At 48.1% G+C, this 288358-nt stretch overlaps 1 protein-coding gene across 5 annotated transcripts; it reads right to left on the reverse strand.

Annotated features, from left to right (window-relative positions):
- Positions 1 to 28275: 28275 nt before the first annotated feature.
- On the reverse strand, positions 28276 to 178736 carry CADM3 (cell adhesion molecule 3). Of its 5 annotated transcripts, XM_084824513.1 has the most exons (10): positions 178355 to 178736; positions 65478 to 65618; positions 60243 to 60395; positions 59178 to 59315; positions 57097 to 57267; positions 54401 to 54491; positions 50436 to 50605; positions 35026 to 35151; positions 31445 to 31567; positions 31132 to 31307 (listed from the first exon to the last, which is right to left on the reverse strand). In XM_084824513.1, the coding sequence occupies exons 1-9, from the start codon at positions 178434 to 178436 to the stop codon at positions 31449 to 31451; spliced, it is 1191 nt and encodes a 396-aa protein (XP_084680639.1). In that variant the 5' UTR covers positions 178437 to 178736; the 3' UTR covers positions 31132 to 31307; positions 31445 to 31448. The 5 variants fall into 5 exon arrangements, with proteins under 5 accessions (XP_084680638.1, XP_084680640.1, XP_084680639.1 ...); XM_084824512.1 differs by having other exon boundaries at positions 28276 to 31567; XM_084824514.1 differs by lacking the exon at positions 178355 to 178736 and adding an exon at positions 73050 to 73129 and having other exon boundaries at positions 28276 to 31567.
- Positions 178737 to 288358: the final 109622 nt, after the last annotated feature.

A 288358-nucleotide genomic window follows, 5' to 3' on the forward strand; every position in this document is an offset into this window, starting at 1 on the left:
CTTCCCCCCCTTTTCTTTTTTGTGCTCCCAAGGTGATCGCAATATTTGCTATTGTGGATCGGTGCCCCAAACTGGCAAAATCTTCATGAATATTATCATTGGGTCCATGGAGGAGAGAAAGGTGGGAGCTGAGATGTGCAAGCGGTTGGGCCTTAATCAGCTGCGCCTAGTGGCAGCTTGAGATTTTAGAGGGTCCCTGGGCAAGACACCCTCCATGGCCCCCCTCCCTCAGTGAGTCGCCTTCTCACCACCATTGTCCCCAGCTGCTTTTGCTCCTCCTCCTCTTCCTCATCATGGCCGCCGCTTGCTTGCCTGACAGGCAGAGAGCCAGGGCGCAAGCGGGCCGGGGCATCTCCTGCTCCTATTTCTCACCTCCACAAATCCCTGGGCCAGAGCGAGAGGCAGGTGAACAAGCAGGTTGTAATGGAGAGAGGTGGGGTGGCACGAAGAGGAGGAGAAACGCCAGGAGGTTCTTGTCAGTGGGCCCCTGAGGTGGTGTGAGCCCTCAGCATGTGCCCAACCCTGTCTACCCTTGACACCGGAAAGTGATGATTCAGCCCTCTGGAGGGGTGGAGTTGGGGGATAAAGCAAAAAAAAAAAAAGGACAAGGGGAGAGATGGAAGGGGGGTGGAGAACAGAGAGGGAGAGAGAAATGGGGTGGCACAGAAAAAGAGAGAGAGAGAGAGAGAGAGAGAGATGAGGTGGCAAGAGGGGGAGAGAGAGAGAGAGAAAGTGAAAATGTGAGAGAAAGATGGAGTGGCACAGAAAAATAGAGTGAGAGAGAGATAAGGGGTGGCAGAGAAAGAGAGATGGGGTGGCAAAGGAAGGGGAGAGGGAGATGGGGTGGCACAGAAAAAGAGAGTGAGAGAAAAGACAGTGATGGGGTGGCAAAGAATGAAAGAGTGAGAAAAAACAGAGTGGAAGAGGAGAGAGGGAGAGGGTGGCAAAGGGAGTGAGACAGACAGATGGGGTGGCACAGAAAAGGTAATGAGAGAGGAGAGAGAGAGATGGGGTCAGAGAGAGAAAGTGCTATGCAACCCTGAAGTACTGTGAACTCTGCCCAGTTTTCGCTCTGGCTCTGCCCACCATCAAATGCACCCCCAACTGACTGTTCCCATGGGTCAACGGCCCTTGGTAGGAACCCCCCCCCCCGCTATGCGCACCAGACTTCCCCCATCTGCTCAGCACCAGCACATCTTGGTCCCTCTCCCCCTCTGCCTTGGCCGAGGCCTTCCTGAGCCAGCGTTTTATTATGGGCACTATTGAAATTCATGTTGAGCAGCAGAGCGGAGCCCAAAGTGCAGCCGGAGCACGCCAGCCGCTAATGCTGCACGGTGGAGATTGATAGAGGTCTGGAGTTTAATAGAGCACCCCAGCTTCTCTTTTGTCAGCTGCGAATGGGTTCCTCAAGGTCCAGGCGGGAAATTACTTTTGCAAAGAAAAACACACAGGCGTGAGCTCGCACACGCACACGCACACAAAGCCAGGCTCTGCCAGAGCCAGAAAGGCAAACACAAAAGCAACGAGACAGAGAGCCGAGGCGGGAGCCGAGCCAGGCGGCGGTCTCCGCCAAGCGACGGCTCGGGGATCAAGGAACCGGGCGCTGGCAGGAGAGGCCGCTGCAAAGGGACCAGCCCTCGCCCTCCCCAGAAGAGCCTGCAAGCGGGAGGCCGGCCTCTCTGCAGCCAGCAGGGGGCGATCCCTGGGCACCCGAACTGGGGTCATCTGAGTCTGACCCGCCTGCGTCCCACAGCTGGCCACGCCCTCTCCCCCTGGCCCCACCCCCTCTCCCCCAACCACCACTCCTTCCATGGTTTCCCGGCTTTTCTGTGTGTGTTTTTGCGGGTGAGTGTTTTGTGTGTGTGTATGTTTGTGTCTGTGTTCTGTGTGTGTGTGTGGTTTTGTGTGTTTTGTGTCTTTGCGTGTGTGTCTTTGCGTGTGTCCGTGTGTGTGTGTTGTGTATATGTGTGTTTTGTGTGTTTTGTATCTGTGTGTGTCTTTATGTGTGTTCGTGTGTGTGTGTGGTTTATGTGTGTGTTTTCTATGTGGTTTTGTGTGTTTTGTGTATGTGTGTGTTTTGTGTGTGGTTTTGTGTGTTTTGTGTCTGTGTGTGTCTTTGTGTGTGTTCGCGAGTGTGTTTTGTGTATGTGTGTGTTTTGTGTGTTTTGTGTCTGTGTGTGTCTTTGTGTGTGTTCGTGTGTTTTGTGTATGCTTGTGTTTTGTGTGTGGTTTTGTGTGTTTTGTGTCTGTGTGTGTCTTTGTGTGTGTCCACGAGTGTGTTTTGTGTATGTGTGTGTTTTGTGTGTGGATTTGTGTGCTTTGGGTCTGTGTGTGTGTCTTTGTGTGTGTTCATGTATGTGTGTTGTGTCTGTGTGTTTTGGGTCTGTGTGTGTGTCTTTGTGTGTGTTCGTGTGTGTGTCTTTGTGTATGTGTGTGTTTTGTGTGTGGTTTTGCATGTTTTGTGTCTGTGTGTGTCTTTGTGTGTGTTCACGAGTGTGTTTTGTGTATGTGTGTGTTTTGTGTGTGGTTTTGTGTGTTTTGTGTCTGTGTGTGTCTCTGTGTGTGTTCACAAGTGTGTTTTGTGTATGTGTGTGTTTTGTGCGTGGTTTTGTGTGTTTTGTGTCTGTGTGTCTTTGTGCGTGTTCGCGAGTGTGTTTTGTGTATGTGTGTGGTTTTGTGTGTGGTTTTGTGTGTTTTGTGTCTGTGTGTGTGTTCGCGAGTGTGTTTTGTGTATGTGTGTGTTTTGTGTGTGGTTTTTGTGTTTTGTGTCTGTGTGTGTCTCTGTGTGTGTTCGCGAGTGTGTTTTGTGTATGTGTGTGTTTTGTGTGTGTTTTGTGTCTGTGTCTTTGTGTGTGTTCTTGTGTGTGTTTTGTGTGTGCGTGTGTTTTGTGCATGGTTTTGTGTGTTTTGTGTCTGTATGTGTGTCTTTGTGTGTGTGTTTTGTGTGTGGATTTGTGTGCTTTGGGTCTGTGTGTGTGTCTTTGTGTGTGTTCATGTTTGTGTGTTGTGTCTGTGTGTTTTGGGTCTGTGTGTGTGTCTGTGTGTGGTTTTGTGCGTTTTGTGTCTTTGTGTGTGTGTCTTTGTGTGTGTTCATGTGTGTATGTGTTGTGTGTGTGTGTGTGTGTGTGTGTGTGGTTGTTGTGTGTGGTTTGTGTGTGTGTTTTGAGGAGAGTAACAGGCACCCACTTGGAGGGGTTCCTGCTACTCCCAGCACAGGCAGAGTGAGTCCGTTCTCCGTGCTGGGAGAGGCTAGAGACACATTTCATTTCAGTTCAAGAATCATCAGAACTTGTCCCATTTGAAATCCCAAACTCGAATGGGAGAGCATTTGGGGGATGGGGGTCCTTTCTGGGAAAACCTTGTGCTTTCCCAGACTTGCAATCCTGTTTGAGAATCGCATATTTTGGAGGGAAACGTGGACTTGAAGAGGTGCACCCCCATACATGTTCATGTTTTACTCGATGGCTGGAGAATGCGCCCTTTTGAGAAATGCGCACAGGGATATGCACTTGTCCTCTTTGAATGAAAAGAAAAACAGGCAGCATGTGCAAATCAAAGCTTTGAAATGGAGCCTGCTGGGGGAGATACTTGTCCCATCCCGAGGAGAAGCGTGGAACCCTGTGCCACTCCCAGCACGGAGACAGGAAAAACAGCCTGGGGGGAGCGACGCCATCAGAGGGTGTGGCCGCGCCCACTGGCATCACCCGGTCTGCAGAGGCCCTGGGGGGAGGAATTCAGCCCCCCATCCATGGATGGTTCTGTACTCCTACACTCTATGAACCGAGATGGGCCATCCATTTGGTTCAGCAGGCTTCTCCTTTTCTCAAGTTAGCAACCTTATTCTCCTGAGACAATTTCTGTTCTTTTCCAAAATTCCTTTAGCTGCAGAACTTGGGTATTGAACCTGATGCCTTCTGTGTAAGGATGTATGGGAATTACTGAATTCTCTGAACGTGAACATCCGGAACGTGTCTGACGAAAAGTTTTGTAAATTGCCAGAGATGTGCTTGTCTCGTTCCCAACTCCCCATTCGATTTGTGCAAATTTCCTAATTTGTGCAAATCCCCTCCGTAGCTGGGGAGGCTGGGGGCTCCAATTTCAGTGGGGCAGAGATTCCATCCTGGGTTTTAGTTGCAACCAGCCAGCAGGCTGAAGGAGCTGTCCAAGGTGTTGAACCCCATCCCCAGAAATGGGTGCAGCACCTTGGAGAGCTCATTTAGACTTCGGGCTGGTTCTGACTAAAGCCCAGAATGGATCTACAGCCCCACTGGAATCGGAGCAACCACCCTCCACCGCAATGTACACTTTGTCTCAGGGAGCCCTCGATTTTCCTCTAAGGAACATCCTTCAGCCTCCAGTAGCAGCTGGTCACACTGCAGCGCAGGGGCGGACAACCTTTTTCTTCTGTCGAGGGCTGCATCTCTGAGAGTAATCTGTCGGGGGGCTGCATCTCTTTGAGGGTAATCTGTCGGGGGGCTGCATTTTGCTCTTGAGCCAGCAGTGGGCAGCGCCAGGGCCAAAAGTGAGCGGGTCATGCCTTGTCTCTTTGGGCCACCCCCTGTTCTCGTTCTCTCTCTCCTTCTCCCTTCCTGCCCAGCCCTTGTCAGAAGTCTGAACATGCAGGGGGCTTTTGAAATGAGCCGGAGGAATGCATGAAATTGGTATTTGGGTCAGACACAGCACTTGGGTTGCACATTGCCCACACCCCTGCCCTATGGGGAGCCACAACTCAAACCCCAGTTCTAGGACTGTACCCATTTCTTTGGATTTTCGTACCAGGGCAGCGATGTTACCCCAGTGGGCTGTTCCCACTATGACCAAACTCACTCTCAATTAGATCATCTCGCTCTCTCTTCTGGTCTTTTCTCTTCTTCTCCCCCTCTACCCCTTTTCTTTTCTTTTGCTAAAAATTTGTTTCTAAGCCTTAATCCCAACTTAGCCTGCGGCTTTCCCGGCTGTTTTGAATCGGTCCTCTCTTTTAGTGCTCTTTTCCCATCGTTGGCTCCCTTCATTGAGCTAAGCCAGATGTAGCTCTTTTAATCTTTCCCCCAGAACTCGGTCCCTTTGGATTTCTTATTATTTCAGTGGGTTTTCCCCTCTCTCCCCCCGCTCTCCCTTTCTCTCTTTCTGTTCTCTCTTTGAACTCCCTTCAGTCTGTCACTGCTTTGCCAGTAATGAGATGCCCAGAAGTAAATACACTGCACTCTCTCACACACACATATCCATCTCCCTCTCTCCCGCTCCCCACTTCTCTCTCTCTCTCCCTCCCTCCCTCCCTCCCTCCCTCCCTCCCTCCCTCCCTCCCTCCCTCCCTCTCTCTTTCTCCCAGGTGCAGTCCAACTGCAGGCAGCTGCGGCCTCTCGTTGCCACCCCCCCTGTGCTCTGGAACGTGATGTTTTGACATGTTCCGCCTTCTTTGGCATGTCAGGTCCCTCCTCTGTCAGATGTCCCTTCCGCAAAACGATGCATCTTCTCTCCCTCACCCCACCTCCAGACCTTTTCCTTTTGCCATCTCGGCACGTGAGCTCAAGATCAGCAAGGCCATGAGGGTTTGCGTTTTGGGAGGGTCCGTTTACCCACCCAAACGCAACCCATCCTCTGGGTTGCTGGGTTTTGTGTTGGTTTTATTTTTGAGAACTTGACCCATCGTCGTTCTGGAATCGGGACCGAATCTCCCCTGACGCATTCCCCATGCGGAATGTGTATGTTGACTCTTTACCCAGCTATTCAACGGGCATCTTCATCCTCATGGGCTGGATCCAGATATAGTCATCCTTAGAGTAGACCCCTTGAAATCAATGGGACTCAAGGTAGTCATGGCTCATGGAAGTCCCATTGGTTTCAAGGGTGACTAAATCTGGACCAACAGCGTCTGGACAACGACAACAATGGATTGGTTGATGGGTCTAGCAGGGTCTGTAAGCAAATGGATTTACAGAGCTGTGTACAAATGGTTTCATGAAATTCTTCACCTTATTTGTGGGTGCAGACATGTATCTGTGGATGTGTGTGACCATTTCACCAAATTTCTCCTGGGGTAGGAGAAATTATCCAGTGGTTTCTCAGGGGCAGGGGCCTCCATTAGCAGTAGCCCAGCTTTCTTCTTTGTTCCAAAGCTTCTTGATTGCTTGGTTTTGCTGCCACCGTGAGTGGCAACAGCAGCAGCTGTTGTGACTAACCAGCCACCATTTTGCACACTTCGCAATGCCCCGGTACATTCTGGGAGGAAAATGCCACTGCGGTCGCCCCACAATGGAGAATATTCAGACTCAGAGCAAATTCTGCAAAGCGTCCTGCAAGGGATTCTGCAAAATTCTTCTTCTTGTAGAGGTGGGGGTGGGGGTGAGAGAAGAAGAAAAGAAATCTCCAACATTTTCTCAGGGGGGAGGGAATCTCCTGAAAATTTTTGGCTCAGCAATAAAGAGGCAGTATACTGGGGACAAGCAATAGGAGAAGGTTATTCTGAGCTTTGTGCCATGCTTGTGAGCTTTCAAAAGGCATCTGACTGACTGGCTACCAGTGGAAAGCAAAATGCCAGGCTAAATCAGGCTTTCCGCAGTGGTGGCCAAGCCAGCTGTCCTAGCCCTGACATGACACCTGGCCTAGGCACAGAAACCTGCTAGCACTGGGGTGTTGAACCTCTTTTAGCTTGAGGACCAACTTCCATTTTGGGACACCAGGTGGGTCAGATCTGGCCCCTGGGTCTGAGATTGGGTGCTGCTGTGCTAGTGGATGGCTACCAGCTGTGGTTTAAAATGCCCTGCAATGCTCCAGAGTGACAGCACATTAGATACTCTGCGGCACTGTGGGAAACCAAGCCGGCCCTACCGTGAGGCAGAGTGAGTTAGCTGCCCCAGGCAGCTGATTTTGGGTGTCCTGAAAGGGCAGCAAACTGTTATTAAACTGTGTGTTGTTGCTGTATTTTTACTGTCAGGGAAAGGGGAGTGGTGTCTGTAGGATTTTCTGCCTCAGGTGCCAGCATAATTTGTCTGGCTTTGGGTACACTGGCAATGCAACATGAGTTGGAGAGGAGAAACTATTTGCTGCTCTACCTCAGGTAGCAAAATGTCTTGGGCTGGCCCTGGTGGGAAATTTACAATGGTGACTCAAGGATGGCACAGATACTAGTCAAGCCCACAGCTAGGGAGGTTTCGCGCAAGGTGGGATGAGGTGAGTTATTGTCAACTCACTTAGATTCTCTCTTGCAACATCCAGGCATCCAGGCATATGGGGGCATGGATCCCAGACACCCTCCCTTAAACACACTGGGTTCAATCCAAGATCTGCCTTCCCTGAGAGGAAGCTCACAGACGGTCGCTCTGCTCCATTTGGGGGGATTCATCCACCGTCCCCACACGACAGCTCACCCCATGCAACAGGGTGTCCTGACAATCTTTGCAGCATTTTCAGGGGGCTGGAGGGATTGCCGTGGGAAAGAGGGGTCAAGGAAGCCCACTTCCACCAGCACCATTCTGGATCCAACTGTATAATCAACATGCCTGAAATAGTAAGGGGATGGCATTGTCAGCCAGGGGGTCTGTGAAGGACAGCACTTCAATCAACACTGGGGATGTCTCTGGGTGGTCATTATCACCCACAATTTCAGTCTCTTATCACCAGTGGTGGGGAACTCCAATAATTCTGCCAAGTAGGATTTTCATGGCTGATAAGATAATGAATTTCCATTTGCACTAATCTGTCGCTCGGCCCACAGGTGGCTGTTTGTTGGGGTTGTGTGTGTGTGTGAGAAAGAGAGAGAGACAGAGAGAGAGAGAGAGAGAGAGAGAGAAAGGAAGAGATTAAATATATACTTCATATTTGTGAGTTTATATATGTGCTGCACAACTGATTGCCCCATCTTTTGCGTGGACCTTCCTCCCTTAGCAAATTCATGCTGCCAACCTTTTGGGCACCACATTTTAAAAACAACATTGACGAACTGGATACTTGTCCAGAGGCAAGCAACCGGGACAGTGACGGGTCTGGAGACCAAGTTGCAGGAGGAATGGTTGAAAGACCTGCCTATGTTTAGCCTGGAGAAGAGAAGATTTAAGGGATGACATGAGAGCAGTCTCCAAATATCTGAAAAGTGGCTGTGCTGAAGATGGAGCAGACGTGGTTTCTGCTGCTCCACAGGGCAGGACTAGAAGCCATGGGTGGGAATTGCAGGGAAGCAGATTTTGGCTAAACCTTAGGAGACACATCTTCCTAATGGTAAGGGCAGTTTGGCAGGATAACAGGTGCTGGTGGGATCTCCTTCACTGGAGGTGTTTAAGCAGAGGCAGGACAGCTATCTGCGAGGGATGCTGTACTGGACAGATTCCTGCCCGGAACAGGGGATTGGAGTAGATGACCTCCAAGAGGACCTTTCCATCTCTATGGTTATATTGTTATTGTTATTCAACAAATAGCAAGCAACACTAAGCCTGTTTACCTGCTCTTTTATCTTTTAATCTGTGAGCCCATTTCAACCTCTGATTGAATGCGAGCCTGAATCTGGTTTTCATAGAGTTATAGGGAAATTCAAGGTTGAGAGAGTTGGGGGGGCACCTTTAATTGATTATATGACTTGATTAGAAACCATTTGATGAGTTGAAAACTCATTTTCATTTCAGTCGGGCTTCAGGCCTGGGCATGGGACAGAAACGGCCTTGGTCGCCTTGGTGGATGATATGAGGAGGGCTCTGGATAGGGGTGAATGCTCCTTCCTTGTTCTCCTCGACCTCTCAGCGGCTTTTGATACCGTTGACCACAGTATCCTCCTGGACCGCCTGGAGGGGTTGGGCATTGGAAACACTGTATTGCGGTGGTTCCGGTCCTTCCTCTCTGGCAGGTACCAGAGGGTAGCACTGGGAGAGGAGGTTTCGGACCCGTGGCCACTTACTTGTGGGGTGCCACAGGGTTCCATCCTCTCCCCGATGCTATTTAACATCTATGTGAAGCCACTGGGGGCTATCATCAGGAGGTTTGGGGTGCAGTGTCATCAATATGCGGATGACACTCAGCTCTACCTCTCATTCAAATCTTCACCAAGGTTGGCCGTAGAATCCCTGTCCAAATGTCTGGAGACGGTGAGTGGCTGGATGGGGAGGAATAAGCTGAAGCTCAACCCTGACAAGACCAAGGTACTTTTGGTGGGAGACAAGAGGAGGCTGGGAGATGTTGACCTGGTGTTGAATGGGGTACAGCTACCCTTGAAAGACCAGGTCCGCAGCCTGGGGGTCATTTTGGACTCCCAGCTGTCCATGGAGGCTCAGGTGTCAGCTGTGAGCCGGACAGCGCTGTATCAACTCCATCTGATACGGCGGCTGCGCCCCTACCTTCCCGACCATCTGCTCCCATCGGTAGTACATGCCCTGGTCTCCTCTCATTTAGACTACTGTAATGCGCTCTACGTGGGGTTACCCTTGAAGATGGTTCGGAAACTGCAGCTGGTACAGAACGCGGCGGCTCGCCTGATTAAAGGCAGCCGCCGGCGAGATCACATCACTCCAGTGCTGAAGGAGTTGCACTGGTTACCAGTTGTTTTCCGGGCCAAATTCAAGGTGTTGGTTTTGACCTTTAAAACCCTATATGGTTCCGGCCCAGCCTATCTTAAGGAGCGCCTCCAGCAACACCAGACAGGCCGCTTAACAAGATCAGCCTCGGATGGCCTTCTCTCTGTCCCATCAGCCAGGACAGCTAGACTGGTGGGGACGAGGGAGAGGGCCTTCTCTGTGGTGGCCCCCACTCTGTGGAACTCCCTCCCTAGGGAACTCCGTCATGCCCCCTCTTTAATGAGCTTCCGTCGTGCATTAAAAACGTGGTTGTTCAGGCAGGCATTTGGGGTGGGTTAGGGTATTTTTTTTAAAAAAAATTTATGGTAAAATTTTATTGTTTTAAATTGTTTATGGTGGGTTGTACATCGCCCAGAGTGGCTGTGAACCAGTCAGATGGGCGATTAATAAATTTAATAAATAAATAAATAAAAAGGTGCCCCCCATTAATCAGGCTTTCCTCAGTTGTAGTAGGAGGAGGAGGAAGAGGAAGAGGAGGAGAGGGAGGAAAGAAAACACATAAGAACACAAGAAGAGCCCTGCTGGATCATACCAAGGGTCCATCTAGTCCAGCATTCTGTTCACACAGTGGCCAACCAGCTGCCCACAGGAGACCCACAAGCAGGACATAAGTACAACAGCACCCTCCTGCCCATGTTCCCCAGTAACTGGTGTACATAGGGAGACTGCCTTTGATACTGGAGGCAGCATATAGCCATGAGGACCAGTAGCCACTGATAGCCTTCTCCTCCATGAATTTGTCCAATCCCCTTTTAAAGCCATCCAAATTGGTGGCCGTCGCTACATCTTGTGGAAGTGAGTTCCATAGTTTAACTCTGTGCTGTGTGAAGGCCAATTATTATTGATACCCACAAAGCTGCCGGTGGTAATTTCCATCTTAGAAGAAAGTCCCCCCTGAAGATGCTCTTGGCAGATGCTGCCTGCCCCAAAATACATGTGCAGTCTGCCGGAAAGCAAAGACATGAAGAATGCTTTGTGCTTTGGAACCCTTGTTTCGATTCAGCTGCAAGCCTGATTGTTTATTGAATTGATTCATCAATGCCAGTGCAAGCTCAGAAGTAAGGCTCAAGGCAATGGGATTTACTCATGAATAAGTTGGTATAGCAAGGGCGGGGAACCCATTGCCCCAGCCTTGTTTCATGCAGCCTGCAGAGATGGGGTGGCAGAGAGAGAGAGAGAGAGAGAGAGCGAGAGAGAGAGCGCAATATGTAATCCTAGAATGTGGCGAACTACACCCAGTTCGGGCTGTACTTCCACCCACCCACCTTAGGCCTTTGGTTCTGCCCACTTAAGGATCTGGCTCCACCCACTGCCAACTCTGATCCCACCTATTACCAGCAGGAGGCCCCGGATGAAATTACCCCCTAGGAAATATGACCCTCAGCAGAAAAATAAAACCTTCCCCAACCCTGGAAGCCTAAGAAGACAATCCTAAACACTCTGGCTATAACCTTTCTTACACTGTAATGATAAGCCTTCTACAGACTCTAGCAAACCCAGAGGTCCTCAGTTCATTGTTCCTTCGGCAGGTTCAGAAATTCTCACTTGACTTCTTTACATCTGGATTTAAATACCCCTGTCTGTCTATGACAAGAGACATCTTTCTTCAGTTATGAAGGGAATATGATTTTCAAGTGGGGTCCCATTAAAACATCAACAATACAGTGATCAGGACCAGCAGATCTCCACTTCTGTAGACGTGAAACTGGGACATCCCAAAACTGGTGCATACAAGACCTTCATGCTCGACAGAAGATGAGTACCTTTAATACTTGGGTGCGGGCATGTAAGTACATAAAGTTCAGTATGGACCAGCCCGGATCATGCAAAGGGTAAGAGAGGTTATCTTGCTCTTGCTCTGGTTATCCTGCACCTAATGGGCCAGACTGGATTATGCAGAGAGTAAGAGAGGTTATCTGTGATGGGTAAACTTTCCCATTCCTAGAGAAGCAGGGTTGTTTGAAGTAACCAAGGAAGGCAACACGGGGCAGGGGTGGTTCAACCTATGCACATCAGAAGGGCCCTGCTGGATCAGACCAAGGGTCCATCCAGTCCAGCATGCTGTTCACACAGTGGCCAACCAGATGCCCACAACAAACCCGCAAGCAGAATATGAGTCTGACAGCACCCTCCCGCCCATATTCCCCCAGCAACTGGTGCACATGGGCATCCTGCCTCTGATACTGGAGGTAGCACGTAGCCATTAGGACTAGTAGCCATTGGTAGCCTTCTCCTCCAGGAATTTCTATAACCCCCTTTTAAAGCCATCCAAGATGTGGCCACCATGACATCTTGTGGTAGCAAATTCCATAGTTGAACTATGTGCTGTGTGGAAGCCTTAACTTCAGAAGCTTCCCTTCCCTGGAGCATAGAAGGCTGCCTTGTACAAGGTCAAACTATTTGTTCCTTTAGACCAATACTGACTATTATGACTGGCAGCAACTCTCCAGGGACTCTGGCAGAGAAAGGCCTTCTCATCACCTCCCACCTGATTTATTTTTTTTTAACTGGAGATGCCAGGGTTTGAACTTGCACCCTTCTGCATCCAAAGCAGCTGTTCTACCACTGAGCAATGGACCTTGCCCTGAAATACACTGAATGCCGTGTTTATGTATGAGAAGGTGTTGGAGGACCACTGCAGGAGGATCACGGCTTCTTGCTGTGAAAAGAAGCTCTTAGAAGATTCAACAGAGAAGTGTTGATCGACCTTTATTGCACAGTGAGCCAAGGCATTAAATAGAGATGTCTGGATTTTGTTCAATCCATTCCATCTGTGTCTGGTAGATTGTCAGGTATCTTTCATTCCATCATCCACGGGTTGACAGATTTTTCTTTTTAAGGCAAGGATGACCAATTCATGCCTGTTTGTGAATGTGCATGTGTGCTAATGTGCATTAGCACAAGTGAGCCCTTGTGCAAATTCCCCCAACATAAAAAACCCCACCTGTCTGCAACAACTATGCGACTTGAAAAAAGCCGGTCCCCTGAGGAATCTGCGGGTCGGATGTATAGAAACCTGAACTCATTAGAATCTGTTGCGGATTTCTCTGACATCATTAGCATTAAGGTGCCTAGGATAGAAAATTCAGCCCTAACCACTAAGGAGCATAAGGCACGATTTACCAAAATGTTCCAGCAGGCACCCCATTGAAATGAATGGTGGAATGCATAGCCTTGCTCGTGCACAGTTCCCATTCACTTCCATAGGGGGCTTGTGCAAGAGAACGTCTCCAGTGACGGAGAAGGGCTGTAGCTAGGGGTGTATGAAACCCAACTTACCTGTGTCTGCAGGGGGTCTCCTAGGGGGGAGGTGATCCATTCCTCCCCCCAGAATCCTCCCCGGCCGGCTCCGCTCCATGGCTAGTCCGCGGAGCTGCCAGCCAGGGCCGCCAGCAGCAGGACTTCCGTCCTCTGCCAGGCTGCAGCCGCAAATGGCGTCCCGTGTAGGGGACGCCATTTGCGTTCCTGCTTTGCTGTGATAGGCTACATAAATATTTGCATAGCCTATCACGGCAAAGAGCAGGGACACAAATGGCATAGCGGATGCCATTTGCGCCGCCGCTTTAGAGACTACTCTTTTCGCTACCATGAAAAGAGTAGCGACGCAAATGGCGTACGTAATATTATGTAAATATTATGTAAATATTCACGCTTTAGCCTATCATGGCTAAAGCAGCGACGCAAATGGCGTCTGCTACACAGGATGCCATTTGCGGCTGCAGACCGGACGGCAGACAGAAGCAACCAGTTCTGGACCCGCCGGAGGCAAGTAGGAGCCGGTCCGCCAAGTCTTCGCAGGGTGGAGGGTGGGATTGCTCAGTTCTGCCACAAACTCCGGGGGGGGGCGCGAATTCACTGGAATTCAGCCTCACTGGAGTCGGTGGCGGAATTCTCCACCATACCTAGCTGTAGCACAGTGTTGAGCCTGGCATGTGGTAGGACCAAGGTTCCATCCCTCGCATCTCTAGTTGGAAGGATATCAGACGGCAGGTGAAAGAACGCACCCCTCTGTCCTGGAGACCTGGAAAACAGTTGCCACAGCATAGAACAACCTTTCCCAAGTCCCAACGTGGCGCCTTCCAGATGTTGTCAGACCACAACTCCCATCACCACTGACCATTAGCCATGCTGGTGGGGATGATGGGCAGTGTTGTCCAAAACATTTGGAAGGCACCATATTGCAGAAGGTCAGTGTAAACAATACTGAGCAAGGTGGAGTGATGATCTGATTTGGAATAAAGGCAGCTTCCTTTGTGATCGGTGGGAAAATGGGAACCATTCATTATTTCCAAAAATGGTTTAGTTTCGCAAGGAGGTCTGCGACAGAGAGAACTCTCTGAGGGATTGAGTCCAGGGGCCCAATCCATTTCATCTCCATGAATGGTGCCCAGGCCAGATCTAGGTTTTGTCTCCATGAACGGTGCCCCAGATCTAGGGTGGCCACTTTACAGAATACAGTCCTCTCCTTGAAGGTGTCCTCTATTTGAAGAGGTGTTCTGTCCAGGTCTGGTTTAAAGGTAAAGAACCATAACAAGGGAGAGCAGACCAGGGCCTTGAAGTCGTCTATCCACATTAAGCAGCACGCGGACAGCAGAGACAGAGCAGCAGGCCCACAGCTCACCTGGTCAGCCGTCTTCAGAAGCATTGTATTTCCATTGAAATTATAGTTATTATTTCTAAATTTGCCCCTCTACATAACATTTGCATTATGCAAATGGGTGTCCTCTGTTTTGGTGGTTCCTCTTTTGGGGGAGGATGTGTGAGTGGCCACCATACCCAAATCCATGCCTCAGGCAATCACCCCCTTACTTCACAAAGAGACCACTTCGGCCTCCTTTGGCCTCCTTTGCGCTCCCATGGCATTCCAAAATGGAGTCAACCTGCCATGCGCCCGCTCTGCCCCTCAAGGCAGGAAAGCAGAAAGAAGCCAGCAGGGTAACATGTATAATCCAGATATATTTATAGGTTTATCTTCTGAGATTAGCACAGGATATTTAGAAAGGTTATAAAGTAACATTGACGTTTGTTGTAATTTTTCTTTTTTGTTCTCTCTCCCCACGCCCCTGAAAGTTTATGTACATACAAGAACACAGCACGACAATCCAAGGTCGCCATTATCTCTTGTCCCCACTGCCAACCCAGAAGAAGATTTTGTGTGTGTGTGTGTGTGTGGGGGGGGTGTTTCTTTTCTCAAATTTTTGCTCAGTACAAATATGGCTTTCATGTAAATACTGGGAGAGACCAACTCCAACCAGGAAGCATAGAGAGCCTGTTTCAGGAGGGTGCGCCAGCTGCCCGGGGAAGGGGACAAGATGGTGGTTGGTTAGACAGTACTGTTTGGCATTCTCCCGGCCACCCCTGTTTCTGAATTCCCTAGAGAAAGGGAGGATCATATATGTATGTATGTATGTATGTATGACTGCTGGTTGGATACATCTTCCTTCTTACCAGCTCTAAAAAAAAATCCCATCTATATTGTTTTGAGGACCAATATTTTCAAATGATGATGCCGCTGCATTCAGATAGATCAAACATCCTACTGTTTGGACACATCATCATGTGGCCAAACATGACCCCCAGTGGGCCCCCTCCCTCAGTGGGTCCACCTTCTCACCACGATCACCAGCTGTTCTTGCTCCTCCTCCTCTTCCTCATCATGGCCGCCACTTGCTTGCTTGGCAGGCAGAGAGCCAGGGAGCAAGCGGGCCGTGGCCTCTCCCGCTCCTCCTTCTCACCACCTCCGTTGTCTGGGCCAAAGTGAGAGGCAGGTGAGGAAGAAGGTTGCGAGGGGGAAGAGAAGGAGCATCTCCAGGAGTTCTTGTCAGTGGGCCCTGGCTGGGATGTGGGCCCTTGGCAGCTGCCCAACCATGCCTACCCTTGATTCCGGTTCTCCCTCCAGAAATTCTTGGAATATACAGAACTTCCTTCCTCATGCACCACAACAAGACGGGCATTTCAGGGCTGGGATTGCATGTCAGCCTCATGGGGCATCTGCCAGGGCCCAGAGCCACTGGCAAGTGCTCCTCTTTGCTGTCGCTGCCTGCTCACTCTCCAAGTGAGTGGGAGGCAGCAGGAGCAAGGACAAAGAGTCACGTTACGCTCGTCTTGCCCTTTCCCTCTGGGCAACGGTAGTGAGCAGGCCCAGGGGGAAAGAACAAGTGAATGGACAACAGCAACTGCAATGAAGAGGTGATGGGGGCTACACAGGGAGCTTGCCCTGGAGGGGGTTCAGAGGAGGGCAACAAAGATGATCAGGGGACTGGAAACAAAGCCCTATGAGGACAGATGGAAACAACTGGGCCTGTTTAGCCTCGAGAGGAGAAGACTGAGGGGAGACAGGAGAGCGCTCTTCAAGTACTTGAAAGGTTGTCACAGAGAGGAAGGCCAGGATCTCTTCTCCATCATCCCAGAGTGCAGGACACGGAATCATGGGCTTAAGTGACAGGAAGCCAGATTCCGGCTGAACATCAGGAGAAATGTCCCGACTGTTAGAGCAATACGGCAATGGAACCGATGACCTAGGGAGGCGGTGGGCTCTCCCACGCTGGAGGCCTTCAAGACGAGGCTGGACAGCCATCTGTCATGGATGCTCTGACTTGGATTCCTGCACTGAACAGGAGGTTGGACTCGATGGTCTTATAGGCCCCTTCCAACCCCACGATTCTATGATTCTATGATTCCATGTCCTACTCACAACTCCTTGCCTAGCTCCCCCTTTCTAAACCTAGGACTGACCCTGGGGCATGTTGCTAGTTAATAATAAGGAACGCTGACTCTTCATTTACCTTGGGATGACAACTCCTGAACATCGTGTGATTGCTGTCCTCATTCAACGGGTGAATCAGAAATGCAGTGCTTTGTGAGAGACTCCAGAACTGTCCCTGGCAAAAAACAGAGGCTTTCAACAAGCATGCCTTTCTTTCATCCTTGCTCAGATGCTGAGTGGGGTTTGTGGGGGGAGACAGAGCAGAGTACTCATCATAGAAAAGAACGCATCTCCCATCAGTCTGAAAGGAGCATGCACGCCCTTGGAGTACTGCTGTTGCATTCTGCTTTAGAGGAGGTGGGGGTAGTGGTTGGGTTCAAAGCAAAAGCCCTGATCTCTGTGATGCTGAAGTGGAGCACACGGAAAAGACACACACGTGCTCCTGTCACGCACTTGGCAGTGCGCATGCATATAATGTGGGAGGACATGCGCAACAGAGCGTGAGAAGTTACCGATCACAGACAGTTACAATCAGGGGTGGGCAGATGAGGGAGGCCTGGGGGCTGGATTTGCCCCCAGGCATCCCCCTCCACCAGTGGCCACATTAAGAAAATAATAATAATTCAAAAACAATATAAATAAATAACCGCCAGTTTGCTCCAGCCAGGCCATAGCAACCAGTAGCATGAAAAGAATTACATTGTTTGTCTGCCAAATTGGACCGTTTGAACCCTCTGTAGCCTTTACCAAGGACTATTTTGTTTGAAACATTTTTTTTCAATTCAGGCCATGGCATGGGCCAGCAGGGGTGCATGCAAGCCAGCAAGGCATGTTTTGCCCATGTCTGCTCTAAATTAAATCATTTAGGGTGTAATCCTATGCATGTTTAGACAGGAACAGGTCCTGCAGCTTCCAGCATGCCCCAGCCACCATGCTGGAGTTGTAGGACTTCTTTCTGTCTTAACATGCATAGGATTGCTCCTTTAGGAAGCATGTATGAATGCCATGATGGGATTCAAAAGGGCAGGAATCTTGGATTAAACTGATCTCACAACCTGAAACTAAGCTGATCTATGTAAGAAAACACTATGGTTATGTGCAGGGTGGGGTTTTTTTGGAGGGGGGAACTTCCTATCCAAAGAAGGATAGAAGGATTCCTATCCATCATGGATCCAAAGAAGAAACCGCAGAGTAGACGTTCAGCGCTGATCACGTCATGCCCTTCTGGTGAACATCCTAGAACATTAAAAAAAATGCTAGACCTGATGACACCCGTGGTCTGATCCTTACGTTCTTACAGGCTTCTGCCCCCATTCCAATCCTCCCCCTGCCATTGCTTCGGTAAAAAACAACAACCCCCCCCCCACCATGAACTGAGCAAAAAACTACTCCACACCCAGAATTGTGACTTTGCTTTCGCGGTCCCGGGATTAGCTTATTAGGGAGTAACATCTTGGATTCTTGCCATTTGCCTTCAGATCACCAAGCCTTTGAAGGGTATGGGTTTGTTGTTGCTGTTGTTAGTTTGTTTAGAAAAATCTTTTCTCTCTATCTGTGCAGGCCAGAAGCTTTGCAGAGAAAAACAAAGTTCTTACAATGGGCTTTAAAGTGAACAGTCAGGAGAGAAGCAACAATATATATATATATATATATATATATATATATATATATATATATATATATATTAAAGTGAGAATCCACAGGCTTCGTTTTTCCAACCTAAGCAGTTTCCTTTTTCCTGCTGTTGCACTGTTGGTTCCATCTTCCTTTACGACAGGGGCTGTTATCCGTGAAACAGGAGCCTCGCTCCATTGGAGTGTCACTGGCTCCATGTCCCCTTAGCCAGCCACCCCCTGGTTTCATAACCAAAGGCTTGAATCTCCACCCCTTCACTTGAGCATCGCCTCTGCTGAGAAACTGCAGCGCAATCAGATATTGATGCAGCAAACAGCAGGCATAAGAGAGAGAAAATGCATACATCAGTCTGGGGCAAAAGAGACTCGGCGGCACGAGCAAACATCACAGCCTCCAGAGTGTCATGGATAAAAATAGAGACAGACTTGTGTACCTGAAACAATTCTCACGCCAAAGGCCACCACCTGAGTCCCTTATGCGGGTTGGGCCAAAACATTTCGCTGCCTGAGGTGAAGCATTAAATACTGTCGTCCCCCCACCTCATGACCCCAAATCAAAGGGTAGCCAAAATAAATTGTCTCCCAAGGGAGACGATCCCACAAAAGCCTGTCACTTGCAAAAGGAAGACAATAATAATGATAATAATGAAAATGAAAATAGGACAACAACAACAACAACAGCATTTGTTCCCCTTTCATGACACCCCAAAATCAGCTTCCTGGATTGAGACCCAGCTGTAGGGTGGTTCCTGTCCCTTCCACACCCACACGCAAATTTCATGCAACAACATTTTGCGCTGCTTACGGAGCAAGAGTTCGTCAACTGACTGCAACAAGCCTTTTTTACAAGTTGCACACGTTTAATAGAAGCTTGAACCTTACAACGGATTTGATCGTACTTCATGTCAGAATAAGAGCTCAGAAACACATCTGGCGGCATCCACTATCTGAATAAGCAGTGGTAGCGAAATGGAGGGCAAGCAGCGTTTTGCATTCGTGTGCGTGCGATGGCATGCACTCCAGCTTCTAGATGTGTCCCAGAGATTTCAACTTGGACGTGAGATCCGCCACAGCACTAAACGTGCAAGTAAACATGCTGGGGTTGGGTGGGGGCACGGGGATGTTGGCTTTCGATCTGCATCAAGCAACAACCGCGTTATGGAGTCCTTCTGATTTCCCCAAAGGAGATGCTGTCAGGTAACCAGGGATCAACTGCATACCTGTTAAGATGGGATTGGTGAGCTGGACGGGCAACTCTTTCAGCTGGATGGGCAAATTCAATTTCAGAGAAGCTCTCAGGGATCATGAGGGATGGCGTGGGCACCTGATTCTGGCTGGGAATCCAGTGGAACCCCCCACTGCCCACACCCCCAAGTCCCACTCGCCCTCTGCCTGTACTCAGTCAGGGACCCGCGCTCATGCTGGCAGCCCTGTCGAGCTCTGTGGCTGTCATTTTCTGAAAAATAAAATGGCCCTCGCAAAAATGCGCATATTTGCGTATGTGCAAAAATGTGCATTTTGCAAATGCGCCCATTTGCGTATGCAGAACTACACATTTGCACATGCGCATATTTGCCCATGTACAAAAATGCACATTTTGGTGAGAATGCGCATTTTTGCGCATACACAAATATGCACACTTTTGCGATTGCCATTTCATTTTTCAAGAAATGGCGACTGCAGAGCTTGATGAGGCCGCTGGGGTGAGTACAGCTGCTTGCCAAGCCTGGGAGGGGCTCAAGCGCAGTCTGGGGACCAGCTAGTGGGGACAGGGGCTAGGTGGGCGCCCAGAGAACCCAGATGGGGGTGGGTTTGCACATCCCTAGGGATCACATTCCAGGAGTGGGTGGGGCCAATTGCAAAGGGGGCATGGCCAAATGCAAAATGCACAGGGCCAAAAATACAAAAATACCAGCCCATTGTATCTTAAAGCTCTTACAACCACTAATTAAGCCTTCGGACGGAGAGGCCATCTGGATTGAGACCCCAAGAGGGCTGGATTTGGCCTTGGAGCCTGAGTTTCCCCACCTGTGTGTTAATAGTTTGTACTAAAAAGGCCAGTCTGAAGATTCTGCCAAAGTGAAATATTCAAGGAATTCTGATGATAAGCTGTATGGCATGCAAATTCACCATAGCAATAGAAGGGCAGAATACCCCCCTCCCCACCAGGATCTCTGCAGCCCTAAGAGAACCTGCTGTCTATCTCCTAGCTCCAGGGCTTTAGCCTTGTCCTCCTAAAGTGACATGCAAAGCAAGGCAAATTTGGAGGCTCCAGCTGGAGCTGGAGCAAAAAAAAAAGGGGGGGCAGAAATCTTTGGGTGTGGTGCCAAATTGAGTTTTGATAACAACAGCGATGTGGTTTAGAGGGGACCCTTGAGTAAAATGCTGTTCCTGTCTTCCTGCCCATTGGATTGCTCTCTCCCCCTCTAGATGAAGGGGTCCCCAAATGTTTTGGGCTGGTAGGCACGTTTGGATTTTTGGGTGCTCTCACAAAATGGCTGCCATGGCGGGGCTTGCCCAGTCTTAAAATGGCTGCCACGGTGGGCATGGCTGGTTGCAAAATACTCATTTTCCCAGGAAGGGGCTGGAAGAAAAATAACTTGCCCAGAAACTTAAATACAAGGCAGAGGTGCAGGCTGAGCTCTAAAATACAACACTCCTTTCAAGCCAAATAGACATGGCTTGGAGGACAACACTATGCTTTCCAACCTCCCAGTTTAAAACATGGTTTAATTCTTTTTAAAAAATCCTTATGAAATAAAATAAAAATCAGGAGGGCCAGGGAGCGTGGTGGATGCCGAGAGAGGGACACTGAAGGGACATTGGAGCACACGGGCACCATGTGGGTGCCCCCAACTCTCGATCCATTCCTCAAAGTCTTTCACAGGGAAAGGGAGAGATGGGGGGGTCTGTTCTTCCCCTCCTCATTGCTCCTGTCACTCCTGCTTGCCCATTGAAAGGGGGCAGGTGAAATAGGTAAGAACTTCAGGGAGGAGGAAGAGGGTTTGAGGTCTTCAGGGGTTGGCAGAGGCCCCCCTGCCAGGGTGTGAGCCTCAACAGTTGCCCAATTATGCCGACCTCTGATGCCAGCCTAAAGGCCAGCAAAATATCTTCGGGGAGTTCTACGCACTCCAAGCTGGATTTCATGGGCATTACCAACCATTCCAGGGGAGCGGGGGGGAGGGTAGAGAAGAAGAGAACATGGCTTGCTGCCTAGAGCATCATTATTTCAGTGGAAAGGTGGGGTATAAATCAAATAAATAAAGAGTAACGATAGCGATATAAGGATAATAGCGAAGAAACATGCCAACAGGTTGACCGGCTCCCGAACAGTGCTTATGTGTAAAATGACAGCCGTTTTATATACATTTTGCATGGGAAAATGGGATTCCAGCGCTCATAGGGAAGGAGAGCAATGTCTTGTGTAGTTTTGGAGAGCCAACATATAGAAGTGACCATCTCCATGCCCAGTATTGATCTACGTGACAAACAATTGCAGAATCCCTTTTATTTGTCCGTGGCAATTTTAGATACGAGTGGCATTGATATATTCTTGGAGGGGGCGCCGTCTTCTCCTTCCAGTCTGGCCTCTGTTGTATATTGCACAGTGTTAAAAAGCAATGTTGAAAAGACAGAAAGGGAAGACGCTCTGCCCTCAGCTCTTTGCTAGTCACAAGATGTAGTTCTGAGAGCTGGTTTCGGTGTTCCTGAGGGCTTGTGTGCATCTAGTGAAGCTTGGACGCCTTTCCCGTGAACAGCATTTTCCCCATGCCGTACCGCTACTTTAATATTTCTGGTTGATCCCCTCCTTGATCCAGGCCAGGATTTCAGAATGTCCTGGGTTAATCACAGACCAGTCCACCCCAGGGTTCATGCTCGACTGGCAGGGAAGGAGGGTTTTGGATGTTGACTTGTGGCTATTTGCAAGGTAAGAAGGATAAAACAACCCTCCGCATCTATTTAGCTTAGCCAGAATCCAGATTCTTATTATTCCTAAGAGTCGCAAGGCCTCTGAACGCAACAGTGACTTGCGTTTGAAGGCCCTTCTGGGTTTCAGAATTCTTGTGCGGCTTGCAGGATGGCGGTTTGAGAGTTGGAAGCTCAGAGCTACCCAACAGGTAGATAGATTTGGATGGAGTAAGGACCAAACTACACTTTACATTAATCATGACACTTGTACCTAGGGATGTGTGACCTGTCTGGGTTCTCTGGGTACCCTACAGCCCCTGCCCCCACTCGCCGGTCCCTGGACCATGCCTGAGCCCCTCCCATGTTTGGCGAGCAGCCTGCACTCACCCTGGCAGCCTCATTGAGCTCCATGGTTGCTGTTTTTTGAAGAATAAAATGGCAATAGCAAAATGCGCATATTTGTGTATGCGCAAAATGTACATTTTTGAGAATGCACATTTTTGCATATGCATGAAAATGTGCATTTTCCCACATATGCAAATATGTGTATTTGCGAGAATGGGCATTTTCACATATGTGAATATGTGCATTCACAAAATGCACATTTTCATGCATATGCAAATATGCAAATTTTTGCAATCGCCATTTTATTCTTTTGAAAAATGGCAGCCACGGAGCACAACGGAGCTGCTGGGGTGAGTGTGGGCTGCTTGCCTAGCATGGGCAGGGAGCGAGTGGGGCTCAGGGGTGCAGGCAGGGGGGGGTCCACCAGATTCCCAAATGGAATCAGGCACCCAAGCCATCCCTATGTGTAGCTGAGCCCCCTGTTTTGATTTATTCTAGGGTAACTGTGCATGGAATAGCGCACTCCAGGAAGGGAGGATGAAACCTTCCCCACCCAGCTGTTTCCCCCCCCAAATCCCCCCTCCCCACCCCAGGTGGCTGTGGTGGGGTTTAAAACAAGGGAAGGAAATCTTCCAGGGACTCCAAGGGAGACCTTTTTCCTCTTCTTTTTGGAAAAAAACAACCCCTCTAGGCAGATGGAGGGCGGAATTCCTTTTAAAATGGGTAGAGGGAAGGGTTTCATACTCCCCTCCCAGAGTGCACTGGTCCTGAGCTGAATTGGGACCATGCGCAGTCACACTAGAGCAGTGGCGGCTGGTGACTCCAGTTCTGGAGGGCAGTGACTCCATCCTGTGTGTCAGTTACCACCAGCTGAAATCCTAAAGGTGCTATCCAAGGTGCTGAACCATATCCCCCAATGGGTTCAGCACCTTGGATAGCATCTTTAGAGCTTTGGCTGGGTGTAACTAAAACCCAGGATGGAATCACAGCCCCTCCGGAACTGGAGTCAGGAACTGAACTGGAGTCACCGCGCTATAGCAAAAGAAAAGACAAACCTCGGCTACAGGCTACTGTGCGATTAGTGCAATGTGTAGTTTGACTCTCAGTCCCCTGGTCACTCTGCCACTGTATCTTTATGGTTCACTTTCATGCTGTGCATCCATCATTCAGGGCAGACTCAGAAGGGACAAGATCTGTGGGGTTTCTTCAGTCTGTTTCCTGACTCTGTCAGAGCATAGCATGTTGAGATGGAACAAAAATCCACAGCTGTTCACCATCCAGCAGCCTTTCTGATTTTGACCCTTTCCAATGCTACGCTCCAAAAGTCAAGGCCAGAATATGAATTTTCAGTGTCACTCATTTGACCTCAAAAATTCAAGAGGGAGTTCGGTGGCATCACTTGGTTCTTTCGGTTTGATACACAATCCCATCATAAGCCAGCCATTGTCGAGGACAAAATGCTAATGCAAGTCTGCAGCCAAATATCAAATACCGCTCGCAGCATACAAAGATGGTGCCTTTCTTGAGAAACAGAGATGAGCACACACTGCCAGATCCTTTGCCCTTAGTGAGGGCTAAGCCTGCTGCTGTTCGTATGGCCCCACCCTCTAATCTGCATGGCCCCACCCACATTTACTTCTTGAACTGATTGTGTGATGTGGTGGAAGCTTGGTTGGCATTTAAGAATACGAGAGGGAGTTTGCTGGAGGAGATAGATAGATGATAGATAGATAGATAGGTAGGTAGGTAGTTAGGTAGATAGAGCTTTGATACTTGAAATATCATCAGATGCCAATGCAGATATGAAGTATTCAGTGAATATTCAGAGAATATCCAGTTAAAATTTGAATTGGGGGCAGGGTGGGTGGGTGACAACCACTGCATCTCCCACAGAATGTATCCCACAACTCCAAAACTGATGTCCACATATTATTTTTTTAATTTTAGGACGACAGGCCAGGAAGCACCATTGACTCACATCTTTCCATGCTCAATGGATAAAACGGTCAATAAATCTTTGTAGGTTTGCAATTTAATGGCTCATCTCCTAGGAACAATCTCCTCCTGGTGTTTGAATGATATGCCAAAACAGAGGCAATACTGGCATGTGTCTTCCTTTCTGGCAAAGAGGTTATATATTTCAGAGAGTACAACTTTTCTTGGAGGGCCATTTCCTCGCAGGGTTGTTGTGAGGATAAGAAGGCAGCAGGGCTGAGTATACAGCCCTGGGCTCTTCGGAGAAAGTGTGTGTGAGTGTGTGTGGTGGTGGGAAATAAAAATGTAAACATTACATTCAGTAAATAAAAATAAGATTAGCTCTGGGCAAACGTGGTTTAACTCAGGGGTGGGGAACCTTTTCTTTGTCAAGGGTTGCATTCCCTCACAGATCATCTTTTCAGGGCCTGCACACTGGGGTAAGTGGGGCCAAAGACATCAGAAAGCTACCTTCTTTACCAACCTGCCCGGTCACTGAGGTCATCGGAGGGCTTGCTCCTGGTGGTTCCACATGGACTTATGGCCCGGTTGGAGTCCACCAGCAAAAGAGCCTTCAGCATGGTGGCCCCCTTTACTGTGGAACTCCCTGCCTCTGGAGGTCAGGCAGGCACCAACTCTGTGTTGCTTTCGGTGCCTCCTGAAAACATTGCTATTTCAAGAGGCCTACCCTGAGCTGTGGTCTATTAAGTTCAGAATCTGTTCTTTAAAAATGTTTTAACTGTTTTAATTATGGGGTTTTATTCTTTTACATTGTTGCTCTCTGCTCCAAAATATTTGATGTGGAGTGGTATATAAATATTGTGAATGAATAAATAAATAAAAAATCAGTGGGTGGGGCCAGAAACCAAAGAAGGACACTTGCTTCTCTCTCTCTCTTTCTGCCACTCCTCCTCCTCCTCTCTCTCTCTCTCTCTCTCTCTCTCTCTCATACCTACTTTCTCTCTCTCTCATTCTCTCTCTCTCCCCCCTCTCTCTCATACCCACTTTCTCTCTCCCTCTCTCTTTCCCTCTCTCTTTTTTTCTTTTTCTTCCTGCTCAGTGGGCTGCTGGGGATGAACAGATCCCTCTTGACAAAGGTCTGAACTGATCACTTACAGACAGCTTTTGACATTTAGGTGGAGGGTCACCTGTTTCCAACCCCTAGTCTAAGTCTGCGCCTTGCCCTTTGTGATGTCAATTCAAATTCAACCAATCGTCCTTTCCCTCCTCCTTTCTGCTAACTAATAAATAACCAATATGCTAATTTTGTTTTTATGAAATATCGTGAGGTTCTAATTATACAATGGGAGGTGCCTGGGGGGCGGGCGGTTTGGTCCTAAGAGATGGCCTTTAAATAATAATAAAATAAGCACACTGGAAATGTTTCACTTAAATTTATTCCCATAGATGTCATGCCGACTGGAAACCTGGGATCTATCTGTTGGTGAGGGGAGGAACGCATGAGTTCCAGAAGACCTCTCTTCTCCCGGAAACGGTATGTTTTAGATGTTAGAAATAACCATGTTCCTAGTCTGCATGAGTGTGGTGAGATCAAAGTTTGCACAAGAGGAGCTGTCTGGCCAGTTTCTTTTCATATTTTCTGCTTTCAAAGAATCATGGGACAAAAGTAGATTTAGGCAGCACAGCTCGAGTTGGACTCTGTTAGAAAGAAGTTGTTTTCTTAGTTTCAGCAAAAGCCATTTGCCACTCATTACAAAGAGCTGTCCTACGCTGGCCTTCTAGCTGCCAAGGCATAGCCTCTAAAGTGACAGCACTAAATCCACACACATTCCTGTTTTAACAGTTATGTGGGTGGCTGTCGTATCCACAGGATTCAGCTGACGTTGAAATATACCACGTTTACCTGATGTGAGAACAGAAGCAGTGGATTCTTAGTCACCAGGGGGTGGGGGCAGGGGGAGAGAAGGAGGTGGGAAAGTGAAGTCATTACTTCTCTGTCAGTTCAGAAAAGGTGACGGCTCTCCACACACAGCGTTCAACACCAGGCTGGGATGGGGAAGCGAAAGGTTTCGTTAACATGCGAGATGGCAGGGAAAGCTTCCAAAGACAAGTAATTGTTTCGTGCTGGAAGAGACAACAAGGGTTTTAAAACTGTTGTTAACCCTGCTGAGTTGGAGACATCACCTCTAATTAGTGCTACAAGAAAGCTTCATCACTCACTCCACACACACTTACACACACAAACACGGCAAATTCTTTCTTGGTCTCTCTGTCACCAACGTGCGCACGCACGCATGCACGCACACCCCCACGAAAAGCCCTGTCAATGTCTCTCGTGTGGTCCCAAGGCCTAGCGACCTCTCTCTCAAGGCGCCCTGAGCCAATCCTCAGTACAAATAAATAGATAAATAGACGTAGCCCCACTCTGAGGGCTCAGGCTGCCCGCGAGTGGCCAAAAGGAGAGCTCTTGCAATGGCGATTTGTCACGGCCGGGTAGGGTGGCCGCTTATGAATCACCAAAGAAGAGGAAATGCATCCCCATGAAAAGCAGTGATTTCCATGAACTTTGCATGTGCTAATTTACAGAGATCCAAATTATTATTAGAAAGATTAGAATCAAAAGAAAGAAAGAAAGAAAGAAAGAAAGAAAGAAAGAAAGAAAGATTAGAATCTGAATAGAAATGCAGCCCAACTTACAGTAGTCTGGCAGACTGTGATTGGGTCAACTATGTGCCTTGCTCAACCAGCTCTCCAGGTGCTGCTAATGGGCAACTTCAAGGCCATTTTGCTTTTCCTTCTGATAGTTCTTTCTCTTTAAACCAGACTGGGACTGGACAGCCCTTCAAATGGAGGACTGTCCTCTGTAAAAAAGGGCAGATGGCCACCCTGTCAGCAGAGCTTCCATCTTCAGAGGCAGGATGGCTCTAAAAGTTGATGGGGAGGAGGAACGTTACTGGTGGAGGGTGATGCTTTCACGGCCTGCTCGCCAGTTTTCTAGGGTGGCTATGTGACCTACATTACAGAGAACCATCCTCTATTTGAAGGCGTGTCAAAGGACAGTCTTCTAGCTCGAGGCCATCCAAGAGAAGCGTAGTTGAAAGATCAAGAGCCACAGGAAGAGAGAGGGACAAACGTCAGGTTGCCCATCAAGAGTGAGCACCTGGTCGGTGGACTTGAACAGACACATAGGCCACCTGGTCACAAGGATAATCAAGGATTTCATTTCAGGTTGCAAACCATCCAAACAGGCCCCATTTGCAACCCGAATGGGACCAGGAATGCATTTTTTTTTCAGGAAGCGTTGGGCTGGCCTGTTCTTGAACTTGCAATCACATTTGAAACATTCTTCTTTTCTCTTTCTTTTCAAATGCATTTTTAACAAAGAATAAAATGCACAGTTTCACGCCTTAGTCAAGGGGGGAAAGTGCACGTTTGAAAAAAGTGCAGGAAAATGCGTGCGTTCCCCATTCGAATGAACCAAAAACAGATGGCAAGCGAAGATGGGAGCAAGGTGAAGTTAGCTTGAAGTGAGCTTTGGAGGATTTTGGTGAATTCGAACATCTCTGTTTCTCACATCCCTTCTTGGCCACATTTGTCCCCGCAGTGAGATTTCTATTTCAATTATTGTGATTGTTTTCGAACCCCCATCTAGCCATGTAAATTACCATATGGAAATTGTATGCAAATTGGTGTCCTCTTTTGCCCTCCTTTGGTGGTGGTGGGATGATGAATAGCCATCCTAGAGCTTTCTGGAGGCCTGTGGCTGGCCACCATGAAACAGAGATTGGTAGGCTAAATTGGGTCAAAAGGCAGAGTGCTAGGAATCCATCTCCTTTTAAAGCCATCTAAGCCAATACCTATCTACAGATCTTGTGGAAGCGAGTTCCATAAGATAATTATACATTCTATGAAGGATGAGAGCTTCGGTTATTGTGCAGTATAGAAATGAAATCAACAAAATAATGGAAGTACTTTCTTTTGTCTGTCCTGAATCTGCTCCCAGTCAGTTTCATTGAAGGACCCCAAGGAACACTCATATTATAGGAGGGAAACAACCTATCTCCACACCACAACATGGAAACAGATGGACACAGAGATGTGCGTGCATGCATGCGTGCGCATGCGCGCACACACACACACACACACACACACACACATGGAGGGAGACATACAGACACTCACAATCTAAGAGAGTTGTGGGGTTCATATTTACTGGAAGTGTTGCCTTTCCCAGATGTGTAGGGAGGACTCACTGTGAAGATTCGGCAGTGAGAGAGGGGAAGTCCTCTGCATATGCTCAGAGGCACTTTTGTCCAGGCAACTTACATTTTCAAAGGAAGAGCCACAGCTGCCTCTCCAATCATATGAGAAACCTGGATGAACAACCTCTTCAAGACATTACATCACAACTGAGAACACCACATTTTGCTCTGTATTGAGGTGGAATATGGAAATCCCGATATGCCATGAAACAGATGGTGCAGGCGCCTGATTGTGTCTGGGAATCCACCCACCCGCTGCCCTGAGCCGTGCCTGCCAAGTGCCCTGCCATGCTCAAGTTCCCCCCAGCACTCACTGAGCCACCCACGCTCACCTCGGGCCTGTATGGGGGAGCTCTGTGGTCGTCATTTCGTGAAAGAAAATGGCCATTGTGAAAATATGCGCATCTGATCTTATGCAAAATGGCGCCATTAATGGCCAATATATGTAAGAATACAGGTGTAAATGTCCCATTCACTCCTGCAATCTTGGGTATATTGGCCATGAACAGCACCGTTTTGCGTAAGATCAGATGTGCGTGTTTTTGCGATCGCCATTTTCTTCCGCAAAATGGCGACCACAGAGCTCACTGGATGGGCCCAGAGTATGTATGGGCAGCTCAGCAAGCAGGGGGGAAGCTCAGGCGTGGGTCTGGGGGCATGCAAGCTGCATAAGCAGCTGGGTGGGCACCTGAAGGTCCTGAGCTGGGGGGCATTCAGCCATCCCTATAAACAGCCAAACCAGGAGCAAAGGAGGCCCTCATAGGGACGTTATTACCTGTATGTGTTTCATTGTAGTAAAAGCTTTAAAAAAGGATAGTTGTAAACTCAAAGACCTAAGGCAGAAGATTTCACCTTTCCATCCTAGATTCCATGTTAAGTACTAAGCAGGATCCTTAAAACCTGAAAGTCCCACCATTTTCATGGCAAGAATAACCACTCCCATAAGCCTGCACTTGCTTCATCTTAAAATCTATCAACTTTCTGGCACTCACTGAGGTCCCTCAGAAAAGCTCAAAAACTGTGGCAGCAGCCGCATGACTTAAAAACCAAACCAAACAAGAAAGGCTTTTGTGACAAAAGGCAAAGAGGGAGAAGAACAAACCCTACACAATTGTTCTTTCCCGAATGGCAAAGCATTTCATGAAGGTCAGGATTCCCTGTGTAATGCCATCTGGCAACCCTACAAAAGTTTGGGGTCCAACTCACACAAGTATTTCTGATGGTGGCCAGGCACTAATTTACCTTTCTGGAATCCCATTGTGGTGCCGATGGATGGGTAGCACAAATGGTTCACAAGGAGCACGAGCTTTGAGAGTCTCCGTGAAAAACCACAGTTTCCTGTTGCTCCTCAGGATCCAGGCAAAATAAATGGTGGCCGTCAACTCAAGTGAATTGGGTGAGGACTGGAAGCCTTGGTTCTGCGGGGCGGGGGGTGTTACCCCCCATGCTCTGGTCAGCAGTGATTAGTAGGGATTTAGAGTTTGAGTACCCCCATCTAAGAATCCCACTTGCTCCACCCTACCCCGCTGCTGGCCAACAGCACGAAATGGACCCTGTCCTAGCTTGAACTGGCGCCTCTCCCCAGAAGGCCTCACTCCACCTCTAGCCCAAGGAAGACACAGGAGGGTAGATTATACCCCTTTGCACTGAGAATTTGTGGCTTCAAACTGAAAGAAGTCTCTGGTGTTTGGGTCTCTCTTTCATCAGACCCCTTAAGCACCTGGGTCTACCATCTTCATGGTTGGGAAGCTCAAAGAACACCAGGGTGGTACCAAACCACACTTCTCTGTTGTTGTTGTTTTTGGAGGGGGCATGGGTTTGGGTAGGGACTGGAACCGGGTAACTGGCGCCCCTTGGTACACGTACCACACAACAACATTCTCCTCTCAAACAAATAGACTCAACTGGAGAAACAAAACCATCTCAAAGGATAAAATCAACAAGCCTCTACACCCTCCACCCAGGCCCTATTACTTCTGTGCCCCATTAACTGGCATCAGATCTTCCAAATCAAGGATACCACGGAGGACCCAAGGAAGTTAGAAACAGTGTGAAGCAAGTCTGGGTTAGCATCCCCCTCCTCTTTCAGGCTAGGGGGCCTTTCTTAGGGTCTCGCCAAATCCTGAAGCCAACAGTGGTACCAACCCCATGTTGGCCTGCTGAGTCAGACACAGCATCACCTCACTGGAAGCCATCCTGCCTTCCTTGGTTCCAAAGCTGATTGCAAGGTCTCCTTGTGATTTTCGCATCCCCTGGTCTTTGCATTCCCGATTCCCCAATCTCACAGATATGGTTGGGACAGATTTAAGGGTTTCAGGGGCTCACTTTGCATCATTGGAGGCCCCCTCTCCTTGCTTCCTGCCTCCCCACCCTCACAAGTTGATTTTATCCTTCAGGTCAAACCCCCAAAGCAGAGTGACTCTAACAGAAAGCAGAGGCACACCAATGAAACCCCCTAAAACCCTACACCACCCATCCCCGTCAAGACATTCCAAACAGAAGGCAACAAGAACAGAAATCTAAAAAGAAAAGAAAAGCAAAAGTCAAAAACAGAGCACGCCATTAAAAAGAAGAAAGGGGATAAAGGGGTGGGGGGAAGTACTCGGAACAAGCCGGAAGGAAGGAGGGAACCGGAGGGACAGGAAGGAAAGGAGAGGAAAAGAGAGGAGAGGAAGAAAGGTGTCATCACTCACTCTCCAGCTCTGTGTGTTTAGTGCTAGAATGGCAGCCGCAGATATGTAGGTACAAGCAAGCAGGAACAGGGTTTTTTTGTTTTGTTTTTTGAGGGGTTCTCAATGTTCGGGTGTTTGTTTCCGTTTAGTAACAATGTTTTATACAAGTTCAAAGAAGCGTTGTGAGCCAAGCTGATCTTCTCTCTCTCTCTCCTCTCTCTCCTTCTGTGTCCATCGCTGACCTCGGTTCCCACCATCGTCCTTCTGTCTGTCCCGTCCACACCTTCCTGGGTGCGAGAGAAATTCCATAGACGTATTGGTTGGGTGGGTTCCGTTGTCGTTCAGTTGAGGTTGGGTTCCGAGTCGCCACTTTTTCCTCCTCCTCCTCCCCCCCTGCTGCCCTGCCGCCATGCCCCACCCTCACCCTCTCAGATGAAATACTCCTTCTTGTCGTCCCCACCGGTTTGACCTCCCTCGGCATTGATGATGGCCGTGTCTGCATCGGGGGCATCGTCTGAGCCTTTGGCCTCATGGGTCAGGTAGGTACCTGCATGGGGACAAAAGTGGAAGGGAGCTACAAGAGGAATCATTTGGCTTAGAGAAAGGCTGGAAAATAGGACTTGGGTTTCTGCGAGGCTGGATTAACCTTACTACTAAGGAGAAGGGTCTGTAGCTTCATGTCTTGCACGGAAGAGATCAGAGGTCCACGCCCCAGTTTCTCCAGCTAAGGGCTCACAAACAAGAGGGACAGGAACACTACAGAGCCACTGTCCATTAAAAGTGACAGTTCTGGTCTAGTTGCAGGGTAGCATCAAGGGTAGACATGGTCGGGCACCTGCCTAGGACCCACCCCCCTGCAGGGGCCCACTGACAAGAGCCCCCTGGACTTGCTCCTCCTCTTCAGCATTGCAACCTGCATGTTCGCCTGCCTCTCGCTCTGGCCCAGACAACGGTGGTGGCAAGAAGGAGGAGCAGGAGATGCCCTGGCCTCCTTGCTCCCTGGCTGTCTGCCTGTCAAGCAAGCGAGTGGCAGCCATGAGGAGGAAGAGGAGGGGGAGCAAGATTACAATGGTGGTGAGAAGTTAGATGCACTGAGGGAAGGGGCCACTAAGGATGTCTTGCCCAAGAGCCCTGCTAAATCTGGAGCCGGCCCTGTCTACATAGACCAATGGCCTCACTCAGTACAAGCTCCCCATGGGGAGCAGATGTACTTCTTGAGGAGGGCTTCGTTGCACTATAGTAGAGCACCTGGTTGGTATGGGAAAGTTGCCCAGTTCAACCCCCAGATTCCCTAGGGACAAAACGGCACAGGAGTGTGGGATGAGAGCCTGCGTCCAGGGCTGGGGAAGGCCTCCCTCTGCCGCAGGCCATCCAAAGTAGACAAACAAAAAGTCTGACCCAGTATAAGGTGGCACCAGGGGTTCTAATGGCCCTTTGAGAGCGGTGAAGGGGGACGGATGGGGAGCTCCAGTCAGTTTCCCAGCACTCATCCCAGACTCCCATCCACCATTTGAGTCCATTGGATCAGGTGGAGGAAGGGGCAAGGACCGGCCTGCTGTACTAAATCCTAACTCCATTCACCCCCCCCCCCCACACACACACACACTCGCACACATATATATCACTACTTTGCCCTGTATAACTCAGAGGGCATTATACTGTGAATCGACTCAAAGATAGGGATGTACAATTTGTGTAAACTCCATTCCGCCTCTGTTTTGCGGATTGTCAGGTGCCCTTTGTTCCACCATCCACCCATCCATGGAATCGGGGGGGGGGGGAGGTGTTCCCGGATGTGTGCAAGATTGCATTTGCACAATTTGCACATGCAAAAGTCCCCCCATGTGCATATGCATGCTTTAGTCTATGGGGGAAATGTGCATTTTTGGCCAGGCATTTTTGCGTATTTTTCTATTATGAAATTTGCACAGAATCCCCAAAGGTCTGCAAGCCCATGGGATCTTCTTGACAGGGGGGAAACCAGTGTGCTGCGGAATCCACAGGTTGGATTTGCGTATTTCTCCGACATCCCTGCTAGAAGAAAAACAAAGCGAGCAGGGGGTGTGGGGGGACATAGTGTAAAAAATGTAGCCCTATGCAATACACACCTCCATTCGGGTAATAGGTTGGGAGGGCCTGTGGAAGGAGCCAAAATATTTAGGCTCTGTTTTGTCTTTTTGTAACGTCATCAGGTGGCTGAACCTGAGTTGGCAACATGGTGTGGCAACATCAGCATGCTAGCGGGTCCCTGATTGGTCACACCATACTGCCAGCAAAAACAGTAACCCTGGTTGGTTGGCTTGTTTGGTTTTAAGTGGGGCTGAAGGCTGGATCAGTGAGGAAGGAGCAAATGGTTAGGACAGCAAACATGCATGTAACAGGTAAAATGTTAGTGATCTCTTGAGGAGGATTTCCCCACCATCACCCCCCCCCCAAAAAAAACTGCAAGCCATCTCCATCTTCTATTTTGTGCCCTGCATTCTATTTCTTGGTTACAGTGGAGCTGGAAGGAATGTCAGCAAATGGCATATATATTTAATTTCTAGAGTGCCTGTGCTAATTAAGTGCTATAAATAAAACAAAATGTTTCATCTGTCTTGAATGAGCAACAGAGAGGGGGGAGGTTTGGGAGAGTAAAGGCTAATAAGAACAAGTGAGAACTGCAACAAAATATTGCAGTGTGGAGTGCCCATGTTCTGGGTTCCAGCCAGTCCATCAGCCATGCCTTCTTCCAAAATACTCCATTCCATTAAACACACACACACCCCAATAACAGACACACACCCCAATAACACACACCCCAATAACAGACACACGCACACACACACACACACACACACACTGAGTATGATCAGTCCTCCCTAGGGATGGGGAAGGAATTTGTTCAGTTTGCCTTTTAATTTTAATGTGAACTTCTGTAACTGCACACCTTTGAACCACTAAGCAAAGAGAAATTCCATTACCCTGTTTTATATTTATTTATTTATTTATTTATTTCAAGGTCTTATTGTTTGAAATTGTTGCACACCACCTTGATAGCTTTTTAGCAGATAAGACGGTATATAAACATTATAAATAAATAAATAAATAAATAAATTTCCTTCAACATTTTCACTTCTCCAGGTTTTTCAGTGGAATGAAAACAATTCATCAAAATGTGTCTGTTAGGGAAAATAATGTTCAAAAATGCATTCAGTTAGGGAAATTGCTTGCAAAAAAACGCATTAGGAGAAATCTGAACAAAAATGTGCATGAATTCTCATGCAAACTTCTTTTTAAAAGGTTCTCAAAAATCAGGATGAGCGGAACTTAAGACTGGAGAAAACCTCAAAGTTTGAGACAAGCCGAACTTAAGATAGGGAAAATGAGAAATGGAGAGAAACTGAAAAATTTTGTTCATTCATTTGTTCATTCATTCAATTTATATCCCATGTTTTTTCCTCCAAAGGAATCCAAAGCAGCATACACAATCCCCCTCTTCCATTTTATCCTCACAACAACAACCCTGTGAGGTGTGTTGGGCTGAGAGTCTGTGGCTGGCCCAGAGTCACCCAGTGAGCTTCCATGGCTGAGCGGGGACTAGAACCTGGACCTCTGGACTCCCAGCCCAACACCCTAGCCACTACACCACACTGGCTTTTCATCCCCAGTCTCAAGATGTTTACATTGTGGATGCAATTTTGCCTAACGTTTACATTTTTTGCAAGCAGTTTCCTAACATGATGCCTTTGTTATCATTATTTTCGCTAATATACACATTTGTGTGTTTGCACTTCTCCCCTCATATACACCATTGCAAAATTTGGAGAGGCACAAATGCCAAAGGATAATGGAATGTCCGCTCACATATCGGTTCATGAGTTCCAAGTTCAGTAAGTCTGTACTGAAATGCAAACCAAACAAATGCCTTCCCCCATTCCCAGCATAAAGAAATGAAACTCTTTGGAAATTGGGGGGAGGTGCTTCTGAAGTTATGACAACTGTGCAAATTTGCATGGAATCTACCTTTGTGCCGGATCAGGTAGTGTCCCAGAACGATGAGCAGAATAAGCAGCAGGAAAACTATGATGGCGACAATTCCTCCGATCAGGGCATGGTAGGGTCCTCTGCTGTGTGTCACTGGACTAGCCTCTATCCAGGAGAAAAGAGAAGGGAAGGGTTAGCCAAGACACATCCAAAAAAACCCACAGAGCTTTTATGTACGGGGTTCTCTTCGATATCATAGCCTTTTCTAGGCTCCGAAGCCATGGTAGGAGAGCAGGAGCCAAGGAGAAAGGGGGGGAAGGCAAGTTATGTGGAGTGAAAGGTAGAAATCCTTTCCCACTGGTTGTTGCAGAGGTTCCTGTACGTTTAATAAGCAAACATTCCGGAGAGGCATCCTGCCCTCCATTTTTATTAAATCCATTCCTAAGGATGTGTGAACTCACCCCCGTCCGGGTCATTCAGGTGCCCACCCAGCCCCTGCCCACACTCTCCGGTCCCTGGACCGTGCTCGAGCCCCTCCTGCACTCGGCAAGCGGCCTGCACTCAGCCCGGCAGCCCCAGCAAGCTCTGTGGGTGCCATTTTTTGAAAAATAAAATGGTGATCACACAAATGCACATATTTACCTATGTGCGGAAATGTGGATTTTGTGCAAAAATGTGCACACGCAAATGCGTGCATTTGCAAAGGCACATTTTCACATGCACCAATATGCACATTTGCAAAAATGTGCATTTTCACTCATATACAAATATGCACATTTTTATGATGGCCATTTTATTTTTCAAAGAAATGACGATGGTGAGGCTCGACAAGGCCGCAGGGGTGAGTGCTGGCCTCTCGCTGAGCATGGGCAGGGGGTGAGTGGGGGCAGGGGGTTGGCAAGCGGGGCTCAGGGGTGCGGGCAGGGGCGGTTCTGCCAGATTCCTGGACAGAATCAGGTGCCCACACCGTCCCTATCCATTCTGTTTGCCGCTCATTGATGGAATCAGATTATTTTAAGGATGCATGAAAATTTCATTCCTGGTTGCAAAAGCGCATTTGCACACACACACACACACACTCTAAAAAAACCCAGTCCACCACTCTGCAGGATCTGTGCAATTTGGGAAAAGCTGCTCCACTGCAGAATCTACTGGTTGGATCCATAGCAACCTGAGCTCATTTGGATCTGTTGAGGATTTCTCCAACATCCCTAGCAGCAGCTTATCCAGGAAAAAAGAAAAGCCATTTGAAGGATGCAAAGTGCATCCTGACCATATTCAGCATAGGGATCTTGTCTGATCTCGGAAGCTAAGCAGGGTTAGCCCTGGTTAGTACTTGGATGGGAGACCGCCTGGGAATCAGGCTTCCCACACTGAGCAGGGGGTTGGACTCGATGGTCTTGCAGGCCCCTTCCAACCCTATGGTTCTATGTTCTATGATCTATAGATCAAGGAGCATCAGGATTGTGTGTTCTGGCCTCAGAGAAATGCAAGGGTATTTCGATGAACTGTTAGGTAAGAGACGTTGATCATTTTGAGGGAAGTGCAAAGAAGTCTGAGAAAAATTCTGTAATTCCGAGGTTATGCAACTGTGCTTTAAGCTACGTGATAGAGACATGATAGAGGTCTACTGAATGATCCATGGTGTGGGGAACGTGGATAGGGAGACATTTTTCTCCCTCTCTCGACATACTAGGTAAGCCAAGGGGGCCCTCCCATGAAGCTGATTGGTGGGAGATGCAGGACAGATCAAAGGAAGTGCTTCACACAGCGTGTAGTTAAACTGTGGAAGTCACTACCACAGGACATAGTGATGGCCACCAATTTGGATGGCTTTCAAAGGGGGTTGGACAAATTCCTGGAGGAAAAGGCTATCAATGGCTACTTGTCCTGATGGCTATGTGCTGCCTCCAGTATCAGAGGCAGTGAGCCTGTGTGCACGAGTTGCTGGGGAACATGGGTGGGAGGGTGCTGTTGCACTCATGCCCTGCATGTGGGTTCCTGGTCGACAGCTGGCTGGTCACTGTGTGAATAGGGTGCTCGACTAGATGGACCCTTGGTCTGATCCAGCAGGACTCTTCTGATGTTCTTACGTTCTTATGTACAATACAGTGGTATTCTGTGTGTTTTTGGCCCCACCCCTTTTGTCTTTGGTCACACCCCCTTTGCCTTTGACCCCACCTGCCACTGACATGTGGATCCCAAGAGTTTCTCCCAAACTCCATCCAGCCTTTGTGCTAAAAGCATGTCAGCGGCAGGCGTCTCTGCTCAGGCCCATCCCCAGTCTGTCTCCTCTTTGTGACTCCTGCCAACTAAATGCTCATGGCAAGCTGCGCCCACCAAAATTCCCTCTCCGTTACAACTATTAAAAGTGCAGGAGCCCCATCCTCTTTTTCACCTGGCCACCCACTCCATCCTTCACCCTAGTGAAGGATGCGGTGGTTGCTATGGTGATGTGACAGGGAGGGTCTGAAAAAGGACCCTGATGGAGGACCTGGCTTGGAATGAACACGAGAGTTGTGGACCGGTAGAAAAAGCTTGGCGATGATCAATGGGAGAGGACAGGTGAATCAAAGCTGGGGGCGTGAGATGGAAAATGTGAGGAATTCTAAATTCCTCCCCCACAGAAGCAAGGCCTAGAGCTCCTCTTTCCCACGCAACCCTAAATATATAGAAAATGTGAGAAGTGCATGATAAAAAAAAAACAGTGGACACACGTGGCTACCTTTTCTCCCTGCCGGGAAATGTGACTCCTGCTGTGGTGATGGGAAAGAGCGAATGCTTTCATGTCTTGCCAGTGGGAGTCCTGGAAACATCTGGTTGGCTACTGTGGTGAAAAGCTACACTAAGTAGGCCTCTGGTGTGATCCAGCAGTGTCCTTCTTGTGTCCTTATTAGCCACAACCATGAGGGATGGAACCTCCATGTTCAAAAGCAGCATTGCAGGACAATACATTAAATGTTACGCACTAAGGTAAATTATGTAAATTGTTCCGTCCTCTGACGGAATTATTTGTGCATTTTTCTGCATAACGAAAAAACACACATCCATCTGTGAACGGATAATGGAACAAAAGGCACCTGGGAAAACACCATAATGTAGCTTGAAGTTATTATTGCCAGTAACTAAGCCTTAGGAAAGGTTTCGCAACCTTTTAAAACAAGGGGGAAAACTGTGCCAAAGCCCAGAAACCATCCAATTGGGGGAAAGGGGGAAAGGAGGTGGGGCCAGGGCCAGACTGAAGCCCCTGAACCTAGATTGAAGCCCCTGAACCTAAAACCTAGAACCAGCATTGCTTTTTTTTTTGGGGGGGGGACCGACTGTGGAGTACAAGCCACCTCACTGAGTACTCAGCTGACCCCCCAAGGACCAATTGCTGACCACTCTAGAAAGTCTCAGAGCCTCTGAGTTTGCTCCTGAATGGGGATGTACGAACCCCCCACTGTCTGGCCTGGGAGGGGTCCATGGAGGGGCTATTCAGGCCACTCAGGGCCCCACGGAATCCTCTGGAGCCCAGCTGCATCCAACAGACTTGGAGGAGTGGCTCTCCAGCTCCCTTTAAAACGCAGTAGGCTAATGGCAGCTGCCAGTAGCCTATTGCAGGAAAAATACAGCCGTAAATGGCGCACTGTATGCCATTTGTGGCCATAAAGCACTGACTTTGACCTGGAGTGTGGCTGTCTTCAGCTGTATTTAGATGAGTTCCCTGGACTGCAAGGAGGCCAAATGAGTCCATCCTAAAGGAAATCAACCCTGAGTGCTCATTGGAAGGACAGACACTGAAGCTGAAGCTCAAATATTTTGGCCACCTAATGTGAAGAGACTCTGGAAAAGACTCTGATGCTGGGAAAGATGGAAGGCCAAAGGAGAAGGGGACGGCAGAGGGTGAGATGGCTAGATAGCATCACGGATGCAATGAACATGAACTTGAGCATGCTCTGGGAGAGAGCGGAGGACAGGAAGGCCTGGCGTGCCATGGTCCATGGGGCCACGAAGAGTCGGACACGACTGAACGACTGAACAACAAAAAGTGCTTTATGGCCTCAAATGGCATACAATGTGCCATTTATGGCTGTATTTTTCCTGCAATAGGCTAATGGCAGCCACCATTAGCATATCACATATTATACAGAGCCGGAGAGCTCCCTCCCGTAAACTCCTCTGGACCCAGAGGTAAGTGCAGCCACTCCACTGAGGACTCAGAAGGTCGGATTCTTCAGAATCCAGCCTCATTTGAGTCCAGGGCGGATTTCTCCAGCATCCCTGCTCTGGAGTCATGGAACAATTTGTCTTGCTGGAGAGAAGCCTGTCTGGCTAAGCTCTCACTCCCTTCACAATCTGAATTCCTCTTCATCTCAGACCACCTTGCCCACCCCTTAGTTTTGTTTTACATTTGCAAATTATGCAAACATGTTCTGTTCACAACACCAAATGCGAACCCAAGCAGGAGCACGTCTTCTCTGAAGACATTCACAAAGTCTCAAAGTTGTGTTGGGACAGATAGATGATAGCTAGTTAGATGATGGATGGATGGATGGATGGATGGATGGATGAGATAGATAGACAGACAGTCAGACAGACAGACAGACAGACAGACGATAGCTAGCTAGATAGAAGATAGATAGATAGATAGATAGATGATAGCTAGATGATAGCTAGATAGCTAGATAGATGATAGATGATAGATGATAGATGAGATAGATAGATAGATAGATAGATAGATAGATAGATAGATAGATGATAGCTAGATGATAGCTAGATAGATGATAGATGATAGATGATAGATAGATGAGATAGATAGATAGACAGACAGACAGACAGACAGATGATAGATAGATGATAGATAGATGATAGCTAGATAGCTAGACAGAAGATAGATAGATGATAGATAGATAGATAGATAGATAGACAGACAGACAGACAGACAGATGATAGATAGATGATAGATAGATGAGATAGACTGATAGATAGATAGATAGATAGATGATTGATAGATGATAGATAGATAGAGAGATAGATAGATAGATAGATAGATAGATAGATAGATAGATAGATAGGCAAAATGTGCACTTTTACATTTTACTCTATCGAGGGAAAGTGTGCATTTGGTTGCACTCTTCTTAAAAATGCACGATTCCCCCTTTCAAAATGCCAATTTCCCCAGTTTGAAGGAAATGAAGGAAGAGCGCAACTGAACATGGGGAGTGTGGTGAGCTGGGCTTCAAGGTGATGTTCAGAGAATTGCAGGAATTGCAAAAATGGCTTGTTTGCCTACCACTCCCACTTCTGATGCTGCTTATAAAGTTTGATCCCACTGGACTGACAGCCAGCTTTTGGGGGGGTATTTGTGCAATAAATATTTGCGTAGCCTATCACGTGAAAAAAAAGCAGGGATGCAAATGGCATCCAGGACGCCATTTGCGGCCGTAAAGGACTTAGTTTAAGCTAAATGCAGCCATTTACAGCTGCTTTCACCTGGACGCCATTTGCGTCTGCAGTCAATCCCCTTCAGCCAGCGATACGGCATGGCGGCCATATCACTGGCACTCCAGATCCAGAGGATCCGGCTGAAGAAGATTCCGCAGGGAGGCGGAGGTAAGTGTTCCATAGATGGGACCCTCATTGGGGTCCATGGCGGAATTCTCCACCATCCACCATTCTCCACCATTGTTCAGGCAGGCATTTGGGGTGGGTTAGGGTATTTAAAAAAAAATGTTTATGGTAAAATTTTATTGTTTTAAATTGTTTTATGGTGGGTTGTACATCGCCCAGAGTGGCTGGGTGACCAGTCAGATGGGCGATTAATAAATTTAATAAATAAATAAATAAATAAATCCCTACCAACAATGATAGTGATGCCCCTTTCCTGTGGGCATTCAGATAAGACACCATTCAGTTCTAACTTCCCTGCCCCACTGGGGCAACCTCATAGGAGCGACAGGCAGAGCACAGAACCCCAGTCCTCTACCCCCAAACCCTATCAAATCACAGCCCAGCTTTGACAATTTCCCTAGCAGCTGCCCACTTTCTTTAAATGTTATTGTTCAAATCATGCAGACTAGGAACATTTTTTTTTCCCAAAGTAAGAGAAAGCTGACTTTTCCCCAATGGCTGAATTCTGCACCCAGCTCCAGATTTGGTGACTTTTATGCACTTGTGCGAAATTCACATAGCCTCATTCATGCGTATGCCCAACAATATGACAAAACAACAACAAAAGTGAAAATAAACTTTTACTGAGAAGTTAGAAAGAAAATATAAGATGCTGAAATTGGATCCATATATAATAATAAAATATATATCATTTTAAGGAAAAATGGATTATATAAGAGCATGCAAATAACATACATGTGTATATAAAGCAAAACAGATAAATGAACTTAAGTAAATGTATAAGGATTTACATCCATTTTAATGTGTTTATTTTCCATGCAAGTGTGCATTGTAAGTGTAGGGCTGAGTTGAATCTCCTTATCTAGAAAAATCCTATGATATTATTCAGAAATTCATTTAGTGTAACTTTTTTTTTCAGAAACCTGTTCAGTGTAGCATTTTTCAGAAATTCATTTAATCTAACATTTTGCAGTGATTCATTTCGTTTAACAGTTTTCCAAGGTTCTGCATCTGGAACAGGGAAAGACATGAAAAATAAAGCAATTTTAAAAAATGAGTGACATTGCAATGTGTATGTAACAATTCTTATGGGCTAAACAATAGAGCGTATAAATGAGAAAAATTCAAAGTAGCACAGTGACAAAGGCAACTTTGTTCAAATACGAATGGGAGTGAATATTTCTGAAATACATTTGTACATTCCCAAACTTAAGATGGTGTTCATAAAATGCATATATATATATATACATATATATATATATATATATAAACTTTGAAATGCGCTTTCTAAAAAATACACATTTTCATGCTTGACTAAGTGGGAGAAAGTGTGCACTTTTGAAAAATGTGCACACAACTGTGCACTTTTCCCATTTGACATATGCACTTTTCCCGTTGGAATGAACTAAAAATATGTCACAAACGGGAATGAACCAAACTGAGCTCTGAAATGAAGTCTGGAGAATTTCAGCAAGTTCGAGCATCCCTGGTTCTCCCACCCTTAATTCCTAATCAGAACCTCTAACTCTGGGACACTATGATGACTTAAGAGAGTGGGCATATGTGAGAGAAAGTGGTCCTTAAAATATCAAGATCCCAGGCTTTTAAGGGCTGTAAGTATTACAGCACCTTGAACTAGGCCCAGGAGCAAAGAGGAAACCAATGTAAATCGGCACAAAATTGGCTTTACTGTTAAGTACGAGTGAGAAATCCAATAGTTTCATATTTCAATATGAGATTGCCCAGTTTGCACCTCACTGAACCAAGCATGAACCTGAATGCAATTTGCAGGCAGAAATCCATATCTATATTTCAGATCTTGTGATGTATTCCACAAAAACAAAACAAAAAATGTGTTTGACACCATGCGCGCCTTGGAAGAACGTGCAAACAAAAATGCATACGTTTCTAATGGAAGGTTTTTTTTTTCACGTAGCTTAATTGTCATGCAGGGGGAGATTTTCAAATGGGATTGAAACTCAGGAGGGAAGTGTTAACTCTCCCCTCCCCACATGCTGCAACATTCCCCCCCCCAAACCCATAAATCTCCCTGCATGGCCATAAACATTAGGGGGAAAAAATATTTTCCCCTTCACTTGGGATGATCTGGGCCAGGGTGTAATAAATTAATTGAAGAATTTATTTGATTTGAGATGATTTGGAGGAGCTTTGGCTGGCTTTGCTTCCTGTGAAATTTAAATAAGTCCCAGTAATTATTTCTACATGTCCATATGTTGCTGTTGTTGTTGTTCAGTCATTAAGTCGTGTCCGACTCTTCGTGACCCCATGGACCATAGCACGCCAGGCCTTCCTGTCCTGCACTCTCTCCCGGAGTGTGCTGAAGTCCATATTCATTGCATCGATGATGCTATCTAGCCATCTCACCCCCTGCCACCCCCTTCTCCTTTTGCCTTCAATCTTTCCCAGCATCAGGGTCTTTTCCAGGGAGTTTTCTCTTCGCATTAGGTGGCCAAAATATTTGAGCTTCAGCTTCAGTATCTGTCCTTCCAATGAGCACTCAGGGTTGATTTCCTTTAGGGTTAACTGACTGGACCTCCTTGCAGTCCAGGGGAGTCGTAAGAATCTTCTCCAGCACCACAGTTCAAAAGCATCAATTCTTCGGCGCTCAGCCTTCCTTATAGTCCAGCTCTCACAGCCATACATTACTACTGGGAAAACCATAGCTTTGATTAGACAGACCTTTGTCGGTAAGGTGATGTCTCTGCTTCTTACTATGCTGTCTAGGTTTGCCATAGCTTTCCTCCCAAGGAGCAAGCTGTCAGGGTGGAAACTGAGCCCATAGAGCCCCAGAGCAGTTCTGATTCTGAGGAGGAACAGCTATCCATGGGAGAGGAGTGCACTCATCCCTCACAGGCACAGCAGCTGGCAGAGATTCCTCCTGCCAGCATTCCTGAGATAGATAGTGACCCTGGCAGTGAGACAGTGCGGGAGGGGGGGCTTGCTAGACGCTCGACGCAGACACAAGGAGCAACGAGCAATGGACGGCGTGGAAAGGAGGCGTAGTGCCCGTTTGGCATGCAAGCAATGGTCGCGTCCCGAGGACCCAAGGGAAAGAGGGAGGAACTCTTCCTAGCCCATAAGTTCAGGGTCTGCAAGTGATTCTCCTTCAAACAGGGACCAACTGCCTAACCCGGAGCATAGGCTATTCTGCTGTTCATTGCTTAGTTGCTGGTGATAGAGTCATTAAGTTGTAAAAGGATTAAAGCCTTGAAAAGTATCCTTTTGTCTGTGTCTTGAGTTAGCTATTGGAGTAGACTGAAAAAGGCCGCTAGAGTGCTCCTGGCACAAGCGTCTTTTAATTTCATGGCTACAGTCACCGTCTGCGGTGATCTTGGAGCCCAAGAAAATAAAATCTGTCACTGCTTCCATTCTATTCCATTCTATATGCCAGGAAGTGATGGGGCCAGATGCCATGATCTTCGTTTTTTTAATGTTGAGTTTCAAACCAGCTTTTGCACTCTCCTCTTTCACCCTCAACAAGAGGCTCTTTAGATCCTCTTCACTTTCTGCCATTAGGGTGCTATCATCTGCGTATCTGAGGTTGTTGATAATTTTCCCAGCAATCTTAATTCCGACCTGTGATTCATCCAACCCGGCGTTTCTCATGATGTACTCTGCATATAAGTTAAATAAGCAGGGCGACAATATGCAGCCTTGTAGTACTCCTTTCCCAATTTTGAACCAATCGGTTGTTCCATGTCCAGTTCTTACTGTTGCTTCTTGACCCTCGTACAGGTTTCTCAGGAGACAGGTAAGGTGGTCTGGTACTCCCATCTCTTTCAGAATTTGCCATAGTTTGTTCTGATCCACACAATCAAAGGCTTTAGCGTAGTCAATGAAGCAGAAATAGACGTTTTTCTGGAATTCTCTTGCTTTCTCCATGATCCAGCAAATGTTGACGATTTGATCTCTAGTTCCTCTGCCTCTTCGAAACCCAGCTTGTACTTACAGTAGTTCTCGGTTCACATACTGCTGAAGCCTAGCTTGTAGGATTTTGAGCATAACCTTGCTGGCATGTGAAATAAGCGCAATTGTACAGTAGTTTGAATACTCTTTGGCGTTGCCCTTCTTTGGAAGTGGAATGTAAACTGACCTTTTCCAGTCTTGTGGCCACAGTTGAGTGTTCCAAATTTGTTGGCATATTGAGTGCAGCACTTTAACAGCATCATCTTTTAGGATCTTAAATAGCTCAGCTGGAATACTGTCATCTCCGCTAGCTTTGTTGTTACTAATGCTTCCTAAGGCCCACTTGACTTCACTCTCGAGGATGTCGGGCTCAAGTTCAGTGACCGCACTATCATGGCTATCAGGGACATTCAGATCTTTCCTGTATAGTTCTTCTGTGTATTCTTTCCACCTCTTCCTAATCTCATCTGCTTCTGTGAGGTCCCTGCCTTCTTTGTCCTTTATCATGCCGTCTTTGCACAAAACGTTCCCTTGAGATCTCCGATTTTCTTGAAGAGATCTCTAGTCTTTCCCATTCTGTTGTTTTCCTCGATTTCTTTGCATTGTTCGTTTAAGAAGGCCTTCTTGTCTCTCCTTGTTATTCTCTGGAACTCTGCATTCAGTTGGGTGTATCTTCCCCTTTCTCCCTTGCTTTTCGCTTCCCTTCTTTCCTCAGCTACTTGTAAAGCCTCATCAGACAGCCACTTGGCTTTCTTGCTTTTCTTTTTCTTTGGGATGGATTATGTTGCTGTCTCCTGAACAGTGTTACGGACCTCCGTCCAGAGTTCCTCAGGCACTCTGTCTATCAGGTCTAATCCTTGAAATCTAATCCTCACCTCCACTGTGTATTCATAAGGGATATGATTTAGGTCATACCTGTATGGCTTAGTGCTTTTCCCTATGTTCTTCCATTTAAGCCGAAATTTTAGATATAAATCAATGTATGCAAAGTTTGTGCAGATCTGTGTCCTAACAGCCTGGGCCCTGAAACCTTCAAGTGCCAAATGACACCCACGGGTGGGAATGGTGCTCCAGCAAAGGTCTGGAGCTGACTGAAGCTTTAACTAGTCCTGCAGAGAGATGTGTGGGTGAAGTGTCCTTTCCCTGGAGTGACCCTGCTTGAAAATTAAAGGGGCTGCATTCAATTACACAGCTGGAACCTCTGGAAGGATTGAAAGACTTCCCGTCACTGCTGGGATAGGTGGGGTGGTAGAGTAGGAGGGTCTTTTAGAGCTGTGTGCAAAGGACCGCTCAAAATCTGAAGGCAGGGAAACTGGGGAGAGCCATTTCACTGAATTTCTCCAGGCGGGAGGACAGAGTTTATTTTTACTCCTTTCTTTTCCCTTTTTGGGGTGCTGCCAGTTGAAGTGACAGCAGCAGCAACTGCGCTGGCAGCCACGTCACCGCTTTGCATCCTCCACAATCCATCGTTCCAGGGCACTGAGTGGGTGGAAGGAAGAGCACCCCGCCCCTGCAAAATAGCCATAAAACAAAAGCAGCAACAGTGGATAGCGTTTCAAGAAAATGCTGCCTACCGGCATTTCTTTCAAGGGCGGGGGTGTGGTGCCTCGAGCCCTGGGGATGAATCCACGCCATCTGGGGTCTCAACCTTGCCGTAGAGGGTTTCCTAGATGGCCACGCCCCTTCCCTGACCCCACCCACTTTTCCTCGACTGCGGACCATTGGACGGCTTCCCGGCCTTTTGTGCCGTTTTGCCCCCATTCTAAAATGTAGAAATGTGTCTCCTGAGGCTGAGTTGACTGGCAGTAAGAGTGTTTTGTAGTTGGGGCATGGGGTACTGTGGGTTAGTTATTGTTCTGAGCCTTGGCAGCTCCTGTAGAGTTGGGAATAGCAGCAGCAGGCGAAGCTCCTTCTAAGTTCTGCAGTTCTGTGCATGAAAGGAGAGTTGTGCCTGAGGCTTGCCGAGTCTTACGGTCATTTCCCTCTACCTATAGCAAAAATGCACTGCCATTTTCAGCCTTTCCTCTTTGACCTTCGGCCTCATCCCTTTTCCCTTCAGCCCCAGTGGCCACCAGAATGTGGCCTCTGAGAGCTTCTCCGACATGGAATTCTCCAGCCCTTGAGCTGGAAGAGGGTCTAGGGGGCGAGAAGAAGAAACATCTCAGAGAAAAATGCCTTCTGGGCAATGTGGGCTTCACTCTATCTGGAAGTGCAAGTAACTCGGCAGGGGGAGTCACCTGAGTCCAAACATGGGGGCCGGGCGCCGACTTCTGGAACCAGGGATGGAATAGTGGCCTCGAGGGTGGAGTCACTACTTTGGAGAATAATTCCTGGGGAGTTTCAGGACCATGATGTTCAATCAGTGGATCAATCAGCTCAAATGGACTCAGTTAATTGGGAAACACAGGAGAAGGACGGGTCACTCTTCTCCCGCTTGCTGTGCCCCTGCTAAATGCCATAGAACTATAGAACAGTAGGGTTGCAAGGGATCTGTAAGACCATCAAGTCCATCCCCTGTTGCTCTGTAACCACAACTCGCTTCCCACACCCAAGGAAGACCTGCTAGGCTCCAGCGGAATAGCAATGGTAGTAGCCAAAAACTGGCCTCTGGGGGAGTTCCCAATACCTATAAAAAAAGAAAAGCAGCAGCATATCCGAGCCATTGCAGCAACGATCAGCTTGCAAAGTGTTGTTCTTAAAATGGCTCTCTCGAGGAGTTCTTCCAGCGTGTGCTGCATAGCCCTTCTTTTGCTCATTTGGATGAATTAATGAGTGCTGAGCCTGATGTTTTCTCACCACTTTTGCTGGTGAAAATGGGAGGGCTGTTCAGCAAAGGGGGAGAGAATTCCACTTGCAAAATAAATGTGTGTGTGTGTGTGTGTATATGTGTGTGTGTGTGTGTTCCCACTTGCAAAGTTTAGGGGGAAATCTAGCGATGTTTTGGGGGGGTCCTTCAAAACCACACACACACACGCACACACACACACCCTTCTCATTAAAAATCATAGCAACTGTAGCACAGATTGTAGCAGCATCAGCAATCGCATGAAAACTGCACATGAAAAATGTGTGCTTTTGAAAAATGCACAGACACATATTTTAAGCAATTAGGGAAGACTGTGTACATTTCAAAGATATGCACAATAGTATGGATTGCAATTTTCATGCAAAAATAAAAGAAGAAAAGACGAGCTCGCAATCTGATATGGATGGGAGATGGAATGTGCTTCGAGGTGACATTTGGAGAGCTTTGACAAGTTTGGGTTTTGCTTGTACGCACATCCCTTATCATATGCTGTCCAAGTGCTGGAAGGAGGGGAAGGCCTTAACCTGGTGCCAGACAGATGACAATGTTGGCTAAAGGAAGCCTTCATTGGGGAAAGTGTTCCATAATTGGGAGCCACTACCAAAAAGGCCCTCTCCCTTGTTGCCATCTTCTGAACGTCCCTTGGAGGAGGCACATAGAAGAGGGCTTCAGATAACCATCATAGATACAGGTAGGTTCTTACTGGAAGAAGCACTCCATCAGGTAGTGTGGTCCTGGGTTGTGTTAAAGTCAGTGTTCAAGGGTTTTATGTTCTTGTGAGGGATTGTGCAGGGGGTAGAGACTACAGCAATTTTGTTCCTATTCACAAATCATGAGAACATGTCCCATTCACAATCCCAAATGCAACCAGCAATTCTTGGGAATTTTCCGCAATTTCCCAAACTTGGGTTTGTATTCAGAAATAGGGGTGTACGGATTACTCATCCTGTTCCTGTGGGGCCGTCTGCTGGGGGGGGGGAGGCAATCCATCCCTCCCCCCAGAAACCTCCCCGGCCGGCTCCGCTCCGCAGCGAGTCTGCAGAGCTGCTGGCCGGGGCTGCCCGCAGCTGGACTTCCATCCGCTGCTGGGCTGTGGCTGCAAATGGTGGCCGCTGTAGCGACCGCCATTTGCGTCACTGCGTTAGCCGTGATAGGCTATGTATATATTTATGTAGCCTATCACAGCAAAGAGCAGGGACGCAAATGGCGCCCGCTACGCCATTTATGTCCCTGCTCTTTTGTGATAGGCTATGTAAATATATACGTAGCCTATCACGGCTAACACAGGGACACAAATGGCGTAGCGGCCACCATTTGTGTCCCTGCATTAGCCATGATAGGCTATGTATATATTTACATAGCCTATCATGAAAGAGCAGGGACGCAAATGGCGTAGCGGGCGCCATTTGCGTCCCTGCTCTTTGCCGTGATAGGCTACGTAAGTATATACATAGCCTATCACAGCTAATGCAGGGACACAAATTTGCGACCACAGCCCAGCAGCGGATGGAAGTCCAGCTGCGGGCAGCCCTGGCCGGCAGCTCTGCGAACTCGATCCAGTGGATCTGAAGGCAGACATGTGGCCCAGAAGCCCCTCCTCTAACACTTTCCTGCCACCTCCCAGCATCTGCCAACTGAAGCACCTGCCTCACTCGGCCTAATGGTAGGGACGGCCGTGGTTAGTATCAACATAGACAAGCATAAATACAACTAGAAGCAAAACTGAACAGATTAAATCAGACTTCCTCAACTGCATCCCCTCCAGTTGGGTCCTCCGTCTTCCTCGAGTGGGTGCCCTCCAGATGAATCTTACTTCAGTACTGGGGATGGAACATCTTCCTCCAGCAGAACTGAAGGCAGCTGGCTAGCCTAGGGGGTGCAGGGCAAGCCTTGTGGCCCACAACTCTCTCCTCTGACACTTTCCTGCCACCTCCCAGCATCTGACGCCTGCCTCACTCTGCCTAATGGTAGGGCTGGCCCTGCCTTCTGAAGAACCTCAGAGGGCCACTTTGAGATAGCTGGCAGGCCTGATCTGCTCCGTTGGCCTGAGGTTCAACACCCCTGATTTAGAACCTGTGCAATCAGTTCCAAATGCATGGATGGAGCTGGTGAGGACAAAATGGCAGGGGTTGAATTGTTGGGAGGAACTGAGTCTTACCATGTTGTACTGACCACTGGGATTTTAGCTAGTTTTTATTATATACAATGTATGCGAAATTCATTTCAGTATGTTTTTGATCAGGATTGGCCCAGTCTGCATCTTCTGGACCAAACACGGACTCAGGCATGATCTGAACTCAAAGTCTTTATATTTCCAAGCTTGCAATGTGATTTGCAACACACACACACACACCCCCCCCACACACACTTCTGAAAAATGCGCACAAATACACTTCAATCAATGGGAGAAGAACGCGGGCATTTCAAAGATGGGCACAACTGATGCACACATTCGGAAAAATGCGCACAAAAAGACCCACGGAGTTTCATTCAAAAAGAAAAAAAGCAAAGTTCACAAGGCGATAGGGACTTGAGTCAGAATGAGCTTTGGGATAGAATTTGGAGACCTTTGCCAAGCTTGAGTTTTGCTGTTTCACACATCCCCTACTTCTTCATAGTTATTTGGATTTTGTAATGAACTCCATTGCTACTGAACATTCTTGGGCGCAGTACTGTTGCTGATATATTGAATGTCGGTTGTGTAAACCACTTTGAGTGCAGAATGGGCAGAAAAGGGGTATATAAATGAACTTGGCAAGACTTAACCATCTGACAGATGAACATCCCAACGTCGCCAACAAAATGTAATAATTTTGGCGACCGGCTCAAAACCCTTTTGCTTGCCCAGGCATTTTCATTTTAGTTGGCTGATACGATCTGTCTGATCTGTTTTATTTGCTGCCTTCTTCACTCGAAAATGCTGCTACTCTTTGAGTGTTTTGTTTTGTATTTTGTGTTTTTTAAAAATAATGCCCTCGTACACTGCCCTTGTATTAAAATATCTCACCCTTGATGGTGGGGAAAAACAAACCAGTTCCGAGAAGCACAAAGATTAAAAAAACAGTCCTCCACCCAGAAGAGGTCTGTGTGAAGCAGCGCTTACCATTAACAGCCAAGTTGTACCTCGCTATGGAATGGCCCATAATGTTTGAGGCATAGCAGATGTAGGTCCCGCTGTCACTTTTGTTCAAACTGGGGAAGAAGAGGATGCTGTCTTGGATCTCTGACAGGGCCGTCTCAGCACCTTCCTTCTCCCACTTGTATTCTTGAGGGCTGTGAGGGAGGGAAGACAGTTTTATTTTAGTATTATTACATTTATATCCTGCCTTTTTCTCCTCTTGCAAGGAACCCAAGGCATCTTACATAATCCTCCTCCTCTCCATTTTATCCTCACAGCCTGTCCTGTGAGCCTATCCTGTTCAGACTTAACTTGGGGAAGGGTGGTTACGCTAACCATGGTGCATGGTTACCACTAACAATGATGCATGCTCCTGCCACACATGCGCAGAACCACAGCCCGCAGCATGGTTAGCCTAACCATTCCCTAACCACCCCCCATCCTGCAAAGCCCTGCAGTCCTCCAGCTGGGAGGCCACGCATCCCAGCAGCCTCAGCATAGCAAGCAGCCATATTGTGGCCAGTGTGGGGAACCATCTTGGGGCCACTGTGGGCAGCGATCTTGGAACTGAAGCACCTGCCTCACTCGGCCTAATGGTGAGTGAGGCTCCCCACTGGGTCACAGCAGCATGGGATCGAAACCGTCTTTGTTCCCCATGTGCTTCTCCAGTTTCGTACTGGGGGAGGGGACAGAGAGCGAGGCGGCTGGCTCTCAGCTGCCGCGTCATGTGTTGCTAGGCAGATTTTGACCATGGAGATCTTGCACACTGGCAGGAGTGGTGAGGTCGTTTTCAGCCGCTCTTGCCGTGGAGCTCTATGGTTAGTGTGCTGTTAACAACAGGGGCCTGACAGACACACATTGAGCCATGGTAGGGGCTGCCAACCCTACCGCAGCATGTGGTTACACTGTGGTTATGTAGCCACCATGGTTTGGAAAAATGCCCCACAGACAACATGTCACGCCATCCTAGTTAGCTCAAAATGCTTAACCATCATAACTCAGCATTATGTCTGAACAGGGCCAGCCAGTGATCGGCCCAAAGTCGCCCAGTGAGCCTCATGTCTAATCTCTCGAGTCCCAGTCCAGCACTCTAACCACTACACCACACTGTTTGAGAGTCAACAGAGCTTGAGGCAGCAGGGAGTGGAGATGGCACACAAGGCTCAATTAATTTTTCTGAAGAACCTAACATATTGTGATACCCAAAGCAATTCCACAGCAGAGTAGTGCTAAGTTATGAAGTGCTGGCGTTCATCATGATGCTCCCTATAGCCATGGACCCAGGGAGAGTCCCCAAAATTTAGGCAGCTGGATTGACCCATACCAATAAACCACTTCTAGAAATGTTCACCTCCACCAGGAGAAGGCCCTTTGGAAAGCTGAACTACCCATTCAAGGCCAAGTCATCCCAAATCCTTTGCATTACAACAGGGAACAATATATTGTTCTCGGGAAAATTCATTTCCATGCAGCTACGGTAAGGGTTGCAGCTAAGCTCGGAGGGGACAGGGAAGTCTTGTGTGTGTGTGTGTGTGTGTGTGACAGATGACATCAGCAAGATCATACTGCCCTTATATACATCTATGGTGTGACCACACTTAGAATACTGTGTAAGGTTCTGGTCACCACACCTAAAAAGGTGCTGGGAAAGGTGTAGAAAAGGGCAACTGAATTGATCAAGGGGCTGGAGCATCTCCCCACCTCCTAAGAGAAGGTTACAACAGCTGGGGTTGTTTAATCTGGGGAAGAGGCGAGGGAGGGGAGACATGACAGAGGTGTACAAAATTCTGCAAGGTGTGGAAAAAGCAGAGAGGGAGATATTTTTCTCCCTCCCTTGTAATACTAGAACCCAGTGGGGTCATCCCATGAAGCGGATTAGTGGGAGATTCAGGACAGAGCAAAGGACGGACTTCTTCACACGGCGCAGAGTCAAACTATGGAATTCGCTGCCACAAGACATAGTGATGGCCACTAATTTGGATGGCTTTAAAGGGTGATTGGACAAATTCATGGAGGAGAAGGCTGTCAATGGCTACTAGTCTTGCTGGCTATATCCTACCTCCAGTCTCAGTCTGCCTATGTATACCAGTTGCTGGGGGACATGGGTGGGAGGGTGCTGTTGCATTCATCTCCTGCTTGTGGGTTTCCCACATGAGGCTGGTTGCCCTGTGTATGAACAGAATGCTGGACTAGATGAATCTTTGTTCTGATCCAGCAGGGCTTTTCTTACATTCTTGTATCCAACCCATACACTATGCTCTACATCTAAGGCCTTCCTTCGGAAGCCTCCTCCAAGGGAGGCTTGGAGGGTGGCAACAAGGGAGAGGAGGGCCTTTTCAGTGGTGGCTCCCCATTTATGGAATAATCTTCCTGACAAGGCCCACCTGGCACTAACAGTGTCATCTTTTTGGCGCCAGGTTAAAACTGCCCTCTTCTCTCAGGCATTTGGCAGCATATAATGAGTCTCTTGATTGTCTCTGGCTGATGGTTTTAAATTGTTTTAGATATATGTTGTTGTTGTGTGAGTTTTATGTAGGGTTGGCGGAGAATTTCTCCCTGAAACTTCGGGGGGCCGAGCGCCAATGTGTTCGGCCCCCCGAACAAGTTTCGGGGAGAAATTCTCCGCAACCCCCCGCACCCCGCACCCCCCACCGGGACGGGACTTACTTTTGGCGAATGTCCCTCCCGGCGGAGGGTCCGGCCGGCGGTTCGGCGGGTGTTCGTCCGGGGCGGGAGCGGCAGCCGGTCTTTCAACCGGCTGCCGCCGCCGCCATTCCAATAAAAGAAAAAAAAAACGCCCCCGTGATAGGCTACGTGACGATTAACGTAGCCTATCATGGCTAGTTTTGCAAAGTCAGCCGTGATAGGCTACGTAAATCATCACGTAGCCTATCATGGGTGACTTAAAAAAAAAAAAAAAGCGCGTATGGATAATGGCGGCCCCCATAAGGAGCCGCCATTCCCATTCCTTATTTGGTCGCTGTAGTCTACGTAAAGATTTACGTAGACTACAGCGACCAAATAAGGAACGCGAATGGTGGCTCCCTATGGGGGCCGCCATTTGCGTACGTGCTTTTTTTTTTTTTTAAGTCACCCATGATAGGCTACGTGACGATTAACGTAGCCTATCACGGCTGACTTTGCAAATCTAGCCGTGATAGGCTACGTTAATCGTCACGTAGCCTATCACGGGGACTTTTTTTTTTTTTAAAAAAACTTTTTAGTTTGCGGCTGGGCGAGGCGAGGCGCCTCCTCCCCAGCCTGAATTTCGGCCGGGCGAGGCGGGAAGCCTCCCCCCCCGGCCTGAACTTCGCGGGGGGAGCAGCGAAGCGCCTCCCCCCCACCGCGAAAAGCTTCGAGGACAGGTAAGTGACTTTCGTCCATCCCTAGTTTTATGTCATGATGTGAAGTTTTCATATATTTTATATAATGTTATTTTAATGGTTTTTAGTTTTTGTGAACCGCTCAGAGAGCTTCAGCTATGGGTCAGTATAGAAATACAATAAATGAAATGAAATATCCCTGCTGCCATCCTGCAAACCCTGGTTCCACTACACCATTTATGATGGAACATATGCGGAACTCCCTTGCTAGGGAACTCCGCCATGCCCCCTCTTTAATGGGCTTCCTCCGTGCATTAAAAACGTGGTTGTTCAGGCAGGCATTTGGGGTGGGTTAGGGTATTTTAGAAAATGTTTTTATTGTAGAATTTTATTGTTTTAAACTGTTTTATTATATGCTGTACTTCGCCCAGAGTGGCTGGGTGACCAGCCAGATGGGCAATTAATAAATTTAATAAATAAATAAACAAACAGATGCAAAACTGACGTGGACCAGAAATAGAGGATCCATGCATCTGTAGCCAGAAGGATACGATCACGAGGGCTTATCTGAGGTCTGTTGTGTCTTGAAGCAAGGGGAAGGTGCATCGAAGGAGAAAAGAGACTTACAGTGGGTTTCCATCTCCTTCACAGTGAAGCTCCAAGTTTTCCCCTTCTTGCGGGTGTTCAGGATTTGGTTCAATTTTAGCTGTCGGCTTATCTGCAGAGAGAGACGGAGAAATCAGAGGAAGGGGGGGAAAGGATTGTAACAACCATAGCCATGAATAGCCTGAAGATCCATCTTCGTTGACATTCTAGCTAGGGGAGGAGCCGTAGCTCAGCGTCCAAGCCCCTGCTTTGTGAGCAGAAGGTCCCAGGTTCAATCCCCGGCATCTCCAGGTAGGGATGGAAAAGACTCCTGTATGAAACCTGGTGTAGCCACTGCCGGTCATTGTTGACAGTACTAAGTTATATGGACCAAGGATTTCATTTGTTATAAAGCCACTTCCTATGTTCCTGTGGGATTCTGGGAGTTCTGGTCCAAATCTGCCCATTATTCCAGATCCATAAGCACTGGAATCTTACTTTATTTTTAGGGGGAGGCCCATAGCTCAGTGGAAGAGCACCAGCTTTGCATGCAAAAGGTTTGATTCCTGGCCCATCCAGACAGGGATGGGAAACCCTTAGGGATGGGCAAGCGAGTGATGTTCACGCACACCAAGATTTTCCAAACGTCAGCTTGTTGTTCACGTCTCCTTGATATGCACTTACGATCACAGTTTGTTTTGCATGAATGTGAAAGTTGTACAGACAATTCCCAAATTTGCGCAAATTCCCAAGATTGGAAACCCCCCCCCCCCCGACTAAAGCGTGGGTGAGTTAAAATGTGCACATTTGGGGAAAGCTGCACATTTTGGAAAAGTTGCACATCTGTGAAGTACATGTTTTGCGACAATGAAAGCAATTTTGGGAATGTGCGAATTTTGGAGTAAATGACCCAAACCAGTTTGGCCAATGGTGTGGGATTCTGGGAGTTCGAGTCCAAAACATCTGGAGGGCACTCTTGCCTCATGCAGACTAATAAAAGCTTGTGGCTCTTTTCAATGCTAGGTGAGAACCATCCCTCCACTCCAGCTTTTTCAATTCTAAAAAATACATTTGGGGTATTTTTTTTAGACCTTGGGCACTGCTGTTTTCTCTGTTGTTGGTTTTATTTTGTTTGTATTCTGATGCTGTTTTTGATGCTATGTTCATCTTGTATTTTTATATTTTAGGGTTTTATAGGTCGGGTTTTTCCCCTGTACACCACCCAGAGTACGTGGAACAAATGGTTAATTGGTGCTATATAAATGTTGCTGTTAACAACAACAGCCATGACACATAAGGGGAAGAGAATTAAGCGGGAAGTGGGGTAGCATGCCAAATGTCACTGAAGAAAAGACAAGAAATATGAAGGAAATGTTCTTAAAAAGATGAATTTTCAATAACGTCTTAAATAGAAGAGGAAAAGAAACTGATTGGATCGATGGCATAAGCACCCTTCAGCCATATGGATCAATGAGATAAAAAGAATGCAGCTGAGAATAGCACATGGAAAGAGACTTCAGAAGAAGGTTAGTATCTATAGAGCAAGGAAACCAGGAAGGGGCACAAAGAGAAAATGGAGATAAGAGAAAGCAAAAGGCTAAAACCATGAAGACCCCAATAAAAAATAAAAATGGGATCTATCTATGCAAGCAATAAAGGTTGATCAAGTAGCCACCAGCCACCTCTCTGAAGCAAGGAGCCCTGATGACTGTCTTGGTCAACGAGATGACAGGTGGAGAGAAGCTAGATGGAGACCCACTGGTAGATCTCTGCGGTTACTTGATTGCCAAGGGGTTCTTCTGACTCCCAATTGTCTCCTAAGAGCGACAACTAGAAAGCCACCCCCCCAGCCCACCCCCAAAAATTGGTTGCTGGAAAATAATACTTGGGGGAAAAAACTAGGAGTGGATTCTTGTGTGAGTGGACTTGTGAGCTTGGTTCTGATACTGGTCACAAATTCCTAGGCTGAGCATGTGCTCAGAGGTATCCTGTTCCTTCATTCTTAGCATGAGGCCCACACACACCACTATTTTGCACCTGGCTCTAGGGATATACAGATGTTGTTAAATAGCCAAAAGAAAAACAGTAGCACATCCAGTTTATAAACGTATAGATTTAAGAATGTCTATATAGATATCAACAGATTTTAAGATTTAAACGTTTCGGTATAAAATGCCAGCTTCACTCACAAATGTGAGTATGCTAGAATACCATTTATAAGCTGAGCCAGAACCAATCAGGAACAGACCAAACCATTTTTTGTTAAATCTGTTTCACCTATGCTTTACGGATTGTCAGGTAACTTTCATTCCATGATCCATTCATTGATGAGATTAGATGTATTTATTTATTTACAATAATGTTTTTCCGACTTGCGATCATTCGATCCGAGCATGTTCACTTCTGCATTTTAAATCTGCTTAAATCACGGCACCATCAGATGGGGTTTGCTTCTGCTGCCCTGGCGCTAAACACATTCACTTGGGAATAAACACCATTTTCTAGTAGGAAAGGATCTATATCTATATCTGTATATCTCAAATTAAAAATAATAAAAATGAGTATCTGTAACCATATATGTGCCCAGTCGTCTGCCCCCCAACTCTTTGTACCACTGATGCAAAGGATGTGCTCTCTCACACAGCTATGGGCCTTCTCCTGGTTTCTAGCATCATCAAGAAGTGTCCACATTAAGCCCCCTTGCCTCCCCACCACACACACTGCCTACAATCACGTACAAAAAACTGCAATCTTCTGGGAGGTGGATTTGTCGGAGTTCTGCAGGGATGCATGATCAACTGTACAGGTGACCTCCACGCCGTTGTCCTCCTTTTCGACAGTAAATTCGACACGGCTGCTGACAGTGAACGTCTTCCCATTGAAATCTTCAGCCACCTCCAAAGGCTCGCCTGTAGTGGGAGATGAAGCAAGAAATGTTTTGTGGCTATTGGGGAGTGTAGCAAGGTGAGACGGGGATACAGAACGGTTTGGATCGCCAAGCTGTGTCCTTTAGTGCTCTAGATCAAATGGCAGAATATTTCATTGGTTCATCCAGACTTGGTCGCCTGGAGGCAATTTCTGACTCACCACAGGCGATTAGTTGCCTGCCTTTTAACAGACTGATTGAGGAGTTAATCCAATAATTTTCTAAGTTCTCCTGGGGACACAGTGCTCAAATTATGGTGTGTGTGTGTGTGTGTGTGTGTGTGTGTCTGTCCCCCCTTATCTCTTGTGCTTTTTGTGACCTTAGTTATACTGGGTTTTTTGTTTTAAGAAGTCTATAAGGGTCCATAATATGACTAAAATTAGGGGACATCAGGGGCAGGACTTGTGGAATTCATGTTGCCCCCTAACCTTCCTCACCATCATTTGAGCACTCCAGGGAACTCCAGAGGCTGCATTCAAGTGGTGTGTGGGGCTGAAGACAAAACAGATGGAGCCAAAATACAGAATCAATCAATCAATCATTCAGTCCCTGCATATTGTAGCTTAAACTTTTATTGCCAGTAACTGAGCCTTAGAGGAGGCATCTCATCCTTTTAAAATGGGGAAAACTCTGCACGAATACCAGGAAACCACCAAATTATTGGGGGAAAGGGAAGGAGTTGTGGCCATTCTGGGGAAGCCCAGAGAGTGAATTACAGGTGCAGGCAAGATATATTGGGACTCCAGGTGGACTAAGAGGTTCAACATAGGGATGGCGGAGAATTTCTCCCCGAATCTCCGGGAGGCCGAACGCCAACGCATTCGGCCCCCCGAAATTGGCGGTGAAATTCTCCGCCCCCCCCGCCCCCCCCCGGATGGGACTTACCTTTGGCGAATGTCCCTCCCGGCGGTGGGTCCAGGCGGCGGTTCGGCGGCGGTTCATCGGGGGTGGGGGTGGCGGCTGGTCTTCCGACCGGCTGCCACCACCGCCATTACAAAGTAAAGTAAAAAAAAAAAAACGTGATAGGCTACGTTAATCGTTACGTAGCCTATCACGGCTAGATTTCCAAAGTCAACCGTGATAGGCTACGCGTTACGTAGCCTATAATGGGTGACTTTGGGGAAAAAAAAGCACGTACGCAAATGTACCCATGGGCGCCGCCATTTGCGTTCCTTATTTGGTACCGGTAGTCTACGTAAAGATTTACGTAGACTACGGCGAAAATAAGGGCAACGTAAATAGCGGACCAAATAAGGAATGCAAATGGCGGCGCCCATGGGGTGCCGCCATTTGCGTACGCGCTTTTTCTTTTTTTTCAAAGTCATCCGTGATAGGCTACGTAACAATTTACGTAGCCTATCATGGCTGACTTTGGAAATCTAGCCATGATAGGCTGTATAAATCATTACGTAGCCTATCACGGGGGTGGGGTTTGTTTTTTTTCCCACTTTTTCTTTTGCGGCTGGGGAGACTGGGCGCGTCTCCCCAGCCTGAATTTCGGCCAGGCGAGGCAGGGCGCCTCCCCCCCCGCCTGAATTTCGGCCAGGCGAGGCGGGGCGCCTCCCCCCCCGGCCTAAACTTCAGGGGGAGAACCGAAGCACCTCCCCCCACCGTGAAGCAAGCTGCGGGACCAGGTAAGTCCCTTTTGTACATCCCTAGTTAAACACCTCTGAGCTAAACGGTGCCTCCACAGGCACCATTTTGTATTGGATGTTTGGGGGTAAGAAGAAAGGTGTTACCTTCCTGTCCTGCTTGTTAGGTTCACTGAGGCATCTGGCTGACCACTGTTGGAAATTGGGTGCTGGGAAAGATGAAACCTTTGCTCCATCCAACAGGGCCCTGATGCTCTTAACTTGTCAGTCCAAGAAGGAAGATGGATCGTCAGCCACCTACCTGGCAGCGGTTTGTCATCCTTATGCCACCGGAGTTCAGCAGCTGGCTTGCTCCCTGAAGAGATGCACGTCAGCTGGGCCACATCACCTTCTTTAAGGGGATCTGTGTAGCCGATGATCTGGGGTTTTTGTGGGATTCCTGCAAGATGGAAAGAGAAACCCTGACACTGAGGACTAGTAACTTGGTCAAAAATCCGCAGCTGCAGCATAAACCCAGGACACTGAAGGTGGAGGACAGAGAGACTACAGGGACAGACTGAACTTTCAGTAAAATAAAATAAAATAAATCAGCGGTGGTCATTGGCTGTGGATTCTGTATGGGCCCTAGGGACATACAGACTGTGTAAAACCCATTCCGTCTGTGTTTCGCAGATTGTCAGGCACCTTTTGTTCTGTCATCCGCCCACAGACGGATGCGGATTTTTTTTTCATCATATGGAAAAATACGGAAATAATTACCTAAATAATGACAAAGGTATTTAGGTAATTATTTACATATAACATTTAGTGTATTGCCCCCCCCATTCCATTCACCACGGGCTCCGCACAGCCTGAGGGGGGCGCTCCGCAGTAGATGCCGCAGGTTGGATTCTTAGAAGTCCGAACTCATTTTAATCCGTATCGAATTTCTCCAGCTTCCCTAATGGGCCCTCTATCCCTCTGTGGTGAAACCCCTCCATACTTTGCATTGGGAGGTAGAGTGGACAACTCGTTCGACTGGAGACCAGAAGCGTCAAGGGCTGTGTTTCTTTATCTCTAGGGACAGTCGAATGGAAGCTTTGAACATCTGATGCTGAAGCGTTGATCATAGAGAGGCAGCCTGACCAATGTGCTACACTAGCCAGCTTGTTGTGGGTCTGCCAAGACATGTTCTATTAACCAACTTGCAGGCGAACTCCGCATCTTTTGACTGGAGAACTCCATTGCAAAATTTGGAATAGTGCAAATTGCAAAGGATAACCGAATTCCCCTTCACATGGTGGTCTGAAAGTGTAAGATTCGGTCAGTTGGCATCAGAACGCAAACGGGGCCAATTTCTACCCCATCCCTACCAGGGACGCCTCACCTAGTACAGTGACTAAGGCCTTGGCAGTCCGCACTGGCATGGTAAATATGGAGCAGGTGTATTCCCCCTCATCCGTCAGAGTCGCATTGTCGATACTGATCGTCAGCTCGTTGGGTGTTGACTTTTCCAGCTGGATTCGAAGGTCTCGTAGAGCTAGGGCAGAGACGTATGGGGAGAGTTACAAAAGTGAACAGGTGAGCTTGTTCTAGGAATCTTTCATAGCCACAACAATGCAGAACTTTCTAATGCAGACCTTGAGGAAGCTTCTGGGAAAGAATCTCACATTCCCATCTTGTCTTTTCATCCCAGCACATATCAAGTTTCTAGACCACACGGTAGGTAGGGATGTCAGAGAATTTCACCACGAATCTCGGGGAGGCCGAATGCCAGCGCATTCGGCCCCCTGAAATCGGTGGTGAAACGGTCTGCCCCCCCTGCCCCCTCCCGGGACGGGACTTACCTTCGGTGAAACTTCCTGGTGGCGGCGGCTCCGGCGGCAGTTCAGCGGCGGCGGCGGCCGGTCTTCAGACCGGCTGCCGCCACCACCATTTCCAAGTTTAAAAAAAGAACAAAACGTGATAGGCTACGTAAAAATTTATGCAGCCTATCACGGCTAAATTTTAAAAAACACCATGATAGGCTACGTAAATGTTTACGTAGCCTATCACGGCTGAGTAAAAAAAAAAAAAGTGCATATGCAAATAGCGGTGCCCATGGGCACTGCCATTTGCGTTCCTTATTTTGGCACGTCTTAGTCTACGTAAACATTTACGTAGACTATGGCGAAAATAAGGGGAACGCAAATAGCGTAGATGCTACGCTATGGAGAAATTTCTCCGTTATGGAGAAATCTGGCCCTTCTTTTCCACACTGGATTTCCCCAAGCCCGCTCTCCCCTGGCTCAGCTTGCACTTGTGAGCCAAGACAGGGGGTTTGTTCCCAAAATCCAGGACATTTTGTGGGGGGTTTGTATAAAAGAACACATTATTTACAGAAGTTGCAGCCACAATTTGTGTAAGTTATGGATTTCTGGTCATAATTTGCGTAAGTAGTGCATTGGGTTCCTTGCAAGAGGAAAAAAGGCAGGATATAAATGCAATAATAAATAATAAATAAAATAAAATTGTGGCTGGGAGCACGTCTCTGGGTGCTAAAAGCGATGTGGACATGACTCCCTGGACAGGACTCCCTGGATTTCTCTGACATCCCTAGGGACACCACCAAATTTCTCCAGGGGGAGGTTACATCTTCCAACAGTTTATCTGGAATAGGGATTTATGAGAATTTCATTAATATCTGAAAAATTGATGAAAATGCCCTGCTCACAACAGCAAACAGTTTTTTTGGAAAAAGCTAGCCCATTTTTGTATGTTAGAGATTTTACATTGTGTTTTTATTAGCTTGTATTGTGATGTGTATTGGGAAACATGACAGACAGGGCCTTCTTCGTGTTGGCCAAATACTGTTGAATTCTGTTCCAAGAGATGACATATAACGTTATACATTTTGCCTTTTTCTTTTTTGTTTTTTGGAGCAAGTTCAAACTTTTCTTTTTCAGAAAGCCTTTGGAACTGGGGTTTCCAGCACATACTTAGCTTCTTGGGCAAGTCACTTTTCTTATAGTTTCAGCAGTTTGCATTTTGGGAAATGAGTATTTTGGGACTGGCCATGCCCACCGTGGCAGCCATTTTTGAGAATGTCCTTGACACTCTTTCAAAATTCCAAATGTGCCCACTGACGCAAAAAGATTGGGGACCCATGCTTAAGAACCTTGATTTGTTGTTTTATACTCTGCTGTTCCTGTTTTTGCTGTTTTTATTTTATGTATTTCATTTATATCCCCCCTTTCTTCTGTCGTGGAACTCAAGGTGACTACATGTGGTTGCCAGGGGGTCTCCCCTCCAAGCACTGACCAGACCTAGACCTGCTTAGCTTCAGCGAGGTGGCTGCCTCCTGTGCCTTCAGACCAGGCCTGGGACCTGACTGTCCTGACCAATGTCTTACTTAGCTTTTAAATTGTGGTTCCACACTGATTCTCTTTAACTTTTGGTATACTGCAGGGAAATGTGCCTGAATGGCATTATAATTTTTTCTACACAAAAATTTTAAAACAGGTTGCAACCTACAATTTGATGGATTGGCTGGAATCTTAGCCATACTTTGATTAGACCCATTGAAATCAATGGGGCTTGAGTGAGTCTTACTTTAGTCCCAGTGATTTCAGTGGGTCTGCTTTAAGTATGACTATGATCCCACCCATTGTTTCAACTGCCTTGGGTTCCTTGCAAGAGGAAAAAAGGCGGGATATAAATGCAATAAATAAATAAACAAACAAACAAACTGTTGTGGTCATTACGACCATTAAAAGTAATCCATCCGCTCAAGACTAAACAAAAAACAAGTTATCAACTATGTTAAAAACAACAACAAAAAAGCCCAATTACTATACTATTTAAAATAATGTTATATAACATCCCTGGAATTTACAGTATTAAAATCAATAATATACACTGCTCTCAGATTTATAGGATTAGCCTATTAATCAATAAACTGTATATCAGATTCAGATAACATCTCTACAATACACTAAATAAACCTCAGCAAACATTTTCCTCAACTTCAGAGCATGCAGAGCAAATCCATCTACTTCATCTGTTATAAACTGATCTTGCTAGACAATAAAAATGTAAGTTTAGCTTGCTTGTCATCGGCTTTGTATATATAGCTTCTTGAGACTGAAACACTTCATTGTTCTTTAACCAAGTAAATAGGGAAGGGAATTATAATTTTAAAGGGTTTTTCAAAGTGTGGCATTGTTTGTGACAGCTTTGTAAATAACGATAGCCTGAAGTTATGATATTTACTATCCACCTGTTCATACATGGCTATGTTACATGTGGAATTCCATCTCCAGAAAAGCCCACCTGGCCACTCACATTGATATATTTTAAGTAAAAGCCCCCCCTGCCGCTTTTAGAAATGGTTAATTTGTTAGTTTTTGGACTTTTAAACAAGTTTTATTCTTCGGTTCCAAGCTGGACTGCTGTTGTTGTAGTCGAGTGAGATGCGGTGTGTGTGTGTGTCTGCTTAAATATTTTGTGTATTTTATATCTGAATATGTTGCCACAAAAAGGCTTTTGAAGGTAGAGGAGAGAAAGCACATAAATAATAAACAAACAAATAAATAACAGTTGTTACATTTGTGCTTCACAGCTGGGCATAAAATGAAATAAAAGAAAATGAATCGGCTCTCTTCCAGTGGAGAAAAACTTCTCTGCTGATCGCTTGGAGGCAATTCTAAATCACCACAGGTGAAGTGGGAGGTGGAAATAGACAAGCTTGCTTTATAGATCACCCTGTACGTCCACATCCCTATGCACCACCTCTGAGATAATCCTCCTCAGACCTTAAGGTCTTCAGGGAAGGCTGTGCCCTATGTTTCATCATTTACCTGGTAAAATCCGTTAAAAGGTAAAAAAGAAAAAAGGGGGGAAAAGGACATAACACCACAACTTTCTCTCTTTAGCAGGGAAGGTTAGTGTGGTCATGTGTCCTACTTTACACAGTCCTGTATCCAAAGGGTGATCAGGACACAGTCCTCTATTTCAAGTAGGGATGCATGCTTTTGTCAAATCTCTTCCGCCTGTATTTCACGGATCGTCAGGCCTCTTTCGTTCTGTCGTCTGCTCGTTGACAGAACTGGATTTTGTTTTAGGGGTGTATGGGAATTTCAATCCTTTTTTGCAAATGTGCAAAAAATGTGCATTAGCACCAAGGCATACTTGTGCAAGTGTGCACTTGTGCAAATTCCCCCGCCCTGAAAACTAAACAAGCCAGTCCGCAAGCCAACAGAATCCACTTCATTCAGAAAAAAAAAAAAATAGTCTGTTGAGGAGCTCACAGGTCACATTCAAAAATCCAAACCTATTTGGCTCTTGTGGATTTCTCCAACATCCCTAATTTGAAGGTAACCGCTGTCTGAAGGGCTCTTGGCGCATGTCCTGTTCCAAGAGAAGGAACCCAACAAAGGGAGAACAGAGCAGAGGCCTTGCAGTTGCCCATCTTCAGTTAGCAGCACCTTGACATCAGACTGAGAAGACACAGAGGTCACTGTCCACTGGGGATGTCAGAGGAATCCATTTGGAGAGGGGGGTGGAACCTGATGAACTTTTGTTAGCTCAGCCCCTTGGACTTCATTCCTTGTTCCTCTAACTGGCCCAGCTCAGTCTACAGCGAGTTGGTTCAACTGGCATATTTTCCACATTTTTCAATTTGCGCAATGACAGCTGCAAATTTGCACAAACTTCTGCTGCAATTTGCACATATTTCAGCCACCATCTGCGCAAATTTCTATTTGGGTAAATTGCGCTCCCCCCCCCACGACTAACGAATGCAAGCCGGGTCAGGCAGGTCATGGAAATCTGTCGAGCCCCCAAAGGGCCAGATTTCCAAATGACAGACATCCCTACAGCTGACCCCACTAATTGGGTAGGACTGCATTTCTCTTTCAATAAAGGATTATATTTATATTTCAATAATCATCATTATTTCCAAATGTGAATCTATACACATGTAAATTAGCATATTGAAATTGTATGCCGGCTGTCCTTTTTTCATTCTTTTCTTTCTTGGTGATGCATTTCCTCTTGTTTTGGCAATATGTGTCTAGGGACAGTCCCAATTTTCTGAGCTACATCCCTGCTAAATGGCCCTGGTAAATGACCACCCTTAATTTGCCCTGAGGAGATATCTTACTTAAAACCATAATGGCTGGTATGATTTTTTTTGCCTGGGCTTGCTGCAGACATTGCTGGTCTCATCCTTAATTGCAAATGGTGGTTCTGAGCATCCTTGGGTGAGTGGGGTGGGGCGAGGAAGGTTTGTAGCAGAGTTTGGACCTTGTTATGTTCCCGATGATGTCAGCAGGGTCCAAATTGAGACTTGGGCTCAGGGGGAGAACAACAACAGCAAGCAAATGTCTGATTAAAACAATATAATACCTTGGTTTCCAGAGCCTAATTTCAACTTGAGCCACGGGGGAATTGCCCTGTCACTAATTGTGCTTGTTATTGATTCCATCAGCTGTTCTGGTACTCCACGCCGCTTTTGAGGGGCGGAGGGCGGCTTTTAGTGGGAAAAGCCTTGAGAAACAGCATCAATAAATCATGATGAATACATTCGGCAGCCATCGCCAGCTCCCTCCCAACTCAAGGCCATGTTGGAATCGGTTTCTACCTCGCTTCTCCCCAAAGTAGAGGGTCTGCTGGGCAGGATTGGACCACTGGAGTGAAGAGTTATCGGGGTCTTCCACTTCACAGCGGAGGAATACCTTGGAGCCTGCTACCACGATTTCATCCGACGTCATCGGTTGGCTCCCTGTAAGAGGTTAAAAGAGAGGCTATCAGGGGCTACTGGTCTTGATGGCTATATGTTACCTAGACTCTTAGAGGTGGTATGCCTATGTGCACCAGTTGCTGGGGAATGAGAGCAGGAGGGGCCTATTGCATCCATGTCCTGCTTGTGGGTTCCCACAGGCAGCTACTTGGCCAGGGAACAGAATGCTGGACTAGATGGACCCTTGATTGAGCCAGCAGGGCTCTTCTCATGTTCTGAGAGGTTGGGACTATCACAGGTTAGGACTATCGCAGGTTGGGACTATCACAGGTTGGGACTATCACAGCATTCTGATGTTCTTAGAGGCTGGGACTATCACAGCATTCAAGATGACCTACGCTTAGCAACCTGATCCATCCAGAAACATACAGAGCTGTGACAAATGCGGGAGGGGGTGTGCAGTTCAGCCATCCAGTTTCCCAAACTAAAGAGCTCAGAGCCACCCTGAGCTGGACTGCGCACCCCCGTGCCATAGGACTATCTGTCATCAACTGCCCTTTGGGAGCAATTCCAGAAGAGAGCGGGAGAGAGAGGAGGATAACACCAGGCATGTGCTTCTGTTTGGGCTGGACTCTCCCCCACTCTCTGCAGGAAATATCCTGATGATTTTTTAAAAAGTTAATTATTGTTTCTTGAGCTTGCATTATTTCATATGTCACTTGTAAGCCACCTTGGTAGAATTTGTATCCTGAAAGGCAGAATTTATTAACAGTGTTGTTGTTGTTGTTGTTGTTAGTATTAAACATATGCAAGACCCTAGTCCTCAGTGAGGTGTATCTGGGCTGCACCACTTCAGACTGCAGCCGGGGGGCTCACACAATAGAACAGCTCCTCTGTGCAAATAAAATTCCCTGCATGCAGAAACACAGAACATCAGGGGGAAGTGTTTCAGTCTAGCCTTCTCCCTGGACATGCTACTTTTCTGTGAGGAGGGGGGCATATTTTATTTGTATAGTGGAGCTATCCCACTCCCTGAGCCTACCCCCTGCACTCGGAAGTGGTACAGCCCAGACACAGGCTATCACTTTGGTGACAACTCGGCTAAGATCATGCCATTGCAGCCTGTAAGAAATCAGTTGGAGTAGCTCCCTGCAAAACTGTGTATGGTGGGAATGTGGAGCTGCAGGCCCAGTGGCCAAATCCAGCCCTCCACGGGTACCTAGATGATCACCCCCTTTCCCCCAACCAATCATTTGGGGGTTTCCTGGCTTCTGTGCAGTCTCTCCCCCATCCATTTTAAAAGGTTGAAATGCTTCTCCTAAGGCTGAACTACTGACATTAAGAGCTTTAAGCTAAACTATGCTGGTATTTGGCACAGACCCTTTTTTCTTCAGCCCCCCCCCACCACTGGAGCCCCCTCCCCCAACTTCTTCGAAATAGAATTTTGCCCTCAGGCTGAAAGATGTTCTATACACCCCTGGTGTATAGTCTAAAGAAGTTATTGAAAGAGGCAAGTGATAGGAGGGGTCAGTTTTCAGGGGGGTGGTTCAGGGGGGAGGTGAAACCCACTAGCCATGCACCACTTCATTTGGCAACCAATGGCCCATAGCCACTTAAAAAAAAATAACCCAGAAGCACCATAGAATGACCCCCACATGACATAAATGTCTCCCTGCCATTGGAGAGCACTGTTTTCATGCCCTAGAAGGTGCATTCCAACATCAAGCATGTTTAACCCCTTCTCAACCCCGCCCCCCAAATCCCTGAAATGACATGCCCACTCGCCCATCTTTGCCACTTGAAAATGGGGCAGTGAAAATGGGTGGGCCGTTTGGAGGGCAGCATTCGTATTATCTGCGTTTATCTGAAACATGTTTGGAGGGCAGCATTCGTATTATCTGAAAACAAACATTCTATGCCAAGGAAATGCTACATGTCCCACACAGCGAGCAAATCATCCGCATACATTTGTTCATCCTGCATCCGTTCTTCTGCTTCCACTAGTCCCCAAAAGGAACAGGCATAAGCACAGAAGTCCCACCTCATGGCCAAATGTAGAGTTTCCAGACAGTCGAGGAAGAAGAAAGAACAATACCCTGGCCAGGTCTTAGTATGGATGTACAAACTCCCCACTGTCCGGTCTGGGGAGGGTTCCATGAGGGGCAATTTGGGCTGCCCTCGGAGTCCTCCAGAGCCAAGCCATGTCCTGGAGTTCGAGGAAGAAGAAAGAACAATACCCTGGCCAGGTCTTAGTATGGATGTACAAACTCCCCACTGTCCGGTCTGGGGAGGGTTCCATGAGGGGCAATTTGGGCCGCCCTCGGAGTCCTCCAGAGCCAAGCCATGTCCTGGAGTGGAGCAGCTCTCCAGCTCTTTATAAGATGCGATACGGTAATGGAGGCTGCCAGTAGCCTATTGCAGGAAAAATACAGCTGTAAATGGCGTACTGTACGCCATTTGCGGCCGTGAAGCACTGACTTTGACCTAAATTGCAGCCGTTTATGCCTGTATTGAGGTCAAAGTTAGTGCTTTACGGCCATTTATGGCTGTAACTTTCCTGCGATGAGCTAATGGCAGCCTCCATTAGCATATCGCATCTTATAGGAAGCAGACCGCCGCCCTGCCGGAACCGCTCCGGACCCCAAGACAAGTGCAGCCGCTCCACCAAAGACTCCAGAAGTCGGATTCTTTGGAATCCAGCCTCAATGGAGTCCACAGCGGAATTCTCGGGCATCCCTAGGATTCAGGCCACTAGTTACTAGGGATGTACGAAAGTCACTTACCTGTTCGCGGATTATGCTGATGCTGGGGAGGAGGCGCTCCATCCCTCCCCCCGAAATTCTGGCCGGGGGGGAGGCGCTCCGTCCCTCCCCCTCCCCGTATCCTGGCCGGCCGGCTCCGCTCTGCAGGGATTCTGCGGAGCCGCCGGCCGGCTCCGCCAGCAGCCGGACATCCGGCCGCTGGGTAGCAGGGACGCAAAAGGCGGCAGCCGTAGCCGCCGCCGTTTGCGTCCCTGCAGTCAGCCGTGATAGGCTACGTAAATGTTTATGTAGCCTATCACAGCTGATTTAAAACAAAAACACGCGCATACGCAAATGGCGGCGCCCATGGGCGCCATTTGCATACGCGTGTTTTGTTTTTGTTTTTTAATCAGCCGTGATAGGCTACGTAAACCTTTACATAGCCTATCATGGTGTTTTTTAAAATTTAGCCGTGATAGGCTATGTAAATCTTTACGTAGCCTATCACATTTTTTTATTATTTTTTTTTTAACTTGGAAATGGCGGCGGTGGCAGCCGGTCAGAAGACCGGCCGCTGCAGCCGCCGCCGCCGCCAAACCACCGCTGGAGCCGCCACTGGAGCCACCGCTGCCAGGAAGATCCACCCCAGGTAAGTCCCGTCCCGGGGGGGGCGGAGGGGTCATTCCGCCACCGATTTCAGGGCGAGATCCATGGCAAAACTTTCGTACATCCCTACTAGTTACCAAAATAATGTGTAACAAGGCCAGGATGCCATGGAGAGGGAGTAAGGGGCCGGATGTGCCCGATCTCGTCTGATCTCAGCAGCTAAGCAGGGTCAGCCCTGGTTAGTACTTGGATGGGGGACCGCCTGGGACGCAGGCTTCCTGCATTGAGCAGGGGGTTGGACTCGATGGTCTTGCAGGCCCCTTCCAACCCTAGGATTCTATGAACAGGACCCTGAACCCTGGTCCTCACTGGTTCCTGAACTCTCATCTTCAGAAGAGGAGGCTCCTGAGTTAATTGACCAGTAGACTCAGTTACAGAAAAGCATCATGAGTCTTCTGCCTCCTTAGGACCCAGTTGCCCAGGAAGACCCCAGAGACAAACTCCCTTGCATCCATGGGGGTGGGGGGGTCACACTGCAATCCTCAGGCTCTGAAGACTCCAGCCCTGAAGACACCAGAACACCACAGTCACCCCCACATCATCACAGTCTGAGGCTGCTAATACAGACAAGGCCCCTTTAAAAGAACCGGTCTTTGTCAGTGCGGTGGTGGGACTAATCAGCCTAAAGAAAGCCAGATCCCTACTTAAGGCTCAGTCACAATCTGCTGCTTGTTGGAGCAACATACAGACAGGCATGCTTGGCTTCCAGTCCTAGCATCACTCAGAGCTCTCCGTGGAGCTGTCCCTGCCTTCCTGGGAAACCTGACATTCTGTGTGAACAGAATGCTGGACTAGATGGACCCATGGTCCGATCCAGCACGGCTATTATTATGTTCTTATGTTATGTTCTTATGACTTACCGAAACCCCAGAAAAACCTGGTCCACAGTGGACTACTGTAATCTAGACCTCACCAGTGCCCAACAATGCTCAGTGCTCACCGCTCATCGTGACAGAAGCAGAACAGAATATAGGATATTTTATTTCAGGGAAACTCAGAAGCATCTTTTTCACTTTGTGCGCATGCTCAAACCATGTGCACACATGTGCAGCGAAGGCTCTGAGGCAGATTGATGAAGTAAGCCCCAGGCACCATTTCATATGTTGATACATCTGTGTGCTTCCTCCATAATCACCCAATCCTCCCCGCACCATGCCTGCAAAAGTTCTCTGGAGCTTAGATATGCGTGAATCAGCAGTACTCAAGCTCCCCAAATTTCTCAGAAGGCCATCTTGAAGCTTGTTCCTACCTGACTCCATCTCAGATTGCAAGCTTTGGGGTTTTTTCTCCTTTTTTCACGACAAATCCATGGGCATTTTTGTGCATGTTTTCCCAAATGTACACATCAACAGTGCACCCCTTTGAAATGTATGCATTCTTCTCCCATTGATTAACGTGTATGTGTGTGCATCTTTCAAAAGTACGCATTTTTTTCAAATGTACACATGCCGTCAAATGCATTGGGGGGGGGGGTGTCTGCAAACCATATTGCAAGCTCGGAGATGTACAGACTTCAACTGCAGATTGTGTCTGAGGCCGAGTTTGATCCAGAAGGTGCAAACTGGGTAAATCCTGATAAACAAACAAGCAAACACATTTCTCAGACCTGTCTTTGTGTGCGTTTCTCAAAAGTATGCATTGTTAATGCACATTTTTCATGCTGTTAAACGCAGTGTGGGGGGAGGTACATGGATGTCAGGGTGGACACTGAGCCCATAGAATCCCAGAGTAGTTCTGATTCTGAGGAAGAGCAGTCGCTCCTGGGAGAGGAGCGCGCTCATCCTTCCCAGGGCCAACAGCTGGCAGAGATTCCTCCCACCGGCATTCCTAGCTTAGATAGCAGTCCTGGGAGTGACAGAGCGCGGGAAGCAGACTTGATGGATGCACGACGCCGACGCAGAGAGCGGCGCCAAATGGAGGGCGCAGAAAGGAGGCGTAGTGCCCGGTTGGCGCGCAAACAACGGCTGCGCCCAGAGGCTGCAAGGGAAAAGGGGAGGGACTCTCCCTAGTCCTTAAGTTCAGGGGTCTGCCAGTGATTCCCTTTCAAATGGGGACCAACTGTTCCCAATTAGGACATAGGTACTCTGCTGCTCAGATCTAGTTGCTAACAGTAGAGTCATTAAGTTGTAAAAAGAGGAATAAAAGCTTTGAAAGAAGAATCCCCTTTGTCTGTGTCTGGACTTGGCTACTGGATTAGACTGAGAGAGCCCTCCAAGGAGCCCTTGACAGTGAATCATATTGCAAGCTCAAAAATGACCACAGATCACATCTGAGTCCACGTTCAGTCCAGGAGGTGTGATCTGGGTAAATCCTGATAAAAAATGGACAGACGTGAATTTCTCATATGTTTCGACTCGACTGAGGTTAAACAGGGTAGGTGGTGGAAAAGCAATGTGGGATTTCTCTCGCACTCTTTTCCCCATTATATGGGAACATAGGAAGCTGCCATGTACTGGACATACCATTGGTCCACCTAGTACAGTATTGTCTGACAGCAGCTCTCCACGGTTCCAGCCGTACCTGGAGAAACCAGGGATTGAACCTGGGAGCATTGCATGCAAAACAGGTGCACTACCACTGAGCTATGTCCCCTCCCTGTTCAACTCCTTCACCGCACATTAGGGATGGCGGAGGAATCCGCCATGGACTCCAATGGGGCCGGATTCTTTAGAATCCGGGCCCCCGGAGTCTGTGGCAGAACGGACTACACCTCCCCGCCACCCCTCGAAATCCCCATGGGATGAGCCCTACCTGGCAGTGGTGGCTGCTCCGGGTCGTTGTCTCCATCCGCTGCCGGGCTGCGGAACGAAATGGCAGCCGGCGTAGTGGCCGCCATTTGCGTCCCTGCCCGTGGCCATTCACAGCATTCACGGCCTATCACGACAAAGAGCAGGGATGCAAATGGCAGCCGCTATGCCGGCCGCTATTTGCAGCTGCAGCAGCCCGGCAGTGGATGGCAGTCCAGCTGTGGATGGGCCCGGCCGGCGGCTCCACGGACTCGCTGCGGAGCCGGCCAGGCAGGATTCCAGGGGGAGGGACAGATTGCCTCCCCCCCAGCGGACTCTGCCACCCGGAACGGTGAGTGGGGTTCGTACACCTCTACCACACATTGAAGCCATACAGCCTCAACCACCATATCTGCCACCACCAGCCACAAGAGCAAACCAGAAAGCTTTTACTATTTGCTTCCCTTTCGCCGGAGTCTTACAGGCTCCGCCCACTGCTCTCGGCCTGGCTCCACCCCCTTCTCCCACCCAGGCAACAGAACCTTTGAAAAGAAAAAGGGCAGCACTAGCCAACAGAAATTCAGCTTTTCCCTAGTCCTGCTCATGAGATTCCATTAGCCACCGGTAGGGATGTCAGCGAAATCTGCAACAGAATTAAATGAGTTTGGATGGCTATGAATCCGGCCCCTCAGATCCTGCAGCAGATCACCTTTTCCCAAGTCCCTTGGAGGCTGCAGACTTGAGGACTATTTTTGTTTGTTTGTTTTCGTTTTGTTTTTGACTTTCTGGAAGTTTACACAAATTTACTCGTAGGAAAGCATGGTAAAAACACACACACGCTGGCTGAAAATGCTAATTCCCCCCGTAGGTAAGGCATGAGAATGAGCATTTGGTGCGTGTGTGCATGTGTGTGCGCGCATGCACATTTTGGTGGGGAGACTTGAGCATTTTCCGAAGTGCACATTTGTGCAAATGCAAATTTTCACAAATTTGGGAAACTGGAAAATCATCAGATTCTGTCCATGAGTGGACATCAGAATGAAAGGCACCTGACAACCCACGCAATGCAGACAGAACCACTGGTCTCCAAACACTCACAGGCCTCACTTTAACTGCCTAAAGGACTAGAAACCTGAACCGATTTCTACCTCCAGGACCAGTTCCTGTCGCTGCACAGCACAACATACACACAGCCTTCCTCCATTCCTCATGCTTATCACCCCCAGCAAGCAAGAGCTAAACAGCACACACACACACACACACACACACACACACACACCAATTCAACTGAACCATGCTCAACACCAGCAAAACATGAAAAATGTACTTTCATCACTAACCCCCTACAGTTCTCTGAGCTGAAGTGTCTCTCCCCTTCTCAAACCATCAACTTCTGTTGTTTCTCTGCTCCGTGGGTGTCTCTGCTAAGCACATTCCGTCCCGCCTTGTTAGCCAGGGGAGGGGAGTTCATGGCTCCAAGTTCCTCTCCTCCCCTGCCCTGCCCAGGCAGCCGATGCAAGGAACTGCTGGAGCAAAGGAGCCCTTGGCTGGTATCCCTAGCACAGAGCCTTGGCTGATGACACCCCCCGACCAACACACACGTGATCAAACAAGTGCCCCTTGTCTTAGCCACGCTGCCCCCACACCGCGAGGCATGCACGGCAGTGGAGACTGAGCATGCAGCCCTGTACAATTAGCCACACACCAGAGGGTCAGAAACATTTTGCATGATGAGGCAAAACAGCTGAGGAATGCACCAGAGTGGGTGCTCTGATGTTTCCTTGCTAACCCCTCATTCCGAAGCAAAGAAAAACTAGATCAGAATGGCACATTGAGTCTGACACCCCGATTCCCACAGTGGCCAACCAGAGGCCTCCAGGAAGCTCACAAGCAGAACATGTGGGCGACAGCCCTTGCTTGCCTGTTCTCCCCAGAAACTGGTATTTAGAGGTAGGCTGTTCCCGAACATGGAGGTTCCATTCCTAATTGCTTGTGCCAACAAAAACAAAAGAGTCATCTTGCAGGATCAGACCAAAGACGCATCAAGTCCAGCATCCAGCTTTCCACAGTGGGCAGCCCAGTACCCATAGGCAACTCAGAAGCATGGCGTGAAAGCAAAAGCCCTCTGTCCTATGGCTGGGAGAACCAGGCATGTTCGAGCTTGCCAAAATTCTCCCAACATCACTGCAAGGTCAGTTGGGCTCACTCCCCTTTCCCTTTGCAACCTGTCCAAATGGGAAAAGGGTGCATTTCAAACAGGTGCAGCAAGCATTTCTGTGCACATTGTTCGAAAGTGTGCACTCCTCCAGCCCGACTGATTACAGCATGAACATGCGTCTGCGTGTGTGTTTGTGCAGAAAATATGCATTTCAAAATGCGCCTTTAAAAAACAACAACCCCACAATGAACAACACATTTTTCAAATGCGATGGCACGTTTTGGACTATGTAAACCTTTGGGGGAGAAATGCACTCCCTTTCATATTCAGGGTTGCAAATGGGGCACATTTGGATGATTTGTGAACCGAAATGAAATTCTCCTACATCTCTACCATCTCCCACTTCCTGCTCCCTAGATAAAGCGGAGACGTTAGCCAGTTCCTCCTGCACTGATGTGTTGGCACAAAGTCATAGCACCCACGCTTGGACTGGACCTGACGCAAGGAGGATGACCGCTTGCCCGTGTAAACCACTGCACCTTTGCGGCCTTTGTGAGGAATTCCTTCCTGAAATGTTATCAGCATTAGCTGCTAATACTGTCATTGTAAACTTTCCAGCTCCCTCCCCACAGCCTCTGAGAATTAGATCTTTGAGTCGGAAACGGATGCATTTTGTCTCCAGCGCACATCCCCGTAAATGCATGTGCATGAACAACACACAGTGGCAATTAGAGATGTCACGAGCATGCGGTTGGGGCTCGAAGCCCGGCTAGAAGTTGCCCGTTCGGCCCCCCGGACACCAGGTCGCAGACCTGAGCTCTTGCCCGACTCGTGACGTGCTGAGTCAGGCAAGAGCTCGGGCACCCGCTCCCTCAGCAAGGAGAGGGGAAGAAGCCAGCGCCTCTCCTCCTTCCCCCATCCTTGCCACAGTGGCAGTGGCATGGGAAAGGCTGGTTGTTTTCCATCAGTTTTCCTGGCCTTACGGAAAATGATCAGCTTTCCCCTTGCCACCGCCGCTGTAGCAGGTGGGTGAGGGGAGAAGGAGGCACCTATCCTCTTCTCCGCCCCCCAACCTGCTAGAGGCCAGGGTGAGTGGCTGGGGGCTGGCTGTACCAAGGCCCTTCTTCCCTGTGCCAGCCTTTGACACGTAAAGCAGAAGCAGAAGGTTCCCGGTTCAATCCCTGGTATCTCCAGGTAGAGCAATGAAAGAATTAGGGATGTCAGAGAATGCCAGTGCATTCGGCCCCCCCGAAATCTGTGGCGGAACGGCCTGCCACCCCCCAGCCCCTCTGCGGATCCCCCCTGGGACAAGACTTACCTGGGGCGGATCTTCCAGGCGGCAGCAGCTCCGGCAGCGGCGGCGGCTGCTCTTCCGACCAGCTACTGCCGCCGCCATTTGTCTTGTAAAAAAAAAACCCACAATGTGATAGGCTATGTAAAGATTTACATAGCCTATCATGGCTGGGTTTAAAAAAAAAAAACGCGTATGCAAATGGCGGCGGCTACGATCGCCGCCATTTGCGTTCCTTATTTTTGGCCATCTTAATCTACGTAAATATTTATGTAGACTATGATGACGAAAATAAAGGGGAACGCAAATAGCGTAGCAGGTGCTATTTGCGTCCCTTTTTGATTCGCCGTTTTAGCCTACATAAAGATTTACGTAAGCTAAAATGGTGAATCAAAAAGGGACGCAAATAGCCCCCACTACGCTATTTGTGTTCCCCTTTATTTTCGCCGTCATAGTCTACGTAAATATTAACGTAGATTAAGACGGCCAAAAATAAGGAACGCAAATGGCGGCGGCCGTAGCTGCCACCATTTGCGTACACTTTTTTTGTGTTTTTTTCCCCAGAGCCCTCTGCGGCTGGAAATCCAGCTGCAGACGGCTCTGGGCTGGGCTGGGCTGGGCCTGGCCGGCTGCTCCACGGAGCTGCCGCGGAGCACAGCCGGCCATCGAGGATTCCAGGGGGGAGGAACGGATTGCCTCCCCCCCGTCGAGGATTCTGGGGGGAGGGACAGAACGCCTCCCCCCCACCATCAACATAATCTGCGGAAAGGTAAGTGACTTTCGTACATCCCTAGAAAGAATCCTGCCTGAAATGCAGGGATGTGCGAAACAGCAGAACTTGAGCTTGCCAAAAGTTCTCCAAATTCCATCTTGGAGCCAACTCAAGTTCCTATCAGATTGTGAGCTATTTTTTCCTTGTTGCATGGAAATCCATGAGTATTTCCATACATTTTTCCAAATGTACCCATCAATCGTGCGTATCTTTGAAATGTGCACATTCTTCTCTCAATGATTAAAATGTATTTTCTCCAAAACTAGACACATTTCCTAATTTGTGCAACTTTCCTCATATAAACTAAAGCAGGCCTTTCAGTCTACGGGGGGGGGGAGGCAGGATTAGGGAATTTGCACAAAATTTAACAGGGGAAGTTGCAGAAATCAAACACGAGCACATGTCCAGCAATTTGCAAACACTTTTGGTGGATGTGTGCCATTATGTTCTGGGCTTCGAACAGGGCACACGCACACATTTGGTGAGCAAAAACAAAATTTGCATACAGCGCTACCCAAAAGCAGCCTCCATTAGCTCGCTCCCTGCCTAACAAATCCAGTTTGTTAATCCTCAAACACAGAACCCAGTGTTGGTCAACTTTCTGCTGTCAAGTCTCAACCATTTCTCTGTGCCCTTTAGTTGCCATGGAAAAGGATGGATCTTGATATCATCTTCCTGGCCAAAAACATCCCCCTTGGAACACTTGGCCTATATGCATTGCCCCTTGGCTGTCAATCTTCTTGACTTGCGCCTAAGATGGAACAAGGCAGAACCGGGGAGCATGTTCTTCTCTGAAGCTGGGTCCAGGGAGAGCAAATGAATTAAAACCAAGATGCATTGTGGGAGGAAACTCTTACTATTTGTTGTCAGAGAGAGAGCAAAGGAACAAGACTCGTCCTTGCCCTCCGATGTGGAACCTGCATTTTTTGTTTAATACACTGACTAGCAAAGGGCTACAGACAGAGGGAAATTCATTTGGTTTCCATTTTCATATGAACCAGCTTAATTCACACTAGTGAGAATTTCATTTCAACTCCATTTTGAGAAGAGTTTGCCAGAAATTGCGAAGTTCTCCATATTCAGGACAAAAAAGAACATCTTACCACTCATCTTGTGCCTGATTCCTGTTCACATTCTGAATTGCTGCTCTCTCTATGCAGACATGAAAATTGCACAAATCAAGCTGCGGTCGAACGTGAAATTTGCGCACATTTCCCCAGCATTGCATAAATGCCCTAATTTGCGCAACTTCCCTCCACAGATTGCAGTGGAGCTGATTCACTCTACAGGGGACATTTGGGCGAATTAAGAAAGTTGGCCAAATCAAGCTGGGAAGGTTGCGCAAATTGAACATCTCTTCAGCAATTTACGAATATTTTCAGCAGACACATGTTCACGCTCGCAATTGCATTCGAGGCGTCGAACAGGGATGGGCATATGTTTTGCAAGCAAAAATGACATTCTCATAGGTCCCTATTCTGGAAAAGGCATGGCTGGAAGTCTGAGCATCAGCAACATTTTGTATGAGTTGCATTTGTTGTGTGTAAGAGCCACTGATGTACCCCCCCTCCATGATTTTGTCTAATTCCCTGCTAAAGCCCCCTTAGTCCATGGACATCCCCACATCTGAGTATTCCCTATCCTCTATCCCAGAATCACCCATCAACCCACTGCTTGCCTTTTGTTAGGCAGCCCAGCACGCCTGCCAATTAAAACCACGTTCCTGGCATGCGGCACAAGGCAGGCTGTGCAGCAAAGACACCCCATAATGAGACTCTCCTTTCCTGAATGCACTTATGCCTTGCTGCACTCCCTCCTTGCCTCCGCTCTTGACGCGTTTCAATATTTCTCCTAATGAAGACAATAAAACCGACACTCTCTCTCTCCAACCCACTGAAGGGAAGGGGGAAAAAAATACTCAGCCTCCTTTTGAAAATGGGAAAAGAACCAGCTGCTCAGGTGAGAGAAGGTGGGAAGACAAACATGGGATTCGGATGGATGGTGATGGTTGTGGGTGGAAATATATATAGTTTGATGATTACTAGAGATAACTATATATATAGTTTATTTAACTGAATGTAAAAACCTAAAAGGTGTTGTATACATTCTGTAGGGAAAACTACCACAGACCTGAGGACAAGATTCTGTGAGCACAAATCTGTGATTCTTACCAAAAACCTGGAGCAGCCTGTGGCAAGACATCTCAACTCACCTGCACATACTGCCTCGGGTTTACAGTTCCAACAGAACAAGCAAAAGACACTGACATGCTTGACAAAAGGGAAAACTTCTGGATCTGCATCCTCAGAACTCTTAGTCCAAATGGCCTTAATTCGGAGGACAATTCATAAGCATTGCACCAGTCATACCTCTGTTTTTACTCCTAAGGAGTTTTCATCTCCAGGCATTCCAAACTGCCACTCCTGGTATCCATTTAACAGCACAGCTACTGATGATGGTTGTTTAGTTCTCGCTTTCTCTTGCTCTTGCTCTTGCTCTCCTGTCTGTCTGTCTGTCTGTCTATCTATCTATCTATCTATCTATCGAGAGAGATTTAAAATGCTCTGTTATTAGTCTTTCTATCTTTCAGTCAAGGAAGTCTTCCTGGAATAAAAATGTTTTAGGAGGCGCTGGAAACAGTAGTACATTGGAGTCTGCCTGACCTCCAGAGGCAGGGAGTTCCACAAGAAGGGGCCACCACATTGAAGGCTCTTCTCCGAGTGGACTCCAATAGGTCCATGCAGAACCTCCAGGAGCAAGCCCTCTGATGTGTACTCAGTGACAGGGCAGACTGGTAAAGAAGGAAGCAAAAGCACTCACTCAGGTAGCCTGGTCCCAAGTTGTTTAGGGCTTTGTACACTAGTATTAGAACCTTAAACCTGGCCCGGAAGTGAATAGGCAGCCAGTGCAGTTCCCTCAGCAAAGGAGTTGCATGTTGAAGTGGGGCAGATCCTGACAACAGCTGAGCTGCTGCGTTCTGAACTAGCTCCAGCTTTTGGAGCAGCCTTGTTCATTTGTAAGAAGACTGAGGGCAGAATCCATGCCCTGTGTACATACGCACATATCATATGGACATACGAGGGGTCATGATATTGAGTCTGACCTTTGGTTCACCTGCCCCAGTCTTGTCTGCTCTGACTGGCAGTGGCTTTCCATGCCCTCAGGCAGAGGTTCTTCCTTTGTCATTACAAGATGTCTACTATTCCTTGGTTAGTTATTTATTACTATTATTGTTAACATTTCTATACCACCTTCTTGGCTAGAAAACCATCAAGGCAGCAAAAGACCATGTAAAACAACCTCAGCACAACCAAAACAAGGACGTGAAAAACACTGAAAGGTTTTAAACAACATAACTTAAAAGGCTAAATTAAAAGGATGCATCTTCACACCCTTTCTAAAAGCCAAGGGGGTGGGAGAGGGGCAATCATAGTTCTTGGAGGAGCGCGTTCCGCAGTTTGGGAGTGACACAGGAGAAACCCCTTGTTCTTTTCATGTAAAAATCCATGCATATTTCTGTGCACATTTTTCCAAATGTACGCATCAATTGCACATATCTTTGAAATCTACAAATTCTTCTCCTTGGGATTAAAGCATATTTGTGCACATTTTTCAAAAGTACACATTTTTTTCTTGCAAATCTCCCCAAAGTACACATTTTTCATGCACATTTTCCAAAAGGGCACATTTTTTCATGTGCATTTTTCAAAAAAATGTGTTTTTTCTCATGTACATTTTTGAAATGGACACCTTCTGTCAAGCACATTTTTGAGGGCCGTGATTTACACTGCAAGACTGGAAGTACGCGGACTTCAATTGCAGATTGCATCCAAGTCCGTGTTGAGGCTGGAAAATCCTGATCAAAACTGAACCAAAACAAATTTCTCATACATCCCTATCATTGCTAGACACTTAAAAGATTTGGAGCTCAAGCCCATTGGATACAAATCTGCATATCCTGATTTATATGGATCTATGCAAATTTAGAAATAATTACTAGGACTTATTTACACTTTGCAGGAGGCACAGCCTGCCAATTAGCATCTCACGCAAATCATTGCTCATAAAATGGATTCTTCAATTAATTTCCACCCTGACCCAGATAATCCCAAACCAATGTTGAAAAAAATTCTAAGCGTAATTGCCATGCAGAGGAATATGGGGAGGGGGGGGCTGTTGCAGCATGTAGAAAGGGTAGAATTAACTCTTCCATTCCCAGCTGCAATCCCCCTTGAAAATTGCCCCCCTGCATGGCAATTAAGGTGGGGGGTGTGGATTTGGTGCCAATGGACACTCAGATCTATGTGGAATAGATCCAGGGCTCTGCGACATAGTTTTGGGGCTGAGGCCCCAAGAGCTCAGACCTAGCAATACCCTGCCCCACTCCAAGGTCATCCCTTGAAAAAGCTCAATCCTATCCATCGCTGGTCATTATGATCCAAAAACTACAGGCTCACATCCTTATATTGGCACATGTCTTTCTGCTCTGCTATAAACTGAAGGCTAATATGTTAATGAGAGGGATTCCCATTGAAAATGGAATGGACAATGGAAACAATTTACCTCAAGGAGAGGCCATGGGCTCTCCCTCACTGGAGGATTTCAAACAGAAGCTAGAGAGCCATCTGCTGGGGATGTTCTAGTACTGGCTTTCCTGCAGCAAGCAGCAGGGTGGACTAGATTGCCTCTCAGGAACCCGCCAGCTCCACCATTCTATGAAATAGGCCCTTAAAATGTCAGAGGGGGCAAGTGCTAGAGATGTATGAATTTTGTTAAATCAGTTCTCTCTATGCTTTGCAGATTGTCAGCCATCTTTCATTCCGTCATCCATTCATTGATGGAATTGGATTTTTTAAGGGATATACAAGAATTGCATTCCATTTGCGCTAATGCATATTAGCACAACTGCACATTCGTGTACCTCTCCCTCAAAGTTAAAAACAAGTCTGCAGAATCTGTGCGAGGCGGAAAAGGGCCATCTGCCTCAGAATCCACAGGTCAAATTCATAGAATCCAAACTGACATCCCTACCAGACGCCCCTTCCAGATAAGCGGCTCACCCCTACTGCCCTCCTCATTGCTGGACCTCTGTGGGTACTTGAAGAGAAATCACTCTTTACAACCAACGGATACCTGATTCATGAGCTAGAAATCAAAATAAGACTGCAGTCCTCAGCAAGCATACTTGAGAAAGTGAACTCCATCAAAACCAGTGGGGATTTCATCACAGAAGATATGTTCAGGATGGATGTGTTAATGAGAAAGATAACATTATGTCCTTTTCGAATATCTAATCTGCAGGACAAAGCGCCCTCCCCACGAAATGTACGTTGCTTCTTCATTGCCCCCACCCCAAGGATTTTGTCTGGTGCTGCCACACAAGTCTCAGTATTGTCATCTTTTGGTTTAGCTCATTTTAGATAAAGGGAGTATTATTTTCCCATAGGGGAGTAGTCAGACAAGCAATCCTTCCTCCCGTCCACTATACACACACCTACAGTCTGATGTGGTATAGTCCAGGAAAAACCTTATCATGCCACCATCTTGGTTGTATAAATTGGTCCCATAAATAAGATCACATGAATATGTACCACCAATCAAATATGACATAGCTGATGGGATGATGTTACATGATGATGCAGGATGTTGCTATGGCTCTGAGTTTTAGGAAACTGGGAGGGGGGCAGAGACAACACTCCCAAGAAGAGGCCATCAAGCACATGGAATAATGAGACAACATTGTACATGATGCACCATGGAAGGGGTGTTGAACCTCTTTCATCCTGAGGGCTGAATGCTATTTCCAAGAAGTTCTCAGGGCCACATTCCAGTGATGGGTGGGGCCAAAGAAAAGGGGGTGGGGCCAAAAATAAAAAAAGCCAGGATATTGTAGCTTAAAGGTCTTAGTAACTAAGCTTTAGGAGAGTCATTGCAACCTTTTGGGGTGGGGGGAAATTGTGCAAGAGCTGGGAAACCACCAGATGAAGGGCAACTGGGGGTGTGGCTTCCTAGGGAAAGTGGGGGAATTTGCTGGTGGGAGGAAGCAAATGAATGGATATATAGGAGCGGTTGCAACTAGTGCTGTGCCAAAAATTTCTCCCACTTTTTTTCAACCATTCTCATTCAATTTGATAGAGGAGAAATTGCTTTTGAAAAGAAATTCAATGGTGAAGAAATTTCAGAGAAATTCTGATGGGTTGGGTTTGGGTTTCTTGGGCTTGCCTTACTTAGGAGGTGACCGAGGAGTGAGTGCAAATGTTGCCTCTGGCTGCCTACAGCTTCCTCAGCTTCCTACACTTCAACTCCAGCCCAGTTGAAGGCACGATGAGGTAATTCCTCCCATAGGGCTTTTTCAGATCAGGATGTGCAGGCAGGCTGGGAGGCTACCTGTGATGAGGTAAGCTCAACAACACCACAAAAATAAATTACAAAACATCCTGAACAAGGCAGAACAATGGAAGCCTCTTTCATGGTGTGACAAAACGTTCAGGAAATTGGAGCACAGATTCTGGCAGAGGACGAACTCGACCTCATCCTTGGAGCCGGACACAACACTGCCCCCACCTGCTTGCAATGGATGAAGACTGGAGGTTGGCCGGCCAAGATAGTTGATGCTGTTGCAGTACCAACCCCTGCAAAACCCTGAGGAAAAAGAAAGAAGCTGTGCTACAAGCCCTGCCAATGGGGAGCCCTACCTGGGAGAAATGGTGGAGACTTTCTCCCCCACCCCCGGAGAAATTTGGTGAAATTCTCTCCCAAAGTTCTCTGCCCACAAGCAAGGTGGAGAATTTCAAGAGGCCATTTGTGCATAACTCTGGTTCCAACCATCCGTATCATTACAGCAGTCTGAGTCTTTGGAATTGGGAAGGGCAAGTTGATGGTATAAATAAATGGTGAGATTGTCTTTAGAAAACCTGAAGCAAAAAATATTTAATGACCTTATTTACAATATCAGTCCTGTAGAGGTTTTAGAATGGGTTTGCTTTCAAATCAGCTCTATGAATTGGAGGCCAAATGAAAAATGAGTCTTGCTGGTGGGATGGGAGAGATTTATAATGATGCTGTCAAACTAAGACAGACACAGAGGAGGAAAGAGGGAAGGAGGCAGCATGAGAGAAAAAGGGCGAGGATGGAGTGAAGAAGTCGCAATTGATGAAACGAGGGAGGAGTAAATCAATACAACTGGGGACAATTGTGGGGGAGGGAGAAAACCCCAGAGGGAGAAAGGGAAGGGCAGCCAAAAGGAGGAAAAATAGATCAACAGAAGGAGGAAACAATGGCAACTGATATACATGGCAACCCCAAACATCCCAGCGGTTGATGGGCTGAAACAATAGCAAAATGCAATTTGTAGTGCTGTTATTCTTTGCTATAGCAACGTAAAGCAACCAACCCTAGACAGATAAAACAAAAAAAAAACCAGTCCAGTCCAAGGCAGACACATACCATCATGTCCAGACAAAGACATGTGCGGCAGCTGAGGGAGTATCCATCTGGGTTGGGTTAAAAAAGAGCAGCATCGGGAAAGAGTTCACACACAGTCACATCCAAGCTCTGTCTGGGAACATGGGTTTTCCTGGAAGCACTTTTGTCTTGGGAGGGGAGAAGATGCGCTGTCCTTCATGAATGCTTTTTAAAAAGGATGGGGTGGGGTGACTGCCCTGCCCCCCTCCATGTGCATGTTTCAAACCACAGGAAAATATCCCTTGGGAGGGGGGACCTGTATCGGTGACTCATAGGCCATTTCTTCACACTATCTTTATAAAGATCCTATGATCCTATGATTTAATTTGCCTGCTTGAAGGCACAACCCTTTTTCCTTTTAAGAAACCTCAAATTCACATAGGAGGATAAAGCCATAAATTATAGAGTTGGAGGGGACCTGAGAGGTCATCTAATCTAACCCCCTTCTCAGTTCAGCTGGAACCCCCGCTGCCCACAGCACTGAGCCCCACTCGCTGGGCTCCTGCCCATGCTTGCTACCTGCTCCCACTTGGTGAGTGGTCTGCAGTCACCCCAGCAGCCACATCAAGCTCTGCAGTCATCGTTTTTTGAAAAATAAAATGGCGATCGCAAGGATTTGCGTATTTGTGAATGCGTGAAAATGCCCATTTTGCAAATGCGCATATTTGCGTAGGCAAAAAAGTGCATTTTGGGAATGTGCACATTTGTACATGTGTGAGAATGCACATTTTGCGGAAATGCCCAGTTTGCGCATATGCAAATATGCATATTAGCAAAATGTGCATTTCCGCACTTACATATATATGTGCATTTTTGAGATTGTCATTTTATTTTTCAAAAAATGGTGACCATGGAGCTCGACAAGGCCGCTGGGGTGAGTGCGGCTGCTCGACAAGCATGGGAGGGGCTTGAGTATGGCCCGGGGAGCAGTGAGTGGGGGCAGGGGCTGGGCGGGTGCCTGGGGAACCCAGATGGGGATAGGTTTGCACAGCCCTACCTATCAGCAACTATAGACCATGATACCTAAGAATGGATCCTCCGTGTACAGAGACAATCTACTTTAGGGATGTGTGAATCAGCAAAACTCAAGCTTGATGAGGTTCTCCAAATTCCACCTTGAACCGTTTTCTGACTCGACTATGTACCAGATTGCAAACTTTGTTTTTTTTCTTTCCCCATGAAACTCCGTGCATATTTCTGTGTGTATTTTTTCCAGATGTACACATCAGTTGTGCACATTTTTGAAATGTATGCATGCTATCGAATGCTGGGGTGTGTGAGACTGCAAATCACTTCACAACCTCAGAAATGTATGGACTTCAACTGCAGATTGCATCCAACTTCATGTTCAATCTGGAAGGGGCGACCTGGCTAAAATCCTGATAAAAAAATGAACTGAAATGAATTTCTCATGCATCCCTCTGAATATGGGCTGTTTTAGAGCAGGGGTGTTGAACCTCATTCTCTCCAAAGGCCAAAATCCATGTTGGAGAAGCTCTCATGGCCTGCCTTCCAGTGGCGGGTGGTGCTGAGTTATTTTGTTGTTATTTATCTATTTCATTTATATCTCACCTTTCTTCCATCATGGAACTCAAGGTGGCTACATGTGGTTCCCAGGCGGTCTACCCTCCAAGCACTGACCAGACCCAGACCTGCTTAGCTTCAGTAAGATAGCTGTCTGACGTACCTTCAGACCACACTCAGGACCATGCTTTCCTGAAGGCAAAAGGGGCAGTCGCAAAATATCAAAATTACTAGCATATTTAAGCTTAAAGCTCTTATTGTCAGCAACTAAGCCTTAGGAGAGGCATGCCAAGCTTTTGGAAGGGGGAGGGGCATACAATTGTTTCTCTCTGACTATTTTAGTTTTAACCTCCTTGAGGTTGGGACCAGTCATATCTGTTCTTTGTACACCACCATGAACATAAATGGTGCTATATAAACAAACAAACAAATCAATGCATCTTTTCGCGTTTTATTCATTCATAAAATCCATTTCAGAATATGTATGCGGTTTCAGTGTCCTGCTCCCCTGACAACTCTACCCAGAATTGGCTTTTCTTGCACTGGGACCAGTACACCAGATTGGACTCAGGTTGTTCAAAAACCTGCCAGTTCTAATTTTTTTTCCCTCCTGATTATAACTGTTTGCAGAGATCCCAACTGAGGGCATGTGAAATCAGAGGGAGAGAGCATCAAAATGCCAACACAGCACTGGAGAAATGGATCACAAAGCATTTGGCTTAAGATGCTGGCAAGACCTGGAAAGGAGTCCTGCCTGAGGCGATGGCCGCCAGGACCTGCTTGTAGGAGATAACAGCTGTCCCTGACAAGGAATGTGAGTGGAGTGTTGTCATCTTTCCAAATGCCATCCCCAAGGGCTGGAAGTCAAACACAGCTCCCCCCCTCCGCCTCCCCAGCAGGCTATGAGCTGCTGTGGATACGCTTCACTCAGAGAGCAGCAGAACAGACTCTTGCATTGTGAGACAAAAGAACACGGAGGTGGGACTGGGGAGGGGGAGGAGAAAGCCATATGTCCTATTTGTCCCATTCTGTGGGCTCTTGAGGCTCACAAGGGGAAGCTGTTAGCAAGATCAAGGCAGGAAGGCAGATCAAGGCAGGAAGAAAGTAGGACCTTGGATAGCTCTGCGTAGATCCTGCTGGCTGGAACTCTTTCCTATTAGGACAATAGGGTGATGTTGTCTCAGCAGGGAATTAAAGCCAACTGAAGTCTTATGTCGGCTGAGAAGACATGGAGTGTGGTCAGCTCCACCTTTCCTGGAGAAGCTTACTGGACTGTTAAGGAGCACCTGGTTTTTGCAGCCTAAGGAGTTATCTTGCAACAGGGACCACTTAAGTATCAGATTCTGGGAATCAGGCCAAGATAGGCTGAGGAAGACCAAAGGGAGCATCCAAAGACGGAAAACAGTGCTCCCTTTGAAACATAAGAACTGGAGTAGAGCCCTTCTGGATCTGAACAAAGGGCCATTTAGTCCAATGTCCTTTTCCTCCCACAGTAGGGAGGCTTGAGAATTATTTTTTTTTATCAGGATTTACCCAGTTTGCACCTTCTGGACCAAACACAGACTCAGAAGCAATCTTCAGTTGAAGTCCATACATCTCCAAGCTTGCAATATGATTTGCAGACCCTCCAAAATGCATTTGATGGCATGCGTACATTTGAAAAATTGCATACTTTTGAATAGGGTTGGCAGAGAATTTCTCCACGAATCTTCGGGAGGCCGAGCGCCGACGCATTCGGCCCCCCGAAAGTGTTGGGGAAATTCTCCACCAGCCCCCCGCCCCCTCCCGGGATGGGACTTACCTTCGGCGAATGTCCCTCTCGGCGGCAGGTCCCAGAGGCGTTTCGTCGGGGGTGGGGGCGGCGGCCAGTCTCCCAACTGGCTGCCGCTGCCGCCATTGCAAAAAAAAAAAAAAAAGTAAAAAAAAAACAACACACCCGTGATAGGCTACGTAACGATTTACGTAGCCTATCACGGCTAGATTTCCAAAGTCAGCCGTGATAGGCTACGTTAATCGTCATGTAGCCTATCACAGGTGACTTTGAAAAAAAAAAAAGCACGTACGCAAATGGCGGCGGCCATGGGGCGCCGCCATTTGCGTTCCTTATTTTGGCACGTCTAGTCTATGTAAAGATTTACGTAGACTACGGCGAAAATAAGGGAACGCTATTTGCGTTGCCCTTATTTTTGCCGTAGTCTACGTAAATCTTTACATAGACTAGACGTGCCAAAATAAGGAACGCAAATGGCGGCGCCCCATGGCCGCCGCCATTTGCGTACGTGCTTTTTTTTTTTCAAAGTCACCCGTGATAGGCTACGTGACGATTTACATAGCCTATCATGGCTGACTTTGGAAATCTAGCCGTGATAGGCTACGTAAATCGTTACGTAGCCTATCACGGGTGTGTGTGTGTGTGTGTGTTTTTACTTTTTTTTTCGCGGCCGGGTAGACGGGGCGCCCCTACCCGGCCTGAATTTCGCCGGCGAGGGATGGGGCGCCTCCCCCCCAGCCTGAATTTCAGCTGGGCGAGGCGGGGCGCCTCCCCCCCACCGCGAAGCAAGCTGCGGGACAAGGTAAGTCCCTTTCGTCCATCCCTACTTTTGAAAAATGCACACAAATCCACTTTAATCTATGGGAGAAGAATGCAAACATTTCAAAGGAGTGCACAATTGATGGGTACATTTGGAAAAATATGTGCGAAAATACACATGGCTTTCACGCAAAAAGAAAAATAAACAAAACGTATACTTCGATATGGATGCAAATTGGAAGGAACGTCATTTGGAAATCGGAGAACCTAGGCAAGCTTGCGTTTTGCTGATTTGCACCACACTACTTCGCAGTGGCCAACCAGATGCCTTTGAGAAGCCCACCAGAAGGGCATGACAGCAGAAGTCCCATTGATTCTCCCTGAAGTCTAGCTTTTGGAGGAAGGCATGGATAAATTGGTCGATTTCCAGTCTATGTTAGTTTTGAAAGACTTCAGTCATCAGTGCATTCCATCCCACTTTCCACAATATTGGTTTTTAAGCTGCACACACACTTTTGCCTAAAACTGGTGTTTTTGTGCCTACACAATTCCATCTAAGGCGAGCATCTTTGGAGCTGAGAACTGCATTGCAAAATTAAGAGACATACACAGTATGGAAGATAAGTGTATTCCAATCCATGTACTCATCCAGGAACTGCAAATTACAGCAGTTTGTTTAAAATGTGGACCAAACAAAACTGCCCAGCTTCCACTTTCAGAGGCACACTCTGAAATCTCTTGGTTTTACTTTTTTCAACGCTTTTTTTTTTTAGATCTCCCTCATTTGAAACTTTGTCCGAAACATGGAGGACTTTGCAAATTTGGGTAAATTCTTTTCAAAACTGAACTGAAACAAAATTTTCACCCATCCCTAGCCAGGAATGGCCATCAGTAGACCTATCCTCCATGAATTTGTCAAAATGCCCTTTTAAAGATAAGAATGATCTAACAATGGACATAACGCTGCAGGAAGCTCCCCAGTATTGAAGCAGACCTGATGTCCCATGCGCTTTTGTCCCACCTGAAAACGAACAAGAATTTAAATGTGGCCAAGACAGAATGCATCTGGGAAGCTCAGACAAGCAGGACACACATGAGTGAAGGTGACACTGCCTTTCTCCAGTTGTTTGAGCCCATCATTTAGAATTCCAGAGATAGACTACTCCTGTATATGGAGGCCCCATTTAGTTGTCACCAAGTCTTTCCTGCTGGGTTGCAATTAGCTGGTTGTATAGATGAAACAGAATTTAAACATGTACAATGGATTGTCTGTTTGACATCTTAGAAGGCTCTGAGTCTCAAATTAGCATTTCATTCAATCCAGCAAAATAATAATAATAATAATAGTGTGTTTTTCTGATAGTCCTTCAAAGCAGCTTACAATAATGTAATACAATCAAAAAGAAGGAAAAACACAATTAGAAACACCACAAAAGCATAGAAATGGCAACAATGAAGACATAAATTCAAAGGAGCCGACCATAAGCCTTAAAAGTAGCAGACTATTTAAACATTAACAGCCTCTGGATTTTTTTTTAAAGGGCTACAAATGAATTTAGCTTCACAAGCCACTGCCTCAGAATAGCTATAATGTGCAGTCTCAAATTTGCCCCATGTTACATTGACCGCACCTTCAAACCGGTGTTAAATTGCAAATCGTTACAGAGTTGCACAAGTTCTCAGGACTATTTGCCTCATTGGAAATGACAGACAAGCCTTCATTCCAGATGTCAGTCAATTTACAGGATCTCCATCACACACACACCCTTTATTAACTGTCTCTGAGTTACCAAATTATTTAATTAACTAATTACTATAGATATGACAGCCTCTCGCTATAGGTGATAGTATCTAAGGTGACAGTTTTCCTCTACTAATTAATGCAGACAAATCGTTTTGTCTTTGGTGAGGTGGGAGGAGTCTCAGATCTAGGCAGAGCTATCACAGCCCCAAATGCCCTTTCCAAGAGGTCAGCTCCCAACCACATCCAAATAATAAAAATAAAATAAAATAATAAAAGGGGGGGAGAACCTGTGATTAAATCAGTGGCTTAATCATTCCCTCTTAATTGCTTTTGGCCCCACAATTAATGCCTTAATTAGAACCTTGCTGAGTCCAAGTACTAATAAATACCGTCTATATTATGGGTGAGGAACGTCTGGCCCTCCAGCTTGGCTGCAGAATGCAACTCCCACAATCTCTCCCCATTGGCTATACTAGGTAGAACTGATGGGAGTAGGGATGTATGGGAATTTTGGTTTTGCTCGCAAAACCTGCAAGCATGCCCTGTACAAAGCCCCAGACGCAACGGCGAGTGTGAGCACGTGCCCACTGACAACAAAGTTGTTGGAAGTGCGGTCACCTTCCATTCATGCAACATTCCGCTTGATTTGCGCAAGTGTCCCAATTTGCGCAAATTTCCCCCTGTGGAAATGGGCCAGTCACGCCTGTCATGTGGTGGAAATGGCGGCCACAAGGCAGTTGATATATGGAAATGGATGAGTTGCCAAAATGGTGACTCCCTTGAAGAGCTTGACGGCTGCGGGAGCTCGCCACGGGTCTGGGTAAGGAGGAGGGGGCTCAGCGGGCAGCAATTTTGATGTCCGGCTCTCACTTCAGATCGAGAGTCCGAAGCGGGTCAGGTTCGGGCTGAAGCAGTCCAAAGTGCATCTGGGCCAATTCAGAAGCTCCAAATTGGCCTCAGGAGTGGGTTGGGGGGTCCATGCACAGCCCGGGTTACTGGAAGTAGGAGCTTTAAGCCACAGTACATGGGGGAGTTGTATTTTTGCCTCCATACCTTCTTGCCTTTGGCCACATCCTCTTTGTCTTCAGCCCTGCCCACCACTGAAATGTGCACCCCAACAGTTTCTCCACAATTTAACTTGGCCCTCAAGGAGAAGGGAAGAGTTCCCCAGCCTTGGACTAGACTATCCTTGTGGAGGAACAGTCACAGCTGGCGAACTAACTGAAATGGATAAAAGGCAAATGCACATTTGTTATATACAGGGGAACAAAACTCAGGCATGAACTGAGATCGGTAGGAAAGCACACATGGGTGGCGCAATGCACAAAACTGTGCATGGGCGGTGCTCTGCACAAACCCGCGCATTCAGCAGTGACTCCCGCATGCGCAAAAAAGAAAAATTGAGGATTCCTGATAGATTTCAATCTGGAAACAAGACCGGGTATTGCAAAGTCTATTATCCAGGGATATAGTTGGAGGAGGAAAAGTCTGGAAGCAGCATCCCTGCAAACATTCTGAACTCACCCCAGTGCCAATTCTGGGGGAAGCGGGGGGACGTAAAATTGGGCGCATGCCTCAGGCAGTGAAATGACAGCGCTGCCTTTTGGATTTTCAACATTATTCGGCATAGCAACTGTGTGAATAAGTACAGGGGGGGAAATGCAAATTGGATTCCTGGAATCTGAAATAATAATAAAAAATACATAGAAAAATGCTGTTTGTTTCAGTATGGCTCAGAAAGTAGTTATTGAAATGGTAAATAATGTGATTGTCTGGGTGTTTCTCCAGACGCTTTAATCTATCCCGCTGCCATTCCCTGAACTCACCCCAATTTGTCAATTATTTTCTTTCTTCTTTTTTTCCGGATGGCATGACAGGCACTGAGCATAGTGCAGCCTTAGATAAGGCCAATGTGCTGATTTACATAATGGCATTGTAGTATTTCCTGCACTGTTCGCCCTTTTTTCCTTATGCATCTCAATGTTTCATTAGCTTTTCTTTTTCAATCATAACCTCATTCTGAGGCAAATTCTCCATTTGGGCCTTTGGTTCTCAAAGCCCAAGGCGGGACTTCCTTCATGGGGAGGGAGGGGGTGATAGAGACAGTGGAATTGTGGAATACTTCAGGGGAAACTCTTACGTGTCCTAGCTAGGGTTGGCCCCTGGGGGAAGTGACCAGTCAGTCGAGAGTTTGGGAAAGCTCTGGCAGCAGAAGGCTACGACTAGCAAGGGTCATGTTCAGTCGGTAGCTATGTCCAGTATACGAGAATCATAGAATCATAGAATAGTAGGTTTGGAAGGGGCCTACAAGGCCATCAAGTCTGACCCCCAAGAACACAGCAAGACAAAGATTACTAGCACCTTGGACAGTGCTCATGAGAGTTGTTAGGCTGGGTAGCTCCTCGTGGAAGGAGGTGTTGTTTCAGCAAGGAGCTAGCACCAACTGAGGACTTAAGCAGGCTGGTCAGCTCAAGTCTCGCAGAAGCTCTGCCTCCCATTGGGGACTGATTGAAACTTGAAAGGGCCCATACTCATTTGTGTAGTCTTAAGCTCCTACATGACCTGAGAGGCATTGGGAAAGCCATTCTGTGAGGCCAAGGTTGATCAGAGGGCCCAGCCCTTTGGTTCAGGGGATGCAGAAGAAGTTTGAAGGGTCTTCCCTGGAAAGTGGTGCCTTGAAACCTCCAGATCTGATGCCATAAGACCAAGCTACCTGGCACTGAGTGTAATACTGTTGTTGCAAGCCATACAAGGTAGGAGGGGGCCAATCAGAACGCAATTTGCCAAGATCCCCCTCAGACCCGGAGCCAACCTGCCCTCTCAGACCTGAGACCTCACCACAGGGGTTCTGACTCTGGTGGGTCCTGACAGACTCTTGAGCCACAAGACAAAAATGGTTGTAGCTTCTCACACTTTTGGTGAGTAAACATGTATACAGGCTCTTTTAATGCTACTGGGCCATTCTGTCAATCATACTGTGTGTTTTAAACAGTTTGCTGTTGTTTTTTGAAAAATAGTGGCAGGCAGGTTAACTTGTGTGTGAAGTTATTGGATGTGGATTTGATTGTAAGCCATTTTATTCTGGATCATAAACTCCCTTGAAGACCTGATGAGGCAAATAGGCCAGGTATAAATAAACATAAAATGCAACCTCTTTCTCCCAAGGTATCACCCCTTCTTCCCCAATATAAATAGTGAGATTCTTAAGGTACCCTCTGAATTTTTGTTGTTGTTGTTGCATTTATATCCCACCTTTTGTCCTTTTGCAAGGAAACCAAGGCAGCATACATAATCCTCTTCCTCTCCATTTTATCTTCACAACAACCCTGTGAGGCAGGCTAGGCTGAGAGCCAGCAACTGGCCCAAAGTCACCCAGTGAGCTTCATGGCCAAGTGGGGGCTAGAACCCGGGTCTCCTGAGTCGCAGTCCAACATTCTAACCACTACACCACACTGCCTCTCCATGATATCTTTTCATTACGGTATTTGTCATCCAATAATATTTGATTTCAGTGTTTGAGAGCTGACATCTAGTATTTCACAGTGAGTGATGGTGGACATTCAGTAATATTAAATATCTGGCAAATTCACCTCTTCCTCATGACCTTTGGCTTATCCCCTTAATCCTCCTTCTCAACTGTAACCAGTCTTGAAAGATATGCTACTCATCTCACCCACATCCTGTCCTTCATCTCCCTCCCTCCTTCCTTCCATTTGTTGCTTTTCCTATTATCTGTTTAAATTTGTAAGTGCTTTGGGGACAGAGACCTGCCAAGTTTTACCTATGTGCCCCGATGGCACTGAAAAAATAAATAATGTTAATTAAGAGATGCCCTGCAGTGGTTAACTTGGCAGTTGATATTAGATGAATTGCAAGCAGGAGCTGCAAGAAAATGTAGCAGCATAGAGGAATTGCTGTTCAGGATTCCAGCTGCTCCATTCCATTCCCTTGCCTGCCCCTAGTTTTCCATTCCACACACACATGCAAACACACGTCATTAAGTGTTCTGTGGTCATTGAGCAAGCACAGTCATCGTTGGGATCATTGGGGTTTTTGCTCTCGTTTTTTCATTTTAATGTCTACAAATGTCAGGGCTCCCCCAAGCCTGTCGAAGCCTCTCCCTTGTGCATGGGTGATGCCATTTTGACTACATAAGCTTTGGCACTCAGAGCCTGAAGATCGTAAATAGAGGGAATGATGACATTCCTTATCTGCTGGCTGCTGAAATATAGGGGAGAGATCAACAAGTTCAAACCATCCAAAATTTGAAGCTGGTGATTTATTATTTTTTTAATCGCATCTAAAAATGAAAATATTAAATTCCACATTTGAAAAGGCTGGCAAAGTCCGAATATTTAGAGACAGGTCCGTTTCATTCAGCATGGGGGAACCAGTGAGGTTCAACAACACTAGGGCTGTCACCACACATCTTGTCCCTGATGCCCGTTCACGTTTGCAATCGTGGTTCTCTCTGCGTGAAAGGGAGATTTGCGTGAATCGAGCAGCGATCCAACAGAAGATCTGTGCAAATTCCCCAAGTCACACAGATTTCCTAATCGGCGCAAATTTCCTCCGTAGAGTAAGATGGGGCCAATTCAGTCTACTGTGGGAAATTGTGCAAATGGGGAAATTTGGGCAAATTGAACTGGGAATCAAGAATGAGACAAATGTGAGCACGTGTTCGACGATTTGCAAACATCTGAAGAAGGTATGTGCTCGTGGTGGTGGTGAGAGCTTTGAATAGGGCATGCTCACGTGTTTTGCGAGCAAATACAAAATGCTCATACACCCGCACCTTTCATCACTAATGCTTTGTGGACTGGAGATGGGTGAATTTGATATCAGACTTATTTATTTATTTATTACATTTCTATCCCACCTTTCTTCCACTGTGGAACTCAAGGGGGCTATGTGTGGTTCCCAGGTGGTCTCCCCTCCATTCCAAATGTGCCCACTGACCCAAAAAGATTGGAGACCCGTGCTTTAGAACCTTGATTTGTTGTTTTTATACTCTGCTGTTTCTGGTTTTGCTGTTTTTATTTTATGTAGTTCATTTATATCCCCCCTTTCTTCTATCATGGAACTCAAGGTGACTATATGTGGTTGCTAGGGGGTCTCCCCTCCAAGCACTGACCAGACCCAGACCTCCTTAGCTTCAGCAAGGGCTCTCCTCCTGTGCCTTCAGACCATGCCTGGGACCTGACTATCCAGACCAGTGTCTCATTTTGCTTCTAAATTGTGGTTACACACTGATTCTCTTTAACTTTTGGTATGCTGCAGGGAAATGTGCCTGAATGGCATTATAATTTTTTCTACACAAAAGTTTTAGAACAGGTTGCGCCCTACAATTTGATGGATTGGCTGGAGTCGTAGCCATACTTTGATTAGACCCATTGAAATCAATGGGGCTTGAGTGAGCCTTACTTCAGTCCCAGTGATTTCAGTGGGTCTGCTTTAAGTATGACTAACTATGATCCCACCCATTGTTTCAACTGTTGTGGTCATTACAACCATTTAAAAAAAAAAAAATCCGACAGCCCAAGACGAAACAAAAAACAAGTTATCAACAAAAACAAAAAAGCCCATTTGCTATGCCATTAAAAATAATGTCATATAACATTCCTGGGATTTAGAGTCCCAGTATTAGAGTCCCAGATTCAACCCCCTGACAGAGGGCCAGCAGCAAGGCTAGGCAGGGCTGGGCACTTGCCGAGGGCCAGCCCCCAGCAGGGGCCCACTGGCAAGAGCCCCCTGGAGTTGCTCCTCCTGTTCGCCGTGGCAACCTGTCTGTCTGCCTGCCTCTCGCTCCGGCGGTGCTGAGGAGGGGGAGCAGGAGGGGAGGAGCAGGAGACGGCACCGCCTCCTTGCTCCCTGGCTCTCTGCCTATCAAGAAAGGAAGTGGTGGCACTGAGGAGGACGGGGAGCAAAAGCAGCGAGCGACCACAGTGGTGAGAAGGCCGACTTACTGAGGGGGAGCCCACTGGGAGTGCAGTGCCCGAGGGCTCTCAGAAAGCTGGAACCAGCGCTGCTCCAGCATCTCCAGTCAAAAACCGGGCCAGCAGGGAGAAGGGACCCTTTTCTGCCTGAAGCCGTGAAGAATTGCTGCTGAGTCAGAGTTGGCGATGGTGTGAGCATCCGGTTGGGGCTCGAAGCCCGGTGAGAAATCACCAATTCGGCCCCCTGGATGCCAGTTCACAGACCGGAGTTCTTGCCTGACTCGCCATGTGCCGAAGCAGGTGCCGAGTCCCTCAGCCATGGGCTGACTTGTAGTAGTGAATAAGCCCATGTGCCCGGTAGTGAACAAGTGATTTGTAGGAGTGACTTGTAGTGACTTGTGACTTGTAGTGACTTGTACTAGTGAACAAGCCCATGTGCCCAGTAGTGAACTTGTACTAGTGAACAAGCCCATGTGCCCGGTAGTGAACAAGTGATTTGTAGGAGTGACTTGTAGTGACTTGTGACTTGTAGTGACTTGTACTAGTGAACAAGCCCATGTGCCCAGTAGTGAACTTGTACTAGTGAACAAGCCCATGTGCCCGGTAGTGAACAAGTGATTTGTAGGAGTGACTTGTAGTGACTTGTGACTTGTACTAGTGAACAAGCCCACGTGCCCAGTAGTAAACTTATACTAGTGAACAAGCCCACTTGCCCAGTAGTGAACTTGCACTTGTGAACAAGCCCACATGCTCAGTAGTGAACTTGTACTAGTGAACAAGCCCATGTGCCCGGTAGTGAACTTGTACTAGTGAACAAGCCCACGTGCCCGGTGGTGAACTTGTACTAGTGAACAAGCCCATGTGCCCAGTAGTGAACTTGTACTAGTGAACAAGCCCACGTGCCCAGTGGTGAACTTGTACTAGTGAACAAGCCCACTTGCCCAGTAGTGAACTTGCACTTGTGAACAAGCCCACATGCCCAGTAGTGAACTTGTACTAGTGAACAAGCCCACATGCCCAGTAGTGAACTTGTACTAGTGAACAAGCCCACGTGCCCAGTAGTGAACTTGTACTAGTGAACAAGCCCATGTGCCCAGTACTGAACTTGTACTAGTGAACAAGCCCACGTGCCTGGTAGTGAACTTGTACTAGTGAACAAGCCCATGTGCCCAGTAGTGAACAAGTGATTTGTAGGATTGACTTGTAGTGACTTGTGACTTGTAGTGACTTGTACTACTGAACAAGCCCAGGTACCCGGTAGTGAACTTGTACTAGTGAACAAGCCCACGTGCCCAGTAGTGAACTTGTACTAGTGAACAAGCCCATGTGCCCGGTAGTGAACAAGTGATTTGTAGGAGTGACTTGTAGTGACTTGTGACTTGTAGTGCCTGGTAGTGAACAAGCCATGTGCCCGGTCCCTCAGCCATGTGCTGTGTCGGGCAAGAGTGTGAGTGCCCAGTCCCTCAGCGAGCTGCCCATCACCGACAGGTAAAGAAGGGAGCACCCCCTTGCTACAGCAGTAGCAGCGGGGGACAGGCTGGTTGTTTTATGTAAGTCTCTCACACTTAGGTAAAAGGACCATTCTGCCCCTTGCTGCTGCTGCTGTAGCAAGAATGGGGGGAGGGAGAGAAAAGAAGGGAGCACCTATCCTCTCCCCCCCCCACTACAGTGGCAGCGATGGGGACACCCCTGTAGCCGCCCACGCCTCCATGACAGCCCCCATCTTGCATAAAAATGGCAGCTGGCATCAAGGAGCAGGAGCTGCAGGACGTTGCCAGACTGCTCGCCAAGCCCTCCCGGGCTCGCGCAGCCCAGCTCGCGGGGGCAGGCGGCGGCAGGGACTCTGAGTGCCTGCGCTCGGCAGGCACAAACGAGTTCTTACGTCCCTACTCAGAGTAGACAGTGTGGTGCAGTAGTTAGAACAGCTTCATAAATAAGCCCACAAAAATTACTAGGAGGGATGAGAGAACCAGGCACAGTCAAGCGTGCTGAAATTCTCCAAACTTCACTTCCAGTCTTAGTTTGGATCACTCCTGTTTTTGTTTTCATCCTGTTGGGGGTGGGTGTTCAAATGGGGAAAATGCGCATTTTGAACAGAGGGAGAGCAGATTTCTGTGTGCGTTTTTCAAAAGTGCTCACTCCCCCCCCCATTGATGAAAGCATGAAAATGCATCTCGGGTGGGGGGTATTTGAAAATACACACATTTCAAAGTGTGTATTTTTTAAATGCATTTTTGAATGTGACCAGAGGTTCAGGAAGGCACAAACGTGTTTTGAAAAGAATGTGCTCCCGTTCGTGTTCGGGGTGGCAAATGGGGCAAGTCTGAATGATTCATGAACTGAAAGGAAAATTCTTGTACATTCTTAGTTACTAGCCTGACTTAAAAGAAGAAGCCTGCTAAGAGGCTAATGGCTCCTTCCTCTGCAGCCAACATGGAAATACAGGATAGTAGCCTCTTAGCAGACTAGTAAAAAGAAAAGCCTTCTACCAAACAAATAAGTGGGTGGTGTAGCCAGCATGGGAACCAAGTTGGCAGAGGAGGGGTTGCGTGATCCATCCCTTGTCCAATAGCCTTCTCACTCGCCTGCATAGGATTTCCACTCACCTACGGTGACCATGGCGATGATTGACAAGGCCAGGGAAATCCAATGTCAAGGCTCCCTGTCAGCCAACAGGTTCTTGAGGTGACATTGGGTCAGGCACCGGCTCTTCCCTTAAGCAGGTTTTTAGGAGGATGCAATGAGTAGGGGGAGTTCCAGGTGCCATGGACTCCTTGGCAGATAGGTGGTTATAACAGTACATCCATAATAATACAGGGCCAGATGGACCAACCACCGTCCGATCTACTCTAACACAGGTTCTTATGACTCAGAGGGCTGACTTGGGATGGACAGAGCAGTCTATTTTGGGGCCCATGCCAGTTTTGCATGTGTTCAATTGTAAGTCTGTTCTGTCTAGTTTCCGGTGACTTTTTCTTAAGCATGAAAATTCACCTTAAATTGCATGCATTTCCAAACAAAAAATCCACATTTTTGCACACATTTTCCCCCCAAAGATACATTTGCAATTTCCATTTCCCCCTCCCCCCCCCAAAAAAAATATGCATCTTGGGATGCTGGTTCTTGAGAATTGCATCACAAAATTCAGACAAGACATCTGAAGAATAATTGCATTCCCATCCTATCTGCATCTTTGTCTGAATGCAATCTTTGAGCACCCCGGGACCTTCTCACAAAAAGGCTAAAATGAAGGGAAGCTGGTGGGGGATGGGGGGTGGAGAGACATGCTTTTAACTGATTGCCTGGAGATGCCTGTAGCGAGAACCAGTGCATTGCGCACGCACACTCACAGATGGAGCATGCCACATCCTGACCTTAATCTGTCCTCTTTATTCCCCAGGCTCTCTATTTGCACATATAGGTCAATCTATTATCAGCATCTCTCTGGGATTCCCCCATCAATGACCCAGCTGCCGCCCACAGTAGCAGAGGCCTTGGTGGGGCTCTGATATGGATGACGGAGAAATCTGCAACAGATTCAAAGGAGTTCAGATTTCTATGAATCCAACTTGCAAATTCCTCAGAAGACCATTTTTTTCTGAGTTGTGGATTCTGTGGAATGCTGGCTTTTTTCCTTTTTTTACTTTGGGGTGGTGGGATTTGTGCAAATTAGCATTTGAGCTAATGCGCATCAGTGCAAGTCCGCAAGTGCGCATTAGTGTAAGTGAGCATTGGTGCTAATGCACACTTGTGTGCAAGCGGAACAACATTCTCATACACCTTTTTAAAAAATCAGATTCCATCTATGAGCGGATGCCAGAACAAAAGACACCTGACAGTCCATGAAACGCGGATGGAACTGATTTAACACAATCCATACATTCCTGGGCTGTGAGGCTACAACGGTGTGGTGTCTTTTGCTGAGATTCTCTGTGAGTCAGAGGTGGGGGAGAAGCTCAGGGTTTTTTGTGGGGGGGGTTGTAAGGTTCCCTTGCAAGGTGGGATATGAATGGCTTAAATACATAGAGATCGCCAGTGGTATACTGGCACATTTTGAAGTTCAGGGTCTCATCATGATGGTCCCCATAGCCGCATCGTCAAGAACAGTCCGAAAAACTCAGGCAGCTGTGTGGATTCCATGTCAGCAAACCAGTTCTCATCTCTACCAGGAGCAGGTTTTTGGTAAAGCAAATGGGCCTGAACAGCCCGTTCAAGACCAAACCACTGCAAAGACTTGGCATCACAACAGGGAATAATATACTGCTGTTGGGAAACTACATGTCTCCCCCAGCTACTGTGAAGGTTGCAGCAAAGCTCCGAGGGAACAGGGAAGTCTGAGGGGGGCAGGAGATGGCAGATGTGTCCCTGCTAATCGAGAAGTGCCGGGGCTCCGTCCCCATGAGGCCTACTCCAACGCCACCACTGAACGAGAGTCTCAGTCCAGCAAGAACACAGCAAGGGAAGATCAGCTAAGCTCAGAGGGAACAGGGACGTCTGAGGGGGGTGGCAGATGACATCAGCATCCCTGCTAATACAGGAGTGCAGGTGCTGCGTCCCTGTGAGCCCTGTCTTCACTGCACCACTGGAGATGGCTCGTGTCCCACTGGCCCACCGGTAAAGTGGCCACTTTCGCATCACCCCCCAAAGAGGAAATGCAGGGCCCAACAAGAGGACACAGATTTGCATACAATTCGCAGGTGATGATTTATGTCTGTAGACGGGAAAATGCATATTTCTGCGTGCATTTTTCAAAACCGGGCTATTTCCCCCTTTGGCTAAAACACGAAAATGTGTGTGGGGGGTGCATTTCAAAGTGCATGCCCCCCCAATGTATTTCTGAACAGAATGTCCCAACCTGGTGCCCTCCAGATGATTTGGACTACAACTCCCATCAACTTCAGCCAGCAATGATTTTCTTCTCCTTCAAGTATATCTTTGGCTGAGAGAACCATCACCTCACTGGATTGTAAATCAATGGTGGTCTGTTGCAGCCGGTAAACGAAACCTGGTATATCGATGTTAGAACAAAGCCGTCGGCAATCTATAAGCAGGGGGCAGGACGGTGATCCTCCGTTTCAGAATCGGGGCGTAATATATGTAAAAAATCCCCAGAGTTTGGGAAAAATGCACCGGGTAAGTCAGGCAAGCCCGCAAAGGGCTGGATTTCCCAGGGACAGACATCCGTACCTTTAGGCTTCCCATCTACAGTCACCAACACCTGGACAACAGTTACCAAAACCTGGACACCTGCAGTTACTGACATCTGGACAATTTGCTATTACCAGCACCTGGACAATAGATGGAGCAGGCCCACAGCTGGCCTAGTCACTGTCTACCAACACACACACACACACACAGGTGGTACACCACAGCCATCATTTCTAAGTTTGCATCTCTGCAGATAAATTAGCAGATGCAATTAGCCTTTTTTTCCTCCTCTCTTTTGGCCATTGCATAAGGGGCCGCCCTGATCGTCCCATTGCACACTTCCGACTTGCCGACAGAAGATGCATTATGAAGGCACCTCTGATGTTGATTCCCACAGACATCACTCGGCATCTTCGTCTCCTGCCGACGTGCATGTGCCCGCACGCACACAGACACGCAGGCCGCTGTTTGCCATTCCCCACCCCCTTCGTTGATAGCCCCGCGGCCAGTTTCCAGCTGATCTGACGGCTCCCAAATCCCAGCCAATCTGAATTAATGAGAAGCACCGGGCATCTGACAGGCACCGCGAAGCAGCCAGGCACGGAATCACGGAAAGCTGCTGTCTTTCTGCACCCCTTTCATCTTCCCCTGGGCTTGTGAATGGGGTGTCAATGCAAAGAGGCTTTTTCTCTCTCTTTTTGCCATCTCCCAATTTGTAGTCCTCAAAAGGAGAGAGACTGAAAGAACTGGGCCTGTTTAGCCTCGAGATGCTTCCAAAAACCGCCCTTTTACGCCTTGATCAGCTCCTTCAGCATCCTGATGGGATGCCATTTGGCTGGGTGGGATTGCTTTTTGTACATGTACGTGTGTTGTGTGTGTGGGGGGGTTATATTCAACTCCAAGACCAAATTATATCAGGAAGATCATCCTTTTTTTCTTTCTTTGGCTAAAGAAGGATGGAAGTTGAGTCTTCCGGGAGCTAGTGGAGGAGGGGAAGGTAGAGCGAAGAGAAGCCTGTGCCATCAAATGATCTCTTGGAGGAGAGACTCAGGGCCAGAGAACAGGATGTAAAGGTCATCTGTGGCTGGATTAATACATGCCACAGAATAGACAAGAGGTGGCAGAATGGACCGTAGTACTTCAGATGGACACACATCTATCAGCCTTACCCAACTGAGTCCCTTCCAGATGCGTTGGACTACAATTACCATAATCCCTAGACAGCATAGCCCAGGGTAACCCCAAAGTTTTGCAGAAGTCTATGCTGGCTGGGGGATCATGGGCACTGAGGCTGAGGGATCATGGGCACTGAGGCTGAGGGATTATGGGCACTGAGGCTGGGGGATCATGGGCACTGAGGCTGGGGGATCATGGGCACTGAGGCTGGGGGATTATGGGCACTGTGGCTGGGGGATCTTTCAAACGTACGCATTCTTCTCCCATTGATTGCATGCAGACAATCCCTGATTCAGTTCTATGCATTTCTTTCTTCTGCATTCACGGGCTCAGGACTAGACTAGTTTCCTGTTCTCTGCAGGGCCTTTTTGGCAGTTCCAGCCACCGGCTTACCCCCGAGGGGACACGGTGTCCCCTTGAAAGGGCTCAAAGCTAATTGCCAGGAGATCAGCGCTTTCTGACCCGAGGTTTCTCCTCCCCTTCAGTATAATCTGACTGGCGGCCTCCCACTCGTCTGAGTCACAAGCCCCTTTCGCAGCCCTTGGAACCCAGCCGTGCTGAAAGGTTTGCCCACGTACGGATCAGGCGAGCTGAGCCCAGACAATCCGCTCAGATGCCGGCAGGAGCACTGACGCACACGGTGCAGCTGCCCCAGCCAGAATGGCGGAGCTTTTCAGCAGGGCAGGCAAGCAGAGGATGTGGAGACTGGCAAAGTTCTGTCGGATCACACGGTTGCAATGACTGCTGCCTGAGTGGCGTGAACGTCAGGGGACAACGTGCAAAGCAGGGACCTGGGGCTAGGGATGGCGGAGAATTCTGCCACGGATCTCAGTGAAGCCGAATGCCAGTGCATTCGGCCCCCCAAAACCCATGGCAGAACGAAGCCCCCCGCCCCCCCACCCCGTGAAAGGCGTGCAAAATGGAGCACTCACCTGCTGCCGTTCACACTGCTCTGCGAATGGTGGCCGCGTCTGCGGCCACCATTCGCTTCACCATTTTAGCCGTGATAGGCTACGTAAGTATTTACATACTAACTATGTAAGTATTTACATAGCCTATCACGGCTAACGCAGGGACACCATTTGCATCCCTGTGGAGGCAGTGATAGAGTACATAAATATTTACGTAGCCTATCATGGCAAAAAAAAAAGGGAACGCAAATGGCAGTGGCTACGGCGGCCGCCATTTGCATTCCCTTTTTAGCTGTGATAGGCAAAAAAAAAGGGAACGCAAATGGCGGCGGCTACGACGGCCGCCATTTGTGTTCCCTTTTTGGCTGTGATAGGCTACGTCAATATTTATGTAGCCTATCACGGCTAAAAAGGGAATGCAAATGGCAGCCACTGTAGCCGCCGCCATTTGCATTCCTTTTTTTTTTTTTTTTTTGCCATGATAGGCTACGTAAATATTTACGTAGCCTATCACAGCAAAAAAAAGGGATACAAATGGCGGCGGCTACAGCCGCCGCCATTTGTGTCCCTGCGCAGCCCAGCAGCGGCCAGATGTCACTGCAGTCTGCCCCGGCCGGCGGCTCTGCGGAGTCACTGCAGAGCGGAGCCAGCTGTCGAGGATTTCGGGGGGAGGGATGGAGTGCCTCCCCCCCCCGCGGATGTACTAAATGAAACAGGTAAGTCATTTCGTACATCCCTACCTGGGGCACTTTTCCTGGGGAGAAGCTTGAACCTGCCCCTGCCCCTGCTTTTGCACTGCAAAAACCGTATGAATATATGCATGGCCAGCGTCAAGGGTAGGCATGGCTGGGCAGCGGCCAAGGTCCCACACCCCAGCAGGGGCCCACTGACAAGAGCCCCCTGGAGTTGCTCCTGCTCTTCGCCATTGCAACCTGCATGTTCACCTGCTCTGGCCCAGACAACAGTGGAGGCAAGAAGAAGGGGCAGCAGATGCCATGGCCTGCTTGCCCCCAGGCTCTCTGCCTGTCAATCAAGCAAGTGGTACCCTGGATGAGAAAGAGGATGAGGAGCAAAAGCAGCTGCCGGCAATGGCGGTGAGGAGGTAGACATACTGAGGTCAACTAGTCCAACTCCTTGCTGAGCTGTGGAAACTACAAGTAGAGCATCCCTAACAGATAGCCCTTCAGCCTCTGCTTGAATATATCCAGCACAGGAGAGACACACACACACCCATAACACATAGACACACAGACACACACCTTATGAGGCAGTTCTTCCCACTGTTGAACAGGTCTTACCGTTAGGAAGGTCCTCCTAATGGTTAGCCGAAATCTGCTCCCTTGTGATTTCACTTCAGTGAATGGATCTTCCATGTCAGGCAGGTTTGTACGGGGAGCAGGTCCTCCCTCAAGTACCCAAGGCAGTATCCAGCGGTGCCATTCGACAAACGCAAATGCCGCTAGCGGAGCTCCTCTGAATCTTTCGCGGTGCACGAGTGGTTGGCCATTACTCTTGTGCAAACGGATGTGTAAGGAGCTGCGCGATGCGGTGTGCGACAGATCATGCAATGGGTCGCACAACAGGTTATGGATCTCACCATGCACAAACGCTTGCTCAACCGTACATGCACAGGCATAACTTTAGCTGGATTCTTTCCTTGCACATCGTTTAGGACCTAGCTTCGGCTAAACCAACATCACTTGCGCCAATGGAATGACACGGTTGGTTACTGCCCCTAGTTCCAAGATGTTTAGGGCTTGAAACATAAAAAAAGAAATAACAACAGAGTACCTTGAGTTATGCCCACAAGCAAAATGGTAGCCAGTGTAATCCCTAAAGTGTCCCCCATCCTTCTTAGCAGCCCCCTGCAGATCTCACTGTAGTGATTTAATTGAGATATTATCAGGGCATCCCAATCTTGTGTGAAGGTAGGCCTGACCAGGCCTTGTAAGTAGTTTGGTTCAGGCGAGGTGTCTGATGGGATTGAGAGAACGCGTATGTGTTTGACCATGAGACGATAATTGCAACTTGCTCATTATAAGCAGGAAATTCCTATCCACCAAAGTAGATCAGCCCTGAAGATAAGGATGCAGCTGTGCTGATAAGACTGTTGCTGATCTAAATTAGCTCTCAAGCATGCATGGTGTATTTTCTTTCTTCTCCAGCTAACAGTCTATATAAATGCATCCTGTTTCTTGTATTTCGGGAGACTCCATTTCGACTGACTCTCCCACAGCTGTGATGTGTTTTAATAAACTCCTGACTGTTCAACCTAACCTGACTTGGGCATTTCCTTAACACTTGTTTTACAAATTCTTGTACAACCCTTTGAAATTCTTGAACACCTTTAGAGTTCTGGATGGTTCTGACTGAAGCCCAGAATGGAATCACGGCCCCACCTGCATCAGAGCCACCAGCCTACACTGCCTTAATCCAACTCATTGCTCAATGCAGAAAATCCAGAGCTAGTGCGTCCCCAACAGATCGCTGCCCAGCATATGCTTGGAGACTTCCACTGTGGGAGAGCTCACCACAACCCCTCTAGGTCACTGGTTCCACAATCAAACTGCTCTAGCCATTGAAAAGTTTCTCCTAATGTGCAACCTAAATCTGCCCTCCTGTAGCTTAAACCCCTTAGATCTAAACCTGCCCTCTGGAACAGCAGAGAACAAGACATCACTCTTTTTTACGTGACAGCCCTTCGGGGATCTGAAGAGTGTTAACACGTTCCTCTCCATCTTCTCTTCCGCAGCTCCTCCAAGCTTTCCTTGTAGAACTGATATGCCTTGCTCTCCTCTGAAACCGGTCTACATCCTTCATGAAGCGTGGTGCCCATAACCGGACACACTATTATACCATACCCTTCCACTAATGTGGTTGATTTAACTGAACATTGTTGTCTTTAAAAGGATGTCATATGCAATATGTCGGAAAAACTGCAACAGACCTAAGAACAAGATTCCGTAATCACAAATCTGCGATTCTTACCCCAAAACCGGAGCAGCCTGTTGCAGGACATCTCAACTCACCCACACATGGTCTCTCTGATTTACAGTTGCTTCCAAAAGAACAAACAAAAGGCACTGACATGCTTGAGAAAAGGGGAAACTTCTGGATCTGCAGTCTCAGATCCAGAAGTTTCCCCCATAAGGCCAAATGGCCTTAATCTGGGGGACAATTCGTAAGCATTACACCAGTCATACCTCTGTTTTTTTCCCTAAGGAACATTCATCTCCAGGCATTCCAAACTGCTACTCCTGCTGGTATCCATCTAACAGCAGAGCTACTGATGACGGCAGAAGCCGAAATGTTCAGCTAATATATATATATATATATATATATATATATATATATAGGCTGTGGTGGCTTAGTGGTTAAGACGCTGAACTGCAGACTTGAAGGTCGGCAGGACAGCAGTTCGAGACCCGAGTGCCGCGTGATGGAGTGAGCTCCCGTCTTCAGTCCCAGCTTCTGCCAACCTAGCAGTTCGAAAGCAAGAAATTGCAAGTAGATAAATAGGCACCGCCTCGGCGGGAAAGGTGACAGCGTTCCGCGCACCTCGGTGTTCAGTCATGCCGGCCACATGGCCACGGAAGCGTCTTCGGACAGCGCTGGCTCTTCGGCTTAGAAATGGGGATGAGCACCGCACCCTAGAGTCGGACACGACTGGTTGGGGACACCTTTACCTTTATATATACACACACATACACACACACACACACACACACACTGTTATTAGTCTTTCTATCATATATATATATATATATATATATATATATATATATATATATATATATCTCCCACCTTTTTTCCTCTTGCAAGGAACCCAAGGCAGCTTACATTATCTTCCTCCTCCTCCCCATTTTATCCTCACAACAACAACCCTGTGAGGTAGGTTGGGCTGAGAGTCCATGACTGGCCCAGAGAGAGAGAGAGAGAGAGAGGTGTAAAGCGACACAACAGCAAAGCAAAAAGGAGGTGCTGGATCCATTATGGATGCAGTCAGCCTTAAGTGGAAATATATAAGAAAAATATAAATATAGATGATATAGATACAGATATCAGCTTTTGAGGAAAAGCCTCCTGAAGGTGTTTTATGACATAAAATTCTAAAACCATAATGTATAAAATACAACTGAATAAAACGGCAGCATAAACCATTTAAAATAATGGCAACAGTAAGTATTTTTTGTAAAAAAAAAAAAAGAGGAGAGAGAGAGAGAGAGAGAAAGGGACATCCATTCATTTAAAAGCAGCACACTAAAGGGGTCAGACTAGTGTAGAATAAAGTGGAGCTATTTCATCCATGACTCGGAACAATGGTTCTACGAATGCAGCCTAAAACTGCTGTATTAATTCAGGTCTTGAATGAGAAATTGCAAATGAAAAATGGAAGGGATGTGCATTTGGGGTCGTTTTAAGCTCCACATTTCCTCAGTGCTCCATGCACTTTGGCATTTCTGGATTGCTTTGATTTCAGTGGGCATCAACTGCAAAACATCAGAAATTATCATCTGCCCAGTACTAAATACCATTGCACGTTATCTGTCAAAGCCTGGCTGATACGACATACCATTGCATGTCAAATGAGCTCTGCTCCCCACCCAGCCATCTGCAACACCTGTGTAGCTGCCTGAAAAAAAGCAACATCCTTTCGATGGGTTTTTGGAAAGATTGCTTATGGTGCAGTATACGACTGTCACTTCTTTTTTAAAAAATAGGGTTGACATTTACAATATCATTTTTAATTCATTTGGCCTCTTTTATCCCCCAGACCATAGATGGTGAGCTCCATGGGAATGGAACTATTAACACTTGGGGCGGGGGGGAGGATGTAGTAAGCCACTCTAAGCTTAGGGAATCAAGTGAGATAGAAACAAACAAGCAAAACAGCAACAGGAAAAACTAGCAAAACAAATATTGGCTGATGTCTAAAACAAATATTAAATATACTGCTTTGCTGTTCCATAACCACTGGCAGCCGGTATTTCCTTCCCCCTGCTTTGCCACCGTTCTGGCTACCACATCCCCCCCGCGCTCTGCTTCACAGTCCCTTAAATGTTCCCAGCTAGGGATGTATGGATTTTGTTTAATCTGCTCTGTGTACGTTTCACAGATTGTCAGGCGTCTCTGTCATCCAATCACTGACGGAATCAGATTTTCCTGTCCTTCAGAAAAGCACACAGAAACATCTGTCGCAATTTACACAACTTTCTCAAGGACGCAATATGTTGTGCATTTTTCGTAGTGCTACACAGAGGAGGCTGAAGAGAGATCAGAGATGTATAAAACGCTGGTTTGATGCTTGTTTGTTTTTTAAATGGCGTATATGCTAGCACATTTCCCACTAACTTTCAGACTTTTGTATGACTACGTTTATGTACAATTCAGGAAAGAAAGGAAAAAAATGGTCCATGACTCTGTGGAATCCATGCAACTCAGAAGATGCCAATCTGCTGAGGAATCCACAGGTTGAATTCATAGAAACCTGAAGTCATTTGAATCCGTTTCAGCTTTCTCTGACAGCCCTAATCCCAGCCAATCAGGGATCACGTGATGATGATGGCGTTACAGCGCTATGTAACCAAACAGATTGATGATGTTACCAGGGGGTGGGGGATGAAACCAAGCTGCAGAAGGACAGTGCTTCCTGTACTAGTCACATGGGCAATGCCAGCCAGTCAGGGAACACTCAAAGAATCAGGACAATTCCTCATCCCCTGTTTGCAACAATACCGCCCCGCCCCAAGAAAGCAACCAAACAGGGGAGTACCCCTTTCAATTTTGAGGAAACTGTTTCCAAGACTGGCTCCTTTCCCCATTTCGGCTCAGCGCTGATGGAATATTGAAGCAGCTGGAGAATATTTGATGAAAACATTTGCAGAGGAGGAAGAGGGGACGCAAATCCAGTTCGGTTCTAACGCAGGGCCTTCTCCCTTGCTCCTTTCATGCAGGGAGCATCGAGGCAGCGTCCACCCTGATCTGGAAAAGGCCTCCATTCAGCCTCCTGCTGCTGTGCCCAACTGCCTGCCGTCCTCAGGCGTGACCCAAATCTGCCGTTCGCCCTCAAGCCGCTCACAAGGCAGACAGCTTTAACTAACAGATGGGAATGCTGATTCTCCCAGTCCCCATAGCCAGCTAGATTTAATTAAAAGAGCTCCCTGGCTGTAATCCGCTGGCCCTTGACAGAATGGGGTCGCCACAGTGACAGGGATGTAGCTCTTCTCTGATGCAAACCAGTCTCAGGGCATGCCAGAATCCAGTGGGAAAGGGGTAACGGGGAAGTTGGAAAAGACAGGCAGGAAACCTCAGCTATAGAGCAGATCTGATTCTTAGAGGCAGGGACCCCAGCCAAGCCAACATGAGGGCATGCATTTTGTGAAGAAAATCAGCCACTGCACAATTTCCCTCTGCCCCGTTTCAGTAACCGGAATAGCGATGGCCGAAGAAGCAGTTTTCACATAAGCCCAGATACTCCAAACACCACCTTGAAGCTCTGCCCACCTCATTTCCCTGGTTCGTTTGTGCTTTTTTTTTTTGGTTTCGTTCAAATGGGGGAAGTGTGCGTTTCAAATGGGGGGAAATGTATTTATTTATTTATTTATTTATTTCTATACCGCCCAATAGCCAAAGCAAAAAATGTACATTTTTTGAGAGGCGCACTCCCCCCTCCCCCCCCCCCAATAAGGCATGAAATATACATTTTTTGAACACAAGTTTGGGAAATGGGTGGACATTTTTGGAGAACTTGCTCTCCTGCTCACGTTTGGGGTTGTGGGTGGGACATGTTTGCATGATTTGCAAACATGAACGAAATTCTCGGAATCCCTGGATTAGAATGCTCCCCTGCCCTGAGAGCTTCTCTGAAATGGAATCTGCCCCCCAAGCTGAAAGAGGTTCTGCATGCTGCTTATATACTAATAGGGAACTCATTCTCTGAGAGTGGATCCTTCTGCAGACAAAACAGCACCACCCACACACAAGAGGGAGGTGTGACCTGGCTTGGGAAGAACCCCAGGGTTTGTCAAAGTGCCACATATCTTTAGAAGAAGATGGATACCTAAAAGGAGGGGGGATTCAAAACCCAGTTCAACAAGGACTGAGTATGCTCAGTAGGCAGAAAATGCTGACCGACTGCTGAGGGGTGTGTGGAAACCTGGGGGTGGGAATGGAGTATTCTAGAGAAGGGCATGGCTGGCTGGAACATTGTTAGGGATAGAATGGGGGACATTCACTTAGCCTAAGGTGGGGGGGACCAAAACAGCTCACTGAGGACTGAGCATGCTCAGTGGGAACAGAATGTTGACTGTTGGGGGGAGGGGAAACAAAGGGGGTGGAATGGAGTATTGTTGAAGAGGACATGGCTGGCTGGAACACTGTCAGGAATGGAATGGGAGATGTTCATTTAGCCTACAGGGGAGGGACCAAAACAGCTCAATGAGGACTGCACATGCTCGGTGGGAACAGAAGGCTGATGGTTGGGTGGGGGAAGAGGAATGTAATGGAGCATCTCTGAAGAGGGCATGGCTGGCTGGAACACTGTCAGGGATAGAAAGGGGGAGATTCACTCAGCCCTATCCCTCGTTCCCACTAGGCACAGGGTAGAAAAACTAGATTGTGGTGTGACCTTCCAGCTCTTCTTGGCAAGCCACGAAGGCATTTTGGGAGTTCCAGCAATGTGTGGTTGGGGAAAAAAAAGAAACAGAAGACATGGAAACATGGAAACATGCCTGATTAGTGTGCCAGCAACTGTTGCCATGATCAAGCAGGTGTCACCTGCCTCGCCTGCAATCTCCCAGGGACGGGGGAACACTTGCCAGAAAAGACCATGTGCCTACAGCACAGCCTGAGGAAAAGCAAAAACAGAAGGAGGGTATCCATCACCTTCTCGAGCTCTGTTGAGCTTACCAAGATAAAGACTGGCAGGGAGGGACGTAACTAGGGATGAAAAGTCTAGAGGCAGTCCATGTCAGTTTTGCATGAGGTCATAAGCCTGCTCTGTCCAATTTCTGCATCGCACTGCAAATTGCTGCTGGTGGTTGGTGGTGGTGTTAAATGCACACACAAAAATGTGTACGCCACTTTCCCCAGAATGTACATTTCTGTGCACACTCATCCCAAATATGAGCTCACTCTCTAGTAAGCGTCTTCAAGGATTGCAACTTTACGTCTGTCTATTAGTTGAATCCAGGAGAACAACTTTCTCTAGATTGAGTTGTAGCCCGATTCACACTGTAGAATTGGAAGTGAATTCAGTGGCCATCTAGTCCAGCCCCGTTGGATTCAGGAAATCCACCGGCGGGGTCTGGTGGCTCCAACGTCCGTGGGGTGGTGAATCCGCTCCAGCCTTCAGCCAGAGCCAGGCAGAACTCTAAAGGAGCCATCCAAGGCAGCTTCACACCTTGGAGAGCTCCTTTAGAGTTCTGGCTGGCTCTAACTGATCCAGAGTCATCCTCAGAGGAGCAGGCAGGACCATCAGAGCCAGTTGGCCCCTCAGGAGACCTCCGCACTAGCCAGGACAGTCCGGGACCCTCAGGGGTGATGCCTTTGAATCTGCCTCCTAGAATGGTGGAGAGTTTGGCTTCTGAGGCAGAGGGAGATGCTGAGCTGCCCCCGGCCCCCAAGAACGCCGGCGCCTTAAGGCCCATGATAGGATGGTTGCCAGGTGAAGGAGTGCTTGCTTACTGAAGAGGACTACTCGTGAGTCAGGCCCTCCTCATGAGGAGGGCATCCAACAAGGCCCAAACTGGAAGCTGTGCACTGGGTGGGGTTCTAGCAGCTACATCAGCTCTCACGGGTAACTTGAGCATTGCTAGAAACAAGGCCTCTGCTTGTTCCAGGATCCGCTACCTTGTCTCCTGCACCTGGCCTTGTGATGGATGCTCAGTGCTACTGACCCTGGACTGTTTCTTGACCCTGCTTCTGAACTGAGTAATGCACCTGACTGATTTACTGCATTTGACCTTTTGCTGGTTACCTTGACCACTCCTGCTGCTGTCTGATCCTGCCTGCCTGTGTTCTGGCTTTCGCCTGGACTTTGACCACTCCTGCCTTAGCCTAAACCTCCTTGGACTGAAATCAATGTGCTTGACCCTTTGCTCGCCAAATCGACTGTTCTCCCTGCATTTGCTTGCAAACAGCCAAGACTTAGGCTTGAGCACGACCGCCACCAGGCTCCACCGAAATCCATTACCACAGCATGCCTGAGAGGTGGCGTCCACCCTCGACTTAAAAACCTCTAATGAAGGAGAGTCGACCACCTTTTGAGGAACTCTGTTCCACAATTAAATGGCTCATATTGTTCCTAGGGATGCGTGAGAAATTTGTGTCAGTTGGGGATGTCAGAGAATTCCATCTGAATTTTAAATAGGATCGAATTCTGACAAATCCGGTCTGCGGAATCCTCCTCGGAATGGGACGGCCTGGTCGACCCAGACCGGAGCTCACGCGGACCCTTTTTTTTTTTTTTGTCCGCCGAATGGCGGATTTTACGAAAAAAATTACGAAAAGAAATCCGTAAATCGGAAATGGAGGAAGAAGAACGCGAACGACGTTAGCCTTTTTACAAGGCATTTTCCCTGTGACCCAAGGCTTTCTTTCACTGGGGCTGAGTCTTGAAGTCCATGGAAATCCTCCATCTTTTCTCTTTATCTTCTGTGGAGGTGAGGTCAGGACAGGTCAGGTGAGGTCAGGACAGGACAGGTGAGGTCAGGACAGGACAGGTCCAGTGAGGCCAGGTGAGGTGAGGTGAGGTCTGGTGAGGTGAGGTCCAATGAGGTCAGGTGAGGTGAGGTCAGGACAGGTCTGGTGAGGTCAGGTGACCGAAAGTTACATGGGGAATCCCTGCAAAGGGCTTTACCCTTTTTACAAAAATAAATAGGCTTACGGAGACCAAAGGCGGGCGCTCGAAAAGGATTTTTCAGGGGTACTTACGGAATTGTTTATGTAAGTTTGGGGAACCAGAAAAAAAATGGGGGAATCCAGGGCATGCGGATGGTGGAACGGGGTGGCCCTCGGCTCTGCGGAATCCTCAGGGAGCGGAGCCACTCCCGCGAGGATTCTAGGGGGTGGAACAGATCACCTCCCCCGCCCCGCAGATTCCCCACCAGAACCGATGGTGGGGAATCCGTACATCCCTAGTGTCCATTCATTTTTTCATCAGGATTTACACAGTTCATACCTTTCAGATCAACCTCGGACGCTGCCTGCAGTCGAAGTTCGTATGTTAGCGAGCTTGTGATGTGATTTGTGGGCCCGAACAACCGCATATGAAGCACGAGTATGTTTGAAAAGAAGGGCATGAAAAAATGGGTGCTTTTGAATGATGCACACAAATGTGCTTTAATTAATTGGAGGGAACGCGTTCATTTCAAAAATACGCCCAAAATATGCACAAATGTTCATGTGAAAAGGGAAAAAACAAAGCTTGCAATCAGATAGAGGCTTGAGTCGGGACAAGCTTCAAGAGGGAAAGCAGAGATTTCTGCAAGCCCAAGATTGTGGGCCACGATATTATCCCCCCTTTCTGATGGGCTGTATTTTTGTGGCATATCGGCGTGATGATGTCATGAGATCTTTACTTGCCATTATTGATCGTAGGTATGAAGATAGACCCCACAGAATCCTTCTCTCCTTCTCAGAGCTAGAGTAACAGCAGCAACAACGACGAGGGGAACATCTAAGGAGACTGCTTTGAGTAACGGGTTTTTTTAAGGGGGTGTCTAGGTGGTGGGGCAATTGAAAATTTATGGCAGAGAAATCTATGTCCTACTTCTTTACTGCACATGCTCTGAAGCTCAGTTCTGCCCACCACGGAGCTTGCCCGAGAGGTTCACCTGGCTCCTACAATGTGCTCATTTTGGTACTGGGGAAGACCTTTGTATTTTCCCAGGAATTTTAATTTTTCAGTTCATTTTATACCTGGTATTATATTTTAAAATTTTGCACTGCTGCTAGCTAGCTGCTGTTTGGTTATTATTTTTAATCTGATATTGTAGCTTTGAACTTGTACATAGTATTTTATCATCTGCATTTTATTGTCTTGTATTTTATGGCTTTCATTGTTGGGAACAGTCCAGAGAGCTTTGGCTATTGGGCAGTATAAGAATTAGGGATGTGCAAACCCACACCCCTCTGGGTTCTCTGGGTCCCCAGTCAACCCCTGCCTCTGCTCGCCAGTCCCTGGACTGCACTCGAACGCCTCCTGGGTTCAACGAGCAGCCTGCACTCACCCCAGCAGCCTCATTGAACTCCACGGTCACCATTTCTTGAAAAATAAAATGGCGATCACAAAAATGTGCATATTTGTGTGAGCACAAAAATGTGCATTTTTGCGGATGCGCATATTTGCAGATGTGCGAAAATGTGTATGTTTTCAAAAATGCTCAGGTTGCGCATACACAAATGTGCTCATTTTGTGACCGCCATTTTATTTTTCAAAAAATGGTGACCATGGAGCTCAATGAGGCCGGGGGCAAGTGGGGGCAGGGGCTTGGAGGATGGGTTCAGGGATGTGGAGGGGGTTTTCCATTGAATTCCTAGACAGAATTGGGCGCCTGCACCATCCCTAATAAGAATGGAATGAATAAAGAAAGAAATGTTGCCCCGAGAGCTTCTCCAAAATCAAACTTGTCCCTCAGGCTGAAAGAGATTCTGCAGCCCTTCTCTGGAGGAATAGAGAATGATTTGGTTCCGTCATTTCTGTGATGTTTGAATATTTGAAGATGGCTATTGCATCACCTTGCGATACGTTCCATGGGGTTTTCTTGGCAAGAACGCTGGAGTGGGTTGCCATTTCCTTCTCCAGTGGACCACATTTTGTCAGAACTCTCCGCCATGACCTGTCCGTCTTGGGTGGCCCTGCACGGCATAGCTTATGGCTTCACTGAGTTACGCAAGCCCCTTCGCCACAACAAGGCAGTGAAAGTCTGATGCTGTAAAGAACGATATTGTTTAGGAACCTGGAATGTAAGATCAATGAATCAAGGTAAGCTGGAGGTGGTCAAACATGAGATGGCAAGATGAAACATCGACATCTTGGGAATCAGAGAACTAAAATGGACAAGCATGGGTGAATTTAATTGAGGTGACCATCATATCTACTACTGTGGGCAAGAATCCCTTAGAAAAAATGGAGTAGCACTCATAGTCAACAAAAGGGTGGAAAAAGCAGTAGTGGGGTACAATCTCAAAAATGATAGAATGATCTCAGTATGAATCCAAGGCAAACCATTCAATATCACAGTAATTCAAGTCTATGCCCCAACCACTGAAGCCGAAGAAGCTGAGGTTGATCGGTTCTATGAAGACCTACAACACCTTCTAGAACTAACACCAAAAAAAGATGTCCTTTTCATCATAGGGGATTGGAATGCCAAAGTAGGAAGTCAAGAAATCACCAGGATAACAGGCAGGCATGGCCTTGGTGTTCAAAATGAAGCAGGACAAAGGCTAATCGAGTTTTGCCAAGAGAACACGCTGATCATAGCAAACACTCTTTTCCAACAGCACAAGAGGCGACTCTACACATGGACATCACCAGATGGTCAGTATCGAAATCAGATTGATTACGTCCTTTGCAGCCAAAGATGGAGAAGCTCTATACAGTCAGTAAAAACAGGACCTGGAGCTGACTGTGGCTCAGATCATGAGCTTCTTATTGCAAAATTTCGGCTTAAATGGAAGAACGTAGGGAAAACCATTAAACCATTCAGGTATGACCTAAATCCTATCCCTTATAAATATACAGTGGAGGTAATGAATAGATTTAAGGGATTAGACCTGATAGACAGAGTGCCTGAGGAACTATGGGCGGAGGTCCGTAACGTTGTTCAGGAGGCAGCAACTCAATTCATCCCAAAGAAAAAGAAATGCAAGAAAGCAAAGTGTCTGTCTGATGAGGCTTTACAAGTAGCTGAGGAAAGAAGGGAAGCGAAAAGCAAGGGAGAAAGGGGAAGATATATCCAACTGAATGCAGAGTTCCAGAGAATAGCAAGGAGAGACAAGAAGGCCTTAAATGAACAGTGCAAAGAAATCGAGGAAAACAATAGAATGGGAAAGACTAGAGATCTCTTCAAGAAAATTGGAGATATCAAGGGAATGTTTTGTGCAAAGACGGGCATGATAAAGGACAAAGACAGCAGGGACCTAACAGAAACAGATGAGTTTAAGAAGAGGTGGAAAGAATACACAGAAGAACTATACAGGAAAGATTTTCATGTCCCTGATAGCCATGATAGTGCGGTCACTGAACTTGAGCCGGACATCCTCGAGAGTGAAGTCAAGTGGGCCTTAGGAAGCATTAGTAACAACAAAGCTAGCGCAGATGACAGTATTCCAGCTGAGCTAGTTAAAATCCTAAAAGATGATGCTGTTAAAGTGCTGCACTCAATATGCCAACAAATTTGGAACACTTAACAGTGGCCACAAGACTGGAAAAGGTCAGTTTACATTCCAGTCCCAAAGAAGGGCAATGCCAAAGAGTGTTCAAACTACCATACAATTGCGCTCATTTCACATGCCAGCAAGGTTATGCTCAAAATCCTACAACCTAGGCTTCAGCAGCATGTGAACCGAGAACTCCCAGAAGTACAAGCTGGGTTTCGAAGAGGCAGAGGAACTAGAGATCAAATTGCCAACATTCTCTGGATCATGGAGAAAGCAAGATAATTCCAGAAAAACATCTATTTCTGCTTCACTGACTATGCTAAAGCCTTTGATTGTGTGGATCAGAACAAACTGTGGCAAATTCCTAAAGAGATGGGAGTACCAGACCACCTTACTTGCCTCCTGAGAAACCTGTACAAGGGTCAAGGAGCAACAGTAAGAACCGGATATGGAACAACCTATTGGTTCAAAACTGGGAAAGGAGTATGATAAGGCTACATATTGTCACCCTGCTTATTTAACTTATATGCAGAGTACATCATCAGAAACACCAGGTTGGATGAATCACAGGTCAGAATTAAGATTGCCAGGAGAATTATCAACAACCTCAGATACACAGTCGATACCACCCTAATAGCAGAAAGTGAAGAGGATCTAAAGAGCCTCTTGTTGAGGATGAAAGTGGAGAGCGCAAAAGCTGGTTTGAAACTCAACATTAAACAAACTCAGATCATGGCATCTGGCCCCATCACTTCCTGGCATATAGAAGGGGAAGAAATAGAAGAAGTGACAGATTTTACTTTCTTGGGCTCCAAGATCACCGCAGACGGTGACTGTAGCCATGAAATTAAAAGACACTTGCTCCTTGGGAGGAAAGCTATGGCAAACCTAGAAAGCATAGTAAGAAGCAGAGACATCACCTTGCTGACAAAGATTTGTATAATCAAAGCCATGGTTTTCCCAATAGCAACATATGGCTGTGAGAGCTGGACTATAAGGAAGGCTGAGCGCCGAAGAATTGATGCTTTCGAACTGTGGTGCTGGAGAAGACTCTTACGAGTCCCCTGGACTGCAAGGAGGTCAAATCAGTCCATCCTAAAGGAAATCAACCCTGACTGCTCATTGGAAGGACAGATCCTGAAGCTGAAGCTCAAATATTTTGGCCACCTAACGTGAAGAGAAAACTCTCTGGAAAAGACCCTGATGCTGGGGAAGATTGAAGGCAAAAGGAGAAGGGGACGGCAGAGGATGAGATGGCTAGATAGCATCACCAATACAATGAACATGAACTTGAGCACGCTCCGGGAGACAGCGGAGGACAGGAAGGCCTGGCGTGCTATGGTCCATGGGGTCACGAAGAGTCGGGCATGACTGAACGCCTGAACAACAAATTGCATCACCAGTTTTTAAAATCTGCAGACAGCAGGTTTGAATTTCTTTTTCAAACATAACATTAATGCACATACTTTAAAAATTTTTGCAGGAGATGCATAACCCCTCTTATAGAGGGAATGAGGAGAATGACCTTTCCAGAGATGCTGCCCACCCCGACATGTGCATGTCCTGTCCCAGAACAAAGAACAAAGAACGAATACTTTCCCCATCAAAACAATTGTTTTATTCCTATGCAAATGTAATCAACTTGATTATTAATCAAGGCAGATTTCTTCAAAACAAGCAACAAGAAAGAGGGAGGAGGCCATAGCTCATGGAGGGGCCGTAGCGCAGTTGGTAGAGCCCCTGCTTTGCATGGGGAAGGCCCCAGGTTTGATTCCCGGCATCTCCAGGTAGGGCTGGAAAAAAAACCCTCCTTCCTTAAAACCCTGGAGAGCCTCCTCCAGTCCGTGTCAACAATACTAGACTCGATGGACCAGTGGTTTTACTTGGTGTAAGGCAGCTTCCCATGTCCCTAAATATATTAAGACATATAAATATATAAATGTATTAATACATAAACTCTCAGGGAGGATGCAACTCAATTCTCTGTGGTTGAAGTCCATCTGTTCGTCTGCATGGTGTTGCTGTCATGAACAGGTTGTCGAGATAATACTGTCAACGTGTTCTTCTGGAGAATGTCTTGAGAGTACCGGGCAGACCACTGGTGAAAGATGGAACGCAACAGCTAAGATCGGCCATTGATCTGACCCAACATGGCAGTTCTTATGTTCTTCGCCATCAGGTGTCCAACAGAGGGAGAAGGTCATGGACCGACAGAGGTTACGAATCTGAGCTGTCAATGGAGGGAACGAGAGGTGGAGGGAGAACGTGAAAAACGGCTTCATTAGCTCTCCAATGAGCGGCCTCTAACGGCACCGCCGGCAAATGCGACGCGGCTGTTTCATAAGCAACAGCCGTGAAATGGGAGGATCGAAAGATATGAAGATGGAGCAAGGAAAATGGAGGAAGAGAAGCAGCCGGGCTGGCAGGCAGCCCTTAGAGGTGGCTCCACTTATAGGCACCACGGGCAGCTCCTTCAGCTCGGGGTCTGCGGATTGCAAGACCCTCACGGAAAAGCGGGAAGGCCAGATCAAGACAAACAAGTGGAACAGCCACCCAAATGTCACTGAAAGCTAAATGCCAAGCAAATGTTGGTATTCAGGCAAAACATCAGAGGAATCCCCCCCACACACACATCTTTTAGAGAGGAAGACTCTTTGTCCCTCTAACCCAGGAGGGATGTAGAACCTCTTTCAGCCCGGAGGACTTTGGAGAAGCTCTCTGGGGCTGCGTTCCAGTGATGGGCGGGGCCAAAGGCAAAAGGGGCGTGGCCAGAAGTACCATCATATTGTAGCTTAAAGTTCTTACTGCCAGACACTAAACTTTAGGAGAGGCATTTCAACCTTTTAGATTGGAGGAAAAACTTCAGAAAAGCTGGGAACCCACCAAATGATTGGTGGTTGGGGGGAAAGGGGTGGGGGATGGGAGGGGGTGTGGCTGTCTGGGAACCCCAGAGGGCCTAATCAGCAGCCCATGTGGGCCACCCAAGCCTGAGGTTCTACACCCCTGCTCTGCTCCAGTGTTGCTTCCTCTGACTGTCAGCCATTCTCCAAGGCAGATAAGGTTTTTTTCCCTCCCATCACCCACTACCTAATCCTTTTAACTAGAGATGACAGGCATTGAATCTGGACCCTTGGGCATGCAAAGCTGGCACTCGACCACTACACCATGGCCCCTTACCCAACTTACGGGGATAAAATGAGTGAAGGATGCCTTCCAGCAATGTAAACAATCCAATCCACTCCTGAAAGTGACAGCAGTCGATGAAAAATGGCCAGTGCGAGGGCCATTTTTTAGTTGTGCTGCCTCTCTTCTGGCACATGCGATTACCATCGATGGGAAAAGATCTTCACAATGCCTACCTGACAACTGTCTGTTTTTAAAGAATGTCACTGCCATGTATCCCTCCATGTATCAACCAGATAATGCTCGGCACCTTCACAAAGCAGTTCCCATTTCCTTGGACAAAGCCATGGCTATTCAACCTAGAGATGCTGTCAAATTGTTCCACAAGTGAAATTTCAAGGTGAACGTGAAGGTGAAGGTGAATGATTCGGAGCATGCCAGGCTGGACCCACCCCTAATGATGCCCCTGCTGCAATATATTGTTGGTCTCCCTTAAAATAAGAACATCAGAAGAGCCCTGCTGGGTCAGACCAAGGTCTATCTAGGGATGGCAGAGAATTCTGCCACGGATCTCGGTGAGGCCAAATGCCAGTGCATTTGGCCCCCCGAACTCCATGTCAGAACGGCCTGCCACCCCCCGCCCCCCTGCGGATCCCCCCCCCGGGGTGAGACTTACCTGGGGCAGATCTTCCAGGTGGCGGCGGCTCCAGTGGCGGCTCTGGCGGTGGCTGCGGCGGCGGCCAGTCTTCCAACCGGCTGCCGCCGCCATTTCCAGTGTTAAAAAAATAAAATAAAATAAAAGACGTGATAGGCAACATAAAGATTTACGTAGCCTATCATGTCTGACTTAAAAAAACAACAACGCGCATACGCAAATGGCGGCGGCTACGACCGCTGCCATTTGCATTCCTTATTTTGGCCCGTCTTAGTCTATGTAAATATTTACGTAGACTAAGACGGCAAAAATAAGGGGGAACGCAAACAGTGTTCGCTACGCTATTTGCGTTCCCCTTATTTTCGCCATCTTAGTCTATGTAAATATTTATGTAGACTAACTAAGACGGGCCAAAATAAGGAACTTTTAAAGTCAGACGTGATAGGCTACATAAAGATTTACGTAGCCTATCACGGCTGACTACAGGGACGCAAACAGCGGCGGCTACGGCTGCCGCCATTTGCATCCCTGCTAGCCAGCGGCCGGAAGTCCCCGTGGAGTGGAGCTGGCCGGCAAGGATTCCGGGGGGAGGGACGGAGCGCCTCCCCCCACCAGGGGAACCCGGTGGAGACAGGTAAGGGCAATTTTGTACATCCCTAGGTCCATCTAGTCTAGCATTCTGTTCACACAACAGCCAACCAGCTGCCCATGGGAAACCCACAAGCAGGACATAAGGGCAACAGCACCCTCCTGCCCAAGTTCCCCAGCAGGTGGGACTGCCTCTGAGACTGAACATCGCATATAGCCATGAGGACTAGTAGCCACTGATAGCCTTCTCCTCCAGGAATTTTTCTAACCCCCTTTTAAAACCGTCCAAATTGGTGGCCATCGCTACATCTTGTGGTAGCAAATTCCATAGTTTCACTACACGCTGTCTATCCTGAATCTCCCAGAGATCAGCTTCATGGGATGACCCCAGGTTCCAGTATTATGAAAGAGAAATGCCTTGGATGTTTCTCCTGAGAAACCTTTGCCCTCCTTAGGGTGCCCTCTGAGCATGTTATGGTCTTCTCAAGTGGACCTTGTCTGGGAATCCTAAACAACATTGGTGTGAAATCTGCTCCCACATGCAGGCATAGGGCTGCATTCATAACTTAAAGAGCTGGTACCTGAGCTTGCTTCTTTTCCTTTTCTCTCACCCCCCCCCCCTTTGTTCTTTTGGTGTCAGGCCTTACAGATTGTAAGCCTTATATTTGGAGTGGAGTAAGTTAATTGAAGAGGGACTGATCTGGGTGAATCTGAGGATGGGGTGAACATTAATTGAAGGATTTCTTTGGGCGTGTGTGATTTGGATGTGAACTTAATTGGCCTGCCTTCTGTGAAAATTTAAACTCTAGTCATTATTTATACTTTTATATATAATACATCTATCTGCTTATGCAAATTTCATGTAAATGTCTGCCCTGTATGCAAATCTTACCGAGAAGTGCCCTTTCTATTGTTGAGCTGAAAAAGGTGGAGAAAAGATTATTAAGGCCTTGGAGCACCTTTGAGATGAGGAAAAGCTAAACTTTCTGGGTTTTTTTTTATTTTATTTTAGAAAGAAAATTATCAAGGAGGGAACATGATAAAGGTTCATAAAGTGATGTGTAGCATGGAGAACACAGATGGAGACCTTTTCTGTGTGTCCCCCTCCAGAATTCAGGTTTACTCAATCGAATTAAGGGACAGTTGATTAAGCACAGATAAAAGGGGGGGAAATCAATTCACACAATTTGTAATTATTGTTTTAATTCACTCCAATGAAATGTGGGAGCAGCACACCTCCTTGCCTCCTTGCCTTTGCCTTCATCACCCTTCACTGTTCCTCATATAAGGGCACAATCCTATGCATATTTAGATAGGGATGGCTGTTGCGGGGAAATCCAGCCCTTTGGGGGCTCATCGGATTTCCCTGGAACCCCTTCCTTGGCTTGCCTTTTCAAGCCAAGCCACACTGGATTTCCCCCCAAATCTGGGAGCTTTCTTGATCTTTTTTTCTTAAAATCACCCTTTACACAAATTGCAGCTGCAATTTACATAATTTACACACATTTTGGCCGTCATTTGTATAATTTGCTCAAATTTGCGCATGTAATGTTCTTAATTTCACGCAAATCACACCCGCAGTTTGCGCGAACTATGGCTGAAATTTGCATACATTATGCAAATTGTGGCCAGGATTTGTGTAACTGGCATTTTAAGGGAAAACCCCTGACAATCCATGAGCTGCCCTAACTCAATACAGATCAAGTTGAGCCAGTTTGCAGATAAGTGAGCGGGAGTCTGGGGGGCCAAGCTGCTGATACCTTGGTGAACTTCACCCCCTCCCCAGACACGTTCCAAACTGTCTTCCTCAAGAGAAAGGGTTCTACTATGAGCCAACAATGTGATGTGGCTGCAAAAAAGGCAAATGCTATTTGGGGCTGCATTAATAGAAGCATAGCTTCCAAATCCCCGGAAGTACTAGTTCCTCTCTACTCAGCACTGGTTAGGCCTCATCTGGAGTACTGGGTCCAGTTCTGGGCACCGAACTTTAAGAAGGATGCAGGCAAGCTGGAGAGGGTTCAGAGGAGGGCAACAAAGATGATCAGGGGACTGGAAACAAAGCCCTATGAGGAGAGACTGCAAGAACTGGGCATGTTTAGCCTTGAGAAGAGAAGACTGAGGGGAGACAGGATAGCGCTCTTCAAGTACTCGAAAGATTGTCACAGAGAGGAAGGCCAGCATCACTTCTCGATCATCCCAGAGCGCAGGACACGGAATAATGGGCTCAAGTTACAGGAAGCCTGATTCCGGCTGAACATCAGGAAAATGGAACCGATTCCCTAGGGAGGTGGTGGGCTCTCCCACACTGGAGGCATTCAAGATGAGGCTGGACAGCACCTGTCAGGGATGCTCTGACTTGGATTCCTGCACTGAGCAGGGGGTTGGACTCAATGGCCTTGTAGGCCCCTTCCAACCCTACTAGTCTATGATTCTATGGTTCTACTCACAGAAGGTGCCTTCATCCTAAGTTGGGGACACCTCCCTCACACACACACACCATAGATCTTCCCAATCAGCACAGTCTCCTGACTCACTGTGTAGTACTTTTAGGGGATCGGAGGGTCTGCTGGGTATTCAGGAACTCCAGTTCCAGCTGCTCCAGCTGAAAACTGGATCCAGGGACAGTCAGCAGTCCAAGCACAAGGAATTCCAGAGAAGGGCTAGCCAATCAGGGAAAGACAAAGCAGGCGTCTGAGAGCTGGTGCAGAGACATTGTTCCAGCCTTCTGTGCTGAGAACTAAGGGCTTTTAAGCCTCCAGAATCCCATAAAGTGGAGGCTGGTGGCTCCAAAGTTAGTGGGGCGGTGAATCTGCTCTGGGTTTCCATCAGAACCAGAACCAGTAAGAGCTCTAAAGGAGCTATCTGAGATGCTGAACCTACTGGGGGCACGATGTGGGAGGGAGGGGCAGAGGCAATGATAAAAATAGTGGAGAATATTCAGGAAAAAAGAAACTGGAACGGGCCCTCCTTCTTCCGGAGGTGAGAAAAAGAAAAGTCTCCGAAATGTTTCAGTGGTGTCAAACTGGCATTAGTTTGTACTTGTCTATTTGTGCGTGTTTTGTGTGAAGTGTCCTTCCTTCTCCCCGCCATTGTCCACTCTGACTCACCAGCCCCACCGCTGGACACCTGGGAAGAGGAGGATGCTGGGGAATTAGTCAGCTTCAGACGGCTGTTGGCGAGAGCAGCAAAGCCATGCAGATGCTGGCCTGATTATTTTGGTCTGCTGCTCCTTGTTGTCCCTGTTGCGCTCAGGGCTCGCACACAGGACGAGTAAGCCCCCAGGCTCCGTCGAGTGAAGATTACAAACTGGTGCAGAAGGAGCTGCAGAGCGGCAGCAGAGAAAGGCGGGGAGAAATATAGGGCCTGCCAACGCAATCTTGGTTATTGCCTGTGAAGGGTCCAGCCGCACGGAAACCATTTGTCAAACAGCCGAGGCTGTTTTACCTAGAGTTGTGTGTAAATGGCCTCTCGAAATCCACCACCCGATTTGTGGGCAGAGAAATGGAGTGGGTGGGGGAGCCCATTTTACCAAATTTCTCTAGGGGGAAGAGAAATGCTCCAACGGTTTCTTGGAGGGGGGAGGGCTTTAGCAGTGACGGTAGCAATGCTTCTTCCTATTTACCTTATGTGCCCCCAACCCTGGCTTTTGCAAAGGGCAACGGCACCACCTCTTTTTGTAGCCTGGCCGCCATTTTGCAACCCCCACAATGCCCTGTTCTGTGGCATTGTGAGGGGGAAATGGAAGCCCCCATGAAGATTGCTGGAGAACAGATGGAGACCAGTTCACAAGGTGGTTCTTTCTTTCTTTCTTTTGTGCGGAGGAGGGAGAAGGTTGAGAAAAAGAAACATCTCAGATGTTTTCTCCAAAAAAATGTCTTCTGAGACATTTCAGCTTCTAATATTAATTTGTTTCATTTTTATACCGCCCAATAACCGAAGCTCTTTAATATGGCATTTCCATAACACCTGTGGTGCAAAGAACATTACAGACTTTCTTTCAGGACTAAACTAGATGGTACATTAAACACCCATCACTTTTTGTTGTTGATGTTGTTTCTTTCCATTCCTTTTCTTCTTTTTTTCTTTACTGTAACCACGCGGGATCGCAAAGTGGATTGGGACTACTGTGCACAGATTGGGAGGGGTGTGAAACCTTCCCAACCAGCTGGTTCACCACCTAAATTCGTGTGCCCCCCACACACATGGGAAATAAAGAAAGGGGGGAAATGCCTTTGCAGCTCTTTCATCTATTAAATGAAATTAATTAAATTTACACATTAATTTTTTACGCACACACACTTGCTGATGTACAGTAATTGCTTTGCCAAGATTGCAATTTTGTAGCTAAAGGCTTTTTCTCCCCACCCCTCCGCCCGCCCACCCCCCAGGGGATGACTATGGTTTCGGAAAACACATCCACCCCAAAATTGTAACTTCAAGAAACAAATTCTACAAAACTTTGGCACAGACAGATTTATCATAGGTTTTGGAAGTGAGCAAGAAATGTACAGAAAATCCCATGGCTCTGTCTTACACACAAAACATTGCCCAAAACACAAACACACACAGAAAGAGAGAGAGAGGGAGGGAGAGAGGTAGGTTCAAATCCCCCAGCTGCTTTCAAATCTCAAGAGTTTGCATAACTAAATAAGTATCGAGAATCATTCAAGGATGATTTGAATACAAAATAATATGTAATTATGGGGAAACCTACCAGCAAGGCGCTGGGCTTTAAGATAATTATTTATACTTCATTTCATTTGCCATCTGGTTAGAAACTGCCATTTCAGAGGTGAGGGGGGAGGTGGAATTCTCAACAAGATATGGAGAAGAAACCATGTACCCCTTGGGGAAAATGGCAGGATAAATATTAGAAGGAGGCGAGGGGATTGCCACCCTCCTGGATATATTGTGGGTTGAATTGCAAAAGAAAAAAGTAAAAAAAAAAAAAGCAGAGAAAGCAATTGTTGTAGTTATTTTTCATAACTCAAAATGACTAACTGTAACAGTACTGTCAGAAAAGGCCCAACAGCTATGCTTTTATTAAGCAATGGGATTTGAGGTATTGGCATACGTACACAAACCCCCACCCCACCCCACCCTCCACCCAATGAGACCTCATGGCTGCCGGTGATGTAACTACCAGAATTAGTGGGTGGTGAGAAGGGAACAGCAGGACAGGAAGATGGGCTCATGGGGTGGGGTATTCAAATCCCGTCACACTCCTGATGATGTCCCATCCCCCCCAAGAGTCAACTGCCCTGTGGGAAGGAAGGAGTGAGGGAGGCAGGGGCAGGCAAAGAGAATAGTAGGAGTGTCCTCCCCAGGGAGATGAGAGCGTAAGCATCTCCCATTCCACCAGCCCTGCTAAAAGTCTACTTGAGGTTTTTCCTCTTCCCTCCCCACCCACTTTTCCACGTCTTTTTTCAGATTGAAAGCCTGCGGGGAGGGACTGCCTTTTTTGCTGGTTGATTGTAAGCTGCTGCAGGAGCCTTAACAAAAATTGAATGAATAAATTAAATAAATACTAAATAAGCATAAGGCTGGGGGTGAGGAGTGAGGTGCTTCTGATATGACTGCTAAGCCCGATTTGAAATTGGGCTCAGTTATGAAGCCTAATTCTAAATTCACCCATCACTGATCATTTTTTTTTTAAGTATTTGTACTAGAAATAATCATCCTAGCCAATCAGGGATCATGTCATGAATATGATGACACTGTCACAGTGCTATGTAGCTAGTCAGATTTGGTTATGTGATGACATCACAGGTGGCAGCCAATTGGGAGTGAGGGCAATGTTTCCTAGATCAACATCAGAATACCTTTGTCCTCTTTGGGAGGATGCCCTAAAAGAGAGAAATCATTCTCAGTGGCCAAACAACTTTGTGACAAAGTGCCCCTTCCATCTCCCACGCTGGGCTCCACTAAGGATGTGTGAATCAGCAAAGCTGGAGCTCGCCAAACTTCTCTGAATTCCATCTCAAAGCTCATTCCAACTCAAGTCCATATCAGAATTCTTTTTTTCTTTTCACATGAAAATGCGCGTGTATTTTCATGCGTATTTTTCCCAAATGTATGCATGAATTGTGTGCATCTTTGAAATGCAAACATTCTTCTCCCATCGATTAAAGCGCATTTGCGCACATTTGCCCAAAGTACACATTTTTCCATGCGCATTTTTCAAATGTACGCATACTGTCAAAGACATTGGGGGGGGGGGGGCGAATCACATTGCAAGCTTGGAAATGTACGGACGTTGCCAGCAGATACGAGCTGGGTAAATCCTGATCAAAGACGAACGGAAACAAATTTCTCATACATCTCTAGGTGCAAACTTAATTTCCTTCACATTCCAACCTTTCTCTCCATCCCAAAAATTAAACTTGAAGGTCAACCCACGGGCATCATGCCACATGATCAGAATTACAAGCAAGAGAAGAGGGGATAAATCCCCTCCCCAGAGGGGCTGTGCTGCTATCTTGAGGATTTATCCGTCCTTCCTACTTTAGTCTTCCAGCCCCTCCTACTTGGGCTAAACTGTGTCTCTTTCAGAGGCCACCTGCCACAGTCAAATTAGAGCACACCCTCCCTCCCTTGCGCTTTGCAAAACTGAAAGAAAAAAGAGAGGGAGAGAGAGAATCAATATTTTCTTAATTAAACCCTTTGCACTCCTTTGCAGCGTTCCCCCGTTCTTTGAATATTTATGAGGAAAGCGGCCAGCGTGGAGATGAGCACGTTGCTTCAGACTGGTGCATTGATGCCGTCGCCAGGACATGGCTGCAGAGGCCGCGTGCCGGTTTGGTTGGGTGGCAGGACCAGAACGTCCGGAGCGGTGCTGCAGAAGCGGGATCGTATTTCCAGAACGTGACCAGGCACGCGTCAAGCTTCCTTATTCGCCGCCCCCCTGTGCAAATCCCCAAAGGTATTTTGGTTTCATCACTCTTTTCACAGAGAACAAGAGACGGGGAACAAACGGAAAAGATAAGAAGAGCCGTGGTGGATCAGACCAAAGGCAGATGTGGTCCAGGATTCTGTCGCACACGGGCCAACCACCTCCCCTCGGGAAGCCCGCAAGCACGATGTGAATGCAAGAGCGCCCATGTTCGCTGGCAACTCATCTTCAGAGGCAAAGGTATACTGCTTCTGACCTCAGTGGTAATATACAGCCTTTTTTACTAGTGGCCACCAATAGCCTGATTCCTTTATTTTTATTAATTTTTATTACATTTCTATACCGCCTCGTAGCCGAAGCTCTCTGGGCGGTTTGCAGAAGTTAAAAACGTCAACACACAATACACCAAGCTCAAAAGCCATTTACATAAAAGCGCACAGACAGCCTGCACGAAGAACGTCTAACGAAAAACAACTTTGAACTAAAAACTATTCAACAAAAAACCCAACAATAAAAACGACACCGCTTAAAAACGACACCGCTTAGAAACAGCATACAAGAGTCAGCAAAGGAACGAGAGCTCTCAAAAGGGAAGGCCCGCCGGAATGACAGAGTCTTTCATGCCGGCTTAAAAACCTTCAAGGAGGTCAGCAGGCGGACTTCAACTGGCAGGTCGTTCCACAGCTGAGGGGCGGTGAAAGAAAAGGTCCTCTTGCGCATGGCTGCCAATCTCACATTAGGCAGCCCCAGCGGAGACGGAGAGCCCTCAGAGGACCTTGGGTGGCAGACCGGGCATAGGGGAGAAGGCGTTCCTTCTTATCTTCCATGAAGCCCACCCTTTTCCCTTCTCCCCTGCAGGTGCTGGAGGGCTCTTGGAAGAAGCTTTCCACGTGCCCGTATTAGTTATTTGTTGTATTCTGACTTTTCCTCCAAAGAGCCCAAGGCAGCGTACATAATCTTCCTCCTCTCCATTTTATCCTCACAACAACAGCCCTGTGAGGTAGGCCAGGCTGAGAGTCAGGGACTGGCCCAAAGTCACCCAGTGAGCTTCGTGGCTGAGTGGGGATTAGAACCCGGGTCTCCCAGTTGTCCCAGTCCAACACTCTAACCACTGCACCACACTAGAGCACCCCTAGATTGCCTTGGGAAGTGGTGAAGGTTTGTGCCAGTTTCCTAGGACACTCTAGGGATGGGGCTTCTACGGCAGGAACCACAGAGCCTATTCTTAGTGTGTTTTCCCCAAACCCTTTTTCCTGAGGGTTGGGGTTTTTTGTGGGTTTTTTGCTGAAAAAGATCCAGGTCACAGAATGTGGGATGTCAGGATCCGGCAAGAGAGTGGATGAAAGGAGTGGGAAGGGCTAGTAGGAACCAGGGTTCCTGGAGGGCCATATGGGTTGAGAACTGAGGGTTCTGGGAGGAGTGTTGCTTTTATTCATGCAGGCACCACCTCTCAAGCAGAACTTGGATCTGAGCGATTGGTCAGTGAGTGAATGAGTAAATGAGTAAATTTATGTATTTGTTTTATTTATTTACAATATTTATACACCGCTCCACATCAAAGATTTCGGAGCGGTGAAAGACAAGGTAAAAGAATAAAACCCCATAATTTAAACAATGTAAACATGTTGAAAGAACAGATTCTGAACTTAATAAACCGCAGCTGGTCACTCCGAGAAGGCCTCTTGAAATAGAAATGTCTTCAGGAGGTGCCGAAAGCAACATAACGTCAGCGCCTGCCTGCCCTCCAGAGGCAGGGAGTTCCACAGGAAGGGGGCCACCACACTGAAGGCTCTTTAAATAACGAGTGCATGAGAACAACTGAGGTGTGTGCAAATGGTATGGACATGTGTGTACATATATGTACATGCACACACGTGTGACCTCCACCATCTCAGCAGGCACCTAATGCAGCCTCAGGGCCAAAAAGGTTGTGCACCCCTGCTTTAGACAATACTGAGCTAGGCAGACTAAGGGTGCGGTCCTTTGCATGTTTAGACAGAAAAAAGTCCTACAGCTGGCTGGGGAATGCTGGGAGTTGTATGCCTTTTTTTCTGCTAGGATTGTGCCCTAATGATCAGACTCAGCATAAGACAATTTCCTCCGTTCCTGACCCTTGACCTCTCCCTGCAGAGCTCTCCACTTTATCACTCTAAGGACTAGAAACTTGTTTTATACAACACAAAGGCAAGATTCTCCAGAAGCCTGAACGGAGAAGCCAATACTCCCGCGTGCTGTGCCTTGAATTGCGGGGTTTGTGCAGACGTCCCTATAGCTTCCCTGCCTTCTCTGGAAGCACCAAAGCCCCGGCGCGACTCTCTCCCACCTTTACAAAGCACGATTCCCCCAGGAGGGATGCGAAGGGCTGTGTGGGAAAGACGCATGTCTCCTTTGCAGGCAAAGGCTCCAGCGGGAGATGTCTCCCACGCGACGCCGGCGAGCCTCGCTTGGCATCACATCCGCCTGGCGAACCCAGGGCACCAGGGGACAAGCGGGCTACCAAACGGCAGGCAGCCGGAGATCAAGAGTGCGGCAACGTGGGCTTTTAGCCACAGGATGACGTAATCCACCGCTCCTCTCCCAACCCCTCTGGCAGAAGTGCGTCTCCAAGCAGAGTTGATGGGGCCAGTTTGCTTTTTCCCTCAGCCCTACTGCAGCACGACGACGCCATGCTGCTTCATGCTGGCAACCCTGGCTGACAGCCCACGCAGCAGCTGGAACAGAACATTGCCCAAATTAAACAGATCCCCTTGCTGGAGCTTTACAGGAGCTTTCCTTTGAAAAATGCCTCCCGAGGCATGTTCCCACCCAAGACGGGCCAAATGTATTTTTATTGGATCATTTGCGAGGCTTCCAACAGCTCAGAAGCAGTGGTTGGAATGGATGGACTTGGAAGAGGGAGATTTCATTTCATGTCCTGCCCAAGGGTGGCCAGGTGTCTTCCTTTACACTGGACAGTCCTCTGTGGGGCTAGGGTGTTGGGCTGGGAGCTGGGAGATGGAGAGGAGAAGAATTATGTGAGCAGCTTAGGTTCCTTGCGAGAGAAAAACGGTGGGATAAGAATCTCTGCACATTTCCTAATTTGTGCAACGTTTCTCCCTAGACTAAAGTGGGACTAATCTAGCCTAAGGAAGAAAGGAAGATTCTAAGGAAGAATTCTAAAATTCTAAGGAAGAATCTCTGCACATTTCCTAATTTGTGCAACGTTTCTCCCTAGACTAAAGTGGGACTAATCTAGCCTAAGGAAGAAAGGAAGATTCTAAGGAAGAATTCTAAGATTCTAAGATTCTAAGGAAGAATCTCTGCACATTTCCTAATTTGTGCAACGTTTCTCCCTAGACTAAAGTGGGACTAATCTAGCCTAAGGAAGAAATCTGTGCAAATTAGGAAATGCGTGCAAATTGAAGTGGGAATTGGGAACGAGACGAACGTGAGCACGTGTTTGACACTGTATTAGTTATTTATTACATGCATATCCAGCCTTTTTTCCTCCTTAAGGAACCTGAGACAGTGTACGTAATCCTCCTCCTCTCCATTTTATCCTTACAACAGCAACCCTGTGAGGTAGGCTGGGCTGAGCGTCTGTGACTGGCCCGAAGTCACCAAGCGAGCTTCCATGGCCGAGTGGGGACTAGAACCCGGAACTCCTGACTCCCAGTCCAACACTCTGCCACTGGGCCACACTGGTTCCCCTGCCTTTTCGCCTGCCTCTCGCTCTGGCCCAGACAACGGTGGTGGGGAGGAGAAGGAGGAACAGATGTTGCTGCCAGCTTGCTCCCTGGCTCTCTGCCTGTCAAGCCAGCAAGTGGGAGGAATGATGGGAAAGAGGAGGAGGAACAGACGGTCCTTCAAACAGAGGATGTCTTTAAATACAGGACTATCCACTGTCTGCTCTCCAAACTTGAGGACACGGTAAAGTAGGGGACTGTCCGTCACACCCTAGTTAGGCCATTCCTGATATCCTTGGGTTCACCCTCTTAAAAGGATGGATCTAGCAACCCAGGGCACGCCCGTGGAACAGTCTGTCCCCAAGCGTCGTGCATGATGATGACCGGGGCAGAGAAACCAAGCCAAGAAAGGCTGGCCTGCTTGCTCTGGAACACTGCAGTATCAGCCGATTTTGTGGTTCAGCGATATTCAAATTGCTTCTTCTTCTTTTTTGCTGGCATCCCTTTAATCAGATCTTGGGAGGGAGCATCAGATGCTGTGGAGAGGGAGAGGAGAGGGAATTGGAAAGTTGTGTAACGGCAGACCTGGGGGATTTGTTGGGTTTCATGCAAAAAACAGGGAGGGGGGAGGTATATCCAGCTTCACAAAGGCAAGTGTTACCTGAAACCCAGAGAGACGCTACTAGAGAAACTGCCTTTTATTTCTTTCCTTTTTATCCCCCCCTTCCTTGAAAGAGTGTCTGTAGGGTTCTTCCCCACAATGCCCATGTTATCCTCACAACAGTCCTGCGAGGTAGATTAGCCTACCGCTTCGTGGCTGAATGGGGATTTGAAGAACCCAGGTGTGTGTGTGTTTGTGTCCCCTCCTAATCCAGCACTTTAACCAGAGTTTCTCAAACTCTGGCCTGCAGAATGGTTGTGGAACATCGAGCTTATCTGTACTTGGATCTGCCCTTGATTATTTTTTTAAATTATTATTATTATTATTATTTTCTGATGACAGAGACCAAGGACATTTCCGCAAGGGCCTGATTACCAGCAGGCTTACGAGGCTCTATCCTTGGGCCTGCAATTTTCACAAGGCCGTGGTGGTGCAGCCTGTTCATTTTTCTTTAAGACGTACTAGTTACAGGGGCTTTTCTCAGCGGCATGGCCTAAGGTCTGAGATTTTCATAATACACTGACCGTGTCGAGAGTGACTCCATGACTGAAGGGGGGGAGGAACGTTTTTAGGATATGAGTTACGCGTGTTCATTTTTAGAACAACAAAAGATCTTGAAGTGGCCTGTCAAGACCTGCGGCAATTTTCAAGTGGTCTTGGGGGGTCCGGGAGTTTGAAAGCACTGCTTTAATCACTATTCCACCAAGGGAATTTGGGGCCGGCGGACAAGGAAGTACAAGGAGATAAAAGACACATGACTGGCTAGACACATGACAAGCCTAGCTGCGACTTCCTGAGAACTTTCGCCAACTTCTCCCAGCTTCTCAATTCCCACAACATTTTCTCTGAAGTCTTTTTTGGCGCCCTCCTGGAAGAGGTTGTGGAAACTCTTGCTCAAGAGGCTGCTCAAGCAAAACTTGAATTGGACTCTCCCCTTGCACATAGCTCGGGATCTCGTTTCGGCTAGCGCAACGTCATTTGCACTGGCAGCATGACACAGTGGAATCGACGAGCAAAGGGCTGGATGCGCCTGCTCTCGTCTGATCTCGGAATGGGATGGGAGACCACCTAGGAACCAGGCTTCCTGCATTGAGCAGGGGGTTGGACTTGATGGTCTTGTAGGCCCCATCCAGCCCTAGGATTCTATGATTCTATGAATATGGGCCTTCATCTCCTCTTTCACTTCAGCTGGAATTCAGTGACCATTTCAGCAGCTTGAGTGGGAGAACGTACAGAGGTGCAGAACATAAAAGATCAAAACAATCTGTATCCATGAGGACTAGAAGCTTTATTCTTCTTCAAGAATTGAAATCGGGCATGCTCTTGGTGTGCGTGTATGTTTAAATCTAAAGCACTGTACCAGTTCATGGACAGACCACTTGCTCTTCCTCTTGCTTCAGATTTAAAAAAAAATGGGCAAGTGGTGAAATTCTCTTTCAAGACAGTATAGCCGGGTGGCAGGGTGGGTTGAAAGTCTGCATACGCGCACACGCGCGCGCGCACACTCACACACATAGGGTGTCCCTCAGAGGGAGCCGCCTCAGCCTGACTCCCCCAGCAAGCACAAGAAAGGAGGAAAAAAACATGCCTTCCCCAAACAAAAGATTAGCAAGAGCTCAGCGTCCGAGAGCTCTGGCGAGTTTCAGATGTGCATATGCACACCCCCATGGGTTCATCGTGCAGAAGCACAGACACGCACGGGCGTCGGAAGAGGCTGGACTGGCGCACGGGAGGAAACATGTTCCAGGAGACTGCTCGAGCCCACAGAGCTATGCCACGCCTTAACGAGAACTAAACGATTGGAAAATGGCTGGTAATTAGCAATCGATAGGCAATTAACAGGAACAGAAAGATAGCAGGTGTTGGGAGGGGAAAGGAAGGCAGGGAAGGAAGGTGGAAAGCAGACGCAGCGCCACTCCAGGCTCTGCATTCTTGAACTCACCCATTCCCCCCCCCCCGCAAAAGGCCAAGTTAGATACAGGACAGATTAAAGAACCCCTGCCTCCCAGGATAAACAGCACGGCACAGGGGAGACCAGCCTACCCCCATACATTGGCCAGAGAAGGAATAGTTAGCTGGGGAACACACTTTACCCTTCCCTGCTGGAAAGAACACCTATAAGAACTTTGAAACTAACAAATGGTGGCTGAGTTTTGCATTATTATTCTTCCTCCTCCCTCCCCTCTCCCTTTTCCTTTTGTGTCATGGCTTTTAGATTGAACTTGGAACCTAGCAAGTGGTGTCTGAGTTTTGCAATATTATTTTTCCTCCTCCCTCCTCTCTCCCTTCTCCTTTTGTCGTGTCTTTTAGATTGTAAGGCTGACAGCAGCAGCCCTCTCTTGATCAATCTTTGCCAGCCACTTTGGGAATTTTTGGGGCTGGGGGAGAGGCTGAACAGCCAGGTTAAAGGGAAAAGAGGCTGTAACTAGGTAAATAATTAAATAAAACTTCACACACAACATGCAGTTAATATATGGAATCTGCAGCAACGGGATGTAGTAGGGCCAGTGGGCTGCTAGCCTACGTGGCTTTCGAGGGGGATCCGGCAAATGCACAAAAGAGAAAAGATTGTGCCAGTGAAGGCTGGTGGCTCCGATTCTGGTGCGGTTGGGAATCCATTCCGGGTTTCAGTCAGAGCCAGCCAGAGCTCTAAAAGAGCTATCCAAGGTGCAGAACCAATTTTAGGGATAGGGTTCAGATAGCTCCTTCCGAGCTCTGGCTGGTTCCGACTGAAACCTGGAATGGATTTACAGCCCCACTGAAATCGTAGCCACCAGCCTCCCCAGTATCTATGAATGGCTATCTATCTATCTATCTATCTATTTATTTATTGCATTTCTATCCTGCCTTTTTCCCTCTTGCAAGGAACCCAAGGTGGCTTACATTCTCCTCCTCCTCCTCCATTTTATCCTCACAACAACAGCCTGGTGAGGTAGGTTGGGCTGAGAGTCTGTGTCTGGCCCAAAGACACCTAGTGAGTTTCCATGGCTGAGTGGGGACTAGAGCCTGGTTCTCCCAGCTCCCAGGTCAACACTCTTGCCACTGCATCACACTGGCTCTCTGTAATAGCTAATTGATCCTTTGGTTTTAGAGGCAGTCTGTCTTCGAATACCAGACATTGGGGGAAATATACAAAGGGGGGCTGCTGTCCTTGTACCCTGCTCTCGGGCTTTCCAGAAGGATCTGGATGGGGACAGGAGGTGGGGCAATTTGATCTACAGGGGCTCTTTTTTCTGTTCCTAAGCATCCTGTACTGATGCTACTGGAAAACAATCCACAGTCTTTTTGTCAAACATTTGTCAAACATTAGCATTTGCCCCCAAATTACATGCCTTTATAAGATCTGGGGTGGGAGGAGGGAGGAAATAGGACTGGTGTTTTTTTTAATGCACAAGCTTGCACAAAGGAGATGCAAGCAGACAATAAGAGATGAAAAAAAGCATTTTGAAGAGCATATCACTAACAATATCAAGGGCGTGCTGGATCAGACCAAAAGGGTCCATCTATTCCACCATTCTGTTCACACAATGGTCAGTCAGCTACCCATGAAAACCCACAAGCAGGATATGAGTGCAACAGCACCCTCCCACCCATGTTCCCCAGCAACTGGGGTACATAGGCCTACTGCCTCTGATCCTGGAGGTAGCATAGAGCCATCAGGATTAGAAGCCCTTGGTAGCCTTCTCCTCCAGGAAATTGTCTAACCCCCTTTGAAAGCCATCCAGACTGGTGGCCATCCCCACATCTTGTGGAAGTGAATTCCATAGTTTGACTCTGCGCTGTGTGAAGACGTCCTTCCTTTTATCTGCCCTGAATCTCCCACCAATCTGTTTAATGGAGTGAGCCCATTTGGTTCTAGCATTGGGAGATGGGGAGACAAATGTATCCCTCTCTGCTTTCTCTTCACCGTGCATAAAAAGCCTGGGTTGCCCTAGTGAATGATGTGAATTGGGGTATGGATGCAGGGAGGTACAACCTTGTCAGGAACATCAGAACACCAGAAGATCCCTGCTGGCTCAGACCGAAGGTCCATCTAGTCCAGAGTTCTGTTCTCACAGTGGCCAACCAGCTGCCCGCAGGAAACCCACACGCAGGACAGGAGCGCAACAGCACCCTCCCGCCCATGTTCCCTAGCAACTGGTGTACATCGGCAGATTGCTTCTCATACTGGAGGTGGCATATAGCCATCAAGACTAGTAGCCACTGATAGCTTTCTCCCCCAGGAATTTGTCTAACCCCCATTGAAAGCTGACCCGGTAAACAGGCACGCAGCCGCACCTTCCTAGATTTGGGGAGCACACGCACAACAGAGATGGAAGGAGGAGGAACGTGACCCACCCGCCTTGTCACCAGCAGCCCCTCATTGCCGGTGGCTTGGCAGGTAACACGTTCTGGCTGTGAGTCCCTATTTCCACTTCTTTCACACCAATTAGCTGAGCGGAACACAGCAGCATTGCAAGGCAGTCCCGGGCAAGCCAGCCACAGGGGAGGGGGAGCGGGGAGGGAGAAGGGGGGAGTTGGCATGTGGCCCACCTGGAAACCGGCACCACCTGCGGCAAAAGGCCCTTCAGCCAAGACCAGTGTGTGAGCTGGAGAACCGAAAGCTCTTCCCCACACCCGCACGCATATGCTCACCTCCTTGCCCAAGAACTTGTAGACCAGGAGTGCAGAACCAAATCCAGTCCCTTGGGGCACCCCAGAGGGCCCCACCCCTTTTCCACCAAGGTGCCACTGCTTCCCCCAACCACTGATGGTTTGGTGGTTTCCTGGCTTTCATGGTCCCCCCCCCACACACACACACATACACACTCACATTCCAGAAGGTTTAAATCCCTCTCTTAAGGCTTAGGTACCGGCCATTAGAGCTTTATGCTAAAATCTGCTGGTATTCTTGGCCCTACCCTTTTTGCCTTCGGCCCCGCCCACCAGTGGAATGCGACCCCAGAGAGCTTGCCCAAAATGGAATTCGGGCCTCTGGCTGAAAGGTTCAAACCCCCCGGTTTTAGACCTACACGTGCTGCAGGATGAGATGGTCGAATCGTGAGGATGTCAAGAATTAGATGACAGAATGAGAGGGCAGGACGGAACGGCAGAAGGGGCGAGGGGGCAGGACGGAACGGCAGAAGGGGCGAGGGGGCAGGACGGAATGGCAGAGGGGGCGAGGGGGCAGGACGGAACGGCAGAAGGGGCGAGGGGGCAGGACGGAACGGCAGAAGGGGCGAGGGGGCAGGACGGAACGGCAGAAGGGGCGAGGGGGCAGGACGGAACGGCAGAAGGGGCGAGGGGGCAGGATGGAACGGCAGAAGGGGCGAGGGGGCAGGATGGAACGGCAGAGGGGGTGAGGGGGCAGAACGGAATGGCAGAGGGGGCAAGAGGGCATGGCGGAATGGGGGAACAGCAGAAGGGGCGAGGGGGCAGGGTGGAATGGCAGAGGTAGAATCTTGAGGAGGTATAGCAGACTGTACCAGTTCTGACTGGAGTGTAGGGAAGACACATTTTTGAATGATAAACGCTCTCTGCAAATCAGACACTAGCACAGATGGTAAAGGGCTGGTCTAGAACCTCACTCACTAATAAGCCAGCTTTCTAGTGACAGCGAGTTTTCGGGAACAGGTTATTAACATGGGAGAGCATTCAGAAGTGGTATCCCAGACAGATCTGTAGTACAAAGTCCACTAAGAAGGCAACGATGCCGAAACAGTATATTTTCAAACATCCGAAAAGGAGCAAAATGAAAGAAAACCACATCAGAGATACAACGAATTTGACCAAAGGCCTGAGGCCAGATGAGCAACTATGGGGAGGAACTTCCACAGCTGGGATGCCACCACCAAACAGGCCCTTTCCGGGGTATCCATCCACTGCAGCTCAGACAGCAGAGGGAGCCAGAGCAAGGTCTCTGCAGAAAATCATAGGGTCCAAACGGAGGGAGCCCTTCAGGTTACCCAGGAACATTTCTCCATGATATGCTGATTTTTACTTGCATAAAGCATTTGTGGCTGTTGTTTCCTTTTCTAAAGACTCTGAAATCACTTCCCCCATTTGTGGCCTGAACTGGTACAGTCTTCTCAGAACTCTGTGGCCTCATTCTACAGCATGTGTAGGCCAGACCTATATTCTGGGGAACCCAAAGTAGGGATCGGGGAGGTGTCTTTGGAAACTGATACAGGGTGTCTCCAAGTACGCTATTAAAACAGTAGCAAGCGTTAACAAAATCAGGGCTGCTGCAGAGAAGAAACTTCCTTCCATGCATCATTTTAATCTGATTTCACTGACACTCCTCTAGATAACTGCTGGATTGTGACTCTTATTACCACAAACCAGACATACCACCTCCATCCATCTCAGGTGCCTGAAATTGCCTGGGGACTGGCAAACCTGTTCCATCTCCAGGGATATACAAGAAATTCATATCAGGTCCTTTTTGATCTGGATTTACCCGGTTCGCAACTTCCAGACTGAACAGGGACTCGGCAGGGATGTTGGAGGAATCCAGTTGGGGGGTAGAGCTCAGCAAGGTTTCTCCAGCTTGGCTCTCAGACTCCGACTCACGGATCCCTGGGCTTGCCTGACTTGATGCGCGCCGAGTCAGGGAAGCTTATGTTTTTCTGCTTTTTTTATTTGCACAAATCATGATTTGCATGAAATTGTGGGTATAAGTATTTATGGAAATTGCAATTGGCACAAAATCTCGGATGTAAATAGCAAAATTTGTGCAGAATTGCAGGCGTAAATGGCCATCTACACCTGCAATGTTGTGCAAATTGTGCTATATAAGGCCGTAATTTTGCGCAAATTGCAATTTCTGCAAATATTCATACCCACGATGTTGTGCACATCACACCTCATAGATGAACACAAAAGGTGGGAAAGTTCCCGAGTCTCGGGAACCGATCCGCTGTTTGGCTCACAAATGCTCACTGAATCAGGGCCGCACAGGGATCAGTCGAGGCAAAAGTGAACAAGATTTCCCCGTGACGGCCATCCCTAGAACTTGGATGCAATCTGTGATCGAAGTCTGTGCATTTCCAAGCTTCCAGTGATTCGCTGACAGCATGCATACATCTGAAAAATGCACATGAAAAAGAACATACTTTGGGGAACTGCGCACAAATACACTTGAATCAAGGGGAGAAGAATGCGAATGTTTCAAAGGTGCACACAACTGATGCAGACATTTGGGAAAATATGCACAAAAATATGCACGGGTTTTCGTGCAAAAAGAAAAAGGCAACGCTCAAAATCTGATATGGAATCGAGTCAGAACAAACTTCAAAATGGAATTCACAGAACTTCAGCGAGCCCAGGTTTTGCTGATTTGCACATTCTTATCTAGCTCTTGTCCCTTTTGTATGGTGAACCTATACGAGACACATGCCTGTCTGGATCCAAATGGAGAGGAACACTATTTTTTCTGGAAGGGTATTAAAAAGACAGTGGGAGGGGGGGAGCTTGTTTTTTGAAAACATGGGGTGCAAGCTGATGCATATTAAGACAGAAATAAGAACTACAGTTCCCAGCATTCCCTAGCCCCCTGGGACTGTACTCCCCCATTAGGGTGGCCCTGTGTCTGCATTTGCAAAGGTCAGTCCTCTATTCGAAAGCCTGCCAGAGGGCTGCCTTCTGTTTTGAAGACATTCTCTAGTCCAAGTCTGGTTGAAGATAAAGAAGCTTCAGAAGGAAGAACTGGGCCTTGAAGTTGCCCATCAACAGCACCTGGATGGGAGACGGAGCAAGGCAAATGGGTCACCTGGTTGCAGTTTGGGGTGAGATGTACTGTTTTTCTATTTAAGGGTGCAATGCTATGCATGTTGAGACAGAAAAAGTCCTACAACTCCCAGTGTGCCCCAGCCAGTAATAATCACCACTAAATTAGCACCTATCCATATAAATTAGCATATGCAAATACGATGCAAACTGCTGTGCTCTTTTGGGGGTGATTCATAAGGGGCCACCCTATTCCCCCACATTCCCACCACCACCACCATCATGTATCTAGCTCTGAGCTCCTGGTTGCCATCTTCTTCAGGACTCTATGCCCCATTCTAATCTGGATTCTAATCTCCACCAACATTTCTACTTCACCCTTCTTGATGTCTCTGTCGTGCCATCCTGCCATCAACCTCTGGTTCTCTGCAGGGAGAGAGGATTACACAAACACCTTCCATGCATTGGCACGCTGTATATCAGAGGGCCCCAATCTTTTGGGGCCATTGGACACCTATGGAATGTTGAAAGCATGTTGTGGGGGCCCTCACAAAATGGCTTCCGGGGGGCTGTCCATTCAGACAACTGCTGCCATGGTGGGCCGCATAACCAGTCACAAAACATCTATTTCCCAGAAGGCAAACTAGTGAGGCTAAAGAAAAGTAACTTCCCCAAGAACTCAAGTACAAGGCAGCGATAGGGTCGGAGTTCTGAAACACAATACCCCCTTTTGAACCCACACTCTTCTGGTTCCAACGTCCATTTCACAGAAGACAAACTGTACTTGGCCAAGAAGATGCATATAAGGCAGAAGTGGGATCGGCATTCCAGTGCCAAATCACATATTGCCAAATCAGGAAGAGCTGGGAGCCGGACACACACCAAGGAAAGTGTCCGCAAACACGTTTCTGTTCCCAGCTCTATATAACATGATCTTAATACATGTTTATTCACAACTCTCCAGCCTGTGTCAGTTCCAGATATGTTTAATCATCCGTCCATTCCACCCCATGTGTACATGTGGGTATACACAAACACACATATATACACACACAGGAGAGAAATGTTCATCTAAATTGTATCTTTCCCCTTAAAATATGTATTTTTCTATGCATTCCCCCCCCCCCAAAAAACGCCCTGCATTTCTGCATGCAGCTTTTGCGGCACAAACTACATTGCAAAATTCGGAGAAGTGCACAATCCAAAGGAGAACCGAGTTCCAGTCCACATCTTTGCCTGGGAAGTGTAAATTACATTACATCGATTAAAACTGCAGACTTTTTGAAATACTCCAGCTCCCCCAATCGCGAGCCAAGGTGTGTTCGCTTGTTGCTCTTATCCTGCAATCCTCTCTGGTCAAACGGGTGGTTTTGTGATGCGTTAAAGAAACCTTCTGATTTTGACCAGAGGTGACAGAAATGTGTGTACACACCACAGACAACAATGACTTCATCATGGCACCCGTCAACATCTGAAAAAAAGCTGTCTGTTTCCAGCCACTCTCCTTATGATGGTTAGGGATGCCGGAGAAATCCAAAACAGATTGAAATGAGTTTGGATTTCTTCTAGTTCTGTCCGTGGATTCCGCATCAGCCTGGCATCTGTGGGTCTGGCGAATTCCGTGGACATGTGGCATTTTTATTTTATTTTCTTAAAGCCTAAGAAATTTGTGTCATAGACAAAACCACAAGCTAGACAAAGAACAGTACGCGATTCACAAATATTACAATAATGAATACGCATTTTTCAGGGAGTTTTGTCACGTAAATTCCATGCTCTAGTAAGCTGGCACAGAATTTGCGTTCTTTGGTGCATATTTATTTACGTAATTTTCGGAGCGGGGAAAAAAATCCAGTTTCGTGGGTTTGAGACCAATGGAGCGGAAAACTACATACAAACCAAGGAACTCACGCGGGACCGTTTCGTTCACACATGCAAAGAACCACTGGATGTTGCGGCCATGCATGTGTGAACAGGGCCCAAGTTCGGTCACAGCAGCTGAGCAAGATAATCTTGCCAAAATAGATGGGAAGATGCCTTTTGGTGCAAATCACTCAAGGGTGGAAGGATTGGGGGGGGGCTGGCAATAAAAGCAGCTGCCTCATCCAGCCGCTCATCTGTCTGCCAAATGTCAACGTCAGCAGAGCTACGAATCACAGAGCGTGTAGGACCTGCCGCTACAAAACACAATCTCTTTAGCAAACAAGTTCTGCTGGGAAACTGATGACTCTAGAGAAACGGTGGGAAAAGATCTTGGTGGCCTGTCATTACTTTAAGCTGAGGTGCCAGAGGCCATTGGCTGGAGCTGGCAAAAATGGCTTTTTCACTTGGAAAGAACTGTGTTTGAGTGGAGTGAGACCTGGGGCAGAATGCAGCTGCCTGAATATTGGTGAGGACCAGGCAGTTGGCTCAGGTGACACCGAAAGTGCACCAACGGCACTGGTTGCTGGTGCATTTCTGACCCCAATTTAAAGTGCTGGTATAAAGCCTTCAATCAAGTATTTCGACCCAAGCTCCTGGAAGGACCTCCTTCTCCTCTACCAGCCCGCCTCCACTCAGAGTTCAACAACATAGGCCTTTCTCACCTCCCCAGAACCAAGGGTGGTGAGGCTGCTGAGTACAAGGGAGAGGGCCTTTTCAGTGGTGGCCCCACACCTCTGGAACCAATTTCCATCAGGTCCCTTCTCTGCAGGTCTTCAGGAAAGCTCTGTTTCTGCTGGCCTTCCCTTAAGTCGGGGCTATTAGTTTCTATTGGTAAGTTCAGTTTTTAATTATCTTTACTGGTGAACTCTGTTTTTATGGATTTTTCTTGCAGCCACTTTGTGTGGTTTTTATCTTGCATGCCTAGAGGCAACCTAGAAATAATTGTAGATAGATAGATTTAGATACCGCCAACTGATATCCTTATACAGTTTTCCAGCTTTTGAAAATCCAAAAGGGGTTTTTCACAGATTGACTTGAAAGCACCTTGAATTTTGCCGTTAGCTGCTTGGGGGGGTGGAGGGATGGATGGATGGATGGATTTATTTATTTATTTATTTTCATTCTTGCTGATGACATGATCCAGCTGGTCTGGTGATACCAAAAAGCCAAATCAGATTAAGGGCAAATGGTTCCTGTTCTCATTCTGAAAGGGCAAACTTTCCAGGATGGGAGCAGTTCTCTTTGCCCTAGCATGAACCATGCCACAGACAGAATCTCCATACCACCTCAGACATCTATGGCTCACAGTGATGAGGTCATTCATGGCTGGCAGGAACTGAGGGGACTGGCTCACAGTGATGAGGTCATTAATGCCATGGCAGCGACTGAGGGGGCTGGCTCACAGTGATGAGGTCATTAATGCCATGGCAGCGACTGAGGGGGCTGGCTCACAGTGATGAGGTCATTCATAGCTGGCAGGGACTGAGGTGGCTGGCTCACAGTGATGAGGTCATTAATGCCATGGCAGCGACTGAGGGGGCTGGCTCACAGTGATGAGGTCATTCATAGCTGGCAGGGACTGAGGGGGCTGGCTCACAGTGATGAGGTCATTCATAGCTAGCAGGGACTGAGGGGGCTGGCTCACAGTGATGAGGTCATTAATGCCATGGCAGCGACTGAGGGGGCTGGCTCACAGTGATGAGGTCATTAATGCCATGGCAGCGACTGAGGGGGCTGGCTCACAGTGATGAGGTCATTAATGCCATGGCAGCGACTGAGGGGGCTGGCTCACAGTGATGAGGTCATTCATAGCTGGCAGGGACTGAGGGGGCTGGCTGACAGTGATGAGGTCATTCATAGCTGGCAGCGACTGAGGGGGCTGGCTCACAGTGATGAGGTCATTCATAGCTGGCAGGGACTGAGGGGGCTGGCTCACAGTGATGAGGTCATTAATGCCATGGCAGTGACTGAGGGGGCTGGCTCACAGTGATGAGGTCATTCATAGCTGGCAGGGACTGAGGGGGCTGGCTCACAGTGATGAGGTCATTAATGCCATGGCAGCGACTGAGGGGGCTGGCTCACAGTGATGAGGTCATTCATAGCTGGCAGGGACTGAGGGGGCTGGCTCACAGTGATGAGGTCATTCATAGCTGGCAGGGACTGAGGGGGCTGGCTCACAGTGATGAGGTCATTAATGCCATGGCAGCGACTGAGGGGGCTGGCTCACAGTGATGAGGTCATTCATAGCTGGCAGGGACTGAGGGGGCTGGCTCACAGTGATGAGGTCATTAATGCCATGGCAGTGACTGAGGGGGCTGGCTCACAGTGATGAGGTCATTCATAGCTGGCAGGGACTGAGGGGGCTGGCTCACAGTGATGAGGTCATTAATGCCATGGCAGCGACTGAGGGGGCTGGCTCACAGTGATGAGGTCATTCATAGCTGGCAGGGACTGAGGGGGCTGGCTCACAGTGATGAGGTCATTAATGCCATGGCAGCGACTGAGGGGGCTGGCTCACAGTGATGAGGTCATTCATAGCTGGCAGGGACTGAGGGGGCTGGCTCACAGTGATGAGGTCATTAATGCCATGGCAGCGACTGAGGGGGCTGGCTCACAGTGATGAAGTCATTCATAGCTGGCAGCGACTGAGGGGGCTGGCTCACAGTGATGAGGTCATTAATGCTATGGCAGGGAATGTGGGGGCTGGCTCACAGTGATTAGGTCATTACTACCTGGCAAGGAATGAAGGCACCAGCTCAGCACCTTCACTGACGATGCCGCTGCCACACAACAGGGGCTACGGACCCAACCTGGCGTCCAGATCACTTTTTCAGATGTCCACAATAAACTGGAGGAATGGTAATTGACTTGGACAGGGGAAATCTGTCTTTCACGAGGGTCAACCACACCACAAGCAGAACTTTTCCAGCACCTCAGTCACAGCGCTCTCCGTTCACCGGTGAGCCCTCCAGTGTCCAGTGAATCCAGGGCTGCAGGAACATCACGCCCACAGCCTGCCACAGGCACCACTCTGCATCTTGCCCTTGCCCCCGCCCCAGGACCCCGCCACGGCCCCTGCTGCTCTGACGTGGCACTTCTCCCCAAGCCACAGCGATATGGGGCCTCGGGAGGCAGGAGGCACGCATACCCCATGAATGCACGTGGGCAAGACTGTTTCCCTTTATGAAAGACGGTATTTCCTGTTTGACGCTGATGAGATTTGCCAGATAGCTGACTGGTCGCTTTCAGGCTCGCTCGGCCTGCTATTTAGCAAAGTGCTTCTCGTGGCCTCTTGTCTGATATCCTTGACTACCACAGGCAATAATACCATCACGAGCAAACTGCAGAGCCCAGGGAGGAGAGGAACTATGCTCCAGGATAGAGTGGCCATGAGTGCGCCTTTTCAGAGGACAGTCCTTTATTTGAGGGTGTCCTCCATTTGAAGTGATGCCCTGGCCAATTCTGGGTTAAAAATAAACAACTATAGGAACTGTTGCCCCATCCTCGCTTGGCACCCCAAAAGCAGACTGAACAGGCGGGCACCCAGGCCACTCACTCACAGTCTCCACACCATGGTGAGGTTTGGTTTACTCCTATTTAAATCACAATCATTATTTCTAAGTTTGCCTCTGCACAAACAAATCCGGGTATGCAGATTTTATGCAAGCAGGCACCCTCTTTTGTCCTCTTTGGGGACGATTCAGAAGGGGCCACCCTAGCCAGGGCCTGAGTCCCTTCCATCATGGCCCCACAAGGAATGATGCTTCCCCCTCGTATCGTAACCCCTCAGCTGCGGTAAATCGGACAAAGCAGAGCAGGTTTGGGTAACACCTTTCAGCCCGAGGGCCGATTCAATTTCAGAAAAGCTCTCAGGGGTCACATTCTAGTGGTGGGCAGGGCCTACAGCAAAAGGGGGCAGGGCCAAACAAACCCAAAATGTCTCAGCATATTGCAGCTGAAAGCTTTTCATGCCCGCAATTTAGCCATAGGAGAGGCGTTTCGGCCTTTTAGAATGGGGGGGGGGGACTGCAGAAAAAACAAGAAGCCACCAGATGATTGGTGGTTTGGGCAAAAGGACTCAGGGGTAGGGGGTATGAACTGGGGAAACTTGGGAGGACTGGATTGGGACCCCCACAAGGCCAAACCGGGACCCCTGTATGGCCAAACCGGGACCTCTGGTTCCCCATCCCTGGAGCAGAGGGAGAAAGGGGAGGCCCTATTTGCTGTGGAAATGCCATGACTGAGAGCATTGACGCACAGTGATGATGTCATTAATACCGTGGCAGGGACTGCTGTGACATCTTCACTGCGGGCCAGTGACTACAGACCCAGCCGAGAATCTGGGCTCATTTTCCAGACATCCAGAGGAAACTAATGAAGCTATTCCAGATTTGGATGGGTCCATCTATCTTTGTAAATAGCCACCCAAAGCCAAGAAGCCTGCTATTCTATTATTATTATTATTATTATTATTTCTTCATGTTCCTTCCTCCCCAAATGGTAGATGACTTTATAGAAGTCTTTGGAACGGATCACTTTTTGGTTCGGGATGCTGGAGAAACTGGAGACAGACTAAAATGAGCTCAGATTTCTAAGAATCTGACCTGTGGAATCCGCGGAGGAGCGAACCTCTCAGGCTGCCCGGAGTCCGTGAACTTTGTGTTTTTTTACTTTCCCAAAATATATGCATATGTCTCCATAGGAAAATGTGCACATTTCTGCTTAAGAAAAGTTTAATGGAATGGGGGACAATATGTTAAATGTTACGTAGTGCGTACTAATTGTGTACATTCTTATGAAATAAAAGAAATAAAACTTTCCAAAAATATATGCGTATGTATCCATAGGAAAATGTGCACATTTCTGCTTAAGAAAAGTTTAATGGAATGGGGGACAATATGTTAAATGTTACGTAGTACGTACTAAGGTGAATTGTGTACATTCTTATGAAACCTCTTATGTAATTATTTGTGTATTTTTCCTCATGATGAAAAAAACATTTGCATCTGTTTGTGAGTGGACGACAGAACAAAACGCACCTGACGATCCACGAAACATGGAAGGAGTGGATTATACACAGTCCCGACGTCCTTACTTTTGGTTGACAAATCTACAGGTTGATCAGGTATATGACAGGCACAGAAGCAAGCACACAGGGAATCAGATCTGCTGAAACACCAGCCCTTCCCTCGAAATGCATCTACCACGTTCTTGGTTTTAGCAAGAGAATGCCTCATTCGAATTTGTGGGCTGAGCGGCTTCCATCCCGGCAGACCCGAAGCACCAAACACACACATGATTATCCGACCCTGCACATAAATGTCCTACAGGCCTCTCGTTCCAGAAAATGAGTACTTAGAAGTGTCTATGGAGGCACTGTGCATCCTTCCTCCAGAGACTCGCCAGGTTGCTGTCTTGTTGATGGGAAAAAGAGCCCTCTCAAAAGTCTCGTAAGAGTAGCTAGCTGCATGTCAGGATCCCCACAGTGGTTGCCAGCCAGCCAAATACAAATTCGCTGCTACTTGAAAAGGGAAGGGGGGGAAAGAAAAGAAAAGAAACGGAAGATAGTCATAGAATCGTAGAACAGTAGGGTTGGAAGGGGCCTATAAGGCCATTGAGTCCAACCCCCTGCTCAGTGCAGGAATAGTCCATCTTCTGCTGAGCCAAAATCAGGGAAGCTAGTATTTTTATACTGCTTTGTTCCTGGAGGAAGGGACGGGTGTAAATGTAGCCACACACACACACACACACACACACACACCAAGCATGTGGGCAGTGAAAATACCCAATGCAGAACTGAACCATTTGGGCTTGCAAAACCCACAGCTCTCCATCTGGCTTGCAGTACTTTCCCATACGCTTGCCTGCATACAGTTCCTTCCAACAGCTCATTGTTAAAAGGTCGGAAGGGGAGCTGTGCACCTTCTCTCCTCATCTCCTTTGCCCATTCCGGTTTGCAAAACTGGCAGTTTAAATCTCATCAGGGCCAGAAAATACATTAACCAGCGGTTGTGAACAGGAGCAGGAGCGGGGACAGGGGAAAGCTACCTGGGAACTCAAGGTCTTTATGTAATCTGGTGCCCTTTGTTTGCAATATGGTAATGCATTCTAAGCCACAGGTGGGCTTCTGAAGAGGCATGATTGTACAAGGTTCTCCTTTGGAGGAAGGGCCAAGAAACACTTTGCATACTGCAGCGGAGAACAGCTACGCATTGCTGACGAGGTTGGCACCAGGATCATAGGAACGTAGGGAGCTGCCTTATACTGAGTCAGGCCCTGGGTCCATCTAGCCCAGTATTGTCGGCACTGACTGGCAGCAGTGCCTCTCCAGGGTTTCCGGCAGGAATTCTTCCTGCCCTATTTGGAGATCGGACCTGGGACCTTCTCTATGCAAACATATGCTCCGCTACTGAGCTATGACCCTTCCCCCCAAAAGAAAGTAAGGTTCTAGTCCTTGTGGATCTGAATAAGGGGCTGATTTAAATATGACCATAAGAAGCTGCCTCATACTGATTCAGACCCTTGGTCCACCTGGCCAAGTACTGTTGACACTGACTGGCAGCAGCGGCTCTCCAGGGTTTCAAGCAGAATTTTTCTCCCCAGGTCTACCTGGGTGGGGTACCGCAGGGCTCAGTCCTGGGCCCAGTGCTCTTCAACATTTTTATGAATGACTTGGAGGAGGAGGTGCAGGGAATGCTGATCAGATTTGCAGATGACACAAAATTGGGCGGGATAGCTAATACTTTGGAAGACAGAAACCAAATTCAAAGTGATCTGGATAGACTGGAGCGCTGGGCAGAAAACAACAGAATGACATTTCATAGGGACAAATGCCAAGTTCTGCACCTAGGAAAAAGAAACCACATGCACAGTTACAAGATGGGGGACACGTGGCTCAACCACACTACAAGCGAGAAGGATCTTGGAATTGTTGTCGATCACAAGCTGAATATGAGCCAACAATGTGATGTGGCTGCAAAAAAGGCAAATGCTCTTTTGGGCTGCATTCATAGAAGCATAGCTTCCAAATCCCGGGAAGTACTAGTTCCCCTCTACTCAGCACTGGTTAGGCCTCATCTGGAGTACTGTGTCCAGTTCTGGGCACCACACTTTAAGAAGGATGCAGACAAACTGGAGAGGGTTCAGAGGAGGGCAACAAAGATGATCAGGGGACTGGAAACAAAGCCCTATCAAGAGAGACTGAAAGAACTGGGCATGTTTAGCCTTGAGAAGAGAAGAATGAGGGGAGAGAGGATAGCGCTCTTCAAGTACTTGAAAGGTTGTCACAGAGAAGAAGGCCAGGATCTCTTCTTGATCATCCCAGAGTGCAGGACACGGAATAATGGGCTCAAGTGACAGGAAGCCAGATTCCAGGTGAACATCAGGAAAAACTTCCTGACTGTAAGAGCAATACGACAATGGAACCAATTACCTGGGGAAGCGGTGGGCTCTCCCACACTGGAGGCCTTCAAGACGAGGCTGGACAGCCATTTGTCAGGGATGCTCTGACTTGGATTCCTGTATTGAGCAGGGGGTTGGACTCGATGGCCTTGTAGGCCCCTTCCAACCCTACTATTCTATGATTCTACCTGGAGATGCTGGGATCGAAGTGGGGACTTTCTGCATGCAAAGCAGGTGCTCTTGGGAGCCTTGGGACTCACGGGGCTGGGACTCCGGAGGGGACTCTTGAAGCTGGCTGGGGCCAGGGACAGCTATGTGGTTGCCTCCCGGCTTGGAGCCTGGCCAGACTCACTCTTAGTAGATAACCTTAGCAAAATTATGCAGCTTACACAGCTGCCTTGCCAATCCCCTGCAGTGTAGGGGCACGTTTTGAAGGATGGGGCTCATCATGACCACCCCCATAGCCATGCCCCCAAGGAGAGTCCAAACACTTAGGCAGCTGGCTCGATCCATGTGTGTTATATTTAGGCAGCCCACAGGGTCTGGGAGTTCATTGGGCTCCCCACTCCCCCACACCCTGAACCATGCCCACGGAGCCTCCAGCCTAACTCACCCCCTCCTGGACATTCCCCACACTCACCCTGGATCCCGTCCACAAACACCCACCATGTTGCCAAGCTTATTTTTACAGGGAAAAGGAGATAATTGAAATGCACATATTTAAATATGCACAAATTCAGGCTGGGAAAGTCTGATTTACACAATATTAGAGGCATAAATGGCCCATTGACACCTCTAATATTGCATCGATCAAGTTTTCCGAGCCCAAATCTGCACATATTTAAACATGTGCATTTTAATGTCCTCCTTCCCCCCCCCCCCATAAAAATAAGCTCAGCAACATGGCGGGAACTCGTGGACAGGATCCAAAGAGAGTGCGGGTGGCTCAGCGAGCTCGTGGGGTCTGGGACCACATGGACCACATCAGACGCATGAAGCTCTATCTGGAGCCGCAAATATAAGATATACATGGCCCGGGGGGGGGGGGTAGGAGGGATAAACTGTGAAGATAGAGGGAAATGAAATGCAGAAAGCACAGACAGCAACAATTACTCTATTAACACTGGCCATACACAAAACAGTTGCTGGTGATGGCCCAGGCACCCTGGCATTGGTAAGCGAATTAACATATGCGGTGTGCCAGGACATCTGAGCCATCACCAGCAGCTGTCTTGTGAATGGCCATTGTTAATCATGTAATTGTCACTGTCTGTACTTTCTGCAATTCATTTCCCTCTGACTTCACCATTTACCCTCTGCCCCCTCCACCACCACCACCACAAGCATATAGGCCCACAGCTCAGGACAACACTTCATGCATCTGATGGCATAGACTGTTTGCCACAACTGTCTATGCCATAATCAATTTGCTAACCTTTCAAAGTGCCATAAGAGACTCTCTGTTGTTTTTGCTGCAAGAGACGAGCGCAGCTACCCCTCTGGAATTCTCCTAAGACATGGTGCTCCTGCGACACATCAGTGCAATCATCTAAACACACAAAGGATGCGATCCAGCCAAGGAAAGGGAATTTCAGTCCCACTGATGGCAAGAGGAGAGAGTCACGAACATGCTTCACTCCCCGACTGAATTCAATAGGATTGTAAAGTGGGTTAACTTTGGCCAGTTCATACCCAAAGGAAGTCTATCTATCTGTCAGTGGAGCTGTGAATCTGCTCTGGGTTTCAGTCAGAACCAGCCAGAGCTCTAAAGGAGCTCTCCAAGGTGCCAAACCCAAGCCCCAAAATAGGTTCAGCACCTTGGATAGCTCCTTTAGAGTTCACAGCCCCCCTGACATCAGAGGCACCAGCCTCCAATGCTATCTATCATCTGTCTGTCTGTCTATTACATTTATGAAACACGCCCTCAGTCTACCAGGTGCCTGGAGCTACGTACAATAAAAACATTAAAACTTCACATAAAACCAAGAGACACAAGGATACAGACAATAGCAGAATTAAGAGCAGAATTAAAATTAAACAGCGACAGGACATTGACTTGGATTCCTGCATTGAGCAGGGGGTTGGACTAGATGGCCTTGTAGGACCCTTCCAAACCTACTATTCTATGATTCTATGACATTAAACAACAGTAAAAGCCTAGTGGAGCAGAACAGCTTTGGACTGTTCATCTAAATCAAAGGAAGGAAGGAGCCAATCTCACCTCTCTTGGGAGGGAGTTCCACAATCGGGGTGCAGCTACTAAGAAGGCCGTGTCTTGTGTCTAGTCCATCTAGGTGGTGGGATTTTTTTTTTCAACAATCTTCCTTTCATCATATGCTGATTGATTATAACTAGGGATGTACATAATTCCTTTTCTGTTCACAAATCATGAAAACATGTTGTGTTTGCAGTACCGAACGGAAATGCAAGCAGGATCACTTTTTTTTCAAGGAATGTTTGCAAACTCCTGAATTGGCAATCACATCTGAAAAATGCATATTTTTTAAAAAAAATGTGCATTAAAAAAACCAATTTTCATCCTTTAGCCAATAGGGGGAAAGTACACACTTTTGAAAATTACATACAGAAATGTGTACTTTTCCCATTCGAATGAATTGAGAAACAGGTTGAAAACAAAAATAGGAGGGAGCCAAAATGAGCTTTCGGAGAGTTCCTCAAAAATCACTGATTCTCCCATTCCTAATTAAAACTAACCCAGTTAACCAAGTTTCCTTATTATCAGGCGAAAGCCCTACCGCTAAGGAGCATCTGTTACTATCAGAATGTGTGAAATGACCTCAGACCAAGACAAACAAAGCTGAGATAAAAACTCTGCATAAATCTGAGATCCGTCCATATTTCAGAGATGTCTACTTCAGAAGATTCCCTGACTTCATCGAATCTTGCTTTTCAAAATTTTGCCTTGGGGGCAGATTTAAATCTTATGTCTTCTTTCTGAATGTTAAGGCAGCCATGTTAAGTGTGCACAACAAGATTTGCCTAGTCTAGTGCTTAAATCAGGGGCAGTGGGACCTTTTTCCATCCAACAGCCAATTCCAGTCAGGGAACGGTCTCGGGGGCCAGGTTCTATGTGTGAGTGGGCCAAAAGCAAAGTGGGTGTGGTCGAAGGCAAAGGGGGTGTGGTTAAAAGCAAAGGGGGGGATGACATCCTTACCCATTTTTGAGCCTAGTCAGATGTAAACAAGATAAGCCTCTGCATCTCTACTCACAACTAAGCAGGACCGAATCACTCAGCAGCACTTTGAAATAACATCCCAGATCCCAAGCCTGTGCACCTCTACTCACAACTAAGCAGGACCGAATCACTCAGCAGCACTTTCAAACAGCATCCCAGATCCCAAGCCTGTGCATCTCTACTCACAACTAAGCAGGACCGAATCACTCAGCAGCACTTTCAAATAGCATCCCAGATCCCAAGCGTGTGCATCTCTACTCTCAACTAAGCAGGACCGAATCACATAGCAGCACTTTCAAATAGCATCCCAGATCCCAAGCCTGTGCATCTCTACTCTCAACTAAGCAGGACCGAATCACATAGCAGCACTTTCAAATAGCATCCCAGATCCCAAGCCTGTGCATCTCTACTCACAACTAAGCAGGACTGAATCACTCAGCAGCACTTTCAAATAACATCCCAGATCCCAAGCCTGTGCACCTCTACTCACAACTAAGCAGGACCAAATCACTCAGCAGCACTTTCAGATAACATCCCAGATCCCAAACCTATGCATCTCTACTCACAACTAAGCAGGACTGAATCACTCAGCAGCACTTTCAAATAACATCCCAGATCCCAAGCCTGTGCACCTCTACTCACAACTAAGCAGGACCAAATCACTCAGCAGCACTTTCAGATAACATCCCAGATCCCAAACCTATGCATCTCTACTCACAACTAAGCAGGACCGAATCACTCAGCAGCACTTTCAAATAGCATCCCAGATCCCAAGCCTGTGCATCTCTACTCACAACTAAGCAGGACCGAATCACTCAGCAGCACTTTCAAACAGCATCCCAGATCCCAAGCCTGTGCACCTCTACTCACAACTAAGCAGGACCGAATCACTCAGCAGCACTTTCAAATAGCATCCCAGATCCCAAGCCTGTGCATCTCTACTCACAACTAAGCAGAACCAAATCACTCAGCAGCACTTTCAGATAACATCCCAGATCCCAAACCTATGCATCTCTACTCACAACTAAGCAGGACCGAATCACTCAGCAGCACTTTCAAATAGCATCCCAGATCCCAAGCCTGTGCATCTCTACTCACAACTAAGCAGGACCGAATCACTCAGCAGCACTTTCAAATAGCATCCCAGATCCCAAGCCTGTGCATCTCTACTCACAACTAAGCAGGACCGAATCACTCAGCAGCACTTTCAAATAGCATCCCAGATCCCAAGCCTGTGCATCTCTACTCACAACTAAGCAGGACCGAATCACTCAGCAGCACTTTCAAACAGCATCCCAGATCCCAAGCCTGTGCATCTCTACTCTCAACTAAGCAGGACCGAATCACTCAGCAGCACTTTCAAATAGCATCCCAGATCCCAAGCCTGTGCATCTCTACTCACAACTAAGCAGGACCGAATCACTCAGCAGCACTTTCAAATAGCATCCCAGATCCCAAGCCTGTGCATCTCTACTCACAACTAAGCAGGACCGAATCACTCAGCAGCACTTTCAAATAGCATCCCAGATCCCAAGCCTGTGCACCTCTACTCACAACTAAGCAGGACCGAATCACTCAGCAGCACTTTCAAATAGCATCCCAGATCCCAAGCCTGTGCATCTCTACTCTCAACTAAGCAGGACCGAATCACTCAGCAGCACTTTCAGATAACATCCCAGATCCCAAGCCTGTGCATCTCTACTCACTACTAAGCAGCAGGACCGAATCACATAGCAGCACTTTCAAATAGCATCCCAGATCCCAAGCCTGTGCACCTCTACTCACAACTAAGCAGGACCGAATCACTCAGCAGCACTTTCAAACAGCATCCCAGATCCCAAGCCTGTGCACCTCTACTCACAACTAAGCAGGACCGAATCACTCAGCAGCACTTTCAAATAGCATCCCAGATCCCAAGCCTGTGCATCTCTACTCACAACTAAGCAGGACCGAATCACTCAGCAGCACTTTCAAACAGCATCCCAGATCCCAAGCCTGTGCATCTCTACTCACAACTAAGCAGGACCGAATCACTCAGCAGCACTTTCAAACAGCATCCCAGATCCCAAGCCTGTGCATCTCTACTCACAACTAAGCAGGACCGAATCACTCAGCAGCACTTTCAAATAGCATCCCAGATCCCAAGTGTGTGCATCTCTACTCTCAACTAAGCAGGACCGAATCACATAGCAGCACTTTCAAATAGCATCCCAGATCCCAAGCGTGTGCATCTCTACTCTCAACTAAGCAGGACCGAATCACATAGCAGCACTTTCAAATAGCATCCCAGATCCCAAGCGTGTGCATCTCTACTCACAACTAAGCAGGACTGAATCACTCAGCAGCACTTTCAAATAACATCCCAGATCCCAAGCCTGTGCACCTCTACTCACAACTAAGCAGGACCAAATCACTCAGCAGCACTTTCAGATAACATCCCAGATCCCAAACCTATGCATCTCTACTCACAACTAAGCAGGACCGAATCACTCAGCAGCACTTTCAAATAGCATCCCAGATCCCAAGCCTGTGCATCTCTACTCTCAACTAAGCAGGACCGAATCACTCAGCAGCACTTTCAAATAGCATCCCAGATCCCAAGCCTGTGCATCTCTACTCTCAACTAAGCAGGACCGAATCACTCAGCAGCACTTTCAAATAGCATCCCAGATCCCAAGCCTGTGCATCTCTACTCACAACTAAGCAGGACCGAATCACTCAGCAGCACTTTCAAATAGCATCCCAGATCCCAAGCCTGTGCATCTCTACTCACTACTAAGCAGGACCGAATCACTCAGCAGCACTTTCAGATAACATCCCAGATCCCAAACCTATGCATCTCTACTCACAACTAAGCAGGACCGAATCACTCAGCAGCACTTTCAAATAGCATCCCAGATCCCAAGCCTGTGCACCTCTACTCACAACTAAGCAGGACCGAATCACTCAGCAGCACTTTCAAATAGCATCCCAGATCCCAAGCCTGTGCATCTCTACTCACAACTAAGCAGGACCGAATCACTCAGCAGCACTTTCAAATAGCATCCCAGATCCCAAGCCTGTGCATCTCTACTCACTACTAAGCAGGACCGAATCACTCAGCAGCACTTTCAAATAGCATCCCAGATCCCAAGCCTGTGCATCTCTACTCACTACTAAGCAGGACCGAATCACTCAGCAGCACTTTCAAACAGCATCCCAGATCCCAAGCCTGTGCACCTCTACTCACAACTAAGCAGGACCGAATCACTCAGCAGCACTTTCAAACAGCATCCCAGATCCCAAGCCTGTGCATCTCTACTCACAACTAAGCAGGACCGAATCACTCAGCAGCACTTTCAAATAGCATCCCAGATCCCAAGCCTGTGCATCTCTACTCACTACTAAGCAGCAGGACCAAATCACATAGCAGCACTTTCAAATAGCATCCCAGATCCCAAGCCTGTGCATCTCTACTCACAACTAAGCAGGACCGAATCACTCAGCAGCACTTTCAAATAACATCCCAGATCCCAAGCCTGTGCACCTCTACTCACAACTAAGCAGAACCAAATCACTCAGCAGCACTTTCAGATAACATCCCAGATCCCAAACCTATGCATCTCTACTCACAACTAAGCAGGACCGAATCACTCAGCAGCACTTTCAGATAACATCCCAGATCCCAAACCTATGCATCTCTACTCACAACTAAGCAGGACCGAATCACTCAGCAGCACTTTCAAATAGCATCCCAGATCCCAAGCCTGTGCACCTCTACTCTCAACTAAGCAGGACCGAATCACTCAGCAGCACTTTCAAATAGCATCCCAGATCCCAAGCCTGTGCATCTCTACTCACTACTAAGCAGCAGGACCAAATCACATAGCAGCACTTTCAAATAGCATCCCAGATCCCAAGCCTGTGCACCTCTACTCTCAACTAAGCAGGACCGAATCACTCAGCAGCACTTTCAAATAGCATCCCAGATCCCAAGCCTGTGCACCTCTACTCACAACTAAGCAGGACCGAATCACTCAGCAGCACTTTCAAATAGCATCCCAGATCCCAAGCCTGTGCACCTCTACTCACAACTAAGCAGGACCGAATCACTCAGCAGCACTTTCAAATAGCATCCCAGATCCCAAGCCTGTGCACCTCTACTCACAACTAAGCAGGACCGAATCACTCAGCAGCACTTTCAAATAGCATCCCAGATCCCAAGCCTGTGCACCTCTACTCACTACTAAGCAGCAGGACCGAATCACATAGCAGCACTTTCAAATAGCATCCCAGATCCCAAGCCTGTGCATCTCTACTCACAACTAAGCAGGACCGAATCACTCAGCAGCACTTTCAAATAACATCCCAGATCCCAAGCCTGTGCACCTCTACTCACAACTAAGCAGAACCAAATCACTCAGCAGCACTTTCAGATAACATCCCAGATCCCAAACCTATGCATCTCTACTCACAACTAAGCAGGACCGAATCACTCAGCAGCACTTTCAAATAGCATCCCAGATCCCAAGCCTGTGCACCTCTACTCACTACTAAGCAGCAGGACCGAATCACATAGCAGCACTTTCAAATAGCATCCCAGATCCCAAGCCTGTGCATCTCTACTCACAACTAAGCAGGACCGAATCACTCAGCAGCACTTTCAAATAACATCCCAGATCCCAAGCCTGTGCACCTCTACTCACAACTAAGCAGAACCAAATCACTCAGCAGCACTTTCAGATAACATCCCAGATCCCAAACCTATGCATCTCTACTCACAACTAAGCAGGACCGAATCACTCAGCAGCACTTTCAGATAACATCCCAGATCCCAAACCTATGCATCTCTACTCACAACTAAGCAGGACCGAATCACTCAGCAGCACTTTCAAATAGCATCCCAGATCCCAAGCCTGTGCACCTCTACTCTCAACTAAGCAGGACCGAATCACTCAGCAGCACTTTCAAATAGCATCCCAGATCCCAAGCCTGTGCATCTCTACTCACTACTAAGCAGCAGGACCAAATCACATAGCAGCACTTTCAAATAGCATCCCAGATCCCAAGCCTGTGCATCTCTACTCACAACTAAGCAGGACCGAATCACTCAGCAGCACTTTCAAATAGCATCCCAGATCCCAAGCCTGTGCATCTCTACTCTCAACTAAGCAGGACCGAATCACTCAGCAGCACTTTCAAATAGCATCCCAGATCCCAAGCCTGTGCATCTCTACTCACAACTAAGCAGGACCGAATCACTCAGCAGCACTTTCAAATAGCATCCCAGATCCCAAGCCTGTGCATCTCTACTCACAACTAAGCAGGACCGAATCACTCAGCAGCACTTTCAAATAACATCCCAGATCCCAAGCCTGTGCATCTCTACTCACTACTAAGCAGGACCGAATCACTCAGCAGCACTTTCAGATAACATCCCAGATCCCAAACCTATGCATCTCTACTCACAACTAAGCAGGACCGAATCACTCAGCAGCACTTTCAAACAGCATCCCAGATCCCAAGCCTGTGCATCTCTACTCACAACTAAGCAGGACCGAATCACTCAGCAGCACTTTCAAATAACATCCCAGATCCCAAGCCTGTGCACCTCTACTCACAACTAAGCAGAACCAAATCACTCAGCAGCACTTTCAGATAACATCCCAGATCCCAAGCCTGTGCACCTCTACTCACAACTAAGCAGGACCGAATCACTCAGCAGCACTTTCAAACAGCATCCCAGATCCCAAGCCTGTGCACCTCTGCTCACACCTATTCCATGCAAGCCTCTGCCAGACAAGCCTCAGAAATAAGCAGCTTCCCCCTTACACCGCGTTCCCCTGTCCCCAATAGGGAAAACCTCTTATCACGGGTCAGCTGCTGATCGGAGAGAAAAGATTTTTCCTACCAGGAAGGGGAAATCTTGGGAAGAAGAGGGCAGGTCAGAAGGGGAACTCCCCTGTGGACTGTATCCAGCCCACAGGCCAGACTTTCCCCTGCCTGCCTTAAATTCACACAACAGCCATAATTAGGAACGTTGCAAAAGGAAATATAATTAGGAGAGTATAAATTCAATCCAAATTTGGAAACCCGCCAGAGCAGAGCTTCTGGTAGATTTTGGAAAGAGATGTCCAGGCCCACCATAATACTTTTGAACCACCAAGCAAGGACCTATCTCTTCTACAAAGTTCCATATCCGGGATGGCAGTGAAAGAGCAAAATCTATAGACCTACAAAAATATTACACTGACTCACCATCCTTTTTCCAATTTAAAAGCTGCTTTTTGGATGCCAGGACTAGGAATGTGGGGGAAACTCAGTTGATTTACATTCACATGCAAACCTGTGTAATTAACAGCTCCTGAACCAATGTAAGAAGTGAACAGCAGCTCTCCTTTGGAATTCGCACTTTTGTGATGCAGTTCTCCAATTAAAAAAAAAAAATGCATTCAGCACGGGAAATAATATGCACATAATGCATATATTTAGTGAAAATAATATGCGGAAAGACATTCTATCAAGAATATGCCAAAAATTCATATACTAAAAATGTGCACATTCAGAGAAATGCACATGAAAATGCACACACATTCTTCATAGGTATGCATGCTGTCGAACACTTTTATTGGGGGAGGGGGTTGCGAATTGCATTGCAAGTACAGAAACGTATGGATTTCGATCGCAGATTACGTTCAAGTTTGTGTTTTGTTCAGAAGGTGCACACTGGGTAAACGCTGATCAAAAATGAACTGAAATGAATTTCTCATACTTCCCAATCTGAAAGGAACCTAAAGCAAAAGTTGAAGGAAATCCAGATGTTTCTGCCACGTGAGGAATTTGAAGGGAGTCCCGAAAAAGGGGTTTGATAGGACTGTGGGAAACCATTCCTGGGCACTCATCGAAATGAAGACCCCAGGATGACCTTTGGGCATTTCACCTGGCAAGCTTCAAACCTGACAGCCACCACTGAGCAGAGACTCAGCTTTGTGACAGTTTATGGGAAAAAGCGGAAGGCTGCCATTTCAGATGCCTTGATCCCGATGATATTTGTTTTGCAGCATTTCATTAAAGGTTGGCTTGTTGTGAGAAGCGCTGCTTGACACTGTCATCCAATTGTGGAAAACACACTCTTTTGTCTCGAGGGTTAAGTGGGAGAACGGAACAGCCTGGCGCTTCCAAACCCACCTGCTAAACTATGCTGAATATTGAGCACCATAGAGGAGAATTTATGAGCAATTTGGCAACTACAAGATGTACAAACTGAGAAACATTCCCAGGAGGAGATAGGGGCAGCATGCTCAAGTCCAGACACAGAAATATTATGACATGAGACTAGGGATTTCGGAGGAATCCATCTGGGGGGTGAAGTTCGCATAGCTTTAGTCACTACTGCCCCCCAGACTTTGGCTTGTTTTCCCCCCAGCTGGCCCAGCTCAATCAGCATCATTGGGTCAGCTCGTGGATTTCTGTGGGGGTTGAAGAAAAAAAGCGTGAAAAGCCATTTGTGCACATTATGACCAAGATTTGCATGATTTGCACACGTTGCAGCCGCAATTTGTGAAAATTGCTTTTTACACACACCCTCAAACCTGAAAAAGTTCCTGGGTCTAATTATGCCCCCCTCAAACCCCCCCAAAGTTGCCAGATCTCTGGAAAAACCTACAACTCAGTTCACAAATGCAAGCCAAGTCAGAGGCATGCTGCAGAAACCCGACGAGCCAAAAACAGGCAGGATTTCCTGGCGACAGACATCCCTATGTGAGGCATAGGAATAAGTGATCCTGTTATTTTTGCTTTCTCCTGCATTCACATTTTTTTAAAGCTCAAGTTCTTTCTTTCCTGACTATGAGGAATTTTGTCAATTCTTATCAAAATCTGAACTAAAATTAAATTCCTACCCGTTTGCCCCAGCGACATTTATTACATGCAGCTATTCCTAGCATGGATTTCCCCATGTTGTCCGAGCCTGCCACAGAGCTGTTAAAGGTGAGGAGGCTTTCAGAAAAAAAGAAGTGGCAACAATAATTAAGCACTAACATAGCTGAATACACAGAGATTCAAACGCAGAATTTTAAAAGAAAGTGCTTGAAGCCCCTGGGCCTCTATGGACAGATCTATCAGTTTGGGTTTCTCCCACATTTGAACGTTTAAGATCTCAAGTTCTTTTTGTCCCGAATATGGAGAACTTTGCAAATGTTGGGCATTTCCCAAAAACAAAACCGAAATCAAATGCAATTCTCATGCATGTCTAGTGAGGTGTAGGGATGGGTGAGAAATCGGTTTGGATAGCATTTTTATGCAAGACTGCTCAATGCTCACCTACCAGAACCAAATGTGGACCCATTTCCAAGCTTGCAACGCATCCAGCAAAAATACCTGCACTCACAAGATGTCCACATTCGGAAAACGCACAAAGAAAAATGTGCACGCACATGCGTCAGTCAATATGTGCATTCATACAAAATTTGAAAATGCACACAAGGTACATAAGAATCTCAGGGTGACAGGAAAGCTCAAGCAGAACCACAACAGAATAAGAATGGCAGTGGAAAAATGGTGACCTCAACAAGATTAAGTTTGACAGGTTCACCCATCCTTAGCAAGGAGGGGGATTGCACAGACACAGCAGGGAGCAGATACAACAATGTAAGCTGTCCTGCTTACTGTGGTGGTGTGGGGACAGAGTTGCAGAGATCTAGTCAGGGAGAATTCCAAAGGCAAGGTCACTAGGCAGTCCAAAGATCAAACACAGGGAGTTCCAGAAAACAGCTAGGTAGGGCAAATGAGTGATATTCAAGATTACCTAAGGATGTCAGAGTAATCCATTTGGGGGTGGAGATTTGTGAGTTTTCATCAGCTCGGCCTCCCAGACTCTGGTTCAATGATCCACACGTTGGCCCAACTCAGCACATGACAAGCTGGACCAATTTGTAGATTTTTCAGGGGGAGGGTGCACAAACCATAATTTGTGCAAAATTGTGGCTGTAAATAGTGCTATTTGCACAGAACTGCAGGCAGCAATGGTCTAATTTGTGCAGATTAGACCATTTACTGCCACAATTTTGCACCAATTGTGCTATTTACATTTGCAATTTTGCACAAATCTTCTTGCAATTTTGCACAAAAACACTCAGTACAGTTCCCAGGTTTGGTGAACTATCACGCGGCTCAGCTTGCAAATGCAAGCCCAGCCGGGTCTGTCACAGGGATCTGTCGGTCCCCCAAAGGGCCAGATTTGGCCAAGATGGACAACCTTAAGATTGCCAGAATTTTCCAAACATTGTCTCACTATGCATCTCATGAGCAATTCCCATTCACATTTGTGATTGCTGTTTGGTCTGCACGAATGGGGAAATGGTGCAAATTGAGCAGCAATCAAATGTGAAATTTGTGCAAATTTCCTAATTTGTGCAGCTTTCCTCCATAGACTGAAGCAGGGCTGATTCAGTCAATGGAGGGAAATTTGCGCAATCGAACTGGGAAAGTTGTGAAAATTGAACATGAGCACATGTTCATCAACTTACGAATATTTCTGGCAGACACATGCCCGCAATCACCTTCGGGGCTTAGAACAGGGCAGAGTCGCATGTTTTGTAAGCAAAAACAAAATTCTCACACAACCCTAGAACTAGATTATCAGGGAAATACAAGGCATGAGTCTGAGAGCTAGTGCACAAACACTGTTCCAGCTAGGGATGGGTGCACAACTGATGTTCATGTTTACCCAAATTCTCAAAACATCAAGTTGGTGTTTATTTGTTTATTTATTTCATTTCTATACCGCCCAATAGCCGAAGCTCTCTGGGCGGTTCACAAAAATTAAAACCAAACAGCACACAATAAAACAATTTAAAATAGATAGAACATTAAAACCACAATATAACAATGCAACCACAATAAAACCTAGCAGCAGTGCAGGAGTTTAAAATACAGATTTAAAAGAGCAAAGCTAAAAGTTCAGAAAGCTAAAATGCTAAAATGTTTGTCTCCCATTGTTTACCACATTTCTTTGTGAACTCCATTTGTTTTGTGGAAGTGGGAAAATTGCACAACACATATGGGGAAAATGCACAAATAATGTCCATGTGTTCCAGAAGGGTGCACTCTTCACTATAGACTACAGCATGAAAATGCACATTTAAAAAAAAAATGCACACCTTTAAAAATGCTTAAAAAAAAAAAAGTACATTTTTTCAAATGCAAAACACATCCGAAGGACATATTCAGCAGCTCGCATCCATTTTAAGGGTTGCAAATGTGGCATGTTGACATGATTTCTAAAAATGAACAAAAATTCTCATCCACCCCAACTTCCAGCAGCACTTCATGCTTGGAACAGAAGGCTTTTGAGCCTGAGCCTTCTGAATCACACCCAGAGCTAAGCTGCAGACCATCAGTGTCAAATGAGGCATGGTCTACTAGTGAGCAGGACTTTGCTCACGACTATACCTTTACTCACAGGGAGTCCTTATTGCTCAGGCAGGCACTCCTGCATCCAGTAGTCAGCTCAATTTGCACCGTTAGGTGCCTGTGCTCCCTGGGGTGGGTGGTCTCTCAGTGCCTGCCTCCAAGTCTGCAAGGGGGCTAACTAGCTCTTAAGGGGAAGGGTCAACAGCTGTTTACCCCGAGGGCCCAGGATCCCCCAGTCTGCCTCAACATCCCTTGGCATAGGTAGCTCCTCCAGAATGGATGGCCACCAACTCAGGATGGTGAAGTACTGGCACTTTTGCATTGGGGTTGGACTGGATGACCTCTGAGGTATCTTACAGCTGTATAATCCTATGATTCTCAATCATTTAACATGTTTTAAAGCTATTTATCGAACCTTAAATATATTTCAATACAGTTTCACGTGGATTAAATAAGGGTGCCATATATTTATCTGTCACCTCGCTATCAACTGGAAACCAGTTGATGCCATTACGTTGGCATTCTAATAGGCTTTCCCTCTGTACTGTTCTGAAATTATCTTTTTCTTTTCTTTTTAAGCTTGTGATGGCCTAAAGATAGAAAGCTGATGCAATAAATGAACTGAAGTAGAAAGCTTGTCCATCATCCCAGTACTTTGGCATTCTCCCCCCCCCCAAAAAAAAAAAAAACCCATCAGAAGGTGGGAAGGGAACAGGGTTACTTCTTACTCTGCTACAATGGTGTAGTGGAACCAAGGCTCACAGGGAGGAAGTCCCAGGACGTTTTGATTGGCAGAGACGATTACATCATCTGCCACCCTATTCAGGGTTCTCTGTTCCCTCTGGGCTTAGCTGCAAACCTCACAGTAGCTAAGGGAGAAATGGATTTTCCCAGCGACAATATATTGTTGTAAGCGATCTCTGTTGTCATGCAAAGTGTTTTGGGGTGGCTCGGTCTTGAATGGGCAATTAAGACCCATTAGCTTCATAAAAGGCATATGTAGTACACAGAGAGAGATGGATCAACACAGCTGCCTCTATTTTTGGACTGGGAATGATGGCTGAGAATTATGGGAGCTGTCCAGCACATCTGGAGGGCCACAAGTTGGGCAAACTGGGTCTAGAAATGTACGTTGGGGGCAGTCGTTCGGAGATTTGGGGCAAAGTGTTGTCAATTTGCTGATGACATTCAGCTCTATTTCTCTGTAAGATCTGAATCGGGATTGACCATGCACATTCTGAACTGGTGTCTGGATGGAGTTATGGGCTGGATGAAGGCTAACAAATTGAAGCTGAATCCTGACAAGACAGAGATACTAGAGATGCAAGAGCAATTCATTTCAGTTTAGTTTGGGTCAGGATTTACCCAGTTCACAACTTCCAGGCCAAACACAGACTTGGATGCAATCCATGGTCGAAGTCTGTACGTTTCCATCCATTCAAAAAATGTGCATGAAAAAATGTGGACTTTTGACAAATGCATACAAATGCAGTTTGATCCATGGAGAAGAATGCATACATTTCAAAGAGATGCACTAGTTAGTTAGTTAGTTAATTTCATTTCTATACTGCCAATAGCAGAAGCTCTCTGGGCAGTTCACGAAAATCAAAACCACAAAGCCCAGCATAAAACAACATAAAAACATGAAAGCATAAAACCACAATATAACGATGCAACCAGAATAAAACCTAGCAGCGATGCAGAGATTTAAAATACAGATTTAAAACACCAAAGCTAAAAGACTAGGAAGCTCAAATGCTAAAATACTGGGAGAATAAAAAGGTTTTCACCTGGCGCCAGAAGGAGTACAACATAGGTGCCAGGCGAACCTCTCTAGGGAGCTCATTCCACAGCCAGGGGGCCACAGCAGAAAAGGCCCTCCTCCTGGAAGCCACCCACCTCACTTCCTTTGGCAGGGGCTTACAGAGAAGGACCCCTGAGGATGATCTTAGGGTCCGGGCAGGCACATATGGGAGGAGGCGATCCTTCAGATAACCTGGCCCCAAGCCATTAAGGGCTTTGAATGTTAATACCAGCACTTTGAATCGGGCCCGGAAATGGGCTGTCAGCCAGTGCAGCTGGAAAAGTACTGGCATAATGTGATCTCATTGGCCAGATCATTGGAAGAACACGCACAAAAACACACATGGATTTTCATGCAAAAAAGCCAAAAGAAACCAAGGCTCGCAACTTGATACAGACTTGAGTTGCAACGAGCTTTGAGATGGAATTTGGAGAACTTCGGCAAACCTGCATTTCGCTGATTTGTGCACCCTTAGTGGGGGAGTTCCCATGTCTGGGAACTGGGATGCTTGCCTGTTCTGGCTGGGGTTGCACTCCATTGGAAGGGACAGGCATGTAGTCTGAGGGTGCTCCTGGATCCATCACTGTCACTGGAAGCCCAGATGATTTCAGTGGCGGGGAGTGTCCATTAACAGTTTGGGCTGGTAAGCCGACTATGTCCATTCTTGGCCAGGGATGGCCTAGCAACTGTGATCCATGGTCTGGTAATCTCATGGTTAGACTACTGCAATGTGCTCTATATGGGGCTGCCCTTGTGCCTGGTTCGGAAGCTACAGCTAGGGCAGAATGCAGCAGCAGTGATGCTCAACGGAGCACCTAGATCTACACAAATTACACCTGGATTAAAAGAACAGCACTGGCTGCCTATTAGCCACCGAGCCAAGTTCAAGGTTTTCCTGTTGACATGCAAAGCCCTAAAAGGCTCAGGACCAGGATACCTGGATAGCTGACCATTTTCCATCCAGTCAACTTCTAAGATCTTCTGAGGAGGCCTTACTGGTCATTCTGCAGCTGACATAAGGCAGCCAGGTAACAGTGCATAAGCACGGCCTTCTCGGGAGTGGCTCCCACCCTTCTGCCTTTGAGAGGCAGAAATGGTGGCAAATTTTAAACACCTCTTGAAAACACACCTCTTCACACAGGCCTGTGAGGGACCCTGTTATTGTATTGTAATATGTGTGTTTTAAATGTTTTAGCTATTTATTATTTTATCTGGGTCCTTACATCATTATGTTGTATTTTAATGTGATGTCCTTGGGGATTTTAATATATTAAGCAGTATAGAAGTGGTTTAATAATGAATAAATCAATAAAAATGTGTTTTTTTTTAACCCTGAATATGCTGGGATAGGGCCTGGAACATCCCAAATAGGGCCCTGGCACTGCTGGCCTTATGGAAGAAACACTTTGCTGCTTCCTCCTCTGTGCTCACTTTACAGCCTTCTGCTGCTTCTCCGGGAACTTTGGTAACTTGTCTTAATTGAGGCACTCTCTGTACTGGCTTAATGGGGAAGGCAGATGGATCAAGACAGACAGAAAGAGAGAGAACATGAGAGAGACAAACGGAGCGATATGGGCTGGGAAGCAAATAAGCAAAGATAGGAACACTGATAACAAGCCAGAAAGTTAAATTGATGTTCCGAAAGCTCTGCTAAACCGTGAAATCCAACCGCATCCTTACAAAAGTTGCTACTTGACAGAACGGGTTGAGCCAGAAACAGGGCTGTGGGGTTCCACGGGAAAATGTTTAGCAGCTGTAAAAATGTCATCCTGCACATCCCCCCCCACCCGCCTGCCCCATCGCTTCAGCAATGTTTCATTGCTGCGAAAAAGGGGCAAGGGCGTTTGCCTACTGGGAGCAAAGACAATATGGTCCCAGGAAGCAACACCCTCGTTCTCAGCTGGCTTTGTGACGTCGCCACGTTGCAAAAGACAAATTGGCTGGGCGTAGTCAGGAAGTTTTTATGCCGACGATGTGATTCTCCACATTCCCAAGAAGAAACTGCTGCTCCCCACCTCTCTATCTCTCTCTCTCTCTTGCTCACACACACACACCATGCCAACACTGCCGCCATTCAGGGAACAAACTGAACAGTGAACAATTGAAAGATAAGAACCTAAGAAGCGCCCTGCTGGATCAGACCAAGGGTCCATCCAGTCCAACATTCTGTTTGCACAGTGGCCAACCAGCTGCCCCGGGAAAGCCACAAGCAAGGCATGAGCGCAACAGCACCCTCCCGCCCATGTTCCCCAGCAACTGGTGTACATAGGCTCACTGCCTCTGGTACTGGAGGTAGCATTCAGCCATCAGGACTTGTAGCCATCGAGAGCCTGTTACTCCATGAATTTGTCCATCCTCCTTTTGAAGCCATCCAAATTGGTGGCCATCACTACATCCTGTGGTAGCGAATTCCATAGTTTGACTCTGTGCTGTGTGAAGAAGTCCTTCCTTTGATCTGTCCTGAATCTCCCACCAATCAGCTTCATGGGAGGACCCCATTGGCTTCTGGTATTTTGAGAGAGGGAGACGAGTAGGGATTAAGGCCATCACCACTCCAAAAACCACCCTGTAAAACGGGTGTGCAGAACCTCAGGTTCAGGGGTCAACTGCGGCCCTCCTGGGCTTCCAATCAGGCCCTCCGGGGTTCCCCAAATGGCCATGCCCTTTTCCCCTGGCCCCCCCTTCCCCCCCCAACCACCAATATTTTGTTGGTTCCAGACCACGCAAAAGCCCCTCCTGTGCTCAGCAAGCAGCCCACACTCACCCCAGTGGCCTCGTCAAGTTCCATGGCCACCATTTTTTGAAAAATAAAATGCTGACTGCAAAAATGTGCATATTTGTGAACGCATGAAAATGCACATTTTTGAAAATGCTCATTTCACGCATGCCCAAGTATGTGCATTTGCAAAAATGTGCATTCTCGCACATATGCAAATATGCACATTTTTTGAGATCAACATTTTATTTTTCAAAAAATGGCAACTGTGGAGCGTGACGAGGCCCAGCATGGACAGGGGGCAAGCAGGGGCAGGGCCTTGGTGAGCGGGGCTCAGGGATACAGGTGGGGGGGGGGGTCCGCTGGATTCCCAGATGGAATTGGGCACCTGTGCCATCCCTAGTCCCAACTCAGAAAGCTGGGCACCCAATATCATGACAGCATGCATTACTGGGGAGACTGGAGCATGGATCCCACATGCACAGCCAACCTGCCACAGAGGCTGACCCTGGACTTGTCTCCTCCACAACTGCCCTCGACCTCCAGTCCAGACCCAGCCTGGAAGAAAAACGACTTCACCGCTATTCTTTCCCTCCTTCAGCTCCTTGTTCTCGAATCAATAGAGGCGCTGCACTGACTCTGACCTCTCTCTTGGCGCAACACAGCAGGGACAAGAGTCCTTCAGAACTGGATTTGTTTCAGTGATTTATTGTGTGTGTGTGGGGGGGTGGGTGGGTGGGTGGGTGTGTATCTGTGTGTTTTAAAAGAGGCACATTTGGAGACATCTCAAGAAAAATGTCTGGAACATTCTACCTTATGGAAGTACTACACAGGGTGGGGCAGAAAGGGGGTATACTAGCCCTTTATTATACCTCAAAACATAATTGGAGAATTCTGCCACGGATTCCAGGGAGGCCAAATTCCAGTGAATTCGGCCCCCCGGAATCCATCGTGGAACAAAGCAACCCCCCTGCCACCCTGCGAAATGGGCCCGGAACAGAGCCTAGCTGATGTTGGCCATCCGGTACTCCACGAATGGCGGCCGCGTCTGTGGCCGCCATTCGCCTTCCTTCGAATGGCCGTGATAGGCTATGTAAGTATTTACGTAGCCTATCACGGCTAACGCAGGGACGTCATTTGCGTAAATACTTACGTAGCCTATTGCAGCAAAAGGCAGGAACACAAATGGCGGCGGCTAAGCCATTTGCGTCCCTGCCTTTTCTTTTGCCATGATAGGCTACATATATATTTACGTGGTCTATCATGGCAAAAGACAGGGATGCAAATAGTGCAGCGGCCGCCTTTTGCATCCCCGCTTTTGCCAGGATAGTCTACGTAAATATTTACGTAGCCTATCACGGCTCAGCAAAGGGACGCAAATGGCGGCCCCTACGCTGGCCACCATTTGTGGCCGCAGACCTGCTGCAGCCAGATGCCCGGCTGCGGATGCACCCGGCCAGCGGCTCCACAGAGTCGCCACGGAGCAGAGCCAGCTGGGGAGGATTTCGGGGGGAGGGACAGAGCGCCTCCCTCCCCACCGTGGATGCCATTTACGAAACAGGTAAGTGGTTTTGTACATCCCTACCTCAAAATCACTGGGGGAGGGGGCTGTTTCCTGCTTGCAGACTTCTCAGGGACTTCTGGTTGGCCACTTTAGGATTCACGTGGGTGGATCTGTCTGTTTCTCTTTTCCCTGAATTTGAATTTTTAAAATCTCAAGTTCTTTCCATCCCGACTATAAAGAGCTTTGCACATTTTGGTAAATCCTCATCAAAACAAGCAATGAATGAACTTCCCCTGAATGAATTCATGAACAAGTTCATAGAATTATAGTTTCATAGAATCATAGACTAGTAGGTTTGGAAGGGGCCTATAAGACCATCGAGTCCAACCCTCTGCTCGGTGCAGGAATCCAAGTCAGAGCATGCCTGACAGATGGCTGTCCAGCCCCGTCTTGAATGCCTTCAGTGTGGGAGAGCCCGCCACCTCCCTAGGGAATTGGTTCCACTGTCGTACTGCTCTAACAGTCAGGAGGTTTTTCCTGATGTTCAGACGGAATCTGGCTTCCTGTCACTTGAGCCCATTATTCTGTGTCCCGTGCTCTGGGATGATCGAGAAGAGATCCTGGCCTTCCTCTCTGTGACAACCTTTCAAGTACTTGAAGAGTGCTATCATATCTCCCCACAGTCTTCTCTTCTCAAGGCTAACCATGCCCAGTTCTTTCAGCCTCTCTTCATAGGGCTTTGTTTCCAGTCCCCTGATCATCTTTGTGGCCCTCCCCTGAACCCTCTCCAGCTTGTCTGCATCCTTCTTAAAGTGTGGTGCCCAGAACTGGACACAGTACTCCAGATGAAGCCTAACCAGTGCTGAGTAGAGGGGAACTCTACTCAGTTAATCTACGTGAGCTCAGATGAGAGTTCTCCTTGAATACAAACAGTATCTTACAACTCCCAGTATTCCCCAGCCAGCAGGGTTGTCTGGGGAATGCTGGGAGTTGTAGGACTATTTCTGTCTAAACATGCATAGGATTGTGCCCTGAGCAGACTGCTTCAAGTAAGTCAGTTTGCAGGTGATCTAGGTGGCAGAACGACTGAAATTGTAGGGGGGATCTGTGTACTATTTTACCATGAATGTTCCAAAGCTTGCGATCAATTCCAGGCCTAATACAAATTCAAAATCCAGCCCCGCTACAAAGGGGAGGATTACGAATGGGAACGTTTTGACCAACAAGCCAATGAAAAACACACATTTAGCAGTGTCACTAAACAAAACTGAAATGAAATTCTCACCCACCTGCACCAACCAAATTCAAGTTACAAGATGGGGGATACGTGGCTCAACAACACTACAAGCAAGAAGGATCCTGGAATTGTTGTCGATCACAAGCTGAATACGAGCCAACAATGTGATGTGGCTGCAAAAAAGGCAAATGCTATTTTGGGCTGCATTCATAGAAGCATCGCTTCCAAATCCTGGGAAGTACTAGTTCCCCTCTACTCGGCACTGGTTAGGCCTCACCTTCAGTGAGTCCGCCTTCTCAGTGCCATGGTCCCCAGCTGTTCTTGCTCCCCCTCCTCTTCCTCCTCATGGCTGCCACTCGCTTGCTTGGCAGGTAGAGAGCCGGGGAGCAAGGAGGCCGGGTCATCTCCTGCTCCCCCTTCTCACCACCTCCATTGTCTAAGACAGAGCGAAAGGCAGGGGGACAAGCAGGTTGCAATGCTGAAGAGAAGGAGCAACTCCAGGGGGCTCTTGCCAGTGGACCTCTGCTGGGCTGTGGGCCCTTGACAGATGCCCGACCGTGCCTACCCTTGACACCAGCCCTGGAGGTGATCCTACCTTGGCTTGGGGCCAGGTGAAGTGGATCTGGAGTGCCATTAAAGGTGGCAGAGATGAAGAGTGACACAGGCAGACGTGACCCAGCAAGGCACATTCCAGTGGGAATGTGCCAAGCAAACCAACAGGAGCTACGCAAGAACCATGGGAGAAGTTCATTCATGTCAATGGGGCATGGCAAGGAGGAATTGTCACCGGATCATGCCCTTTGTTCATTAGCATGAATGATGGAGCAGGGTGAGATGCCCTTGGGTTTCTAGCTTCAGAGATCAGAATGCCTCGGGCCAGCTCCGTGGGACAAGCCCAGGCTCCATTTGTCAGTGTTCCCAGACATGATATGCAGCCTCTCCCATCTGAAGGAACTGAAGAGAGAAACCAAAGCCAGAGGTGACCGAGGGGCAAGACTATCCCTAAAAACCCCACAAATCAGTGCCGAGGACAACGTGAGTTCTGCACCAAAAAAAGCTGCCAGAATTAGGCCAAGCAAGCTGATGGGCAAATATTTCCTTACCTCGGCTATTGTATTCTGCTTTCCCTAGCCATGTGTTTATTTCACCTCTAACCCATCCTTCCATCAAGGTGTCACGGGTGGTCTGCCCATTCCACCCCACCACCATTTTCATCCACACAGCAACCCTGTAGGGAAGGCTAGGCGGAGAGAACATAACTCTCGCCCAGGGCCAACCAATGAACTCCATAGCCAAATAGGGATTCGAAGCTGGACTTCTCAAATCTACACCCAACACTTTGAATGCTACACTACCCTGGCTCTAATGGGTCGTAGAGAAGGACCACACAACCTGGCCCCCTGGAAGCTTTATTCCAAATCCCTTTGCTTCTGAGAGTTCACAACACATCGCCCATATACTCTCAAGTCCAGCCTTGAGAGATAGAAACTAAACTTTAAAAAAAAAACAGTGGCAGCTGGGATTCTCAAGATCTACACTTCCTCATCTTCACAAACTCTGCGCTTGGACTGTGTGACTCTAGTAACTGCCCTGCTTCCTTTGCCTGCTTCATTTTTCCCTGGGCTTTGGGCCAAATTGTTGAGATCATAGGTCCCAGTGCCAGCACGGTTTCACCGAGGAGTCAGGGCTAATGCTGTTCTCATTGATGATCACCTTCCTGACTCAGTTACTAGCCTGTAAAATGGGACTAATAGCTTCAGGATATGCAGAGTCCAACAGGTGAAGTTGCCAGGCAAGCCACCGTCTTCCAATCTCAGATCCCCCAAACCGAAATAGTGGAAATAATGGCTGCCCAACAGGCAGAAAACCAACAGGGGAAGTTTCCTTGCAGTCCCATACCAGGGAAAGCTCGCGTCTGTTGAAATACTGCTCATTCTGCAACTAAAAGAAGCACAAGCTGAGAAGGAATGAGAAAGAGGGAACTGGGCTTAATAGTGCTCAACACTGATATATCAAAAGCATTTTAAGTGGAGGTGGTCTTGAACCAACCAACTCAGCAAGTAGTACAGTTAAGCCCACCTGCCAGTATTCTGGCCATTGAGTGCAACAGCACCGGGGTGATTGACATGTTCTTATACCAGAGGCAAATGAGCCTATGTACACCAGTTGCTGGGGAACATGGGCGGGAGGGTGCTGTTGCACTCCTGTCCTGCTTGAGAGTTTCCAGTGGGCAGCTGGTTGGCCACTGTGGGAACAGAATCCCGGACTAGATGGACCCTGGGTCTGATCCAGTAGGGCTCCTCTTACGTTCTTATGATTAAAATGCACTTTGGCACAAGATTACATTTTGTTTTATTCAATTCCTTTAAATGAATTAAGCAACCTTAAACTCACCAGGCAATCTGTATGTTACGATTTGCTGTTTCATGCTGACCTATGATTCCACACGCACACACACACACACACACACACACACACAGTGTGTGCTATAAGACCACCACCACCCCATACACACAACAACATTTGTGCCCCTGTTGCACACTTGTCGTGCTCCCAAATCAAAAGGAGCCACGGGGGAAAGGAGGAAAGGACTGATAAATCAAATGAAGGAGCAACCACAAAAATATTGCAGTGCCAAGTTAACTAGGTGCGGTTATAATAAGAGTTCCGCTCGTTCCGCATGTCCCACGGGTTTTGTTTGTTGTTTTCAGACATGGCCAGCCTAGTCATGAAGCATCGCAACGCAGTTGCTTCTGGGGATGCGTGAGACAATGGTTTGCTGAGAATTCTCATGCGAACTGACTCGGTCCTCACCTACCCAAACTAATGTGTGGAACGGAATGGAGCTAGCCTTCAGATTTCGCAACTTCTCCAAATTTAGAAAAGTGGTCCCCAGCTCAAAAAGGGCACAAACCTGCTTCAAAAATGCATACCGGGGGCAAAATATATACTTTGAGATATAATGTGATTTTTAAAAGCATATGTTATGAAGGAAAGGTCAAAGACATGTATTTAAACTATGGATGTATGGATTCCGTCTGTGTTTCATGGATTGTCAGGCACCTTCCGTTCGGTTAAATGCCCATTGACAGAATTGGATTTTTTTTGTTTCTGAATTTGTGCAAATGTGCAATTGTGCAATTTTGCACATGCAACAATGTGCAAATTCCCCTGAAATCCACATTTTCATGTTTTGGACTATGGGGGAAATGTACATTTGTGGCTGAGGTTTTTTAATTTTGCATATTTTTCTGCAATAACATTTGTGCAAAATTTGGGGAAGTTAGAAAATCACTCTGCAAGTCCACAGAATCTGCCCGACAGGGGATAACCCAGTCTGCTGTGGAATCCATGGGGTGGATTCATGAAAATCTGAACTCATTTGGTTGTGTTGCATATTTCTCCGATATCTCTAATTTAAACAGGAAATTACGTGTGGGATTTTCCTATTTAAAAAAATCACAGGGAAACATGGAAGTGGGATGGAATGGAATGATGAATGGACAGGGGCTGTAACTCAGTGGCAGAGCACATGTTATGAATGCTGAAGGTCGCAGGTTCAATCCCCAACATCTCCAGGTAGGACTGGAAACAATCCAGCCTGAAACCCTGGAGAGCCGCTGCTGCCAGTCAGTGTTGACATACTGGGCTACACAGACCAATGGTCTAACTCAGCATGAGGCAGCTTCCAAGATTCCTCACATGCTGAAGTGACTAGGGATGTTGGATAAATCCATCAGCAGCTTGGCCTCCTGGATTTTGGCTCACGTCCCTGTGAGCTGGTCCAACTTGATCTGCCTTGGGTCAGGCAAGCCCAAGGATTTTCAGGGTGGGGGGTTTCTCATCAACAGAAAGTTGCCCGAGCTGTGTCTGCAATTTGTGTAATTTCTGCAAATCATGTGTTTAATCTGCACAAATTACAGTCGCCATTTGTGCAAATCCTCAAATCTGCGCAACTTCCTATTGATGAGGAGAAAATGTGAAAGGTTCCTGAATTTTGGGGAAAGCCTGCATCTCAGCTGATGAATGCAAGCTGAGCAGAGCGGGCAGCAGGGCTCCATCGGGCCCAAAAAGGGCCAGATTTTCAAATGACGGACATCCCTAAAAGTGACCCAGAGCAGAAACTGACCAGTCTGTACTTCCCTAGTTTTTTCAGGAGGCAGATTCCAGTCAGGGCACCGTATTCCTAGCTCCAGTCGCCATCTTTGTGAATCATGGAAAGCACCCCATGGTGACCAGCCATGCCAAATGCAACCCGTTAGCTACCCATTATCACTTGCCAAGTCCTTCTCTCTTGGGGTTGGACTTGATGATCTTACAGGCCACTTCCAACCCTACTATTCGATGATTCTTACACACGCATCACATTCTCTCTGTTTTGGACTTCAACTCTAGCTGCACAGACAGGGTTATCTAAGCACCGGTGGCCCACCCTGCATGGCTGTTGTGTGTTCCACTTGGGGGGGGGGGTCCCTGTACAGATAGATGAGAATTTAATTTCCATTCGGTTTTGATAAGAACCTGCCAACATTCAAAACGTTCCCCATATTCAGGACAAAAAGAACTCGAAATGTAAACATTTTGAATGTAGGCAAAATGGATTGGTCTGTCCAGGCCCAGACTTTAGAATGCTTTACTTTTAAAAGTCTGGGTTTCCCTGGGTATTCAACCACGTCAGTGCTGAATTCAGGTCACCACCTCTTTTCTTCCTGGCAGTCTCCTCACCTTTAAGAGTTTTGTGGCAGGCAGGTACATCATGGTCGTCCTGGGAACAGCTGTACCTGTTGAATTTGGCTGGTGAGCATTTCATTTCCGTTTGTTTTCGATCAGAATTCACCAACATTTGCAATTTTAGGAGAGAAAGAACTTGAAATCGTAAAGATTTGAATGGGGGAGAATGTGAAACTGACAGGTCTGCCAATTCCTAGTCCCCTGTTGTGCAAACCTGATCAGAAGGGAATAAACTTAGCTCCACTCATGAGCTGAAGGTGCTACATTGATGCTCTGTATCGAGTTTCAAAAATGGTTGAAGAGGGCAGCATTTCCAGCCCGCAGATTCAAGCAGCGGGTGCAGAGTTGAACTATGGAATTCATGACCACAGGGCAGGATGAGGCCCACTTCCTTAGATGGCTTTAAAAGGACATTGCACCAATCCATGGCGGATAAGGCTATCAGCGGCTACCAGTCAACGATGGCTACCTTTAGGATCAGAGGTATACCTCTGAATAAGGGTTGCTGAGGAACACAAGGGGAAAGGTGCTATTGCACTCATGTAAGGATGGGAGGACCAATGATTTTTGAGCTCACCTAAATTCTCTGACAATCACTTCAAAGTTTGTTTCAACTTGCTCCTGTTTTCATTTGTAACCTCTTTCTTTGTTGTTGTTGTTCAAACAGGAGATGGGCACATTTTGAATGGGGAAAGTGTGTATTTCTGTGCTTTTCTCTTCCTTTTCTTTTTAAAAGTATGCACATTTCCCCCATTAACTAAAACGTGGGATTTTGATTTGGTTTTGGTTTGTGTCAATTGCATTTCAAAGTGCGCATATAAAAATACAACATTTTCCGAAGGCAGTTACAAATGTGGAAACTTGCAAGCATTTCTCCCCCTTCCCCCCCCCGCAAATCCCCCTCTCCCTTTGCAACCCCAAAATGCTCATGCTTGCATTTGAGATTGCAAAGAGAAAGTGTGTGTGTGATTTGCGAACAGGAGCAACATTTCCATCCAACCCTGGCTCATGTACTGCTTCTGGGCTTCCCATTGGAACATCTTACTGTTCACTGCATGAACAGAATGCTGGTTTGAATAGGCCGCTGGTCAGCTCCAACAGCGCTCTTCTTATGCTCTTAAACCACTGGCAACCAAGGACAGATAACAAAGGAAAGCTGTTGTCTTCATTTCCTGCTTGTGGGTTCCTCAGGAGCGTCTGAGAGGTCACCGATGGACTAGTTCAGCCTTCCCCAATGTGGGTCCCTCCAGATGTTTTTGACTACACCTCCCATCAGCCCCAGCCAACATAGCCAATGGTCAGGAATAATGGGAGTTGTAGTCCAAGGAATCTGGAGGGACCCATGTTGGGGAAGCCTGGACTAAAAAGACCTCAAGTCTGACCCAGCAGCACTCTTCCTCTTTTTATGTAAAAGGGAATTGTGCAAACTCACAGAGGAAGATGAACCAATCAATGGCTACACAAATAGCAGACTCAGTTCTCCAGGTGCTGCTCTTTGTGTAGCCAAAACAGCACTACTCACAAATGAGTGGGAGTTTTTGGCAGGCTTGGGGGAGACCCAAGGTTTCGAGATAAAAAAAAAAGGAAAAAATTCTGATCGGGGGGCGGGGGGGAACCCCCAAAACAGCTCAGTGATGACTGAGCATGCTCAGTGGGCATGGAATGCTGACTGACTCCTGTGGGCGAGGGGAGCAATGGAGTATCCCGAAAGAAGGCGTGGCTGGCTGGAAAGCTGGACAGGAGTGGAGTCAGTTGGGAAAGAATGGAAATGTGGGAGGGGAATGGAATGGAGTATCCCGAAAGAAGGCGTGGCTGGCTGGAAAGCTGGACAGGAGTGGAGTCAGTTGGAAAAGAAAAATTGGGTGCTGCCAGCTGAATGGAGTGTTCTGGAAGAGGGTAAAGCTGGCTGACTATGTGGGAGGGGAATGGAATGGAGTATCTTGAAAGAAGGCATGGCTGGCTAAGTCAGTTGGAATAGAAACTGGCCACTGTGGGAAGCTGGATACTGGACTAGAAAGGCCTTCAGTCTGATTCAGCCTGTCTCTTCTCTGATGTTCTTACTGAGGGAGCAGAAAGGGAACGACTCCATCGTTCGTTCGAGGCCCTTCTGCTAAGACACCTTTGCCTTCACCCAGAGGAGGATGGGCTGGGACTGCTACCTGCCACCCTCTCCGCCCCAAATAGGCTCCATCAAGATTCTCACCTGCGGCAGAGGCGATGAGAAATGTCCACCCCTCCCAACCGAGCAGGGAAGAGAAGGAAAGACTTGGCACCGAACTGGCACGCTGCATCACCTAAATCAGCCAATGGCACAGACAGCTGCCCTCTTCTGCATTCCAATGCAGCCAAGCCAGATGTTCCTGCATTTAGCAGTCTAACCCCCCACCCCAATGCCAATCCAGTAGGGAGCTATTAAGGATGTACGCAGAGAAGCCCTCCCCCTCTGACCTACATAACCACAGCACCCTCCACTCAACGCGGTGCGGCGGCATTGACTGAAGCCTTACCCCATGGGGGGAGTCTCCAGCTGAGAGACCTCCTGGAGACGCCCCCGCAGCCTCCCATCCCTTCCGCTGACCTGTGCTGCCTTCCAGACGGTGCAGAAATATCCAGCCACGACCACACGGAACCTTTTACATATTGTGAACTACGGAGGCCAAGGAAGCTCTGTCCCCCCCCCCCCCGCTGCCTTCCATACTTTCGCTCCCTGATACATCTGCGAAATGGCACCCAGGTTATCCCCCTCCCCTTTTACCTCTCCCGCTTGCCACCTTGGCTTTCACGGCCATGGCATCGGCGTTCCTTCCCTTTGCTTGTTAAGGCTTGCGACGTTACAAAACGAACACGCGACTGAAGGGCGCGCGTTTCGGGGGAGTGGGGAGAGGCTCCCGTTTGCAGTTTCGATGCCGACAGATGGAGCCGTGGATGTCGCAACACAACAGCCACGTTGGTCCAGCACGGCGACGGACAATAGAAGACCACCACCTCCGCAGCCGGCCCCTTCCAGAGCGGCTGCCGGCACGACCGCGTCCGGGTGCTTTCGGAAGGCGCTGGAGACTTGGCCGGATGCCTCCGTGGAGCCACCCGGTGGATCCGTGGTCGCTGCCTGGGAGGGTCGGATCAGACACCATGTGCTCTTATTTATTATTACCTTGCCACTCCCCAGCTGGCTCCCCGCCCCGCCCCAGCCCTGCCCTGCCACTGCAACATTGGAGCACCCGTCTCCTCGGGCACCACTGCGGCCAGAACGAAGGGAGGCGGAGAAGGGGGCATCACGGCAAATCCGGCCTGGCCGCCCGCTCGGAAAGGAATCCATCCTTCGCCCACCCAAACAAAGCGGACAAAAATGCAGCCGTGCCAGCTGCCAGCCTCCCCCCCCCCCAGCTTTGGCAAGAGGCGTCTGGAGCTGGTGCCACCGCCCTCTGGCCCTCTCTTTGCCAGCCGGGCTTGCGTTTCTTGCTGCAGCAGCACTCCTGCCCATCCAGCTTGCTGATGTTGCTGGCGACAAAAAGTACCCACCCACCCAGCCACCATGCCCTCCCCTCTTTCTTCCACCCCCCTCCACCCCTCCTCCCTCTTCAGCGCCACTCACTCCCATGGTGGGTGTGTTTGCATATATTAAACCTGCCTGGATTCCTGCAGCTTCCCCGCCCCAGACACATAAACAGGGCAAGCCGGGCTCCCATCCTGCCTTCGCCATCCCTCCCTCCTCTTCCTCCTCCTCCCCCCCCCAAAAAAACAACAGTAACCCGCAGCCTCCAGGATGTCCCGGCCGTTCTCTCCTCTGAAGGGCTGCCCCCTTATTTTAAAGGGGGACGCCCCTTCCAACGCCTTTAAAACAGGTGGGCCACTGATTCTCTCTCCTTCTCCCTTCTTTTGTTTTTTAAAGGGCCATCCATTCATCCCAGTAGATTTCCTTCAATCTCAATCTCACAAGAACATCCCTGGGGGGGGGGGGATTTCATTTGATGGGGACCTCCCGTATACCTCCAAAAAAATCACCTTTCATGTTATGCAATTGGCATTTTTTCCGGGGAAATCTCCTTTCTCTCCCCCTCTCCCTCTTTCTTTTAAAGTGACATCTCTCGTACGCCGGTGGGATCCCCTTTCTTGTCAAAGGAGCCGCCGAGGCACCGAGTAGCGGAAAACGAGGAAACCCGTTCGGTGGCAAAATATCACAGCACCACGAAGCAGAACAGACGGCGCGGCGCAGATAGATAACAAATAAATCCGCGCGCGCGCGCGCGCGCCCAGTCACTTTCCTGATCCATGGAAAGAGCTTCCAGAGCATCCCTCCTTTCCCGTTAACTCTTTCCACGCACACCCATCCTTTTCCTCCTCCCCGACCTCCCCCCAAACCCACCGCATCCTCAACCCAAGAAAGATGCCTTCTCTTCGGAAGGAACTCACGGTCATGAGCAATGTTTCCTCGGCTGCTGGCGATCAAGAGGCAACCCAGAAGGACCAAGCTGTTGCAAGCCAGAGAGTGCATCTTGGGGAGGGGGGGGCGGTGGTTGCTTTGGGGCGGAGGGGGGAGAAAAAGAAGGCAGACAGGCAGGGGAAGGAAGGGTATATCTCCCTTCCACCTCCTTGGTTTCTTGCAAACTTCGTCCTTCCCCCTCCCCACTGGGGGAAAGAGGGGGCGGGGAATCAACGCCTCCTCTCTCGCTGGATCTTTCTTATCTCCCCCGCCCCCTTCTTCCTCCGCTGCCTCTCCTTCCGAATCCAACCCGCAGTGGCAGCAAACAGAGGCCAGCCGGAGAGATGCTGCTGTATTGACTAAAGGCAGAGCGAGAGATGCTGCAGTAGCTGAGATTAAATAGAGCACCCGGGAGAGACCATTCGGCCCCGGAGTAGAGGGGAGGACGAGGGAAGATGGGAGAGGAAAGATGGGGGGGCGAAGCAACTGATGCAAATGGGGGCGGTCTTTTGGCACTGTGCGGGCTGGAAGGCCCCCGAGGGAGGACGGGGTTTTCGCAATGTGTTGCGCCCATCCCCAGCTCTTCCTTGAACAGGTCCAGTTCGGTCCCCGCACTTTTAAGACTCGGTTCTCCCTACCCCGCCCGCCCCCCTTTCTGTGGGGGAGTTGGTGCAGTCCAGATGGCTCCGTCCCCCAAGGGAGTGGAATGGTGATGCTGATAACGGTGTTTTCGCTGGCCTGGCCATGGGGTGGGGGATCCAGAGGGGAGATGTGGTCCTGTCTTCCTGGCTAGTTTATATATATATATATATATATATATATGCGGGGGGGGGATGCTTTGATGCAGGGGGATGCTTTGATGGGGGGGAGGACTGAGGGTCTCCGATGATCTCCAGGCCAGAAGGTGCAGAATACAGCGGTGACATGGCCAAAGTTGACCGAATGCTGCCTCGCCCAGAGCATTCAGGAGGTGGGAAAGTGCAGGCCCCGGCCGGCCATCGGACAAATGGAATATTTGTCCCAGGTGTCGTAACGCCTGCAGGGGGCACCAAAGAGTCGAACCAGGTTGAGGTATAGAATAGATCAGGTGCAGCCGGACTCACTGGGGCTTGTCCCAGAAATGGGTTGACATATGGATTCGGCTCTAGAACATGGTCAGCCTGATCAAGTGTCTTGACATGTAAAGCCTCTTGAGCTCAGCGGGGCTTCCGACAGAGGTGCACACATGGAAGCAGGTTTCCACAGTTCCCCGCTCCCAGGGCGGGCAACTCGCAGCTCTCTGGATGTCTCGGCCTACAGCTCCCATGACCCCTCGCCATTGGCTCAGCGAGGGCTGATGGGAGTTGAAGTTCAAAACATGGGGAGGGCGACAAGGTGCCCACCCCTGGCCTAGACTCAGGAGGGCACTCCAAGAAAGGGGCATGATGGTGGGGCTGTGCCCATCAGCAGGCACAGGTATATGCAGGCAGTCCAAACCCGAAGTTCTTAGTGGCTCCCCATTGAGTTTCATGGGACGACGATTCAGGCACGCCATTACAAGGAGGCAAAGCTTGATTCCTCACTTGTTACCAGAGAGTCATGGCAGAATATGCAACAACTCCTCCCACCAAGGTCAGTCTGCCAGGGGTAGGCCCTGGAACATACGAGGCAATGAGCTTCTGAGCATGCGCAGAGTGATTTCCTCTCACCACTGCAGAATAGCAGCCTGTTCATATTCTATCACACACATATACATACATACATACATACATACACACACAGTTGTTTCCTGGGAAGGAACCCAAGGCGGCTTACATGGTCCTCCGCCTCCATTTTATCCTCACAACAACCCTGTGAGGTAGGTTAGGCTGAGAGTCAGTGTCTGGCCCAAAGTCACCCAGGGAGCTTCGCAGCCAAGTGGGGACTTGAACCCAGGTCTCCCGAATCCCAGTTCAGCACTCTAACCACTACATCATGCTGGCTCTACGTAACACTTCAGCAACCAAACCCCTTCTCCTCTGCCCATTCCCTGGCTCCCATGCCTCACTTGTCAACAGGCTGTTCCTCACAAGCAGCCTTTTATTGATTTGGGGGGGGGGGTCTTTTCCAGAGTCAAGGGAACTGACCAATGGAAAAGCCATCTGCCCATCACCTCGCCTCCATGGCAGGGCTGCTGTTGCTCCTCCCTACAACAGCCTCTTCCCTACTTTCCCCACACCAGCACCCTCCCCCCTCACTCCTGCATCTGGAGGCTGCAGGATGGTGCACGTTCCCTCTGATGCCCCCACTACCACCCTGTACACAGTGGAGGCTGGTGGTTCCCCCAAATCCCCCAAATCACTTCAGCACCTTGGATAGCTCCTTTGGAGTTCTGACTGAAACCCGGAGCAGGTTCACTGCCCCACTGGCATCAGAGCCACCAGCCTCCACTGTGCACCGTTATCTCCAGTCTCGGATTGGAGATAACAGTAAGGATTCCTTTGCAAGCTGAGAAGCACCTTGGAGAGCTCCTCTGGAGTTCTGACTGGTTCTGACTGAAACCCAGAGAGGATTCACAGCCCCACGGACATCGATGCCACCAGCCTGCACCGCCTCTACAGAGAAGTGCTGAGCATTTTGCCCTTTAGGGTGGCTTGAAGCATTTCCTGTAGCCCAGGGGTGCAGAACCTCCTCCAGCCAAAACTCCATTTTGGGGAAGCTCTTCCAGCTCTTCTTATTTATTATTACATTTATATCCCGCCTTTTTTCCTCTTGCCAGGAACCGGAGGCAGCTTACGTGGCCTTCTTCCTTCTCCTCTCCGTTTTTATCCTCACAACAACCCTGCGAGGTAGGTTAGGCTGAGAGGTAGTCGCTGCCCAAAGTCACCCAGCGAGCTTCATGGCTGACTGGAGACTAGAACCGGGATCTCCTGAGTCCTAGTCCAACACTCTAGCCACTACGCCACACTGGCTAGATTAGCCCATCCTCCTCCATGAATGTACCCTATCCCCTTTCACATAGGAGCATAAGAAAGGCCCCATTAGATCAGACTCACAGACACAGTGCAACTGCTCCAGCCCTCCCCAACACAGGTCCTTCCAGATAAGCATGTAAGCACATAAGAAGAGCCATGCTGGATCAGACCAGGGTGATGAGAGTTGTAGTCCAAAACGTCGGAAGGGACCCACATTGGCGAAAGCTGATCTAGTCCAGCAGTTGCCTCCCAGAGGCTTCCAAGAAACTTCCAAGCAGAGAATGAAGACAACAGCTTCCCTTTGTTGTCCGTTCAAAGCCCTTGATACTCAGAAATTTAAGAACGTCAGAAGAGCCCTGCTGGATCAGACCAAGGCCCATCCTGTCCAGCATTCTGTTCACACAGTGGCCAACCAGCTGCCCACAGGAAACCCACAAGCAAGACATGAGTGCCACAGCACCCTCCCGCCCATGTTCCCCAGCAACTGGCACTGAGAGACATACTGCTGATAATTCTAGAAGTAGCATATAGCCATCATGACCAGTAGCCATGGGTTACCTTCTCCTCCATGAATTTGCCCAATCCCCTTTTAAAGCCAGCCAGGTTGGCGGGCATCACTACATCCTGCGGTAGAGAGTTCCGTAGTTCAACTGCACGCTCCCTGCTCAAAGTTGCTGGCTGGGAAATTCTGCCACCTTCAACCATTCTTTCAAGCCTGAAGCAGAGTGTGAACATACCACCCTCTGGTCAGGAGTTGGGTGTTGGTTTCTACCCCTCCTCCATGAATTTGTCCTTTTAAAGCCATCCAAGTGAGCTGCCCTGATTTCATCTTGGAGTAGAGAGGTCCAGAGTTTAACGATGCGCTGCGTGAAGAAGTCCTGTATTTCCCACCACGCAGCTTCATTGGATGACGAGTGAGTAAGACTTCCATCCAGTTTCTGAACATAGAAGTTCAATTTAGCTACCGTGGTTAATAGCCATAGATAAGGGCACCAGTGAAACCTTGGCACTGGAATTTCTCCAACAACCCTTTCAAATTAAAAGTACGGATGTGCGAATCAGCAAAACGTGAGCTATTCAAGGTTCTCTGGTTTCCCCCTCAAACTGTGTTCTGAGCTGAGTCCGTATCAGGTTGTGATCTCTCTCTCTCTCTCTCTCTCTCTCTCTCTCTCTCTCTCTCTCTCTTTCTCTCTCTCTCTCTCTCACACACACACACACACACGTATTCATGTATATTTTGGTGTACCCTTTCCAAAACGTACACACATCCGTGTGCATGTTTCAGTTGCAGGCATTTCTCTCCCACTGACCGAAGTGCATGTATCGGCACGTTTTGGCAGTCTACGCATCCTTTCGTGCGCATTTCCCACATGCACCCATTTTTCAAACGTGATTTGGTTGCTGTGCCCTGGATCGCATTGCAAGCTCGAAAACATACAGACATCTGACTGCAAAGTGGGCCTGAGTCTGCATTCGGATCCGGGATGTGGAAACTGGATAACGTCTGTGCAAAAAGAAACTAAAATGCATTTGTTCCCCATCCCTAACCAAAACCCATAGCAGTGGCTTTTACCACCACATCTATATTCACCGTGATTTCCTGTCAGGGATTGCTGACCGCTGCCCCATGTGGCAAGCTGCATCACTGCAGCCTCTCCTGACTGGAATGACTCCACCCACCCAGGCTATTCATTGGCTCCTCCTGGGCAGGAAGGAGTATAAGAGGCCTTCCTTTCTCGGGCGAACGTCCACTGAGCAACAGGGTAAAAGTGAGCTCTGGCGTCTCTTCTGTTTCTGGTCTTGTTCTCTGGCCCCAATTCCTGGGCTGTCCTCTGAGCTTCGTCAGTCTTTTATTTAATTTTTTTTTTAATTTTCCAAAAATCATTATTTAAAAAAATAATTTCATTAATTTTCCAAATACAATAAAGACGCGCACAACAACTACACAAACAAACAAAAAACAAAACACATAAAGTTGAATTCTGTTGGCGGAGGGCAATATATTTAACACATTTTCCACTTCTACATTACAGTCACAAATGTGAACTCAATCCGGAAATGGCTTGGAGATTATTTATATAATTCTTCGTATTACAGTTTGTGTTTATTCGTGTTTCCATAGTCTGAGGAAGGACCTCAGTCTTTGTTTCTGACTTCTGGCTTGTCCTGCTTCCTGGCTTACCCTTTGATTTTGATCCAGGCTCTGTGTTCCTGGATCCTGGCTTACTCCAGGACAGGTGCCTACCCGTGGTGCCCAACCCTGGGCATACCACTTCAAGAGATGAGAGGGGGAAATGTGGCCATTCCAGCAGCCCTGCTGAAAGCCGTCCCCTGTGAAGGCTTCTCCTCTCTCAACTGTCACATACCAGCATCCATTCCAGCAGGCTGTGCAGAGGGAGATGAGAGGGAAAGCAGGACCATTCCACTGCTAAAAGACAATTTCACTTTTTCTTCTTCCCTCCCATCCCTTTTTCCTTGCATGTTGTGTCTCTTCACATTGTAAAACTGTGGATCAGGGGGCTGCCTTGTTTTACTGGTTGCATGTAAGCTGTTCCAGGAACATTTTGGCTGAGGAGAAGGCTAAAAATATGTTAAATAAATAAGCAAACACACCTTGACCGTTCCACAAGCTAATTAAGCATTGAGTCAAGACGTCCTTTTCATACAACCACAGAAGAAACAATTTTACAGAATCACCAATTTCATAGACTCGACAAATTGATCCTATCAGTATCATAGAATCAACTATTTGATTCTATCAATTTCATAGAATCAACCATTTCACAGAAATTTCTAGTTTTGATTTTTTTTAATTTCTTCTAATTATTTTTAATTATTTTAAATTTCTATTAATTCTATTACAATTTCTATTTCTATCAATTTCATAGAATCAACCATTTCACAGAATCAACCATTTCAGAGAAGCATCAATTTTCACAGAATCATAGACTCAACAATTTCATAGCATCAACAGTTGAGTCCTTTTCATAGAATCATGGAATCGTAGGGTTGGAAAGGGCCTATAAGACCATCGAGTCCAACCCCCTGCTCAGTGCAGGAATCCAAGTCAGTTTTGTCAGTCCTGAATCTCCTTCCCATCAAGCTCATGGGGTGTCCCCCAGCTGTAGCATTCTGAGAGAACACTATGCTCTCTCGCCACATCATGCATCATTTAATCATCCTCATCATTTTTCACTCTCACTCTCACGCGCGCGCACACACACACACACACACATACAGTGCAAGTTTTCTTCCCTGGACAAATCCCTGGAGGAATTTATGGGGCCTGGATTGCGGGTCCCAGAACATGGTCTGAAGGCACATGAGGCAGCCATCTTGCTGAAGCTAAGGAGGTCTGGGACTGGTCAGCGCTTGGAGGGGAGACCGCCTGGGAACCGCATGAAATCACCTTGAGTTCCACGAAGGAAAAAACATGGGATATCAATGTAATGGAGATATATTTTAAAAATTACCATAACCAAGAACAGCTAATAGACTAGCAAAATTCAGAGGGTGGGATGTCGGACCTCCCAGATACCTCGCTGTATTCTCCATAGTAAGGGGAAGCATTTCAGCAAACAGCTTCCTTCTCTTTTCCTTTTCTTTGTATAAGCGAGTTTCCCATTGTTCCTCCTTACCAGGCCATGGGGAAAGGGGATTTTCCCCTCTAAAGCTTCTGTCTCTTGTCCCCCACACCTCAAAATTCACACTGCTGCTCTAAAAGCAGCAGGTGGAGAGGGAGGGAAGGGGAGACTTACGCCCAGCAGTTGGTGGGAATGATCTTACTGCAACAAACCTCTGATATTCAGCCCTAAAGCATCTGGATCTGTAGGAGAGGTGGTGAGTGAAAACCTAACAAACAATAATAAATAGCAGGAGATCTTCCAGCAGGTGTATGCATGCACGCACACCCACTAGTGTGCATCAGCTGACAAATGGTGCAGAGATGCGTTCCTCCAGGCAAACCCCAGGCGACAGAAGAAGCAAAGGCTCACATACACCGCAGAATAGAGAACTGCACGGAAGTTTGCTCGGAAGCAAGGAGAATCAGAAGAAATTGATACATTAAAACCAGAGGTCGTATCAAACTGGAGAGAATGTATAGCCATCAAGACTAGTAGCCATCGGTAGCCTTCTCCTCCACAGATCTGTCCAATCCCCTTTTAAAGCCATCCAAATTGGTGGCCATCTTGTAGTCCCAGAGGCAGTGAGCTTATGTGCACCGGTTGCTGGGGAACATGGGTGGGAGGGCACTGTTGCGCTTATGTCCTGCTTGTGAGTTCCTGGTTGACAGCTGGTTGGCCACTGTGTGAACAGAATGCTGGACTGGATGGACCCTTGGTCTGAGCCAGCAGGGCTCTTCTGATGTTCTTATGTTCTTATGGAAGTGAATTCCATGCTGTGCCCCCGTGCTGTGTGCAGAAGTCCTTTGTTTGATCTTTCCTGAATCTCCCACCATTCAGCTTCATGGGACGACCCAAACTTCTAGTATTATGGGATGGGAGAGGGAGAAAACCATCTCCCTATCCACCTTCTCCATATCATGCATGCATTTGGACACTTTTATCATGTCTGCCCTCACTCACCATTTTTCTAATCTGAACAGCATCCAACATTGTAACCTCTCCTCATAGGAGAGTTGTTCCAGCCCCTTCATCATTTTAGGTGCCCTTTTCTGCTTTTCGAACTCTGCAGTAACCTTTTATTTTTTAGATGCGATGACCAGAACTGTACACAGTCACGGTGTTCCAAGTGCAGTTGCACTATAGATTAGTATAAAGACAATATGATATTGACTGTTTTATTTTGCATTTCCTTTCCTAGTGACCCCCGATGTGGAATTTGCCTTTTTTGCAGCAGCAGCACACTGGGTTGACCATTTCGTCGAGCATTTTCATAATTTTATACATGGCTATCATGTCTCCACACCTTTTAAGTATGTAATCCTAGCCACAGTTACCCTTGAACTCAGTGGGGCTCACTTCTGAGTAGATGCATCCAGGATTGTATTTATTTTTTAAAAATGGAGATGCAACAAATATTTGTGCATTTCCTCAAAGGAAAAGTGTTTCAATCCATGAATTATTTCATCACGGACCAGTCCTGCTATCTTTTCTTGTTATGTGCATTGGAGAATACAGTATCGAGCAGTTCAGGGCAGAATCTATCACAACAGGAAGATGAATTTTGACTACCTGAAGAGAGCTCCATTTCTTCCAACCACTAGGTAATGCTACACAATTTAGCCTCCATTGACTTTTGTACCTAGTGTGCACCACTAAAAATTTATTGTGGACTTGGTTAATATAAAGACAGTCATATTTCTCTTTACTTCTGCTCTCTGCCTACCAAGGAATCTGAACGTTTCACCCAAGGCAATAGACAGCTCTGGGTTACAGCTTTCTGCTATCATAAATGGGTATCATCTATTCCTTCTTTTGTCCCAGAAGCCTAGGTGTAATCTGACTCCTACACCACCTAACAGTGAGTGACTAGTTCATTCAGCCTGCAATTTCCATTTTGAGACTAGATCTAAACTCGGAATGGACGAATCTTACCATAGTCAGTTTTTTGCAGTTCCTCATTTTTCTAATCTTGAATTAGTTCATCCCAGACTTCGATAATATTTTTTTTAAGGCTTGCATGAACTTTTGCATACATTTTTGTGCTAATTTCCCCTAAAACATGCATTTTTACTGGCAATTTTTCCTTATATACACTTCTTTTTTGCAAAGAGTGTTCCTAATATAATGGAGTTTTGAATGTTAATATATGCCTTTTCATGTGCATTTTTTTGATCTGAGAACTCCATTCCGCTGTAAAATGTGGAGACATGCACCTTTCGAAGGATAACTGTGTTTTGGGTTGCATAATGGATTGAAAATGCAAAATTAGGGCAGTTCACATTAAAATTCCAACAGAACACATTTATTCTCCATACCTAGTAGAATTGCTGCTGCCTTTAGCTTTGGTGTTCTCTAGCTTGCCATTTATTTATTTATTTATTATTATTATTAATGCTTGCTTGCTTGCAAGAAGTCGTGGCCACTGGTCTCGTCCATGAACAGCTCCTCCTTTCCACGCAGCCAAAGGCTCCAGTCCCAGATTCTGGAGATTCCTGGATTCCTCCTGTTACCATGCTCCTACCCAGGCCTTGCAAGCGTGTGACTACTTTCGCTATTACCCGCATGCCACTGGGGCTCACTCCTCTCTCTCTCTCTCTCCCCCCTCTCCTTTTTGTTGCTGTTGCTGCAAATCTCCACCTCTTCGTTCTCCTCCTGCGCTGTGCTTGCCTGTGACCCCAGGAGCGCATATGTGTGGTTCTGTCTGCCCCCCACCCTGGTTCTCCACAGTGCTGTTGGGGCTGTGCGTGCATGCGTGCACACCAGGAGACACTCCCCCCGCCCCTGCTTATGGTCCCTGTGCCATAATCACAAGCAACCTCTGGAGGGGCAGCGGACGGGCGAATCCTGGCTGAGCCAGCAGCCCTTGGCAAGCGTGCTCAGCCTTTGCACAAAGGAATATATATATATATATATATATATATATATATATATAAGCATATGCGTGCAATACCTATTCTAATCCCATGGACACTGCATCTAGCTTAATTTGGAGGATTTTGTTTTTGTTTCTTCCCCAGTCCCTTTATTTCTGTACCAATGGATCTGATCAAGAGTTCTGGAGAACTCGAAAGCTTGCACACTTGATTGCAGCATTTTGGTTGGTCCAAATAAAGACATTGCCCAGCAGTGGGTTTTGCTTTCCTCATGAACCCCTATGGTTTTCTTTGCTTTTTATGGATCATCTCAGTTACCCATTTCTGTAACTTTACAACATTATATTGTACATTGGGGCTGCAGAACCCAGGAGCCCCACCAACTTTCCCTGCCCCTGTCCCTTTCCCTGACCATGCCCCTTTCCCTGACCACGCCCCTTTCCCTGACCACGCCCCTTTCCCCTGACTGCCATTTTGTGGTTTCCCACCTTTTCTGCAGTTTTTCTCCATTCTAAAAGGTCAAAACGCCCCTTCTAAGACAAAGTTAGTTGCAGTAAAAGCTTTAAGCCAAAAATATGCTGGTATTTTGCCCTCCTCATTTTTGCCTTTGGCCCTGCCTACCATTGGGGTGCACCCCAGAGAGCTTCTCCAAAATGATATGTGGCCCTCCAGCTGAAAGAGGTTCAACACCCCTCTTGAATGCTTTCTTACCCTTCCTTCAATTAGCGTGTGTATTAAAGCTTGGGTGATATACACATTGATTTAAATTTGATCAATCCATTTCTCGATTAAGAGGCAGATGATTAATCAACTCAAAATTCTTTAAGCGGTTGGCAGTTCTAATGTTTTCCCTCTCGCTTCTGGCCATGATGAAACTAGTTAACTTTGGCCATTAAAGCAGTAACCCATATACATCAATTCGCAGACGCCATCCGCTTCCAATATTCTACATATAGGATTCGAGCGATTGCTACTGCAAAACACAAAACTAGTTCTGTGGAAAGTAGAGACGAACGAGAATTCCTGTTCCCATTCGCGAGTCCGGAGTGCGACGCTCGGGAAATGTTCATTTGCATTCGGAAAGTGCGTTCATGTTCAGAAGTCCACTTCTACCCCAAATCCACATTTTCACGTTTGAGCTTCCGAGGCAAAAGTGCATATTTTGGGTGCAAACAATATGCACATTCCCCCGATTGAAAATGTGCATTTTTCCTGATTGAACAAACGTATGTGCACATTCGGGAACGTGAATGAGGTGAACAATGCTTCAAGGAGGAATTCAGAGAACTTCACCAAGCTTGAACATCACATGTTTGGCCGTCCCTATTGTTGCTACCAGTTGCCTAGGAATTTGAAATCCATTTTGTTCAAGCCAAGATAACTACCTGCCCCTGTTCCATATACAGCATCCCCTCTATTTCCAACATCTAGGGGGTGAGTGCTGTGTTGTTGCTTATGTAACCGAAATGACACCACACACACACACACAGAGAGAGAGAGAGAGGAGGAAGGTATTACCAGGCTGCAGGAGGGGACCCCGAAGTTTGCAGAAGTGCAAAGATTATTATGGGGAAAAACAAAGAGCAGGATCCCCAGAAGAGTCCAATAAGGCCTGAGCATGCTCCATAGCTGCAGATTGGCGGCCGAATATCGGCGGGGGAGAAAACTAGAGATGTCTGTTGCTGGGAATCCGGCCCTTTGGGGGCTTGTTGGATGTCAGCGGCGTGCCGGCCTCAGCTTGGTTTTGTGAGCCAAGATGCACAGTTTCGCCAAATTCTGGGGACATTTCATGCACAGCTTTGCACAAGTGATGGCTGCAAATTTGTGCAACTTGCGCAAATTGTGGGCAAAATGTGTGCAAATTACAGCCGCAATTTGCAGAATTGCGCAAATTACAGCCCAGATTGGTGTCAATTGTGCGAATGGCCGCTGTAATTTCTGCAAATTCACCGAAAAGCCAGTAGCTGGCCCGACTCACTGCAGGCTGAGTCAGGCCAGCTAACGGAAGCCGAAGTGGAGTCCCGGGGGGGCAGGCCAATGAAAGCTCATTGAGCTGTGCTCCTCCAATCTGTTTCCTCCAACATCCCTAGAGAAAACTGGGAGTAGTAGGAGAGGAGTGACTGGAATTCTGAACAGCTACACTGCCCACTGCAACTTTTTGTTGCTGATCCACCTTGTGATCACTGATGCTATTTGTTCATTTTTTTTAAGATTCCATGTCAGTACGTAATCCACCCTTTAGCCAGCTCCAGATTTGAGGGGGGCAGGGGGGTTGGTATGGGACTTTCCATAATCTCCCCTCTAACCACATGTCCCCCCAGGTCTGTGAGCTGCCCATCTCCTCCTCCTATTGGGTAGGGGGACACCACCAAAGAGGGAGAACAGTGGTGAAAGTAGGAACAGTAGCATTCCTCCAGCGAGCTCCAAGCAACCACCATTTCAATTACCCACAATGCCGTGCAGCAATGTAGTGCCTCTATGGGGCCTTCTAGGTAATTACAATGGTGGCTACCTGATGCTCTGTGGAGTGCCAGAAAAGGATATCTGGGGGAGCAGCGGGCGCTCAACAAGGCCCAAGGATGTGCCAGGCTGGATTTAACCAGTGATCGTGAGCCCTGAAGGGTGCTTGACAAGATATGGGATGGACGAATCTTTCTGTTTCGATGTCTTTGTTTCTCATTTCTCCATTCTTCAGCTCAGTTCATCCTGAATGTTGAGATTCATTTTCTTTTTAAGTTTGCATGAGAATCCATAAGAATTTTTGCCAGCATTTCTCCCATTACATTATGTTTTTGCATGCACTTAGCCTGATATACACATTTTTCTGCTACCAGTTTTCCTAATATAATGCCTTTTGGGACATTATTTCCCCTAATATAGGCATTTGGGGCTTGGAGAACTCCATTACAAAATTCAGAGAAGCGCGCATTTCAAAAGATGACTGAGTTTAGCTTCACTAGAGTGGTTCCAAAGTACAAAATTAGGAAAGATCATATTAAAATGCAAACTGAATGAATTTCTCCCCAGCCCTAGACAAGATAATACATCCCACAGAGGGGCCTTGAGTGTACGCTCCACATCCCTTGCATCTCTGTCTCTCCTCTCACTGTGGCTATAGGTACCACGCGTAAAATTCGAGAGCAAAGGGAAGTCCTTCGGGGAAAAGTAAGCTGTGAAGTCAGGCTTAGAAGGAATAAGCTAGACAGACATATACTCTCTCTCAGCAATGAAGGGGGAAGAATACATAGCAGGGTTTAGGAGGCCAATAATCCCTGATATTTGACACAGATAAAAGACCAGATAACACCATCTCTCCTCATCCAGCCCAAACTAGGCCCAACGGAGGCCTAGTGTGATCAGGAGGTAGACTGAAGGCCCCTTCAGCTCAGATGGTCCATGGGGGGGGGGGGGAAGGATACATATTGGGGACTGTCTAATGTTGTCCAAAAAGGGTGGCCATGTCAGTCCTCTATTTGAGGAGCAGCCAGAGGACTGTCCTCTATTTGAAGGTGTCTCTATTTGAAGGACTGTCCTGTCCAATTCTAGTTTAAAGATAAAGAACCATAAATATGCAGGCATTTTGACCCCGCCCTGTGACCTTTGACCTTGCCCCTTTTGGCTTTGGCCGCACCTACCACTGGAATGCAGCCCCCCAAGTTTTCTCCAAAGTTGAACTCAGGCCTTGGACTGAAAGAGGTTCAACACCCCTGCACTACTTACCTGGGAGTAAGCCCCATTAAACTCAATGGGGCTTCCTTTTGAGTGGTTGTGTATACACTACATACAGCTGATTGTGGTATCAGTTGATGAATTGGTAGGATAAATTAATTGAATGGCTGCCCTATTCACTTCCCATTTGCTACTGGCTGCCTATTTGCTACCGGGCCAGGTTTAAGGTATTAGTACTAGTGTACAAAGCCCTAAACAGCTTGGGACCGGGATACCTGAGAGAACGCCTTCTTCTTTACCTGGTTATTGATGTCTCCAGAAGGCTTGCTCCTGGTGGTTCCACAGGGACCTATGGCCCAGTTGGAGTCCACCAGGAAAAGAGCCTTCAGCATGGTGGCCCCTTCCTGCAGAACTCCCTGCCCCTGGAGGTCAGGCAGACGCCAACGTTGTGTTCCTTTCGGCACCTTCTGAAGACACTGCTATTTCGAGAGGCCTTCCCTGAATGACCAGCTGCAGTTTATGAAGTTCAGAATCTGTTCTTTTAAAATGTTTTAATTGTTTAATTATGGGGTTTTATTCTTTTATCTTGTTGTTCACTGCTCTGAAATCTTTGATGTGGAGCAGTATATCAATATTGTAAATAAATAAATTTCAGATGGACTAAAAAGGCACACCCAGTGACATCTGATAGCAGATTTTAAGTTGTGGATTTTGTATTATTTGATTTTGATGCAAGCCCTTATAAAAACTGCATTTGGCAAGCACCATCTCAGAAGAGGCATTACGGATGATTGGTATCCATTCATCTCATTTGTAAATAATGAGCCATTGGTTTAAATTAAATGTTTTCCTGAGAGACATATGTCATTCTGATCAGATACGCTTACACTGTAAGCAACGTTAAGTCCCATTATAATGATATACTGATGCTGTCTCTCTCCGTCCATGTTTCAGTTGTCATGTTTTTTGTCAGTTATTTTTTTCTTTCCTATTAAAAAAAAAGTATGAAAAGGTTTTCCAGTTCAATTTTAAAAATGGGGGGGGTCGAAAAAGGAAAAAGAGAGGCATCACCTCTGATGTGGGAGGAAGGAGGGATGCCTCTTCTACTATGATGTCTTCTGGAAAACCTCATCATTTTTCCCCCTGCTGGAACTCCTGTGAAATTTAGGCTGCCATCCTATGCACACGTAAATGAAAGTCAATCCCATTGAACACAGAGGGACTTGCTTCTGAGAACTGCATTTGTAATCCATCCTCAAAACCCAGCTTTCCCATGAAGCCTTCGGCTCAGCCCCCTAGTTACTATACCATATTGCGAGGGTGGGGAACATACATAGCTCAGGCTGTGTGTGGCCCTTGGCCCATTTTCAAAACCCCTCTGCAAGCAATCAGTTCAGACCTCTGACGAGAGGGGTCTATTCCTTCCTCAGGGTGAGAAAGAGAAAAAAAGGTGGCAGAAAGAGAGTGAACAGCGATGGCAGAAAGGGAGAGAAAGGGGGTGGCAGAGAGAGAGAGAGAGAGAGGTGGTAGAGAGAGAGAAAGGGGTGGCAGAGAGAGAGAGAGATGGTGATAGAAAGAAAGAGAGAAGAGAGAGAAAGGGGGTGGCAGAAAGAGAGAGAAAGGGGTGGCAGAAAGAGAGAGAGAGTGGCAGAAAAAGAACAAAGTACTCTGCCCACTTTTGGCTTTGGTTTCACCCATGTTCAGCCCTGGCTCCACCCACTGCTGACTTGGGTCCCATCCAACTATGGCATGCAGCCTCCAACAGACTCCCCCTGAGGGACTGCAGCTCACAACAGAAAAAAAAAAATCCCCAACATCCCCCTACGGTAACTTAACTTGTAACTAAGTGTAAGCATGAAACAACTGCTACCTCTGTTTCTTCTCTTGTTTCCCCCATTCACATTTTTGACTGTAAGCTCCTTAGGGATGTATGAGAATTTCATTTAAGTTTGGAAATCACTCAGAAATGCCCCATTTACAACCCCAAACATGAACAGGAACACAGGTTCCCTGAAAATGTTCACAAATGCCAAACCAGCATTAGTGTTTGCAAAATGCACACCTCTACAAATGCACAAGTCTAAAAACACACAACTTTTGACAAATGCACACCTTTCCCATTTGAAGGGATGAAAAACAGGTCGCAAACAAGAATGGGAGCAAGCCAAACAAACCAGGCTTTGAAGGAAAGTTCGGAGAATTTCAGCACGCTGCAGCATCCCTGCTTATCCCATTCCTAAAGCTTCTCAGGACATGGAACTCAACGCTTGTACTCTGTAAAGCACCAGGCACACAGATGACTCCATATGAATAAAATCAATACATTGCACAACTAAAACTTGTACCATTAATTGACTAAAGGTGCAATCCTATGCATGTTTAGAGCGAAAAAAAGTCCTACAACTCCCAGCAGTCTCCAGCCAGCTTTGCAGCTTAACATTTCTTTAATTGGTAGATGATGGATGGATGGATGATAGGTATGTTTTAAATTAGCTTTATTGGTTGACAAATACATATTAAGATGAATAATTTATTTATTTATTGCATTTATACCCCGCCTTTCTCCCTCTCGCAAGGAACTCAAGGCGGCTTACATTATCCTCCTCCTCACCGTTGTATCCTCACAACAACAACCCTGTGAGGTAGGTTGGGCTGAGAGTCTGTGACTGGCCCAAAGTCACCCAGTGAGCTTCCATGGCCAAGTGGGGACTAGAACCCGGATCTCCCGGCTCCCAGTCCGTCACTCTCACCACTACACTACACTGGCTCTCCTAATAAAATGATTATAATTTTTTAAGGAATGTCCTTAAAATGCAGGCCTGGTGCTTTCCATATGTTTTGGATTACCACTGCCAGCATCATTGACCATTGACCTTGCTGGCAGGAGATGGGATTGTTTAGCATGGAAAAAAGGAGGGTCAGGGGAGACATGAGAGAGGTCTACAAAATTTTGCGTGGTGCGGAGAATGTGGAGAGGGAGACGTTTTTCTCCCTCTCTCACACTAGACTCCGGAGTCATCCTATGAAGCTGGATGGTGGGAGATTCAGGACAGATCAAAGGAAGGATGTGTTCACACAGCACAGAGTTAAACTATGGAACTCGCTACCACAGGATGTAGTGATGGCCACCAATTTGGATGGCTTTAAAAGGGGGTTGGACAAATTCCTGGAGGAGAAGGCAATCAGTGGCTACAAGTCCTGATAGCTATATGTGCTACTTCCAGTACCAGAGGCGATGAGCCTATGTACACCAGTTGCTGGGGAACATGGGTGGGAGGGGGCTGTTGAGCTCACGCCCTGCTTGTGGGTTCCCAGTTGACAGCTGGTTGGTCACTGTGTGAACAAAACACTGGACTAGATGGACCCTTGGTCTGATTCAGCAGGGCTGTTCTTATGTTCCTATGTTCTTATGATGATGGGACTTGAAGTCCAAAACATCTGGAGGGCACCATGTTGGGGAAAGGGTGTGAGAGTGGAATCTACAATCTAGGTGTGCGCAGAGGGCCCTGGCATGTCAGGGAGATGTCCCCAGGCCACAGAATACGGGAGGGTGCAATCAGACATGGCAGGGAAGAGGTACCCTATACTGACCAAAATGAAGAGCTGGTTTGGGGGAGCAGCTGGACCCCAAATCACAGTTCTGTATATTTAGGAATCAGTTGTGGCCCTGCATCCCCATATGAAGAAGCAGCCGGGGAGGTGGCTAAGTCCCCTAAAAGGGATTAGCGTTTCCAACGGATGAGGTGCGGGGGTGGGGGGGGAGAAGAAATCGGAGAGACAAGCAGACGCTCTCCAGTTGGCAAAACCAGTGGGAGTATTTGCTGCTTTTGCTATTGCTCTCCTTGTCAATATGTGCACATATTCTCCACGAGGAGAGCACAATAAATAGCATGACTTGGATTTGTCATTTCGAGAGCCCCTGGATTATCCGGCTGACCACAGTTGCAGCACAGTTGTAGACTGTCCTTCACAACATGTTCTAAACCTGCTGGTATGGTTGGGGGGGGGCAGTGTCATGAAAGACCCCCATGGCAAGAGAAAGGCGTCCAAGCACATAAGACAATCCTTGCGTTCTGCCCTGGGGCTATGCTGTCGCTTGAACAACCTTGGTTAAGCCTGCGCAGGGGTTCAGAACTGCTTTCAGCCCGAGGCCCAAATTCCATCCCGGAGACGCTCCTTGGGGCTGCATTCTAGTAGGGTGGGGGGGCAAAGGCAAAAGAGGCGGGGCCGAAACGCCAGCATATTTTAGCTGAAACCTGCTACTGCCAGCAACTCAGCTGTAGCCCAGATGTTTCAGCCTTTTAGAACGCAGTGCGGATGCAAAAAAACAAAGCTGAGAAACCACCCAATGATAGGGGATTGGGGGAAAGGGGCGTGGCCTTCTGGGGAACCTCAGAGGGTTGGATCGGGACCCACAAAGTGCTGGATTGCCTCCCTGAACCTGAGGTTTTGATCAAACTTCGACGGTTCAGCCCCCTGATAAATTTACTCTGCCTTTGAGGAGCTCGGGGTTGGGAAACCTTTTCCCCGACAACTCAAATCATCCTTCACCATGGGCTCTGTTGGCTTGGAATTGTAGGCCCAAGCATCAGCAGGGCTCACCCCTGCTCGAAACGTACACCAGGCTACATGGGAGGGGCCCTTTGTGCAGCTGTCTGCAATGGCTGGACCGCAGGCAGCAGCCTGAGGTGACTCAGGGACAACGGCGCAAAGTGAACCATCAGGATGCGCCCGATCTTGTCTGATCTCGGAAGCTGAGCAGGGTCAGCCGTGGTTAGTGCTTGGATGGGAGGCCGCCTGGGAATCAGGCTTCCTGCACTGTCTCTCAGGGGGTTGGACTCGATGGTCTGGTAGGCCCCTTCCAAGCCTATGATTCTATGAAAAATGCACGTTAGGACCGAAATCAGAAGCAGAGGACAAACCACGAGACAGGATCAAGATGCAAGTCAGACGTCCGAGCCAAAGAACAACCAAGAGTACAAGAACTCAGTCGAGGTCAGGGGTTTCAGCTGTTATTTTAAATATTCCTTGGCTGCCTTTCAGGGCAGCAGCTGTCCTGAGGTGGTGTACAACAAGAAAACATATAACTCTGATACAATATTAAGAGCGCATACGGTCAGCCAGGCCCATAATTCCAACATTGATCAAGAAGCGTCCTTTTCCAGATCGGATGTTAGCTCGTGAGGCCCAGACCAGGCTCCGAAGGCAGCTGATCCATGACTTGAGCCCTCTGGCAGCGAGAAGCAGAGATTGCGTATTTCTTGACTGCCTCTTTGTACCCTTTTGTGTGTTGTTGTTCTTTTTTAATCCTGTGCAGCACCTTGAGAGTGTCCTACCCTAAAAAAGAATGTTTGATAAATACATGCATAAATAAATAAATCCGGCTTCTGGTAGCCGTCACCGGCCTCACGCCACACAGGATGATGGATGCTGTTCTGGGTTCAACTGGATGGAAAGGCAGGCTTGATTTATGGCCCCTGGCTGGCAGGCAGAAGGAAATGAAAGGACCAGTATCCTGTCTCTGCTGGGTAATCCCAAGGTGAGCCCTTGCTCCAGCTCCAAAAACCAGCTCTGGGTTTTTGAAGGCTCCTGGGCAAGACCTCCTCAATGGGCCCCTTCCCTCAGTGAGTCTCCCCGCCATGGTCCCGAGCACCTCTTGCTCCTCCCCCTCCTCTTCCTCATCATGGCTGCCACTTGCTGGCTTGACAGGCAGAGAGCCAGGGAGCAAGGAGGCCGCGGCATCTCCTGCCCCTCCTTCTCCCCACCACCGTCGTCTGGGCCAGAGCGAGAGGCAGGGGAGCCAGCAGGTTGCCAAGGGGAAGGGGAAAAGCAAATCCTGGGGACCTTAACATCAGAAGCTGCCTTCTACTAAGTCAGACCCTTTGTCCATCTAGCCCAGTGTTGTTGACACTGACTGGCAGCAGTGGCTCTCCAGGGTTTCAGGCAGCAATCTTGTCAGCCCTGCCGGGGATCGAACCTGGGACCTTCTGCCTGCACGCAGGTGCTCAGCCTCTGAGCCACGGCCCTTCTCTCTCTTGCCAGTGAGTCTCTGCTGGGGTGTGGGCCCTCAGGAGGTGCCTGACCATGACAACCTTTGATGCCAGCCCTGTCGTGGTCCACCATTCTGGAAGCTTCCAAATGATTGAATAGCCTTGCCTGGCGGGGATGCCGCTGTGGTCTCTGATCCTTGCTCTGAGGAGTGCAATCTGCCAACCTCAGGAGGGGGTACAGCATGCAGCCTCAAGCTGTCTCCCTCTGGGAGACCCAGAACGATCTTCCTCTGACTGGACCGTCGATTGCTGGATTCCCAAGACAGGTGTCCACCAAGCTGTATCCCTACAGGTGTCCACCAAGCTGTATCCCTACAGGTGTCCACCAAGCTGTATCCCTACAGGTGTCCACCAAGCTGTATCCCTACAGGCTGTTTGATGATTCTGGAACAGGCCAAGGAGGGTCTCCAACCTGCTACATTCCCGGCCAACGGGGGAGAAGGAAGCCCCCAGCCCTGGGCTGCTTTCCTTCCGCCCCAGCACACATGCATTTCCAAAGCTTTTAACTTTGGCAGATTTCATGCCAGGGAACTCTCGGTGACGCGGCGGGAGAAACATATAATAAAATAATCATCGTGTGTTCATAGCCGTATCTCAAATATTGTTGCTTGGAAACTGGTGCCAGGGAGTTTGTGGGTGGGGGAGGGGGGATATGGGGGGGAAGGAGGGAGGGAGAGTTTGGCAGGAGGCCCAGTTAGGGAAGCCTGACAGGGACGGGAGAGACTGAGATCTGCAGGTGGCTTTGATTGAAACAGTTTTTAATTTTCCCTCCATCTCAGTCTGGGTGGCTGTCAGCCATAAACATTCCCTGGGTGGCCGTCTACATCGGGAGGATGAAGGAGTCAGCTTCACATGTCATCAGAGCCGCCAGACACAACTTTTGAGAAATGGGAGCCTGTTCTAGGAGTGTAGGGAAAATCCGTTTCAGTTCCTTTTTGATCAGCATTTACCCACTTTGCACCTTCCAGAAACGAACACAGACACGGACACAAACGCAGATGTGCATGAAAATATGCATACTTTTGAAAAATGCGCACAAACGCACTTGAATCAACGGGAGAGGAATGCATACGTTTCAAAGCAGTGCACAGTTGATGTTCAGAGATACGCCTGGATTTTCAGGCAACAAGGAAAAGAAAACAAAGATGGCAGTCTGATATGGACGCAAGATGACCTTCAAAATGGAATTTGGAGAAGTTTGACGTACTCGAGTTTTGTACTTGTACACACATCCCGATGCTGTTCTGAACCAGGTTGACCATGTAGTATGCAGCTATACCTCAAGAAAAAAACCTCCTCCTTGTTTGACTCACTGCCAAGCGTACTTCCCAAATCAATCTCCTCCGAAATTAACCAGCTCGCTCCAATCCTAACACCCCTTCGCCAGCAATACATCACAACCCATTATGCCAAATCAAGGGAGATGGGTTGAGAAGGAACGGTCTCCATTGGATGAGAAAAGAGCATGCACAGACTGCCACAGCTTTGCGTTCTTTCCATCCCTCCCCACCTTCTGCTCCATTACTGCTACAAATATGTGTGTTGATAAAGCACTACCAAACAAGAAATCTCAGTGCCATTGTGTCATGCCTCGGGGTTCTATAATCAGAATGGTGAGGAATCATTTTGGGCCCAAGGGCGAAATTCACATCTTGAAAGGGTTTCAACAAGGGCCACATTCCAGAGATGGGTGGGACTAAAAGCAAAAAGTAGGGCCGCTCCGTGGACAGGGTTAATGGGGTAGGACCAAGTAATTGAACCTGGACTGCCCACCTCCAAAAAAAAACTTTACTTGAAAGGTTGTCATAGAGAGGAAGGCCAGGATCTCTTCTTGATCAACCCAGAATGCAGGACACGGAATAATGGGCTCCAGTTACAGGAAGCCAGAGTTCAGCTGAACATCAGGAGAAACATCCTGACAGTGAGAGCAATATGGCAATGGAACCAATGACTTAGGGGGGTCGGGGGCTCTCCCACACTGGAGGCATTGAAGATGAGGCTGGACAGCCATCTGTTGGGGATGCTCTGGCTTGGATTCCTGCATTGAGCAGGGGGTTGGACTCGATGGCCTTGTAGGCCCCTTCCAGCCCTACTCTTCTATGATCCTGTGATTCTGTGAATCCAAGCAGTCTCCTTAGATGCTTCCCCCATCACTGTCACTGCCACCGCTGTAGCTTCAGCTCCGTAAGGAGGAGGAGGAATCTGTGAGTTCTGTCTTCAACCAACAATCAGCAGTGATGAGCAAGCATCACATGACATCAATGCACAGGCAGGCCATGTGAATACAGCCAGTCAGAGAGTGGGCATAATGTGGTGGCGCATGAGTTCATTCCACACTACGTGATCCCAAGCTACAGCTCCCTTGATCTTGTGCACATGCAAACATGGATATACACAGAACAAGATTTCATATTGAAGGTAGGGATGTCAGAGGATTGGAATCCAGTCAGGGCGTGGAGCTCAAGGAGCTTTCATCGGCTCGGTCGGCCAGACTCGGCTCATCTTCCTCTAGCTGGACCAACTCAGTCCGCAGCAGGTCAGGCCAGTTTTTTCCTCCTCATCTTTAACATCTGTATGGGAGGCAGGCACACTGTGGTCCTCTCCATGCAGGAAATCGCTGTAGGTATTGAATTTGCCTGGAGCACATGGGTGAGAATTTCATGTCAGTTCATTTTGGATCAGAATATACCAATATCCACAAAGTTCTTTGAGAGAGAGAAAACTTGAGATTGTAAAAAATTAGATGCAGGAAGAAGAGAGGCTGAAATTTTCACCCATTCCTAGTTATGACAAATATACAACTTGGGCCTCCTAGAGTTGTTGTTCCATGCCCGGAATATATCTGTGGAAAATACTCTATCAGCCATGATCGCTGACCAGAAGCTCCAGGACCAGAGGTGATATATCTCCGAATATCAAATTATGGGGACAAACAACTAGGGAGCAGTATATCTCTGAATACCGGATACTGGGGACAAGCAACTAGGGAGCAGTGTATCTCTGAATACCAGATAATGAGGTCAAACAATTAGGGAGCAGTATATCTCTGAATACCGGATACTGGGGACAAGCAACTAGGGAGCGCTGTATCTCTGGATACCGTATACTGGGGACAAACAATTAGGGAGCAGTGTGTCTCTGAATACCGGATACTGGGGACAAGCAACTAGGGAGCAGTGTATCTCTGAATGCTAGATAATGAGGACAAACAATTAGGGTGCAGTGTATCTCTGAATACCGGATACTGGGGACAAGCAACTAGGGAGCACTGTATCTCTGAATGCTAGATAATGAGGACAAACAATTAGGGAGCAGTGTATCTCTGCATACCAGATAATGAGGACAAACAATTAGGGAGTGGTGTATCTCTGAATACCAGATACTGGGGACAAACCATTCGGGAGCAGTATGTCTCTGAATATCAGATAGTGGAATATATGAACCTCTTTTGCACCTCAACAAAGCATAGTGGCCCATGGATTCTTGTCCATCCTCCATGATTAAGCGCAGTGGTGTAGTGGTACATTTGGAAGTGCAGGCAATTATCATGACAGCCATAGCCACATCCCAGGGGAGAATCCCAAAATGCAGGCAGCTGTGTGGATCCATATCAACAAACCAGTGCTATCTGTTTTCATGTCCACCAGAGCAGGTCTTTAATAATATGAATGAGTCTTAATTGCCCATACAAGACCAAGGCACCCCAAAATTCTTTGCATTGCAAGAGGGAACCATCTATTGTTGCGGAGGAATTCCATTCTCCCCTGCTACTGTGAAGACTGCAGCTAAGTTCAGAGGGAACAAGGAATTCTGAGTGCGTGGAGGACAGCAGATTATGTCAGTGTCTCTACTAATCAGAAAGTGCCAGAGCTGTGTCCCTATGAACCCCGGCTCCATTACAACACCACTAGTTGAGCTGAGGGAGATGAAAAGGAAAGCTGGGATGTTCCACCAGCCTTGCTGAAGACCTCTCCCAGAAGGCTCCTTCTCCCTCAACAGGCACCACCACTAGCCGTTCCAGCAGGCTGTCCAGAGGGAAACGAGACAGGACCATTCTATCAACCATGCTAAAAGAATTATTGTTCCCCTCTTCCCTCCCCATTCCTTTTTCCTTGCATGCCGTGTCTTTTTTAGATTGCAAACCTGTGGAGGCGGGCACTGCCTTGTTCCACAGATATGTTAGCCACTCTGGGAGGCTTTTGGGCTGAGGAATGGCATAAAAACTCTTCAAATAAATAAATAAATAAATAAGAGTAACTCCATAACAGAAGGGGGAGATGGCTAGCAGGATTTCCCCAGGGAGCTCGCTCACACCTTTAGCCCCAGGGTGATAGAGCTGGGAAGGGAAAGCGCACGAGATGGAAAAGTATTGCTCGAAAGCACTTTCCGTCTGCCACCCCTCCCACAGTGCCGCCCTAGGCAGCCTCCTTGCAGCAAGGCACGATTTCAAAGGCTGCAATGCTCTGAGTCCTCCTGGACCATTTGGGATGCCCACCCCTGGGATTCGAGGAGACGATACTGCAAAGGAGGAGACACATCCGCAGTGGGAGGGCTTGGCATGGCCTCAGCCATGTCCGATCAATAATTTTCCATCTCGTACTTTTACGGCCTGGTCTGGCCACTTAATTGGGGATGCGGAGAATTATGGATGGCAAGCTGCCAGGCAGGGAGGGGTGCCGGTCTGCAAACTGGCTGTTCCTCCCTGGGGAAAGGGAAAGCAACTAGACGGGTTGTAGCCAAGGGAAAGTTCCGTCCTTCACCAAGGGTTACCCCTGGAACCGGAATTTGACCTTCTGCCAATAGCTGGTAACTTGTCAGGTGAGGATTCTCCTGGTCTGGCCGAAAGGAGGAGGCTGCAAGGAAGCCAAGAAGGCCTTCTTTGCCCTGATAGGCTGGGAAAGGTCAGGTGATGCTCCCCTAAAGCGTGGTCTGAACAACCTGGAGGCATTCTCTCATATACTGAACTCTCTACCGCCTTCCTTGGCAACAGGGATTTGCGAACCCACCCCAGTCCAGGTTCTCCAGGCGCCCACCGAACCCCTGCCCCCACTCGCCGGTCCCCAGACCATGCTCGAGCCCCTCCCACGCTCGGCAATCGCAAAAATGCGCATATTTGCATACGTGTGAATACGTGCGTTCACGGAAATGCACATTTCCGTGCAACGCGAATATGTGTGTAAATGAGCATTTTCACGCATATGCAAGTATGCACATTTTTGTGATTGCCATTTTATTTTTCAAAAAATGGTGACCACAGAGCTCGAGAAGACCATCGGGGTGAGTGTGGGCCACTCGCAGAGAGCGGGCAGGAGGCAAGCGGGGGCAGGGGCTCAACGAGCAGGGCTCGCGGGGGCAGGCAGGGTGGGTTTCACCAGATTCCCAGATGGAGTCGGGCACCCGCGCCATCCCGTCTTGGCAACATCCCCACCACAGCTCAGATGCACTGTCTCAGCACCCTTTGCAACATTGGTGGCAGGTGGGCTGGTTTTCTTATTCAGTCCTGCCCTGCAGCTGCAGAGGCTGATAGCACTGCAGGTTTGCCTGAGGCAGGGGTGGGATCCTTCATCCCAGGGGCTGAATCTTGGATTCCCAATCTGGCCCTCCAGCGTTCCCCTGATGGCCATGCCCCTTGCCCCCTTTTACCCCAACCACTGGTCATTTGGTGGTTTCCCAGCGTTGGTGCAGTTCCCCCCCCCAATTTTAAAAGGTTGGAATGCCCCTCAGACTCTCAGCCCAACCTACCTCACTGGGTTGTTGTTGTGAGGATAAAATGGAGAGAAGCAGGATAGTGTAAGCCACCTTGGGTTCTTTGCAAGAGGAAAAAAGGCAGGATATAAATGCAATAAATTAATAATCATAATCATAATCAAGAGGCTTAGGGACGGGCAGGAAGATCTTCAAAGTAAAATATGCCAGGGTTTTTTGTATTTTGGTTCCACCCCTTTTTGCCCTTGGCCTTGCCCACCCCTGCAATGTTGCCCCCAAGAGCTTCTCTGAAATGGAATTTGGCCCCCAGGCTGAAAGAGGTATCTCCACCCCAGGCCTAAGGTAGGCCTGGTGGACTCATTTCAAAATGACTTTGCAAGCAATCAGTTCAAACCTCTGGCGGGCATGATCCATCCCTCTCATGGCAGAGAAGGGGAAGGAGAAAGAGAAATGGGGGTGGCAGAAAGAGAGGGGGTGGCAGAAAGAGAGAGAGAGAAGGGGTGACAGAAAGAGAGTGAGAGAAGGGATGGCAAAGAGAGAGAGAGAGAAAAGGGGGTGACACAAAGAGAGAGAGAGAGAGAGAAGGGGTGGCAGAAGGAGAGACAGAGAAAAGGGGTGGCAAAAAGAGGGGGTGGCCCCACCCACTCTCAGCTCTAGCCTTGCCCACTGCCATGCTGTGGTTCTTGACATACTACCCCCAAGGTTAAAAAGAAACAGTCCCCTCCCCTGGCCTAAGGCCCCCTCACAAGTTCATAGATGAGGAAAGATTTGCACAAGGATCCAACCCCTGTGAACCACTTTCAGCACAGCAGGTTTGGCCTTCCAGAAGTGGAATATGAATGTTTCCAGAAACACATCAAGATATCATTGCAAATTAAGCCCACAAACTATTTGGATAGTAGCCATTGCTAGCCTCATCCTCCATCATGACAGAAGCCCGACTGCAGCCCAAACAGGGCAACAGGGAAACCAGGATGAAGAACCCTGGGGTTTGCAGAAATCTTTAGTGGGGGAGGGAAAGCAAGGCAGCAACCCTTACTACTGCAAAGAAAAGAGAAAGGAAAAAACAGCCTGATGAGGACAGACCACATTCAGCTGCCAGGGAGTGCTGAATTTCTGTTGAGGGGGAATGGAACGGGCTTTCCTAGAAAAGGGTATGGCTGGCTGACAGGCACACTGAACGAGAGCAGTCCACATTGAGGTTTTTGCTGCAGATTCCACTTGTAAACATATAATGAACCAAGGTCTCCTGTTGGGAAATACGGAGATGGGGCTGGATTCCCTTCTGTGAGCATTTCTCTCTCTCCTTCCCCCCGCTGTTCTCTCCGGGCGAAGATCCTTTCATGCCATGGCTCTTGCAATATGGCTTCCCCAGTACTGATGTCGAAGCAATCTCTCCGCCAGAAGGAGGGGAAGGCGCTTGGCAGAGCACGTCTTCCTGCGGGAACCTGCCGTTTGACTCTGCTCCCGTACCGCCGTTCATCTGGAGCGCGATTCCAGACAACCGTGGCAGGAAGCGAACCGGGGGGGGGGGGATGTTTGATACACTGCTCCGGGGGGAAGCCTCCAGAGAGAGCGCTTCAAAGCCGGCAGCTCACCTCCAGTTGGATGGGCTTTCCTTTCATCCGAGGATGGCAGAGAGAGAAAATCTGAAGTGGAAACAGGGAAGAGTGATGTCTCTTCTCCTCAAGCAGGGACGGGGTGAATTGCAGCTCAGGGATCGGGGGGGGGGGGGCGGCAGCAGGGAGCAGGCTTGTCTTGATGTGGCATGCATGGCAAGCAAAGCCCAAACTCTGCAGGAAGGACATGCAAATAGCAAATTCCTCTTTGGCACAAGCCTCCCTGAATCTTCAATCCGATTCTGGCGCCCGGCCTCAAACGAGGATATCCTGGAGCCAGAAAAGACACAAGGAAAGCGCAATGAAAATCAGGGACAGCATCAAGGGTGGGCATGGTTGGGCACTTGCCAAAGGCCCACACTCCACCAGGGGCACGTAAGCAAGAGCCCCCCGGACTTTTCTTTTCTTTCACGTTTCTAGGCTGCCCAATAACCGAAGCTCTCTGGGCAGGTCACGGCAATCAACGAGGAGAACTTGTTCCCTCTCTTCACCATTGCAACCTGCTGGTTCCCCTGCCTCTTGCTCTGGCCCAGACAACGATGGTGCTAAGAAGGAGGAGCAGGAAACGCCCCGGCTTCCTTGCTCCCTGGCTCTCTGCTTCTCAGGCAAGCGAGTGGCAGCAATGGTGAGGAAGAGGAGTGAGAGCAGCTGGTGGCAATGGCAGTGAGAAGGTGGAATCATGGTGGGAGGTCACCCACGGAGGATGTCTTGCCCATGTGCCTTCAGAAACCTGGAGCTGGCACTGACCAAAATGATCACTGGGGATGGAGGGATGGACTCACCACTGCCCGGTTCCACCAGGCACTCGTCGCCAAGCCACCGATGCCCCTCGCTCCCCCTGGACCCGCCTGCCTCCGTGCACCTGGCAAGCAGGTCTGGCAGCCGCCGTCCACTTAGCGAGCTGCCATTTTGTGTAAAAATGACAGCTTGGGGATTTCCGGGAATCTAATGCTGCATAAACGGCATCCGTAAAGGGGCCGTTTACGCAACATGACAGGCATGAATGGACCACATCCACGTAAATGGTCCTAAGAGGACGGGTGACTGCCTGGCCTGCTCACTGGGCACGTGGCTCATTGGTGAGAGGGTCTGGGGGAAGTGAGCAGGGGGAATCCACTGGACTCCAACCCCTGCCCAGACTCTCATGCCATCCCTATCAGGGGGCTAAAGGAAAGCTAAAGTTTGTGGAGTATTCTTAGTTTAGGTAAAAAGACAGCTAAGGTTGATCATGGAGGTGGTTGGGGTCTTAGAGATCATCTAGTCCACCAGTGATGGGCTAGATGATCTCCAAGACCCTGCCCATCTTTACGATCTGCTCCAGGTTTCAGTCAGAACCAGTCAGAACTCTGGTTCTGACTGAAACCTGGAGCGGATTCACTGTCCCACTATGCAGGATCTGCAATGCAAGATGCAACTTAACTGTGTAACATAAGCCAGTATCATGACTCCCTGAGTTGCAGATGGGATACAGAGCCTAGAGAGAGTGGCCTAAGGCCACCGAATGAGTTCATGGCAGAGGCAAGAGTTGAACTCAGGACTCACTCATCCATAGCCCAGTCTCTTTAGCCATGACTCTACACCAGCAATCTCCTTCTCTCATAATACTAGAGCTCAACATCTCCCAATGAAGCTGATGGGTAGTTTGGGACTGATGAAAGAAGCACTTCTTCATGAGATGCATAGTTCACCTCTGGAAGTCACTGCTGCAAGACATGGCAATTGCCACTAGATTAGATCACTTTAAACAGCATTGAATACATCTGTGGAAAATACTCTTGTCAGCCATGATCACTGACCAGAAACTCCAAGACCAGAGGCAGTGTATCTCTGAATATCAAATACTAGGGAGAAACAGCTAGAGAGCAGTATAACGCTGCATGCCAGATACTGGGGACAAACCACTAGGGAGCAGTGTATCTCTGAATACCAGATAATGGGGACAAACAACTAGGGAGCAGTGTATCTCTGAATCCCAGATAATGGGGACAAACAACTAGGGAGCAGTGTATCTCTGAATATCAGATACTGGGGAGAAACAGCTTGGTAGCTCTGCTTATGAGTTTCCTGGGGGGCATCTAGCTGCCCTCTGTTAGAAATAGAGTGCCGGTCAAGGTGGATCTCGGGGTGGCTTACAATCAATCAGTAAACAAGAGAGTCTGTGCTCGCAGGCTTACCCCCCACCCACGCGCACCCCACCATGGCACACAAGGAAAAATGGATGGGGAGGGAAGAGGAAAATGTCTTATCAAAACCAATATGAAACAAAATGCTTACCCATCTCTATCTTCAGGCCAAGGACTGGCCTTTCAGGCAAGGGGGGTGGTGCTTAAGATGGGAAGACCTCCCTGTCCCTATCTTTGGGCCACAAGCTATAGCACCCTCCCCCTTTTGTTCCCCAGCATACTGCCTCTGATGCTGGAGGCAATATATAGCCATCATGACTAGGAGCCATTGAGAGCCTTTTCCTCCATAACCACAAAAGCCAGATGCTTTCCATGGGTGCATGCATCCACACAGCCTTTAGTTTATATTTCCATGCACATCCGACTTTTACATTGAAAATAATAATCGAAACAGCTTACGCTAAAAAAAAGAAAATACAATACAAGCAGCCAACCACAATAAAACAATACATTATTTTTGAAAGAACAATATTAAACCATTGGTAATTTTAAACAATCAGGAGGCAGGGTACAAAGGCTTCATCAAGGATATCATGAAAACACAAAAGGAGAATCAGCCGTTATTTGCCTTTTTGTCCCAGCAGCCTGAAACCTACGACTTATCTATTGAAAGCATTTTTACCCCGCTCCTCCGCTAAAAGGCTGCTAGCCAACCCTAATCCAATTAAGCTTGCAATCTCCTCATGCTTCCATCTTAAGGCTGTGACTCAACTTCAAGTCAGCTTTTTCTATTCTTCCCCCTCTTCCATTAGGATGCATGACAAGGTTGAGCGATGGTTCTGGAGAACTCAAACGCATTTGCTTGCTTTTTCGTGACGTTTGGCTTGGTCCTATGAACAGCACTACCCAACTGCTGATGTTGGGATAAAACAGCCCATCACTGAGGCAAAGCTGGCCTTAAAAAGAAAAAGATCTCTTGCTGCCAAGTGCCAACACCAAGAAGGCCTTGTCTCTTGTCGCCATCTGCGGGATCTCACACCTTATGCAGAGTTAGATGCTCACGGATTCCTGAGAACAACGGGACCAGCTTTGTCTTTCAGCCCTGGCTTTGGGCTCTTAGCGTGGCCAGGTGTCCTCTTTGACAGAGGACCGTCCTCTCTTTGAAGAGCTGTCCTGTCCGATTCTGGTTTAAAGATAAAGAACCATAAGAATTGTTGCCCCATCCACTGTTAACACTTGGACAACAGACTGAACAGGTAGGCACACCGGTCACCTGGTCACAGTCTTCCCTATTAGCATATGCAAATGTTATGCAGACCACTGTCCTCTTTGGGGGCGGTTCGTAGCTGGCCACCCTCCCTCGGAGAGCTGCCCAGGACCCAGCCCTCACAGATTGTTTCTTGTATGTTGCTGTGTCCCCTCCCCACCCAGATCTAAAATTCTCACATGTTCCTGGGTTTGAGGGGAATGCAGAGAATTTGAATGTCCAGCTACCTCTCTGTGATAGTTTGACAGTTCTGTGCAGGGGGTGGGGGTTTGCAAGGTGGCTGAAACCAAACGTACAGTCCCTAGGAGGCAATAAGACATGCACACGCATGGTACCATCATGTGCATGCGCATGGTACTGTCAGTGAACGTTTGCCAACATTATGACCTGGGAAAGAACTCTCAAAAAGAGTTATATTATTATTAACGTCATTAAATTACAAAGCAATGTCAGAGGAATCCGTTTGAGTGGCAGAGCTTGGATGGCTTTCTCCAGTTCAGCCCCCCAGGCTCCAGGTCACAGGTCCCCAGGCTTGCCTGACTCAACACATGCTGAGTCAGACAACCTTGCAGTTTTCGGGGGGGGGGGTTATTGGTGCAAATCGCCATTTGTGCAAAATCGTGGCTATAAATATTTACAGAAATCGTGATTTGCACAAATGGCAGCCGTAAGAAGCACCATTTGTGCGAAAATTATAGGCATAAAGGGTCATTCATGCCTGCAGCTTTGTGCAAATTGCACTATTTACAGCCGCGATATTGCGCAAATTATAGGCATAAAGGGTCATTCATGCCTGCAGCTTTGTGCAAATTGCACTATTTACAGCCGCGATATTGCGCAAATTATAGGCATAAAGGGTCATTCATGCCTGCAGCTTTGTGCAAATTGCACTATTTACAGCCGCGATATTGCGCAAATCATGGCTTGTGGATTAAAAAAGGCAGGAAAGTTCCCAGGTTTCAGGGACTGACCCACTGATTCTGAGCTGAAGGGATGATGACGATGATTATATTTATATCCCGGCTTTTTTCCTCTTGCAAAGACCCCAAGGTGGCTTACATGAATTTCCTCCTCTCCATTTTGTCCTCACAACAACAACCCTACGAGGTAGGTTAGGCTGCAAGTCTGTGACTGGCCCAAAGTCACCCAGTGAGCTTCATGGCCAAGCGGGGCAAGAACTCAGGTTGTCCCAGTCCAACACTCTAACCACCACATTGGCATCATCTTCTTCAGCATCATTCCAAGCTGATTCTGAATCTTCTCTCATCATTGTTGCTGTTGTTGTTATCCAGAGGTGATTCTGAAGCAAGCTGAGGGGAGTTTGCTCATCACTATTATTTTCATCATGTTAATTTCTGAAGAACCTCAAGCGCCCTCAATGCTGTACAAAACACATGCGAAGTCCAGTCCTGCCCCCCTCCATAGGCTTACAATCTAATTTAGATGACCAAAGTATGAGAAACAACTGAACTAAACATTAAAAGGAATGGCTGGAGGAGGAAGAGAAGGCCAAAAACAATTAGATAAAGGCCAGCTGAAATAAATGAGTCTTAAGGATTTATTTAGTTCTTAAGACAGAGAGAATCAATTGAACAGATATTGGCTGGTTTAAAAGGTCCGTAGATAAGGAGAAATGAGAGAAAGCCGGAAGCACAAAGACATGAAACGGAGAAAGAGATACGGGCACTTTGCAAGCAATACCAAACCTGAAGAACGCAGAGGAGAATATAGAGAAATCAGAGATGGGAGATAAGCTGGACTGGGGAATGACTACATTTGAAGATGAGTAAGGAAGGCTGAGCACCGAAGAATTGATGCTTTCGAACTGTGGTGCTGGAGAAGACTCTTACGGGTCCCCTGGACTGCAAGGAGGTCAAATCAGTCCATCCTAAAGGAAATCAACCCTGAGTGCTCATTGGAAGGACAGATACTGAAGCTGAAGCTCCAATATTTTGGCCACCTAATGCGAAGAGAAAACTCCCTGGAAAAGACCCTGATGCTGGGAAAGACTGAAGGCAAAAGGAGAAGGGGACGGCAGAGGATGAGATGGCTAGATAGCATCACCGATGCAATGAATATGAACCTGAGCACATTCTGGGAGAGTGCGCAGGACAGGAAGGCCTGTCGTGCTATGGTCCATGGGGTCACGAAGAGTCGGACATGACTGAACGACTGAACAACAACAACAACAACAGCAAACAGAATCCTAAGCTGGATGTGGGAATGGAAAGGGTAATCAGAGCTGAGAGTAATTCAGACAGCAAAACAACAGGATCATAACTGCATGCAGGGGGGAAAGAACCCACAAGCAGCACAATGGAGAATGGGAGCAGGAGATGTCCGGTGCTCATGCACGTTCACTTGGAAGTAAGGCTTGGAAGTAAGACGGTGTTTACTGCCCTGGGTCTTTAGGGTTGCAGCCTTAAGCAGCTAAGCCAGTCCCACAACGTGTAATGGTGGCTGACAACAGGGACAGCTTTAAAAGGGGATTAGGGGAATTCAATGGTTATGACTCACTGATGGCTATATATCATCCAGTATCAATGGCTAGTCTGCCTCTCAATGCGAGTTGCTGGAAAAATGAGTAGGAGGGTGCTGTTGCGTTCATGTCCTGCTTGGGGGCTTGCCAGAAGAGTCTGGTTGACCGTAGCATGAACGGAATAAGGATGTATGAGGAATTCATTTCGGATCATTTTTGACCATGGCTTTTCCCAGCTTGCACCTTCCGGACCGAACACAGACTCACTTTGCAGTCTGTACATTTCCAAGCTTGCTGTGTGATTCACGGACCAAAAATAAAAACTGGTTCAACGGCATGTGTACATTTCAGAAATGCATACATTTCAAACAGGGCACAAATGCGCTTTAATCATGGGACGGGAATGCCTACATTGCAAAAATGTGCACACAATTGAAGCGTACATTTGGGGAAATGGACATGGAAATATGCAGGGATTTTCATGCAAAAAGGAAAAAAAACCCAAGCTTGTGATATGATACGGACTTGAGTCAGAACGAACTTCGAGATGGAATTCAGAGAACTTTTGCTGATTTACACATCCCTAAAACAGAATGCTGGGCTATGTTGGCCTTTGGTCTCATCCAGCATGGCTCTTCTTTTGTTCTTATCTAGTGCAAAGCAGTGTCAGATTGGCTGAATGGGCACCTACTAGAGATGCTGTCATAGTGGATTTCCTCAATAGGCAAGGGGTTGGTCTGGATGACCTCTGAGGTCCCTTCCAACTCTATGGTTTGTGGTTCTCCCGGATCACATGATTCTCAGGAAAAGGAGGTTTCTGGTCTGGGGTCTCTGTATCTTGGCTTGGACTGCTTGCAGTTTGGTGCAGTTGAGTAGGGAATCAGTGCCTGGAACTGTGAACTCACTTGAAACCATAGTCCATGATGTACTTAATTTCATTATAATTCAAGTAACAGCCAAGGGAGCTGGAGTGGCAGAGGGTCTACGTGACAGAGCTATGGATTGGGAAGCCCCCAGTTCAAATCTCGCCTCTGACATAAGCGTACAAAATAGCCTTAGGCGAGCCCTGAAACTCTCAGCCTCAGCTCTTCACCTACAATATCGAGGGTGGCGACACTGCGTCAGAAGGAGATGCTGAGACCATGCGCAGCTGCCCGGTGTGGTGAACCATGAAGCTGCAGGTGCCAGCCTGCTCAGTGAAGCTCCTTCAGGACCGGGACGGACTCTGCCCACCCAAGCTGGCAAGTGCTTCTGGGACAGGAAGGAGTAGGAAAGGTCTTCCTGTTCTAGCTGAGCCATATTGAGAAACAGGGCCTTTCTGCGCTCAAGGGGGTTCCCTCCTGTTTCCTTGATCATTCTTTGGCCCTGACATCTGGCTAGGGATGGGAGAATCAGCAAAGTTCGAGTTCATTGAGATTCTCCAGTGTTCACCTCTGAGCTCGGGTTGTCTCATTCCCAAACACGAGCATTTTTCCCAAACTGAAGAAGTGTGCATTTTGGTGTGCATTTTAAAAGGGCACAGCCAAAATGTGCAGTCCCACCCACTTTAAAAAAAAAGTGCATTTTTTAGAATGTGTGTTTTAAAAATGTGCATTTTTAAAAAAAAAAAACTTCAACCACAAACACAAGACTTGCAAGATTTTCCTAGAAAATGACACACTAGTTTGGGTTGCATTTGGGTTGCAAATAGGGCAAATTCAAAGGAAAGACAAAGCCGAACAAAGTTCTCAAACATTCCTGTTCTGGCTTTCTCCTCGATCCCGCCTCCTGGTTTGTTATCCAGTTCTGACCTGCTCTACAGTCCCTGACCAATGCATTAATTTCTATAAAAATATTAAATCCATTATCTAACTCAGTTACCCCTTGATATCATGTAACAAGGGAATCTTCCAAGAGAATATCGATCGTAAAAGATAATCATATTTACAGCTTCACCACTTGGCCGTCATAGAATCGTGGCGTTGGAAGGAGCCTATAAGGCCATCGAGTCCAACCCCCTGCTCAGTGCAGGAATCCAAGTCAGAGCATCCCTGACATAGAATCACAGAATAGTAGGGTTGGAAGGGGCCTATAAGACCCTTGAGTCCAACTCCCTGCTCAGTGCAGGAGTCCAAGTCAAAGCATCCCTGACAGATGGCTGTCCAGCCTCATCTTGTCGCGTATTAAGGATGGATGAATCTGCCTATTTTGTTTCTCATTTTCCGATCTTAAGTTCATCATAAAGTTTCAAAGAGAGAGATATTTTTAATGTTTGCATGGAAATGTGACTGCATTCTCGTGTGCATTTCTCCTAATATGTTCATTTTTGTCTGTAATTTTGCGAACACAATGAGGGTGCAATGTTGGGACGGACGCTCTAAAACTTCACTAGCAGGGCTGAGAGGAGGTCCCCTATGCACATTTTTGCCAGACCATTGCGGGAGGTGGGGAAGGAAGAATATCAGCAACTTTCATGGAGGGAGTGAAAGTTGCACGATTTTCCATGAAATCTTGCTAAGGATTTTTTTTTTCTTTTTTCTTCTTAACTAGTGGGAGAAAATGGTCATCAGCCTCAATCTCAAGGATGTTCTAGTTCAGGAACGCAATGGGGCCGCTTTGGAGAGCTAAAGCAGCAGCTATCCCACTCCCCACTCCCATTTTAAAATATGGGAGAGAAACGTGGCCACCTTATTTAAAAGTCAGTACCCCCCAAAATGGTGTTACCTCCCACCCAACCAGAAGATTAATCCATCCTTTGAGGAGGGGGGGGTTCTCCTCCTCCGCTCCCAAATGCGGTATGCCCAAGAAGGGCATGAAGACCCTCTCTGCTTGTCATCCTCACTGTCTAATATTTAGAGATAGACTGCTTCTGCCCATGGGGTTTCCACATGCATTGGTGGCCTGATAAGCGGGGGTGCAGAACCCCTTTCAGCCCAAGGGGCCGAATTCAATTTCAGAGAAGCTCTTGGGGGCTGCATTCCAGTGTTGGGTAGGGCAAAGGTGAAAGGGGCGGGACCAAAGGAAAAATAGGTCAGGCCAAAATGCCAAATATGCCAGATGTCAGGGGTGAGTCCCAGCCCATTCAGATGTCTGACAGCTCTGGTTCTGAGTCAGAGTTAGAACTGCTAGATCAAAGCATGGAGGAGTGACCCTCCCTAGAGCACCTAGATGCTGGGAGGATTTCCTCGGATGGCCTTGACAAACAGATGGCTCAGGCTGAGTCACTGCCCCCTCCCTCCACCATCAGAACTCAAGTTTCCAAGGAGGAGGAGGAAGAGGGGTGTGACTTGAGAGATGCTAGGGCACGTCACAAAGCAAAGCGGGAAAAGTTAGGGGCAGGGCTCAGGCACTCCACCCGGGCAGCCACTCTTGGAAGCCAACATAGGAGGGAGCCACCCTAAGGGAGGGGCTTCACTGCAAAGCTAGCCAGGCCAAGGGGTTCTTACCCCCAAACGGCCAGCAACTTCTCTATCCCCTGGTTCGTCCCCTCTGCTTAGAGACCGTAGATTAGCTGTGTAGGGCCCAGGGCAGCCTGAGAGGTTCCTTGAATCTGCATTTGTAGAGAAGCTTTAGCAAACTGAAGTCGTATTAGCCTGAAGTGTTGTCTGTTGTGCTGTTGATTGCAAAGGGAAAGGACAATCCATTCATGACACCACCAGCCTATTTTCGTTTGCAGCTCCTACTGCCGGCAATCGAACTTTAGGAGTGGCATTTCCACCTTTTAGAACGGGGAGAAAACCTGCCCAAAGGCCAGGAAACCAGCACATGATTGGCAGTCCGGGAAAGGGGTGGCTCCTGGGGAAGAGGGAGCGGCCATTTGAAGAACTTCAAGGGGCTAGGTTGGAATGCCAGCTGGGCCAGATTTCTCCTGCAGCCCTGGAGTTGGACACCACCGCATGACAGAGATAATTACAAAGTGAAGTTGTGGTGGTGCTGTTTTAATCATTTAAGCGGACCCAAAGACTTTCTGACTCTACCCCCATTACAGGCAGGACATCAAGTCCTTCCTTAGAATTATTCTTCCCCCCGCCCCGCCCGATCTGCTTTGCTCACGCAGCCTTCAAAGAAGGACCCTTACCAAGCCGCACAAGCTATTAGCGTAATCAAACCATTGAATCCCATCAAAGTTGAGCAGTTTCCCCCAGAAGTATCGGCTTTGAGAGGGTAGGAGGGTTCCCCCCGCTGCATAGCTTCCTGTCATGTCAGGTAGCCCCTTTCAAGCTCCCTCCCTTCAGCCTCATCTTCTTCTTCATCCTCACTTCCTGCTCAACATATAATGCTCCTCTTCTATCAGCTCAAGCTGGAACAAATATAAGGGCCCGGGGAGGACAGAGGGGGGATTGTAAGGAGGTTTTGGCTCACTGCAATTTGAGTAAGGGGAGGCATGATTGCGAAGAGAAAACTCCCTGGAAAAGACCCTGATGCTGGGAAAGACTGAAGGCAAAAGGAGAAGGGGACGGCAGAGGATGAGATGGCTAGATAGCATCACCGATGCGATGAATATGGACTTGAGCACGCTCCGGGAGAGAGCGCAGGACAGGAAGGCCTGGCATGCTATGGTCCATGGGGTCACGAAGAGTCGGACACGACTGAACAACAACAACAACAACAACAAGGCATGATTGAGGTTCATGAAACTATGCATGGTGTGGAGAAAGTGGATAGAGAGACGTTCGCCTCCCTCTCTGTTAGTACAAGAACGGGGTGGGGGAACGTCTTTCAGCCCAAGGGTTGAATTGAGTTTTGGAGAAGGCAAGGGGGTGTGGCCATCTGGAGAGGACTTGAGGGCCAGGTTTGGCCCTTGGGCCGGAGGTTCCCCACCCTTGTTCTAGAGAACGAGGATTGCACCTTCAGTCTTTATGGATGGTACATTGTGTCTTTCCCAAGACCAAGTCCCTTCCTTTGCGCGATTTATGTGCATTGCAGAATCCAGCTCCTCGTGGAGCAGAATTGAAGCCCACATGCTGTTGAATTATGTCTCTTTCTTAGTTCTGAGTCTGCACAGCCCTGCCAATGATTCCTTTTTTTAAAGTTGGGGGGGTGGCAAATAAATGGCTGGCCTCCTCAAATTGCAGCCCTGCTGTTCAGCTAACGTGACATTTTCAGCCACTGAGTCCCAAGCCTGGATTTTTCCTCTCCCCCAGAATGAATGTTCAGATACCAAAACAAGAGATCTTGCTGTGAGACATGAAATTGCTTCCAAAGAGCCCAGACAAAAGAACTGTGGCAGAGCGAAAGCATCCCAGAGAGACCGACGTGCAGGCTACGGAGTGGGGAAAATGCAGCGGGGGTGGGGGGGAAACAGAGCAAGGAAAGGTTGGTGGGGAGGCTTGATTTGAATTTGACAAACGGACCTAATTTAGTGTTAATTGATTACCGCTCAGAACACGCCAGTGCTTTGGGAGCAACAAACAGGAGAGCTCTACCTTTGTCCGGCAAAAAGGCAGAGAGAGAAAAGGGGTATCCAGTTGTGATTGCTGCTACCAAGGTAACTTCAAGTGGAGACATGCAAATCCTGCCCTTTTATTAGCATGGATTATTTATGACCATGTGTTTCTTGAAAAGCCGCTGCCCAACATTCCATCACACACTGGCGTGACTGAGAAACAGGACACGGGACAAGGCCATGTAGAGAGGAGCAAGCTGGGAGGAGGCACGAAGGGGACCATCAGAAGGCACAGGTTTGGACCAGCCCTAAACGCTGGGTGCCCAAGTCCCTAAAGTTCATCTTGAAGCACCTAGGGCCTAGGGGTAAGGATGTCAGAGAAATCCACAACGGAACCAAATGAGTTTGGATTATCCTGAAGCCGACCTGCGAATTCTGCAGCAGACCGGCCTCTCCCCACGTTGGGCGGATCCCACGGACTGGCAGACCGGTTTTCTTTTCTTCCTTTTTTTAAAAATACTTTTTATTCTATTTTTTAACTTTATAAATGAAATAAACAGTACCAACAACCTAGTCATCATCTACGGTTTCCGACAATACAGTATTGTTAGGAAGACACAGCGATAACGAAAAAGAAAAAAACAGAAGAAGGAAAAGGAAGAAGAAAGCAAGAAAGAGAAAGAAAAAGTATTAAAAAATTACTTAAAAGGATTAAATTTGAACTCTATTACGCACAAACTTCAAATATCAATCTACTTAAAAGTTATAGCTATAACATTGCCAATATTACCATTCAGTACAGCGTCGATGATCAACCTTACATTTCAGTATCACATCATCAGTCTTATAGCAAGGGAGCAAGCCTACAATTCATTTCCAGAAACCATACATTGCCCTTCAGTTAAAATATAATAGTAAAGCTTAACAATTTAGCCAGCCAAAAATATTACTAATCAAAGTCTCATGATGATGATAATGATGATAAAGGAAGGAAATTAAAAAGGATAAGAAATAATAACAAATCACTAATATATTTTATACTATCTATATTTTAGATATACAGTATATCATGTCCAGTTTTCTGACTCTCCTGCATTTTGTGCAAAATTTGCTGCAGAAAAATGCGCAAAATTTGAAAAAACCACTCCGAAATGTGCCTTTCCCCCCCCCCGTAGGCTAAAGTGTAAAAATTATCTGGGGGGGGGGCATTTGCACAAATGCGAATGTGCCCAAATTCCCCCCCCAAATCCAGTTCTGTTGATGGGCAGACGATAGAACGGAAGGCGCCTGATAATCTGCGAAACACAGACAGAAGGGCTTTTACAAAGTCTGTACAGCTCTACCTAAGGGTTCACCTCTTCGCTGGCACCTCTTCTCTCTGCTCCCCTGGATGTCTGGCCCATTTGGGACGTCCTCCAACTACACAAGACATGGAGACAGAGCTGGAGTCAGGGGTCGGCACCATTGGGCAACCACCGAGTCCCAACCATCAGCAGGGTTCCCACTGCTGACCCCTGGAGCTCCCTGGCCCTTTTCAGCTCCCTGCCCATACTGTGTCTGCCTGGTCACCTGGCCCCTCTGAGCCTGCAAGGAGTGACAGGGGTAAGAAGGAGCGGTAGGCTTCATTTGCTTTGTTCTCTTCCCCCCACACCACCCCAGGCAGTGGTGCAGAGGAAGCCTACAGGGAGAGGACCAGGAAACGGGGAGCAGTGATAGTGTTGAGGAGAAGGTGGCCCACTCAGGAGCCCCTGAGAGCATGTCCAACTTAGTGACAGTGCTTGGGGAAAGTGAATGGCTAATAGCCTCAGGAAGGAGGGATTTATTTACTTATCGCATTTCCATACCACCCGGTAGCCGAAGCTCTCTGGGTGGTTCACAACACTTCACACTAGAGCTGTGTGCAAAGGGCCTCTCAAAATTTTCCAGCCTCTTTGCGGGCCGAGAGAAATTGGAGGCACAATTTCACCACATTTCTCCTGGGGAGGAGAAAAAACTCTGACAGTTTCTCACAGATAGGGCTCACTATCGGCAGGGGTTGCTGCACAGGTTCGTTCTTTTTCCCTCAGGGTTGTTGGTTTACGGCACTGCTTCCGTAGGTGGCAACAGCATCAGCTGTGTCGAGGCGTTCACTTTCCTGAGGCAGAATTGTGAATTTGTTTGGATGGTGTTTTTGAGTTTAGCTAATTGCTGCGAGGTGGCCAAGGGTGCAGTGTGTGTTTCCTCTCTCTATTGCACATCTTTCTGTTGCTCTGCAACCTCCCAGGCCACCTGATCTTCCTAAACTGAAAAAGGCCCGTGGGAAGAATTGCCTCACAACATCTTCTTCACGATGGCTTTAACTGAAGTGTGGGAAGCCAAGGAGGCTGCAGGCTGCCACGGAGATGACTGTGCAATGACAGACAGGGCACTCATGCACACTCCTCTGCCGCCTCACGAGTAAAGGAAGGACAAGAACCCCAAACTCAACCCATGAGCATTTTTATTATTATTATTATTATTATTATTATTATTAAATTTCTTAATCGCCCATCTGGCCAGTCACCCGGCCACTCTGGGCAATGTACAATGGTACAATTTAAAACAGTAAAGTTATACATTTCTCCAAAATTTCTCCTCCTTGGAATTTCTTTTTGGAAGCCATTTCTAACAAGCAAAGGGCTCGATGTGCCCGATCTCGTCTGATCTCAGAAGCTAAGCAGGTCAGCCCTCGGTAGTACTTGGATGGGGGGCCGCCTGGGAATCAGGCTTCCTGCACTGAGCAGGGGGTTGGACTCGATGGTCTTGTAGGCCCCTTCCAACCCTATCATTCTATGATTCTTTTCCATCAAATTGAATGAGAACGGTCGGGAAAAAAGTGGGAGAAATTTTCAGCATAGCACTGCTTAAAACCACAAAATGCAGCATACAATCACAAAATATACTATACGATGGGCCCAGGATATCCTTCGCCCATCATCTGCGCTCTGCTCCTTTCAACATTTAGGCCTGCAGCAAACTTGATACCACAGAACCTGGCTATTGCTGTGTTTGTTGCTGTTGACCACAGTTAATATTTACCCTGCTTATATGGCTGCCCATCCACCTGCATCCCCTTGGCAGCTTACAAAAGCAAAAATAAAAGCCGAATATTAAAACACAGTGCAATGATTAAAAAGCAACAAGCACAGTACGAGGCAGCCTGTTTTGTTTTTGTTTTTTTAAGTTCCTTTCTAGCACTGGGAAAATGAGTCGAGTTAGCAGCTCAGACTTTAAAAGCGTTAAAAAGAAAATAAATGGTTTGAAATGCCGGGGTGAATTTAAAAAACTTCCTCTAGTGTCAAATAATAGCCGATGAAGAAAGCCAGGCGAACCTCCCTAGGGAGTGTATGCCACCACCAAGAAGGCCCTTTTTTCAGATCTGCCTAGCTCACTTTGTTTGGTGGGGGCACATGGAACAAGGCCTCTGAAGAGATATGAACCTCATTCACATCCTAGGGGAGGGGCACCTCTGGCCTGCGTGCTAATGCAGCCCATATACATTCCCCTTCCAGCCCACAGCAGCTTTGGCTCCCTCTGCAGGCCCTGACCCTCACCCAAGCCCTGCCCCCAGGAGTCTCCCAGGGGCTTGGGAAGGGGGTGGGGATAGCCCCGTTATCTCCACCCCTTGAATGGAGATAACAGGGGGTTGCCCTCTATGCTGTCCCCCAAGTCCCCTAGTGGATACTGGAGGCAGTGCACTAAGTGTTTCACCGGCCATGCCTTCTCCCAACAGGGATGAAGCAGCCCCGACAGCGGGAAATTATTAGGGGAAGCGCTGTGGCCACTTCATCTGGGCTGAGCAGAGCTGGGTGGGGGTTGTATACCCCACCCCACCCCACAATCAGTTGCCTAGTGTGATAGCCAAGGCTCAAAGACATAGGTGGATGAGCCAGCAATGTCCGTGGCTGCTGAGATGCCGGGTGGAGAACTGGACTGGGTTCCTGCCTGATACTGAACCTCAGGTTAGTGGTCAGGAGCCAACAGAAGCTGAGCCAGAACTTTCCTGGATGCCTTCTCCTAAGCCCGACCCACCTGAGGAGTCAAGTACCACCTCCTCTACCACGTCAGCCCAGTGGTGCTGGGAGCATGCCAGGCAGGAGGCCACGAAAGGAGGAGGAGCATTCACCTTCAGGCCAGGCCTTCAGACCCATCTTCTTCAGCTAAGGAGGGGGAGACTGGATGGAGGGACTTATAAGGCCTCAGTTCACCTCCAGCCTTTGTAAGTCCCGCAACTGGAACTTCCTGCTGTCCCATTTTGCCTCGTGGGCTCCTGCTTCGGATACTACATCCGAGACTTTGTGAGGGATTCGAGATGTGATGGCTCAGGGAGCGGGGACAGAAAAATTCAGGGGGGGGACACCTGAACTCAGGGTCCTTTGGGGGGGGCTGAAAAACTGGAAACAGTGAACAGTGTTGGATTACGAATTATTTTCATTTAGAGCGATGAATAAAATGTTGCACACCCATGTGCGCACCCCACGCATGCATGTGCACAACTGCGCATGTGCACGTGTGCATCCCGCGCATGCTTGTTGGGCGTACTCTTAAACTGTGCATGCCCTTAAACCAGCTCAACAAACGGAGCGGCCCTTCTTATTAGCATGGTGCCAGGACTGTGATGGCCAAAGGCTCCCCCACCAAAAGGATTTTCCAGAAGTGCCCCTCTGCAAATCCGTTCGCCAGCCCAGACAACCGGCCCTGTGTATGTAGCAGTGCTTTCTGGTCTTGCTCACTGCGTTGTTTTCTGATGGCCTTGGTTATGCAGCCGGGGGGGGGGGGGAGGCTGGAAGAGAGAAGCATCGTGCTTGCAAGCGTGTCTCAGGCAAGGACACTAAACAAAGCTGTCGCATTGCTCACGGTAGGAAAAGCACCCCGCCAGAGCAAGATTTCTATCGCAATCCACAGCACCCGAAGACAGCGATTCTTCCCTCTAACCGCTCCAAGGTCAGCGGTTTTGAGAAAAGGCATCTCAGTCCCAACACTGATGTCCTAATCTTTTCGCGGCACTGTCGGCACGGGCGTGGCCCCCTGGTCGTTGCAAGTAGCGTGTGTGAGTGTGCACGCGAGTGAGGCAGCACGCATGTTAGAGCGAAGAGTGGAGAAATCGACCGCCGCTGCAGCCTTCCCCAAGCCGCCCCCTAGATGCACCGGACTACAGCTCCCATCATCCACAGCCACCCCATTGGCTCGCTGGCTGGGATGATGGGGATGGTAGTCCAACACAAGGGGCCAGGGTATGGCAGGCTGCCCTACTGGAAGAATCCAGGTTGAAAATATTCTTCCGCTTGTCCCGGAAGCATTTCCAATAACCCTACTGGAAGAATCCAGGTTGAAAATATTCTTCCGCTTGTCCTGGAAGCATTTCCAGAACAGATCCCAGAGCTGTTGTGCTCCAGCAGATCCCAAGCTTCTAGAAATCTGGGAGGTGAGCAAAGCGTAGTGTGGCTCATTTCTAGGATGCATTATGCTGTCCCCCCGCCCATCCTGAGGCCTCTGTGTCCCAGAAGTCTTGTTGCCTACGCTGAGATCCCCAGAGTGGATTGTGATTGCTTTCCATGCACCGAAATCCACCCAGGAGTTATGACAGATTTCAGGGGATTCATTCCGCTCTCCACCAAAACTTTTCAGAGCGGAACATAGTGGTTCTGTGGATCTCGACGGGTGCCATGCAATGGCCTGTTCTGATTGGGTGGATTGATTGATTGATTGATTGATCGGATGAATTGATTATGGTCGTACCAGACCACCTTATCTGTCTCCTGAGAAACCTGTACGAGGGTCAAGAAGCAACAGTAAGAACCAGACATGGAACAACCGAGTGGTTCAAAACTGGGAAAGGAGTACGACAAGGCTGCATGTTGTCACCCTGCTTATTTAACTTATATGCAGAGTACATCATGAGAAACGCCGGGTTGGATGAATCACAGGTCGGAATTAAGATTGCCGGGAGAATTATCAACAACCTCCGATATGCAGACGATACCACCCTAATGGCAGAAAGTGAAGAGAATCTAAAGAGCCTCTTCTTGAGGGTGAAAGAGGGGAGTGCAAAAGCTGGTTTGAAACTCAACATTACAAAACTAAGATCATGGCATCTGGCCCCATCACTTCCTGGCATATAGAAGGGGAAGAAATGGAAGCAGTGACAGATTTTACTTTCTTGGGCTCCAAGATCACCGCAGATGATGACTGTAGCCATGAAATTAAAAGACGCTTGCTCCTTGGGAGGAAAGCTATGGCAAACCTAGACAGCACAGTAAGAAGCAGAGACATCACCTTGCCGACAAAGTTCCATCTAATCAAAGCTATGGTTTTCCCAGTAGAAACTTATGGCTGTGAGAGCTGGACTATAAGGAAGGCTGAGCGCCGAGGAATCGATGCCTTCGAACTGTGGTGCTGGAGAAGACTCTTACGAGTCCCCTGGACTGCAAGGAGGTCAAATCAGCCCATCCTAAAGGAAATCAACCCTGAGTGCTCATTGGAAGGACAGATCCTGAAGCTGAAGCTCCAATATTTTGGCCACCTAATACGAAGAGAAAACTCCCTGGAAAAGACCCTGATGCTGGGGAAGACTGAAGGCAAAAGGAGAAGGGGACGGCAGAGGATGAGATGGCTAGATAGCATCACCGATGCAATGAACATGGACTTGAGCACACTCCGGGAGAGAGCGGAGGACAGGAAGGCCTGGCGTGCTATGGTCCATGGGGTCACGAAGAATCGGGCACGACTGAATGACTGAACAACAACAACCTATGCCCAAGATAGGGGTCATGGGATTGGGGGGCACCCTGCTGTGCCGCTGGAATAACAAGAGATGCCAGAGAAACCAGCAGAGTGGCCCAAATGAGGTGGAGTGGAGCAGTCTATGCTCTTTCAGTCCACTGCCATGCCCTGATTGGCAGCACGACTTCACACCAGCCCTAGAATTTCCCTGCCATTGACTTCAAGAGGGAGGGGGGAGTCCATCCTGCATCAACCTCTGCCCCACTCACATGCATAAGGTTAGGTTAAGCAACCTCTGGGGGCCCGTGGGCACATTTGGCAATTTGAGAAACTGTCCTGGGCACCACCACAAAATGGCTGCCATGGGAGGCATGACAAAGGACAAGTACCCTGCCCAAGAGACAGAGTACAAGGCAGAGGTCTTTTCTTTAGAATCCAGTCCTCATGGGTCTAAAGAAAGGGCTGGATTAAATAAGGAAACAGGAAGCTGCCTTGCACCGAGTCAGGCCCTGGGTCCATCTAGCCCAGTACTTTAGACACTGACTGGCAGCAATGGCTCTCCAGGGTTTCAGGCAAGATTCTTTCCTAGCCCTACCTGGAGACACCGGGGATCAAACCTCGGACCTTCTGCATTCGAAGCAGGGGCTCTTATCGCTGAGCCATTGCCCCGTTCCTCTCCACAGGATGTTCTCCACTCCAGCAAGTAGAGTCAGTGGGACCCAGGGCTGGCCCAAGAGATTGGCTGCCTGAGGCAAAGGACAAGATGGCGTCCTCCATTCCACTTCCTGAAGCCAACTGGGCTGGCGGCTGAATCTTACTTCAACACTGATGAGTAGACAATATCTTCCACCTCCCCTGAGGGCAACAGGCTAGCTTAGGGGTGCAGGCTGCCTGAGACACACTGCTCTGTCCTCCCATGGAGGGGAACAGCCAGGAGGTGGCCACTGCCACACCGCCCAGCATTGGCTGCCTGAGGCAACTGCCTCACTCTGTCTAATGGTAGGGCCATCCCTGATGGGACCGAGGAACTGATCCACTCTGTGTAGGCCAGGACCAAGACCTTACCCAGCAGCACCAACCAATGCACATCCAGCTATCACTGTAGGGTTGCCAACCTACTTTCACTAGGCAGGCTCCTGCGCCCTAGCAAGGTCCGTTACCGACAGTCAGGCAACAAGTAAAGCTGCTCCCAGTGTGGAGCTGGGACATTTTTGTTACTATTTTGGATATGATTTTAAGCCACAAACGTAATTACATTGCAAAATGTGGAGAAGCGTTAGATCAGAAGGGCAAAGGCGTCGCCGTTCAGAAGGCACAAATTAGATTGGTTTATTATTATTTACATTGATTATTTACATTTCTGTCCTGCCTTTATCTGCTAAAAAGCCGTCAAGGTGGTATATCTGCAGTGGAGTGGTTACAGTGTTGGACCAGGACTTGGGAGATCTGGGTTCTAGTCACTGGGTGACGTTGGGCCAGTCACTAACTCTCATCCTAACCTACCTCACAGGGTTGTTGTGAGGATAACATGGAGGGGAGGATTGTGTACGCTGCCTTGGGTTCCTTGCAAGAGGAAAAAAGGTGGGATATAAATGTAATAATGAATAAATAATAAATAAAATGTGGACCCAATGAAATGCTTGCAAACCCCTATATAATTCAGGGCTAAGCAACCTGGGCCAGCGGACATGGGTGATGGAGTTGTAGTACCAACAATCTGGAGACCATCAGTTTGCTACCACTGCTATATATGAATGCAACATAAAGCAGGAAGAGGAAGGTGATCCTCAGTGATCCTCAGTGCATGCATAGGTTTTACCAATATATCCCTGCTTTCACCTGTGAATTCTTGGAGGACATGTACCACTGGATTCAACCGGCTCCTATTCATCTTTTTGCGATGCCATAGAAACAGAACCTCATCCTGTCTCCTTTGTTTTCTCTTGCTGTAAAAGTTGGTGAAACATCTTCATCCTTAAATGTGTACTTTAAAAACCGAGGAGGAGGAGGAGAAGGAGGAAGAGGAGGAGAAGGAGAAGGAGAAGGAGAAGGAGAACAGTGTCAACACACCGGGAAATAAAAACAGAAGACGCATTTCTATCCCTGGATATCCGTAATATATTTGCTCTGAGGTTTGTTAATACCATGTCAACAGTGCTGTTTGTCTTCCCTCGTACACTTGTTTGTCTTCATTGCTATTCTTAGTTTCCCAGCCCACTCGTCTCCTCTCCGTTTCCCCCCTCCTCTCCTCAAAATTGCCAGGGCAGCCCAATGAAATCCAAAAAGTAGCAAACACGGCAACCACGGGGATGTGCGTTGCCTGAGAAGATGAAACTGTACTGCAGCCTTTGCCAAGCCTTTGCCTGGCGATCACCAAATGTGTTGGACTACAGGTCCTATCATCCCCAGTCAGCATGGCTCTCCTCTGAATCCAAATTCTCTCCACCCCCTCCTCCTCCTCCTCCTCTTCTTCTTCTTTATCATCTTCAACAAATGCACTCACTTTGGAGTGGCAACTGGTCCCCACTCTCTATCCATTCTGGAAGACTCATCTTTTTAACTTGATTTTTTTTTGTTTTAAATTGGTTTTAGGTTTTCAATGTCATTTTTATTGCTTTATTTTGTTCTGATTATTTAAAAAATGTATACCGCCTTGATGAGTTTCAGCAAGGCGGTCTGGAAGTACCTCAGCTAAATAAAATAAAGGCACATGCCTATGCATGTTTAGACAGAAAAAAGTCCTACAACTCCCATATTCCTCAGCCAGCCATAAGACTGAACCCTAAATAAGTGACTCCCCTCTTCCATCTCAGCCAGCCCCTCCCCCACCAAACACTTCCCTTCCGCCACCCATGATTCCTTGAGGAAACTATATTTCCCATGTATACTATATTTCCCAGGTCTCCTTGCATCTCGCACACCACACAGCAGGACATCAAGAACTGGGACAGGGAGAGATGGCTGGGGAGGGGGTGGAAAAGGGGAGAGGGTTTGGAGCAGCCTTCTACGAACTCATGCTGGCTGGGGCTAATAGGAACTGAAGGCCCACACATCTGGAACGCACCAGGTTGGAGGAAGGCTGGTTTGAGAAGTTGCAGGCAGGGCTTTGGGGCTGCCTGTGCAGGTGGGGGGAAGGGATCAGACCCCATCACTTCCCCCCAGTATTGACCAGGACAAGATCCGAGCTAATTCAGGTTGGCTCAGATTATACCGATCTATTTCCTGGCTTGGGGGGGGGGCGGTGCCAGGAGAGAGAGCTCAGCTGAAGACAAGCCAATTCGGGTTTGCTGGGATTAAGCTGATCTAATTCCTGTTTTCTGAGCGGGGAATAGCTGGGCTGCATTCCAGCCAATTTGGGTTTGCTTAGATTAAGCCGATCTATTTCCTGGATTTGGGAGGTGGGGAGGGATAGCTCAGCTGCATCCAAGCTGGTCCAATCTGCATTCACTCCTCACCGTTCCCTTTTGGGCCACCTTTGGGGAAAATAAGCACAGAAAGTGAGGCTGAGCCGTGACGAGAAGGGGGGAAACAGCGCCTCCCGCCCTTGGCTCTGCCTGGCCTCCCCCTCACTCCTGCACGAAGGCAGCCTGCCTCTGCAAAAGGGGGCGCCACCCAGCCCTCCTGAGGTTCCCCCCATCCATCATAACAACTGTCACTTTGCACATCTGGAAGTAAATATGAGAGGCCATATGGCTTCCCTCTGCACTTGGCGAAAAGGGGAAAGCAGGGGAAAGGGAAGGAGGAGAGCCAGCTTTGCACGAGCTCCAGGGAATGAGCTCAAGTGCCCCCACTTCATCGCCTCCTGGACGGTCCAGGGGTCACTGCCTCGAGCCGCCCCCAAAACTTGCTGTCCCCACCACCAATTCTGGGAAAAGGCATACAGCTGGGAGGCTGGAACTGAAAGTCCCAGGAAGGCTGCCAGACTGCCCAGATGATGGACGAGCCCCTTGCAGTGTCTTGGGGGGGGGCGGAGAATGGTCTGCCGGAAGCGGGAGGGAAGCATTCCTTTGGAGGGAGGCGGTTTGCAAGCTGCTGGAAGAATTGAGGGATCGGCAAGTCGCCCCATCTGTCCCCCCCCACACACAAACAGCTCTATGCTTAGGGGGCAGTGCTGACTGTTCCTCAGATTCCCACATATCCCAAGGCACACAGCTGATGTCATTCTTGGTGATGCGGGGGGGGGGGATGCGCTATGTCTTTCTTTAAAATATTCCTGTGCCGCCCTTCATGATCAGCTCACAGGGCAGGCAGCGAAAGGCATTAGAACAGCAATGCTAATCAGATATGATGTTTAAAAAAAACCCAGCAACAACAAAAATCTACCAAGCTAGATACTAAAACCAGCCAATGCCTGGGGATACAGGTACAATTCCGACAGGTGCTGAAACACCATCAAAGATGGCGCCTGTCATAATGCAAGTGGGGAGAGAATTCCAAAGGAAGGGGGGCAGAACCGAAAAGGCCCTCTCCCTGGTTGCCATCAGATGGACCTGTGCAGGAAATGCCGGGCTGGCCCTGCCATTAGGCAATGCTGGGAGGCGGCAGCATGGCGTTCTAGGAGAGGGCTGTGTGCCTTGCAGTCCACTCTGTGCCCCTTAAGTGAGTCTGTTGCCTTGAAGTTCAGTGGAGGATGTTGCCTCATCGTGAGTGTTGAAGACAGATTCATCTGCCTGTCCAGACAGATTTTGTACATGGGATGGGAGGGGCGCCATCTTGTCCTTCATCTCAGCCAGCAAAATGTCTTGGGCCAGCCCTGAGGTGACAGGACAACCAGGAGGCCCTGATGTGTGGATCTCAGAGAAATGGGCAGGGTGATATGGGAGAAGATGCTTCCTTGGGTAGCCTGGTCCCAAGTCGTTTAGGGCCTTCTGTGTCAATAACATCACCTCGAACCTGGTCTGTGAATCGATGGGCAGCCAGTGCAGTTCGCTGAGCAAAGGTGCAACCTGCTCGCAGTGGGTGCAACATGCCCCACTTGGCAACCTACCTGCCCAATTCACTAGCTGCAGTTTCTGGACCAGTCTCAAGGGAAGCCCCACCCAGAGCGCACTGCAGTAATCCAGTCTTGCGGTGACCAATGCATGGATTGCTACAGCCAGTTCTGCAACAACAACAACAACGCATCCTTCTGGGGTGGCCTCTCTGAAGAGGATGGGCAACCTCCTCTTTGACAAGGGTTGCGGAACCACAAGTGAGTCAGGGCCTGACCCAAGGTGAGTTACAGCAGTGGTGCCACATTGTTTTATGAGCTAGGGAAACAGGGGAGAAAGAAAGTGGCAGTGGCAGTGGCAGTCAGACAGCTGGAGCAGCTTTTCCCAATCAAGTATCCTCCATATGTGTTAGACTACAGCTCCTGTCATCCCCAGCCAGCATGGCTAACAGTTGTGGATGATGGAAGCTGTAGTTCTGCACATATGGAGGTCACCAGGTTGGAGAAGACTGCAATCAAGCAAGAGATGATGATCCTCTTCCCAGTTCCACATGGAAGCGGGGATGGAGGAAAGAGGCAGAACTCGATTCAAGTCCCCCTCCCTCCCCCCCATCCCACTACCACCACCACTCCTAGCTGTTTATTTTTCATTATTATTCCAATTAACGATAAACTGCAAAGTTCAGCATGACAAAACGAAACGTTTACATCACAAACATTCTGCTGACTACACAGATTAAAGATGCCATTGCCACCGCGAGGCTGTTATCCTATGTAGCACATTCAGGTGGGTAGTTCATTGCTCGGCTCAATCATTGACTTTGCTGCTGGAGCCTCGGAGGGGATCCCTCAGCCACTGAGGGTGCCATCCTAGGCATGTTTAGACAGAGAAAAGTCCTACAACTCCCAGTATTCCCCAGCCAACCATGCTGGCTGGGAAATGCTGGGAGCTGTAGGACTTTTCTCTGTCTAAACATGCCTAGGATTTCCACCTTGAGAGTCCATGCTTGGCCAGAGGCCGTTCGGCAATCCGATCGTGAAGGTTTCATTTTAGAGCAGAAATGAACAGTCGCAAGTATTCGCAATTCGGCACAATTTCCAATTTTGCCACTCGCCTTTCAGATTGGAAAGAGCACCCTGAATGAACAGATGAATGGATTGTAGAAATCCCCAGACCCAGCCAGGCATCTGTGCCATCCCTTGTCCAGAAGGCAGGACCAAAGCCAAAGGGAGGAAATGGCAAGGAAGCAGAATTCAGCTGAACTTCAGGAGAAACTTCATAATGGTAAGGGCTGCTCAATAGTGGAACGAGCTACCTTGGGTTGTAGCTGGCTCTCCTTCACTGGACGTATTTAAGCAGAGGTTGGATGTCCCTCTATAGATAAGATGTAGTTGCACCCTGCACTGAGCAGGGGACTGTACCAGATCCCTAAGATCCTCTTCCAACTCCATGATTTCATGATTATCTCTTCCCAAGGAAAATTATGTAAGCTGCAGAGGATGTTGGAAAATCTGCAACGGATTCAAATAAGATTAGCTTTCCATAGCGAACCAACTTTTTCTGAGACATGCAGACCAGGGGGGTTATGGGGGGGGAGAGATGCACAGGTGCGCATGAGCGCAAATGCGCATTTGCAAACAAACAAAATTCTTGTACCAAAACTCCGATTCCGTCAGTGAGTGGATGACGGAACAAAAGACACCTGACAATCCACAAAACACAGATGGAATGGATTGAAGAAAATCCATACGTCCCTAAATGAGCCTACCTCACAAGGACAGCTAGACTGGTGGGGACGAGGGAGAGGGCCTTTTCTGTGGTGGCCCCCACTCTGTGGAACTCCCTCCCTAGGGAACTCCGCCATGCCCCCTCTTTAATGAGCTTCCATTGTGCATTAAAAATGTGGCTGTTCAGGCAGGCATTTGGGGTGGGTTAGGGTATTTTAGAAAATGTTTTTATTGTAGAATTTTATTGTTTTAAACTGTTTTATTGTATGTTGTACATCGCCCAGAGTGGCTGGGTGACCAGCCAGATGGATGATTAATAAATTTAATAATAAATAAATAAATAAATGGCTTCAAAGGTTTTGAAGTGGGGCTGTCATATTTCCACGTGGGACTTCAAAGAAATGAATGGAAAACCTGTCCCGTTTCTTCATAACGAACAGAAACTTTGAGAAACTTGCTGCATGATCCTTCAATCTCAGATGTGCAATCTCTTTCAGCTGGAGGGCCGAATTCCATTTCAGAAATATTTTCAGGGTGCCGCATTCTAGTGGTGGGCAGGGCCGAAGGGAAAGGGGGCAGGAGCAAAAATACCATCATATTTGAGCTTAGAGTGCTTACTAACAGTAACTAACCTTTAGAAGAGGCATTACGATGTTTTGGAATGGGGAAAATACTGCACAAAAGCTGGGAAAGGGACTGGGGGTAGAAAGGGGTTGGGGCTATTTGGGGAACCCCAGAGGACCCAATTGGGACCCAGGAAGGCTGGATTCAGCCCCCAGCCCTGATGTTCTGCATCCCTGTTCTAAACAACCCCTACACCAAGCCTAGGTGTCCATGTGTGTTTCACTGTCTGTGAATCGTTTGCATCAAAAAAAAAAAATCTTTTAGCTAATATTGTTATTTTCCATCAAACTCCCAGAGTCGTGGATTTTTAAATTTAAAAAAAGAAGCTTTCCAACTATGCTCCAAAATTGCTCATAATGCTTGATCCAACCATGATCAGAGCTGCAGGGAGTCACACCTGGACCTGCCTACCACCTGGGCGAATGAGGAGTTACATGCAGAAGGTTTCCAATCCTCAGCTTTACAAATCCTCAGCTTTACAAGAGCCAGTATGCCTATTTTACTAAAGAGCTTTACTGTGCTGCCTCCAGGATCAGAGCCGGTATGCCTATGCGCACCGGTTGCTGGGGAACACGGGTGGGATGGTGCTGTTGCACTCGTGTCCTGCTTGTGGGTTTCCGTGAGCAGCTGGTTGGCCACTGTGGGAGCAGAACGCTGGATGAGACGGGCCGTGCTCTGATCCATCATGGCTCCCCTTATGTTCTTCTGTTCACTTACCCACTCTCCCTCCCCTACTTTTAGGTGTCCGTCCGGCCCTGGTGCTTAGCAATGCGAAATATGCAGTTTGCACCTGCGCTTGGGAGGAAGACAATAGAACAAGCTCCTGAGCTGATTAAATCAAACCCATTTTGCTGCACGAAGAAAGAGCCACTCTGGCCTTCTGGGACAGCCATCTCCCTGCCAAGACAGACAGGTTCTTTTCTCTTTCCCTGCTATTCACAGCACGAGAAACAGTCAATAAAAACAAAGGCAGGCCTACATATGTTGCTATGAATAGGAACAATTCAGGATGTGTTTTTTTAAAAATCCAATCTTTTTCTTTCTCTGTCTCTCTTTTTTCTTTTCTTTTCTTTTCTTTTCTTTTTTTCTTTTTCTTTTTCTTTTCTTTCTTTCTTTGGGGGGGGGGAAGCTGAAAGGATGGACCAGTTTTCTCCTAAGCAGCCAGAACATCGTTGGCTGTTCCCAAACAAACAAATCTGGTTTGAAAGCTCGTGCATGTTGGGTCTGGGGAGGGGGGACACTCTGAAACAATCCCAGCTGTTTGGAGGCAAGCAAAGTAGAAGGACTTGCACGGCCGCTGGAAAGAACTCAGGGATTTCACTTCCCTAAAGCTGGAGAGTGAAAAAAGTATTTCCCCCCAGAGTTGGTGGTGGTGCGCGTGGTATGTATGTACACTCCTGCCACTGGTCAACGCATTGGGAAAGATGGGCGTCCTGTGCAGGAGGAAAGATGGCAATGTCATTGAGAGGGTGGCTCCAATCCTGGTGGGGATGTAATCTGTTTCAGTCAGAACCAGCCAGAACTCTAAAGGAGCTCACCAAGGTGCTGAACCAATTCCAGTGGGGCTGTGAATCCATTCTGAGTTTCAGTCAGAACCAGCCAGAACTCTAAAGGAGCTCACCAAGGTGCTGAACCAATTCCAGTGGGGCTGTGAATCCATTCTGAGTTTCAGTCAGAACCAGCCAGAACCAGCCAGAACTCTAAAGGAGCTCACCAAGGTGCTGAACCAATTCCGGTGGGGCTGTGAATCCATTCTGAGTTTCAGTCAGAACCAGCCAGAACTCTAAAGGAGCTCACTAAGGTGCTGAATCCATTTTGGGGATCAAGCTCAGAACCTTGGATCGCTCCTTTAGCGTTCTGGTTGGTTCTGACTGAAACCCAGAATGAATTCTCAGCCCCACCAAAATCAGAGCCACCAGCCTCCACTTGGCCTTGCCCAAAGGCCCTCCAAAATTTGGAGCCGGTACTGTTTAGCTGTCCTGGTCCCTAAACCATTTGGAGCTCTAAACCACTTCTATTTTCCCCAAAACAGTCCTCCAAGGCTGTTCGCAACGTAACTAAAGCAATCTGTGACAATAAAACCATTCCAAAAAATTACATTGATAAGATTTTATATTTAAAAAAATGTCCAGACTGAAACCGAACAATCAAAGGAGGTCCCCAAATGCCTGACTGAAGAGGGGAGTTTTTCACTGGTGCCTAAAATGACCCCCCTAATAAATGGAGCAGTGGAGGCGTTCCAGCATCAGGAAGCCACCACAGCAAAGGTCCAGTTCTGCATGGCCACCAATCTGTGACGTTATGGAGCACTCCTGCTCAGAGTTCCAGCCGGCCATGTCCTTTCCCAAGATATTCCATTCCAGGATGCTCCATTCTATTCCCCCTCACCAAGAGTCATAGAATCATAGAATAGTAGGGTTGGAAGGGGCCTAGAAGGCCATCGAGTCCAACCCCCTGCTCAGTGCAGGAATCCAAGTCAGAGCATCCCTGACAAATGGCTGTCCAGCCTCGTCTTGAAGGCCTCCAGTGGGGGAGAGCCCACCACCTCCCCAGGTAATATGTTCCATTGTCGTATTGCTCTTACAGCCAGGAAGTTTTTCCTGATGTTCAGCCGGAATCTGGCTTCCTGTAACTTGAGCCCATTATTCCGTGTCCTGCACTCTGGGAGGATCAAGAAGAGATCCTGGCCTTCTTCTCTGTGACAAACTTTCAAGTACTTGAAGAGCGCTATCCTATCTCCCCTCAGTCTTCTCTTCTCAAGGCTAAACATGCCCAGTTCTTTCAGTCTCTCCTCATAGGGCTTTGTTTCCAGTCCCCTGATCATCTTTGTTGCCCTCCTCTGAACCCTCTCCAGTTTGTCTGCATCCTTCTTAAAGTGTGGTGCCCAGAACAGCCAGAGATTAATTCCATACCTCCCTCTTGTGTGTGGAAGGTGCCCGTTTGGCTAGATGAAGATCCATGCCTGGAAAACAAGTTCGCGATGAGAAAAATTATTTATTTATTTATATTTCTATAGCACCCAATAGCTGAAGCTGTCTGGGCAGTTCACAACCATTCAAACCATAAAATTCCACATGATACTATGTACATGTTTAAAACTACAGCAGACATCAAAAGTAAAAACCAAAATAAAGCCTAGCAGCAAAGCAAAGATTTAAAATACAGATATAAAACAACAGACACTAAAAGACTAAAATGCCTGGGAAAACAAAAAGGTCTTCACCTGGCACCAGAAAGAGCATGATGTAGGTGCCAGCCGAACCTCTCCGAGAAGCTCATTCCACAACCAGGGTCCCACAGCAGAAAAGGACCTGTTCCTGGCAGCCACCCGCCCCGCTTCCTCCCAGAGAAGGACTGGTGAAGACAATCTTACAGTCTGGGCAGGTATATATGGGAGGAGACAATCCTTCAGACAACCTGCCCCAAAGCCTTTTAGGGCTTTGAATGTTAATACTAGCAGTTTGAATTAGGCCCAGAAATGGACTGGCCGTGGCAGCCAATGCCGATGGAAAAGTACTGGCATAATATGATTACATTAGCCAGTCCTCATTAACAATCTCAGTGCCCTTTTCAGACCAGCTGAAGTTTCTAGTCCATTTTCAAATGTTTTTAATGCATTGCAGTAATACAGGATAAGAATTCTCAGATCACTGGGTGACTGAATTGTATAAAGGAACTCTCATTTGTTACCTGTTGTAGGTTCATCTCCTCTTTGCTTGCTCTTGATCGGGACAGGAAGGGACTGCCATGTTCACAGGTGAACTAAAGCCAAGGGTGTTTAGCTTGGACAAGAGGAAGGCCAGCATCTCTTCTCGATCATCCCAGAGTGCAGGACACGGAATAATGGGCTCAAGTGACAGGAAGCCAGATTCCGGCTGAACATCAGGAAAAACTTCCCGACTGTTAGAGCAATACAACAATGGAACTGATGACCTAGGGAGGTGGGGGGCTCTCCCACACTGGAGGCGTTCGAAACGAGGCTGGACAGCCATCTGTCAGGGATGCTCTGACTTGGATTCCTGCATTGAGCAGGGGGTTGGACTTGATGGCCTTGTAGGCCCCTTCCAGCCCTACTCTTCTATGATTCTATGACAAAAGGTGAGTGAGGGGAGACATGAGAGAGGTCTACAAAATTATGCCTGGTGCGGAGAAAGTGGAGAGGGAGACATTTTTCTCCCTCTCTCATAATGCTAGAACCCAGTGGGGTTGTCCCATGATGCTGATGGGTGGGAGATTCAGGGGAAATCAAAGGAAGGGCTTCTTCACACAGCGCAGAGTCAAACTATGGAATCACTACCACAAGATGTAGTGATGGCCACCAATTTGGATGGCTTCAGATGGGGATGGGACAAATTCATGGAGGAGAAGGCTATCAATAACCCTAGTCATTGCTATGTAGACATGGCTGTCACAGGGAAATCTTGTTTGCTTTTCGCTCAATGGATCCCCACACAGCCCCCAACTCAAGCACTCTTTTACGAGCCAAGTAGCAGGGCAGTACCCAAAACTCAGGAACTTTGCCGATTTTTTTTTATATATATGCTCGAGTCCCAATTTGCACAAAATCATAGGTATGAACTATTCATGGAAATCGCTTCCATAAATAGCACAATATGAATTTGCACAAAATCACAGGTGTAAATGGTCAACTGCACTACTTGCACAAATCGCGATTTCCGTAAGAAGTCAATTTTACACAAATCGCATATTTTTTTAAAAAAACTGAAAACTGCAAGGGGGCCCAACTCTTCACATGATGAGTGGGGCAAGGTCAGGAATACATGAGCCAGAATCTGGTGGGGAGGCTGAGGCAGCAAAACCTTGCTGAGCTCTACCCCTCAGACAGATTCCTCCGTGATTGATTGATTGATTGATTGCATTTATATCCCACCTTTTTCTTTTTGCAAGGAACTCAAGGCGGCTTACATAATCCTCCCCCTCTCCATTTTATCCTCACAACAACAACCCTGTGAGGTAGGTTGGGTGGAGAGTCTGTGACTGGCCCAGAGTCACCCAGTGAGCCTCCATGGCCGAGTGGGGACTAGAACCCAGATCTCCCAGCTCCCAGTCCAACACTCTCACCACTATACCACACTGCATCCCTATTGCTACCTCCAGTATCAGAGGCAGTCTGTCTATGTACACCAGTTGCTGGGGAACATGGGCAGGTGGGTGCTGTGCTGCTGTGTCCTGCTTGTGGGTTTCCTGGTCGACAGCTTGTTGGCCACTGTGTGAACAGAACACTGGACTACCTGGACCCTTGGTCTGATCCAGCAGGGCTCTTCTTGTGTTCTTATGTTTTTAAGGGCTGTCTCCAGAGAGTGGCAAAGTTGGGTATTTTCTGGGACCCCAAGGTTGCCAAAAGCACACCAGCACAATCCCAACAATTCTCACTTTGCATGGAGGACCTAAGAAGGCCCATGAACCATTTTCCAATTTGCATGCCTTCAAATGCCTCAAATGGGATTCCCAAATGGGGCTCCATTCTTATGTGCCCATCCATTTCTGTCTTCATCTGCAGAAGGACAAATGAGAATTGAATGGAATGGAGCCCGTTTTTCATTCATCTCCAAACCCATCCAAAAATAGTGGTCAAATCAGTCAAATCCCAGCCTGGCCACCGGAGACAAAATGTCAAGCGATCTATAATGTGACCAAGGTTTGGATCTCAACCAAAGGCTCCAAGGTTTGGGAGAAGGAGCGGGGGGGAAACACAATTTTTCATTTCAGTTTCACTACCAACCTGGGTGTAATCAAACAAATTACTCGCTCGGGGACCACAACACATGCTAGAGGAATTTCTCCCTCTCATTACAGAAGAAATTAATATCTCTGCAACTTCCAGAGATGTTAGGTGATTTTCCCCCAACCCTCTAGCCTCCTCCCAAAATGTGATGGCAACGTTAACCCCTGCTTTCCCATGGACAACAACTAGGGATGGGTGGAAATTTCAGTTCAGTTCAGGTTTTTTGATAAGAGTTCACCAACATTTGTGAAGTTTCCCATATTGAGAACAAAAAAAGCACTTGATTTTTTTTTTAATGATGGTGGGAGAAACCAAAACTGACAGATGTGTCCATCCAGGCCCTGCACTTTGAGTATTTTGCTCTTAAAAGTCTGGGTTTGAATCCCTGTGTATTTAGCCATGTTTGGGGCATTGAATTAGGGTCACCACCTCTTTTTTTTCTGACAGGCTCCTCATCTTCAATAGCTATAGGGCAGGAAGATACACCATGGCTGACAATATGCTCAGAATAGCTGTAATTCTTGAATTTGGGTGGTGCAGATGGGTGAGATTAACTTCAGTTCATTTTTGATCAGAATTGACCAACTTCACAAAGTTCTTCATATTCAGGAGAGACAGAACTTTAGATGTTACAAATTTGAATGGGGGAGAAAGGGGAACTGACTGATTTGCCCATCCTGACAAACACCCTGACATTCTGCCAAAAATTATCTTCTTCGCCCTAACCATCTTCTGTAAGGCAGCGTTGATGGACCTGTGGCATTTCCATGCAGCTATCAGCCTAATTTTATGTGGCCCTAATTTCATGCAGATTCAAGAGATGGGGTGGCAGAGAGAGATAGAGACAGGGAGATGGGGTGCCACAGAGAAAGAAGGATGGGGTGGCAGAGAGAGAGAGAAAGAGAGAGAGATGGAGTGGCAGAGAGAAAGAAGGATGGGGTGGCAGAGAGAGGGGGAGATGAGGTGGCACAGAGAAAGAAGGATGCGGGGCAGAGAAAGAGATGGGGTGGCTTGGGGAAAGAAGGATGGGGTAGCAGAGAGAGAGATGGGGTAGCAGCACAGAGAAAGGAGGATGGGGTGACAGAGAGCGAGCAAGAGAGATGGGTGGCAGAGAGAATGAAGGATAGGGTGGCAGAAAGAGAGTACAATATAACCTGCAATGTTTCAAACCCCACCCACTTTTGGCTCTGGCCACACCCATCACTGGCATGCAATCCCCAATAGATGGCCTCTAAGAAAATGCATCCCTTGACAGAAGAGAGGTCCCCCATCCATGCTCTGAGAGCTTGTTCTGGCATGGTTCAGTGCAGAGTGAAAATGAATTTAATGCACACCTGGCCTACTATGATTGGTGAAAGGGTTGCTTCAATGCCTTCTAATCTACTGCCAAAATGAGTGAGAGTAAACGGATTATTTCCTCAGATGTTCCTTGGGTATCTGCAAAGGATAATCTGCCATTTGGATTCGGGCCACGATCAAAAGAAGCAAGTGCCTAGTTGAATGTCTGGATGCTCCCAACTTTCTCCTTCTCTGAATGTTTCCCTACCCCTGATTCGCCCTGGATTTTGGAGTTTCTGAATTCCCTGGTTCCGTTTCTGTAGTGGAACTAATCGGGGCTGACCCAAGACATTTCGCTGCCTGAGTCGGGGGACAAGATGGCAACCTACGCACAGCTCCATCCCACGAACAAAAGCTGCCTGGACAGGCAGTGGAATCATTCTTCAACGGGGCAACATCCTCCACGCACTGTTCTGGATTGAGCAGAAGTCCAAGGGGCTCAGCACCAGGCAGAAAGGAGGCAGGGCAAAGCAGGCCAGGTGTTGCAGCACCCAGGAGAGCTCCTTGCCCCTGACCAGGTCTAAGACCAAACTAAAGCCTTTTATGCTCCAGTCCCAGACTCCACCCTTTCCTACAGAATGGACGCCTTAAAGAGACAGGCCTCGGGCCTGTAGTCTAGCATTCCTCCATCTTTCCAAGAGGTCATGCCTGGAACACGGCTGGCATTGGTGCACGCGCTCCCTGGAATGTGGGGCTCTTATAGAAGAGGGTGCTGGTCCGGCTTGGGGGGCTCTGGCCACTCAAGCTCGGGGGTCTCTGGCAGTTGTGCAGTGGTGCTCGGTTTCCTCTGTAGGCCCTGCTGGGCCTTCGGCCTCAGAGTTCAGGTCACTGCTGGACTCCTGGCTCATGACACTCCACCACACTGAAGGCAGTGGTCTAGCTTAAGGTGTGCATGACATACACAGCTCCGCCCTCCAACGCCTCTGCACCACTCAGTGCCCCAGAGCACCCACCATCTGTGGCAGCTGCTCAACTCTGCCTAATAGTAGGGCCAGCTCTGGAACAAAGGCATTAGGACTTCCCCATTTGTCAAAGCTTGGCTGTTGCTGCATCATTACTTCTGTAGTTTGTACAAAGCTCAAAACATGTCCAGTTTAATTTATTTGGGGGTTCCTTTTGTTCAGAGGTGTTGAACTTCAGGACAAATTCGACTGGCCTTGTGTCCAAATCTGCCCCCCCAGGGTTCCCCAGAAAACACCACCTCCTTTCCCATGATGCCATAAGGCGCCATCGCCTTTCCTGTTCGAACGTGCACTTTCCCCATTTGAATGGAAAGAAAAACAGGTCACCGAGAAAAATGGGAGTGTCGCGTAAAATCGTATAATCATGGCCCCCTTTTCAGGGGGGGAAGGGGTTCCTGACGTTTTTTGAATGGAGGAAAGTTACCAGGAGAAATGTGCAAAGTTACCAGAAGGAAAAGGCCGAAGAACTGTGAAAACAGGTGTGTGCATGCAAAGCTGGCCGGGGAACATGAATAAGAAGATGCAGTCAATTAGTGAAGCTTGCTTGGGACAGAAAAACACTGGACAAAGAGACTTCCAAGATAAGCCGAAAGCCTAAGACAAGAGTTATATGTTGGTGGAGTGGCAGCTGAGGTTTCTGAGGGAAAGGTGATGTCCTTTAACATCAAAAAGAGGAATTTCCAAAAGAGATAAGATGAAACCAATTAATGTACAACCAGGATGGACACATAGCCAAGAGATGTGTTCCACATCATGCAAAGACTTGTGGGAAAGCGTATTTAAGATGCCCCCAAATCAACAGAACTCCGAGGAAATCATGAACATCAGAGAAGCCAGGACACCCCTTGCTTCTGAGTATATGACCTGGGCTGGCTACCAGGTTCTGTTGCTCCAAGACCAACGATTTGAGCGAATGTGGAAAGAGTGCATGAACTGAACTGAAGCACATTTCACCTAAAGGTGCTCTCTTTTTGTTGTTTTAAGCATTTTGGTTGTAAGGCTCAGTCCGTATCCCACGCCAAAATCCCAGCACTTTATAACAGAAGCGAGAGGTGCTGAGCTTCGAAGTGGAAGCTGGAGAATCTCGCCAAATTTGAGCACCCCTGCTTATCCCATCCCAATAAACAAGCCGGCACAGACGAGCACAGTCTTATTTCTTTCAAAATCTGTGTGCGATGCTTTGAAAAGTTTAGGCAGTAGATAAATGGATCGATGATGTGAAAGATGGCATCAAAATGATTTTTGTGTGCAGCAATGCATTTGTGTTAGTAACAGGGTTGCGTCAAGAATCATGTGTGCATGTTATTTGTTTGTTATTTTTCCCAATGTGCAACAGTGTCTGACAAGTGGAAGCTGTGCTTGGAGGCTAGGGATGTCAGAGGAATCCATCTGGGAGTGGGGGTGGAGCTCACTGAACTTTCATCAGCTCCCCCTGCCCCAGATTTCAGCTTGCTTTCCCGCATCGAGACAGTCCAGTTTGCATGATTCCGTGCTTGTTTTTCGTCCATAAATGGCAGTTTGTGCAAACTGCAGGCACAATTTGCATAATTGCGACTGCAATTTGTAGCTGCAATTTGCATAATTTACATGATTTGCATAATGGTTTGCAATTATTTGCATGATTATTTGCAATCATTTGCATAACCGCCACTGCAATGTGTGGCGGCAATTTGCATAATTTGCAATTTGCACAATTTTGCAATTTGCATAATTGCAGCTGCAATTTGCACAAATTGCTATTGGGATTTTTTTTTTTTCAGAGCAGAAAAAGATCAGAAAAAGTTCCCAGATTTTGGGAAGAAACCCACAGTTTGGCTCATAAACACAAGCCAAGTCGGGGATGCTGCAAAAATCTGGCGACCCCAAACAGGACTGGATTTCCTAGCAATGCACATCCCTAGTGAAGACCCAGCCATCCCCATAGTGCCTTAAAGCTGGGGTGCAGAACCTCTTTCAGCCTAAGGGCTGAATTCCATTTCTGGGAAGGTCTCAAGGGTCACATTCCAGTGGTGGGCAGGGCCAAAATAACCCAAAATGCTAGCAAATTTGAGCTTGAAGCGCTTACTGCCAGTAAGAAAGCCTTAGGAGATTAATTTCAACTTTTTAGAATGTGGAAAAAACTGGTGGTTGGGAAAGGGGGCATGGCCTTCTGGAGAACCTCGGTGGACCAGATTGGGACCCTGGGCTAGGGATGTCAGAGAAATCCACTGCGGATTCAAATGAGGCCGGATTCTTTGGAATCCAGCCTCAGGAATCTGCCGCGGATTGGGACCACTTACCTCCGCTCCAGGAGGACTGGAGGTGGAATGGTATTCAGTTGCTTCTTCCAGCCAGAGCTGTTCGCCTCCTCCCTGTCCCTGCCGATTGCCATGTCTTAAAAAAAAAAAAAAAAGCGATCGGGAGGATGTGCCCATAGACTTATACCCAAATAGCGTCATGAATATTGCATATGTCTATGTGTCCATAGACTTATGTGCAAGATTCATGACTCTATTTGGGTATAAGTCTATGGGCACATCCTCCCAATCGCCTTTTTTTTTTAAGGACATGGCAATCAGCAGGGACAGGGAGGAGGCGAATGGCTGGCAGGAGGGAAGGTAAGTGCCCCCAAGCCAGTTCCCCCCCCCCAGAATCTGAGCAGAGCGGAACCACTCTGGAGGATTCCAGGGGGCAGGAACAGATCGCCTCCCCCCCCCACGGATTCCCCACCGGAACAGACGGTGGGGAATCCGTACACCCCTACCCTAGGCTGGTATTATGCAGCACTGTCTTACACAATGCTGCAGTCCCTGTGTCGTAAATGGGATCTTCCCCACCCTTCTTCATATCATATGGGAGAAACAATTCTGGGGAGAAACAATTCTCAAAATGCCATTTTGAGAAGTCATGAGTGGGAGGGTGCTGTTGCACTCATGTCCTGCTTGTGAGCTTCCCACTGGGGCATCGGGGAACTGAATGTTGGACTGGATGGCCCTTTGACCCATTCCAGTGTGGCTCTTCTTATCTGCGTTCACACCATGGAGGAGGCCACATCCAGATCTGAGGTCCTGGTCACCACGTCCAGGTGCTGTCAACCCAGGGTTGGAGAAGACAACTTCCCAGCACCAGCGCTGTCCAGAGTGCTGATCTCACCTTGGTTCATAAGAACGTAAGAGCCATGCGCGATCAGACCAAGGTTCCATCTAGTCCAACACTCTGCGCACACAGCAGCCAACCAGCGGCCTGTGGGAAATGCACAAGCAGGACATGAGTGCAACAGCACCCTCCTGCCCATGTTCCCCAGCAACTGGTGCACAGAGGCAGACTGCCTCTGGTACTGGAGGTAGCACAGAGCGATTCAGGACTAGGAGCCAACAGTGACCTTCTCCTCCAGGAATTTGCCTAACCCCCTTTTAAAGCCATCCAAGTCGGTGGCCATCACTACATCTTGTGGTAGCAAATTCCATAGTTTAACCATGCTCTTTGTGAAGACACCCTTCCTTGGATCTGTCCCGAATCTCCTACCAATCACCTTCGTGGAATGACCCCATGAAAAATGTCTCCCTATCCAGGGTCCAGCCTGCATTGCCTAGCATTAACATCAGACCCGTATCTACTTCCCATCACATATGCACACACACACACTCACACAGGGCAATCTAAGTCCCATTGCCAAGGGACCAGCCCAGCTCGGTTCAGCGTCCTCTAGCCGCCAAACCAAATTAGCGCGGCTCACAACACGGCCAGCTGGAACAAATTGCTTTGCTCCCGCTTCTGTTCTTTTCGGCTGCTCGGCTGGCTGGTGTCTGGATTGATGGCAGGATTGAAAAGAGCCAAAAGGAGGTCTTCGGAGAAGCAGGTTCTGGAAAGAGTGCTTGGCCTCTGGATAAACCCTGTTGCCTTTTTTAATTTCCCCCTAATTTCACCATTGACTAAGATAAATTATGCGTTTCAAGGGTAGTGGGGAGAGATAGGAAGAAAAAAGCATCCAACTTTTTGTTTCCTGAGCACCAGGGGCTTTCTTTCTCTCACACACGACCTCCTATTTCACCCACTTCCTTGCTGTGTGCACTGCTCACACTTACGGGCATAACCTGGGCCTGTGCTCCAGACAGCTTTTTGCAAAGTCGAAGGCAACTTTGATTAGTCTTTTAGAACCCTTACAATGCGATCTTAGACATGTCTACTCAGGAGCAAGCCCCACTGGGTTCAACAGGACTTACTCCCAGGTAAATGTGTCTAGGACTGCAACCTTACTGTGGCTGTAGAGAGACAAAGGATGCATCCAGAGAGAGCATAGATATGCAGCTAAATCATGATTTTGCCATGGCACTAGACCTCAGAGCTTTTGAAGGAGAATCTGCTGAGATCTGAGTTTCGATGAATGATAATACTATTGATTATTATATTATTTACTTACCACAATTTGTATTTTCATCACAATTCCTGGAAGGAGGCCAAGGTGTCTGCCCTATTTTGCTGCTGCAACAACCCTGTGAGGTAGGCCAGGCTGAGACATAGTGACAGGCCCAAAGTCACCCAGTGAACTTCATGATGGAGTAGGGATTTAAAGGGGAAGGGCTGTAGCTCAATAGAGCCCCTGCTTTGCACACAGAAGGTCACAAGTTCAAACCCCAGCCTCTCCAGGTAGAGCTGGAAAAACTCCTGCCTGAAACCCGGGAGAGTCACTGCTCCCAGTCACTGTTGGCTAAACTGGGCTGGATGGACTGACACAGTCTAAGGCAGCTTCCAATGTTCCTAATTTGGGTCTCTCTAGTCCTAGCTCAATGCACCTAATCTTGCCTTTCCCAACTTGTTGCCTCCCAAATGTGTTGGACTGTCTGCAACTCCCACCATTCTCTGGCAGTATGGTCCCTCTGCTGGCCCTTAGTAAATTGTTAAAATGCTTGCAGTGGAATCATGAGGTGAGGCACAGAAGGATGGGTAAATTGGAACCACAAGTTATTAATTAATTTACAAGATCTGGAACGCTTAACAGACGGAGGGCTTTCATTACTAACTCTGGAATCCTGTGCATGTTTACACAGAAAAAAAAAAGTCCTACCACTCCCAGCATGCTGGATGGGGCATGCTGGGAGTGGTAGGACTTTTTTTCTGTCTAAGCATGCATAGGATTCACACTTACTTGCACCCAGGGTGAGCTAACGCGACCCCTGGGCTGTGACTACTCCCTCACTACTCTCGTTCCAGTAGCCACATTGGATCAGGTGCTCCATTTCTGCATCACTCCCCCTGCCCCCGTTGCCCACCACCAGCCCTGACAGCTCCAAATTGGTGAAACAGCCGAACTCAAACCCACCCGCCCACAGCCCTGAGTGGTAAGTCTCAGACGTCCACCACAACCGTAAAGGTGCCTGTGGATACTCAAAGGGATGTATGAGAATGTCATTTTTGCTTGCAAAGCATGTAAGGACGCCCCATTTGAAGCTCCAAGTACGAGCGTAAGCAAGTATCTACGGAAAATATTTGCACACTGAAACACGTACTCTTGTCCTTCTCATTCTTGAGTGTGCCCAAATTTCCACAATAGACTGAATCAGCCCCTCTTTAGTCTATGGAGGAAATTTTCACAAATGTGGGGAGATTTGTGCAAATCTCCCATTCAAGCGCTGCTCAATTTGCACAAGTTCCCCTTTTGTGCAAAGCGAGCTCAGATCACAACTGGGAATGGGGATCAGGCATAGGGGTGTACGAAACCCCCTTACCTTGCATCCACTGGGGGGCTTTGGGGGGGAGGCGATCCGGTCCTCCCCCCCCCCCCCGGAATCCTCCCTGGCCAGCTCCACTCTGCGGCGAGTGGAGCCACCGGCGGCCAGAGCCAGCCGCTGCTGGACTTTTGGCCACGGCCAGTCTCCAGACGCGAATGGCGTCCGGCCTAGCAAATGCCATTTGCATCCCTTCCCCTTCCGTGATAGGCTACATAAAGCTTTACATAGCCTATCACAGAAGGGGAAGGGACGCAAATGGTGTCCGCTAGGCTGGACGCCATTCGCGTCCGAAGACCGGCCACAGATGGACCCAGCTGAAGCCGGAGCCAGCGGTGCCAGCCTGCCAGGTAGGATCCAGCCGGGCTGGACTTTGCAGGGTGGTGGGGTGGGGTGGGGTGGTTCATTCTGCCACAGCCTCCTGGAATCCATGGCGGAATTCTCCGCCATCCCTAATCAGGCACAAGATGAGCGGAAGACAATATCTGGAGAATCCTACCATCTCGAACACTGTTTGTTCAGCCATCCCTACCCCCAGATTGATATCTATCATGTCTTACCATGCCCAGCCCTGCCGAATTGTGGCCAGCATGTGGGAAAGAGAAGAGATTAACATGTAGGGATGTCAGAGAATTTCGCCACAAATCTCGGGGAGGCTGAATGCCAGAGCATTCGGCCCCCCGAAATCGGTGGCGAAACGGTCTGCCCCCCCTGCCCCCCCCTGGGATGGGACTTACCTTGTGCGAATGTCCCTGGCGGCGGCGGTTCGGCGGCGGTTTGGCAGCGATTCGGCGGCGGCAGCTGCGGCGGCTGGTCTTCCAACCGGCTGCCACCGCCGCCATTTCCAGTAAAAAAAACCCCAAAAAATATGATAGGCTACGTAAACATTTACGTAGCCTATCACGGCTAGATTTAAAAAAAATACCGTGATAGGCTATGTAAATGTTTACATAGCCTATCACAGCTGAGGAAAAAAAAAAACCACGTGTACACAAATAGCGGCGCCCATGGGCGCCGCCATTTGCATTCCTTATTTTGGCACGTGTAGTCTACATAAACATTTACGTAGACTACTGCGAAAATAAGGGGAATGCAAATAGCGTAGATTTATTTATTTATTTATTTATTTATTTATTTCTATACCGCCCAATAGCCGAAGCTCTCTGGGCGGTTCACAAAAACTAAAACCAAACAACACACAATAAAACAATTTAAAATATATAGAACATTAAAACCACAATATAACAATACAACCACAATAAAACCTAGCAGCAGTGCAGGAGTTTAAAATACAGATTTAAAACAGCAAAGATAAAAATTTAGAAAGCTAAAATGCCTGGGAAAATAAAAAGGACTTCACCTGGCGCCGAAAGGAGTACAATGTAGGCGCCAGGCGAACCTCACTAGGGAGCTCATTCCAGAGCCGGGGTGCCACAGCAGAAAAAGCCCTCCTCCTAGTAGCCACCCGCCTCACTTCCTTTGGCAGGAGCTCACGGAGAAGGGCCGCTGACGATGATCTTAGGGTCCGGGCAGACACATATGGGAGGAGGCGATCCTTCAGGTAACCTGGCCCCAAGCCGTTAAGGGCTTTGAATGTTAACACCAGCACTTTGAATCGGGCCCGGAAATGGACCGGCAGCCAGTGCAGCTGGAAAAGTACTGGCGTAATATGAGCTCGCAGGCCAGTCCCTGTTAACAATCTTGCTGCCCTATTTTGGACCAGCTGAAGTTTCCGGACCGTTTTCAAAGGCAGCCCCACGTATAACGCATTGCAGTAATCCAGACGAGAAGTTATCAGAGCATGGATAACTGTAGCTAGGCTATCTCTGTCCAGATAAGGGCGTAGTTGGTATACCAGCCTAAGCTGATAAAAAGTGCTCCGTGCCACTGAGTTCACCTGTGCCTTAAGTGACAGTTCTGGATCCAAGAGCACCCTCAAACTACGAACCTGATCCTTTAGGGGGAGTGCAACCCCCTCCAGAACAGGTTGAATATCACCTAGCCGGGCAGACGAACCACCCACTAACAGTACCTCCGTCTTGTCTGGATTGAGTTTCAGTTTATTGGCCCTCATCCAGTCCATTACCGTGCCCAGGCACTGGTTCAGAACAGCCACTGCCTCACCTGGTTTTGATGAGAAAGAGAGGTAGAGCTGGGTGTCATCCGCATATTGATGGCACCTCAGCCCACACCTCCGGATAACCTCCCCCAGCGGTTTCATGTAGATGTTAAACAGCATGGGGGATAGAATAGAGCCCTGTGGAACCCCATGGCACAATTGCCATGGCACAGAGCAATAATCCCCCAGCACCACCTTCTGGAATCGGCCATCCAAGTAGGAGCGGAACCACTGTAGTGCAGTGCCTCCAACTCCCAACCCAGACAACCTATCCAGAAGGATACCATGGTCGATGGTATCGAAAGCCGCTGAGAGGTCCAGGAGAATCAACAGGGTCGCACTCCCCCTGTCCCTCTCCCAGCAGAGGTCATCCCACAGGGCGACCAAGGCAGTTTCTGTTCCAAAACCAGGCCTGAAGCCCGATTGAAATGGATCTAGATAATCCGTTTCATTCAAGAGTGCCTGGAGCTGTCCTACAACCACCCGCTCAAGCACCTTGCCCAGGAAGTGGATGTTGGCCACTGGCCTATAATTGTTAACATCCTCTGGGTCCAGGTTAGGCTTTTTCAGGAGTGGTCTAATTACTGCCTCTTTTAAAGCGGCAGGCACCACTCCCTCTCTCAAGGAGGAATTTACAACCTCCTGGACCCAGCCGGACAACCCCTCCTTGTTTGATTTAATAAGCCATGAAGGGCAAGGGTCAAGTACACAAGTGGTCAATCGGACTTGGCCAAGCACCTTGTCCGCATCCTCAGGCCTCAGTAACTGAAACTCATCCAATAAAACTGGACCAGACGGTGCTCTGAACGCCTCTACCAATGGAACTGCATTAATCGTGGTGTCCAATTCATGACGAATCTGAGCGACTTTATCCTCAAAGTGCTGCGCAAACCCGTCACAGCGTGCTACCGAGGGTTCCACCGTCTCTCTCCCTGGCCCAGAATGTAACAGGCCGCGAACCACTCGGAAAAGCTCCGCCGGGAGACACTGAGAAGATGCAATGCTGGTGGAAAAGAACTGCCTCTTTGCCACCCTCACCGCCACAGAGTAGGCTCGATAGTGGGCTCTTACCTGTGTTCGGTCAGACTCAGCACGAGTTTTCCTCCACCTGCGTTCTAGCCGTCTCCCCTCTTGCTTCATTGCCCTCAGCTCAGGTGTATACCAAGGAGCTGGCCGGGCTCTGCTCAGAGGGAGAGGGCGCTTGGGCGCGATCGTGTCAACCGCCCGAGTCATCTCTGCATTCCACAGAGCGACCTGGGCTTCGACAGGAGCACCAGCCATACCAGCAGGAAAATCCCCCAGAGCCCTCTGGAATCCATCGGAATCCATTAATATGCTACGTTCCCCTTATTTTCGCCGTAGTCTACATAAATGTTTACGTAGACTACACGTGCCAAAATAAGGAACGCAAATGGCGGCGCCCATGGGTGCCGCCATTTGCGTACGCACGGTTTTGTTTTGTTTTTTTTACTCAGTCATGATAAGCTATGTAAACATTTACGTAGCCTATCACGGCTGATTGCAGGAACGCAAACGGCAGCGGCTACGGCCGCCACCATTTGCGTTCCTGGCCAGCCAGGATTCGCGGCGGGAGGGACAGAGCACCTCCCCCGACCACGAATCAAATTTCGGGCAAGGTAAGTGACTTTTGTACATCTCTATTAACATGGCAAATCACCGTGCAGAGGCGTGGTGTGCAGCGTTTGTTGTGGGTGGGTGTTTCTTGGGGCTCACACGAGCATTTTGATCTCTGTATATTTCTCCAGGCCAGTGTTGGGTGGCCCTAAACACCATGTGAGAATTCCTGCTGCCTTGGACCAATGCCCAATGGTCTGTTCCCAGAGGACTTTGCACCACAACCTTCTGGAACTAAATCATCCCTGCCTGGTTGCCCCTTATTGCATAGATGCCATGTATTATTAAAGAAGTGTAATTGTGCTAATAAAAGGGACATAAAGACGGGAGCGCAAACGTTCAGACACCCAATATGCTGGTAGATTTACATCCCCAACGGCCTCTGCTTACACCGGACAAGCCTCGAATCTCCATCTGTACCTGGTCAGGAGGCAGCGAGCCTCCATTCTTACTGGATGTCTCTACAACTGAACACAGAAACCCATTTCAAACCTATCAAACCATCATAACACTCAGCCAACAATGGAGATGCGGGAGAATTTAATTTGGTCTGCATTTTTAAGCGAATAAAACTAACAGGCACTTCCTGGACTTGCGCAAGGAGCGGAAAACAGCTATCCTTCAGACCGAGCACTTCACTGAATGTTGTGATGTCTTCTGCGGCTCAAAAGTTGCAAACGTGCACATGGTGCATACAAAATGTAAAGGAGAGAAAGCCGCATGCAAAATGCTTACGTAAGGGAAAATATCATACGAAAACCGATTCAACTTTTTATGCTGTTTTACGGACTTATGATTGAAAACACGGGAACCTGGCATGGATGGGGAACACGGTTATTTGCTTAGGGATGTCCATGACTGTGGCACCTGGCCATCTGGGGGCATGGCGGACTCCGGGTGGGCACGCGACTTGGTTTGTATTTGCGGGCCAAGCAGCAGGGTTTTCCCAAACTCCGGGAACTTTTCCCATTTTAAAAAAATTAGGCATTAGATATCTGCACAAATTGGGGGAACAATTTGCATGATTTACGCAACATTTCAGCCACAAATTGTGTAATTTGTGCAAATTTCAGCCACAATTTGCACAAATTACGCAAACTACAGCCGCAATTGGGCAGATATCTATTTATGTAAATGTTTTTGTTGTTTTTTGAAGGAAAATCTGTGAGCTGGGCTGATGCAGATTGAGGCATGGGGAAAGAATTCAAAGTCTGGGGGGCAGGGAGCTGATGAAAGCTCAGTGAGCTCCACCCACCAGATGGATGCCTCCAACATCCCTAGATTTGTCCATCCATGCCCATGGGACCCTTGGAACTGCAGATAAGAAAAGACTCTGTAGATCAGACGCCAGCATCCTGTTTCAAATGCCAGCCAAGCGGATTTTTCTGTGAAACCCACAAGCAGGGCATGGTGTCATGTCCCAGGGCTCCAATTCCCCTTCCTCAAGAGGAGAAGCCTCTGACATAGTCCTCTCCAACCCAGAAGTAGATGTGGTCAGAAAAGCACCGCTTAGCATCCCTCTCTCTCACAGCCCTTGGCCCCAGAAAAGCCCCTTGGACCACCACTCTGCTGCTTCAGGAGGAGACCACATTGCCATCCCTAGGGGTGTACGGATTCCCCTCCATCCATTCCGGTGGGGAATCTGCCCGGAGGGGGGGAAGTGATCTGTTCCTCCCCCCCCCCAATCCTCCAGAGTGGCTCTACTCTGTGAGGATTCCGCAGAGCCACCCAGCTTGAGGGCTGCTTACCTGGTCTGTCCTGGACCCGTTCGCCTCCATGCCATTCGCCTCCATTGCTTAAAAAAATGGCGATTGGCAGGATGGACACATAGACTTATATGCAAGATTCACGGCTCTATTTTGCATATAAGTCTATGGGCACATCCTGCCGATTGCCATTTCTGGTGACCCTAGTCATTTTAGTTAAATGCATAGGTTGTAAAAGTTGTCCTCTGTGTTTCTTCTCATACTTCTTGCATTGTGGTAAATTGCTTGTGCTGGTTTTTGGTTGTTGGCGTCTTGGTATTGACTTGACTGTATTTCGATTTATGTTTTAATTGTTTGTCTTATTGTTTGCCATGCTGAGAACATTTGTTGTCGGGCGGCTCATAAATATGATAAATAAATACATGTGTTTATGGTAGACAAAGAAAAAATCTGCACACACAAAAATCACATTCAAATAGCTATTTAAATATATGTTTTAAAATGCATTTTCAGTCAAAATCTGGATTAAAATTTAATCCTCACATATTTCCTCTCAAAATGCACACAATCAAACATTGTTCTGGTGGGGTGGAGTCCAAATACACGTCGGACCTTTTGGGAACCACAAATGCCAGTGGATAATTAAGGTCTGATCCGGACATGAAACCTGGAACAGCAGATCAGGAAGGTTCATACTGGAATCTAGTCCTGATAGCTCTGTGCTACCTCCAGAGCCAGAGACAGTGAGCCTGTGTACACCAGTTGCTGGGGAACATGGGTGGGAGGGTGCGGTTGCTCTTGTGTCCTGCTTGTGGGTTCCTGGTCAACAGCTGGTTGGCTACTGTGTGAACAGAATGCTGGACTGGATGGACCCTTGGTCTGGTCCAGCAGGGCTCTCCTGATGCGCTGATGTTCTCAATCTGCAAACACTGGATTTGTCCAGCAGTCCCTCTTCTAAATCCACAGCTAACCAATTCTATGGCATGACCTCAAGAGGTTTTAGCATTATATAAGTGGAAGAGAAAAAAAAATACCTAGAGTTGTTGAAGATGGGGAATCATGGCAATGAAACTGTTTTCAAACTGGTGTCATGTCGGTGCACCCAGTCTCTGTATAACAGCTCTTTCGGCACACTGCATTCTTTTATTAAACATATCCTCCCAATATTCCTGGTTGGCTGATAGAATTCCAGATCAATCATGAGCACTGAATTATTTCTTGTTGTTGTTTTGTTATCAGCATCATCTCCAGTATTATTTATTGTAACCTTTTCCCCATTGTTTATTCTGGCAGCACCACTCCTAGGGAGAGATGAGGACACATTGGACCTTTCTGGTTTTGGAGTTTTTACTAATGATGCCACTGCAACCAGAGGAGTGCGAAAATGGCCTCTCCTAATTCTCCAACTTACTTGCAGGCAGAGAAATTGGGCTGAGCCATTTCACCAATTTCTCCGGGGGGAGGACAAATTCTCCAACACCTTCCCTGAGGAAAACTAACTGTTGGCAGGGACAGTAGCACAGCTTCTTTCTTTTTTTTTCCCCCTTAAGCTTTTGGATTTGTTTGTTTGTTTGTTTTAATATTTATGGATGTATTTTATTTATTGTGCAGTACAGTCACCATTTTGCATCCTCCACACTGCCCTGGACCTGGCCTCATTCCAGGGCATTGTGTGTGTGTGTGTGGGGGGTAATAGTGAACACACACACACGTGTGTGCACACGCACATGCACACACTAGTGGAGATTATTCCGAGAACGTTGTGCAAAATGGGCTTGCTTTTCTAGGGAGGAAAGAAAAAGACACATCTCAGAACGTTTCCCAGACCCCACCCCCCAAAAGTCTCCTGAGATTTCAGCCCAGCTCTAACCAAAACTCGCAATTAGTCAGTTTGCACGTCGAATCTAGGAGGCTCAAAATTCCTGAATGCATGACGAGCTTTTACTTTGATCCTGCAAACTTTCATGTTTTCATCGTTCGAGCCAAGATTGATTAGGATGGTTTCCGTTTTCTGTACCTGAGTGGTGTGCATGGTGGACATGACAAAGCTGCTGTCTTTGTGCACGCTCAGTTCCCTGGTCCTGCCGTCCTTTCGTTTCTGAGGAAAATGCGGGTGTCTCGTTGGCAATGCACGTGTGTCAAAATATTTTATTTTAACCTTTTAGATACCCTTTGCCAAGGCAAACAAATAGTCCAAAACAGGGATGCCAAACCTCCGGTTTCAGAGCCAAAGACGGCCCCCGGGATTTCCTCAGAAGCCACACACCCCGGTTCCACCCCCAACCTCTGATTGTTTGGTCGTTCTCTCCTCCTCCCCCCCGCCCTTTGAAAGGTTGAAATGCCCCTGATGGAGCTTACTTACTGGCAGCAAGAGATTTCAGCTAAAATATGCTGCTATTTTTTTTATTTGGGCCCTGCCACTGGAATCCCTGAAACTGCTGACTTTGCCCATGGGTTCATGCTGATCAACTATTGTGAACAAAGCACATGGGACAACAGCCCATCGGAGAAGGATGTGTCATGGTGCATCAGGCGACTGTGACAGACATGGTGGAAAAGAACATAGTATTATGCATGACACGTTCCCAGGATGCACTCTGGTGGTGTCCATGTGCACAAATTCAAGATGACAAGATCTTGCAGCAGCAGGGAATTTTGTCCGAGCTGACGAGGGACATATGAGCATTCCATTTTTGCTCGCAAAAGGTCCACGCGTGCCCTGTTCACAGCCCCAAACGCGATCACAAATGCAAGCACGTGTCCGCGGGAAATGGTGGCAAATTGCCGGACATGTGCGCACGTTCCATTTGCGCAACTTTCCCAGTTAGATTTTGCACAAATCTCCTGATTGGCGCAATGCTCCCCTGTAGGCAGAATCCAGCCTCTTCAGTCTGTGGAGGAAAGCTGTGCAAATTTCACGTTTGATCGCTGCTCAATTTGTGCAAGTTTCCCTTTGACACAGAGTGAGCGATGCTCACAAATGCAAACAGGAACCAGGAGGGATGAACAAATCCAGCCTCCCTGACCCGCGCTTGAGCCCCCACAACCTCACTGAGCCACCTGCACTCACCCTGGATCCCTTCTGCAAGCACCCACCATTTTATTTGCTTATTTTTGCAGAAAAAAGGAGGTTGTTAAAAAAATGTGCATATTTAAATATGTGCAAATTCGTGCTGGGAAAGCTTGATATACAGAGTATGAGCCTTTTCCAGCCTGAATTTGCACGTATTTAAATATGTGCATTTTAATGGCCTCCTTTTTCCCATAAAAATAAGCTCAAAAAATGGCGAGCGCTCATGGGCGGGTCCAGGTGTGTGCGGGGAACATCCTGGAGGGGGTGAGAGGGGGCAAGTGAGGCCAGAGGCTCAATGGGCATGGTCTGGGGGTGCGGGTGGAGGGGAGTGCGATGGACTCCTGGACCCAGTCGGTCATCCATGCCATCCCTAGGAACCAGGCACAACACAATGTTCAGAAATCCTAGCGATCTCAAACATCACTCGTCGGGCCATCCCTGATAATGATGGGATAATGATGGATTCTCTTTGGCCATCACGAGATTTGACTAAACGCCACACTTTCAAGGCTAACTTTGCAATCCTAGGGGCTAGAAATTTGCTTTGTGTAATGCGAAAGTGGGGATTGCCGGGGTGCTGAGCTCCTTGCTCTGCTTGAGAATCTCTGCTTCTCTCGGGTTCTGCTTGGGCACAGAGCTTTTCCAAAGCGTGTCATGCCTTCAAGTGGTGCTGCAGCTCCGGTCGCGTTCAGGTCTTCCCCATCCTTGGCACTGCTAATAGCTGGTGGATGAAGCTGGCAGGCAGGTTAGCCGCTGGTTCAGAAGGCGCTGGGGCAAGGCCTTGCTTTGGGCAGCATCCAGCTGGTTGCAGAGGAAAGCTGCTGCTGTTTCTCCCCCCCCCCCAGCAGCACCACGTCGCACACACACACTTTCCACGACTGCAGCCTGGCTGTTACAGACAGTTGTCACCATGCCAGGGCTGAAGGAGCCGCCGCAAAAATAATCAGGGAACGGAGGGGACTCTGAGCCGCTCGGATGTGTTTCAGGCAGGCCAAGCCAGGGCTGTCAAAATTTTCAGACACTGAAAGTCATCTTTTTTCCATTTCCTGGACATTTCATTGCAGCTGTTTGTTTGTTTTTAATAAGGGGAAGAAGTGCATCTCTGGGTATTTTTTGAATCCTCTCCATCCGCTCCCCAAAAACACATGGTACTGTGTGAGCCAGTAGGGTACAGTGGTTAGAGCAGGGGTACAAAACCTCAGGCCTGGGGTCCCATTCCGGCCCTCTGGAGTTCCCCCAAATGCCCCACCCCCTTTCCCTGGGCCCACCTCCTTCTCCATTCCAAAAGGTTGAATTGGATTGAATTTTTGGACTGGATTGAATTGGATTGAATTGGATTGAATTGGATTGAATTGGATTGAATTTTTTTCTCCATTCCAGAAGGTTGAATTGGCTCTCCTAAGGCTTAGTGGGTGGCAGCAAGCGCTTTACATTAAAATATGCTAGTATTTCAGCCTAGTATATAGGCTGAAACTTGGGAGACCTGGGTTCTAGTCCCCACTTGGCCATGAAGCTCACAGGGCGACTGAGAGCCAATCTCTGACTTTCCGCTTAGCCAACCTCACAGCGTTGTTGTGAGGATCAAACAGAGAGCAGGGGCATCACATACATTGCCTTGAGTTCCACAGAGGAAAACGCAAGATATCAAAGTAACCGATACAAATAAATAACAATTGGACTGAGCAGTGCGAAGCATTGCCGTTTCAGTCGATTCAGCCTGATATGAATTGCTAAGCTTTGGGGGTTGAGTGCAAACAAAATCTGGCCCTCTCAAGCTAAACGCCTCTGAGAACATCCAAAGTGCCTTTCCCTCATGAAAGTACAGGGGAACCTCCAGGAACTTTTAAGGTCATCCATAGCAGCCCTTCTTCAACAGCCCCCCTTATTTTGAGCCTCGGAAACTGGCAACAACAGAAGGGCTTTTTTGGTGGAGCCCCCCCGCCCCAGATCTCGCACACTTTCCATAAGGAAGCTTGCCTGGGACTCACAGTGCTATCTTTTCTGGCACCGGGCTAATACTTTCCTCTTTTCTCCAGCAGTTTCAGCATTTTAGTATTTTCAGTATTTAAGACGGGGTACACGGAACGAGCCTCCTCGAAGATTGTTGTACAATCGGGTGTACCCTGGTAATGGTGCATTGCACCGGCTAATCCTTCTACCACCTGATCGAACCGCAGCTCGGCAGTGTGGCGGTGGCTACATTTTGGCGGAGTGGTGTTTGGTCTGGACACGACACGACGATGAGTATTTAAGACGGGGGGGGGGAGAACAACCTCTTCCAGCCTGGAAGCCAAATTCCATTTCGGAGAAGCTCTGCGGGGGAGGGGTGGACTTTCCAGTGGTGGGTGGAGCTGAAGGCAAAAGGGGCAGGGCCAAGGATGAAACGGGCGGTGCCAGTATGCCAGCATTGTGTAGCTTAAAGTTCTTACTGTCAGTAGCTAAGCCTTAGAAAGGGCACTTCAACCTTTTAGAATGCAGAGGGAAATGCAGGGGGAAACCAGCAAACTATCAGTGGTCAAGGAAAGGGGTGGGGCCAGAGGGAAGGGGTGGGGCCTATTAGGGAACCCATAAGTTGGATTGGGACCCTGAGGTTGAAGTTCGGGAGCCCTGATTTAAGATCCAGGGTGTCTACATCATGGTGGTTGGGGGGGGGGGTTTGCATACATTTTATAGGTTATGCTGTTTTTTAGTATATGCCTATTTGTTTTATGGCAAGATGGATTTTGTCATTGTGGCTTTCTGTTGTTGTTCTTTTAGATCGAACTGCACAATGCCCAGAGAAAAGTAATTCATCAGGCATTTTATAAATATCACAAAGAAAGAAAGGAAATAATACAGGGCCAGTATGGCTCTGAATACCCGAAGGGTGAACTGTTGTCAGCCTGCTCTGCTTGCGAACATATGAGCTGTCCACTGCTGGGAACAGGATACTGTGCTGCAGAGTAGTTGGGTCTGATCCAGCACAGCAGTTCCTGAGAAGAATTAAATAAATCAGGGGTGCAGAAACGCAGGCCTGGGGCCAAATCCGGCCTGCCTGGAGCCCCAGTACAGCTCTCTGGGGTTCCCCAAATGGCCATGCCCCTTTCCCCGGCCCTTCCCCCTTTCCCCCAACCACCAATCATTGGGTGGTTTCCTTGCTTTTGTGCAGCTTTCCCCCATTCTAAAAGGCAGAAATGCCTCTCCAAAGGCTTAGGCTTTGGAGCTTCGAAGAGCTTCGGCCCCACCCCTTTCACCTTTGGCCAGCCCCATTTTTGCATTTGGCCCCACCCACCGTTGGGATGTGGCTCCCAAGAGCTTCTCCAACATGGAATTCAGCCCTCGGGCTGAAGGAGGTTTTACGTCCCTGATGTAAACCTTTCGTAGGCAGGTTCAGGACCTCCATGTACAGAGGCAGTGTACCTGGGAATACAAGAGCCTGGTTGGCCCACTGCCTTCATCCCGTGTATGTGGGCTTCCTGAAGGCATCTTGCTGGCCACATATGGAAATGCTCCCCCGATAGCGGGAACAAGTGTATGAACTACCTGTCCCAGTTGTTGCTCACTTCCGTGACAGCCACGCTCACTCTTTGCTTCCTAGCCTGTTAAACCTCAGAGACCTTTGTCCGCTTGCCTCAGAGGCGGTGGGTTGGTTGCTTGCCATGCAAATAGGCCTGAGAGGAAGGACTGGGGGTCGTTGTATCTTTTGCAGACCTCACAAAGGCTCTGTTGGACCCCTAAAGCAGGGAGAACCAAAGATATCCACTCCCGCCCCCTAAAGCAGGGATGAGCAACCCCAGGAGGTCTGGGGGCCATTTCTGGGCCCAGACCCACCTCGCAAGCCACACCTCCTCCTGCCACTGCCAAATACATACATCTATCATGGCACCCGGAGTGTCTACAGAGCATCGAAAGGGTCAACGTTCGCTTATTTTCAAGGTTCGAGAAGGCTTCACAATGGCCGCTCTGCACGGAACTGGAGGGGAGGGCGTATAGAGGGGGGTTCCAATTGGGGGGGCAGCATGGGGCAGCCTGCGTGCGGCACGTTGCCCACCCCTGCCCCAAAGGGAAAGGGCATTGGGGGAGGCTGTCTCCCCATTGAATGGTCGCAGCCTTCCATATTTGGAATGGCTCCCGTTCAACAGGGGCCCTCGCAGGCTGACCTGTTGTTCCGACTGAAGCGGGACGGGCGGGAAGGGGAACAGCAGCACCGGCTGGAACGAGGATAATCCCCTCCGCTGTTATTCTGCTTGTATAACTACATTCCTGTTGTAACTTCCCGCTCTTGGATAATTAGCCAATATCTATATTTATATCAAAGTCACATGTGTTTTAGAGAACAGCCAACGTTCCTCTTTAGAGAATGCCTGGCAAGCTATAAATAGCCCCCATCTGTAATTATCTCCAGAACGGTTTGTTAAAACCGGGTGTGTGGGGTGGGGGGGGAGGACATAAACAGGGGACTGAAATTCAAGGCGTCTCATTCAACAGGGAAACTTGGCTCAGATCCCCCCGCCGCCGCCGCCCTGTTTCATCTGGTGTTATCGGGGATGACCGAATCAGCCTGACACCAAGATCGCTGTGGTTCATTTTCAGAAATTCTGCCTTGATGAGCGAAGTGCTCCTGAGCACGTCCAGACCGGTTTCACACACACACGCACACATACACCGTGAAGGTTCGGATCCTCCCCGCAAAGTGGATGCCATCTGGAAATCTGTTCTAGAGATGGAGAGGTATGTAAATATTGTAAATAAATAAATAAATAGCAGATGCCGGTCAAACACTAAGAAAAGGCTCTTGCCTGCATCTAGGGATGTCGGAGAAATTGGCGATGGAATGAAATGAGTTTGGATTTCTATGAATCCGACCAGCCAATTCCACAGCAGACTGGATTTTCCCAATTTACACAGATTCTACAGACTTGCAGACCGTTTTTTGTTTTTTTTCTTTACTTTCCAGAATTTTATGCAAATGTAGTCATAGAAAAATACATACAATTAAAAAAACACCAGCCAAAAATACTCATTTCCCTCATAGGCTAAAGGATGAAAACATGCATGGGGGGGATTTGCACATTTTGCAAAGGATTTGTGCATTTGCACGAGTGAGAATGTGCACAAATTTGGGAAATTGGCGGGGGGAATCTCATTCTGCCAATGAGTGGATAATGGAATAAAAGCCACCTGACAGATGCAGATGGAACAGACTGTACAAAATCCATTCAACCCTACTTGTATCCCCTGCTTGTGGGCTTAACGCAGACATCTGGCTGGCCCCTGTTGGAAACAGGATGCTGGGTTATTGATTTATACAAACATTTACACCCTGCATTCCCCACCCCGTGCAAATAGGCATTTGTCAAAGAGGTTCCCAAAATATAAAAGCAGATAGAATAATCCATCATGAAGAGACAATTGCCAACCTTAAAGCACCGTCAAGGCAAAAATGCAAAGAACCCAAACTAATGACTGATTAATTATACCAGGCATCGGCAGAAGCAAACACTTGTTTAAAGAGGAAAGGTTTTAGTTTCTGGTGGGACGCATAGACAGAGAGGAAGAGAACCTAACTTCCTGTGGCAGGGAGTTCCAGATGTACACAGAAGCAGCAACTGGGTCAGGAGCCAGGGGCCATTTTGCACCTTCTGCAATGCCCCAGCTTTGCTCTGGGGTATTCTGGGAGGAAAATGGTATCCCCAGCCCCCAATCCACCATCACAAAAATGGTGGAGAATATTTGGATGAAGTTCTTCGAAGTTGCCTTCTTTTTTTGGACGGGGAATAGAAAACTCCTGGGCATTTGCTGGGAAAAATGTATCCTGGGAAAGGGTGGCTCCACTTTACTCCAATTCCTTCAACCTCTTCTGCGCCTTTGCCAGTTCTAAGAAATCTGTTTTGCATTATATCATAGCTCATATTAGGGATGGGGGTGCATTTCAGTTGGGTTTGTTTTCATTTCAGATATGACCTCTTCACAAGCCCGAACGTGATCGGGTATGCAATTCACCAGGAAAAGCCTGCACGTTCCCAAACGTGTATTTGAATTCACACTTTTATGCTTCCGCCTGTGGTGGGGAAGTGCGAACTTTGGGTGTGCGCTTTAAAGATATGCACCAAAACGCGCACTGTTTTCAGTTTTTAAAGAGGCGTGCGTTCAGAAGCGGGAGGAACTGAGCTCAGAGATGAAAATTAGAGAATCTCAATTAACTCGAACCTTGCTGATGCTCATGTCTAGGAACTATATGCCTAGCAAACCCATTCTCCCAGTTCCAATCCTTATGTCGAGAAAGGGTCACTGTTCATCCCGTGCACAAAAGGGCGGTATCAGCGTGCTTGTGCAAACCTCAAGCTTTGCAGAGAAATCAGCTTTAGAAAACCACAAGGAATCGAGAACATCTGAGCACGCTGAGGCCGTCACAGAATGCAGAATGATGGAGGAGTACAGACTCAGAACATCAGGGTGGACAGGGAGAATGAACTGGAATATCCTGAAAGTAGGCCTGGCTGTTTCCCAGCAGCATCAGATCGCTCATCCCCACTCCCTCAGTAGTCTCGATGCTCAAAGGATGTATGTATGGCCGCCCCTTAGCCTCAGTTGGCTGTCTGTAAAATGGGACTATTTCTGAGTCCCGACTGAGAGAGTTTGCCTAAGCTCTCCTGTTTAATGCATAGGCATGGGGGCCAAATTTGGATTGCCAGGTTTCCCAATCCAGCCCTCCAGGGTTCCCCAGGTGGCCACACCCGTTTGCGCACAACCACTGTTCATTGGGGAGTTCCTCCCACCACCACCATTTTAAAGGCTTAGTTGAATAGAATAGAATAGAATAGAATAGAATAGGATAGGATAGGATAGAATAGAATAGAATAGAATAGAATAGAATAGAATAGAATAGAATAGAATAGAATAGAATAGAATAGAATAGAATAGGAAGTAGGGTTGGAAGGGGCCCACAAGGCCATCGAGTCCAACCCCCTGCTCAATGCAGGAATCCAACTCAGAGCATCCCTGACAGGTGGCTGTCCAGCCTCGTCTTGAAGGCCTCCAGTGTGGGAGAGCCCGCCACCTCCCCAGGTAATTGGTTCCATTGTCGTATTGCTCTTACAGGCAGGAATGATGTTCAGCCGGAATCTGGCTTCCTGTCACTTGAGCCCATTATTCCGTGTCCTGCACTCTGGGATGATCAAGAAGAGATCCTGGCCTTCTTCTCTGTGACAACCTTTCAAGTACTTGAAGAGTGACTGGCCCCAAGAGCTTTCAATTACAAAATGCCCACCCTTTTTACCTTTGGCTCCACCCTTTTTGTCTTTGTCTCCACCCACCACTGGAATGCGGCCCCCGTGAGCTTCTCCGAAATGGAATTCGGCTCTTGCGCTAAAAGAGGTTCGACAACCCTGATGTAGGCAGTGGAGCGGGGGGGGGGGGGAAATGCAGCTGGGTCCTTTAAATGCACACTGCAAGTTGTTTTGAAATCCGGATTACAGATGTTGTAAGATGCTGGGCAGGGTCTGTTTGGGGAGCGGCCTCCACCTTGGCACACTCGTGAACTCTGTTTTCCCTCCCCACCCCAGTAAAATATTGGAAACATCATCAGCATGCCAAGGAAGGCAGAGGTCCTCTTCGGAAAGAAAAGGAGATGAACAAAACCATTGTGAAGCTGAGAAGTACATGCCAACAGACTGTACTGGGTGGACTGGGCGGGGGGGAGATGTCCCAGAGTTCATTTCCATGGAAATACTGCTTAGGAACATCTCCGCCTTCCCGGAAAGCTGCACGGAGCATTGTCTTAACGCTGCTGATCTCTCCCGCGCGCCTTTGATTTTATCGGCAAGCCTCATCTGAAAGGAAACAACGAGCAGAGAGAGAGATGGGCGTCTTTTCATATCCTATGCTACGTTGTGTCAAAAAAAAAAAGAGCTGTCCCAAAAGGAGCCGAAAGCAAGGGGAATATTCAGACATGCTAGATCAGACCAAAGCCCCATTTTAGCCTAGGTTTGGAGGAAGGGGGTCCCCCAACAGTAGCCAGTTTGCTGCACTTGAGAACCTCACTACCGGATCACAAAGGCAATAGCTCCCTGTCTTTCTCTGGCACCTGACATTCACAGGTATACTGCCACTGCACAAGGAGGTTCCATTTTTCTATCAGGGCAAGATGGCTTTCGATAGGCTTCCTCACCTAAGAAAATCATGTCAGTCAAGAGGTGTCTCACCACATCCCATGGTAGGGGAAGTCCATAAGTGAATTATGCATTGTGAACATAAGATCATAAGAACATAAGAGCCATGTGGATCAGACCAAGGGTCCATCTAGTCCAGCATTCTGTTCACACAGTAGCCAACCAGCTACCGACCAGGAACCCACAAGCAGGACATGAGTGCAATAGCACCCTCCTGCCCATGTTCCCCAGCAACTGGTGTACACAGGCATACTGTCTCTGATACTGGAGGTAGCACAGAGCCATCAGGACTAGTAGCCATTGGTAGCCTTCTCCTCCAGGAATTTGTCTAACCCCGCTTTAAAGCCATCCAAACTGGTGGCCATCACTACTTCCTGCAGTAGCGAATTCCATTGTTTAACTATGTGCTGTGTGAAGAAGTTACTTCCAGTGTAGTGTATTGGTTGGTGTGTTGGACTGCGACTCAGGAAACCCGGGTTCGAGTCCCTACTCAGACATGAAGCTGAGTGACTTTGGACCAGTCGCCTCTTCTCGTCCTAACCTACCTCACAGGGTTGTAGTGAGACCAAAATGGAGAGGAGGAGGAACACAGATGCTACCTTGGGCTCCTTGGACAAAAGGCAGGATATAAATGTAACAAATAAATGTTATTTATTTTTGAAGTCTGATTCGAACTTGTACTGCCTACCTGCTTCTGTGATCCATCCCATGCCATGGCGCAGGACTGAGGCTGATGGTAAGAACAGAAGAACACAAGTGGAAGCAGCAGCAAAACATTGGAGTGTAAAGTGCTTTTCTTCAGGGTTCCACCCAGCCAGCCAACCATGCCCTTTTCAAGGCTGCTCCATTCCATTCTCTCCCACATTTTCGCCCCCTTCCCCTGATGCTCACCTTGCTGCAGCCAGTGAGCATGTTCAGTCCTCGGTGGACTGTGATGGGGGGCGTCCCTCTTAATACTTTGCCCCCCTAAAGATTATATATTCTGCAAACCTTGGGGTTTCCCCGAGTCTTCTAATACCTCCCTCTTCTGTGTGGATGGTGGTGTTTTGGCTGCACACAGACTGGCACTCAGGGAATGCTCTCTGTTAGTACATAGCACCTCTGGCCAGGGGGCCAATGGCTCACCTAGGGTCCCAATCCAGTCCTCTGGGGTTCTCCAGATGGCCACACCCCTTCCCGTGGCCCTGTCCCCTTTCCCCGCCTAACCATCGTTGGGTGTTTTCCCAGCCTTTGTGGACTTCCCCCCTTCCCCATTCTAAGAGGCTGAAATGCCTCCCTTAAGGCTTTAGTTACTGGCTATAAGAAGCTGCTGGTTGGTTTTGGCTCCACCCTTTTAGACTTTGGCCCTGCCAAGCTCTGGAATGTGGCTTCTCCAAAATGCAAAGCAGCCCCCCGAGAACTTCTCTGAATGGAATGTGGCCCTTGGGCTGAAAGAGGTTCCCCACCCCTGGTATACAGGATAAGAACAGACCTGCTGGTTTGGACTATAGGTCCATCTACTCCACCCTGATCCCACCAGATGTGTTGGCCTACAACTCCCATCATTCCTGACCCCTGGCCATGCTGGCTGGGGCTGATGGGAGTTGTGGGCGAAAGCATCCCCAGCTGTGGGAAGGGTGATCTAACCCAACCTCCCAGTCGCCACAAAGGACAGCTGGATGCTTCTGAGGAGACCATGCATGGGGCATTTCCCCTCGCATTGCGAGCCCTGCAGCATCTGGTCTTCAGGTGCATGCTGCTGCTGCAATCCTATTTAGCTATCATACCTACAGGAAACTCACCATTTGGGCAGGAACATGACGCCCTTCTCCTTTTGATTTTCCCCAGCATCCATCCATGACCCAGTGGTATACTGCCTTGGGATGTGAGGGCGTCAAGGGTCAGCATGGTTGGGCAGCTGCCAAGGGCCCACACCCAAGCCCGGGCCCACTGCAAGAGCCCCCTGGAGTTGCTCCTCCTCTTTGCCATGGCAACCTGCTTGTTCCCCTCGCTCCGGCTTAGACAACGGAAGTGGCAAGAAGGGGGAGCAGAAGATGCCTCCTTGCTCACCGGCTCTCCTCCTGTCAAGCAAGCAAGCGGGAGCCATGAGGAGGAAGAGGAGGAGAAGCAAGAGTGGTGACCATGGCGCTGAGAAGGCGGGCTCCCTGAGGGAGGGGGCCTTGCCCAAGGGCCCTCCAAAACCCGGAGCTGGCACTGTATGGGGATTCCATTCGCTGCTGAGGCAAACAGCTATTGACAGCCCCATTCTTCCTCCTCCTCCTCCTGCAGCTCCATCAATTTGTCTAATCCGCTCGTCATCACTGCATCTTGCAGTAAACCCCATGCAATGTATGCAGGGAGGGAGGAAGGGACAGTTTGACAGTGATGGATACCCAGGGCCCATATCGAACAAAGCAAATCTCCTAGGCAGATATCGTGGGGGGGGGAGATTCAGAGCTGTGCGCAAATGGCTCTCGGAATCCTCTACCCTGTTTCTGGACTGAGAATTGGAGGGAGGACCATTTGACCAAATTTCTCGGGGGAGGGGAGAACGTTCCCCCCAGTTTCTCGGGGGCGGGGGGCTCTCCCTTCACGGCCCCTGGCTTTTTAAGAAATGTTGCGAAGCGCAAGCGGCGGCCGTAGCAACGGTGTCGGCAACCCGGCAGCCAGCTGCATGCTCCGCAAGACCCCAGGCATTGTGGGAGGGAGAGGGCAGCCGCAGCCCAGAACAAAAATGGTGGAGGATATTTGGAGGAAATTATGCGAAGCGGCCTTCTGTTTCTGGGGGCAGCGGGGGGCGGGGGTGAGGAACAGAAAAATTTCAGACAGCTGTCTGTTGGAGGACAGAGCTGTGCATTTCTCACACACACACCGTGCTCCGGTGCCCTTCAGCATGCCGCCCCATTGCCTAGTTGAAGGAAGATTCAGCTGCTGGTCCAGTCAGCGTCTATATATGGAAGCAGTGGGGGCATCGTCTCCTTTGCCTCAGGAAGCAAAACATCTTGTGATGGCCCTGTGCGCGCCCTCTCTTGCCCTTTCCAGCACTGCAGCCCCATAAGGAAGTGGTTTGACCCTTCCCTGCCAGAAAGAACACGTGTAAGTGCTTTGAAACTAAGAACTGGCCCCCGCGTTTTGCTCTCTTTTTTCCTCCTCCCTCCCAATCCCTTTTCCTTTTGTGCCGTATCTTTTCGAGTCGAAGCCTGAGAGCGGGCAAGGTCTTATGATTAACCTATGTAAGCCATGCCGGGAGCTTTTTTTGCAGCTCAAGAGACGGCTACAAATGCTGTAAAATAAATGAAATCCCGAAATTGCCGAAATTCCCGCTGATGCCGTGCACCTTTTTCAAGGAATGAGACTTTCTGCTGAGAAAACTGAGGAGGCAAGCCTGTCCTTAGGGGACCCCCTTCACGCATGTGTCCCAATCCGATGGCTGTTTCTTCGTTTATTTATTTAAATCAGGGGAGTCAAACCTCTGTCAGCCCCAAGGGTCGAATTCAGTTCTGGAGACGCTCACAGAATGTCACCCAAACTTTAGTTTGGAGGGGTGGGGGTAGCAGAGCAAAAGGAAAGCATCGGTAGAATTTCTCCAGTGGGTTTCTGGTTTGTTGATTTGTTTACTCCTGTTAAGCAACAGGAAATTGGGTTTACAAGTGGGATCTGCAACATAGTGTGGAATGATCCATGTTCAGGATTCCACTCCATTCCACCAGGATTCCCCTCCATGCCATTCCCCCCACTTCTTATCCCCTGCCCCCATGAGGCAGCATTCTGTACCTAGTGAGCATGCTCAACCTCATTTGTAGGGATGTCAGAGAATTCTGCCATGGATCTCGGGGAGGCCGAATGCCAGCGCATTCAGCCCCCCGAAATCGGTGGTGGAACGGTCTGCCCCCCCCCCCCGGGACGAGACTTACCTGGAGCGGATCTTCCTGGAGGCGGCGGCTCTGGCAGCAGCTCTGGCGGCGGTTCGGCGGCGGTTCGGCGGCAGCCAGTCTTCTGACCGGCTGCCGCCGCCGCCATTTCCAGTTAAAACAAAAACAAAAACAAAAAAAACTGATAGGCTACATAAAGATTTACATAGCCTGTCACGGCTAGATTTTAAAAGAACACCGTGATAGGCTACGTAAACATTTACATAGCCTATCACTGCTGACTGCAGGGACGCAAACGGCGGTGGCTACGGCCACCGCCATTTGCGTCCCTGCTAGCCAGCGGCCAGATGTCCGGCTGCTGGCGGAGCCGGCTGGCGGCTCTGCAGAATCGCTGCGGAGCACAGCTGGCCGGCCAGGATTCCGGGGGGGAGGAACAGAGCGCTTCCCCCCCCGGCGAGGATTCCGGGGGGAGGGACGGAACGCCTCCCCCCGCACCATCAGCATAATCCCCGAAAGGTAAGTGGTTTTCATACATCCCTACTCATTTGGCTGTTCGTGGCGTGCGTGTCCCCTGCTTTAAGGTTTCTTTTTCTAACGATCTTTGTTTTTTAACTTCCGCAAAGCTTGGAGTTCCCTCAGGTTTGGAGATACCTCCCCCTTCTGCCTGGACAGCGCCAGTTTGACCACAAAAGCAATGGCACTCATCGCCTGAATTTCTGAACATCGGAATTAAAGGGAACAATTAGCCATTGCAAAATATCACAGGCACTGAATGTTGCATATATATATATATATATATATATATATATATATATATATAGAATACAATGAAACTAGTACACTCCAGCATTCACTGGTAGTGTAAAGGCTTGTTTGTTTCCCATAATAACCGCAGTTTGAAGTTCTTGGGCTCTGCCAGCTCCTCCCCAAATCATGTAAACAATTTTGTTCATGATCCACATTCTGTAGTCTGTTCTTCTCTCATGTTTCCCTCTCTTGCCTCTTGTTATTTATTTATTTTTCCACTGGCCGTCTAGATTTTAAAAACTGTAAGCTTTCACCCGGAGTCTGTCTTACTTAATCTTGTAAAGCTTCCTATACACTGAAGACTTTATATAAATAATTAATAAGGAGAAGTAGCTACAAGGAGGAGGAAAGGGTTTCAGAAAATGTTTCTTTTAAAAAAAAATTATGTAGGCAGAATGAGATTCAATAACTGGGAGGTGAAGCTGGAGGGAAAGGTTTTTTTCCCCCACCTCTGCAACCCTTGCTGGGAATCAAGAAATGAAAAATAGGTCAGGGTATTTTAATATCTGCATTGGTTCAGAATAAATCGTGGCCCTCCTATATGCTTAAAAATAAAAAAAAAACGAAGACTCTCAATATTGCTATCAATATCGCTAGCGGTAGCATAAAGAGGGAAGGGGGATACTAGGCCACCATCCAAGGACAGCTTGGAGGGAGCTGCAAGGTGGATATATCAGCAGTTTTTAAAGTAACATGAAATTACTTTTCCCTCCCCAGATTGGGAATGATTAGATGTGTGTTCAAGGTGGTGGCAAGTCAGCAGCCAGATGTGCGGAGGCTTGGTAATGGCAGACAGCCTGTCAGAGAGGCACAGTCAGAGATCCGGATTGTCTCCTTGCATGCAGCCAAAAAAAAAGTAGAGTGCATTCAGCAAACAGATACTACTGACCAGAGAGGAGGAAATCAGAGACATGAGATTCTCCCCCAGAATTTAGGGTAGCTATCTTAGCCTGTTCCAGCCACACACACACACAAAAGAGTCTGGTGGTATCTTAAAGACTAACAAATTTATTGCAGTGGACTTTTTGTCATTTTCCTAAGGGCTGCATCCAGGGCAGGGGGTCTCCACTCTTTTGGGGCTGGCGGGCACACTTGGAATAAGTATTCTTGGCACCATCAGAAAAGGGCTGCCAGGGGAGAGCCATGCCCAAACAGAGGCACACATACAAAACACCTCTGTCCTGCAATGGATGGGTCAGGCTTAGCCAAGGGCCAGCTATGGGGCAAATTCATTAGCAAGGCAACTGACAGACAAAAGGTCAGATGCAGTTTTATCACTCCAGCGAGAGGACAGTTCAAAGCAAGAACAGTCAGGAAGCTGGCAAAGGTCAAGACAGGATTACCTTTCAAGAAAGAAGAATTCCTAGAACTAGTTCTAGCGCTATTCCAAAAGTCAGCAGCACAGAGGATCAATCAGAAAGCGCCAGTCCAAGGCAGCGGAAGCTAAGTTAAGATGTTGTTCCAGCAGATAGGGGGTCTCCACGGACAGCTTATATGGTGGAAGTTCCAGAGCCCCACCGAGGACTCAGCTGCCTCACATCAGAGGCTTGTGTAAGAAGCCCTCCTCATATGAGGAGGGCCCTACTCATGAGGAGCCCTCTCCTGCAAGTGGGCACTCCTTCACCTGGCCACTGTTCTAGCCTGAACCTTACGGGGCCAGCAGTCTTGGGGCTCAGTGGAGGCTCAACATACCACCCTGCCTCAGAAGCTGAGCTCCCTGCCTCTTGAGGAAGCTGATCTGAAGGTTCCTCTCACTTGCCTCTGACTCTGGCCCAGACAATGGAGGTGATGAGAAGGAGGAGCAGAAGACTGGGACCACTGTGGAGGCATGGGGGGGGGTTAAACCTTCCTACCCAGCTGCTTCCCCCCCACACTAAACTTGCCACACACACACACACAGAAAGAGAGAGAGAGAGAGAGACTAAAGAAAGAAAGAAAAAGCCTCAATTGGCACGAATGGAGGTTCTGGTTTTCTTTAGCTCCCATATTGGGGGCAGGGCATGAATTTAATGGGGGGGGAAGCAGTTGGGTGGGAAGGTTTAAACCTGACCTACCAATGCATGGTGGTCCACATCCATATCAAGGCTGCAGACTTACACTAAAGTAAAAAAGAAGAACTTAGGATCAGTGACATGCTATTCATTTCATGTAGCATGTTGTTTAATCCTCAGGGTTCTAGTAAAAACAGAAGACTGAAGTCCACCCAGACCTTCTCTAGAGGAGTAGCTAGATCTCTAGGGGTTTTGGACTTCAACTCCCAGCACTCCTGACCACTGGCCATGCTAGCAAGGGCCTATGGGAGCTGAAGTCCCAAACATCTGGAGCTCTACCTTCTGCCCACCCCTGTTCTAGAGAGAGGAGAAAGTACAGTCGATATAATTACAGGCAGATTCCATTTTTTAAAAGGGGGTGATATGTTGCACGCTGGGGTCAAAGGTGAGTCCAGGTGTCCCTGAACGCTGAAGGCTGCTTCATCCAAGAGCAACACCCCCACACGCACATCAGGAAGGTAGCCCCAGATGCAAATTAGGCTGTTCAGGGAGGTCCGCCTACACCGCTACTGAAGGAGGAAGAAGAAGAAGAAGAAGAAGAAGAAATCTATGATGGCTTTCAGCCCATGCACACTTCCCCCCGTGTCGTCTCGTGACTGTCAGGGCGAAGGGAGGACACGCTGTGCCACCTTTCCACAAGCCGCCTTTCTCCTTCACTATACTTAGCATCAAAGCGAGGTGATCAATACTCACTCACTCATGTTGCATATCTTCTCTTTGCCCTTCTCCGCCCTCGTTTTCACACTTGAAGCTCCTGGGAGGTAAGGATCTTTCACCCCAACAAAGCTCCGTGAATGCTGATGGTGCCGTTCCAATAGATCCTTTAGGAGGAACACTCCTGGCTTTTGGCCACTCATGTGCCAAGCAATAGGGCAACACAGAGCCAGACAATCCTCATGCACAGGAGAGGCGGGGTGGTCCGACTAGGATATGGTGGAGGCTGGCTGCTCCAGTTTCGGTGGGGCTATGAATCGGGTTTCATTCCAAACCAGCCAAAACTCTAAAGGAGCTACCCAAGGGGCTAAACCTATTTTGGGGGGTCAGGTTTAGCACCTTGGATAGCTCCTTTAGCATTCTGGATGGGTCTGACTGAAATCCAGAATAGCTTCACAGCCCTACTGAAATTGGAGCCACCAGTTTCCACTGGGGGTGCAGAACCCACCATTGGAATGCGGCCCCCAAGAGCTTTTCCAAAATAGAACTCAGCCATTAAAGAAATGCACATGAAAAAGAATACAAATGTTCATGCGGCCATTTTAAAAAAAAGAAAACAGTTCCAAACTCATGTGGAAACTGGACCAAACTAAGGACTGGAAAAATGAGTAACAGCGAGAAAGAAACATTGACAGATTTGTCTATCCCTAATTCTAGAACCTTCTCATCAAGCCCAAATGTCTACATACATGTTAGTTTAGCATCAGAAAGTAGGGATGGCACAGGCGCCCAATTCCGGTGGGGAATCTGGCTGGACCCGCCCTGCCCCCACCCCCGAGCACCACTCGCCAAGCCCCTGCCCCCACTCACCCGGGAAGTGGCCTGGGAAGTGGCCTGCACTCACCCCGGCAGCCTCGGTGAGCTCCATGGTTGCCAATTTAAAAAAAAAATGGTGATCGCAAAAATTCACGTATTTCCATATGTGAATTTTTTCCAAAAAATGGTGACATTGGAGCTTGACAAGACAGCTGGGGTGTGCGCCAGCTGCTCGCTGAGTGTGGGAGGGGCTCGAGTGCGGTCCAGGGACGGACGAGCAGGGGCAGGTGCTGGGTGGGGATGGGTTTGCACATCCCTATCAGAAAGTGAAGAGTTGAATACAAACAGTTCTGTTTAAACAGTTCCGAGGCTTTTATCCACTTAGGATGAACATCATCTTTAAATAAATAATCAGTGTCCTTAAATGACCCCTTATTCCTTCCTACCATACTCACTGTTACCCTCCAAGATCCCTTCTGCAATCAATATAAAGGTGATTGAACACTTGAAAAATCCTTTGGGTTATCTGGGATCAGCAGAGCTGGGGGGGGGGGGTTGTTGGGGGTGGAGCAGAGATGTATGAATGTTGTTAAATCTGTTCCGCCTGCATTTCGCAGACTGTCAGGCGTCTTTTGTTCCATCATTCACTCATTGATGGAATTAGATTTTTTTTAGGGAGGTATGAACATTTTGCTCCACTTGCACAGGTGCACATTAGCACTACTGTGCATTATTGCAAGTGTGCATCAGAGCTAATGCATATTATTGCAAGTGTGCATTAGTGCTAATGCACATTAGCACAAGTGCAAATTTGTGCAAAGTAAAAAAAAAAAGGAACTGCTATGGAAAGCAAAGGTCAAATTTATTGAAATCTGAACTTGTTTGAATCCATTGTGGATTTCTCGACCGTCCCCCAGTTTGGTGTACAGTGTACAATCACTGGACAAGCATCAGCAGACACTCATTCTTCTCTCTCTCTCTCTCTCTCTCTCTCTCTCTCCAAAAAATAGAAATTTCCTTATTCTAAATAGAAGCTCTCATTCATTTAGTGGAAAGGTCACTAGTTTTTCAAAGCTTATTCCAGGGGAAGAGGGGGGAAGTATGGATAGAGCAAATATCGATCTGGGCTCAGTGTCCAGCCCATGAGAAGGAATAGTTCCATTCTATTCTGCGCTAGTCGTGCCGTGTTCAGAGTACTGTGGCCAGCTCTGGGTGTCACATTTTCAGAAGGGCATTGACAAAATGGAGCACATTCAGAGAAGAGCACTCAGGGTCTTGAGGGGTCTGGAAACCAAGTCCTATGAGAACTGGCTGAAAGACCTGGGCGTGTTTAGTTTGGAGAAGAGAAGATTATGGGGAGAGATGATAACAGTCTTCAGATATCTCAGGGGCTATCACACAGATCGGGATTTTGCAAACTCTGTTCCATCTGCATTTCACAGATCACCAGGTGCCCTATCCCAAAAATAGGTTCAGCCCCTTGGATAGCTGCTTGAGAGGCCTGGCTGGTTCTGACTGAAACCCAGAATGGAGTCAGAGCCCCACCAAAATCGGAGCCACCAGCCTCCACAGTATTAAGCAGGTGTTTTATACAAGCTCCCTGGTAGGGCTCTTAACACAGGCCTGCAGCAAGGTTTCTCCTAGTCCAAGGGAAGAAAAGGAAAGGGGATCTGATGGGGGGATTGTCCTTAAAGGGGCAGTGCACAGTTAATTCAACATGCAACATGGGGAAGTGGGGGGATATCAAAGGTAGCCATCCTTTGTATTGAACAGCAGTAGTGTTTGGGTATTAAGTTCATGTTCTCTTTTGTATTGGTCAGCAATATCTCAAAGGGGCATTTTTTGTGATGTTTCGGAGATAACACAGCTCTGTTTCAATGTAATTGCTTAGTCACTGGATTAATCCATTAAAAGTCCAATTAATCAACCGAGAGGGAGGGAAAACTGAATTGCTCAACAGAAGATACATTTTTCACTGGGCAGGATTTCCCTTGCTTTGGGAGGTATGGGGGGGGGGGGGCATCTGCCTATAGAAAGGGTTTCTCTAGCGAAAATAAATCTATGCTCTATATAATCTTCATTTTAATGGTCTCCATATCTAAGTGCATGTCTTCCTTCGGTGCCAATAAAATATGATTTATAAATTCTCTCTGCTCTGGCTGGCTTCGAAACAGCACAATCATGCTATGAGCAAAGAACAAGAAAAATAGGCAAACAGGAGTCTTAAATTGGATAATGTGACCTATCTGCTTATTTCTCATGAATTCAGAACCGGGGGGGGGGGAGCACAGGAGGAGAGAAGCAGAAAGACCCTACTGGGAGAGGGATGAAAGATGGATTCACATAAACCCCACCTGGGCTTCTTGTCATACCCTCTGAGGTTTCCCAGATGGCTACACCCTTTTCTGCTAGCCCCACCCCCTTTTCCCTACACCCGATTGTTTGGAGGTTTCCTGCGTTTTGTCCCCCCCTGCCAACGGTGGTACAGGAAAGATGCCCAGGGGGCCAGCAAAGGGATCTCTTTCTCCCCACCCCCTCAAGCAGACGATGCCCCACAGCTTCACACCCAGCCTGCTTCTTAACTCAGCACATTAAGGAGTCCTTATTGAAGATTTACGACCCTCTTCGGGAGAGCTCAGAGCCATTGTCATTAACAGAGGAGGCCATGTCCTCCGAGGAGCATGCGAGGTTCCCATCTGCAAAGCGCCCGACATCTGCGGATGAGATTGTCAGGCAGACACGGCAGTGCTGGGATGGGCACGGTGCCCGATGGCCAAACTTGGCACAAGAGGCTTTTGCTGAATCACTGAGCAACCTACTCTCCAGCAGCTGCCTTCCACCACAGCCCCCCAGGATCTGTTATCAAATAGGGCCTCTGGGCATACTTAGAGTGCCTATACACCCTGGGTGGCTAGGGAAAGAATGGCCCCACAGATCCCATTGCATGCTTCTAAACCAGGGGTGTGGAATGTCTTTCACCCCAGGGGCTGATTCCATTTCAGAGAAGCTCCTGGGGGCAGCATGCCAGTGGTGGGTGGGGCCAAAGGCAAAAGGGGGTGGGGGCAGAGACAAAAGGGGTGGGGCCAAAAAAATCCCAGCCTATCTTCGCTTAGAGCGCTTTCTGCCAGTCACTATACCTTAGGAGTATACCTTAGGAGTATACCTTAGGAGGGGCATTTCGACCTTTTAGAATGGGGAAAATCTATGCATAAGCTGGGAGACCTCCAAATGATTGGCGACCAGGGAGAAGAGAGAGGGGTCAGGGGATGGGGCAGGGGGAGAAAGAGAGGGAGAGAGAGAGGGAGAAAGACCGAGTGAGAGAGAAGCAGAAAGACCCTACTGAGAGGGGGATAAAGATTGGAGTCACAGAAGCACTGCAATATATCCACTCTCAGAAAAGCCAGATTTCTACAGATAGAGCAAGGTTTCATTTTTAGATCAGATAATACTATTACCATTATTGTCAGTACAAGGGTTCAGGACAGAGAAAAGGATTCATCCCTTTGAGGTGCCTGTGCTTCACCCATGGTGGGAAATTCAGGACAGAGAAATTAAAAGGAAGGATGTGTTCATGAAGCACATACTTAAACTCTGGAATTTGCTACCTCAGGTTGTAGTGATGGCCGCCGATTTGGATGGCTTTAAAAGGGGCTTGGACAGGATAAGGCTATCGATGAGTACCAGTCCTGTTGGCTACATGCTGCCTCCAGTATCAGGGGCAGTATGCCTATATACAGCAGTTGCTGGGGAACATGGGTGGGAGGGTGCTGTTGCACTCGTATCCCGATTGTGGGTTCCTGGTTGACAGCTGGGTGGCTACTGTGTGAACAGAATGCTGGACTAGATGGACCCCTGGTCTGATCCAGCATGGTCCTTCTTATGTTCTTACGGAACTCACTGCCACATGGTATGATGACGATTACTGCTGGGAAGCTTTAATGGCTTTGGAGGAGGACTCTTCATGGAGATGTTTACCACATCCATGGAGATGTTCGCCATGACCACAAGCCAAGTAGAACCTCTGTGTTCCGAGGCACTGTACAATTGTACACCGCATTCTGGGGACAAACTGAAGAGAAATGTTGCTGGTGGGCTTCCCACAGGCCTCTAGCTTGCCCATGGTGAAAACATGTGCCAGTGGGGACATGGGCAGTTCAAGCAAAGCAAAGCTTACTTGTCTCTCTGTACAGCAGAGCTGGAGATCCTGTAGCCCTCCAGAAGTTTTTGGACTACTGCATAAACCCAGGTCATCATCTACATGTATACAGGAACCGGGTGGACAGAACCAGTGGGATTTGGTCATCTCTGGATATAAACTCTACAGGAAGGACAGGAAAGGGCATACTGGGGGAGGTGTTGCCCTGGACGTCAAAGAGGGCATAGTGTCGAGCAGACCAAAACACCTAAAGGGGATAGGCTGTTCCACAGAAGCTCTGTGGGTGACAATACCAGGCTCCAAAACTAATTTAGTGTTAGGAACATGCTACCGTCCCCCAGACCAGAATGCTCAGAGTGACCTTGAGATGGAAAATGAAATCAGGGAGGCCTCCAAACAAGGAAGTGTTGTAATAATGGGTGACTGCAATTGCCCCCAGATTGATTGGATAAATGCATGTTCCAGCCATGAGAAAGAGGTTAAATTTCTGGATGCCCTAAACGATTGTGCCCTAGAACAGTTGGTCATAGAACCGACCAGAGGGGGGCAACCCTGGATGTAATCCTAAGTGGTGTCGCCCAAGGCCTCATATGAGATGTAAATGCTGTTGAACCAACTGGAAACAGTGATCACAGTGCTATCAGATTTAATACGTAAGTAGGAAATTGCCCAGGAATTCCAACACGGTCACATTTGACTTCGAAAGAGGAAACTTCTCTAAAATGAGGGAACTGGTGAAACAGAAGCTAAACGGGGGAGTCAGAAGGATTAAATCCCTTCAATATGCTTGGAGATTACTCAAACCCACAATAATAGAAGCCCAGCTAAAATGTATACCACAGGTTAGGAAAGGCAACACCAAGTCCAAGAGGTTGCCGGCGTGGTTAACGAGCAGTGTCAAGGAAGCTATTAGAGAAAAGAGCGCTTCTTGCAGAAAATGGAAGTCTTGCCCAAGTGAGGTGAACAAAAGGGAGCACACATAGGGATGTACGAAAACCCCTTACCTGGAGTCCGCGGGGGGTCTGCGGGGGGGAGGCGATCCGTCCCTCCTGCCCGGAAGCCTCGCCAGCTGGCTCCGCTCCGCAGTGAATCTGCGGAGCTGCCAGCCAGTTCCACCCACTGGCGGACTTCCGGCCACTGGGACGCAAATGGTGTCTGGCGTAGGGATGTACGGAAGTCACTTACCTTTTTGAAGGGTGACATTCGTGGGGGGGGAGGCGCTCCGTCCCTCCCCCCCAAAATTCTGGCCGGCTGGCTCCGCTCCACAGGGATTCTGCGGAGCCGCCAGCCAGCTCCGCCAGCAGCTGGACATCCGGCCGCTGGCTAGCAGGGACGCAAATGGCAGCGGCCATAGCCGCCACCGTTTGCGTCCCTGCAGTCAGCCGTGATAGGCTACGTAAATGTTTACGTAGCCTATCACGGCTGATTTAAAAGAAAAAAAATGCGCGTACGCAAATGGCGGCGCCCATGGGCGCCGCCATTTGCGTTCCTTATTTTGGCACGTCTTAGTCTATGTAAACATTTACGTAGACTAAGATGGCAAAAATAAGGGGAACGCAAATAGCGTCGACGCTACGCTATTTGCGTTCCTCTTATTTTCGCCGTCTTAGTCTATGTAAATGTTAACGTAGACTAAGATGTGCCAAAATAAGGAACGCAAATGGCGGCACCCATGGGCGCCGCCATTTGCATACGCGCGTTTTTTTCTTTTAAATCAGCCGTGATAGGCTATGTAACATTTACGTAGCCTATCGAAGTGTTTTTTTAAAAAATCTAGCTGAGATAGGCTACGTAAATCTTTACGTAGCCTATCATTTTTTTTGTTTTGTTTTGTTTTTAAACTGGAAATGGCGGTGGCGGCGGCTGGTCAGAAGACCGGCCGCCGCCGAACCACCGCCGGAGCCGCCGCCGCCGCCAGGAAGATCCGCCCAAGGTAAGTTCCATCCGGGGGGGGCGGGGGGGCAGACCTTTCCACCACCAATTTCGGGGGGCCGAATGCGCTGGCATTCAGCCTCCCCAAGATTCATGGCAAAATTCTCTGACATCCCTAGTCTGGCGTAGCGGACACCATTTGTGTCCCTGCTCTTTGCTGTGATAGGCTACATAAATATTTACGCCGGATGCCATTTTCTTCTGCAGGACGGCAGCAGACAGACCAGATCCGGCCAGTGGCAGGTAGGATCCGTCCTGGGGCAACTTCACAGGGTGGCGGAGGTGGGTGGTCCATTCTGCCATGGACTCCAAGAGGCAGGATTCAAAAAATCCAGCCTCATTGGAGTCCGTGGAGGAATTCTCTAACATCCCTAAGCACAAGCTGCACAAAGACGATGCAAGCAGACAATAAGAGATGCAAAAAACCATTTTGAAGAGCATATCACTAACAACATCCAGGCCAACAATTAGGAATTCTTTAAATATATCAGAAGGAGAAAACCAGGTAGGGAAACAGTTGGACCATTGGATAACAGTGGCCTTAAAGGAGGATTGAAGGATGACAAGGAGATTGCAGAGAAATTGAATGAATTCTTTTCATCCCTCTTCACTGCAGAAGATATAGGACAGATACCTGTGCCTGAACTGATGTTTTCAGGAAGGGCATCTGAGGAACTGAGGCAAATAGCGGTGACAAAAGATTAAGTTCTCAACCTTACTGATAAATTGAAAGCAAATAAATCACCAGGCCCAGATGGTATCCATCCTAGAGTCCTCAAAGAACTCAAATATGAAATTGCTGATCTTCTAACCAAAATATGCAACACGTCCCTAATATCAGCCTCTATACCAGAGGACTGGAAGGTGGCCAATATAACACCACTTTTCAAAAAGAGATCCAGGGAGGATCCAGGAAATTACAGGCTGGTTAGCTTAACATCTGTTCCGGGTAAATTGATTGAAGGCATTATTAAAGATAAAATTAGTAAGCATATAGAAGGACAAGCCCTGCTGAAAAAGAATCAGCACGGCTTCTGCAAGGGTAAGTCCTGTCTCACTAACCTTTTATAGTTCTTTGAGAGTGTCAATAAACATGTAGACAGGGGTGATCTGGTGGACATTGTTTACTTGGACTTCCAAAGACTCCTGAGCAAACTTAGCAATCATGGAATAAGAGGACATGTCCTCTTATAGATCAGTAATTGGTTAAAGAACAGAAAGCAGAGAGTAGGAATAAATAGTAAATTCTCCCAATGGAGGGAAGTAAATAGTGGGGTCTCACAGGGACCTGTATTAGAACCAATGCTTTTTAACCTGTTCATAAATGATCTGGAATTAGGAGTGAGCAGTGAAGTGGCCACGTTTTCAGATGACACCAAATTATTTAGGGTGGTTAAAACAAAAGGGGATTGTGAGGAGCTCCAAAAGGATCTCTCCAAACTGGGAGAATGGGCACCTAAATGGCAAATATGGTCAATGTAAGCAACTGTAAAGTGATGCACGTTGGGGCAAAAAATCCCAACTTTAAGTATAGCCTGATGGGATCTGAGCTAGCGGTGACTGACCAGGAAAGAGATCTTGGGGTTGTGGTGGACAGCTCAATGAAGATGTCAACCCAGTGTGTGGCCACTGTAAAAATGGCAAACTCCATGTTAGGCATAATTAGAAAAGGGATTGAGAATAAAACTGCCAACATCATACTGCTCCTATACAAATCTATGGTGTGACCACACTTGGAATGCTGTGTACAGTTCTGGTCACCACACCTAAAAAAAGGATATTGTAGAGCTGGAAAAGGTGCAGAAAAGGGCAACTAAAATGATCAAGGGGCTGCAGCATCTCCCCTATGAGGGAAGCTTACAACAGCTGGGATTGTTGAGCATGGAAAAAAGGCGGGGAAGGGGAGACATGAGGGAGGTCTACAAAATTATGCCTGGTGTGGAGAATGTGGATAGGGAGACATTTTTCTCCCTCTCTCAAAATATTAGAACCCGGGGTCATCCCATGAGGATGACTGATGGGAGATTCAGGACAGATAAAAGGAAGGATGTCTTCATACAGCACAGAATTAAACTATCGAATTTGCTACCACAGGAAGTAGTGATGGCCACCAGTTTGGATGGGTTTAAAAGGGGGTTGGACAAATTCCTGGAGGAAAAGTCTATCAATGGCTACTAGTCCAGATGGCTATGTGCTACCTCCAGTGCCAGAGGCAGTGAGCCCATGTGCACCAGTTGCTGGGGAACATGGATGAGAGGGTGCTGTTGCCCTCATGTCCTGCTTGTGGGTTTCCTGCAGGCAGCTGGTTGGCCACTGTGTGAACAGAATGCTGGACTAGATGAACCCTTGGTCTGATCCAGCAGGGCTCTTCTTACGTTCTAATGTTCTTAGCAAGATCCTCAGAGTATTGTCTATATTTTTGTACACCATATTCATATTTTGGTATGTAATATTTTCATCTATCGTTGGTATGTACGCGTTGGTTCATGTCATTTGTTTTGTTTGAATGTCCCCACATTTTTATTAATGACTTGGATGGGGAGATGCAGGGAATGCTTATCAAATCTGCAGAAGACACAAAATTGGGTGGGATAGCTAATACCCTGGAAGACAGAAACAAAATTCAAAGTGATCTTGATAGGCTGGAGTGCTGGGCTGAAAACAACAGAATGAAATTGAATAGGGATAAATGCCAAGTTCTGCACCTAGGAAAAAGAAACCAAATGCACTAGGGCTGGAAGGGGCCTACAAGGCCATCGAGCCCAACCCCCTGCTCAATGCAGGAATCCAGGTCAGAGCATCCCTGACAGATGGCTGTCCAGCCTTGTCTTGAATGCCTCCAGTGTGGGAGAGCCCACCACCTCCCATATAGTTGGACTACAACTCCCATCATCCATAACCCTTGGCCACGCTGGCTGTGGGTTGAGGGGAGTTGCAATCCAACAACATCTGGAGTGGAACCACCCTTCCAGTGCAGGATGCTGGAGTAGATGGACACTTGGCCTGATCCTGCAGGACTCTTCTTTTGATATCGAAACTTACCATCTTACTGTTCACATTGGAGTTGGGGATTTATTACTGTGCTCCCTGCCTCGTCCCAAGGAAATTTGATCCCCAAAGTTCCCCGCTGTAGCGGTCTTCTGGCCCTCACCTTAAAGTCCAGGTGGAAAGGAAGGGAAAGGTGGACGTGCCAGGTGCATTGTGGGAATATCCTTGGCAGATGCTGGCTTCCCCTCCATTTCTCTCCTCCTCCACCACCACCCCTCCTTCTCCCTCGCGCACATACAGTACTCCTGCCAGGAACGATTTATTCTGTTTCAGTTCATTCACACACAAAAAAGCTGTTCTCTTCAGACTCAAAAGGGAGAGATACCACCGCTGGAATATTTACACTTACAGCGCGGAAATGTGCTCGGCGGGATGAATACGTGAAGGAGAATGCTGTCAAGGTTCTGTTTGAACAGAATTCCCTCTGACAGAATTGGGGAAGGGAGGAGGAGGAGGTGGTGGTGAGGGAAACCCAGGTGCCATTTCTTCATATCCTCACAGGCTCTTAATGTGCCGTCTTTCTCTGACCAGTTCCCCCAAATCCCAGAGGGAACAGTGATGCAGTTAGGTAATTTTAGACTCTGAACCTAATGGTCTTACGGGGACCCCACTCAGGACGTAATGGTCTTTCGGGAGAGATGCTCTTTAGATGGCAATGTGGATTACTTCATTTACTTTAACATGTGGTAAGCCAGCCCTGCTGCTGCTTTTCAGTCCCCCACCCCCTTCATTCTGCTGAGTGGGTCCAAGACCTCTGCCCCAAAGTCTTACCTGGATGTCGCCACTGAGTGGGAACACAAAAAGCTTCCTTCCTTCCTTCCGCGCAAGTCTATTTTCTCCAAAAAGAGAGCGTCTTTGTTCTTTTCAGCAAGATTCGACTGGGCCGCTTCCGAACCTCCGAAGAGGCAGAAGTTTGAAGCAGTGCGGGCTGCTGGCTCTGATTTTGGTGGGGCTGTGAATCCATTCTGGGCTTCAGTCAGAAGCAACCAGAACTCTAAAGGAGCTATGCATGATGCAGAACCCTATCCCCAAAAAAGGTCCAGCACCTTGGATAGCTCCTTTAGAGTTCTGGCTGGTTCTGACTGAAACCCAAAATGGATGCATAGCCTCACCAAAGCTGGAGCCACCAGCCTCCACTGGTTTAAAGGTTCTCATCCTCTCACCATGAAAGACCATGTAGGTTCATTGCTCAATGACCACAGCCTCGAGGGGGGGGTTGGGTTCATGAGCAAACCGGTCCAGTTCGCACACCAGACTCAGCACCGCACATCACCTCCAACACGATATTTTGGATTAAGGGAGTCCATTCGCACATTCTTGGGAGAGTCATCAACTGATGCATGAAACTTATCCAAAGTGTCCTTTCTATCATTATTATCATCATCATCATTTACATTTACATTTCTATACCACTCAATAGCCAAAGAGCTCTCTGGGGAGGTTCACAAAAATGGATTCATAACTGACCTAACTGATCTATTGATTCAAGGGAAAGTGTAGCAGAAATATAGACTGTTTTAGTTTTTCAGAACACCCAATACACATGTAAGTCAACACTTTAACCTCCCTGGACATACCATCGAGTTCCAAAGAAACTCAGAGCAGGGGCTCGCTTGGAATGCGAGACTGCAGAACAAGAGATGATAAAGAAAATTGATGGTGTTCATCAGGGACTCAACAGGGACTATGGATTTTATGCACATTATAAAGATCCTTAGGGTACAATTCTATGCATCTTTGGACAGAAAAAGTCCTACAATTCCCAGCATGCTCCAGCCAGCTGGACATACCATCAAGGACCTCAGGGTGGCAGTTCCAAAGAAATTCAAATCAGGGGCTTGGCTGAACATGAGACTGAAGAACAAGAGATGATAAAGAAATTTGATGGTGGTAATCAGGGACTCAATCGGGATCTGGTTTCTATGCACATTATAAAGATTCTTAGGGCACAGTCCTGTGCATGTTTAGACAGAAAGAAGTACTTCAATTTCCCCATGCTGGCTGGGGGATGCTGGGAATTGTAGGACGTCTTTCTGTCTAAACATGCATAGGACTGTGCACCTTGTGATTTGTAACTGTTGCTTCAAGAGAAAGGATTGCTTGCTGCAGATCTACCTATTTAACTGTCTTTTCAGACTCAAAGCCTCCAGTTCCACTTACAGCATCTGTGAAGTGGGTTGCAACCCATGAGAGCTTGCGCTAATGCATTAAACTATCCAAATAACGAAAAGAGCTCGTCCACATGTGTGCTACACTTAACCCTTGAATTTGTAAATAGAAGGCTAATGCGGTTATACTATAATACTGTGGACTGTTGATCTAACTGATCTGTAAGGAAAATAAAGGCAAGCATAAACAGTACCAACAGCAGCAGGTCAGCAGGGATGGGGGAGAGAAACGCCCTCCCAAGGCAAGCAGTTTACCGCTCCACGCTCCATTGCCGGTCCCTTGCATTTTCTTGAAGGAAAGTAGGTCTGGACGGATCTGTGAGTTTCATTTTTCCATCCATTCGAATGTTCTTTCCATCCTGTTCTTAGCAAACAGCTAACCAAGCAAAATTCTCAGCTATCTGCATCAGCCAGATTCAACAGGTACAGCTGCTAGCAGCCTGCCATGTATATCTGTTAAAGATGAGGAGCCTCTGCTGGGGGCGGGGGAGACATGGCAACCCTAATTCAGCACCACAAGCATGGCTGAATATGCACGGGTTCAAAGGCAGACTTTAAAGAGCTAAGCAGGTCAAGCCCCTTGCCTGCATCAGGGGTGTTGAACCTCTTTCAGCCCAAGGGCTCAATTCAATTTCAGAGACGTTCTTGGGGGCCGGAGGGTGGGGCCAAAGGTAAAAAGGTATTTTGGTCCAAATACCAAAAATGCCAGCATCTTTTAGCTTCCAGTTTACTGCCAGTAACTAAGCCTGAGAAGATGCATTTCAAGCTTTTAGGATGGGGCGGGGTGGGACTGCACAAAAGCCAGGGAGCTACAAAACAAGCAGGCGAAGGGGTGTGGCCCTCTGGGGAACCCCAACAGGCTGGATTGGGACCCCAGGGATTATTTGGTAACGATGCCTCCTGTTAGAAAGGCAATTAGCAGAGAAAAACCAAAAAAAGGCAAAACAGAATGAGTGCTTACCAGTCCCACAAGCAGACAATGCTATCTTAGAACAAAAGGAGACCATGCCCTTCTTTAGCGAAGGGGGGGGAAAGGTAAAATGGTTTTAATCACAAATGTTCTGTTCTGTTACACAGAAAGTAAGCACAAGCACTGCCCGCAATGGAGGGAATTCAGAGAGAGAGAGAGAGAAGAAGGAAAGGAAGGAGAGGAGCAAAAGCAAGGAAACACAGGAAACCACACTTCAGTGAAGAAAATGGTAAAATAGTTTTACTCACAAATATTCTTGCATATACAATGCAGATACAGCGTAGAGTTTCAAGAGAGTTTGTTCAGTCCATTTTATGTTCCATTACACTGGAAGGAGCGAGAGAGCAAACCCCATGTGCTCCCAGCAATGGGGAAGTCAGAGAGAGAGAAGGGAAAAGGAAGGGGAGGGGAGGGGAGGAGCAAAAGCAAGGAAACACAGGAAACCACACTGTGGGCTATAGAGTTCCTAAGGCTAGCTGCGGCCTAAATTCCCATGAACTAACTAACTGCAACACAGGCCCCCTTCCTGTAACTTGCAGACAAGGTTGCAATATTCCCAGCAAGGCAGCCCAGAAAGGGACCCCAGGTGAGCCGGATTGGGACCACAGACCTGAAGTTCTGTAGCCCTGGCTTGCATGGATGACTGTTATCAGTTTTGCTTTCCCCCAGATTTCATTTCTTCATTCATTCCTTCATTACATTTCTATATTGCCCAATAGCCAGTGCTCTCTGGGCTGTTTACAAAGACGAAAAACCTTAAAAATACAGCATTATGCATATAAAACAGTTTAGCTACAGACATATAAACAGAGCAGACACACATACATATCCAAAAAATACCCCATTTAATTTCCCCCCCTCTCTCTCGCAAGTTCTTTTACTCTCAAGTTAATGAAGAAATTTGCAACTGTTGGTAAGATCAAAAAATGAACTAAATGAAATTCTCACCCGTCCCAGGCATTTTTAATGTATAAATTATAACTGAAACATAAATTAGAAATGAAAAGAAGACAGCAACGCTAAGCTTACTTGAAACTAAGCTAGCTCCATCAAATGAAGAGGACTGATTTCAGAGAATAGACATCAAGAGGGCAGTGTGAATGTGAAATAAACTGACTTTTTCTTCCTGCAGAAATATAACATGGGGGGCAAAGGGCCACCCCTGAAATTCACTTTGCCACTTCGGGGCTCACTCCAATTTTTTTTTTCTGGTATTGCACTGAAGGCAGGACAATTAGAGTGGATGCTTTAATGTTTATGGTGCGTTTTGAGCACAGAGTTTCAAGGCAAGCGTTCGAGGGGTTGGGGCAGGGAGGAAAAAGGCATTGGAGACCTATACTTTCTTGGAATGATTTCCCCCATTCTAAAAGTTTAAAATACCTCCCCTAAAGATGGGTGACTGGTACTAAGAGCTTTCAGCTGAAATATGCTGGGATTTCCCACCCCCTTTTTGGTTTTCTCCCCGCCCACGACTAGAATGCAGTCCCAGAGAGCTTCTCTGAAGCTCTCTGCCTTGCACTGAAAGAGGTTCAACACCGCTGATGTACAGCCTGAGCAGATACGAAGGGGCACAGAAGGTGTCAGGGTTCCTTTTACCCACACTGAACTTCAGACGCCAAAATCAAACACAGACAAGAAGCTTCAATCTACAGCTTTTAATCCATCGCCACAACGGGTCATACAGATGCAAATTCTCAGTGACTCTCAGCCTGCAAGGAAATGCCTTCAGGGGGTTCAAAAGGTAGCTGTGAAAGTTGCCCGCCGTTTGAAAGAAAGGGGGGCTCACTAACCTAATTTAAGCTCGCTCTCTCTCGCTCTCGCTCTCTGCTTCTAAGCACCACTGTTCACTCAGGGCTAGGGTTGGCGGAGAATTTCTCCCCAAAACTTCAGGGGGCCGAGCGCCAACGTGTTCGGCCCCCCGAAGAAGTTTCGGGGAGAAATTCTCCACACACACCCCACCCCCCGCACCCCGCCCGGGACGGGACTTACCTTTCCCGAATGTCCCTCCCGGTGGCGGGTCCCGGCGGCGGTTCATCGGGTCTTCGTCAGGGGCGGGGGCAGCCGCCACCGCCATTCCAATAAAAGTAAAAAAAAAAAAAACGCCCCCGTGATAGGCTACGTGACGATTAACGTAGCCTATCACAGCTAGATTTGCAAAGTCAGCCGTGATAGGCTACGTAAATCATCACGTAGCCTATCACAGGGGCGTGTTTTTTTAAAAAAACTTTTTATTTCGCGGCCGGGCGAGGCGAGGTGCCTCCTCCCCGGCCTGAATTTCGGCTGGGCGAGGCGGGAAGCCTCCTCCCCGGCCTGAATTTCGGCCGGGCGAGGCGGGAAGCCTCCCCCCCCGGCCTGAACTTCGGGGGGAGAGCAACGAAGCGCCTACCCCCCCACCGCAAAAAGCTGCGAGACCAGGTAAGTGGCTTTCGTGCACTCCTACTCAGGGCCAATCGGGTAGACCTCCTCAGTTCCGCCCCGGCCATCTCCCTCTTGGCTCTGCATCTGCGCCTTGCATCTATTAATTCAGACTCGCAAACACCGCCTCTCCCTGTTTGCTGTCTCTCACAGGGGCGGGTGAAGAGGGACCTTCCTCCTGCAGCTGGACCTTTGAAGCCTGAGGAGCCTGCCTGGCCATGTCTGGACTAGCCTGGGAACATTCCTCCCCCATGTCTGGCGGTTCTTCTTCAGAATCTGAACTACTCTCCCGCTCCCTGCGCTCAGAAGCACTCCTGACAGAAGCAAGCACACAGGAGCAGTGAGACCCAAAGTGACCTAAGCACTTCGGGAAAACGTCCCCCACTGCTTTTGAGGCAGAAATCCAGGCAGCTTCCATCAGTTTTCCCCAGACTTATCCTGCCTGGTTCAGTCTCTGCAAAGGCCATAAGAAGAGCCCTTAAACTGGATCAGACCAAAGTTCTATCTAGCCCAGCATTCTGTTCCCACAGTCGGCAACCAGCTGCCCACAAAAAGGACATGAGTGCAATAATAGCCTCCTGCCCATGTTCCCCAGCAACTGACATACAGAAGCATACCGCCCCTGATCCTGCAGGCAACATATAGCCATCACGGCTAGTAGCCAACAGATAGCTTTTAGCTGGTTTAGGTGTCCCCAGCCATTTTGGGTCGGTGGGCACATTTGGGGGTTGGAGAAAGTGTTGTGGGCACTCTCACAAAATGGCCACCCGTGGGGCGGAATTGCTCGTTCATAAAGTGACTGCCCTGGTGGTGGCCGCTGGTCACAAAATGCTCATTTCTCAGGAGGAAAACCGGTGAGACTAAATGAAAAGTCACTTGCCCAAGAACCTAAGGACAAGACAGAGGTGGCAGCTGAGTTCCAAAACACAAAAGACACTTACATTTACATTTTTCAGCCCATGTAAAAATGGTGCTGGAGAGCAGCACTTCTCTCTGTGGCATGCCAGCCTTTTTAAAAAAAAATGTTTTGCATTTTTAACAAACTTAAGAAATAAAATAAAAAATCAGGAGGGATCTGGGGCCAGGTGGGCACCACGAAAGGTGTTCATGGGCACATTGGAGTCCACCGGTGCGACCTTGGAGACCCCCGGGTTAGAGTATCAGACTAGGAATAGAGAGACCCGAGTTCAGATGGTGAAGCTCGCTGGCTGACTTTGGGCCAGTCACCATCTCTCAGCCTAGCCTACCTCAAAGGGTTGTTGTGAGGATAAGAGAGGAAGGGAGAGAACCCCACCAGGAGGTCTTGGGAGAAAAGGCATGATATTAATGTAATAAATAAATAAATGTCACCATCATCATCAGAGTCCTTCCGTTCAAAAAGTTGCCTAAGGCACGTAAGGATGTCCTGACAAAAACCAATCTCTATTACGTCTTCCATTTTGCATAAAAGAACATCGAGGCCATAACAATATTTTTAGAGCACAGTTAATTTTGTTTAATTATTCTACGCCAACTGTTGATACAATTTGCATAGCACTTAAAATAACCTAAACCGCTGATTTTAATCTATACTGTTTCCACTTGCTGGAGGAATTAGCTATAGCCTTTCTCAATCCGCTTGCCAGACCTTAGATCTGAGATATTTAGGAGCTCAGTCCAGATAAAGAAGCTGGGCTCTTCAGGGAGAGGAGTGCTCTAGCAGCTCATGGTTTGGAAAGCTGATTCTAATGACTTTGCAGAGGGGAGCCACTGTCTTGCAAAGTGCTTGCTTTAATCCCCCAAGCACTCCGCTTGGGAATTCTCATGTCAATTGGCAATGTTATCTTCGTGGAAACTTTCACAAAGGCAGGAACGACCAGGGAAATAAGGAGGTTACATTTCCAAAGGGGCATAAAATTTATGTGAAATACAGGAGTTAAGATTGGATTTGAAAGGCATGTGTGTTGGCCTTACTCAATTATCATAAGTCGTTGGATATGTGCTTGTATGTATTTGTGCGCAATGCTATTTCCGAACATATGCGTTCCCTAGCTGCGATACCCTTATTGCTAACTGGAGGAGACTCTCTGGAGAAAACACACACACATTACATAAGTTGGCTATCCCCGAGTTATCAAATGCAACTGGATAATGTGTCATCGCACATCAGCCATCAGCCACCATCAGATACTGCATGCTGTTGCATGTCAGCCAAACACATTCCAATACTAATTGCCATTGCATGGCTAACTCATCGAAAAACACCAAATGTAAATGCAGCCATCTCTCCTCATCTATCAAACTCTACCCAGTGCTACATCCCCGATGTCACTCTTCTCCCTCCAAGCCACCCCCTCCATCTCTCTCTGCGTCCCTCCCCGCTTCACTTCCTCCCAACAGCGGCTTCAGAAGCGGAGCCGATTAATCCTGCTGCATTGGCGGAGCAGATCTGACTCAATTAGCTGCCGCTCGGAGGCTCGGGCGACAGCTCTGGGACCATTTCCAAGAGTCATTCATCACCGCAGAAAATTCTCGAAGCCAGAGAACGGAAGGATAGACTGTTCTGTGTTCTCAGAGCCAAAGCACCAGGAGGAGGGCTTCGAACAAGAGGCGGATAGCGAGAGCAGGCAAGATGCCACGGAGTCTCAATTGACAGTTGCCCTAGGACAGCCGATTCGGAAAATTCGCTGTGCAGAAGGTGAGCTTTCCTAGGACAAGGCTGCCCCTGAACCGCTTCCAGTCTTTGTTTTTATACATGGCCAGGGCTTAATTGTCACTTATATCTGGCCTGTACCACTTCACCCTGCATGTTGGGGACTCCAATGATAAGATGCTTCCCCATGAACGTCAAATTCAAAAAGCAGATTCCTCCACATGGGAAAACTAGCATCTCAGAGCATAAGGATGCTGCTCCCTGCCACGCTAGCTTTCCATGTGCAGGGTTGGGGGGAAGATTTGAGGTGGTACAGCCCAGACACAGTTTTCGCCATCTCCCTGAGAATTAGAACGTAGACAGTACATGTCCAAAGAAAAGTTATTGGGTGCACCAAAAGAAACCAATCTAAAGACACTGCCGGCACGGTGTGATGGTCAGAGGGTCAGGCTAAGACTGGGGTGACCTAAGTTCAAATCCCTCACTCAGCCATGAAGAATATTAGGTAATCTTGGCCCTTCATTGTCCTTCAGCCTAACCTACCTCACAAGGCTGTTGTGTGGACAAAATGGGAGGGCTGGACCATGCCTGCCACCTGAACTTCTTGGAGAATGGGTGAGATTTTTTTCTTTAAAAAATCATAAGCCAGCATAAAGCAATGTTCAGGTTATATCAGCAGGAATACTAATGCAATAATACATAGTATGCATCTGAATGCACATTGGCTACAGCAGCTGTACTATTGCCCTGTTTGGCACTGCGTTATTGTATCCTGCAGAGACTGTAGTATCAAACTGGGGGCAGGGGGTGGGAGCTTTGTGAAGCCCCAGAAAGATTTGGTTGAAGAAATGGCTCCTATATTCCTTTTTATGTCCACCTCTCGCTGAGTGTGCTGACCATCTGTGGACTAGCTTTGCCTGTGTGAGCATGAATGCGTAAGCATGTGAGATGGAGAGGGGGGCCATATTGTGGTAGTGCTGGGGGGGTGAAGCAGCAAGCACACCCACCCACCCACCAAGAAATAGCTCAACCCCAGCGGAGGCTGGTAGCTCAGATTCTGGTGGGGCTGCCAATCTATTCTGGGCTTCAGTCAGAATCATCCAGAACTCTAAAGGAGCTCTCCAAGGTCCTTATCCCACTTTGGGCATGGGGATGGGCACTTTGGGTAGCTCTTTGGGAGTCCTGCCGGTTCTGGCTGAAACGCAGGATGGATTCACAGCCGCATCAAAATCATACTCCACACCTCTGCTGGCGGATCTCTGTGCTTCCTCAAAGGAAAAGCAACATTGCATCCAAAGAAAGGCATGTATTTGGAGAAATGCATACCAAAAAAGCATGAACACATTTTCATGCCAGGTTTGTATCAACAATTCTCAACATTCGCAATGAACTGAATCTAAAACGGAGGAATCCTCAGAATTTGGGATGAACCAAACTTAAGGCAGGAAAAGGGGAAAGGGGAATTGTCACATCCATCCATCCCTGCCTTAGGCTGCATCTTGCCAGGGTGTGGCACATAAAGAGGCAGAATGTCAGGGGCGCTTCTGAGCACAGAGAGTGGGAGAGCAGTTTAGAGTCTGAAGTGGAGCCGCCAGACGGGGGGGAGGAATGTTCCCAGGCTTTTCCAGAGATGGCGAGGCAGCCTCCTCAGGTTTCAAAGGTGCAGCTGGAGGAAGGCCCCTCTTCACACACACCCCATTAGAGATAGCGAGCAGGGAGAGGCAGTGTTTGGCGAATCTGAATTAATAGATGAAAGGCGCAGATGCAGAGCCAAGAGGGAGATGGCTGGGGCAGAACTCCAGAGGTCTTCCCAATTGGCCCTGCATGAACAGCGGGGCTTAGAAGCTGAGAGAGAGAGAGAGAGAGAGAGAGACCTCCCCCCACCCCTTAAGTTAGGCAGTGAGCCTGCCTTTTCTTTCAAATGGTGGGCAACTTTCACAGCTACCTTTTGAAGCCCCTGAAGACATTTCGTTACAGACTGAGTGTCACTGAGAATTTCCATCTGTATGACCCTTCATGGTAATGGAATTAAAAGCTGTAGATTGAAGCCTCTTGTCTGTGCTTGACTCGGCGTTTGAAGAGCAGTGGGGGCAAAGGGAAAGCTGACACAAAGGCTAGAAGACCAGGTGTGGGGCAATCCAAAAAAACAAAGAAGGGTAACGCTTTCCCAGTTCGCCAACTGAACACCGGATACCAAACCCGAGTCCAAAATACTGACAAGCTGAGTAAAACATCTGACAATGTGAGCGAGCAGATGCTACCTGTTTCTCGGGATTTCTGTTGCTGGGAAATCCGGTTCTTTTTTGGCTCACCTGACGCACTGCAAA

Source organism: Heloderma suspectum, chromosome 17 (assembly GCF_057233095.1).
Source record: "Heloderma suspectum isolate Gila_16-S chromosome 17, 16-S_ref, whole genome shotgun sequence".
Taxonomy (NCBI): Eukaryota; Metazoa; Chordata; class Lepidosauria; order Squamata; family Helodermatidae; genus Heloderma; species Heloderma suspectum.

Excerpts from the sequence above, each read along its gene's own strand:
- CADM3 (XM_084824512.1), bottom strand. The coding sequence starts at position 178,436 with ATGCACTCTCTGGCTTGCAACAGCTTGGTCCTTCTGGGTTGCCTCTTG. Across the intron at positions 60,396-65,477 it reads CTACTTTGGGGAGAAGCGAG|CTCTACGAGACCTTCGAATC; the intron begins GTAGAAACCGAT and ends TCTCTGCCCTAG. Across the intron at positions 57,268-59,177 it reads GGATGACAAACCGCTGCCAG|GCGAGCCTTTGGAGGTGGCT; the intron begins GTAGGTGGCTGA and ends CTCCCACTACAG.